Consider the following 288,358-nt stretch of genomic DNA (forward strand, 5'->3'; position numbering starts at 1 on the left):
TGTGTGTGCACGCGTGCACACTAACGCTTTGTCTTGTGGGAAGAGGTGTACATTTTTCATCATGTTCTCGGAAGGGTCTATGACTGAAATGAGGATGAGAATCACTGACCTCTGGTGGAGTCCAGAAAACAATAACAAGCAGCCCCAAAGCAAAGGATGCTCCTACAAAGACCGCTGAAGGGGTGGCAACCGTACAGCCACTGGTCCTGTAGCATTAAACTGGAAATAGCTGTCCAGGAGCAGAGCCACTGGCCCCCCAAAACAAGATTTGTATATTTTAAATACTCTGAGCTCAATTTGCCAGAATCATTTTTTTTTTTTTTTTTTTTTGGTCAGGCTCACACAAATTATTCAGGTCAAGACTCTCCACCCAAGCCCTTTGGAGAAAGAGAAAATGCCTGCTGTGGACCGTGGGCAGGTAAACACTTCAGCAAACATGCAGAGGGTGGATGAGGGGGCGATGGCCTGGCGGAATTCACAAGCTTAGACCTTAACCAAGAATGGGATAAGGGGCTCGTCGTATAGATGGATCATTTCAGGCCTTTTGGATTTATGATCTGGACAGAGGCCATCGTTCTTCAAAGTTCCACATCTTTTTCTTAGGCATCCAGTCTCAGGTAGGAACTTAAGATACATGGTGACACTGGAAGAGCTGCAGGAACTTGGGGGCGGGGGCGGGAGGAGAGGACAGAGGGAAGAGGGAGGTTGGCAGAGGGATACTGTAGTATGGAGCTTCACACCTCCTATGGGGAAGGATGGAAAGTCCTGGGACTCTAGCGCTGTTCTGGTAAACTGTATAAGCCCGCGGTTACAGCTTCGTTTAGTTATTTCCTGAAGTCATTTTTTAAAAAGAAATATTTTTTCAGGGCAATAAAAATATCCCTGGGAGGATCACTGTTTAAGACTTCTTCAGCTAACACCTCAATTATGAGTGAATACCATAACAAGGGCTGGAAACAGGGAGGAAAAATGGGAGGGCTGATAAATATGTTTCATAATTGAGCCTAAGGAATCCATCTCTCTCAGAATTCTTGTTCCAGCAACATTAAAATTATTAGTGGCCTAAATGTCAAGTGTTCAGTGATCATATTTTTGAAATAAAAATTTCCTCAAGTGATCTGACAAGTCTGAGTGTACTTACATGGATAATGGGATAGGATATTTGAGATTAGAGTGAACTTTAGCCAAAGGTGGCTGACTCCCATTTAGTTTACAGAGTTACACCCTTCCCAGCCTACAATTAGATCTGCTGGCTGGAGGCCACGTGAACTATAAGACAGGAATTTTTCCTCCGCTTGAAAATTGTAGGAAAATTACTGCTTTAAAATTTGGAATAATATTATACTTTTTATTTGGGCACTCCTGTTGAAAGACTTTCATTGAAAAAAAATTCTATTTTATTTTCATATAATTCAAAAATTAAATTAAATTAAATGGGTATATTTCAAGAAAAAGTTATGACTGGCTGTAATAAATTCATTTGAGCCGCTAAGGATGAACTCTTAAAGAAGGTTCAGTGGATTGTTCTTGATGTTTTGAAGGACATGTGAAGGCCTGGAGTTCTGGGAGAGTCCTGAAGTGAGTCCAGTTTTCAGAGAAACTGATGGTTTCTGAGGTATAGAAAGAATGTTATCTACCTCTGTAAATTGAGATCTCTTTGGGACCTTGAAAAGAAAAAAAGCGGGAAAGTTTATCTTTCTCTTTAGTCTATGAATAAACAGGAAGAGAAAAGTGAAAACTGAGTTAACTGGGTAACCTAATATTTTAAGTGTGTCAAGCTGATGTGGCCAAAACAGTCTATTATTTTTGTTAATTAAAAAAAAAGAGCTACATTTCACGTCATGGCTGAATGCTTTTAATATTTTAAACATTCACTTGTTTTGTTAAAGTCACTGTGAGTGATTTTATTTTCAGGCTTATTCTTTAACGTCTGCGTTTTACAAAATGATTTGTGTCACACTTGTATGGAAAGTCCTCCACTCTGAAAAAGGGAGTAACTTCTTAAATGAAAAGAGGTATTTTTCAAGCTGTGTATACTGTATATCAAGGCAAAACTGCTAGTGTCTTTACTGCTTGACTTTTCTCATTTTATGTATTATTTAAATAAACACATTACTTTTAGATTTGGAACTGTTTGACAGTTTTCTGAGTCATCTAGAGTCACTCACTGTACACCTTACTGTTGAGTGTCTATTTTTTCTTGTAGTCCCACTGGCAGTTCCTTAACTCTCTCCTTGTAGCACCTACATTCTTCACCTACCATTTTATCATTCTTCTCTCTCTGTATTTGACTTTCTTTAGTAATAGGAAGGGATTAAATTTGCATTTTTCAGATCTTCCAGTTGGAAGAATGATCCCTTGTGTGTAATACAAGTAAAGTTGAGCTCTTCCTTCTGTGAACTTTTGCAAAATTTGTTAGCTTGAAAACCGTGGGAATTCCCTGGTGGTCCAGTGGTTGGGATTCTGCGATTTCACTGCCAAGGGCTTGGGTTCAATCCCTGGTCAGGGAACTAGGATCCTGGAAGCTGCACAACGCAGCTAAAAAGAAGAAGAAAAAAAAGAAAACCAATTTTTGGTATATTGTACACATATACACATTTTTTTTAGTTTAAAAATTGAGTGACAAGATGAAATGCTAATATTAGAGTCCAGTTTGAGTTCATTTACATCAAGCAAAATATATACACACATACACACACAAACTTTTCCCTGGATTCCTCTTAGAATCTTAGGCTCAGAAGTTAGGTTATCTGGTTCAAACTCTCACCCACTTCTCATTAAAGTAATGTGGCAGATGGTCACTCAGCTTCTACTTCAAGGCTTCAAGTAATGGGCAACTCCTTCTGCCTGTTTTGAGTTGCTTTTATTTCATTGACACATTTATTTGTTCATTTATTCATCATTTATTGAACACATACCATGTCAATCACTGTGTTACGGCATAGTTGTGAAAAAGATTTTCATCCTTTTTGGTATATTTCCTGCCCCCCAGGAAGTCTGAATTCCTGTGAAGAGAGACACATATGCAAATGTGTGAGATGGCATATAGTGTGGTCTTTAAGTCTTCAGAGATATGAAGCCCTTTAGTGACAGGAGTCATTACCTCTTCTTGGAGGGCATTGGGAAGCTTCAGAGCGTGACATCTGGGATGGTCTTGAAGGTTGAGTGGGTGTGTGTCAGTTGAAGAAGAGGCAGAAGGAGGACATTCCAGGTACAGAGAAAAACACACACAAAGACATTCAAAAGAAAAGATTGGAAAGAGTGGTGGTGGTAGTGGTAATAGTGGTGGTTAGAGGTTCATCTCATGGAACCTTCTAGCAGGAAAGAAGGTTTTGTCAGAGGGGATGAAGAGACAGGTAATTACAGGGGAAAGTAGAGAGGAGGAAGGTGGAGGATGAATCTGGAAAGAGAGCTGGAGGTTCTGAGTAGGAAAACCCATATCTGCTTATGAACTGAATTTTATCCCATAGGCAACAGGAAGCCAACTATGTTTTCAAGTGTGGTAATAATCTCCATCACCTATATTGCAGTTTCAGTGTGCTAGGTATTGTCTTTTTTAGATTCGTTAACTTATTTAGAACTTATACCAATCCTATGAGGTAGGTACTGTTATTATCCCCATTTTAGGCTGATGAAACCAAGAACAGAGAGGTTAATCAAGTTACCTAAGGCCACACAGCTAGGATGTGACAAAGCTGAAATTGGAACTAAGTAAGGGAGCTTTGGAAAAATAACTAAGAGCAACGTGGACTGTGGTCCAGGGTTAGTGGCAAGAAGTCCAGTCTGGAGGCTATTATAATAAATCAAAAAAGAGAGTTTATACTGAGACAGTGGCTGGGATGGAAAAGTACATCAAAAGGATTCTGTGCCAAATTTTCTCTCACATGCTAGTTATGGGATCTAAAGCACTCTGAGTTCTCTAGGATGGTTTCATCCTAGATTACAACCTTGATGAAGAGTCTCATTCGAAGAATTTAACAACTATGTATTACATGCTTGCTAAGTGCAAGGCCCTGGGCAACTTTGTTTTACTTTCAGGTATCATTTGCTTCATTTTTCTTACAACTAAATTTCCTTGCAGGAATATAGTCTAGCATTTAAAACGTGGCATGGTATTTCCTCAGTGCAGAAGTATTCCTAGAGAGATGTTCTTTTATATTTTTGGACCAAACTAAAATAAGCTGTTCAGTGTCTTGCTATGAATTCCTGTCAGAAAGTGGCTAGGGTTTGGGCAGGGTTTTGGTGGGCAGTGGAACAGACACTAATGCTTTTGGTAAATAATTTTAACCCAAACACTCTCTTCTTGTTTCAAAATCTCCCTGGGCTAGTGGTAGCCTGCCTAAGGACTGATTGTTCCTGATTGCATTCTCCACCCATGCCCTCTTCATTCTGCACAAACTCCCTCTGTGTAGGGGATGGGAGTGGGAGGTGGGTGTTGCTGCTCACATTGCCACCCTGCAGATGGTCTCCTCTGGCAAGACAGACCAAGGCAATTTTCTGAATACTTAAGGGAATAGCTGGGTTTGGGTGTCACGTGTCCAGGCATTGGTCTCAATTTACTTTGCCAGTGAGTGGATATGATATTTGTGCGTTATTCTTTCAACAAACTTTGATTGAGCACTATTATATGCTAGGTTTTGTGCTAAGTGCTTGGAGTCAGAGATGAATAAAACATGGTTTGTGACTTCCAGAAAGTTACATTCCAGCTCCCTTATCAGTCAAATTCCAGCCAGGAAAAAGAAACCACGCAGGTTATCTTAACAGAGAGAATTTAGTATTGGGAATTCATTAAATGGGTGATGGACTGCTGGAAAGGGAAAAGGGAGCATTGAAGTCATAGGGAGACAGTAGCTGCAGGAAGCAGCTCATGACTTTAGGGCTGTGGAAACAAAGGGAGAAGCAGAGTCTGCAGAAGTGAAGGCTGCACTCAGAGGTGAGGCTGCATTTCTGTAGCAGATACTGTGAGGGGCCTGAAGAGCCTGGCTTTGGGAGTCGGGTTAAAGGTGGTAACTTGTCATAACAGCCATTTCCAAGGTGAAGGGCCAGCATAAATGATGCTGACAGGAAACAGGAAATAGATCAAGAAGGAATAAGTCCCTTTCCTGCCTCTGGGCTTCCAATCTCCCTTTAATGCCCGCCACTGGCAAAACCTAGCAGAGAGCAGCTGCCAAAGGAGAAATGTCTGTGGGGCTGCCACGTGGAGACAGAAAGGCAAACAAATCAGTCATTCTATCAGGGAGTCCAGGGTGAGCCTAAGCTGGAATTGAGCACATTGGAGCATGTTGCAGGCTTGAGAGTTGGATTTCCAGAATTTGATTTGCATGCTCTGGCCTCAGGGCCTTTGCCCTGGCTATTCTTTCTGTCTCAGTATACTTTTCCCCAGACATGCCTTGTTTTCAAGCCTCTGCCCCAATGTCACTTCTTGATGATTGTAATTGCAATCCCCACCCTTTTATTGGGCCCTGTTTTTTTCCTAATGTATTTATCACCATGTTAAATAAGCATGTTAGATTACAATAAACATTTATCATCGTGTTAAATTAATATGTTAAATTGTAACAAATTTAACATTTATTTATTGCTTTATTGTTGATTTCCTTCTCCCCCCCTCCCCCAACCCTGCCACCTTCCCATGAGAATGCAAGCTCCACAAGGGTAGGAATTGTTGTCTCTTTTGTTTACCAGTGGATCTATGGATATTTGTTGAATGAACAAATGAATGGATGTATGCTTAGTTGAGGAAGAATAAGAAAGTTGTGTGGGGCCAAAGGCTAATAAGACTGATTTAAAAAGACTAATAAGGACAGTATTGTGAATTAGATATGTTGATTTCTCTTCCATGTGGAAAGAGGAGTTGCAGGAAGAAAATGAAGATGGTGTTTGACGAACTGTATTTGCAAGATGGGTTTCAGCAGCACTCTTTTGTGTTCAGGGGATAGAGCGAGACCTGGGTGGGGAGAGGACGTGGGCAAGTACCTCCACATTGCAGCCTCAAGGCCTGGCATCTTAGATGACAGATGTAGGCAGGCTCCTTGGGCCAGGGCAGCAGCGATGTCTCAGAAACTATATGCAGTTTGTCACTGTTGGAGTGAATGTGGAGGCAGAGAGGTCAGCAGAGTCCATATCTATTTGTTAATGGAGTCTCACTGTTCCATTTTCCAAAAGTGCCACATAAATTTCTCCAGCATTCTTTGGGCTATACTCCTCTAATACCAAATGTCTACTTGATTGCCAAAAGAAAAAAAGAATAAAAAATATAGAACATGACTCAAAAACCAAACAAATAAACAACAAAACCCACCCTAAAGAAAAGTACTTTAAAAGTAATTACAGTGAAAATACTAGTCTGGTTCAATAGCACGTGTCCACTCTGTGCTCAGGTAAACTCCTAGACTCACATACTAAATAACAACCAATCCATGAGTTATTACCTTATAACCACTGGGAGATCAGATCAGTTTCTCTGATTCAGTCTTACATACTTTCCATTTAATTTTTAACAATATCCATCACAGATCTTTGGTCTTGCTTCTCTTTTTTTATTGTAAAATATTAAGAAGGATACAAAGGTGGATAGTTGTCATGTAGTAGTACATCAACAGTCCAATGTTCTATTCACACTTTGGTGGGAGAAAAGTAGCCTTGATGTATTTAAGAAATCTTTCCTTTAGAAATATTTAACGAATCTTGCTTGTGTGCCATAGGGTTACCAGATTTAGCAAATAAAAATACAGAATACTCAGTTAAATTTGAATTTCAGATAAGCAATAAATAATTTCTTATTAGAAGTATGCCACATGCAATATTTGGGGACATACTTATACAAAAAATTCTGAAACTCAAATTTAAGTGGGTGTCTTGTATTTTATCTGACAACACTATGTTCAGGGTAGTTTCTTGGGCAGTAAGTATTTGCAGTGGAGAAGGTCTATCTCAGGATGAAAGACCAGAGGACTCAGAAATAACCCTCTATGATTCTGTCATGTCTACCCAAGGCAGATATATCCAACATATACAGTATTGTTTGATTTTTAAAGTTTTTAAGAGAATGTTAAAAATAAAGGAAGTGACTTCTTACTAATTAATCAGGATTCTTTTGTAGAGAAGGCATATTCCTCTTTAAGACATAACATCAATTGTTTTTACAGGGAAAGTTTTGCCTCAATCTTCCCAGCCTGTAGCTAATTTCTTCTTTGGAAATAGTTTGTATCATTGAAGCTCAGAGCTGAAAATTCAGTTTACCTAGCGGTGAGATTTTCAAGTTATGAGAGGAAATGTGTGCCTATTTCAGTTACCAAACCGGGAGTGAAATCATTATTGAAGAAGAAAGGCTTGTTTTCCTAGTCCTGTTGGAATTTAGCAGGTGAAGCTTTCTCTGGCAGGAGCATTCCTGCTTAGTTGTGATTTTCTTGGGAAGAAAACAAAGTGTGGTTTGTGCCCCAGTCAGGTCTGCGGAATGCCCATTGCTTTTGCAGAAAGAAAAACAAGGATTGGAGTTTAAAATCATTAACTGTATAAAACTCCTTCCAAACACACCCACCCAAGCTTTCTGTTAATGAGTATCATGTCAAGTTTCCCAGGTGTGTTTCTCTTTTACACATGGAATTCCCATTGGTGTGGGTTTTAAAAAGGTAGAAATATCTGATTATTATACAATGTGTCCCTGTGGAAATCACGTTTCATTTAAATTCCACAAGGGAAAAGAGGTGAATAAGACACTATTTTATTTCTATTTATAAATATGTTTACCTCAAGAGGGTATGAATCAGTATTGAAAATATTTTAATGGGATATACAAACCTATAAAATTGACCAAAAATAGACTTAAGAAGGAATGGGGAGTTATTGTTTAATGGATACAGGGTTTCCTTTTGGGAACAGGCAAAAGTTCTGGAGATGAATGGGGATGATGGTTATTCAACATTTTGAATGCACTTAATAACGCAGAAGTGTGCACTTAAAAGTGGCTAAAATAGGACATTTTATGTTTTATATATTTTACCACAATAAAAAATTTAGACCAAAATATCAAAAGTCATGATTTTAAATATTTCTATTGAATTGAAATGTTCCTGGGGCAGCTCCCTCTTTAGGAAGAAACCACCACCCTCAATGTAATAAGAGTCATCTTTCACTTTAGCCTAAGCGATGTTTTTGGATCACAGAAGATTGGGATCTTCATAGAAAATACCTTGCTTTTGGTACCCTGCAGTAGAGTTGGGAATTATTAACTGGAGAGCCCTGGATGACCTTAATTCTCACTGATTCATAATCTTTTACTAATATATTTTACACCAGACTATTTATACCCCAGGGAACATGCTGTTGTGATTACCTCCAATTATAGACTAGTTTACTTTCCACAAATGACTAAACTACTGCATTAGTGTAAAGGGAAGAGGATGTAGTTTTAGACGTAATGGCTACTGATGTTGTTGTTTATGTTGGTGGTCAAAAGAATAAATAAAGATAAGAAAAACACTCATGTATGAAATAAAGCAAATGTAGAACGTGTAACTAAACTTTTTAAACATCTAACCTTATTAGCTCTGTGAATTAACCCATCTATCTCTCTGAACCAGTTAGTGAGTACTGAAAAAAAAAGTAGGAAATTTTTCCTTAAAAATGTTCTCTCCTGGTTCACAGGAACATGTCTATTACACACTGTTACTCACAAGTGTCTCCTGAATAGTTGTCATGGTTCTGCAGTCAGGCTGATATCATTATATAGATATGGGTAAACTCCAAAGGCCAGGAGGGAGGTGGGGAGGATGCTGGGTAGTAGTAGAATTTTAAGGATTTTACAATAGCCTCTTGGGGGTATCAGCCTCTTTCCACACCACATAATCAGGTAACTGTACTGGGAGAGAGAAGATTTTGAACTAGTCCTGTCTCTGGGACCATTGAACTATTAGACCTTAGAGAAACCACTATGTCTAGCTGGATTTTAGCTCCTGCCTCTGTAGGATGAAGAATTTGAAATACTGGTTTCTAAAATCTCCCACCATATTTGTATACTGATGATATGATTTGCCTCACCCATCCACCCCATGGTAATTCTGACAGTTTTCCTGTAGGGACCAGGTAGCAGTGGAGGTGTGAAAATCTTCCTCCTGCCATTGGCCTGGGGAGAGAAGCTGACTCCAAAGTTCTGGTGAGAAGAGGGTGATGCAGAAAAGAGAATGAGCAGGCAACCTTGTGTCTTGTGAATTGATGTCTTGGTGCTTCATTGCTAGGAATAGAAACCTAGTAACACTAACCCAAGTCAAATGGGAAATTTACTGGAAGGACATAGAATTCAAGGACAGAAAGTTTAGCTGGACCACATGAGGGATTGGAATAAAAAACTGGAAAGATGGGAACTAAGGTGACCCTCTCTGAGATAATTCTGTCTTCTCTTTCTGCTTCTTTCTCTCTTCCTTATCCTTTCTCTCTCCTCTTCCCTCTAGTTCCCCTAGCTGTTTTTTCTCTACCTGCATGGGACACCTTGCTCATGCCTAACCCAATGCTAGGTTTACGTGACATTTCTATTTCAACATGAAAGTGAGACCAATTGGAGCGCTGCATGTCAACTCTAAAATCCATGCATGATAGACCCACTAAGCCTATTTGGGTTGTGTCTACATCCACTTCAGTTTGCTGTGGCAATGAGTATGGATCACTTGGCTCAGGGGCTCTGGGAGCAGATTATCTTAAGCAAGATTACTTTGGTTGCAAGTAGCAGAAATCTTCTTTGGCTAGTCAGGCAAAAAAAAAAAAGTTTTGGAAGTACGCAGGGATATCTCCTGTAATCAAAGAAAACAGGGCAGGTCCTGGGTCCTTCATAATGGGTGTTAATAGATCTTTTCTTTAGGGCACTGCCATTTATGTGACTCAGCTCTAATGGCCATCTTCTCTCTGTGTTTCCCTATGCAGTGTTTAAAATTCCCTGAGGGAAGAGTCTAAATGCCCTAGTTTAGGATGTGTTCGTATCTGGATTAATCTGTTTACAGGGGACATGACAGTGTGACCAGTTTTCCCAGGACTATTCCAGTTTAAGCACCAAAAGTTCAGTGTCCTTGGATGCCCCTCAATCCTGGGCAAACCCTAGAACATGATCACTTGTGCATGAATATATGGCCCTTTAAGGGATTGGCCTATGTATTGTGGTCATTCCTACAAAAAGAGGAATTGTGGTGAGCTACAGGGAAACATCTCATGGAGTGTCTATTATATTTTATTTCTTGGTGGCCCAGCACACACACACACACACACACACACACACACACCCTCACCCACACAAACCCCACATACATCACACCACACATACATACTCTCTTCTTCCCTTTCTTTCAAAGACACACCTCTCTACCATATGATTCAGTTATTTCATGTACCACCACAAATGGACTGCTAACCTTCCCAGAGGGAGAACACTCAAAGCTGTGTCTTTCTACTCCACCCAGAGGTGATACTGTGCCCTCTAAGTACAGACTTTCTACATGATGTCCAGTCTTCCTTTTATTTTACCATAATCCTATCTCCATATATTGCAATATAGTTTGTTGCTGGCAAAAGGAAAAGAATTGGAAAAAACTAATATGCCATTTCTTTTCTTTTCTTTTTTTTTTCTGCGGTACGCGGGCCTCTCACTGTTGTGACCTCTCCCGTTGCGGAGCACAGGCTCCGGACGTACAGGCTCAGTGGCCATGGCTCACGGGCCCAGCCGCTCCGCGGCATGTGGGATCTTCGTGGACCGGGGCACGAACCCGCGTCCCCTGCACCGGCAGGCGGACTCTCAATCACTGCGCCACCAGGGAAGACCCCCATTTCTTTTTAAAAAGGAAAAATGGGCTCAGTGTGCAAGAGGGTATTTATTAAACAGTAGTAGCAAGCAAGGAAATAGAGGCAATGGCTCTCATTACTGTAGCTGGTAATGAACTTTCTTCCTCCTTGGCCCATTGATTCCATGGTTCCCTAAGGCTTCAGCTGGCAACTCAGTTGGTTGGGGTGATTTGCCCAGTGGGCAACCCCAGGGGTCTGGGCCCTGGTGGTCCTGCGTTTATAGAGTTGTAATCATCCATTGTTTTTAACATCTGGGTATGACAGTTTGAGAAAGCACCCTCACTGGTAAAATGTTCTCTCCGTGATTTTTCAAGTTCTTATTTTTCTTTGATGACTAGGTCAATCATCCTAGTCAACCCCATAACTCAGTATTTTGTCTGTTCCCCTAGAGATACGCACCGATTCCCTGTTGCATGGAGTCTAAAGTCCAAATCTCTTAGCATAATACACAACAGTCTTCCTGTTCTGGGCTTGCCTCCTTTCCTTATGCTTCCTCCTGCCTCTCTGATCGCAGACCTTTCTAAATTAACTGTACCCTCCTCCAGCTCCCTGATTCAGCCAAGCTCTCTCTGGCATCCTTCTCCTCTGCATGCCCTTCCCCACCTTGTCTGACCTTTAACTCTTATTCATCATTCATTTCGGTCTCAGCGGAGGAGCCGTTGAGTCTTTAGAGTCTTGGGTCTGCCCAGCTCCCTACACCACACGACTGCCTTCAGCACGGCCGTAGTTCCTCTGATGCTCGATGGTTTCATTGCACTTGTTTGCCCATATATCTGTCCCTTTACTACCCTAAGCTTCCCGAGGAACAGGTCGCTGTTTGATTTATTCTCTGCCTGGTTCATTGCCGTTAGTGCCTCCCTCGCTCCATAAGATAGGGGCTTTCGTCTGTTTACAGCCTACTTGTTTAATGAGTGATATATAGCAGGTGATAGAAATTTGGATTAAGGAATGAAGCAATACTGCCTTGCGGTGTGATTAACCTCTGTTTATATTTTTATCAACTTTCAACTAGATTGTGAGGGCAGGGGTCAGTGTCTGAGTCATCTTGCTCCTCCCGGTGCGTGAACAGAGGAGACCCTTGATCAACCGACTGCAGGTCGGTTGGCTGATCCGCTGGAAAGAGAAGCAGCAGGGAGAAAGGTTTTTGGCGCCTCGGCCCTTCAGGGTAAGCCCTTCTGCTCCCGGCCGAAGGCCGGCGACCCCCTCTCTACTCCGCGAGCCCTTCTGCGAGCTAGTGAGACCCCGCTGCCGCTGCAGGCAGAGAGCTCGCGGGGCGGGACTTCCGGTCCCGCTCGCGAATGCCTTCCGGCGTGAGGCGGAAGCCAGGCTCCGGGTCCTGATCGGAGCCGGAGAGTCCCAGGCACTTGTCTCCTCAGTGGATGCCTCTCCGCCCCGCCGCCGCCCCCGCGCCGCGGGACGGGGGAGACCGGGTAGGGACGGGAGAGTCGGGACACCTCGCGCGGGCAGAGGGAGAACCGGGACCCCAGGTTTGAGGGAGGGGACCAGAATTGGGGGTCGGGGGACGGGGGCAGCCCTGAGGGCAGCCGTGAGGGGCTGAGGAGGGAGGCACTGGGGACCCTGAGGCCGAAGAGGCCCTGAGAAGGGGAGGAGGGTGGTGGGTGACACTGGGCAGGAGGCATCTCGGAGGAGAGCAGTCCCACTTGGGGGAGTGTCCCGGCACTTGGCAGATTGTCTGTGAGGGTGGCACGAGTTGGCGAAGGTTGGCTTCCAGGGGAGGTTGGAGAGGAGGGAGGCAGTCCTTCTCTGAGGGTCGTAGATGAGAAGGACGTCTTGACCTAACGGATCAGAAAGATGACCAGCCACCTACTGGATGCTGAACTCGTATTGCCTCCTTTGCAATTAATGCTGGCTTTTTGATATGCCTTTTTTTTTTTTTTTAACCTGTGTGGATTTCGGGGAAGAATTTACATTCCCAGGGAAAACTTGAACTCTTCTTCACCCAGGTCCAACTTATGCTGCATTTCTTTGCAAATAGATAGTGCTTTAATGTTGTCTTCATACCAACAAGCCAACCAAAGTTTTCCTTTTGGAATCTTCTCTACCTTGCGGAGTTTAGGTTATTTCCTTTGTCATGGAATGAACTTGTAAATGCTTTTGGAATTACAGTGATAATTACGTGGAAAGCCAGTGCCGTCACGTTTGCAGTTACTATTCATTGTTTTTCTGCCTAACTTTCTAATATATTTTTACTAAAAGTTATCCTATTGTATTTAGTTTTTGAGTTTAACCAGTAAAGGTAATTTTAGATTAGGGTGCAGCCAATTACTAGCAATTCCTGTGGATTTACTGTTACTTTTTATTTCTGCTACAAAGAAAACATATATATTTGCCATTGTTAGATTGTTAAAAAATATTGATAACCCAAGTTCTGTTGTTATATACACATTAGCATATTTAGTTTTCCTTATTGGCCACCGTGTACTGTGTGGGCTTGCTTTTATCATTACCAGAGGTTATTATTAATTTTAGTTATTGTCTACATTTTATTCATGTTTTATTGACTTGCAATTAATATGTACTTCCTAATCTACGTCATATAGTATCTCACTTCTGCATAATTACAAAGACTGTTTTAGCTTTAGATAGATGGCAAATTTGTATTTTTGTCACAAATGGGGTGAGGTACCTAGGGAGAGCCCTAACATTGTCATTGGTGGACGGTGATATCTGGTGGTTGAATCTTTTGCTTGTTTCAAGTGTTTCATATTTCAAGTGTTAACGTTTTTTATTTTTAAAACTACTGTATTGGTACAGGTATCTTTTAGATCTGATTTGGTGGTCTGTCTTGCTCTAATTCAAGTAAACTAGAACAGTTTATGTTTATTGATGGCTTGGTGTCTTGCTAGCTTGTAAACTCTTTTGTCCCCTAGCTTTAATGAGACATAATTGACAAATCAAAATTGCATATATTTAAGGCATACAGCGTGATGATTTGATATACACATAATTGTGAAATGATTACCACAATCAAGCTAATTAACAAACCATCACTTCACACAGTTACTAATTTCTCTCTTTTTCTTTTTGTGGTGAGAACACTTAAGATCTACTGTCTTAACAAATTTAAAATATACAACTTAGTGTTATTAACTATAGCTTATAAACTCTTGATGGCCTTGAAAATTTATGCTTGAGTAAGATAGATAATTTCCTTATGTTTAGGGGCACAGCTGATACTTAAAAGTGGAAAGCATCGCCTAAACATAAACAATGCTGTAACATGGAAGTGAGCAAATTGAATAGTTTTTCAAATTAGAAAGTGAAAAGATGACACTGACTTTTAAAGTTATTGAATTAACTGCTATGTAGATTTCTATATGTCTTAATCTTATTTCTTTAAAGTAGACAATACTGTTTTTCTGAAAGGTTGATCTGATTTTTCTGTATAATCTTGATTTAAAAATGTGTTCTTCCCCCTTTCCCTTGGTTTTGGGAGAAAGCCTTTAGGCCATTAGATGTTAGTTCATAGGAGAGGATGTGATCATTGTTGAAACACAAGAGCCCTTCCTTCTGTGGCAAGTTTCTAATTGTATATCTGAGTAGTATGTTTGAAATTTGATTGCCTTGTGTTCTGGATAATCTTTGGAATTTTTGTTATTTGTTCTAATTGTTGAGTACATTTCTTAGCCTTCTCTAGATAAATTCTGTTTATTCTATAGGATTACTCTGTGTTATTCTGTAGGATTTAGATGTATTTAACAGTTTAACCAATAGTGGCATTTTTTTTAATCAGGGTGCAGCAAATTACTAGTTATTCTTATGGATTTACTATTTCTTTTTATTTCTGCTGCAGTGAAATGTGTATCTGTGTATTGGAAGAACGATTAAAACAGCTGTAGTCAAAAGTGTCTTCATATACACATACTAGCACATTTTGTTTTCTTTAATAACCTGTTTGTAATATGTGAAGTAACTTGCTATATTGAGTTTTTTGGTTCTGTACTCTCTGATTATCAGTTTTATTGTTACCTAGTCCATTTTCAGTTATCTGCATACCCTAGTGAGAAAGGCATTCCCTGCCTTTTGATAGAATCGGGAGGATTTGTTACAGCTGAGGAATACAGCTGGACAGGGAGATACCAAACAGAGTGTTGTCGATCTGCTGATTTACCATCCAGCTGCTGCATTGCCTTTGATGCAAGATGGCCCTCAACAAGATTGGCCGAGACATAGTCGATCCCTTCTTTTAGTATCTCTTTTTGTCCTTTTCCTTTCGCCGAGTTAGACCTTTTTTCTCATAGTGTCTAGGATGACCTGGCCCTCAAAGTGTGACGCAGGGCGATCAGAGCAGCCATAAAGGACTGCAGTTAATGTTAGTAGAGCCTTGTCTATTCTGCTGAGTCTGATCTCATAAATCTTGGCAAATTTTCCAGCCTCCAGGCATTAAGTTATGGCTGTGAACCATTTGTTTACATTACTGTTGTTTGATAAATAGTTTTAATACTAAATCATAATTGATCTGGATTATATAAATGGACTCTACTTAGTTTTGTTTTGAGTGAGGCATCACATTAAATTATATATGAGCTTTTCTATTAAAGTGATAATGATTATACCTCACAATTACAAATACTGTAGAAAATACACTGATTGCCTTTAGTCTTTGTTGTTGTTATTATTAGTTTTTGTTTTGTTTTTAATTTGAGATCCTGAGGAAAAGAAAAACTACTGGATAAAAGATTTTGGCAGAGGTTGGGAAGGCTGACCATTACTGGTGGCATATTAAGGGGTGATGCTTGGAGCTGTCTGAAATGGTTGGAAGGAGTGTCTCAACACCAAGGTTGTTTCTAATTGCCAGTGCCTGGTGATGATAAAAGGCAGAAAGACTTTTAGTTGCTTTTATTATTGTTTTAAAATACCCTACAGACAATGTGCTCCCTCTTTGCCTGCAGCTGGCTGGGAAAGAAATCCCTCCCACCTCTCCCACCTCCTTGAGAATGACCTGGCAGAGGCTGGGAAGTCAAAGTTTATACGGTTATTAGGAGTCTTGGAGAGGTTTGAGGGAAGGGTTGAAATGTGAATAAAAAAACAAATACTGCAGTTTATTTTCAAAATTGAGAGGATGAAGCCATGGAGATTGATGAGAACATTGTAGATGTGAGAAAACCAACCACTGTATATGAGTGAACGTGTCTTAATTACAGCAGAGGAGGGAGGGCAGTCCCTAGGAAGTGATACATAATCAAGTTCTAGACTTCCCCAGAAGAACTAGTAAGATAAGAAGTATCATTCAACTCCTAATATTTGAAACCTAAATGATGACTATTTCACAGTAATTGAATAAAGTTGCAAAAATCAAAATAGTACAGGGAACCACCTGTATACCCTTTATTCAGATTCACCTATTTTTAACATTTTATCTCATTTGCTTTATCACTTAAGAATAAGAGCACTTCTTTTTTTTTAACATCTTTATTGGAGTATAATTGCTTTACAATGGTGTGTTAGTTTCTACTTTATAACAAAGTGAATCATCTATACATATACATATATCCCCATATCTCCTCCCTCTTGCGTCTCCCTCCCCCCCTCCCTATCCCACCCCTCTAGGTGGTCACAAAGCACTGAGCTGATCTCCCTGTGCTATGCAGCTGCTTCCCACTAGCTATCTGTTTTATATTTGGTAGTGTATATATGTCCATGCCACTCTCTCACTTTGTCCCAGCTTACCCTTCCCCCTCCCTGTGTCCTGAAGTCCATTCTCTACATCTGTGTCTTTATTCCTGTCCTGCCCCTAGGTTCTTCAGAACCTTTTTTTTTTTTTAGATTCCATATATATGTGTTAGCATATGATATTTGTTTTTCTCTTTCTGACTTACTTCACTCTGTATGACAGACTCTAGGTCCATCCACCTCACTACAAATAACTCAATTTTGTTTCTTTTTATGGCTGAGTAATATTCCATTGTATATATGTGCCACATCTTCTTTATCCATTCATCTGTCGATGGACACTTAGGTAGGTTGCTTCCATGTCCTGGCTATTATAAATAGAGCTGCAATGAACATTGTGGTACATGACTAATAAAGCACTTTTGATTAAAGTAGAAAGCTCATATAAAATATACTCCCAAGTTCAACCGCTAACTTTATTTCTTTTCCTAATAAACAGTTATTTATTGGTTCTAATCCTCTGAGTTCTAGTGCTAGAAAGGACCTTGGGAGACAATCTGATTTGACTCCCTTAAGGCTAGTAAATGTTGACCAATCCAGGACAGGTAGGTTTTGAATTCTAAACGTCCACAGCCTCTTCCAGGGTCTTATCATCTTGACAGGTAGGATTCCTTTGTCTTTTTGTTGCTTTGTGGCTTATACGTTTTCATTTGATGAAAACAAGCATGTAAAATGTTATTCCCTAGACCTAACTGAAATCTCCCTTGCATTCATTTAAATCCACCTCTTCTCGTTCTGAATCTTGTTTCTTCTTCCTGTAGAAAACAACTGAACAACATCCTTTTTAAGAACACACAACCTATTCTATAATAAATACCTTTTACCTTTCCTTGGGTAAGACTTTTTTCCATGAGGGTTTCTACCCAAAACATGCTTTCTATCTCTTTAGTCAAGTTACAAGGCTTTATCTTGGTTGATCTATTAGGATTCTAGATTTTTCATATCCTTTGTTTTGAATTTTATTTTATTATTATTTTTTTATACAGCAGGTTCTTATTAGTCATCTGTTTTATACAAATTAGTGTGTATATGTCAATCCCAATCTCCCAATTCAACCCCCCCACCACCACTTTCCCCCCTCGGTGTCCATACATTTGTTCTCTACAGCTATGTCTCTATTTCTGCCTTGCAAACTGGTTCATCTGTACCATTTTTCTAGATTGCACATATATTCGTTAATATATGACATTTGTTTTTCTCTTCTGACTTACTTCCTTCTGTATGACAGTCTCTAGGTCCATCCACATCTCTGCAAATGACTCAGTTTAGTTCCTTTTTGTGGTAGAGTAATATTCCAATGTATATATGTACCACATCATCTTTATCCATTCATCTGTCTGTGGACATTTAAGTTGCTTCCACCACCTGGCTGTTGTCAGTAGTGCCGCAATGAACATTGGGGTGCATGTGTCTTTTTGAATTATGGTTTTCTCTGGGTATATGCCCAGTATTGGGATTGTTGGGTCATATGGTAATTCTATTTTTAGTTTTTTAAGGAAACTCCATATTGTTCTCCATAGTGGCTGTATCAATTTACATTCCCACCAACAGTGCAAGAGGGTTCCCTTTTCTCCACACCCTCTCCAGCATTTGTTGTTAGTAGATTTTCTGATGATGCCCATTCTGACTGGTGTGAGGTGATACCTCATTGTAGTTTTGATTTGCATTTCTGTAATAATTAGTGAGATTGAGCAGCTTTTCATTTGCCTCTTGGCCATCTGTATGTCTTTGGAGAAATGTCTATTTAGGTCTTCTGCCCATTTTTTGATTGGGTTTTTTTTTTATATTGAGCTGCATGAGCTGTTTATATATTTTGGAGATTAATCTTTTGTCCGTTGATTCGTTTGCAAATATTTTCTCCCATTCTGAGAGTTGTCTTCTCATCTTGTTTATAGTTTATAGAAAGTTGTTAAACTTTCTTTTAAGTTTCATGAGGTCACATTAGTTTATTTTTCTTTTTCTTTCCATTACTCTAGAAGGTGGGTCCAAAAAGATCTTGCTGTGATTTATGTCAAAGAGTGTTCTTCCTATGTTTTCCTCTAAGAGTTTTATAGTGTCCAGTCTTACATTTAGGTCTTTATTCCATTTTGAGTTTATTTTTGTGTATGGTGTTAGGGAGTGTTCTAATTTCATTCTTTTACATGTAGCTGTCCAGTTTTCCCAGCACCACTTATTGAAGAGGCTGTCTTTTCTCCATTATATATCCTTGCCTCCTTTGTCATAGATTAGGTGACCATAGGTGCATGGGTTTATCTCTGGGCTTTCTATCCTGTTCCATTGATCTATATTTCTGTTTTTGTGACAGTACCATGTTGTCTTGATTACTGTAGCTTTGTAGTATAGTCTGAGGTCAGGGAGTCTGATTCCTCAAGCTCCATTTTTTTCCCTCAAGATTGCTTTGGCTATTTGGGGTCTTTTGTGTCTCCATACAAATTTTAAGATTTTTTTTGTTCTAGTTCTGTAAAAAATGCCGTTGGTAATTTGGTAGGGATTGCATTGAATCTGTAGATTGCTTTGGGTAGTAGAGTCATTTTCACAAGATTGAGTCTTCCAATCCAAGAACATGGTATATCTCTCCATCCGTTTGTTTCATCTTTGATTTCTTTCATCAGTGTCTTATAGTTTTCTGAGTACAGGTCTTTTACCTCCTTAGGTAGGTTTATTCCTAGATATTTTATTATTTTTGTTGCAGTGGTGAATGGGATTGTTTCTTTAATTTTTCTTTCTGATCTTTCGTTGTTAGTGTATAGGAATGCCAGAGATTTCTGTGCATTAATTTTGTATCCTGCAACTTTACCAAATTCATTGATTAGCTCTAGTAGTTTTCTGGTGGCATCTTTAGGATTATCTATGTATAGTATCATGTCATCTGCAAACAGTGACACTTTTACTTCTTCTTTTCCAATTTGTATTCCTTTTATTTCTTTTTCTTCTCTGATTGCCATGGCTAGGACTTTCAAAACTATGTAGAATAATAGTGGCGAGAGTGGACATCCTTGTCTTGTTCCTGATCTTAGAGGCAATGCTTTCTGTTTTTCACCATTGAGAATGATGCTTGCTGTGGGTTCCTGATCTTAGAGGAAATGCTTTCTGTTTTTCACCATTGAGAATGATGCTTGCTGTGGGTTTGTTGTATATGGCCTTTATTATGTTGAGGTAGGTTCCCTCTCTGCCCGCTTTCTGGAGAGTTTTTATCATAAATGGGTATTGAATTTTGTCAAAAGCTTTTTCTGCATCTATTGAGATGATCATATGGTTTTTATTCTTCAATTTGTTAATATGGTGTATCATATTGATTGATTTGCATATATTGAAGAATCCTTGCATCCCTGGGATTAATCCCACTTGATCATGGTGTATGATCCTTTTAATGTGTTGTTGGATTGTGTTTGCTAGTATTTTGTTTCATATCCTTTTTAAAGTGTGGTGAACAGAGCTTAGAAGACTCTGATCAATGTAGAATAATAACAGTGATAATTTATGTATAAATTATTTAGTCAGTGCGTTTCTTATACAGTCATCTGATCCTTAGGGCAGGACAGGTGGTATCCCTATTTCTGAGGTGGAAAAACCTGAACTACAGAAGGGTTCAGTTACTTGCCCTACATCCTGCAGAGCTAGACTGGGTTGGAACTGGGAAGCAACCTCAGTCTTCTAACCCTAAATCCAGTGCTCTTTTCCACTGCATCTCACTTTGAGTTCCTTATGTACCATGTACTTTTAAATGTACCTTAGAATCACTTTGGCCCTCTCAATTCTTCTCCCCTTTTACCAGCATAACTTGCTGTTAGGGAACTAAAGTGTTTGTTGACTCAACTTGTACTTTTTCTTCCGCCCTTAAAATGATATCATTGCAGAATTAGAGTGAACCTGTAGCAGTCCCTTAATCCAATCTTCTACCTGATTTGGGTACCCTCATAACACTTCTTATCCCAGAGGACCTTAGGCCCTTGCCTGAATACATAGAAAAACAAGGTGTTCACTTCCTTTTTATACAACCTTGGTTTGTTGTTGGGTGGCTCAAGTTATAAGGTTATTCTTTTACTTGTAACAGATCCAAATTACCGGTTGCGTTTTTTTTATCCATTGGTTTTAGTTATATCAGCCAGAGAAACACAGAAGATCTATTTTTTCTTTTCTATTTAAAATTTTGTCCCATATTTAAAAAACTGTCTCTTATTATCTCTTTTTCAGGTTAAATAATGCCAATACCTAGATCTCTCACTATCCTGATTGTCTTATTCTGGATGCTCTAGGTTGTCAGTATTGTGAAAATACGGCTTCTATAATTGTCTGCACTATTTTAGATGTCTGATCAAGGCAGCAAATAGTGGGACTATTACTTCCTGTAAGGTGGACACCATACTCTTTCTATTACTGTATATTCAATATTATTGAAGTCCAAAATTGCATTAATATTTAAGCAGACATATCTTGCTCTTATAGTAAGCATTTGGTAAGCCAAAGCTCCCCAGATTTTTGCAGGAACTCTCTGTTAGTCTGGTCCCTGTACTTGTATGGCTGATTTTTAAATTGAAATATATGACCTTACACCTACTCTCTATTAAATTTTTCCTGCCTGTGTTTCAGCAGTCCAGCATTTTAGCCTGTAGAGATGTATTTTGGTCTTAATATTCTTGTTTGCTTCTTAGCCATCCTTTTCAGCTGTGTCTTCTTCATTTATAATACTTATCCCTTAAAGCTTGTGTTGAGTTGGGGCTGGCTTTGGGCTGATTATAGCTAAATCGCTAATGCGCCTTGTAGGGTTTAGAAGCAGATCATTTGTGGATAATTTTATACAAAGTTTTCTGCAGAGAAGTGTGACAAGTGCTAGTTCTCTGGACCTGGTTGCCTTATTCCCTGGGAGACCCAAGAGTTACTTATAGGCCATTTCAAAGCCTTTATTTTATTTATTTATTTATTTTTGCTCCCTACCACTCACTTTTACATGCACGTCTCTGAAGAATAGAAAAAGTAAATCATTAGAATTATGTTCCAATATACCTGTCTCTCTTAGCTCTTAAAACTAAATGTCACCACTTAACCTAGAATAGTTGAAAACTTGATTTAAAGAAAGTTTCTGGGACCTGACCTTGCTTATGTTTATGGTTTTGCTTTGGAGTTTAGTCTTTGAAGTATATATGGACTCTTATCGACACTCTAAAGACTTAAAAACTGCCATGAACTATAAAAAGGTTTTAAAAAAAGACTTATAGAGGGAAACAATAATTAGTATTCTTGGAAGCTAGGTTTGCCAATGGCTTTAGTCCATTAATATATCTGTGTATGTATATATATATATATAACATATATATATATATAAAATAGATAGACTTATGTGGAGATTACTTCCACTTTTAGTCAATGTCAAACCTTTAAATTTTAAACTAGTAGTCTCTTATATAGACAGTGCAGATATTGAACATTTCTGCCCTCTTGAAAAATGGACTCTCTCAGAGTAGGAGCTTTGTGTCTGTTGCTCAAGGGCAGTTGCCTCAGTGATGACTGGGTTCTTTCATTGACTCTATTAATCACTGCCAGTTCTCTTCACAATTGGGTAGAAGTAATCACAGCGACAGCTCCAGTGTGCTGGAGGACTTAGAGGTCCTAAGCACTTGGCTTTCACAGTCACTTCTTGTATATTTTATACAGAAGGGAAAAGGAGATTCGGAAGCCTCACCTATATTGAGAGATCTAGTGTTTTTCTGTAAAAATGGCTTCAGATAGCCAGTTAAAGTTGTGTTTGAACTCTTGAAGCACATTAGATTTGTTTCCAAATTTTGGGCAAGATTTGTGTCTGTGTTAACGCAGTTTGGTCAAAAAGGCTTCATTAGTTTAGATCAGTGGTTCTTAACCTGTCAGAGCCAACACTCTATTTTTATAACAAATGTTTTATAGTCCCTCCTTTACTATCCTGAAATGAATTCATAGATATACTGTAACTACTTGCAAACCTGACTGCAAAGAAATAAATATAATGTTCTAACTGTAATATAAAGGAGAAATAAAAATAAAGCCATTAAATAGACTTTTTAATATGTATATGCTCTACACATACCAAGTGGTTAACTTTTCGTACCTGTGTCTAGAATTACTGTGATGGAAATCATTACAAATGCAGGCTTATTCAGATAAATTGTACTTATATACACTGAATTATATTGCTGTCATTGAGATGATTTTCCAAAATGGTGAATAACTCTTGGCAAAATTCAGAGAAAAGTTAAGTACAGTCTTACTTTGACTTTCAGAGCAGTTACATTTTGGGAGAACTTAGTGATTATTAAAAATGTGAAAAAGAGAATTCCTGTTTATGTGTTAAATTGAGTTACAGTCTAGGCTTAGATAATTTAAACAGGTTTTTCATCCACATCTATTTCTAGTGGGATATTAAAACATCATGGGGGATGCAGGATAATCCTCTGTTGTGCAGTACTGTCCCTAGTGTTGCAGGGCATGTGGCATTCCTCAGTACACCAAGTGCCTTCAGTGTCCTCAGTCATTGTCACAACCAAGAAATATTTTCACAAACTTTCAAAACATGCCTTAGGGTTTAAAATTAAACCATATTATTTTTCAGCTTTGTAAACTTAAAGGAAGCCAGTTTCTTTTCAGAGTGTGTGTGTAGAACTGTCCTTTTAGATTAGGGATAACAAATATGTTTTAACATCACAATTCTGATTCATTGGACATGGTTGTCTTGAGCGTTGTGTTAAAAATTCTGAGGCAAAGGCCAGCCTCACTAGGAAAGAGTATTTGATTGATTAGTCATGTCTGCCATAGGTAGAAGGGGGAATAGCTGCATGGGACAGTTGCCACATATCCCACCTCAGTATAGCTCAATATATCTTAACCCATTGGGTACCAGTACCCCTACCCCATGGGATTTGGGAATATGTGGGGAAAGTTTTGGTTATCATAGTGATAGGTGTATATTTGTGTAGGTAGCATTTACTCTTCAGGAACCAGGAATGCTAAATGACCCACAGTGCTCTGGTTAGTTCCACACTGTGGGAAAATATCCCATCCTTAAAGTCTCTCATTGAGGAATAACCAATCTAGCTTGGAAAACAGTCTGTTTATAGAAACTGTTCTGAGCCAAATGGTCACTGGCATTGGATATAGAGGTGTTTTAGCATTGAATGGGAGTGTACCATATGATCTCCAGGGTCTTTTCCAGCTCCATGATTTCATGAGTCAGAGGTCAGCAAACTATGGCCCAGAGGCCAAAGCTGGTCTGTTTTAGTAAATAAAATTTTATTGGAATATAGCCGTACTCATTCATTTATGTACTGTCATTGGCTGCTTTGGGGCTACAATGGCAGAGTTGAGTAGTTGCCAAAGAGACCTTATAGCCTGCAAGGCCTAAATACTACTGACCCTTTACAGAAAAAGTTTGTAGGTACCTGGTATCAGTAATCCTTTTTTTGTTTGTTTGTTTGTTTTTGTTTGTTTTTGTTTTTGTTTTGCGGTACATGGGCCTCTCACTGTTGTGGCCTCTCCCGTTGCGGAGCACAGGCTCCGGACGCACAGGCTCAGCGGCCATAGCTCACGGGCCCAGCCGCTTCGCGGCATGTGGGATCAGGGCACAAACCCGTGTCCCCAGCATCGCCAGGCGGACTCTCAACCACTGCGCCACCAGGGAAGCCCCAGTAATACTTTCTGAATGGCATCAGCATGTGAACTGATACTATTGAATACTAAATATGTCATTCTTATGTCCTTAATAGTTTCTGTGTATGTTGTGATTCTAGACTATTTTTCTATGTCAGTGTAGCATGGAGGACTAACTAATTGATGGGTCAACAATAAAACTTAGAGTTGGAGAATTTCCAGCTTGATTTTGCATATGTCACTCGATAAAGTAGAGCAAAGTCTACTACTTCTCTTTGTCTGGTTCCTTAATCTTTAGAATTGGACTGATAAGTGACTTTCTTCACAGTCATGTTATACTAACAGCTAGTTATGAAACACTTTGAAAGCCATGAAAATGAGAAAAAAAATGAATCTCAGAATCTTCTGAAATCAGTTTTGGAGTTTAAAAATTCAGTGTGGAAAACATCACTTTTCTTTTTCTCCCTATGTATTTTAATAAAGAAAAGCAGAGTGAGATAATAGCGTCGCTAATTTGTTGGCACTGTGTAGGAAATACTAACTTAAAAAATAACATTCCGTTTACATATTTAAAATGCTTTAGTATTTTAAAGAGGTTACAAGAAACAGGCATCTGTTAATCCTCACTTAAAAAAGAACAGAATACCAGTCTGAGTATTCAGTATGTTAGTGTATCAGTCAGGGTTCTCCAGAGAAACAAAACCAATATCATTTGTATATGTGTGTGTTTTTTAAAAGAGATTTGTTTTCATGAATTGGCTCACGACATTGTGAGGGGCAATTCCAAAATTTGTAGGGCAGGCTGGCAGGCTTAAGGTCAGGTTGATGCTTCAGTCTTGAGGCAGGATTCCTTCTTCTCTGGGAAACCTCAGTTTTTGCTCTTAAGCCCTTCAACTGATTAGATGTGTCCCACCCACATTATCAAGGGTAATCTCCTTTACTTAAAGTCAACTTACTGTAGATATTAACCATATCTACAAAATACCTTTACAGCAACACCTAGATTAATGTTTGATTAAGTAACTGGGTACTATAACCTAGCCAAGTTGACAGATAAAACTAATCATCACAGGTAGTATTTAGAATGCTTTTGGTATATTACACAAATATGTGGTATTTGAAATATTGCATAGTGATTAGTTAATAGGAGAGTGTGTATATTCATAGCCTAGTAGTCTTTTAAGGGATTACCTGGGTTTTCAGTCATGTGTCAAATAAAGAATGGAAAATGGACAATTTAATCAACCTTGTCACCCTTTGAAGTTTAAAAGTTTTTCTCTGTTTTTGTGGTTTTAATATGTTGTGTATTAATTTTTAAAAATCTAAGGTGCCTTAAGTAATTTAAAAAATTTATAACAATTTTTCCATTTTTATAAGTTAATGCTTTTGGTAATCTTTTTGCATAAAAAATTTGTAGATCTGGGAATTAGTCTTGAGCTTATTTAGTCTAATTCCCCTTGTTTATGGCTGAGAAACTAGTCCTAGAAAGGTGGAGTGATTTGCCCAGCTATCATATCAAGTAAAAGAACCAAGATTAGAAGCCAGATCTGGTTTCCAATCCAGGGCCTTTCTGCTACAAGAATGATTACAGTTAAATGATGCTAATCACGGGCAGGTTTTCTGAAGAGAGAGGGATTTTGAGCCTCTATTTAAGGGAGTAAATATGAATTAATAGTTAAGAGAATAGAGGTGAAATTCATGCCATTCAGTGACACTGTGGAGAGGGAGAGGGCAGAGAGAAGTGTGTATATAGTAAGATATATCCAAATGGACAACATATACACTTGGGCACATAGTGACATGGAATACCCCTGGGGCTTGAAAAGATTTTGCTGGTAAATACAAGTGAGCCATTGGATGATTCACAGGGGATATTCCAAAGGACCTTAAGAGTAGGGGACACATGGACCAAGAGAAGTTAATGAGAGAGCTTTCTTTGTTGAGAGGTTATGAATAGAGAAACGTGTAGCTGTTGAAACTCAGGTGCTCTCTGTAAGCAGCATAGGGCAAGAGTTTGGAAATCCTCTAGGAGAGGATTTTAAGGACATAAGGCATAGAGAAAATGTTATCGGATATAAATGGATCCTTTTTAGAAGGTTGCCAGGTTTCAGGTGTAATCTGAGCTTCCTTACCTGTAAAATATGTGTAATAATACTCAATGTACAGAGCTGTTATAGGGAGTAAAGGCGATAGTTTATATAGTGTGCTTAGCATAATGCCTGGCACACAGTACTCAATAAGCAATAGCATTTATTTTATTATTATTACATGATGGCAGCTGGCTGAGAGTCTTATAGGAGCTATCACTAGAATAAGATCCATTTTTTCCCACTTCCCTTTCCCTTATTCTTTACGTCACCTCCACAGCTCTTTATCATGCTTTTTTCCCCTCAACTATTTTTTATTATCCCCCTAGCAAAGGAGAAAATTATATTAAAAGACAGAAATGAGACACTAGGGAACTTTTCAGCATGCTTGTTGCTTCAGGTTTCTTACTTCCAGGCAGGTGCATATCTCTGACTCTGTATAGTACTTCTCTACCTCTGTGATCCTCAAGCCAGCTCTTTTTTGAATAAACTGTGCACCTTTGGGGGGCCATATTTCAAATGCAAAATTCCATTGCATCAAACTGAAAGGATGTACTTTACTACAGCCCTACCTCCAGTTAACTTTATTGCTCCTGTCCTCCCTCCCTACACACACTTTGGAATTTAACTATGAAGATATGGTTGGAAAGGAAAATGGAAATTACAAGATTTTGAAGTAACTTCTCCCTTTCCTCTTCAGAGGGTTACTCCCTTTAGGTTTAAGGAAAAAAAAATATTTGATGGATGTCAACTCCAAAGATACCTGGTTAAACAAAATGATGTTTTCTATGATAATTGTATCTTAAGATACGAAAACACTTAAGAATGGAGACTCAGTGGTAATCAAGTGACAGATTTTTTTCGGTGTATGGACTCAGTTTTTTTTTTTTTTTTTGGCCACGCTGAGTGGCATGAGGGATCTTAGTTCCCTGACCACGGATCGAACCCATGTCCCCTGCAGTAGAAACACAGTCTTAACCACTGGACCTCCAGGAAAGTCCCATGGGCTCAGGATCCAATAGTGAGACTACTAGATATGAAACATAGAGTATCTGTCTCAACTTTGGTGTGACTATTTCTGAACCAGACCTGGAAACCATTTCACTTGTGTTCAGAAGGCTGGTAGAGTTTGCAATTGACTCAGGCTGACTTAGTGTGTTTAGTTATCATTCTAAGGAGCCTTTGCAGTGCTTGAAGATCTGTTAAAGAAGGTTCTTTCTTGAAACCTTAAAGCTGAAAGAGGGCTGCTCTGCACAATTTTGTATGCTAGGTTTTTTGTTTTCCAATTTTATTTATTTAGTTTTGGTTGCATTTGCTCTTCGTTGCTGTGCTCAGGCTTTCTCTAGTTGTGGCAAGCGGGGCTACTCTTCATTGCGGTGCATGGGCTTCTCATTGCGGTGGCTTCTCTTGTTGCGGAACATGGGCTCTAGGCATGCGGGCTTCAGTAGTTGTGGCTCGCGGGCTCTAGAGTGCAGGTTCAGTAGTTGTGGCGCACGGGCTTAGTTGCTCTGCGACATGTGGGATCTTCCTGGATCAGGGCTGGAACCCGTGTTCCCTGTATTGGCAGGCGGATTCTTAACCACAGTGCCACCAGGGAAGCCCCTGTATGCTAGATTTTAAATTTAAATTGAGAAATTTATGTATGTCTACATTCATAAGCAAAGGAGTTCAGAAAAGCTTGAAAGAGGCCTGTAAGGAGAAGTGAATTTGAATGTTTCTTTCTGGTGATCCTTATTTTTTTCCAAAGATGCAATTAAATAAACATTAGTTTTTGAGTGATAATGATTTTTCTATAGTTTGATCAGAAGATAGAACAACTTCAGTAAGACACGCTGGCAATTACTGTCTTTAAGAAAAAACAAGGGACTTCCCTGGTGGCTCAGTGGTTAAGAATCCGCCTGCCTATGCAGGGGACACGGGTTCGAGCCCTGGTCTGGGAAGATCCCACATGCTGCAGAGCAGCTAAGCCCGTGCATCACAACTACTGAGCCTGCACTCTAGAGCCCATGAGACACAACTACTGAGCCCGTGTGCCACAACTACTGAAGTCTGCGCGCCTAGAGCCCGTGCTCTGCAACAAGAGAAGCAGCAGCAATGAGAAGTCCGTGCACCGCAATGAAGAGTAGCCCCCTCTCACTGCAACTAGAGAAAGCCCATGCACAGCAATAAAGACCCAACACAGCCAAAAATAAATAAATAAATAATTTAAAAAACAAAACAAAACAAAAAAACAAGTAAGTGGTGTGTTAATCGTTAGCGTTTGTTCTCTGGTGCTTGGTGCACACTCTCCTGCAATCTCTTCCTTTCCCGGCTGTTATTTCCTCCATTGGATAATGATGCTTTCTCATCTCACAAGTGCCCCGTGCATTAAAATCACTCATTTCTCTCTTTTGTCCCTAATCTCTCCAACAGATGAAATCCATTTCTCTCATAACTGATAGCTAATCCATAATTATTTGATTAAGTTAAGTCAGAGTAAGGGTGGAATGACTGATAGACCTAATCCCAAGGTACATTATGTAACTTATATGTATTTTAAAGTGAAAAAATTTGTAAAACTAAACAAAAAACCTGTTGACTCAAAGAATTAGCAGGTGGTTTAATATATAGAGATTGCTTGTTTGCCTTGTTACTTCAGACTTCCTTTTTTTTTTTGGGGGGGGGCTCCCAGTGTCTAAGAGAACATATTTCTTCCTTAGAGGAGTTGAGAAGAGGAGAAAGAATAAGGGGAAGAGACAGGACCTTTTCAATTTGACAAATAGGTATAGCTACTTCTTGACTTTTTTCCTTCTCCAGATCTTCCCTCCATAATCTCACTATATATTTTTGTTTGTTTGTTTAAATACTCTTCTTGTGACATGTAACTCATCTCTTAGTTGCAGGTTCCTATCTCCCAACCTGCCAAAAGAAATTCTTCTACTTTATATGTTGTTAAATTACATGTTTTTTTTATGAAACTTATGATTTTACTTTGTTTTTCAGAATGGTTATAAGTTCTATTGACACAATGGATTTTTTCCATCAAGGAGTAAGAGTCACTACTAAATGTGTCCTGTTGCTGAAAATGTCTCTAATAATACTAGTCTCTATCTATTGATAATATACTATATGCCAGGCACTGTACTGGGCATTTAATATACATTATATTCAGTTCTCACAACAACCCTTATATAAGGTAAATATTTATATTTCCCTTTTAGAGATGAGGAACGTTCAGAGAGAGTAAATAATTTGTCTAAGTTTATACTACTTATAAACGGTGGAACTAATTTTAAAGCCCATCTGCTTTTGATTATACACTGTTTTCCTCTGCATTTCAAAAGCACCTTAAATATTTTGGTGCCTATACCTACAGTGCTTTTTAGAGAGTGAGCAGCATGTGGAGTCTAGAATTGTTTTGTTTTGTCTATGTGCGTACTCCTAAAAGTGTTTTACGATTCATTTATTCCACTTCAAACTTTTATTAATGCAGTCAGTTTATTATTGATGTATGTTTTTTTTCAAGGATGGTGCTATGTAGCATTTAGCATAAAGTAGTAGATGCCTAATATTGGCCACATGGACAGAAACCACACAAAAAAAAAGAGGTGATAGATAATGTAGGGGGTATTCACATAAAAATTCATTTCTTTGGGAATGTGAGGCAGGAATGTTACTCATATTACAGGATGCTGCAGGGCAGGGTTAGAATGCAAACTTTGATGAAAATCACCCAAAATCTTTTATTTCTTTGCTTTACAACCACAAGTTTTTGCCAGCTGAAAAGAATAATGGAGACTAATGATGAACGCATTTCCATCTGCTGCAAAAAAAACCCCCAAAACAACATTTAGACAGTTTCATTCTTTTTAAACCTGGATAAAAAGGCTGCTTTGAAATGAAGAGTAAATTAGTGGCTACCTAGTAAGTAGTTATTAGATTCCTGGGCTAGAATCCCGTTCAGGTGATACTGACAGTGGTAGCTGCCAGTTAACAGCTCAGTCTCAAATAGTTTCTCCCTGGGGGATAGTATAAGCATTCAGGCATTCTTGGGAGTCTTTCCTTTTCACCCCCAACTGAGAGGTTTTAGATAAAGGTGTTACTTTCCCTGAACTGCTTAGGTTTTCTTAGTCTGTCAAGGTCAAAAGCAAACCAAACTTTTAGAATTATCTGCAGTAGATCCTTTTACTCATTGGGACATGAGAGAACTAAGGTGTTTTTGTTTGTTTGTTTGTTTGCAGTATGCGGGCCTCTCACTGTTGCGACCTCTCCCATTGTGGAGCACAGGCTCCAGACGCGCGCAGGCTCAGCGGCCATGGCTCATGGGCCCAGCCGCTCCGTGGCATGTGGGATCCTCCTGGACCGGGGCATGAACCCGTGTCCCCTGCATCGGCAGGCGGACTCTCAACCACTGCGCCACCAGGGAAGCCCCTAAGGTGTTTTTAATAGCTAATATCTCGAATATATTGCCCTCCCTGCCAGCTGCTAAAGCTGGAGGATGGGGGGGGGGCGCAGATTGAATTGCTGTGTTTACAGAATAGTTGATGGTTTTTTATTCTTTTTGACATTGTTATGGTTTTTCATGGTTGCCCCTCAAGATTGATTTCGGGTGGCCTTGGCCTGCAGCGGCTTGAAGCAGGGTTTCGGTTCCTGGCCAGAGATTGAAGTCGGGCTGCAGCGGTGAGAGCGCTGAATCCTAGCCACTAGACCAGTGACCAGTGACAAGGCCCTGGCCCTTCTTCGGCTTTGTAGAAATGAATTCCCACAAAGACAGAAAGAAGTGAAACAAGTAAAGTGTTTATTAGGAGGAAAAAGAGTATGTGTGAATAGGCACACACGGGCGGGCTCAGAGAGAGTCCCACCCTCATGGTAGTTTGACTCACTTATATGGGGCATTTCTTCTAGGTTTCCTCTGGCCAGTCATCTTGCTTTGTCTGGTTCTGAGTCCATATTTGGTTTATCTCAGGGTCCTCCCACATGTGTGCACTCATCTCTTAGCCAAGATGGATTCTAGCAAAGAGGCCTATGGGTAGGTTGACATCACTCTCTTTTTGACCCAAGGAGCCTTTCTGCACATGTTTAGTCACTAAGTTCTCCTTGACTTCGAGAATGAGAAATATATGGTCTCTATCTGTTATCTGGGCAGAGCTCAGCTCTTCTCTCGCTCCTGCTGTTTTGGAGTATCTGTCCACAGGGGACAAACTCCAGCTGCCCAGCCTGGGGTCCATTTATCCCCTGCCTCAAGATCACTTCAGCAGCAATATAGTATAGAAGAATTTCATTAGTCCCTTAATACTGTAATCTAACTATTAGTAATTAGATCTCTGGGCTCAAGTGAGTAGATTAGTAGTAACCTATATGCCTTACTAATTTTTAATGATTTAATTTGTGGTTCTTTGGTGTTGGCGTCCAGGTTATTATATTTGTGGAATGTTGTATGATGGGCATTAGGATTATCTACTTTCATCAGGGAGTGAGAACATAATTTCTTTCTTTAACTACTTAAGGTGATTTTGGACACTTCTGCTAGTGTGGTGTTATAAAACAATTTTAGAAAGAGGGTAATAATTATACAAGTAGCTAATAAATACTAAGTATTTACTGTGTGCCAGGCATTGTGCTAAGTGCTTTACCTCTGTCATCGAATTTAATCCTCATTGCAATCTTATTAAGGGCCATTATTATGCCAACTTCACAGATACAGAAACTGAAATATATGGAGGCTAAATAGCTTGCCTAAGTTACACAGTAAGTAGAGCTGGGATTTGAATGGGAGCAACCTGACTTCAGGGCTATAGCCCTTAACTGCTCGGCTGTACATCAAGCTGATGCCTTCTGTTTTATACATAATATAGCTCTATTATTAAGATTTCCACTCAAAATTCTCCCATGTAGTTTCCTGTTAGAGTCTGTGTGTACAGATTTTCCATTTCTATTCTCATAAAACTTTCATCTTTAGTTTTAGTTTCTTGCCAGTTGGTTTCTTGCAAAACTTTTAAAGCTTTTACCATTTTTATTCCAGCTAAGAGGATCGTGTCACCTTGCTGACAATTTAACATATGTGCTTTAAAGTTGAGGGTAGTCGATCTTTCGTATCGGTAGACATGAGCAGTTAAAGCATTTACACTTTATTTTGGATTATGTTATAAATTTTTGGGCAGATTTGCCACTTGAAGTTATCTTAGACACATATAGAAATTAATTTTTATTCTGTAAATGTGCAGATGGGGAAATTCTGGAAGCATCCTGTGCAGAAGAGAAAAAAATCCACTCAGAGTTTAAGATTGGTCATGCAGAATTTACAAGGTGGGTGGGGGTATGGATAATCCATATATAAGCTGTTGAATTAAAAGGTTTTTACATTTTTTTGTCCTTAGAGTCAACCTTTATAACACTGTTATTGGGAAATATCTGACTAACTAAGCTTTTACTGAACACTTTAATTCTGGGAGCACAATATCTAAATCCATGAAATAATCTTCATACAACAAGATGTTATTTTATTGTATTCGGGGATTATATGCTCATTCTGAATTTTGACAAATTGTGATTAACTAAAGTGAGTTACACATCTTTGAGGTGACATAATTAATAGTCATTTTTTTTCCCCTAGCAAGCAGTGGATAGGAAGAGTAGGTAACTATTTAATAAAGCAGCCACTTTTATCTTATATGAAGTGTTAACCTTTGTATTTTGCTATGGAAGGGGCATTTGCTTCAGATCGAACTTAATCTTTCTTCTGAAAACCTAAATATGTTTAAACATAGTTTTGGAGCAATACTAAGCTGGAGGTACTACACATAATATAATTTTATTTGGAAGCTTTTTAGTCCTGAATAAGGAAGGAATATAATAGAAAGCCAAGGAGGCAAGTATGACTGCATTCTATGTAAGAGTTGTGGAACTCATGATTAAATGTCTCATTCAGCCAAAAACAATGACCTGCTTATTAGTGAATGTGCTTCAGTGTCATGAAAAGAAGGGAAAGGAGAAAGGTATTTGTGCATCTTTGTGGCAGGCCCTGTGCTACTATTGTGTGTTTGCACGTTAACTCAAGTCCTAGGTTAAAAACTTTGTGTCATTTCTTTGTTTTGAAGATGAGGAAACTGAATTTTAAAAAGCAGATGACTTGTCTGTGGTTAGAACTAATACTTGCAGAGCTGGGATTTGAACCCAGGAATATCTTGCTCTAAGGCCTGAATTCATATCCTATGCTTTCTGTCTTCTTTTGGATTTTCTTCTTATTCCACTTTTACCCTTTAACTTTGTTGGAAGTTTTCAGTTTTATTTCTTTTCTTTTAGTGGTTACCCTAAGACATATTAATATGTATACTTAACAAAGTCTAAATGTAAATAGTATCTTTACCCTCTTCCTGAACAGTAAGATCAACTTCCTTCTGATATAAACTGTTTTTATTAGATGTTATAGTTCCAGGACTTGATCTTTTAACCCCAGAAATAACAGAATGACAGTGTTTAGATTTACCTATATGCATCTATCATTTCTTTTTTCCTTCTGATCATTTGCCCATTCCTTCATGTGTATCACCTGTAAAATGAATTGGTTTTTAGCCATCCCCCCTCCCTGCCTCCCCCCTTCCCCACCCCATGGGGCTTTGTGTGGGAGGGCCTCTGCTCTGGCTCTTTACCTTGCACAGGCCCTTAGTTTTGCCTCCTGTTACTGTATTTCATATGGCTTCCATTCTCACCCCAATCAAGTTCTTACCATCAGGACTATGCAGATGCCCCTAGGGCATGCTGGCTTCAGAACTAACTCACCTCTCTAGATTTGTGCTTTCTTATCATTCCTGCCCTGGGAGCATTCCTTTTACTTTATTTATAGCTAGCTCTGCCATACATTTTAAAAAGAATTTTAAAATATTTAATGTAGCATTTTTAGGTGATCTCCACCCATCGGGTTGCCAGAAATAGAAGTTCATATTGTCATTGTGCTTGATTGGAGTGTTTTGCATTGGCCCTGGGGGGTAGGGAGAGGATTTTTGATTTATTTTAGTCTACTGTGCCCATTCCTAGTAACTGGCAAAATTTTTTCATTGAGAGCATAAGAAATAAACTGTTTGAAGGAGAATGAGGGCGTTCAGGACATGTTACCCCAAAATGTGGCACCTGGACCTATTGAATATTTTAAGCTGAAGGAATTTGAGAAATGGCAGGTCCTGACCTTCCCCTAAGCAGGTCATAAGACACCTCAATGTATGAGGTGTCCTCCCAGTACACTGAGGAAAAGAGCATCCTTATCTCCTAAGACAGAGGAATGCCAGAGGAATCTGAATGAACAGTCCTTGCTAAGTTTCCCCCAGTTTACTACTCTTAGCTCGTACACATTTTTGTCCTATCATATTTTCCCATGACTCTACTCTTCATCAAACTTGGTATGAAAAGACTCAGGTTTAACCATTTCTTTGGTCTTTATTTCCTTATGAAGGCTCCTGTGTCACATAAAACTTATATTAAATCAGTTTGTATGCTTTTCTTTTGTTAATCTGTCTTTTGTTACAGAGACCCAGCTGAGAACTTAGAATGGTAGAGGGGAAAGATATTTTTCGTCCGTCCCCTACAGTTTCTGGTGACCATGAAGGGATGGCTGGGACACCCCACTCGCTCCGGAAGCTGCATTTGGGATCTTGGAAAAACTGACAAAAGTCAATGAAATATAAGAATTCTTACCAAAGTCAGCTCTCTTAAGTTCTCTCCCTAAGTCTCTCTCTTAAGTTCGATCTGAAGCTCTCTCCCAAGCCTCTGTCTATAGTGCTCGGTCAAGAGAGGAAGGTAAAAATTCTTTTGTCCATTCTTTTCCAAATTCAGATTAGCAGGAGAAAAACAGTTGTAAAAATTAGCTCTTTGAAGTTTGACTCTTGTGAATTTGGTTTCTGGTAGCTATTGATTATTAATCCTTTCCCTCCCAGGGACAGCTGTTGTTCTCTTCTTTGACTCCTGTGTGTCCTTGAGAACTTGACTTGGCTTTCCGCCTGCTGGGGCATTCAGGTTATTAAACCTGTATGTGTGGGTGGTCACCTGTCAGATTGGAGGCACCTAGAATATGGCTGGACAGAAATGTGGGTTGCACCCCACTTGTGGCTAACGTCCCACCCACCACTGCCAGTTCTCGGGTGGGGTAGGGAGTTGTCTAAGTCTTTCTTTCTTTCTGCTATCTTTGGGAGTGGCTCTGGATCTTGGGAGGGCTGTATCTTCTGTACCCTCTTTGGGGAAGCCTCTTGTGTCCATGATGGAGCCATAAATGGCTCATTGGTTTTAAGTCCTAAAGGGCTTAATAGTTTTGAGTTACTTAAAATAGGCATACCTTTGGTTTAAATAAACAAAACAAAACAAAACTTGCGAATATTTACTGTTTGCCTTGTGTTGAAACCTGATGATAAGATATTTGAAAGGATGTATTTTTTCCAAGAGCTCTATGGTCAGAAGTTGACATAATTGGAAGCTGATATTCAGCACTTTTATAGGAGTTTTTTTGGTTTGTTTGTTTTTTAAAGTCCTCTCTGTTCTTCTTCTTTGGTCCTGCTCCTCCCATGGGAACTTCTAAATTGACTAAAACTCCCTTCTGGAACTCTTGTTGACTGTATGTTCCAGCAACTCTGTCTCCTTCACTTCTTTTTTTTTTTTTTTTTTTTTTTTGCGGTAGGCGGGCCTCTCACTGTTGTGGCCTCTCCCCTTGCAGAGCACAGGCTCCGGACGCGCAGGCTCAGCAGCCATGGCTCACGGGCCTAGCCGCTCTGCGGCATGTGGGATCTTCCCAGACCGGGGCACGAACCCATGTCCCCTGCATCGGCAGGCGGACTCTCAACCACTGCGCCACCAGGGAAGCCCCTCCTTCACTTCTGATTGGCATAATTTTGCTGAGGATAATTTGGAACTTCATTGGCTTCTTTGGGAGACTTAAGATCTCAAACTGGCTCCTTTAAGACCTCTTTCTTCCATTGCTTATGCTCCTGTTTTCTCCTTTTGCCACCCTTGATCTTCTGTTCAATTTCCTTGACTCCTTTGATAGGTCCCTCTTCAAGCCCCTGTCTCTTCCACCCTCTTCATCTCTGCCACACCTTTTCCACTCCAGCACCTCAGTTACTTGAACTCTAGGTTCCTGCTCTCGGGGGGCCCAGGGTCCCCCCAAAATAGCTATCTGAGGTTGAAAAGGAAGAAGGCTAATTGGCTGGAATATTTTATATACTCAGAAGAGCTTTAGAGACATCCAGACAGCTGCTAGATGTCTCCTCAGTCACTTGCCTAAAATATAGTTCACAGCCTCCATAAGAGTATATATACCAAGGACAGTGAAAATTTAAAAAGTCTTCTCCACAAATATTGGTAGAAAGCATTAGCCTCATATTGAGTAAGTTACCTTACTGGTCCCATTTGACATAAACACAATTCAGATAAAGATACAAATAAAGTGGATAAAATCCAGTGATTTTGTATTACTGTGTTTTACTGACACATGGCTAAAATTTTAGAATGAAAGCTATAAAATCTTTGTTTGCATTTATCTGTATGTCTGTGTATGTCTGTGTATGCATGTTATGTATATGTGCTGTTTTTCTATCTCTGGAAGGTATTACCAAATTAATTTATAAAATCCCTTAAAGGAGTTCTGTTCAAATTGGCTTGGAGATAAATGAGCATTTATATAAATTAAGTATTCCTAAAATTCTCAGGAATATAGAAATTAACCCAAACTTTTTTAAAGTTCACATTATCTGGGCTAAACTTTGGTAAATAAAGCTAGCTTTAATATTCTTGGTAAAATAAAAACAGGTATGCCTTCAGAGTTGTCATTATTAAATATAATGCAGACATGCCATTTTTTTTCTACCTAGGCTTACTAGTCAAACAAGCTTATATTATCTCTAATAGTTATTTAAGATTATGAAACTATAAGTCCAACCTAAGAACAAAATGTGTAATAAAAATAAATTGCTTCATGTATGTCAAGCACAACAGTAAAAAAGAAAAAACAAAAACAAACAAATAAACAAAATAACCAGGTGGGGAGAATCATGTTTAACTTTTCAGATTCTTTGCATTTGTGATATATTTTATACTTGCCTGATTTGTCAACAAGAAAAATAACCTAAAATGATGGCTAGCTTTGTTTAATGTCTCATGAAATTTTCATGAGTAAGTCAGGCATAATTGTTAAGAATAAGTGAATTAATGTAAGTAGGATAAAAGTTTATAAGCGAACTTTTCAACAATAATTATATTTTATAATATGTCTACTTAAAAATAATTTCCAAAATCTTTCTGGTAACTTGAAATATACTAAGTTATGTTAGAATGATAGGTATTCATTGAATATCTAGATCATTTCCAAATAAGATAAAATACTGAAACATTAATTTGCTGAACAAAACTTATCTTCTTTTGGCTTCCTAAATTTTGTAGAGACCAAAGATATTTGGTTCCGTTAGCAAACATGTTCTGTGCCACACAAAAAAGCTATACTAAGAGGAAGCATATGCCTCTAGAAATTGTGAAATGGTGTATTTATAAATTTGCTAAGCTACGACAGAATGTCAGTATGTAGTAGGCATTCACAATTGCGTGCTTTCTAGTTTTCACTGAAAATTAGGGTTACTAAGGATTGAGAATTCTTATCAATTATGTCAGTGAAACTACTAGGAATAATGAGGACAAAGGAAAAAAACCCCTCTGTATCCAAAGTATACAAGGAAAATAGGATGTGTTTCTGATAAGGAAAAGTATACACAGTATGAAGAATGTGTTTTTGTTAAGGGAAAAAGAAAGTAATTTTATCCTAAAATAGAACGACTGGCTGTTCCACAATGAGAAAGAGGAAAAGTGTGGGACAAAAACAGAGTGTATACAGAAAAAAGGGGGGGATGTAAAAGGTTTGAGGAAAAGGAATGTTATGTGTGGTCAAGCTTCTAAGATTGAAGAGATTTATTTATGAGTTAAGGAAAAAAAAAGATGAGCCTTAATATCAAAAGTATACTGTGTGTAACTAGAATGACAAAGTTTTCTTGGATTATTGGTTTCTCTTATTAAGAAATTGTAAAAAGGTTTTTCTTTATCTTTCAAGTAATCTGTTTGCAGAACCAAATTTTGTCTTATCAGAATGATTTCCTGTACTTCACAGTTGTCTTTACTAGATCTTTGATTACTTAAGATTAAACAAGCTAAGGGTTTGTAAACACCTGTATAATCTTCTGTATCTGCCTTTAAGATTTTTTGTCACTTTGGTTAAGTAGACAATTAAGTATTATTTTATAATCATCTGTGATCCTGTTTAATCAACTGCTCAAACCTTTTGACATTTTTGACAAACTTCCCTAAATCAAATTCTAAATAAAGTCTTTTTTTTACTTAAACTAACTTTGGGGTTTCCCAGAGGGTCCTCAGAAAATCTCAAAAGATTTGTCTCCCACCTTGTAAAAGAGAAATGTTAAACTATTAGGTTTATTTGATATATTAAACTGCATGGGAAGCATTGTCAAAGTGATGATAAATCTTCTTTAGGTTTTATTTGTATGGGGACATGTTATTAATATAAGTATTTCAGAAATGGTATGAACTTGATAGAAATTTGTCAGTACCTGATGTTCAGCATTATGTTATCAGTCAAAATTCTGGTTATTGTGTTAAAACATTGTATGTCACTGAAATAAACAAATTTCCTTGTCAATTACATTATAATGACCTCTCATCAGATCTTTAACCATAGCCATTTCAAAGTCTTTTGTCATTCACAGACAGGTGTGTTTTACTCCTGATTCTTCCCTGAAAGTGTTTACAGTCAGCTACAAGTGAGACAGCTCCATGATGCCATCACTTGAATAACTTTGAGACCAGGCCAGTGGACTAAGAATTTTCTGAAGTAATGAAGAAGTTCATGGATTCATAAAACTGCTAACTCAAGATCAAACAGAACAAGTATTAATTACATGAGATTGAATGAATTGATGGGAATAATTGTAATTTTTTTAATGACTTTTGTTTGAAACATTGCTGGTTCTTTAATGTTTTGTTTTTCTCTTTTCTCTTAAGCTATCTATAAGTTACAGCAATTTGGTAAAGTATACCTTTGTGAACAAAGATGAAATGATTACTTTTCTCCCTACCTGATCCTTCCAGAATTCAGAAACTCTTATTGAGTATTTTATTTTCATGGCATTATAGTTATTTGCATAAGTCCAATAAGAATCTGTTTTCCTTCTAATAGGACATACTAAAAACACTGGTTGTATTACCAAGGCTTTAACTGGAATGTTATATTGGAGAATGATATATAAAATTATATGTGACCAGACAGATTTAAGGAACTCAGGTGGTCTTTATGGAGCTAATGCTTATAAACCCTCTTGGAAAAAAAACCAAAAACCAAACAAAACCTGGCCTGGTACCTGGTTTACAGGGTACTCAGCATTATAGGTAAGTGAGGAAGGTCACTTCCAGGGAGACGCAAGTACCTTAAAATATTTTGGGAACTCAAGAAGAGAGACATTCAGCCAAGTCTATATATATTGAAGGCAAAGTCTGGTGGCAAGTTTCTGGCTTGGGTACCCAGCCTTGAGAGGCTTTTAAAAGTCTAATTTGAGATGCCTTATTTAAAGGTCCAGCCAAGCAAACTTAAAAAAGGTCTATATGGTCAGTCACTATTCTTGCTGCACTTATGTAAATATCAGGCCAAATTGAACAAGACTAGGCTTATTTTGCAAACAAATTAGTCATTTATTATCTTTGCTAGAAATGGGGGTGACTCTAGAGAGAAAAATAATGTTTCAGTAGGAAGCTATAGCACACCCTTCTGGGTCTTAAGTTCTAGTCCTGTTCATTGTCTTTAAGGTTTTATCTACCTGTTAATGTGACTGGATCCTGAATTCTTCTAGTTTCCTCCAGTATTTGGCTACAACTCTCTAAATTAACATTTCCAGTTTTTCTCCCACCCTTCTGACTTGGAATCATTGAGAACTAAAACTGTCCTTTCCTGAAGCCTGGAAGCTGAGGCTGGCTGACTTGATTTAAACTTCAGAGAAATCACTACAACAGATCATATATGGGCAACCTTCATGCCTGTTGCTGTGTGGGCCACTCAGAAAGTTCATGGAACACCTGATGACCTCACCAGAGACATTTTAAACTGCAAACCAGGAAAATCCATCAGATTGCTACTGCCTGTCCTCACTGTATCATCTAAAGATGCTTTAAGCCCAACATCTAGAAGTCTTAACTGACTGCCCTCTGGACTCAAAAACTGAGTTTATGTTTGTTCTAACCATCAACCTTTGTGGGTTTTTTTGTTTCCATAGAAATGCCCCTTATTAAATGCTTGATTAATCACACCATATACTCCTACCTATATACCACCACCTCCTGAAATGAGACACAACTGTTTGAATGGACTGACCAATTTCCAGGACTGAGGTTGATTCAGTGGGTTATGGGACATTCTGCCAACTCAGTTTCTGGACTATGAAACTTCTTGGGGAAGTTTCATATGGAGAATGACAGGGTTTAGGACATGCTACTCCAAAATATGGCACCTTGGCATGTTGACTAATTTAAGGTGAAGGAATTTGAGAATGGCAGGTGCAGGACTTTCTGACCCTGAAGCATGCCATAAGACCCTCATGTGAGTGATGCCTTACCTATGCCCAAAGGAAAAGGAGCATCCTTATATCTAAAGATGGATGGACATTGAGAAGAATTTGAACAAACTGGCCTTGCTAAGTTTCCCCCTGTTTACTACTCTTAGCTCATACTCCTCTTTGTCCTATCATATTTTTCCATGACTCTCTACTCTTCATCAAACCTAGTATAAAAACGCTCAGACTTAACCATTTCTTTGGTCTTTATTTCCTTATGAAGTTTGCTGTGTCACATAAAATTTATATTAAGTAAATTTGTATGCTTTTATTTTGTATGCTTGTTAATCTATCTTTTGTTATGGCAACCAAGCTGAGAACTTGGAGGGGTTCCTCTTCTACAAGACCAAATGGTTTCCACCAAATCACTTTCCAAAACACTTTAAAAAACTCCCTTTACTGGAGGCTTATATTGACTGCCCTCTGGAGGAAGAAAAAAAAAATCTGAAAACAAATCTTTTAATGGGACATTAAGTATTGTTTTCTTTTGCATCTTATTCTGAGATAAACATGAACTAAGGATTACTTGATACGAGCATGGATTGCCACTTGTAAAGTTCAGGTAGGAGCACATACTCTAAGAGGATTTATAACATTAGTCTGAAATTACAATGAACATGTAAAAACTTTTTTGTATTGGAATTTTGCAGAATTTGTTTTGTGGACTTCTTCAAGGGCCTCAGTAATCTTCAAAGAGATGATAACCATACTTTATCAGTTCTCTTTATGCATTTTAGGCTCAAAAATAGTTTTTCCTTTTTTATAAAATATTTATACAAGATAAATTTTTCTCATGTGTGTTTTAATTGATCTTCAAGTGAGAAAATCATGCATTGTGAAAAATAGTGCCTGTACTATTTTTAATTTGTTCTCCTTATTTAGCAATAAATATTAGGAGGACATCTAGAAGTAGAAAATAACTTTAGAGCAGTGTTTTCTATATTCTTGTCTTTCGTATAAACTTGTGATATGATTATCTATTTAAGATGTATGTGTTTTCCTTTGCTCACTAGATAAACACTGTAAAAATAATATTTTAATTGAAAAGATGCTTAACCCATATTTTTTTAAATGGGTTAAGGTTAATGTTTAAGTTATTATTTCTGTAGTGGGCTGTGTTAATTTAGTGTTTTTGGCAGTGACTTTGTTAGTGCTAATAGAAAAGATGAGCATTCAAAGGGAAACAGTTGCTGGCTTTGTGAGTGGTGATGTTGAGTAATGACTAAGTACATTCATTTGCACAGCCAGTATAAACTCCAGACAGACATTTCCTTGCCTTTTCCTCAAGTGGGTCATGTGATTTGGTGTTTATCACTGACTTGAGTGTCTTCAAGTCTTACAGATCACATAACTTGACCATGAAGTCAAGCGGCTGTTTCAAAGGACTCTTTGCAAGTAGATTTCATTTTTTATTTTTTGGGCCATTGCCATGAAAGGAAGATTGTGCAATTTGTGTATGCATACTGGAACTTATTTCCCTCCCTCCTTTCCTTTCTTCCTTTCTTCCGCTTTCTTTAAAGCAAGTTTCAATGGAAAGATTTCTATAGTACTTTTTGGTTGGTCTTCCCTTCATGGTCCCTGCCATTAGCAGATTTAGCTTTGTTCTATGGCTATTAGGCTGTTACATTTTTATAAATCTAATAGCGTGTATGGTCATTGGCGGCTGTCTTTTAGAGATGACAGTAAGTCAGCATCTGTGAGACTGCAACCTCTGCATTTTATTTAGATCTGCTCCCTGTCCTTTTGTTTTAGGGTTGATGGAGAAGGCGCCTAATCCCTAAAGAATGGTATCTAAGTCTGTGAAGAACCTGCCAAGGTTGTTGTGGTGACATGTGACTGATGAACCTCTTGGATTTAGATAGCTGCAGTGTTTTCAACATATGTTTAGTATTAAAATTGTTCGTGGGTCCTTTCTCTTGCAGGATATGTATACATACTAGTTGTATAGAATCTTTAATATGCTGACCTTTGATTGTACTAAAGTGAAATGCTTCTCTGATGATTATTCCCTTAAAAACTAGGTTATTTCTATTTTCTTTCTTTCTTTTTTTTTTTTGGTCCGAGTTGCTCAGCTTGCGGGATCTTTGTTCCCAGATGAGGGATCGAACCCATTCCCCCTGCAGTGGAAGCGCAGAATCCTAACCACTGTACTGCCAGGGAATTCCCTAGGTTATTTCAACATTGAGAATTTCAACATTATGATCTGGTAAAAGCTACTACTCTATTTTAAGTATTACACAGTTTGGCATTTATATACACACATACATATATGGAATTGTGAATTAAAGTTAGGTGAAAAAATGGGAAGATTATTTCAGAGGCAGGGTTTTTTTTTTTTTTTGATAATAAATGTATCTTAAATTTAACAGATATATGCTAAATGCCCATATAGACTGTTTGATGCTGGATAGAATTTATAAACAGCCATAACTTCTTCTCCCTTATCCTTAAAGACCCCACAGCTGTACTTGATGAATGTAAGTGTTGTAGTAGTTCAGATGAGAGAGGGATTATCACAGGACAAAGAGATTAGAGAAAACTTTATGGACATAATGACCTGGGCTGGGATTTGAAGATAGGATTTGGAGAGGCGTAGGTGTAGAGGAGGAAATACCCAGTAGAGGGAGCTGGGGTGAAGGTGGGACATTGCAGGTGTGTTTAGTGTATGGGACACATGTTTAGGGAATAGGGAAGATAAGATTGGAGCTGGGACATGTAGGACACCGAATACCATTCTGAGGAAACTCTAAATCTTGTGAAACTGTGAGATGATTGATCATCCATTCATTAACCAACCAACAGAATAGGGTAATGGGTAAGAGCCCAGACCCTGGAGGGCCTAAACTTCCGGGTTTGAGTCCTGATTTACTACTCAGTGGCTTAGTAATCTTTCACAGGTGTCTGGACCCGCTCTGACAGGGCTTGGTTGGTTTGTGATGACAAATTTGCTAAATCACTGTGTCATTGATTTTATCAAATTTTCTAATGTTTAAGGTCTTAATAGTTCTTATAAGAAAGAACCTGCATTTTGGGTTACTGATCATAAAATATATAGAAAACTATCTTCTCATCACTATCAAAATTTTTATTATTTTACTTAGCAGTTTTTCAATTGAGGATTTTTTAAATGAAGGATTGTTTTATATAATTTTGCTTTCTTTTGGATACTGTTGAATTAATTTTAAGTTAAATTTAAAGTGAAAATAAATACAAGATAAATTAGATTAAAATTTTAAGTTTAAATTTAAATAAGTTAAAGATAAAATCGAAAAGCACCCCAGAGGAATCAGTTAATCCGAACAGTCTTGTACCCATCCAAGGAATGGAATGGAAACATCGAGGGCTCTGTGTTTGACAACCCTACCCGTACCACATGTAGTGGGGAATAATTTTCACAAAGACGAGGTGGATTGATGTCTATTTGTTTTGTCATTGCTGTTGTTTTCTTAACCATAAAAGTGAGTTTGGAAAGCGTGCTGGACAGCCAGAATCATAGCCTTCACAGCCCAATACAGACTGAAAGTGGAATAGATCCCTGTCTTTGAGAATAGACCTTTAATGAAGTGGTATGGGTAGTTGAGAAAAGTCACAAGTACAGCCTCACAGCAGCAGATATTAGAGTGGCAAAAGTGTGGGTATTATGTAGGTCCTTCCAGACTATCTCCTTTTTTGTTCAGAGATACTTCATGGGCTCTGATCTTGGGTTCACAGTATTTAACGTTTGGATAGCCCACAGCTACCTTCTTGTACCTTGCTTATTATGACCATAATAGTGGTCATACTTTTTGATCTCTAACACTGTTGTTGGACAGTTCAGTTACGTATTCAAACTGCGTGGCGAGACTTGTAACGGAGAGTGGTAAACGGGGTTTGGCCTGCGGAGAAGGGAGTAGGAAAGGCTCAGGCCTGCTGCTGTGCCTCAGTCTTTAGAATTTGTGTCCCTTTGGTTCCTGACCACTTTCCTCATAAGACCACTGCTTTGCCATGACCATGTGAAACTATGATATGATGTTGGGGTATGAGGCATTCATTTCATGTTATGAATTGGGGTCTAAATTCACTTGACAGAAACCAGACTCCTCCTCAGAGACCCTTAATGAAGTAGAATTGGAGCCAGAGGACCTGGGCTTGATTCTTGCCTCCTCCTCTGGCTGTCGATGTCACTCTGTGCAGAACGTGTTGTTGTTCTTAATCTATTTTCTCTTTAATAAAGGGAAGGATAGTTATGTCTATTTCAGGTTGTTGCAGTGAAACTTAAATAAGATGCTAAGAGAGGATTTTATAAAGTTCTAAAGAGCTATTGAAATGGGAAGTGTCATTGGTAGATTGTGAGTCTTTGGAGGCAGGCAGTATGTCACAAGTACCCACAATGCTAAGGCACAGACAGGTCTTGAAGTTGTGAGCTCTGTGAGGGCAGGACCTTGTTTGTTGCAGCACTGTGTACCCAGCATTTTTATACAGTTGTGCTTATCTCACGTTCTCTATTTCTAAGTGTAAGAACTTTTACCATTTTTTTTTTGTTTCCCTATTTCCTCAGAAGTTTGATTATTCCTTCTCCATCTTAGGAAAAAATGATAACAGAGCATAGCACCCTATTCTATGGCTGGATAGATAAGCTAACTCTTTGTGGGCTAATCCTTAAAGTAAAGAGGTGGGAAGTTAACAACAGGTTCTCTGTCTGCCTCAGATAAAAAGGAGGAAGATAGTAGATGGGAATCTGGAGGACACACATATTGAAAAGAAAAATATTAGGGTAAAAGCTAGGCAGACACAGACAGGCTTAGTGGAGAATCCAGAAAAGGTGTTTGGTCTGGGTCTAGGAAAGATAATCTAGATCATAATGGGGTACACGAGGCCTTACTGTGGAGACATTCTGTCACAGCAACATAGTACAGGCTTTGCTTACACATCTGACGTGTCATCCAGGCTGCATGCTTTCAAAATGCTACCCTCTTTGTATTTTTATGTATGTATACAGTGTTTGTATACTGATAGTTAAGACTTTATATTTTTAAAATCATGCTCCTATGACTCTTTTTAGTTAGCTAAGTGTATCCTTCAGGTTAGTTTTCCTAAAAGTGAACTATTGACTCATATCCTGGCTCTGTTACATGTGAGCTACGTGATATTTGGCAAGTTAGTCAATTTCTTTTGAATCTTTTATCAGCTGTAAAATAGAAAAATACCTTGCAAAATTGTTGGGGTGGAGAAATATTTAAAGTGCCAAATACAGTGCCAGGTACACAGCAGGGATTCAGTTAGTGATGGGTAGTATTTTTTGATCTAGGCTTAACGTCTAACGATTTGTATATCATTTGGCAGTACATTCCATTAATATAATATGAGCGCTAACTCATATGAGTGTCACTCTTGGGAGTTTCAATATTTATTTTTCGATTAAATATATACTCTGTTCTTTCCTAGATGTCTGAGAGAGCAAGACACCATATTAGTCGTGCTGAATTATTTGCAGTAACTCAAAAGGTATATGTTAGCTGTCATAAGCAGCTTTATTGAAAAAAAGATAATTTCAAATTTTGAAAGGGTCATTTATTCTTTAATTTTACTTGGGTTATATTTGTATCCCTGACAAAGATAACTAATAGTCCTCTCCCAACTACATTGGAGTCAGGCTATAAGATATACCAGTTACATCATCTTCTCTCTGTACCAGAGTTCTCATCAACTCCCCCCACCCCCTGCCCATCTTTGGTAATACAGTTGATTTTCCAACCCTAATGATCACTACTGTGCTAGACGATATGGACAAAGTAAGTAAGTTGTTGCCTTGCAAACATTAAATTTTTTTTCCCCAAACTATTTAAAATATATTTTGTTTAAAAAACAGAACGTCAGATACATTTGGAAACATCTCAGCGCGTACTTTGTCACTGGGGTGGGAAGAAGATAAACTTGAAAGAAATGGTGTGCAGTTGTAAATTTTATACTTCTTTTAGGTAACTTTGGCATCTGTTGAGAAATTTAGCTTAATTCAGCAGGCATTATGGATTTCTATTTTGTATTTAGGATAGTAGCAAAAAGTATCAAATAAAGCAAATAGAGCTTGTAGTTAAGTATGAATAATTTTGACTCTTGAGATAGAAGGAATATGGTGGTTCATTCTCTGAGCACAAACTTGGTACTGGGAACTTCTGGTGACTATGAAGGTACACACAACTGGGAAAAAAAATCAGGCTTCAATTCTTCTATTCTAATGACGTAAGTGAGCACACTAGAGTTTAGAAATGTTCATACAGGGAAACTACTGTGACTATGAAGGTACACACAACTGGGAAAAAAAATCAGGCTTCAATTCTTCTATTCTAATGACGTAAGTGAGCACACTAGAGTTTAGAAATGTTCATACAGGGAAACTACTGTGACTGTGAAGGTTTCCTTCTTTAGCTTTATGTTGGTAAGATAACATTACTTGATGAATTCTCAGTAAATGTAGAGAAGTAGTAATGTGTGACCAAACTTTAGGATTTACTTGGGACTAGAGCTTTATTATCACTTGAAAGAAAAAATTATCATTTAAACCATTTAACATCTGGGAATGATTGTAATTGTGACAGGACAAACCTTACTTTCACTGGAAGATGGAATAGGATAGCGAAAAGAGCACTGGAATGGAAGTCAGAAGTCTAGAATCTCTACTTACCTTGTGTATCTCTACTTACCTTGACAATGGTGTGTTGCTATGCACGCCCAACTTTAGGGCTTGATGGGTCAGATAACACTCAGCTCATGATGGGCAGCTGAGGTCTCTTGGTAACTTGGTAGCCCATGGTCAAGCATTTGGTTTCTACTAAGGCCCAGTAGCAGGCCAGAAATTGTCTTGTAAAGGGAGAATGGTTATCTGAAGATGATGTAGGGTCTTGCTCCAAAATCCTAAAGGCCTGTTCCGTGATTCACTGTGGGGACCTGCAAAGGCTCACGTAGCATCCCTACCTGCCAGTGACCCTTTAGGCACCATGGGATCTGCTGGATCATTTGGCCCAAGGGGCAGAGCAGTTTGCACAGCAGCCTAAACCTGTTGTAAACCTTCTCTTGTTCTGGGCACCCCCTCAAACCAGCAGCTGTTCCAGCCGCTTGGTAAATGGGCAGGAGTAACACACCCCAGTGAGGACTGTGTTGCCTCCAGAATCCACACTGGCCCCCTAAACGTTGTGCCGCTTTCTTGGTTGTGGAAGGGGCCAGATGTTGCAACCGATCTTTCACCTCAGGAGGGATATCTTGACCTGCCTCACACCACTGGCCCCTAGAAATTTCACTGAGGTAGAAGGCCCCTGAATTTTAGTCGGATTTATTTCTTGCCTTCTGGTATGCAAATGTCTGACCAATTAGTCTAGAGTAGTTGCTGCTTCTCACTCACTAGTCCAGTCAGTGTCAGGTCATCAGTGTAATGGACCAGTGTAATATGTTGTGGAAGGGAAAGACAGTTAAGATCCCTGTGAAGTAAACTATGACCTGGAGAGTTGATATACCCTTGAGGTAAGACAGTGGAGATGTATCACTGGTCTTACCAGCTGAAAGCAAACTGCTTCTGGTGGGCCTTACGGACAGTCTGGAGGAAAAGGCATTTGCTGGATCAATAGCTGCATATCATGTACCAGGGGATGTATTAACTTACTCAAGCAATGAAGCCACATCTAGTACAGCCGCTGCAATTGGAGTCACCGCTTGGTTAAACTTACCATAATCCATCATTCTCCAGGATCCATCTGTCTTCCGCACAGGCCAGATAGGAGAGTTGAATAGGGAGTGGTGGGAATCACGACCCCTGCATCTTTCAAGTCCTTGATGGTGGCCTGATCTCTGCAGTCCCACCAGGGACGTGGTATTGCTTTTGATCCACTATTTTCCTAGGTAGAGGCAGCTTCCACTCAGCCTTCCGCAACATGATAACCTTCACTCCACAGGTCAGGGAGGAGCCAGTGTGGGAATTCTGCCATCTGCTAAGTATGTGTATTGCAATTATGCATTCTGGAACTGGGGAACCCACAGGATGGGTTTGGGGATCCACTAGGCCCACTGTGAGATGGACCTGAGCTAAAACTCCATTGGTAACCTGTCCTCCGTAAGCCCTTACTGTTGCTGGAGGGCCGTAGTTTTGGGTCTTCCAGAATCAGTGTCAGTTCGGTGTCCATTAGTCCCGGAAAGGTCTCATTATTTTCTTTTCCGCCGTCCATAGTTGCCCTGGTAAAAGGCTATAGGTCCCTTAGGGAAGGCTGGGAGAACGATTAACAGTATACATTTTTGTAGTGTACTGGGGTCCTTTCTCAAGGGAACCAGGCTCCCTTTCATTTAAGGGGTTTGGGTCTGTAAACTGGCTCAAGTCTAGGAATTGATTGAGGGGCCATGACTCTCTGTTTTTATGATTTGAGTTAGAATTTTGTTCCTTTGACAGACTTTGCTTATTCAGATCAAGTAAGAAGTTAGTAAGCTTTCTGTTTATTTCACTTCTAGCAATACCATGATTAGCCAACACCGTAGGTCTGTATGAATCGTACTGTTCTAATGGCTGCTTTGACTCTGTTGTCATTACGGTAACTATGCCCACCTTGCCTTTGGCAGCTGAGTGCTGCCACTTGGCCCCTGCCACCCTGGGACCCAATTACTCCCATTACATTTAGGTTTTCTGGTTGAATGGTTGCAGTTCCCAGTGTAAGGTCTGGCTTACAGAGAATAGTAATCAGAAAGCTCTTCAAGGATGCTGGGGCTCCTCTCACAAATTTATTTCTGAGTATTGGTGAAAGATGTGTCTTCTGGACCCTCCCATTGTGGGTGAGTAGGTCTTATTTGACAATTCACTCTAACATTCCAGTTTCCCTAAGCCTTTGAATCCCTTGTGCATTAAATCAAAGGGGACCCAGGTGTCAGGTATTTTAAATTTGCTCATGGTGGGCCATCTTTTGATGTTTCAGCCAACCAGTCAAACTATTAGAGCCCTTTCTAATGCCCCCAGCTGCAACATTAGATGCAGAATCTTTGCTTAGTGAGCCCATATCAAGAAATTCAACCTGATTCAACTTTATGTTCCTTGTAGTATTATCCCACACCCTTAAATATCCATTCCCAGACATGTTCCGTGGGTTTCTGCTTGCGTACATTAGAAAACTCAAATAGTTCTTTTGGAGTGCATGTAGCACACCTCCTCATGGGTCACACTTTGTACCTCACCTTTAGGGACCTGCTGGGACTTGAGTCTAGTTATAAATCTAGAAGAAAAGAGGGGTGGTGGAGGTGAGTCAGCATTGTCTTACATGGCAGCTCCCTCTGGGGAGACCATTACTGTTTCATTAGGCAGAGTGGGGTTAATCCCCTCAGAGGTGGAAAGGCTGATACCAGTGTGGGTGGAGAGGCTGCTACTGCTGGACACCCAGGACTATTTGGTTAGAACCAATCCAGTTCTGTCACATTTAGCAAGAAATTTTACAATATATATGCATTCCTATTATTATTTAACGTGATTTAGTGGAAATAGTATAGGATCAAGATGGAGTTGAATCCTGGCTTAATTATTTTTAGCTATGTGGCCTTAGGCAAATAGTTCTGATTTTCAGTTTCTACGTTTATAAAGTAGAGATTATAATACATACCTGTGACAAAGACTGCCAACTATGCCCTAAGAGCCATTCTTTTTTTTTTTTTTCTTTCTTATTTTGAGAAATGGAATCCCCAGTTCTGCCCCAAGTTTTAGCCAGCCATGACCACCCAACTACAGCTGCATTTATCAGCTAGATGCACCTAAAAGGGGCCCTGTGACTAAGTTTGGGACATTAGGATGTTAAAGGAAGAGACGTGGACAACTTTTTGGGTCATCTTCTTAAAGAGAAGGTCATTTGCCCTGGATGTCCTCTTTGGGAAATGACAAGAATTGAAGCAGAAGCCTTGGACCCAGAGATGGACGCCAGTTGATGAAGATGGCACCACCGACTAGCTAGCCTGGGTTCCCTGGAGCCGAGCTGTTTACCTGCCCTAGATTGCTCACTTACCTTCGAACTGTTTCGTGAGAGAGAAATAAACTTCTATCTTATGTAAGCCCTTGTAGTTTTGTTTTCCTTTGTTACAGCTGTTTACAGTTTGTTACAGTCTGCCTAAACACTACCTTAAAGAGCTGTGAAGACTAGAGATTATAAATTGCCTAAGTGTGGGACACATAGGAAGTGCTCTTTCAGTGTTTTCTATTATTTGTTAAATATTTACTTTCTACCTGTTGTGGTGCGGCACAATGCTAAATATAAAGATCATGAAAAAGATTTCTATTGTCAGTGGGTTTAAGAAAATTAAAAACAAGGGTTCTTTCAATTAAAAAGATGTAAAATAACTAGCAACAACCAGTTAGAGAACAAAATTTTTATGGTGTCATTCATAATAGTAAACAAAAATATACTTTATCTAGAGTGAAATAATAAGAAATGGGCAAGAGGACCTGTATGAGAAAAATTTACAATTTAATTAAGATATAAAAGAATGTAAAAATGAATGGAGAGACTAAAATATTTAATATTAAAGTATTTCCATTCTTTTATGTTACTTAATGTTATAAAATGTCTCTTACGAAGGTTAGTTTGTAAGTTTAATTAATGTTAAAGACTCAAGTAATGAGGTAAAGTGTGTAATGAAAAACATTGATCCTTGGCTAACTCCTTCTCAACCTTGGGTTGTTATCCCCAGAGGCAACTATTTTTAATTCTCTTTTAGCAGTTTCTTCTGGTATTTACTTCCATATTTTTCAATGTTACTTATGATCTCATTTCTTAATTTTTCAATTTTAGTCACTCTGTGTTGACGTTTTAATAAGGCAAATGAAGGTTTAGCTTTTTTATATCCACCGTCCCCATCAGTTCTTTCCCTCTCCCCCTCAACTTTCTTCTCCCATAATAGTACAATTTTTGGTCAGTCACTGTCTTCATTATTATAATTATGTATCATTCATAGCTGAGCCACAAAGTGATTATTATGATTACATTCGCTTTTCCGCATAACTTATTTTTCTTAGAATTTATGGGAAATTTTCTTTTATTATATCTTTGATAATATCTTCTGCTTCTTTTTTTGTCTTCTATAATTTCTGTAGTCTAATATTGGATCTCCTGGATTTTGATCTAATTTTCTAGTGTCTGGGAGATTTCCTCAGCTTTATTTTCAGTCTTACTATTATATATATATTTTAAGTTTCTGCTCTCATTTAAAATTTTCAAAAGCTTTTTCTTGTTTTCTGAGTTTTTCTTTAGGTAATCCCCTGTTCTTGTTTTATGGATACAATTTCATCTCATCTCACTGAATTTTAGATTTTAAAAAATGGCTTCTTTGTGTACTGTATAATTTTTTTGTTTTTCTATCTGATTTGGTTTCTTTTTTTTCATGATAGAATCATTTCTCAGTTGTTCCTCAAATGTTTAATTAATGCTGAAAATCTTAGTGGAAACTCTGTGTGCGTGAGTTTCACTGTAGGGCTGTTAGTTGAAGACCAGATTCATTTTATTGAGACATCTCTGACTCTTAAAACTAACAATCTTTTTTCTTGGACTGATTTTTCTTCCCAAGGAGGAATCCTTGTCTCCTCCATAGGTAGTAAAAGGCTGGCCATCAGTTTATGGCAGTTGAGTAGGAGAAGAGAGCTGGGGAGTAGGGGTTGATCTCACTGCTTAGTATGTAAACTTGTATTTACTCTCCTTGTTTTCAGTACAGTATCTTATCGTCACACTCAGTGCCTTTAGTCCCTAAGTCAAGTCTGTCAGATTCAGTTTTTACCAGAGAGTAAGTGCTTTTCTCTTGCCAGAGTGAGAGTTAGTTGGAGAATTGGAAAGGAGTGTCTAGCTGTTCCTTGTGCGAACTTTCTGTCATCCTCCTGATTTTAGCCCCACTCATAACTGCTCCATTCTATGCCTTTCTAGATTCTTTATTGTGAATTATTTTCTTGTTGGCATCCTTCTCTTAACTACAGATAGTTAGGTTTCAACTTTATCTGTTCTGCTAATAAGTCAGAAAATATTCACCCCCTTGCTTTCCATCTTCCAAAATTTTATTAATTTCTTTTGTCTTTAATTTCCTCCTGTTTTAATCCTTAGTATTTAATACTTAAACGTTTTTTCCTTTACTGTCTTTTTAGTAGAGTTTTGGGAGGGAGTGGAGATAAATGTATGTATTATCTTTTAACCAGAAATCTTTCAGTTTTTAAAAATAGTAAACAAAGTTTAAATAAAATAGCATGAAAGCAAAAAGACTGGTAAGAGGAAGTAGTTTGATGCTCTCTGGAGTTCTTCAGAGGCAAACCTCATTTAAGAATGTCTTGTTTTCTCTCTGACTCCAGCATCTTTACCCTTTTCCACACAATTGTGTTAGCACATGCAGGGCCTCTGGTGTTTGGAATGCTCAGTTTTCCTGGCTCCTGCAAATTCCATTCTTGCGACTACTAAAAATCTCCCATGTCAAGCTATTCTTTTTTTTTTTCTAAGCCATTTCTGTATGACATCTTAAATTTCTAGTCTAAAACTTGTATTGAGTCTAAATCAGTGGAAATTTTAGTGATAAATCAAATAGTGCTTTAACCTTATATCCTATATATCAGATAATGTTTCTAGTTGCAAATAACAGAAAACCTAACTAGCTAAAACAAAGGGGATTTCTTTCATTTACTTAACCAGAGAGTTTAGAAATAGGTCAGTCTTCAGGTGCTATTTGATCAAGACTCTGGCTCTGTTTCTCTGTAGTTCTCTCAGCCCTGCTCTAATCTTCATGCTGATTTTGTTTTTAGGCTGGCTTTCGTCATGGTTGCAAAATGGCTGCAGCAGTTCTAGGCATCATATTTCATACCACATCATACAGAGGAGGAGAGGTGTTCTTTCCCAGAAGTTCCCAGAAAACATCTCCAGACGTCAGGGTGAAGTGGGGGATATTACACTGAACACCTTGCACCTGAGTCTTATGCCTGATTGCTAGAGTGAGGGTGGTTGTATTCCCTCCAAACATATAGGTTGTGTGAGGCAGGAGTAGTACTACCAAAGCAAAGTAGGGGCCATGGTCATTGGGAAGGCAACCACAATATCCATTACTGTGTTTAGTTTTAGTTTTAATCTCCCTGCTTTGATCACTATATAATCATTTTTATATTTTATATCATTATGCTTTTTATAAATTAATTTTCCATAATTTTTCAAATTTCACTAGTCTTACCCATGAACAAACCATCTTTGTCTTCATCCTAGAGGCTTTTCTTGAGAATTTGTTTCATACAAATTCTTCTCCCAATAATTCTTTTGTCTTTAGAGACTTTTTTATTCTACCTTTTGATAGTCTCTTCTAAAGAAAGGGAACTTTTCATCTCCCTCCCTCCCTCCTTCTTTCAGTTTTCTTTACCTCCCTTCTCTCATCTTAATGAAGCCTGAGAAGAAAAAGAATTGTATTTTTACTGCTTGACAAGCTATCTGTCTCCTGAGAGGAAGAAGTGTTCTATGGTGCCTTCTTTCACATGCTGTGTCATCCCATCTCCCTTTCTTTTTTCCAGATGTGCTTATTGAATGACAGCAATATCAGCATAGAGCCTTCTTAATGTTTTACTGTGTTTAATTTTAGTTTGCAGTATACGATTTAGTTTCTTCATCTTGAGACAGTGTTTTTTTATTGCTTTTGAGATACTCTCTTTGTCTTTGGTTTTTTAATAGTTTCTTCCTAATGCATCTTAGTGGGATAGGTTATGTTGTAGGTTCTTAAATCTGATGATTAATGCCTTCCATCATTTTTGGAAAATACTCACCTATTATTTCTTCAAATATTGCTTTTCATTCTATTTTCTTCTTTTTTTTTTTTTTTTTTTTTTTTTTTGGCGGTATGTGGGCCTCTCACTGTTGAGGCCTCTCCCGTTGCAGAGCACAGGCTCCGGACGCACAGGCTCAGCGGCCATGGCTCACAGGCCCAGCCGCTCCGCGGCATGTGGGATCTTCCCGGACCGGGGCACAAACCCACGTCCCCTGCATCGGCAGGCGGACTCTCAACCACTGCGCCACCAGGGAAGCCCCTATTTTCTTCTTGATTTGCTGTAAGGTGTTACTGGATCTTCTGTCCTATGCTCTGTATTTCTTAATGCCATTTTTTCATTTTCCATCTGCACTCAGAGTAATTTTCTAAGCTTTTTCTTTTTTAAATTAATGATTTCTTAAGCTGTGTCTAATCTGCAGTTTAACCCAATGTATATTTTCTTTTTATTTCAGTGCTTATAAAACTCTATGTTCCCCCTACAATATGTCTGGCCTTTTTGATATGTTTTATAATGTCTTTTATGTTTTTAAATAATTTTAAGCATACTTTATAAGTGCTATCTGTACTATTAACTGAAGCTTTTATTGTCTAATTCTGTTGTTTTTTGTGTCTTCTGTTTCCCTCTTGGTGGGTTATTTCTTCATGTGCTTTGTAACTTTGGATTATAAACTCATCTTTAGTGAGGCTTTATTTTTGGGAATTCTGTGGGTCCAGAGTAGTTTTATATTTGTTTTTGCTAGGTGTCCAGGGGTATTACTGGCCTGCAGTCAGTCTTTTTGTAAGTTTCTAAGCCTCGGATTTCTTGAACTTTGCAGGCAGTATGAATTTGAACTTCAAACCTCTGTAAAGGCTGGCCCACAGTTCAAGTTCTCAGTGTAGACTTTTTCTTTTTCTTTTTTTTTTTTTGCGCTATGCGGGCCTCTCACTGTTGTGGCCTCTTCCGTTGCGGAGCACAGTCTCTGGATGCGCAGGCTCAGTGGCCATGGCTCACGGGCCTATCTGCTCCGCGGCATGCAGGATCTTCCCAGACCAGGGCACGAACCCGTGTGCCCTGCATTGGCAGGCGGACTCTCAACCACTGTGCCACCAGGGAAGCCGTAGACTTTTTTTTTTGTCTGTCTAGAACCCTGGCCAAGATAGTTAAGCTTCTTTGCTGGGGAACTTGGTTTTATGAGGGGTTTTATTCTAACTCTCTGTCTCTCAAGGTTAAGGCCTCATCTCCAGCTGCTTGTTAGGTGTTAAAATTCAAACCTCTTGGTTATAGAAACTAGCATATCTCCCCACAGCAACCGCAATCAATTCATGCTTACTGCTCCGGTTTTCAGTTCCTATCTAAGTTTTGGCCTCTCAGTCCTTAATTTCCTTCTATGTATTTAAGGGAATGTTCTATTTCATCCAGCATTGTGAGATGTTTAAGATTGTTTTAGGTCTGGTTCTCCAGGGAATAGAGATTTGAGGCAGAGTTTCGCATGCAGGAGGTTTTTGAGGTGATTCTCTTGGCAACAACGCCAGTAGGGAAGTGAAGGATTGCGAAGCAGGATTGAGCAGAGGGAGAAGCTAACTCCTAGTGCAGTTGCAACTAAGACTTCGATTCTATGGGGAGCTCTGGACCTGGGATCAACCTTCAGAGATATCCCAAATCCAGGAATGGGGCCAGGTCTTTGTATCTCAGGGAATCCTGCTCTCTAACAGTATTTCCTCTGGTCAAACTGGCCTAACGAGGACAGCTACCACTGAGCTGAGCAATACTGGTGCCCTTCTCAGCAGTGCATTCCTTACTGCTTTGGGGAATGTATTATGACCTCTGGACCCTCCTGTGGAGTATGGTTGGCAGGCAGCTTTTTCAGCCATACATGGTATATGCTCTCTGGGATCCCGACTTCTCTGAACCTTTCATTGCTTCACTTTACTGTCTGCCGCAGTAGTTCTGGCATTTTTCCATCACTTATTGTGGACCTTCACATATTCCAAGCTTTTAAGAGCCATCTTAGCTGTGGGGTGGTATCATTTCCAGGGTCATTGTCAAGGTGTTAAATCTTGTATCATGGGAGGATACCTAGATAGCTCTCCTTTATCCAACTTTATATTCCATCTCCCTTGATCCAGCGTCTTCAGGATCCAGCCCTACATGTACTTTTCCAGCTGCTGAGGGTACACGTTGGCTAAGTCAGTCCTGCAGCTCCTTCAGCATATAGTCCCTTTCTTCCTCAGCACGTTCAGCCCTTCCCAAGCATGGTTATTTGTGATTGGTCTAGAGGCCCAGAGGGGAAGTGGAGGTTGATCCTGGAGGACATAGGTTGTCTTGTAAGGTAGAAACCTCTGCATCATCTTCAGGCAAGGGGAAGTGCTAATTCCTCAGGATCAGATAGTTTCTGGCAATCTGGAGATTCAAGATTTTCAAGCACATCACCCAGATGTCCTCATGCTAAGTCTTAGGGTTCCATGCCTTCCTAATCAGAACCCTGACCTTGGTGTAGCTGATTTGAGGGGATTGAAAATTCAGCCTGGAGCTCAGCTACCCTTGTGTTCAGTCCTGGGCCCAAGCTTCAGTTTTTGTTTTTGTTGTTGTTGTTGGAGATGAGAGGCTCTTTATATGCTGCCGAGGAGGTCCTTTGACTTTTGTACTGTACCTTCCATTGGTGATTAATCAATCAATTGCCCATTGCACCAGTAGCCCCCAACAAGAGCCATCTGATTGCATAGTTCTTATAATTACTGCTTTCCCCTAACTTCTCAAAGCCTGAGATGTGATATCCATCAGTGCATTCCCCTTTTACTGGTGTTTCATCCCAGATCACTAGTTGTGAAAGTTTTAACCACTGTACTACCACCTACCAGGGGCTAATAGTACTCCACCTCCCCCTAGTGATGGGGGGCTTTGGGTCAGGGCAATTCCTGGCGTGACTCTTGGCTGTGAGCGAACAGTAGCTAACATTCCTGGCAACTGGGGGATGGAGTCTTTAGGCACAAGACCTGAGCAGTGAACCGTAGTGGCCACTGCAGAAGGGTCTCAAGTATCTTAGTGTGCAGTACAGCCACAAATAAAAGCTAACCCAAGCATGTAGAACATACATTCTTATGTGGACTCTTTTTTTCTTAGTAGGTAATAAGTTTGGATATGATTTCTTTGAGTCATTCAGTCCTCATCTTAGCAGAAATTTCATTTTCAAAGTGTGTAAATCATTAATCATATCACTGAGATGAGAGATCATGATTTTGAGATAAACCTAGGCATTATTGATTTATTACTTTAAGGGGTAGATACTACTTTTTGGTGATGGTGATACAATTTCTTTTTTTAGGAAGTTTTGTAATAGTGTGTCATATTGCCAGCTTATTTAAAAAAAATACTTTTTACAGAACCAAGTCCTGGAGCTTTAACTACTGACATTCCTGAAACAGAAAAGTCAGAAAACATGATCATACAGTTCAGTGGTTTTTTCTTTATTCACATTTGGTTGTGCAAGCATCACATCTAAGTTTGGAAAAAATTTAACACTCCCAAAGGAAACCCCGTACACACTAGCAGCCATTCTTCATTCTGCTCCTTGCCCTTCCTTCCCCCCTCACCACTAGGCAAGCACTAGTCCACTTTCTGTCTTTATGGGTTTGCCTGTTCTGGACGTTTCATATAAATGGAATCATACAATATGAGACCTTTTGTGACTGGCTTCTTTCACTTAAAGCTAATATCTTTTTATTCCACTGTATATTATATATTAATCCTAGTAATAATTCTCTTTCTTATAATAAGAGAGAGTTAGAACATTGCAGAGCAAAGCTGAAACTCTTCTAATACCATCTCTACTTTACGCCACTACTGCTCCATCAGCTGTGGCTTGGTGAGGAGGTTCTAGTTATGGGTAGCAACCATAGTATGTCACCGAAGTGGCTATATTTCAGCAGTCTCAGTATTAATTAATGAATTAATCAGTATGAATTAATCAGTAATCGAAGTCATTTCAGTGATTTATTAATTTATTCATTGATTCATTCATTCACTTATCCATTCAAATTGACTTTGTGGAAGGATAGGAATGAGATATTGTATATATTTCAGCCTGCTCTCAGAAAGAACTACACTCCAAGTAATAATGGGTAGTGGTTCTGACTTTTTTTTTTTTTAAAGAAACAGCCCAGGTATTTTTTTTAAAGAAAGAGAACAGTCTCATTCCATTTCTTCTCTTGTTATCTGATTATAAGAGAAGAAAAGTGTCTATCATCATCATAGTTGTTATCTTATTATCATTTATAGGTTGCTTATAATGTGCTGGACACTGTGCTAAGCATGTCACATGAATTATTCTCTATTATTCTAACAACTTTGTCAGATAAGTGGTATTATCTTCATTTTAAGATAAGAAAAATGAAACTCAGAGGTTGAATAACATTCAGATTCACATCTGTGCCAGCTTCAGTGTTCATGCATTTCTAGATGGCTGTTGCCTGATTATTCCTTTATAGTCTGTAATATTAATGTTAACCCTTACAAAGCTTCTGTGTAATGCATTGGTCATGATTGAAATGATATCTTCATGAAAGCCAATGGAACTCTGTAGTTTTGTGCCCTACAGCTCAGTAGGAGTGTTCCTACTTAACAGTGTGCCCGAAGAGCTGTATGTTCAAATTTATTGCCGCATATTAATAGTGTCTTTTTTTAAGGGTAACATTTATTGAGTGTTTATAATGTGCCAACCTCTATGCTAAAGGCATTGTATCATTTGAACTTTAAAACAACTTATGTGGGGCTTCCCTGGTGGCGCAGTGGTTGAGAGTCCACCTGCCGATAGGGGACATGGGTTCATGCCCCGGTCCGGGAAGATCCCACATGCCATGGAGCGGCTGGGCCCGTGAGCCATGGCCGCTGAGCCTGCGCGTCCGGAGCCTGTGCTCTGCAACGGGAGAGGCCACAGCAGTGAGAGGCCCGCGTACCGCAAAAAAATAATAATAATAAAATAAAATAAAACAACTTATGTGATAGTGACTTCTAATATCCTCATTTTCCAGATAAAGCAGCTAAAGCTTTGAGAAGTTAAGATACCTCCCTTAGGTACCCTAAGTTTATAACTCTGAAGAGCCAGCGCTGGGATTTGAACCCATACATTCTAGTACCAGAGCTCACACCCTTAACACACTACGCTATGCTGGTTCTCTCATTGGACATTGGTAACAGTCATTTTTACTTGTCTTGGTGAACTTGGTCTTTCTTTCTATTCCTGTGCTGTTTCTACTTAGTGATTATCTTCTTTCAAGACCACTGGTCTTGTCTTTTCAATTTTGATAGACTGGTGAATTGATATGACTTATTTACAATTGTAGATTAATTGTATTTTAGGAAGAAAATTTGAAAGATAATGCTTAAGCCAATTAAAAACTTTTTATTCTCAATTTTTTTCCATAGCAGGAATAACACTTTCACTCTAAACAAAGGGGAAAACACTGTTAAACCTATTGATATATTTCTTCCTTTTCTTCTTTAAATTTTTAATTTTCATTTTAAATGCTTTTTTATCCATAATTATCATAGGAAAGTAATTATCTTCTTAAAGAAACTTTAAACATCAGCAGATAAGTGGAAAGAAGTTATTTTTAAGTGGCTGTGCATTAAAAATTGCACTGTGTATATGTGAAATCCCAAAGGTAAAGCCTGATTTATTGATACCTTTAAGGATGAAGGCAGGGAAGGGCATGCTCTAATCTAGTTTCTTTCCCTTAATTCAGATAGCCTTTGGCTCCTTTGAGGAAGATAAACCCAGAGGTGGAGGTCTGTATCTATTAGAAGCATACTTTTCAGAGGCGCTGGGTGCAGGAGAACATGATCCTGTTTTTACTGGCTCCTCTCAGAATCTGTACCTTGCAGCCCCTTAGCGTGCATTTGCCAAGAAGGCCCTCTCCCCTTGCTCCCTTCCCTGCTGAGTACAAGTTATACAATCTCAACTTTTCCTCAATACTCCTGGATATAATCAGTCAATTTCCTGGCACACTTGTACATGTTCTAATATTTAATAATATTTTCTTAAGGAGACCCCTTCTCTGGAATGTTGGAATGCATTCCTGTGCCTCTCCTTTTTTACTGCCTATAAAAATTTTTTGATAAGGAAGTATTTCATTAGAAAACATAAGGGCTGGTAGGGGCTTTACTTATGCTCTTTCTTTTAGCCTAATTTTCTAGGCTAAATGAACCGTAAATGTGCTAAAACATCAAAAAGTTGTAATGATTGACATGTTCTCCTTTTTTCCTCTCCTGGGATAATTCATATATGTTTTAGATACATTAGGTTTTAGAATAGAATCATTGATGAGTGATTTGAGAGTATTTATCCAAACTTTTCTCTGTTCTCTGTTCTCTGAACCTTATTATGTGCAATTAGGAGTACCACAGTTAAAATTTTAAAGGGGCTGATTAGAGTTGAGTACATCTTTTTTGCCTGTAAGATACAGAAACAGGAAATTAATGATATAGTCTATGTGTGGGGGGTGATATTCATAATAATACAAAAGAATGGTGAGTATTTTGGTGGCATTAAAATTTCATGGGTAAACATGGTTTTGGGGAAAATGTCTAAAAAGGCATCATAGGGAGATGATAATGAAAAAAATGGTGAGAAACAATGGTCCAGAGTATAGATACTTCTTGTATAGTATATAGCGTATAGATAGTACTATAAAGCAGGACCCACCTGTACAGGGTAATTATTATCTCTTAGTTCATATATACTGTACACTTTTATATTCTGGATGCTAACCTACTTCAAATAGCAAAATATCTAATACTGAATAGAAAGCCATGTGATTAAAATATTTAGTTCTTAGCAGTTTTAAAATTTGTTTTTCTTAGCATGCATGAACTTGTCATTTAAAACTAAACAGTACAGATTTCTTTTTTTTTTAGTATACTTATTTTTTTAGAGCAGTTTTTAGGTTTACAGAAAAACTGAAAGTAAGAGAATTCCCATATTCTATTCCCACCTCCACCAGTTTCTCCTATTGCTAACATGTTGTATTAGTATATATGTTAGTTACAATTGATGAACTAGTGTTGTTACATTATTATTAACTAAAGTCCATAGTTCACATTAAGATTCACTTTTTGTGTTGTACAAGTCTATGAGTTTTGACAAATGCATAATATCATGTATACACCATTACAGTTTCATACAGAATAGTTTTACTGCCTTAAAAATCCCCTGTGGTATGTTAAATGAAAATAAGTCCTTTTTTCTACCCACTTTCCCAGTCTGACTCCAAGAAACTACTGTTAATATTTTCTTGTGTCTTTTCAGAATTGTCTTGCAATTTGACTTTTTAATGAAACAATGAATTTTGGACCTCTTGCCATATAGTACATGTAGTTACCACGTATTTTCCAGTGGCAGCAGAGTAAACAATCTGGAAACCTCTTAAAGGAAGGGATTTTTAGTGGCTGTGAGGACCAAGCCCACAATGCATTTGCTTTGGACCAGTGCTCTTAGAATGAGACTGTAAGGTAGCATAGCTAATGCTATACAATAATGCCACTTTGGTATGAAAATTGAATGTTGTAACATATAATTCAAGGTTTTAAGATTATTGAACACATAATAACATTAACAGGAGATGAAGAAAGTACTCTGACATATGTGCATATATGTATTATGTTCACTTCATGAGTACCTTTGTCTAAATAGAAGAGCTTTTACTTAATATTATTCAAAAGAATAATGGTTCCTCATTCTTGATATTTTAAACCTTTAGATACCCTTCAATGATTATGTGATTCAATGCTTGTCAAAAAAGTGTATTATGTTTTCTTTTTGAAATATAGAGCTTGAAAAAAAAAAGTCAGTCAATGAGCTTGTAAGGATGTTTCAGGAAAAAAAATCAGGCATCATTTTAAGCTTTCCCATAAAGTTATAAGAGTATTTGCCACAGAAAAATATTTCTGGAGATTCCTGCATGATAAATTCTTGATATGTATTACTTTTAGATATCAAAATTAAGTATTGTTCAATTGACCTAGTAGATGTTTAAAATTAGTTATGAAAGAAAGAGAACTTAGTGACAATTCAAATAAGTAAATGGACTTTTTGGTATTTTCTGTTTACCATTTCACTGAATGGAAATTAGCACCCTTTATTAGAAAACCAAGTGTTGAATTTATTTTCCTTGACTTTCTGTATTTTTCTTACCTTTCATATGCATCATTGAATAATTTGGTAATATGGACTTTTGATGAATCATTTAATTTACACTCATGTTCATAGCAACATTATTCATGATAGCGAAAAGAAGCAACCCAAGTGCCCATCAGTGGATGACTGGTTAAACAAAATGTGGTATATACATACAATGGAATATTATTCAGCCTTAAGAAGGAAGGAAATTGTGACCCATGTTACAATGCAGATAAACCTTGAAGACATTATGCTAAGTGAAATAAGCCAGTCACAAAAAGGCAAATAGTATAAGATTCCACTCATATGAGGTAGCTAGAATAGGCAAATTCATGGAGATAGAAAGTAGAATGGTGGTTTCAGGGGGCTGGAGGGAGGAGAAAATGGAGAGTTATTGTTTAATGAGTGTAGAGTTTCAGTTTTACAGGATGAAAAGTTCTGGACATTGATTGTACATAGTGTGACTGTATTTAACAATACTGAACAATACACTTAAAAATGGTTAAGATGGTAAATTTTATATGTATATTTTACAACAATTAAAAAATCTTTAAAGCAATTTAAAGATAAACACATACAACTAATTTTGTCCAGTGGAATAGTCTAACAAGAAGTAGAGAAGTCTAGAAGTTTGAGAGACTTTTCCTAAGAATGTACTCTCACATTTCGTAAATATTTGGGAATATGTTACTGATTCAAACTGCTAAGGCAGTGCAGAGGGAGAGAATTATTTTGGTAATTATTGTCTGCTTTTAAAAGGATTATAGACTTAAAGCTTTAAAAATTTTCTGTATAAAAGTTTTCTTTTAAATGCCATTTGACCATTTATTTGTATCCATTAGTTTTGTGTGCATGGTGTCTCCGATTTAAATAATCTAATCTAGAGATTATAAGGCTAAGTAGATATAAGGCCAGGTTAGAAAGAAGATACCTATATCAAAATGCCAAGATGCAGGTTGAAATGTATAGCCTACCCACAACAAAAATTTGAAGATGTAAGAGCAACCATAAGTCTGTTTCAGAGAAAAGAGGCAAATTGCATGCTTCAAATTACTCCTGTTCATTTTTCTCAGAGTGATCAAAATTATTTGATAACAGAAAACAGTATTAGTTTCTTTTAAGTTTAGCCACCAGAGCTAGGCTTTCATTTCCAACATTCTTTAATCAGCTGCTGGGTTCTGAGAGAAGAGTGAGGAGAAAAATGTGTTTGGATATGCTTGTCCGTCCGTATCACCAGCCTTCAGCTTTTATTTGCAGTATGTTTAGAAGGGTTCTTTAAAAAGTGATGACAGCAACAAAACCACATTACTGTGCATAGTTATACCATTTAGTTAAATACTATATACTATATCACATTTTCTTTAAATTCTTAATAAATGCAAGAGTGAGCAGAGTACCTGATTAATCTTGGGCCACAGATTTTATCTTATCTATCTTTGTAACTCTAACACCTAGCCCAGTGCTAGGCAAATAAGAAGCTATTAATAAATGTTTGAATGAATGAATAACTAATGAATATGTACTCCTTTGTGAATTGGGATAAATATCATTTTCATCTGTAAATCTTTCTTTTATGAATATGTTTCATTTGTTTTGCCAAGATGTTTGACTCCTTCCTTTTGAGTTCTATAAATGTCAATCAAGTAAAGTTGGTGACAGTGTTGACAGATCTTCAACATCCTTATTGATTCTATGTCTGCTTATCCTATCAATTATTATAAAAGAAATATTGAAGTCACCAAGTAGAAATGTGAATTTGTCTATTTCTTTTTTCAGTTCTATCCAATTTTGCTTCATTATTTTGAATCTCTTTTTTTATGTGCATACATATTTAGGATTGTTACGTCTTTTTGATGAATCAACCCCTTTATCGTTATGTAGTGTTCCTCTTTACCCCTGGCAATATTCCTTATTCTGAAGTCTACTTTGTCTCATTTTAATAAAGCCAGTCTAGCTTTCAGTAAGGAAATAAATAAAAATGAAAGCTTACTTAGCTCCTTTTAAAGTAATTTTCTTTTGTAATAGGATTCCAACAACTAAATAAAAGTATGTTTAACAAAAATGTATATATATAGTGTTTACTTTGTGCCTTGTACTGTTCTCCATAAGTCATGTAAAACTCATAAAAACCTATGAGACGGTTATTATTATTATTGTTATTATTATCATCATTCCCTTTACGTGGGAAAACTGAGGCACAGACAAGATAGGTAACTTGCTCAAAGTTTTCCAGCTATTAAGTGTCTCAGCTGGGATTTGAACCCATGTATGGATTTCAGAGTCTGTTTTTAACCACCACACTAAGCAGACTCCTATTTTTAACAGATAACAGCTCTAAAAATTATTTCCATCTCCCTGGAAGACTGCCCATACTAGTGAGCTTATCTTATTATTTATAGTAAATTTTGTTAAAATAGAAATTTTCTAACAGTAATATTCACTGTACTTATCATCAAGCTTATTTAATGAGTATGCTGTGTTATTTTTAGTTATGTTAATTATAAACATATTTAAAATATACCTAGTAATATTTATAGTAATAAAATATTGATAGTGGTAAATGGGCATTATTTCAAAATGTAATGGTGTGTTTATGTGTGACTATTGGGGTGCTTTAACTTTCTGTTGTATTGGCAAAATGTTCTTTCTGTCTGAATCATCTTTTGAAGTGTCAGAGAAGAAATGGGAGGCATAGGATCAGAAGTATTGGATTTTTAGACACCTAGCTATTATTTTTGACATTTGTGCTAGATACCAAACAAAGTTTGTACCTTGTAACGCCCTTGGTCTGCTAATTGTCTTGGTAACTGTGAACTGGAATGTTTCTGTTCCTTGCCCAGTTCTGTGATCTAGAAAGGAGTTCTGAAGATTCAAGCTCTAGATGAGTTTGAGTTTGATATTTCACAAATCAAGATACTCAATTCACATTTTATTTATGGTTATTGCAACCCATCTTTAAAGCCTTTTGGGATATTTCTTAGTATTTTGGTTGTTTAAAGTCCCCAAATAGCCTACATTAAAAAAAAAAAAAAGTCTGAATTCACTGTGGTATCTATTTAACAAAACCTGTCATTTTTTAAAAAAGGAATTATCTGTTATATTCAAATATAGCTACAGCAGAAGGCTTAAATACAGACAGAGCACTAGTTGCCTTTTCAGGTGTAACTGTTTTACAGAAGAATAGTAACTACATTTCTTTTTTTTAACCTTTATGCCTTCTCTCTTTCCCCAAATAACTAGTACTCTTACAAATGTAGTATCTGGCAGAAATTGCTTTATGTTAAAGATTAAAAACAACAACTAATAGTGACCATTTTCTGTATAGTATTTTCCAGAGTATGTTCTGTGGGATCTAGTCTTGGGAGATGATCTGCTAGAATACGGTTTTGTAATCATAAACTGAGGAACAATTGCATAAATACTGCTCCCAACATACACAGATCCATGTGTCACCACACAGGCGTGGAGGAGTTACAGAATACATTAATATATTAATGATACAAAGAAGTCCTATAGTAATAAAAACTTTGTTAGCTTTGTTTGTTTAGCTCAACATTTCCTGCATTTATTTTAACTCAGAACCTTTTTTCCCCTTAATATCAGTTAGATGTCTGATGCCCTTTGTGCTCCACAGACTTCTCTTTGGAAAATAATGCTATCCAGTATAAAAGTATAACAGTATATTATTTTAATGAGGTTTCAAAGTACTGACCCATCAAAAATCTACCATTATTATTTCATTTATAGTTAATAAATTGATGTATTTATATTTAATAAATGGTAGAAATTGTTAGAAGCTTAAGGTGCAGTGTGGCTTCCCTGAATTTATTACACTATAGTAGCTTGTATTTATTGACATGTTACTTTCAAAGACTTTTAATCTCTTTACTTGACAGAATGATAAACTTCATTAATTTCAACTAATTGGGGAATCTATGTGAATCCAAAATAGTGTAATAAGATACAGAGTGATTTTTAAAGAAATGCAATTTTATCACTGTAAACACTTCATCTAAAATTATACTAACAAAGTATTCCCAAGTGGAAGAATCTGGGTGGAAGTTCTTTAAAGAATAAATAGCAGTAACTTGTACTTAGTTCAGGTGCAGATATAGAGGTACTTCTGAAATACTGAGATTATTTTTAAATGTTTCTTTCAAAAGTTTTAGCTTTTATTACATGAATCTTATTTGTGCTATTTGCTTGCCAAACCATTTCTTTATAGATTAATCTATTGCAAATTCTTAATATGGTATATCTTGTAAAACCTTAGTTAGTGATCCATATCCCAACTGAGATTAGAATAAAACATGGAAATAAGGCAGAGGAGAGATCTTCTCTAATGATTGCAGAAGGAAAGAAGAAAACCTCTTTTGAGCGCTGGTAAAAAAACAAGAACCAAAGACTCAGCCATTACAGCTAAAAGGAGTGATTAATAATTAATAAACCAAAAGGGAAGGCCTCTGCTTGTTGAGTTCTATAAAAGTCCAGACTGAAGGTCAAGAAGTGTTAAATCGGAAGTTGCAATCAAAAAATGACAAAGAGAAAAATGAAAAGATGCTGGAAAAGAAGGATGAGATTAATAGTGGTGGCTGTAGCAACTAAGATAATTAGATGTTGGGGAAGTCCAAAGCAGGTGCCACTTCACAGAAGAGCCATCATCAAAAGGAGCCAAAGCAGCAGCAAAAGCAGATAAATGGTGTCACTGTCATGGTTTCTGCCGAAAATATTGGTGTATCACACCCCTGTTGAGGTGTGGTGTCGGGGCTAGGAAAGAAGCCCAGGGAATTGCAGTAGCTCTTAAAGTGCTTATCTTTTTACATGCTAAGCATTCATTTCAAGAATATATCTGGGCTTCCCTGGTGGCGCAGTGGTTGAGAGTCCGCCTGCCGGTGCAGGGGACACGGGTTCGTGCCCTGGTCTGGGAAGATCCCACATGCCGCAGAGCGGCTAGGCCCGTGAGCCATGGCTGCTGAGCCTGCGCGTCCGGAGCCTGTGCTCCGCAAGGGGAGAGGCCACAACAGTGAGAGGCCCGCCTACCGCAAAAAAAAAAAAAAAAAAAAAAAAAGAATATATCTAAAATAGCCCATTCTCTACTCTTTATTTTTGTATTTTTAAAGTAGCATTTACACATTTGTTCCCTAAAGTCTTGTCAAACCAGTGTTCTTACCAGGCTTTAATAGACGTGATGTGTTGTGATTTCCTCCAAATCCTTTTTACTTCCTTCGATACTTTATATTCCTTTGTGGTATAAGAAAGTATAGTAAAGCATAGTGTAGTATCACCCATTTTGTAGAAATGGGGAAATCAAAGCGAAGGTTAACTGGCTTTTCAAGGAATGGAGGGAAAGAGGCTTTCAAATGTAGCTTAGAAACCAGGAGTTTGGTAAATGTGCTGCCGAAGGGAGCACAGGAGTTTCGTATTTTTATAGGGAAAAAATATGGCTAATTGAGCAGACTTTCTGAATTTAACTTTTTTAATGCTTGATTCTACACTTAAGTATTAAATCTTTCAAGTATTATTTATATCAGTACTAACTAATCTGCCTTTCATTATATAATGGATAGCTGATCCAGCCTTTCCTTTTAAGAAAAGCCTTGATATATTAGATCGTTAAAACAAATTCTAACATTTGGTGTTCATTAGTGTTGTAACCGAAACAAAAACATTTTAATGGTTGATCCCAGAGTATTTTGAAGTTAGTATAACTTTGTTGGAAAGGTATTTAAGCTATATAGTATCAGTTGCAAATAGGCCATGAGCCAATTTTCAAAGCTGTTTCTAAGTAAGACATTGAGTATGTCAGAATGCAAAAAATACATAATGTGGCACCGTGCCACGTGGCAAGAAACAGTGGAGCAATTACAGTGGGATTTGTATTGATAATTGTATTTCTAAGTGAGTAGTTTAAGATATTGTGAAGCAGAGTTTAGAATAACTACCCAGTGTGTTCAACAATCGCTTTATTTTAGTTGTTTGAAAGAGGTGTTTTGAATATAAAGAAGAATGGGAATTGCTGGACAAACTTCAAGCTCAACATTTAGGGTTTATAGCTAATTGACCTGGCTAAAAGTGGGATGCTTCAACTTTTTGACTGTACATTTCAAGAAAACTGCTAATTATCACTTATCTGTCAAGGTAAAATAATGACTTTCTGTAATCTAGTGACTAAAAAGGTAAAATTTTCACTGAAGATACCTTACTGCTTGTGTTTGGCTGGCCAAAGAGTTTGGCAAAAGAATACTCAAATAATTTACTTTGCTTGTGATAAATGCTGAAGAAAAGCACAGTTAGTGTTACATGGACTTTCAAAATTGACTTTGCACTTCGTTTGCCATTCTAAGGCAAAGAAAAGAAATGGGAGACAGAATGATTAGATTGATACAATCTAATAGTTTATATGTGTGTTTTGACATTTAACCATAGACATTACTGCTTGCAAGAACTCTTTTAAAAAAAAAAAACGGGGGCTTCCCTGGTGGCGCAGTGGTTGAGAGTCCGCCTGCGGATGCAGGGGACATGGGTTCGTGCCCTGGTCTGGGAAGATCCCACATGGTGCTGAGCGGCTGGGCCCATGAGCCATGGCCGCTGAGCCTGCGCGTCCGGAGCCTGTGCTCCGCAACGGGAGAGGCCGGCATACTGCAAAAAAAAAAAAAAAAAAAAAACCAAAACGGTATTCTTTATTCAAAGTTGTTTTCATTAGTGTAATTTTTCAATGTAAGATAAAAGACTTAAAAATGACATAACTGTTAGATCTATTTTCAACAAGTGTTTCTGAAACGTGTAGATTTGCAGTGTTATTCACATTACTACAATAAACATTACCTAACACAGTCCATTATGAGTTTCTGGTTATTTGAACAACATGTTTAGGTTGTTTTGAATTATTTTTTTTTATGACTGTGAACTGATTTGTTTTTGTGTGTGTATTTGTGTATTTTGGCTTTATCTGGACCTCAATTAGATAGTTTAATGCCAATTCTATCATAAGATAATTTTGAACCCTTACTCTTTAGTTTTTTTTCCCTTCTCCGATATACTTTTTGGTTGGAAATATGTTTTGGGATGTAGTATTTGGAATGTATGAATCACTTGGCATGCTTCAATATTTAGAATAATTTATGGTGAAGCTGAATTTTCAGTGACTAGTCAGTATCCTTTGATATTTTTACTTAAGTAAGCTGTAAATTTGTCAGGTTGAATTTATAGGATACTTTGAAAAAATGTTGGTTTTCTACCAGTTTAATTTTTAATTTTGAAAAAAAATTCAACTCATTTAAAATAAAGTTTTAATTTTTAGTTTGTTAACTTGTTTTTTGTGTTGGTTTATTATTTATTTTGTTCTCAATCCACATGGTAGCATCTTGCTCTTAGAATAAAATGTCATTAGATCCAAATAGGCTTGAGTAATTTTTAAAATCATCCTAGTGATACTTTTGTAATTTTCTGTTGTTTCTTGAGCCTGTTGTTTTGAGTGAATGTTGCCTTCTGATTGTTTCCGTCTATGCTAGCCAGTATGATTTGTATGTAGAGTAAGAGCAGTGGGTGTTCATTAGGAAGAAAAAAGATAGAAGGTGGGTCGATTTTTTTGCAAAGCCTTTTCAATGATGTAAACATTGACATACTGACTAATAAAATCAGAATGTCATTTTTATGATGATGAATAAGTATAGGTAACAAGTGTGGGAGAGTTTAAGAACTACTGTCAGAAAAAAAAACTGTTGTCAGTTTCTGACACTCTTCTAGTCAAAGGTTCAGTAAAGCTGGAAATCTGTAAAGCTATAAGAGGATATGATCTCTCATTTTCTGATTATGATAAATATCACTGTGTTTTATGGGTAATGGCTTATATATATATATTTTTTATTTTTAATCTTAAAAAATTTTTTAAATTTATTTTTGCCTGCGTTGGATCTTTGTTGCTGCGTGCAGGCTTTCTCTAGTTTCAGCAAGCGGGGGCTACTCTTTGTTGCAGTGCGCGGGCTTCTCATTGCGGTGGCTTCTCTTGTTGTGGAGCACGGGCTCTAGGCGCGTGGGCTTCAGTAGTTGCAGCACGCAGGCTCAGTAGTTGTGGCACATGGGCTCGGTAGTTGTGGCTCGTGGGCGCTAGAGCACAGGCTCAGTAGTTGTGGCGTATGGGCTTAGCTGCTCCACAGCACATATCTTCCCGGACCAAGGTTCGAACCCATATCCCCTGCATTGGCAGGCAGATTCTTAACCACTGCACCACCAGGGAAGTCCCTTGTATATATTTTAGCTTACTTTTAAAAATAGATACCATAAGCACATGGTACAAAATTCAAAAGAAATAAAGGTAGAATATCAGTCTCTCTAACCTTGCCCTTCAGCCAACCAGTTCCTATCCTTGGAGGCAGCAGATAATACCAGTTTATGGCTTCACAGTTTTAAAGTTTTGTAGTGAAGCTACTGTATCTGCTGTATAAAAGAATGATTTGGACTTCCCTGGTGGTCCAGTGGTTAGGACTCTGCACTTCCACTGCAGAGGGCGTGAGTTCGATTCCTGGTCGGGGGAGTTCCGCATGCAGCGCAGTGCGGCCAGAAATAAACAAACAAACAAATAAATAAATAAGTAAAATGCTGAGAGAAGAGGCTTAAAAAAAATGAAAGTACGATTTAAAAATTGTTTCCATGTATTTCTCTCCTGTTTCCATCACAACATAGCCACTAATAAAGATATCTTTCAGTTTTTGTCTAGATATGCAGACATATCATACTCTTCACGTAAGTAAGATTGTTATTTTTATTTATTTTGATGCCCAAATTATACTAGGAATGGCCAATGAAAACAGGCTACTTCAAAGCTGACTCTTCTGTCCTTTTGACATGTCCCTGTGATTGAGCCCTTTCTTATATTCTTTCATAACAAAATATTCTAGGCCCATTTTGTACTTGCCCTGCCTAAACCCTGTACTCAGTCATTTCTCCAAGTAGCTCTGGCTCTTTTTAGGGAGAATGGTATTTAGAAACAAAGATCTAGATACTAGCATTGCTTTTAGGTCCTTTCAGCGGACAGAGGCCTCATTGCTTTTAGGTCCTGTCAGCAGACAGAGCTTGGAAATTATATATAAATGTGTGGGTATATACACACAGGTATATATATAGAACATATGTATCTATACTTATTTTTATATCAATCCATCTATATAAATAACCATGAGTTTATACCTATACCTTTAATTGTAATCCAATATCATGGGTTTTTTCCCCCTAGGCTTTCCTCTTTCCATGTTAGGAAACCTGTCTTCCATTGACTGCAGTATATTTACTTATTTGCTCATTTCCCTTATATATGGCAAATCTTCTGGCTACAACTGGCCAAATTTTTGCTCCAGGACATGCTGACTCTTCTCTCCCCAGCAGCTGTGCTCACCCCAGGGGAAGGGAAAAAGGATGAAAGAAAAGGGAGAGGGAGGAAGGTCCTTCTAGTGAATTTTGGCTCAATTATTCCATTGGATGAAAAGAACTAAAGGAAGAAAGGAGCCATATCGAATTTTAAACTCGAGAATAGTAAATCTCTCTTAAAAAAATTGTTTCTGGCTTTCATATCACTTTTTTTGCCTTTTATTTTAAACATTTTAATCTTTAACCTACCTAAGATTTGGGGGGGTTTATTCTAGGATCTAATTATATTTTATTTTTCCAAATGTATAGCTAGTTATTCCAACATTAATATTGACTAATTTATCTTTTCCCCAGTGAGTTGAAATGCTGTCTCCATTGGATTCTGTTTTACATTGTTCTATTTCTGTACTTTTATGTTCTATTTATATGTTTGTTTCTTCCATTGCATGCCTGATAGTGGGGTAGTGTAATAATACTTCATAGGGTGATTGTGAGCCTTAAATGAGAATTGCATATAAAATGATTAGATGCCAGCCATATAGTAGAAAGTAGCAAATACATATTAGCCATTATTATCATCTCAATGTAAAAGGAATCAATTTTTAAAATAGTAGGGGAGTAAATTGCAAAAAAAGGGAAAAAGTATAGTAAGAAATACTGGCATCTCTTTTTTTCCATAAAAACTTAGAGCTCCTCATTTTTTATACTATGCTTATAGAAATGTCAAGAGCTCATTCTTTTTTTACAGATAAATTATATTAAAAAATGCAACCAAGATTACATGACGTTTATTCAGGATTATAGGTGTTCTAGATTACGAGCTCTTTGAGGGAAGAGACTATGTCTTATTTCATTTAACAAATGTTTATTGAGCACCTCAGTATGCCAGGCCCTGAGCATAAAACAAGACACATCAACCTTGAGCAACTCACAGTCTAGTTGCAGAAACAGTCATATAAACAAACAAATACAAATAATGTGAAAAGTGTATACACACACACACACCGATGTTTTTAGCTGCCTTCCACTGATGTGGAAATACTTATATCAGAACTGCACACATTCACTGAGACATTTTCCTACACATAGGGATGGGATGATGAGAATATTTAAATAGTGTTTTTATGCTACCTTCCCATGAACTATTTCTCAAAGTACATATTTGTCCCCGACTCCCTACCCCCTAATCCTTGTACAATACCAATGACAAAGAAGGTGAAAAGCCACATTTTTGGAATGCTTCTTTTGTATATTTTCTGCTTTCAAAGATATTAACTCTGTGTACTCCATGTTTTATCCTGAATAGTGAATGCATATACTATACTACATATTAACAAAATGATGGTGATTTCAGTACCTCATTCTAATATTATTTTCTCTGAATGCTTCCTCTAGTTCTGTGACTAAGATCATGTAATTAATTCATATTTTTGTAGGATCAAGTTGATGCATTTTAAAATCTAAGCATCTGTTCTATATATGTTCCACACCTGTGACAAGATGATTTTCACCATTCACTTATAAAAGAGAAACACATTTTTAGGAAAGGGTACCCCAGCTTTGAAGCATACGTTCTATTTTTTGCTTGGTAATCATGTGAAGAATACCAATTACTGAAACTCTGAGATGAATGTAGTTACTTGGAAACCTAGGATTCATACCAAAAAGGCCCTCTAAATCAAAACCATACTGCAATGCAATGGACCAAATCTGTATAACATAAACCTTTCAAGACCAATGTAGCTAAAAAATATATCCGTGATTTGGGAAGGCAGCTTTAACAAAACAGTATTGTTAAAAATAACTAAAGTGAAACAGCTGGCAGCCAATCTGACAAACACGGACCATGCCAGGAAGTTGTGGAACTCAAACCACCATAGTGAGTTTTCAGAGTAAATATTAGTGGACTGTTAACAGGCTGTATTTCTTTACAGTTTTGATAATCTTTTAATGCATTTGAAGTATTTTGACAAGTGGAATTACGGAATTTCCAAAGATTAAAAACCTAAATAAAAGTACCATTTCAGTTGAAATGAAAATCATGACACACATGTATGGCAATTGTCTCTCAGTAAAGTTGGGATAAAAAAGAAACTCATGACAATTTCAGATCTTGATGAGCGTGTAATTTAGATTTTGGTATAGTGTCTATTAAGAAAGATAATGTATCCTGGTGTCACCTTCATTATTAGAAAATTGTCTTCAGGAGGAACACAAATAGGAGAGGTCTAGGCATGCCTTTCAAGTGTCAGAAAGACAGGCTGTATAGCGGGCATTGCTATAAAAATGTAGAGGCTGGCTTTGGGAGCAAACAACAGGTATGTTTAAAACCTAGCTCTGCTGCTAGTCCATTGAACGGTGTAGTTAACCTTTCTGTGCCTCAGTTTCTTGAGCTGTGAAATGTATAAAGTAGACCCCGTATGGTAGTTGTGAGATTTAAGTGAGTAAATACATGAAAAATGCTTACTGTGTTATTTGCACTCCAGCAAGACTTGGTAAATGGTGGCCATAATATTCAGTGTAAGCAGACATCCTCCCCTTGTGCATTTTTGCTCCAGCTTTCTTCTCTCCTCTGCTTACTCTCATTTTTCCCCTTTCTTTTTAGTTTTCTAATTTTCCCACTTCTCTTTCTACTCTCCTCGCTCCTATGTTGTTCACTCTTTCTCTCTTTCTTTTAACTCTCTGTTTTCTCCCATTTTACCCCAAGTTTCTATTATCTTTAGAAATTTCCCAATTCCTATTACTTTGTCTGACAGGCCCAGTGGGCTACACTTTCTACCCTTCATAGACCTTCCTGTATCTCTACCTCAGGGGCTCTTAACCTGAGATCTTTGAATGCCCTTCAGAGGGCCTAAAGAACCCCTGAAATTTTATACAAAATTTCATGAAGACTCATTCTTTTTTTTTTTTTTTTTGCGGTATGTGGGCCTCTCACTGTTGTGGCCTCTCCCGTTGCGGAGCACAGGCTCCGGACGCGCAGGCTCAGCAGCCATGGCTCACAGGCCCAGCCGCTCCGCAGCATGTGGGATCTTCCCAGACCGGGGCATGAACCCGTGTCCCCTGCATCGGCAGGCGGACTCTAAACCACTGCGCCACCAGGGAAGCCCAAGACTCATTCTTTAAGGGACAGTTTCCGTAGTTCTTTACCAGGTTTTCAGAGGGTTTCACAAATTCTCCAAGGTTGAAAACCATTGCTCCATGGGATATAACTACCCTCCCTCCCAGATGATTTGTTGGGCCTTTTTGCCGTTTGCCTCACTGGTATTAACGGTACCTCTCTACATGTGAAAAGGTGCTCACTACTTTGTTCTCTATGCTCAAAGAGTACATGAGATTTGTATCATAGTATTTATTATAAAGGAACTTAATTCCCAGCTTATTCATTAATTGTTGCATACTGTGTTGTGATTTCATATTTGTATGCATCAGCTTTGTTTTTAAAAATGTTAGTGGTTTTAGAAATACAACATTATGTATTCCATAAAATTATTTTCACTATTTCAAATATTCATGACAAAAATGGCCAGCTTAATTTAAAACAAAGTAGATATTTCTCAATTTAATTTTATTTTTTTTCCATTTCTGGAAACAAAGCACTCAATATTTTAGAAGCTAATTGTATAGTGAAAAAAACAGTTGGAATCAGTTATAAATTCACTAGGAAAAAATCCCAAATTGACAGCATTTTGGGGTTTTTTTTAAGCCTTTGAAGGAAGGCATGTCAACTATGACAAAACAGTAATGTAGACTTTTAGTATTTTTTTTCTAGTTGGTCAAAGAGCCAAAGTTGTTTTCTTAACTAAAATCGTCATTCACATGAATCATCGTGACAGCTTGAAAAATTTAGAACTCCTCTAGGAAAAGGAGATACCCAAGAAAGTACCCTAAGAAAGTATCACATTCTTCATATGTCTTATCATGTGTAAAAGTCTAGAGAAGAAAAATATTCCTTTAAAAATAGTGCTTCTTTCATCTCTGTGCTGATAATTCTGACCTCAAAAATAAAATGCCCGTTTTCAAAGGCTTTGATTCTACTGGGGAGAAATCAAACCAAATTAATAAACACAAACCCCGTGGCCCCATCTTTTAAAAAAATACTGGTAATCAATCCTGGCTTAGCTAAGTGCCGTAACTGTGTGAGCTTAGCTAACACAGCGCTATATACATATATGACAAAAATAAATTGCATGCCTAGGTAGGTGCTAGGATCTGGGTGTACAATACTAAACATGGCACCTAAGGTTCTTGCCCTTAAGAAGAACAAATATATATATATATGTATGTGTGTGTGTGTGTATATATATATATATATACACACACACATATATATTTGCATATGCATATATATGCATATGCATGTATATATGTATACATACTGTATATATTCATATACAAATAGTGCAAAGTGCAGTGAAGAAATGAGTAGGGCCTGAGGAGGGAGTAAATTTTGCTTTATAATGCCACCTGCCAATAGTTATTTGATAGAAAAAGTAGAGCCCTTCAGTTAGTGTTGATTAATCTGTTTTCTGTGTTTTAATAACAAAGTTGATGGCAGGCCATGATTTTTTGGCTGTTCCACTAAGAAGGAGCTCTAGTCATCTAAAAAGTTTTTGTACCTTGAAACATAAAATTTGCTCTGGAAGTGAAAACATGTAGATATATATGCAAGAGATGTTGACCACAGTCTATATGGGGGAGTAAAACTGGAAGAGCTTTATTATTTTTCATCACTGTATTTCCCTTACTAATAGATCCTTTAACAAGGCTGAATCATAGAAACTGATGTCCTAGAGTGCCTGTTTTTGGAGATAGCTCTGAACGCTGGGCTCTAAGGAATAATTTTAATATTACCAAAACGAATCTGACCCTTTCACTTTTCAGGTGATAAAGTGGAGTGCTTTAGTGCCCTCCTTTTAGTTGATTAGAGGAGGATCTTATTGTGGAACCTAAGTATTCTGATCCAGTGTTTGTTTTTTTTCATTGTAAACGGCTTCCCAGAAGACTGTGCTTTAAAACCTGAGTGTTAAGGAGATGAGTGGGGGTACCCAACTTCTTGAGATGCTCAAGATTTGGGGGACTAGGAGAATGGCTTCTCTAGAGTGCTAGCAATTCTGTTTGTTTCCTGGGGAACTGAAGCAGTTCAGTCTAAATCATTCTCAAACTTGTCTTGGGAGCTTAAGGGTCCCTTAGAGAACCCTCAGGGTTCTCAATGGGAGTAGGTTTATCAAGAAGGGAGAGGTCTCTGCTGGTCTCCCCTCCTCCTCTCACTTCCCTTAACTAGGGGACTCCTACTAGACACAAAGCAAAGCAAAGAACTTGAAAGCAAAAGCAAATTCTTTGTCATAGAACCCTCCGAGTTAGAGGGTTTGTATACCAACTCTTGAAGATTCCATATGAAAAGGAACCTCATCAGGACCTTTCACCTGGACTCCCCTATTCTTTTCTCCTGCCATTCCTCCTCTGCCCCTCTCCTCACACAGCCATTTTGTACCAAGGGAAGTAAGGAGAAGATATACAACACTTGAACTTTCCACACTGTGGAGCTGTATAATACCATTTAGGAATGATAGACGTAAACAATTAATATTTGAAAGCCCTGAAAGTTATGTTTTTAATTATCTAATTAAATGGGAAAATATATTATCTTCATTAAGAAGAATATATGTGGAAGTAACCAACACACTGAACTATTTAGAAAGCAACATATTTTAGCCAGTAATGAGTCTTAACCTTCCCAGGATTAGCACATGGAAATCATTATTATGTACTGGTAGATCCACGTCACCATAGTTCTTAAGTCAAGGGCGAAGTCCTCATTATAGCAGGGCATTCTGCTTTTCACAATTAATCTTAGTTGGTTGCTAAGTGCTTTCCATGCTTAATGAAACAAAATGTAGAGAGATGACTTGCTTAATTTTGCAGTGTAAAATGCTTCCTCCTTATTATTTCAAAACGTGTTTTTCTCCCTAACTTTTGAGGATATTTTGACTTATTCAAATTTTGCATAATATTAAGAGTACCATAATTTATAAGGTATAATAATAGTATATGATTTGAATGCTTCCTATCTAATGTGCCGGGAATTTTTCTCCAATTATAGGAGAGGCGAGACCATCACTCTCCAGTTTCAAAAAAAAGAATGCAGCTGCTTGCAAGGGGAAAGCTAAACTAACAGAACATTTAATATTTTGAAAAATATGTCCTGGGGGAAAAGGCTTTTCTGTTCAAAAAGATATTAAATTATTTAGCTTGGCGGCTCCAGGGTGTGAATATTTTGAGCCCCATCACTGTCATTTATTTTTTGTTGAGTTCAGTTGGAAAAATTGAAAACTATTCTGACATGCAGTCCTTTATTAGATCTCATATAAACTTTTGGCTGCAACTGCCTACACATTACTGTGATCTGCATAGGCACATTCCATTTTTAGTGGATCAGTGTTTAATTTTCAAAATTCTCAGCAAATAGCAGAGCTGCAGCCAAAAATTCCTCCACTGAGAGTCCTTCCGGCCCAGATGAAACTAATAGTTCCAGGCTGTGTTGCTGTCATTCATTACTAATCCAGGTATGGCTGCTTACTGTGTTTAATTTTCGTTTTCTGAACTTAAAGGCAGTGTTTGACTTTTTCCCATGAGAAGCCAGTGATAATGTGCCTGAAATTCCAGCAACTGGAGATAGTGGGCCTTTTTCATACTGACATAACTAGGCTTTGTTTTAGGGCTAGTATAGTTATGACCTTGATGATAGACATAATACAATGGAAGACAGGCTTACAGTAGGGTATTAAGGAAAAATAAGGATGTATTAGGGATTTGCCCCAAGTTTTTGAAGTTGGTGTCATAGATAGCAGCTGTTTCCTACCACAAAATATCTTATGATGCTGCTTGCCATTTTGGGACAGATTGTTGAATTGGATAGACAACATGTTTTCATTTTTCTTAGAATTCTTGTTATAAAATTAGTAGCACTTTCAGAAACATTCAAAATGTTATCACCAATTATCATTTTGTTAAAGTCAGAATCATGTTGCATTTTAATCTGTTTTAATTGATACTTAAAAACAGTGTGTAGGGCTTGCCTGGTGGCGCAGTTGTTGAGAATCTCCCTGCCAATGGAGGGGACACGGGTTCGAGCCCTGGTCTGGGAAGATCCCACATGCCGCGGAGCAACTAGGCCCGTGAGCCACAACTACTGAGCCTGCGTGTCTGGAGCCTGTGCTCCACAACAAGAGAGGCCGCGATAGTGAGAGGCCCGCGCACCGCGATGAAGAGTGGCCCCCGCTTGCCACAACTAGAGAAAGCCCTAGCGCAGAAACGAAGACCCACCACAGCCAAAAATAAATAAATAAATAAATAAATTTTAAAAAGAAGGAAAAAAACTGTGTATAATATAAAGATCATAGCATTTGGAATTGGATAAAGTTCTGGCTTTATCTCTTCTTTAGGTTAGTGATATAAGATCTCTGAGTCTCAGTTTTTTCATTTATAAAATGGGATAATAGATTATAAAGTGGGTGTGAGGATTAACAATATGGTAGATATAAAGTACCTATGTAAGGCCCAGGGCATATCTGGTACTCAGCAAATGGTAGATTATATATTTATTATAAATTATCTCTGTCCAGTCTGTCCACCTGCCCAACCACGTGCCTATCTGCTTATATTTATCTTCTAGTTCTTTTTTAGGCCTCCCCATTTTTGTTAATTCAGCTCTATTCTGTTGAAATTTAAAATACAAAAATATTCATATTTTCATAAATGAAAATGAATAAATATGGAAAATGGATAAATTAATCCATTTATCCATTTAATAAAAAACAAAAGGTTTGCTGGCTATCCCCCAAAAGGCTTGTAAGGTTGTACTATTTTAGTGTGACTTTGGTCTGGTGGTGTGTCAGCATCCTAAGTGTAGATATGTCTCCTGAGGGGACTTTACCAAGGTCATAGCCCAATGTATATGGAGTTACTACCTGCTAAAAAGAATAAATAGGATGAGTTTTCTCGCTATCACTGGAGTATACCTGTGTAAGAAGCCATCATTATCAGGAGATTTCCTGAAGAGCAAGGGGATGTAAAGAAGGGGAGTTGGTTGTAGGAGTCAGATATTTAGCAGTAAAGGTAAATATGGTAGATGGACCACATGCTCCATTTTCTGCTCCCCACTGAAATGACTGTAGTCTAATGGAGAGGTGAAAACAGTAGACAAAAGTTGAACAGAATTTTGGAAGATAGAAAGTGGATGGACTAGTACTTCCTGATTCAGTAGAGCGGAGAATACAGAATCCTAAACATTTGAAGGTTGGAAGCAAATAAGAAGCAAAGTAATTGAAGAGCGGAGCCCTGGAAAATGACAGAAATTGAGGGTACCAGATATTTCTGAAAGCAGGCATGCTGGTAGAGTTGAAAACAGGAGAATTGTTTGAAAATTATATGAGGAAAAGTAAGATTCCTGGACTCCTGTTTCTGCTGCATGCTGCCAGGTGACTGCCCTTTCCCACTCTGATGGAAGACTAGAGGTATATTTTCTAGAACCGTTGACTTGGGCATAGTTAAGGACAGGGGCATATACCTGTTATGTGCTTGGCACTCTTATAGGTATTGGGTATATATTAGTGATAAAAAACAGACCAAACTCTGTTTTTGTGAGAGGAGATAAACAATAAATAGTAGACACAATAGTGATTTGTATAGTGTGTTTGAAGGTGATAAATACTTATGGAAAAAGGAAATAGAGTAGGGTAAGGGAGGTTGTGAGTGCAGGGTGGGAGGGGTTGTAGTTTAAAACGAGGTGGCATGTTAGGAGTTATTTGAGCAATGACTTGGAAGACAGGGAATGAGCCATGGCGATCATGGGGGAGAGTGCTGCAGACAAAAGAACGACCAGTGCAAAGGCCCTAATGTAGATGCAGGCCTGAAGCAACAAGAAAGTTAGTTGGTTGGAGGGGAGTGAGAGATGAGGAGCATGGGGTGGGTGGTAGAGATCATGTGGGGCCTTTTTGGCCACTGTAAGGACTTGATGTTCTCAGAATCAGTTGGGGTAACATAGTCTGATTTAAGTTTTAACAGGATCAAAACCAGAGTCTGCCTACTAGTTGAAATACTCTCTACCCACTTCTGGCTAGCACACAGAAGGCTGCCAGGCTTATTACCACCTCTCTCCCTCTACCCCAACAAACACACACAGGAGCATGGAGGATATCTCTCCAGGGAAAAAGAACAGCTAAAGAAAGAAGAGCCACATGTAAGGACATTGGGGTCCCCAGTGAAAAAACTGGTTTGCTATGGTGAAATCTACTAGTCAGTAAGTTCTACCTTCTACATACAGCTATTGCTCATCTTTTTATTGTCTCACGCTTAACTTGAACAGACATGTTAGAGGAAAAGTCTTTAACATGAAAGAAACCAAAACAAACAGGAAAATTTTAAAAAAGAATGTGAAAGGAACAGAAACAATGTATGAGCAAAAGACATTTCAAAAACCTGTAATTAAAATCTCAGAGGTAAGAGAAGATATTGTATCTATAAAAACATAGGATACTCTAGAAAGGATCCTTTAAAGAATAAACTCTTTTGAATATTTAAACGATTATTAATTCAGTAGGAGGTTTGAGAGAGACTGTCTTCCAAAAAAGTAGATTAAAAAGATGATGAGATAGAAAATAAAATGGAGGTGGAAGAAAAAAGAAAATACAGTTAGAGGAAAACCAGGCTGTCTAATTATTTGACTAATTTAGGAGGAATTCCAGGAACAGTTTGGGGTAAATTAATATTGTCCCACTTTGTTATACATTCTACACTCTAAATTCTGTAAGGTCAGGAATTGTATAGCATCTTGTTCATTATCACAGTATGTGTGCATAATTGATCCTCAGATACTTTGACTGAAATTATCCTCATATCTTTGAGATGTATAGAAAACTGAGCAAATTAACAAAAGCAGGGGCAGCTAATTAGAAGGAAGCATTTTTTCAAGAAACAAAATCCAATCATCATTCTTTTAGTGGTTCAGTTGGGAATAATATTTAGTATTAATAATGTAAAACATCCAATGTTGATTTAACCAGCAGTCATGATAGAACTATATTGAGAAAACGGGGAGGGGAATGCTATAGACAGCTAAATCCACATCCATCTGTAGTAGGAAGTCAGTGTGTAATGCTTGAAATTTAAAATTGTAAAAAGCAGTTATGAATGTGTTATCTAGAAATACTAGTGGAAGGACTAGGAAGTGATAGCTGGAGAAAGATGGGGCAGGGGACCACTTTTTCACTCCCCTTATCTGCCTTGTGAACTACTTTTAACACTGTAAATGGATTGTTTTGATAAAAATAAAAATTTAAGGTATTTAATGGCACTGGGCTACATCCTCCTCCACATTAAGGCAGTGCTTCTCACCAGAATGTGGCTGCCCTTAGGCAAAGGAACCCTCTCTCTGACAGCCCTTCTGTTTTCTCTCCACTTCCATTGCTGATGCACCTCTCTTCTGAATTAATGTATTTCTTTAGACATGTTAGTACAGTCAATCAAATCATAGCCAAGTGACTAGGAATATTCTCCCTGTAGGTTCACTTTATTTTGTGGTGACTCTGCATTTAATTCTGAGGATACTTTTCCCCAAGACTTTTAAGTCATTGATGGTTACGTTATTGTAACTTCTAAGTACTGATAATACATTTCACTATAAAGAAAGCCAATTTTTTTAACATCTTTATTGGAGTATAATTGCTTTACATTGTTGTGTTACTTTCTGCTATATAACAAAGTGAATCAGCTATATGTATACATATATCCCCATATCCCCTCCCTCTTGCGTCTCCCTCCCACCCTCCCTATCCCACCCCTCTAGGTGGTCACAAAGCACCGAGCTGATCTCCCTGTGCTATGCAGCTGCTTCCCGCTAGCTATCTATTTTACATTTGGTAGCGTATATATGTCCATGCCACTCTCTCACTTCGTCCCAGCTTAGCCTTCCCCCTCCCCGTGTCCTCAAGTCCATTCTCTACGTCTGCATCTTTATTCCTGTCCTGCCCCTAGGTTCTTCAGAACCATTTTTTTTTATTCCATATATATGTGTTAGCATATGGTACTTGTTTTTCTCTTTCTGACTTACTTCACTCTGTATGACGGTCTCTAGGTCCATCCACCTCACTACAAATAACTCAATTTTGTTTCTTTTTATGGCTGAGTAATATTCCATTGTATGTATGTGCCACATCTTTATCCATTCATCTGTTGATGGACACTTAGGTTGCTTCCACATCCTGGCTATTGTAAATAGTGCTGCAATGAACATTGTGGTACATGACTCTTTTTGAGTTACAGTTTTCTCAGGGTATATGCCCAGTAATGGGATTGCTGGGTCGTATGGTAGTTCTATTTTTAGTTTTTTAAGGAACCTCCATACTGTTCTCCATAGTGGCTGTATCAATTTACATTCCCACCAACAGTGCAAGAGGGTTCCCTTTTCTCCACACCCTCTCTAGCATTTATTGTTTGTAGATTTTTTGATGATGGCCATTCTGACTGGTGTGAGATGATATCTCATTGTAGTTTTGATTTGCATTTTTCTAATGATTAGTGATGTTGAGCATCCTTTCATGTGTTTGTTGGCAAACTGTATATCTTCTTTGGAGAAATGTCTATTTAGGTCTTCTGCCCATTTTTAGATTGGGTTGTTTGTTTTTTTGATACTGAGCTGCATGAGCTGCTTGTATAGTTTGGAGATTAATCCTTTGTCAGTTGCTTCATTTGCAAATATTTTCTCCTATTCTGAGGGTTGTCTTTTCATCTTGTTTATGGTTTCCTTTGCTGTGCCATTTGTCCCATTTGTTTATTTTTGTTAGGTCCCATTTGTTTATTTTTGTTTTTATTTACATTTCTCTAGGAAGTGGATCAAAAAGGATCTTGCTGTGATTTATGTCATAGAGTGTTCTGCCTGTGTTTTTCTCTAAGAGTTTTATAGTGTCTGGCCTTACATTTATGTCTTTAATCCATTTTGAGTTTATTTTTGTGTATGGTGTTAGGGAGTGTTCTAATTTCATTCTCTTACATGTAGCTGTCCAGTTTTCCCAGCACTGCTTACTGAAGAGGCTGTCTTTTCTCCATTGTATATTCTTGCCTCCTTTGTCAAAGATAAGGTGACCAGATGTGCGTGGGTTTATCTCTGGGCTTTCTATCCCGTTCTATTGATCTATATTTCTGTTTTTGTACCAGTACCATACTGTCTTGATTACTGTAGCTTTGTAGTATAGTCTGGAGTCCGGGAGCCTGATTCCTCCAGCTCCGTTTTTCTTTCTCAAGATTGCTTTGGCTATTCGGGGTCTTTTGTGTTTCCATACAAATTGTGAAATTTTTTGTTCTAGTTCTGTGAAAAATGGCATTGGTAGTTTGATAGGGATTGCATTGAATCTGTAGATTGCTTTGGGTAGTATAGTCATTTTCACAATGTTGATTCTTCCAATCCAAGAACATGGTATATCTCTCCATCTGTTTGTATCATCTTTAATTTCTTTCATCAGTGTCTTATAGTTTTCTGCATACAGGTGTTTTCTCTCCTTAGGTAGGTTTATTCCTAGGCATTTTATTAAAGAAGGCTACTAATTTTTCACTTCTGTTCCAGTGAGTTATGTATAATAGACTGTAAATTCTGTGAAATCAGGGATTATGTTGTTACTTTTGTTCACTATCTATCCAGTGTGTATCATAGTATGTGCATATAGAAGATCTTCAGATATTTTGACTGAAATCATCCTCATATCTCATTGAAAAGCAGATTATGTAATGTTTAAGAGCATGGCTTTGGAGTTAAAGCAACCTGGAGTTTTGAATCCCATGTCTGTCACTTACTAGCCATGTCTCTCAACTTCTCTTCCCAAGCATAGTCTCCTCATCTGTATAAGGGGGGACTTGTTCCTATCTAATGGAGGTTGTTGTGAGGATTAGGTAAAATAAAGCAGATAAAGTACTCAGCACATAGTAAGTGCCCAGTAAATGTTCACTATTTTTCTTTCTACCTTATTTTTGAGTGATATCACTACCATTTACTCAGTCTTTGAAAAATCCAATCTGGTTGTGAACTAAGGGTTTTTTCTATCTGTAAGCATTCAACAAGTGTCAATGACTCGAGTATGTTTCTTTAGTTCTGTCCTATTATTCTATGTCCGCACCCATGTCTTTCTTAAGTATTATCACTTTTTGTTTCCAATTAACACCTAAAGGCCTCTACTTCACAAATATGTTTTCACTTTTTCATCATTTGTTGTTCCTGATCATTGTGTTATTATTCTTTCAAATCACAATGAATGATTAATTTGGCATTTAAACATAATATTTGGCATTAGTAAAGCAAGTTATACCCCCCAATTCTTTAGTAATGTTACTGCAATGTAGATTATATCACAACTCAAATATTTTTTAAAACAAAAATTCTGTCTCTCAGGAGATAGATTTACCTATTTTTAGGAATGTTCATTATATAACTTCTAGTATAGTGGGGAAAATGTTCTAGTCCTTCACAATACATTTTCTTCATGAAGTGTTTTGGCTGCATTAAGAGAGAGTGGTAGTTAAGATAATTCTACATCTTGTTTTTTTGAAAGGCTGAGCAACCGTTTTAAGACTGGGATGTCCTCAAGGGTAGGAATCTTGTTTTCTACTTATTTTTGTCCACTATCTGACGTATAGTAAAATCTTAACTGTTAACTGAACGACTACATTCATTAATGAATTAACTATAGTGTTTCGTTTGTTTATAACTTTTTATTTTGATATCAATTCAAACTTAAAGAAGAGTTACAAAGTTAGCACAAGGATATCCCATATACTGTTTACCCAGATTTACCAATTGTTTTTTTTTAAATACATTTATTTAGTTAGTTTTGGCTGCGTTGGGTCTTCGTTGGTGTGCACAGGCTTTTCTCTGGTTGTGGCAAGTAGGGGCTACTCTTCGTTGCGGTGCACGGGCTTCTCATTGCGATGGCTTCCCTTGTTGTGGAGCTTGGGCTCTAGGCGCCTGGGCTTAAGTAGTTGTGGCTCGCGGGTTCTAGAGCGCAGGCTCAGTAGTTGTGGCGCATGGGCTTAGTTGCCCCGCAACATTTGGGATCTTCCCAGACCAGGGCTCGAACCCGTGTCCCCTGCATGACAGGCGGATTCTCAACCACTGCGCCACCAAGGAAGGCCGCCAATTGTTTTCTAACTGTGAAATTTTTTATATACGTATAATGTTTTTCTGAACCATTTGAGAAAAAGTTGCCAACGTGGTGCCCTTTTACCCCTAAATACTTCAGTATGTAGTTCTTAAGAAGAACATTCCCTTATATAAAATACAGTATACTTATCAAAATCAGGAAATTTAACCTTGATATAATACTATTTTCTACTATTTTTTTGAATCTGTAGTCCATAGTCAAATTTGTCCATTTTCTCAATGGTATCTTTTATAGCTATTTTTTTCCTCAGTCTAGTATTTAATCCAGGAACAAACATTCCATTTACAGTTGACCCTTGAATAATGTGGATTTGAACTATGCAGGTCCACTTGTACACAGATATTTTTTTCAATAGTAAATACTATTGGGCTGGCCAAAAAGTTGGTTTGGGATTTTCCTTAAGGTGTTATGGAAAAACCCAATGAAATTTGTGGCCAACCCAAAACTGAGCTTTCAAATGGCAAAAGTACTGGTTTTCTCATCAGTCTCCAATTACAGACTTGAATACACAGCAAAATTACCTGGAGTTTCTGACTAGCCACAAGAGACACATTGGACACCCTGGGCCCTATGTGAATAAATTTTGGACGCATGGAGTTCTGCTTTTGGTGAATTGGATACCGAGTTAATATCTGAGTTTGGTCTAGGCAACTTTGGATCTGCCAAATGCCTAGCAATGTTGAGGGAAAAACTATACTTTTTTTTCTGGCTGGACCTAAAATCTAGTTTTCCCAGGAGGTGAGAGTCATCTTGTATGAGATCCCAGAGGAAATTGTAGGCACAGTGTTTTGTTCAATGCAACTCAGGTTTACTCACTTAGGCACTTGAAGATAAGACCGGCTAGAACTGTGTTCCTGAGGCAGTTTTGAAGCTGTGGACATCTAGCTATCCAACGAAGAAAGTAGTTTGTTCCCTCTAATTCTACATAGAAATACTTGATCCCAACGGCCTTTTACCCTTGATGTTGCTCAGAAGACAGGAGAGACTTTTGGTGCAGTGTGTTCTTCCATGTAAAGTAATGCAGATGCCAGAATCCTTCGGGTCCTGAATGGCATACTAGAGTTAATGCACTATATTGTCTAAGGCTTCATGAAATCTCCTGCATGCCTAACTTCATTGTTAGGAAAAACAAGACCTTACTTTGAGGCTATCAATCAAGTTCAGTTTGCCCCTTAGCTAAAGAGTGCTGTGGGATCAGCTCCTATCAAAGAATTGCGGGCACCCTGTTTTTTTCGGGAATACTCTTTTTCTCACGTGGCATTCCTGCAGTGAATGGAAGACAGGCAAAAACAGTGTTTTTCAGGCAGTTTTGAGGTCGCAACTATTGGCCTGGCCAAAAACTTAGTTCAGGTTTTTCTGTAAGATGTTACGGAAAAACCAAACGAACTTTGTGGCCAACCCAATACAGTACTACACAGTCTATGATCGATGCAGAGGAACTGCAGATATGGAGTGCTGACTGTAGGTCATATGCAGAATAACACCTGCATTGTTCAAGGGTCAACTGTAATTTTCATGTCTCATTAACCTCCCTTAATCTGGAACAGTTCTTTAGCCTTTGTTTCCTTTTTTGACCTTAACAGATTCTAAAGAGTAGAGGTCAATCATGTTGTACAATATCCCTCAATTTAGATTTGTCTAATATGTCCTCATGATTAGATTGAGGTTTTGTAGTTTTGGCAGAAAAGCAATCAAAGGGAGGTTGCGCCCTTCTCAGTATCAGTAAGCACATGATATCAGTTTGTACAAATATTACTGATTTTCACTTGTTTAAATTCTGTCTACCAGGTTTCTCCACTGTAAAATTACTGTTTTTCCTTCGTAGTTAATATGTAATTTGTGGGGAGGTACTTTGAAACTGTAAATATCTTGTTCTTCATCAAACTTTCACCCAATAGCTGTAAGCATCCATCATTCTATCTTTCCATATTTATTAGTTGGCATTTTGCTCTAAGGAAGAACTTCCTTTTTCCTCTTTATTTTTAATTAATATTATTCAAACTCATAGATTCTTATCTTATTCAAGGAGTTATATTGCATTACTGTCATTAATTCTTTTGATGCTTGAATTAGTCTGGATTTGGCCAGTGAGACACACTGCTCCTCTGTTCTTTTCATATGTCTTCATTGTTCTTTCTTACTTTGGTATAACAAGATGTCTTAGGTTCTTTGTGTACTTTCCTTGCCCCAGCCCTGGACTCAGCCTTTTTCTAAGGTGCCCTGGTTCCTTTTAGTGGAGAATGGTATTTAAAAACTAAAATCTGGGTTATTGGCTCATTGCTACTAATGTGTCATTGGTTCTAGACCCTCTCAGGTCTCAGCTCTCATAGACTGAGCTAGAAAATATGTGTGTGTGTGTATGTATCTATGTCTATGTCTAAATTAAAGTTCTGTAACTAACTAAGAGTTCATATTAATGTTTCCACTGAAATCCAACACCCCAGGATTTATTCTAATCTCCCCCTATATTTATAACTCCCATCTCCAACAGTGAGAAACTTAGCTCTGTGGTATTGTTTTGTATCTCGAGTGTCTTGTCCAGCCTTGACATTAAGTGATGAATACTTTAAGTATTTGAGTAAATGAATTAGTACATGAAATAGTTGTGGTATTATCTCTGTACATCCTCACGGCTGTGACCAGTGCTTGGCATGAGGTAGATATTGATTAAAGCTTTGTTGAACAAATGGCTTTCTTCTTTCCAATATCTTCATTTTTCACTTTCATACAAGATGAGATATGACTCCATAAGAATATTCTTCTTTTCTACCATTTATAGCATGAATTTAGATAAATTATTCAATGAATATGAAGTCAATCATTTTTTCATAAGAAAACGTCATAAGTAAAAATAAAATTGCTCTATAAGAAAAATAGTTGCTTTGTTTGGTATAAAAACCCTCAAATGTGGGCAGCACCATTGAAAAGGTTTCAGCATTTCTAATTACAAAAATTGTAGCTTGTGGAGGCTGTCTGGCACATTTTTCACTTTTGTCAGCTCTGGCGATCTGAAATATGTTCTTCATCTGAATTCTCTTCCTATACACCCTGCCGTCAGGCAAAAAGAATTTCCATTTCACTGCTGCTTGTCATTAAGCTGCTATAAACAAGAATGCTTGAAGATAACTTATGAGCAAGGGATTAGAAATTTCTGATAACCTTAAGAATCATTGCCAAATTATATTACTAACTCTGTGAGTAATCTGGGGAAAAACAGTAGGGTTTCATTCACCTATGCCCTCAAAGGTTATAGATTTACAATTTAGGACAACCATTAATGATGGTACCTCTTGAAGTGGATTTTTTCCCCCTTGAACCTCAGGAAATGAGGTCTATTTTTCTCTCTGATGTAATTAAAACTAACAACTACTGGCACACAAACTCTTCGTTTATCCCTAGAAACTTGCTTAAGAACTATTCTATTTTTACTTTTTCTGTTTAACTAAAGTATGTTAAATATAGCATATGTATTGTAACTTCTAGTGTAGAATTCATGATGTATAATTTCTCATGTCACAGTACCAGAAAAGTAGGAAAGAAGCAAGGGGGTTAGTTTTATGTTCAGTATGACATTTCCATCAGATTGGCCGGGAATTGATTATTTTCGTTTTAAAGAAGTTTTTCTCCAACATAGCTTCTTTAACCCTTTATAGAAACATTTATTTTAAAAAATTTCCCCCATGTATACAAGGGGGAGTGTCAAGAGCCTGTGTCTTTTAAAATGAATAGAGAAATCAAGATATTTAAAGCACTTCAGTCTGGAAAGCCTTCTGTAAAGAAAAATTTTATAGCAGTTTACCTAAACAGTCTTCTTTCCCAAGATTGAATTGTTGAGGGCAAGGTTTTAAAGAATTTTAAAGGTTCTATGTATTCCTCTCTTCCTATTTTTTAAACTCATGATTATGTTTTTGTTGCAGTCTAAAGGTTATCTTATTTATTGTTGTTGTTTCAGGCTTTTTATTTTCCCCTTCCAGTTTTATTGAGATATAATTGACATACTGCACTGTATAAGTTTAAGGGGTAGAGCATAATGATTTGATGTACTTATATCATGAAATGATTGCCACAATAAGTTTAGTAAACATCCATTATCTCATATAGATACAAAAAAAGAAAAAGAAAATGAAGAAACATTATTTCCTTCTGGTGAGAACTTTTAGGATTTACTCTCTTAACTTTCATATATAACATAGAGCAATGCTAATTGTATTTATCATGTTGTACTTTACATCCCTAGTACTTATTTATCTTATAACTGGAAGTTTGTACCTTTTGACCATCATCACACAATTCTCCCTCCCCCTCCCTACCTCCTGCCACTGGTAACCACAAATCTGATCTCTTTTTCTATGAGTGTCTTCATTTGTTTTGGAAGTATAATTGACCTACATCATTATGTTAGTTCCTGGTACACAACGTAGTGATTCAATATTTCTGTACATTACAGAAGGATCATCGCTAGTCTAGTTATCATTTGTCACCATACAAAGATATTACATTATTATTGACTTATATTCCCTACATTGTGCATTTCATACCCATGACTCATTTATTTTGTAATTGGAAGTTTTTACCTCTTAATCTCCCTCACCTATCTCTCTCACCCTCAGTCCCCTCTTCTCTGGCAAACATCTGTTTGTCTTCTGTATCTATGACTGTTTCTGTTTAGTTATTTTGTTCATTTGTTTTGTTTTTTAGATTCCACAAATAAGTGAAATTATGTGGTATTTGTCTTTCTCTGACTTATTCCATGTAGTATAATGTTCTCTAATATTCTCGTCTATGTTGTCACAAAAGGCAAGATTTCATTCTTTTTTATGGTTGAGTAATACTCCATGGTACATGTATATACCATTTCTTCTTTATCCATTCATCTATCAATGCATGTTTAGGTTTCTTCCATATCTTGGCTGTTGTAAATACTGTTATTATGAACACAGGGGTGCGTATGTCTTTTCAAATGAGTGTTTTCATTTTCTTTAGATAAGTACCCAAGAGTGGAATTGCTGGATTGTATGGTAGCTCTATTTTTAATTTTTGAGGAATCTCCATACTGTTTTCTATAGTGACCACACAAATTTACATTCCAACCAATAGTGCATGAGGGTTTCCTTTTCTCCTCATCCTCATCAACACTGGTTATTTATTTATTTATTGTCTCTTTGATAATAGCCATTCTAACAGGTGTGAGGTGATTTCTCATTGTGGTTTTAATTTGCATTTCCCTGAGGATTAGTGGTGATGAGCATCTTTTCATGGACCTGTTGGCCATGTTTATGTCAGATTTGAAGAAATTTCTATTAAGGTCTTCTGCACATTTTTAAATTGGATTGTTTGTGTTTTGGATGTTGAGTTGTATGAGTTCTTTGTATGTTTTGGATACTAGTCCCTTGTCAGATATATCATTTGCAAATATCTTCTCCCATTTAGTAGGTGGCCTTTTCGTTTTGTCGATAGTTTCCTTCACTTTGCAAAAGCTTTTTAGTTTGATGTAGTCCCATTTGTTTATTTTTGCTTTTGTTTCCCTTGCCTGGGGGGACATATCCAAAAAAAATTACTAAGACCTGTGTCAAAGAGCATACTGCCTATATTTTCTCCTAGAAGTTTTATGGTTTCAGGTCTTACATTTAAGTCTTTAATCCATTTTGGGTTTATTTTTGTATATGGTGTGAGAAAGTAGTCCAGTTTGATTCTTTTGCATGTAGCTGTCCAGTTTTAGTAACACCATTTATTTAATGGGATTGTCCTTTCTCCATTGTATATTCTTGTCTCCTGTGTCATAGATTAATTGCCCATATAAGTTGGGTTCGTTTCTGGACACTCTATTCCATTGATCTATGTGTCTGTTTTTGTATCAGTACCATACTGTTTTGAGTACGGTAGCTTTGTAATATAGTTTGAAACCAAGGAGCTTAATACCTCCAGCTTTGTTCTTTCTCACAATTGTTTTGTCTAGTCAGTATCTTCTGTAATTCTGTACAAATTTTAGAATTATTTGTTTTTTAGTGTGAAATAGGCCATTGGCATTTTGATAGGTATTGCATTGAACCTGTAGATTGCCTTGGGTGGTATGGTCATTTTAACAATGTTAATGCTTCCAGTCCATGAACACAGTATATCTTTACATTTGTTAATGTCGTCTTTCATTTCTTTCATCAGTGTCTTATGGTTTTCTGAGTACAGGTCTTTCACCTTCTTAGTTAGATTTATTCCTAGGTATTTTATTCTCTTCAGTGCACTTGTAAATGGGATTGTTTTCTTAATTTCTCTTTATGATAGTTTGTTGTTAGTGTATAGAAATGCAACAGATTTCTTTCTTTCTTTTTTGGGGGGCTGTGTTGTGTGGCTTGCAGGAGTTCCCTGACTGGGGATTGAACCTGGGCCATGGCAGTGAAAGTGCCAAATCCTAACCACTAGACCACCAGGAGACTCCCTGCCACAGATTTCTGTATATTAATTTTTTGTTGTTGTTGTTTTTCCGTTAAGCGGGCCTCTCACTGTTGTGGCCTCTCCTGTTGCGGAGCACAGGCTCCGGACGCGCAGGCTCAGTGGCCATGGCTCACGGGCCCAGCCGCTCCACGGCATGTGGGATCTTCCCGGACCGGAGCACGAACCCACGTCCCCTGCATCGGCAGGCGGACTCTCAACCACTGCGCCACCAGGGAAGCCCTGTATATTAATTTTGAATCCTGCCGCATTACTGAATTCGTTGATGAGTTCTAGTAGTTTTTGATGGCGTCTTTAGGATTTTCTATGTTTAGTATCATGTTATCTGCAAACAGTGACAGTTTTATTTCTTTTCCAATTTGGATTCCTTTTATTTCTTTTTCTTGTCTGATTACTGTGGCTAGGACTTCCAATATTATGTTGAATAAAAGTGGTGAGAGTGGGTATCCTTGTTTTATTCTTGATCTTAGAGGAAATGCTTTCAGCTTTTCACCATTGAGTATGATGTTAGCTGTGGGCTTATCATATATGGTCTTTATAACGTTGAGGTGCATTCTCTCTGTACCTACTTCATGGACTTTTTACCATAATGGATGTTGAATTTTGTCAAAAGCTTTTTTTGCATCTCTTGAGATGATCATGTGATTTTTATTTTTCAATTTGTTAATGTCATGTATCACATTGATTTGCAGATATTGCACCATCTTTGCATCCCTCCTACGCATCTCGTGGTTGTTCCTTCTTTATATCTTTAGTTGTAGAAGAACTTTTCGGCTAGTCTTCTGGTTTTTCTCATCAAGAGTTGTTCTGTAAATAGTTGTAAATTTAGTGTGCCCATGGGAGATGGTGAGCTCACTGCTTCCTATTCTGCCATCTTGGCCACTCATCTGGATTTATATCTTTTAAGTAAAAGCATATAAAGCTAAAATCCTAAAATTGTTGTTGAAAAAGTATTTTGGCATGGGTGGTGTTGTCATGTCATAGATTCCTTGTTGCCTGTATTGGTTATCTCTGTAAATAGAAATAGCCACTTGATCATGGTGTATGATCCTTTTAACATAATATTGAATTCAGCTTGCATCCCACGGATACAGTGATGGTTCAATATCTGCAAATCAATCAATATGATACATCACATTAAAAAACTGAAGAATAAAAGTCATATGAAGTTTTATTCTCCACAAAGTGGAGAATAAAAGTTCATATGACTTTTTGAAAAATTTATTTTATTTTATGGACTAGCACCAGATAGAGGCAGCCTCTATTGTTGTTATTATTATTTTTTTTTGTTTGGTTTTTTGACCATGCCGTGAGGCGTGTGGGGCTTAGTTCCCTGACCAGGGACTGAACCCGTGCCTACACATGGGGAGGCCAGAGTCTTAACCACTGGACCGCCAGGGAAGTCCCCTGATACACCTTCTAATTAAATAATTTGTACTTGAAGCTCCCAATGGCAGAATTCTGCAAATACCTGTAACAACTGCAGACATGCCTATAACTAGCTCCATCCATTTTGTTTGATTCTGTTAATCTTGAGACAAAAGCATGGTCATGATGTTATATCTCAATATAGTACCTCATGATGCCATCAGGTGATCAATGCAGGTCCTGCTTCTGGAGGACATTTACCTGCCAAGGAAGAAGCGTACATTGGGCTCTACGCCCTGGAGATCCCATTTCCATTTTCCCCAAAAGCATTCCATGGAGCCCTTGGGCCACTGCATACACAGCATTATAGACGAAATAGCTGGTGACAGACGTGGTCATCATGTCAGTATTTACTGGCATAAACTCTAAGGAAAAACTAGGTGGGCAGTCTCTGAGTATTCCACAATGAGACCCAGCAAGTGAACAATGCAAGAAATGTTTAACAAAGACCTAGAAGAATTAACAAACACCTAGAGGAATTAAAGAACAAACAAACAGAGACGAGCAATACAATAACTGAAATGAAAAATACACTAGAAGGAATCAATAGCAGAATAACTAAGGCAGAGTAATAGAGAAGTGACCTGGAAGACAGAAAGGTGGAATTCACTGCTGTGGAACAGAATAAAATAAAAAGAATGAAAAGAAATGAAGACAGCCTACGAGACCTCTGGGACAACATTAAATGCAACAATGTTCGCATTATAGGGGTCCCAGAAGGAGAAGAGAGAGAGAAAGGACCTGAGAAAATATTTGAAGAGATTATAGTCAAAAACTTCCCTAACATGAGAAAGGAAATAGCCACCCAAGTCCAGGAAGCACAGAGAGTCCCAGGCAGGATAAACCCAAGGAGATAAACCCACTCTGAGACACATAGTAATCAAATTGACAAAAAGACAAAAATTATTGAAAGCAACAAGGGAAAAATGACAGATAACATACAAGGGAACACCCATAAGGTTAACAGCTGATTTCTCAGGAGAAACTCTACAAGCCAGAAGGGAGTGGCACGATATATTTAAAGTGATGAAAGGGTTTAGGTACAAGATTTCTCCATCGGACAAGGATCTCATTCAGATCTGATGTAGAAATCAAAAGCTTTACAGACAAGCAACAGCTAAGAGAATTCAGCACCACTAAACCAGCTCTACAACAAATGCTAAAGGAACTTCTCTAAGTGGGAAATACAAGAGGAGAAAAGGACCTACAAAAACAAACCCATAACAATTAAGAAAATGGCCATAGGAAAATACCTATCGATAATTACCTTAAACGTGAATGGATTAAATGCTCCAACCAAAAGACACAGGCTTGCTAAATGGATACAAAAACAAGACGCATATATATGCTGTCTACAAGAGACCCACTTCAGACTTAGGGACACATACAGACTGAAAGTGAGGGGATGGCAAAAGATATTCCATGCAAATGGAAATCAAAAGAAAGCTGGAGTAGCAATACTCATATCAGATAAAATACACTTTAAAATAAAGAATGTTACAAGAGACAAGGAAGGACACTACATAATGATCAAGGGATCAATCCAAGAAGAAGATATAACAATTATAAATATACACTCAACATAGTAGCACCTCAATACATAAGGCAACTGCTAACAGCTCTAAAAGAGGAAATTGACAGTAACACAGTAAGAGTGGGGGACTTGAACACCTCACTTACACCAATGGACAGATCATCCAGGCAGAAAATTAGTAAGGAAACACAAGCTTTAAATGACACAACAGACCAGATAGATTTAATTGATATTTATAGGACATTCCATCCAAAAACAGCAGATTACACTTTCTTCTCAAGTGCACATGGAACATTCTCCAGGATAGATCACATCCTGGGTCACAAATAAAGTGTCAGTAAATTTAAGAAAATTGAAATTATGTCAGGGGGTGGGGGTGGGGGTGTGATGAATTGGGAGATTAGGATTGACATGTATACACTGATGTGCATAAAATGGATGACTAATAAGAACCTGCTGTATAAATAAATAAGTAAAATAAAATTAAAAAATTTTTAAAAAAAGAAATCAGACATCTTTTCCAACCACAAAGCTGTGAGATTAGAAATCAATTACAGGGGGAAAAATGTAAATAACACAAACACATGGATGCTAAAAAGTATGTTACTGAATAAGCAAGAGATCACTGAAGAAATCAAAGAGAAAATAAAAAAAAATACCTAAAGACAAATTACAATGAAAACACGATGATCCAAAACCTATGGGATGCAGCAAAAGCAGTTCTAAGAGGGAAGTATATAGCAATAAAAGCCTACCTCAAGAAACAAGAAAAATCTCAAATAGGCAATCTAACCTTACACCTAAAGGAACTAGAGAAAGAAGAACAAACAAAACCCAAAGTTTGTAGAAGGAAAGAAATCATAAAGATCAGAGCAGAAATAAATGAAATAGAAATAGAGAAAACAATAGCAAAGATCAATAAAACTAAAAGCTGGTTCTTTGAGAAGATAAACAAAATTGAAAAACCTTTAGCCAGACTCATCAAGAAGAGGGAGAGGACTCGAATCAGTAAAATTAGAAATGAAAAAGGAGAAGTTACAATGGACACCACAGAAATACAAAGCATCATAAGAGACTACTATAAGCAACTCTGTGCCAATAAAATGGACAACCTGGAAGAAATGGACAAATTTTAGAAAGGTATAACCTTCCAAGACTGAACCAGGAAGAAACAGAGAATATGAACAGACCAATCACAAGTAATGAAATTGAAACTGCGATTAAAAATCTTCCAACAAACAAAAGTCCAGGACCAGATGGCTTCACAGGTGAATTCTATCAAACATTTAGAGAAGAGCTAACACCCATCCTTCTCAAACTCTTCCAAAAAATTGCAGAGGAAGGAACACTCCCAAACTCATTCTATTAGGCTACCATTACCCTGATACCAAAACCAGACAAAGATATTACAAAAAAAGAAAATTACAGACCAGTGTCACTGATGAATATACATGCAAAAATCCTCAACAAAATACTAGCAAACAGAATCCAACAACACATTAAAAGGATCATACACCATGATCAAGCGGGATTTATCCCAGGGATGCAAGGATTCTTCAATATACGCAAATCAATCAATGTGATACACCACATTAACAAATCGAAGAATAAAAACCATATGATCATCTCAATAGATGCAGAAAAAGCTTTTGACAAAATTCAACACCCATTTATGATAAAAACCCTCCAGAAAGCGGGCATAGAGGGAACCTACCTCAACATACTAAAGGCCATATATGAGAAACCCACAGCAAACATCATTCTTAATGGTGAAAAGCTGAAAGCATTTCCTCTAAGATCAGGAACAAGGCAAGGATGTCCACTCTCGCCACTATTATTCAACATAGTTTTGGAAGTCCTAGCCATGGCAATCAAAGAAGAAAAAGAAATAAAAGGAATACAAATTGGAAAAGAAGAAATAAAAGTGTCACTGTTTGCAGATGACATGATACTATACATTGAGAATCCTAAAGATGCCTCCAGAAAACTACTACAGCTAATCAATGAATTTGGTAAAGTTTCAGGATACAAAATCAATGCACAGAAATCTCTTTCATTCCTATACATTAACAATGAAAATCAGAAAGAGAAATTAAGGAAACAATCTCATCATTGCAACAAAAAGAATAAAATACCTAGGTATAAACCTACCTAGGGAGGTAAAAGACCTGTACTCAGAAAACTATAAGACACTGATGAAATAAATCAAAGATGACACAATTGGATTGGAAGAATCTTGGATTGGAAGAATCAACATTGTGTAAATGACTATACTACCCAAAGCAATCTACAGATTCAATGCAATCCCTATCAAACTATCAATGGCATTTTTCACAGAACTGGAACAAAAAATTTCACAATTTGTATGGAAACACAAAAGACCCCGAATAGCCAAAACAATCTTGAGAAAGAAAAACGGAGCTGGAGGAATCAGGCTCCCTGACTCCAGACTATATTACAAAGCTACAGTAATCAAGACAATATGGTACTGACACAAAAACAGAAATATAGATCAATGGAATAGGATAGAAAGCCCAGAGATAAATCCATGCACCTATGGTCAACTAATCTGTGACAAAGGAGGCAAGGATATACAATGGAGAAAAGACAGTCTCTTCAATAAGTGGTGCTGGGAAAACTGGACAGCTACATGTAAGAGAATGAAGTTAGAAAACTCCCTAACACCATACACAAAAATAAACTAAAATGTATTAGAGATCTAAATGTAAGACCAGACACTATAAAACTGTTAGAAGAAAGCATAGGAAGAACACTGTTTGACATAAATCACAGCAAGATCTTTTTTGATCCACCTCCTAGAGTAATGGAAATAAAACCCAAAATAAACAAATGGGACCTAATGAAGCTTAAAAGCTTTTGTAATGCAAAGGAAACTACAATCAAGACGAAAAGACAACCCTCAGAATGGGAGAAAATATTTGCAAACGAATCAATGGACAAAGGATTAATCTCCAGAGTATATAAACAGCTCATGCAGCTCAATATTAAAAAAACAAACAACCCAATCCAAAAAGGGGCAGAAGACCTAAATAGACATTTCTCTAAAGAAGACATACAGATGATCAAGAAGCACATAAAAAGCTGCTCAACATCACTAAGTATTAGAGAAATGCAAATCAAAACTACAATGAGGTATCACCTCACACCAGTTAGAACGGGCATCATCAGGAAGTCTACAAATAACAAATGCTGAAGAAGGTGTGGAGAAAAGGGAACCCTCTTTCACTGTTGGTGGGAATGTAAATTGATACAGCAACTATGAAGAACAGTATGGAGGTTCCTTAAAAACCTAAAAATAGAACTATCATATGATCCAGCAATCCCACTACTGGGCATATGCCCAGAGAAAACCATAATTCAAAAAGATACATGCACCTCAGTGTTCATTGCAGCACTATTTACAATAGCCAGGTCATGGAAGCAACCTAAATGCCCATCGACAGATGAATGGATAAAGAAGTTGTGGTACATATATACAATGGACTATTACTCAGCCATAAAAAGGAATGAAATTGGATCATTTGTACAGACATGGATGGATCTAGAGACTGTCATACAGAGTGAAGTAAGTCAGAAAGAGAAAAAACAAATATCGTATATTAAGGTATATATGTGGAACCTAGAAAAATGGTACAGGTGAGCCGGTTTTCAGGGCAGAGATAGAGACACAGATGCAGGGAACAAACATATGGACACCAAGTGGGGAGAGTGGTGGGGGGGGATGAACTGGGAGATTGGGATTGACATATATACACTAATATGTATAAAATAGGTAACTAATAAGAACCTGCTGTATAAAAAATAAAATTCAAAAGAAAAAAATAATAAAATAAAATACATATATTGTGGGAAAAAAAAGAGGAGGGAGAATGATTATGAGGAGCATAAATTATGGTACGTCCGTAGTGTGCAGTGTTTTTATAGGTATTAAAAAGACTGGGTTAATTGTGTGTCTTCTGATGGAAGGCAAAGCCATGATAGCAGTGCAAAAGGCAAGTTGCAGTGTAATGTATTTCATTAAAACTAAAGCAAAACCATATATATATGTGTGTGTGTGTATATATATATATATACATATATATATATATGAGATGTTTATATATTATTGCATTGACCAAAAAGTTCGTTCGGGTTTTTCCATACAATGTATAACAGAAAAACCTGAACGAACTTTTTGGCCACCCCAATTATTTGAATGAACGTGGAAGAATAACCAGGCTATTAGCATTTACTATTTTATAGGGTCAAATTTGGTGGAGGAATGATCAGCTATTTCTTCATTTATTGTTATACTGTTTAACTTGCTACAGGAAGCATCTATTACTTTTGCTATTAAAGAGATCTAACAAACAAAATTTAAAATCAATCTATAGCTTTTTGTATTTATGATTTTTTAAATGAACTTGTAGTTGTGAAATTAGTTAAGAGAATTTCCCACAGAAGAAAACAGACAGATTATCAGGCCACTAAATTACTGAACTCTGGTAGTTTCTAGTTCACTGAAATTCTTCAGTAATAACATATATACAGAAAGAAATATCTTGAAGATAATTTTTAGATGTCCTTTCCCTAAGATCAAACTTTTTTAATGCTCATATTCTTGATTTACATAATATTAAGTACTTTTTCTTATTTTATTTTAGAAATTTTTTGTATTTAGCAGTGAACTGATTAGATTAGTATATTCACCAATGAAAGGTGAATATTGTTTCCATGTGAAAGAAACCAAGGCTAAAAAATAATGCCCTTGATTCAGTTAAGACTCAAACCTTCCTTTTGCCAAGAAATGTATAGGTAGTGTAATTAAAGTTTTTATTTTTAAAGGGAACAAAATAAACTCTTTGCATCTTGTGAATTTTCATAAGTTCTAAGGCTCTGAGTCTTCAATAACTCTAAATAAGTGTAAATGTCCTTGTACTTTTCCAGCATTAGAGATGCTTCAGGTCCTAAGAGGTTGTTTGTTTGTTTTAAATCAGAGGTACTAATAAAAGAAAAATATTTTTGAATGTAAATATTTACCAGGAGTCTGTTAGTCATAGGTTTCATGTAACATTAACAAAGCTGTTCTTCACATAAGGTTTAAAAACCAGTCAATTTAAAAACTATGAAAAAAAATACCAGTAACAATTTGAGTGTATTTGGGCTTGAGAAAACAAAATACTAACCCTTTTCTTGAGTAAGGTGTGTTATGAGTTGCTCTTGTAGAAAGCTTTTATTTTTTCACCAAAGTAGCTCCAAATTAATATCTTTAAGAGACCATAAGATTGTAACCTAGACCTGATTCAAGCACTACATTTTAACAAGCGAATTCTTTCTCTCTGAGGAGCCAGTAAAGCTTGCAGAAACCATGGGCATCTGATCTAAAAGCTCATGATAACTTTAAGGGTTAGTTGATTCAGGCTACAAAGGAACAAAATAAATTATACATGATGAAACAATTATAAAGAAAAATAGAGGGATCTTATCTTCTTGATTTTTTCTGCATTTTGAGATGTAACTTATAGGCATCTAAATTTGCATAGTTTAGTTTTATAAATTATAAGTTTGCATAGTTTCCTTTTCAAGGGAAACATTAAAGTTAACCCTTCATGAATTCTGACCATCTCTTATACCTACTATTATTATAACTCCAAGTGAAAATTAGATATTTATCAGGCCAAAGGAAACCATTACTTTAGTTTACTAATTTTGTGGAGGGGTTAAGGTGAAGATAGAAAATGAGAGAGAATTCTGGGCTTGTAATGGGGTTGGACTGGTGGGTCATTGAGGTTGGGCCTTACATTCTTGGAGGGCCTTAGATTTAAATTTTTAATATTATCCCCAAATAAGGTCATGATATATGATTGTATGTGTTTTGTCTTTGTGTTAAAGACATTAAACTATAAAATATACTATAAATTATTTAAACTCTATTTTGGCTTTTTTTTCCTTTTGCATGTACTAGGAGCCTAAAAAAGGGGGAAATAACCAGAGCCTCTCTTGATCTGTTAGAGGGGCAAAAAGTATTTTGGATAGGGAATAACATCAGAAAACATTTATTAGATGTTTTTATTATGAATTTAAATTTAAACATTCTTGATCTTGCTATTGCATTTTAAGATACATACATGATTTTAAAGCTAACCTGGAAGAAAAAATATGAAAATAGCCAGGAAAATTTTGAAAAGGAGAGTTATGAAGGGAAATTTGGTCTATCAGATAACAGAATGCAATAATAACAATATTTACCTCTTAGGGTTTTCTTGAAGATTAGATGGTATTATTTATTTAAAATTCTCAAAATAGCATCTGACACAGAACAAATGTTTAATAAATTTTTAACTGCTATTCTTACTTCCCTGATTTGGATATTCATTTTATTTCATAAGCATTCATTGCTTGCTATGTGTGTATGGGGAGAGGTATGACTGATTAGTCATGGTGGGGGAAGAAAATAATAAGATTAAGCTTCTGGAGTATATAATGTGATATGTCTTTATTTTTTAATAGCTTCTGGAGTATATAATGTGATATGTCTTTATTTTTTAATAAATTTATTTATTCTATTTATTTCTGGCTGTGTTGGGTCTTCGTTGCTGCACATGGGCTTTCTCTAGTTGTGGTGAGAGGGGGTACTCTTTGTTGCAATGCATGGGCTTCTCATTGTGGTGGCTTCTCTTGTTTTGGAGCTCGGGCTCTAGGCACGCAGACTTCAGTAGTTATGGCATGCGGGCTCAGTAGTTGTGGCTCACGGGCTCTAGAGCGCAGGCTCAGTAGTTGTGGCGCACAGGCTTAGTTGCTCCATGGCATGTGGGATCTTCCCGGACCAGGGCTTGAACCTGTGTCCCCTGCATTGGCAGGCGGATTCTTAAACACTGCGCCACCAGAGAAGTCCCTGTGATATGTCTTTAATCTTTAGTAAGTAGATTAAAAATGAAAGTAGAGTACCAATACTTTGGTGAGCAGTTTTGCATTTTTTATTCACAAATCCTTCTTAACAGCAATTTCATTTCTTAAATACACTGGAGTAATTCCTACATATATACAGGAGACATACCTAAATAGGTTCTTTACATCACTGTCTATAATTGTAACAAAGCAAAACTACCTACGTGTTCATCAGAAAAGAATAGGTTAATAAATTTTGATGTCTTTATACTGTTAAGCAGTTAAAAAGACTGAAGTAGAGCTGTGTATGAACATAAATCTCAAAACCAGCATTGAGAAAGAAAGTTGCAGAATGATAGGTATGGTATGATAGTATTTGTATAACATGCAAAATGGGACATATATTATTTATAGATACATATGTAGTAGTATAAGATAGGCATGGAATGAAAACTCCGAATTTAGGAGAGTGGTTACCTCTTTGGAGGGAAGAAAGGGAATAGGATTCCAGAATGATCCGCAGGGCCTCCATTTTGCTTGTAATGTTTTATTTAAACAAACAAAAAAAGGCAAATAAGTCAAAATTTTAAGATTTTTATAAACCTGGGAAACAAGTACCTGGATATTCATTTTATTAGTCTTTATATTTCTCTTATGTTTGAATTATTTCACATGCATGCAAATTAAGATAGATATGTGAAGATGTTCTAAAAGCAGCAAGAAGAAAGAGAAAGAACATGGCCACTGGAGTAAGAGAGGCATGGATTTGTCCGCTCTCTGCTTCCTCTTGCCTCTGTAGCCTTGGGCAAGTTGCTGTATCTCTCTGAGATTGTTACCTCATCTGTAAAATGAGGATAATAATATCTCCTTCCCAGTTTGTTGTGAGGAATAGATAACATACCTAAAGTACTTTAAGTTCTTGAGATGCAGAAGTGCCAAGCAACGGGAATAAAATATGAACAACAACAGGCACTGTCCCCACCCTTACATAATTTCAGTCTAGTTGGGGAAATAAATGATCAATTAATCACCCAAACAAAAGTAAACGGTACCTGTGATCTGTGTCTTAAAGGACAGGTGCAAGATACTGTGAGTCCTTCTAATAGGGAGTATTATGGACCATGTGTATTTGTGCCCGCCCATCCCCTCCAAATTCATGTGTTGAAACTCTTAATTCCCAATGTGATGATACTTGGAGTGGGGCCTTTGGGAAATACTTAGGTCTGAGAGTGGAGCCAACATGACGGGATTAATGCTCTTAGAAGAGACCTGAGCAAGCTCGCTTCCTGTCTCCTAACTGCCATGCAAGGAAACCAGGAAGGGGGCTCTCAGCTGAGCCCAGCCATGCTGGCACCCTCATCTCAGCCTCCAGATCTGTGAGGAATCAATGTTTGTTGTTTAAGCTGCCCAGTCCACAGTACTCTTGTTACAGCAGCTCAAACTGACTAGGACAAGGGGAAGTCATGAAAGGCTTCCCTGAGAAGTGCCTTAGAGCTGGGCTTTGAAGAAAAAGAGCAGGAACTTCAGTGAAGAGGGGAGGGTAGAATGGTCCAATCTGAGGGAGCAGCCTGAAATGTTGTAGGAGGGAGCACAGCCATTAGAAGGAGCTGAAGGGAGGCTGGCTGGTGGGATGGAGTGGGGAGCTCCAGGGAGAGAGTGGAGGCGCCGCATAATGCTGAAGAAGTAGGAAGGCCAGGTCTGCAGAACTCTGTAGGCCCTGTTGGGTAATTTGGGGTGTGAGAAGAGCAATTGGAAGATGCTGACCACTAAGCTAGAATTTCATAAATCAGGGTGAGCAGAACAAATGCTTGAAGGACAGTTTGGAAACAACTTTAAACAATGTGGCATTGTTAGGGAGTCCTAGAAAATGGTCTGCCTCACTGGCCCAGAGCAATCAGAGCTAGTGGTGATGGCCTTTTAGAAGACAAGAATTAAGAAGCTGAAGTTGCATCCACAAACCAATGGGTAGTTTGTTTTAACTTTTATGCAACCGGAAGAGAGCGTTGGTCACCCAATAATCCTTTTTTACCAATAATTGCTCACCTTAATGGTCATCTTCTTTAAATATCAATATAATAGAGTCCTCAGTTGTACAGATTCTAAGTTTATGCTGTATTATACAAAGTTAGAGCCTAAAATGAATAGTGAACCAATACCAAGGAATTTAACAGTATTCTAAATAGATTCCATTGTGTGTAAGCACTGTTACCAAAATGACCACTGATATGCTTACCCCTCCTTCAACTGAAGTGCTTAACACATTAATGTTTAAAATGTTTTCCATACATTAATGAATTAAACAAATACTTATTGAGGGTTTACTATGTCCAAGGCACCATGCCCTGTGTCACATGGCAGTTGATCAATAAATGAGTTTGTTGGTGTCTTGCTTCTCACTTTGAAAGATCACTCCCTTCCCTTCACCTGCTATGGAGCTGCTCCCCTTGGTTTCTGAAGCATTTCTCTGTCACCTCCAGCAACAAAGAGGTGACCAGAAATTGGATGAGAGGAGAGAAGGTGTGGGCTGGTTTTTAAAAATAGGTTGAAAAAAGAAAAACATCTCTTTCCTTATTGGTCACATTTAGAGGATGCTAAGGAACCAACTTGTTATTCTGCAAACTGGTAAGTAAAGGGAAAGAAAGAATCAAGGACTGAAAGTATAAGTTTAAAAGTAGAGAATTATGAAGGTAAACATTTTTTTAATGGCTGCGTTCAATTCTGTTACAGGAAAGACCTTTAATTAACTAGTTCCCCATTGATGGATAATTTGTTTCTTTTCCCTTCTCTCTCCTCTTCCTTTTTTTCCCCTTCTTTTTCTCCTTCACTAAATAAAGAATGGTACAACAAACATCCTTGTATATGTTATTTTCATGAACTTTTAGTTTAGTCATAGGGAAAACTGTGGTAATTAGGGATTTCTGGGTTAAAGGTATTTTTAAAGATGTATTTTTAAACTATTAATAATAATTACTGTGTTGTCCTCTAGAAAGGTTGCACTAGTTTACATTACCTCCCACAGGTATAACAGTGTACATTTCCCCACACCTTTGCCAGCATGAGGTATCAGCAAACTTAAACTTAGCCTATGTGATAAGTTAAAATAGCATCTGAATGTTTTGAGTGTAATTTAGTTATGAGTAAGTTAATTTTAATTTATTATTATTATTAATTTCTGGCCAATTGTCCACATTTTTTAGGTAGTGCTTTTTATTACTCATTTCTAACCAGGAGTCCTTAGGTTTAATGCTTAGGTTGGCTCCAAGGTGCTCAGTGACTTTCATTATGCTCACAGACATTTGGCTTTATAAGGAGGCACAGTGGGTGTTACAGAAAGGTCTTGAGGGAAGGAGGTCTGCTCTGTGATTCGCTTTATGGGGAATCATGTCCTATCGTCAGCATAGATGCCCTATGTGAAAGATAGGGGTTATAATGATCAGCTACAACACTTTATGGATAATGCATTTTTGTAAACCCTAAGTAGTGTGGAAGTATAACATGTTATATTTTTTGTAAGTTTATTTACTTTGAAAGAAAAATCTTTAAATGTTCATTTAATTCTTAAAAGATTTTTAAGGGAACTTCTGTAATCTTAAAAAATTAATTACAGGAAAGCTGAGATCTGTCCTTTGATACACTAGCAGTACGATTTTATGTGTAAGGAGATGAAATGTAAATACCTGCTTTGGGGGATATAAATAAAAGCAGCATTTTAATTAGCGTTTGTTTATGTGGCAGTTTGCTTTTTTGTTTTTTCTTCTCTTCTTTTTTTTTTTTTTTTTTTTTTTCTGTACGCGGTCCTCCCACTGTTGTGGCCTCTCCCGTTGCGGAGCACAGGCTCCGGACGCGCAGGCTCAGCGGCCGTGGCTCACGGGCTCAGCCGCTCAACGGCATGTGGGATCCTCCCGGACCGGGGCACGAACCCGTGTCCCCTGCATCGGCAGGTGGACTCTCAACCACTGCGCCACCAGGGAAGCCCCTCTTCTCTTCTTTTGAGCACTTAAAGACTGTCCTATAATAGAGGAGGGGCTCTAATAGTTTTACTTTATCCTGAAATTGACTCTCTCAAGGAAGGACTCTTGAAGACTTAGTTTTTTAATTGCACTTGTTAGTGTAACATTTGTTTTAAAAACAGAAATATTTAATATCTTAAGGGACTGTCTACTCTCTGGTGATAAGACAACAGGCTTTGTTGTTTAAGACCTTAGTGAAATATTTTCACTTTTCCATTTCCTTTGCCATATAAAATATGTTGAAGTGCTTTAAACCCAAACAAGCAAGTTTGATGCCTATTTATCACACGTGAGTATGTTTAGCAATAGTTGTTAAAAAATGTGGAGTAACTGTGTTGGTGAAGGAGGTGGTAATGATGAAATGAGTGAACTATGTCCTGTTTATTTATTTTTTAGTAACCTCATGTGATATCATGTGATGACTTGAAGGACTGAAGAAATTTTTGAAATTATATAAGGAATATCCATATATTATAGAATTTGCAGTTTCTGTAAAATGCAGCTGTCTACATTTTTACCCATAGATTATGAAGAATGTATTTTAAACTTAAAGTCACTTTTTTAGGACATAAAAGTTATAAACAAAAGGAGAAGACAGAAAACAAGCTAGTCATGCTGTAGTTGCATCAAAAATGACAAGACTGATATCTATGAAATATAAATTGTTAAAAGTACAGACTGATAAGAAGACTAAAATCTTAATAGACAAAAAGGCAATCACGAAAGAGGACATATATATTACTACTATATAACAGAAAAGATTTAGTTTCCCTAGTGATCAAAGAAGTATAAGTTTAAAATAAGATACTGTTTTCACCTATTAGATTAACAAAATAAACACTCCATGTCATTGAAGATATGTTGAAATGAACATTCATGTGTTACTTATGGAATATAAATGGGCAGAACATTCAAGAGAGCAACTTTATAATATGTATCAAGACTCTACTTCTAGGAATTTCAGGGAAATAATAATAAATTTACAAAAAGGTCATGTATAAAGGTATTCATTGAGGTTTTTTTTTTATTGTAACAAAAATCAGAAAGCGATCTAAATGTTCAACATGGGGGAATGTTTGAATAAATTCTAAGGTATCTATATGTGAAATATGCAACTGTTACAGTTTATATTTATAAAATTTAAATTAACTTGAGAAAGTGATTGTTGTGATATTAAGTGGGGAGAAAGCAGAAAGCACAATCTGAGTTATATTTCAAAAAGAGAAACAGACATGGACCTATAAAAAAGAAAAGGCTAAAAATACCTGTGCCAAGATGTTCAGAGGGTATTCAGGCATGGGATCATGGGCGATTATTTCACTGTTCATGCTTTTCTGTGTGGTCCAGTTTTTCTTCAGTTTGCATGTACTACTTTTGTAATCATAGAGAGAATGAACATTATTTACTCAAAAGCATTTATTTGCATGATGACATTCCATGCTAGGGAATGCAGTCTTCCCAGGCTTTCGTAACAGATTCCTTTTCCATGGTGTAGGCTATTCATCACAAGGGAGAACTTAGTTTTTTTTTTAAAAGAGGGCAACATTATCCTCATTGATTGAACCACTCAAGAATAAAGATGGTTCTGTGGAAAGTGTGACTTTCCTGAGTGTGGACAGAGAAGACCACATGTAACTTGGTGGATAGTCATCCTAAAATGTAATGTCTAGAAGAGTTCTAGGAAAGTGTTATATATAGGAAAATTGGTTTTAACTTGTTTGAGAAAACCAAGAGGCCTACTATATCTTACTAAAGCAGAACTTGTCAATGTCCTTTAGAGTTGTTGATAAAGAAACATTTCAGTTCTCATTAATGGATTTTAATAAAGGAAAAAGATGTTCACACAAGTGCTTTTATTTTTTTCTTCCTTCTTGCAGTTCTCTTTATAATGTTGAAGAGCTGTGTTTGCAACTCCGTAATGGATTTATTGACAAAAGCCTGCTGGCATTAGGGATAGTTCAAACTTGTAAAATTAGCAACATAATATTTTCAGTTGTTTTGCTTGAAGGTTTTTACAGGTCATTTATACCTTTGGTTTAAAGGAAAAATACTGCTTTGACCATCTTTAATTCTAGATTTTGGAAGATATTTCTATTTTAAAAAGAGTGGACTGGAATAATTTTTTGAGTATTATGTGTCTTTGTGTATCCAACATGTACACATAAAATAAGACTATTGTACCAAATTAAAACATTTATGAAGGCAGTTAACAAGAATGGACCAACAAAATGGAAATTTTAAGGTGGGGAAGGTTATGGATTTTATTTTAACAATTGACATTTAATTAATGCTAATTAATTAATTATTGATTAAAAGCAGATATTTTCATTTTATAGAATTGGGATTTTGACAGATCTTTAAAGGAAATGCTGTATGAACATACAAGGAATTATCTAATTTCTATCTGAAATTGACATGAAGTTTCAGATTTTCTTAATTTTTTTCATTATGGTTTATTTACCATATGTATTCATGTTGTGAGGTAATCAAGAATAAAATACTGTACATTGCAAATAATTTTAAATAAAATGTACATTGCAAATAAAAATAATAATTTAATTTTTGATGATTTTGTCTCATCTTTTAAGATTTAACCTTTAAATTTAATTCCTCACTTGAAGGCATGTGAGTTTTTCTTTACTTCTAGAGGGCTGTTCTGTCATCTGCACTACAAAGGAGCAGTTTCTCATTCTATTTTAGTAATCTGGGAATGGCAAATATTTAGAAGAACTCCAGTACAATGGCAGAAAGAGAGGGAAATTGAAGTTTGGTGGGATCTTCTCTTGTCTGCACTATATTTAAAAGTATCTTTATCTAGGGAGGGAAGAAGAAATATTGCAAATTTGCAGGTTAATGTGAAAGAACTAAATTTTTGTCTTTGTAATTTATGAATGAATGGAGAAAAATATTCTATGTATGTTTCCTTTGTTCCAGTTTTAAAACTTCCTATATTGTATGTTTTACTTTTAGGCCATTTGTCATTTCTCTGACTTGGTTTTCTATGGAATTTGACAGAACAGAGAAAATAATTTTATGATGGAATTATATGAATTCCTTATCTTCTTATGACATGCTAAACCTACTGGAAATAAATGATGATGATGACAATTAATATATTAAATATTAGAATAGCATATCTATGTAAATATTTAGAAATTAATATAGTGAAAAAAATTTAAGTATCATATAAAATAAAAAGATAAATTTTTGCAAAGAAAGTTTTTGGAAAGAATGCTGAAGTCTGTCACATGTAAAACTTTAATGAAATGTGTAAGATTATGATTGGACCAGGCTTTAGAACATATATATAAATATAGAAAAATATATATAGAATATATATAAATATAGAAAAAGTGTATATCTCCATATACCAAAAAGACTTATGGGATAGTACCATTACTTAAAGAAATGCCAGTTAAAATAAGGTAGGAGAATAATTTCATGTCTTTTAAACTAAAATTTTTTTGTTTTTTAAAGAAGATGATAACCCCCGGTATTTGTCAGGTTATAGGGTGTAGAGTGCAATTTGACAGTGCAATTTAAGCTATATAAATATGTTCATATCCTCTGACCCAGTGATTCCAAGCATGAAAATTTATGCTAAGAAAATAATTTAAAAGATGACAAAGAGGAAAGCAGCAACAACAACCAAGGATGTACATATGTACAAAGTTTTTTACAGAAACAATACTTTTTTCAGTTTCCACATTTTCCATGATAAAGATCATACATTGTTTAGAGACAGACTATGCAAGAGTTACAAGAAATAGTTGCATAGGCATAAGCATACATGGGTTTGTAATTATACACATATGATTATAAATGTGCTTGCAAAAGGTTTATTGGATATATACATAAGACTCTGGAAATATACAATGTTTAGTGTTACAATTATATACTTAAACAAGGAAACGTGACAGTGTGCTAAATTTGCTTACAAGTAGACAAAATGCAAAATACATCTTCTGTACTAAAATGGAGGGCAATCATACTATAAGCTGAGTGGGACTCTGACTCTAAGAAAAGCTACCAGACTGACAGCTCTTTGATGACAAGAACCCATCTTGTCTTATTCATCTGTCAACTGGAGAGTAGTTGGCTCTCACCAAACGATTACTGATTGGATCTGTCATTTTTTTTTTCTTCTCAAAATCCTGGTTGCTAATTAGGTTCCCAGACTCCTGCCAGGTGACTACCTCACAATCACTTGGGCTATTTAAAGATGCAAATTCCTAGGTCTCTTTCCTCTGGAATTCTTGCTCATTCACCTAGGCTCAGGGACTTTCTCTTTTTTTTTTACTTTTAATTTTGAAATAATTTAAAACCTTCAGAAAATTTACAGAGAGTTCCCACTTAACCTTCACTTAGGATCATTTGTTACTGTTTGTATTCAGTTTAGGGTTTTATTTATTTGTTTATTTGTATTGTGATTATGTGAAACATCATGATTCTAAGAGAGCAGTACAAAAAGGTGTCCTCAGAGAAGTGTGAATCTATTTTTTAAAAGTCCCCCAGATGATTCTGATATTCAGCTGTTTCAGAACCACTGGTCTAGCCTATCGGGTTTGAAGTCAGACCTGAATTTAAATCCAGTTTCTCTCAAGTATGTAATGGGGGTAAGTTACTTTCCCTCTCTGAGCTTCCAGTTCCTACTTCTACAGATTGTTGTAAGGATATAAAAAATATATATAAAATGTTTATGACAACGCCTGCAAAGAGTGAGAGCCCACATAATAGCTGTATTTATTCTCTCATACATCCATTTAGCAAATATTAATTACATTGCTACTAAGTACTGAGGCACTATACTGTTTCTCAGTGATACAAAATGCCTAATACTTGGTTCATGCCCTTGAGTAGTGCACATTTTATGGGGCTCATAGCAGTTTTTCAGAAAATATAATGATCATTTCTTAAACTGATGTGCCATCTATAAGGCTAAGATAATAATTAAGTCATGATTTTATGGAAGCTTTTCTCTAGAAAGGCTAACTATCATGGTTAAAAAAAGGCTAGAGAAGCACATAGTTATGTATCTCTGACTCAAATATAAGTCATTTCAGGGTTTTTAAAATGTATAGATATCAGACCATTTGAAGTTGAATTTTCTAGTGAGTGCCTGTAGACAGGTTTTGTGTTCTTAGGTACTAGACATTCAAGTGATATATATGTCACATGTTTTAGAACAGTGTTTTTTATTTTGGCCTTTATAATGTTCAGGTATGTTCCCTGTATACCCACTTTGTGAAATTTTTACCATAAATGGATGTTGAATTTTGTCAAGAACTTTTTCTGCATCTCTTGAGATGTTCATATGATTTTTATTCTTCAGTTTGTTAATGTGATGTATGATTTGCTGATATTGAACCATCCTTGCATCCCTGGGCTAGATCCTACTTGATCATGGTGTATGATTCTTTTAACATAGTGTTGAATTCAGTTTGCTAATATTTTGTTGAGAATTTTTGCATCTGTGTTCATCAGTGATATTGGCCTGTAATTTTCTTTTTGTATGATATCTTTGTCTGGTTTTGGTATCAGGGTGATGCTGGCCTTGGGGAATGAGTTCAGAAGCGTTCCTTTCTCTGCAATTTTTTGGAATAGTTTGAGAAGAATAGGTATTAACTCTTCTCTAAATGTTTGATAGAATTCACCTATGAAGCCATCTGGTCCTGTACTTTTGTTTGTTGGGAGTTTTTTTATATTACTGATTCAATTTCATTACTGGTAATTGGTCTGTTCATATTTTCTATTTCTTCTTGATTCAGTCTTGAGAGATTGTACACTTCTCAGAATTTGTTCAGTTCTTGTAGGTTATCCATTATTAGTGTATAATTGTAGTCATCTCTTGTGATCTTTTGTATTTCTGTGGTATCAGTTGTAACTTCTCCATTTTCATTTCTGATTTTATTCATTTGAATCCTTTCTCTTTTTTTCTTGTTGAGTATGGCTAAAGGTTTGTCAACTTGTTTATCTTTTTAAAGAATCAGCTCTTAGGTTCATCGATCTTTTCTATTGTTTTAGTCTCTATTTTATTTCTTTTCACTCTGATCTTTATTACTTCTTTCCTTTTCCTAACTTTTGGTTTTGTTTGTTCTTCTTTTACTAGTTCCTCTAGGTGTAAAATTAGGTAGTTTATTTGGGAATTTTCTTGTTTCCTGAGGTAGGCTTGTATCTCTGTGAACTTCTCTCTTAGAATTGCTTTTGCTGTGTCCCATAGATTTTGGATCATTGTGTTTATGTTTTCATTTGTCTCCTGGTATTTTTTAATTTTCTCTTTGATTTCTTTAGTGAACCATTGGTTGTTCAATGGTATATAGGTTAGCTTCCACGAGTTTGTGTTTGCGTTTTTTTTTTTCATTTATTTGACTTCTAATCTCATTTCATTGTGGTTGGAAAAGATTGATATGATTTCAGTTTTCTTAAATTTACCGAAGCTTGCTTTGCGGCCTAGGATGTGATCTATCCTGGAAAATGTTTCGTGTGCCCTTGAAAAGAATGTGTATTCTTGGTGCGGACCTCTTTGGATTGATCTTGTGTATGACTCTCTTTGCTTCCTGGACTTGGATATCTGTTTTCTTTCCCAGGTTAGGGAAGTTTTCAGCTATTATGTCTTCTCTGTCCTTCTCTCTCTCTCTCTCTCTCTCTCTCTCTCTCTCTCTCTCTCTCTCTCCTCCTTCTGGGACCCCTGTAATGCGAATGTTAGTACGCTTTATGTTGTCCCAGAGGTCTCTTAAACTATCCTCATGTTTTTTCATTCTTTTTTCTTTTCTCTGTTCAACTTGTGTGATTTTCACTGCTGTATCTTCCAGTTTACTGATCTGTTCCTCTGTATCATCTAATCTGTTGATTTCTTTTACTGTATTTTTAATTTCAGTTAATGTATTCTTTAGTTCTGTTTGGTTATTCTTTGTATGTTCTAACTCTTTGTTAAAGTTCTCACTGTATTCTTCCATTCTTCTCCCACGTTCATTGAACATCTTTATGATTATTACTTTGAACTCTTTATGAGGTAGATTGCTTATCTCAACTTTGCTCAGTTTTTCTTCTGAGATTTTATCTTGTTCCTTCATTTCAAAAATATTCCTCTGTTGCCTCATTTTTTCTGATTCACTATTTTTATTTGTATATTGAAAGGTTGGTTATGTTTCCCCATCCTGGAGAAGTGGCCTTATGTAGGTGATATCCTATGGCATCTAACAGCACACTCCCTTCTGTTCCCCAGAGCTATATTCTCTGGGGGGGGGGCCCAATGTGGCTGTGTTGGCCCTTCTGTCATGGTAGGGTTGACTACTGTGGGCATGCTGGTAGGTGTGACTGGCTCCCGGCCCATTTGTTTGCCAGGCCCTGCCTAGTGCAGAGGCTGCTGGCTGCTGGTGGGCAGAGCTGGGCCATGGGGCTGGCCTGCTTGTGGGTGGAGCCAGTCCCAGGGTGGCTGGCTTTGGGTTCTGGGGTCCCAGGGCTGGTGCCACCCACTGGTGGGCAGGGCTGGGGTCTGGGGAGTACTGATCCTGGTGCATGCTGTTGGTAGGCGGAGCCATGTCCCAGTGTGCCTGGCTGCACAGCCTGGGGAGTTCTGGTCCTGGTACCAACCCACTAGTAGACAAAGCTGTGTCCCAGGGTCTCTGGCTGCAAGCCTGGGGGTCCCAGAGATGGTGTCAGCCTGTAAGTGGGCAAGGCTAGATCCCAGCTGCTAGGGGACTCAGGAGCACCTACTCGTCCTGCTGGCCTGCTAGTGGTTAAAGCTGTGTCCCTGTGCAGGCAGCTGCTTGGCCTAGGGGGCTCCAGGACTGGTGCTGACCAGCTGGTGGGTGAGTTTGGGTCTTGGCATTGATAAGCTAGAGGGCATACTCCAAAATGGCTCTTGCCAACACCAGTGTCCTCCTGGTAGACTGAGCTCCCCAAAATGGCTGCTGCCAGCATCTGTGTCATTAGGGTGAGTCCTAGTTGCCTGCTGCTTCTCTGAGAGGCTCTCCAAGATCAGAAAATAGGTCTGATCCAGGCTTCTTTCAAATTATTGCTTCTGCCCTGGGTGTCAGAGCATGTGAGATTTTGTGTGCGCTCTTTAAGAGTGGAGTCCCTGTTTCCCACACCCTCTGCCTTTCCTGAAAGCAAGCCCGTCTGCCTTCAAAGCCAAATAGTCTGCGGGCTCATCTTCCAGGTTCAGGACCCCAGGGCTGGGTAGCCTGAACTTGATGTGAGGCATGGGCTCCTTGCTTCATGGGGAAAACCTCTGCAGTTGTCATTATCTGCCCATTTGGGGTCACCTCCCTGGGGGTGTGGGTCTTGACTGTATGTCTCTGCCCCTCTTACCTCTCTTGTTGTGTTCCTTTCTTTATATCTTTAGTTGCAGAAGATCTTTCCTGCTGTTCTTCAGGTTCTCATTGCTAGTTTCTCTGTAAATAGTTGTAAGTTTGATGTGCCCTTGGGAGGAGGTGTGCTCAGGGTCTTTCTACTCTACCATCTTGGCCACACACCCAGTGCTTCTCAATTTTAATATGATTCTCAGATCATATGAGGATCTAATTAAAAAGATTTGAAGTCAGTAGATCTGGCATAGGGCCTGAGAATCTGCATTTATAACAAGCTGCAGATGCAATGGTGTGGATTACACTTTGAGTAACAAGAGTTTATTACACTTATGTATAGCCGATTCACTTTGTTATAAAGCAGAAGCTAACACAACATTGTAAAGCAATTATACTCCAATAAAGATGTTAAAAAAAGTTTATTGCACTGATTTTGAAACTCAGTTCTTCAACTTCTTAGATACGTGCATGTTATTAATGATTAATTTCACTCTATGTGCCTGTTGTACCTTGAGGTATTAGCTATTAAAGTCACCATTTATGGCATTTTTAGATTTTAAATGAACACTCGGTACATGAAGACAAACCTCTAACAACTAATGGGTAGAATTGAAAAATAAATGTCATGATTTGGTAATGCAGCTAAAGATATGCTTCTTCCATTTGGATCTGTATATAATTTGTGAGATTTTCCCCCCACTGTGACAGCCACTATAAATACCTAAATAAACTGAAATTGGAACCTGACTTGCAAATGCCTTTATCACAAAGGGTTAAATCAAAATTTCCTTTAAAAAAGCATATATAACACTGTTCTCACTGTATCAATATAGAAACAATAAAACAATGTTTCATGAAACAGTTTTGGAACCATTAATAAATAAAATAGAAGGCTTTATTATTTCCTTCATCTGTCCTTTTAAAATTTCTAATTTTTATGTGTTTGAATTTACCTGATTTCTTGGTACAGAAGTACATTTCTATAATTTATATTCTAAATTAGGGATATGTGCTCAAGAATACTTTTCTAATGGGGGGTAGAAGAAAAAAGTTTAGATTCTACTGCTACGTAGCACAGAAAAGATGACTTTCTTTTGAAAAAAAAAAACTGAGGGCAGATGTTTATAATTTGCCATCTCTACTGAATAAAAATCTCCTCAGGGCATTTCCAGGGTATCTGATATTCAGAAGCTCTTTATGACCGCCCCATGTGGTTTAGCTTGAATTTGGCACTCTTCATTCAGAACTAAATATTTATGGCAATACAAGAGCCCTTCTTTCCCCCCCACAGCAGAGGATAATGGATCTTTAAGTGACTAATTAGTGTATTACATTAATTAAATTAAGTTAAATTGCTCTAGTCCCAATTAATGAGAGTTCTGGGATCTTCAAAACACAAAATAATTATTACAGGGACAGGGCTATAAATATAAATGAATTAACTCACCCAGGCCCTGTGAAAATGCAGGTTGCTTTGGTTTTATTTATTCTGAGCCCACATCTAAGTTTCTGATATACTTCTTTTCCTTAGCACTGTCCTTTCGATCTTTGCCTAGTCATTTCCTACTCTCTAAAACAGAGGCTGTCAAACTTTTTGATCTGTAGAACCCTTTATACTCTTAAAATTGGTTGAGGACCTCAAGGAGCTTTGTTTATGTGAGTCATGTCTCTCAATGTTTACCATGGTAGAAATTAAAACAATTTTAAAATATTCATTGTCATTAAAAAAAAACCTATTGCATGTTAACATAAATAACATATTTCATGTAAAATAACTGTATTTCCCAAAATAAAAAATTAGAGTAGTGGCAGTGTTTTACATTGTTTACAAAACAAATATCTTTAAGGTCTGGCTTAATAGAAGACAGCTGGGTTTTCCTGGCTACTTTTACACACCATCTGTTGCAATATTGCACATCATGTAGCCTCTAGAAAACTCCATTGGACACTTGTGAGAGAATGAGTGAAAAAGGCACGTAATGACTTAATATTGTTTCATGGAAATAGTTTTGATCTTGTAGATCCCCTGAAAGTGTCTCTGGGCCCCCAGGTGCTACCCTTCTTCCTAAGCTAAGGAGGGAGTTGCCATGGCTGTCTAGGACCTCCGAAAGGCTGTCTACGTCTCTGAAGAGGTTTGGCAGGGGCATAATTAGGGGCTGCTTCGGAGGTGCAGTCATCCCCTCTATTTTACTCTCCCTGATTATGTCATAGTTTCATTCTCAAGCATTCATATCTCACAAGCTCCTAGCTTGTGTCTTTGCTAGGTATAGTAAAGGTGGTCTTTTCCAAGTTGGCTGAAAAATGACAAATGGATAGAATTTGCTCAGTTTTGAATTTTTCTCTTATAAGTTTTCATATGTCATTACTTTCTGTTAGTAAACATCAGATGGGAAGACAAATGAACAATTAAATCATATTATCACTGATAATCATATAAAATTCATAAGCTTGTTTTGTATTGTGATATATGGACACTTGGTTGAGTTTTGTTAAAAATCTGCTATGAAATTATTCCTAGTTCATATGACAGAATTAAACATATCCTGTTTTATGGCATCTCAGTCAGCATGGTATTTCCTAAAGAGCATCACGATTTTCTGGTGCTCTGCCATATGAGTAACTTTGAAAACCCTTGTAGAGGGCAACTTGGAAGGAAATGTATAGGCTTAAACCAATCTATTTAATATAGAGTATAGAGTCCCGCCATCTCCGGTATGAGGAGATAACGGGCTGAAGGAAAAGATTTTTCAGTGATGCCTCTCCAAATTGGGTAATGGCATTGATCCACAAATTCCTTTTATGTTTCTCCTCTACGTTTTTCTGACTCAGACGACAAAGAGAGCTAGCTAGGCAGTGGCAGATCTGAATAGTGAGTGCTGAGAGATCATCTGAGGCAGGAAGCATTGCAACATCCTGAGGTTTATTAGGTAACCCTCCTGATGATGGGAGTGGCTGCCACACCCGTTAAGTTTGCCCTTGTTTCCTATGCTATTAGATTCCGGCATTCATGCATTCACAGAATGTTTATTGAGTACTTACTATGTGCTTTAAATTACACTGAAAAAGTCAACAAAGCTCCCAAACTTATTTTCAGGCAAAGCTCCGCTGACTCTAAGAAGACACAGTTTAGATCTCTCTGGTAAATAATACCTGCATTTCTTACTTAAGGAGGATTAACTTAGTATCAGAGGCAACTGAGCACAAATGTGGTTGGCTGGGGGCCAGTTCTTTGAAGTTCCTTAACTTGCATAGACTAACCTTGTCAAATCCAAAGGTATAGGAAGCTGGAGTGTACTTTGATGTCAGAACTGTTTTGAGAGACCATCTTCTGTTTCGTTTCCTTTGAAGCAGAGTGACTCAAGGCAATCTTTGCTTACACAGGGCCAATCATTTGACCTAGAAAGCTTAGAAAGAAAAATCCTTTGCCAAAAGGGAGTTGAAGATAGCTACAAGTGATTTGAAACATCATGTTTACTTAAAGAGTTTCCAGAGAGATCATTTGGAATTAATCTGGTTTACCTAAAGGCAGAGGCTTAGTGTTCAAAATTATTCCTTATGGGAACTTACAGTTCGGTGTAATGCATCTCTCAGAATTCTCAGGCACCAGCATGTTTTAACTGCAGACACTTCTGAGAAGGGCCAGTTTATTGATAAATGCACAACTATCCATAAACACAAAGTGTGTAGCTGAAATATTTTTTAAAACCAGCTAAAAAGGACTTAGAGTGGGGAAAAAAAGTCACAGAAGCTGAAGGTCCAGTTTCAGAGATACCAAGTTATCAGGTTTCTCCCCTGATGTCAGGTTAATGGGAAATTGGAAACTGAAAGCTGGTGTGTGTTACCCTCTTACACCTTAAAATGTTGCTTGTTAAGACAGGCACATTTTTAAAATACTTGTTTGAATACCTGAAGTACAAGCCCTTATTTTCCTGCCTGCTTGTCATCCTTCTGATTGGCTGTTCTTCTGATCATAACCAGAGCATCTGGATATTTTTCAGGCAGTTGAGATTAAAAGAAACTTGTCAAAGTATTTTCTTCCCCATTATGCTGAAATTCATGGTTTAAAATACTTGTTCGTTTCAGGCATAATAGTTTCCTGAACTATCGAATAGATAATTATTTATAAATATCACATTGGTTTTGTTTTTAATATTTTCATTTTCAAAATATTGATGCCTTTGAGAATGGAAACAGAGCATTTGTCCTAATTTAGCAGGCTGGAATGGGGTTTGGAGGTCATAATAGCAGAGAAGTGACATTGCTGACCCATTATCATTTGATTGTTTCTGTCACTAATCTGAGTTATTGATCCTGGGTTCAGATTGGGACCCTTCTGTGTCCTTGGCTACAAATTCCTAGAATATTGACTATGGGACTTTTAGGAGTTCACAGTTTTGGGTGGGTTTGCAAAGTGGATCTGCCTGAATGTTAGGAACCAGTTGGCATTTCATACCACTTGTTTCATTTAAGATCATTTCTAGATGGTTTGGCTTTATAGAGTTACTGAAAATAGTCACATCATGGCCCTACTTGAGTTTCCCCCATTCACTTCTAAGTGATGGGTGTGCAATGGAGAGAAAGACCCACTAATAATTTTTAATTTTATACTAGCCAATCATACTAGCCAATCATAATAAGCATCATATGTGAAATACAGGCTGACTACTACATGGATGTGAATGAGATGAAGCAAATCTCTGCATGCAAATATATAAAATACATATTGAACAAACCATCTTTTAAAAAGTAAACATTTCAAGTTATTACATGTGTTGGACAAGCCAATCTTAAAAAGGAAAGAATTTTTAAAGCAAAATTTTCATTTTTTTATTGAATGAAAAGAATTAAAAGTTCTACTTTTAGTTAATTTTTTCTGGAGCAAGGGAATGCTGAGGGTGGGGCAGTATAAAAATGATGAAATTAGAATGTCCACAATAATGGGAGAGTCTTTTTTTTTAAGAATTAATTTTATTTATTTATTTATTTATTTTTGGCTGCATTGGGTTTTTGTTGCTGCGCGTGGGCTTTCTCTAGTTGCGGCGAGGGGGGGCTACTCTTCGTTGTGGTGCGCGGGCTTCTCATTGCGGTGGCTTCTCTTGTTGCCGAGCACGGGCTCTAGGCGCACGGACTTAAGTAGTTGTGGTGCATGGGCTTAATTGCTCTGCGGCATGTGGGATCTTCTCGGACCAGGGATCGAACCCCTATCCCCTGCATTGGCAGGAGGATTCTTAACCACTACACCACCAGGGAAGTCCTCGAGGGTCTATTTTAAATTTTGAGTTTTTAAGCGTTTTTTGTTTTGTCTTTTTTGGTTTTGTTTTTTTGTTTTTGGCTGTGTTGGGTCTTTGTTTCTGTGCGAGGGCTTTCTCTAGTTGTGGCGAGCGGGGGCCACTCTTCATCGTGGTGCACGGGCCTCTCACTATCACGGCCTCTCTTGTTGCGGAGCACAGGCTCCAGACGTGCAGGCTCAGTAGCTGTGGCTCACGGACCTAGTTGCTCTGCGGCATGTGGGATCTTCCCAGACCAGGGCTCGAACCCGTGTCCCCTGCATTAGCAGGCAGATTCTCAACCACTGTGCCACCAGGGAAGCCCTAGTTTTTCAGTGTTTTTATCAGAATGTATTCTGATAACAAATTCTGCTGCACATTGAAGATAGCAGATAAACCAGAAAGTGTTCAAATAGTCCTTATTTTCTCTCACAAACTGACTGAGAGTAATTAAATCTTTCTAAACGTCAACAATGTTCACTTTTTTCAGAACTATGAAAATCTTAAGATTTATTTTTATGTCATTTTATTAACTACCTTATCTTGAGTGACTGGTTTTGTTTAGTTTTTTGTGTTTTTTTTTTTCTATTTGAAAGACCTTTAAGAAATTTCGTAGCTTATTTGGTTGTTTACTTCTTTTTAATCTTGAAACATTTAAGATAAATAATTTTTTCTAAGATTCTAATTATTTTAAAAATACATTTTATACTTTGAGTAGCATATGTATTATATTTCTGATTATAGTGATTTTGGCAAAGGGTGTTGAGATCCTTTGTGAGGTCAAGAATTTTTAAGGTTAAGAGTGAGAGAAGGAAAACCCTCAAAATCTAAGGAAGCTAGTATTAAATAAATTGATGTTTAATCCCTTGAAAGCCACGGTTTTGCTTGGTGTCCAGTTACCTTGTGCACCTTGTCTGTTGAACTGATTGATGATAGGTGAATCTGTTTTCCCCCCAATAAGTGCTTTTCTGCAATTCCTAAAGATTCCTGTTTAAAAGGCACTCTTTCAAGAGATTTTTCAGATTAGAAGTGACAGAAAACAAACAGTAGCACTTGGGACACTATCTCTTGGCTTTTGTATACAGTTTTTGTTCCAAAATGTGGTTTTTAGTTGGTTTATCATTTTCCCCATGTGACTATTTTTCTTATAGTCATAGCCACATGTTATTCAGCTACATAAAATATATATGCTTTGGATCAAAGGCTACAAGAAACATAGAAAAAGGAAAATACCTATTATAGTAGAGACGTGGGATAACGAGTGAAAGTAATTTTTTAAAATGTCTTAATGGGGGCTTCCTTGGTAATGCAGTGGTAAAGAATCCACCTGCCAATGTAGGGGACATGGGTTCGAGCCCTCGTCTGGGAAGATCCCACATGCCGTGGAGCAATTAAGCCCGTGTGTCACAACTACTGAGCCAGTGCTCTAGAGCCCATGAGCCACAACTACTGAGCCCGTGTGCCACAACTACTGAAGCCCGCATGCCTAGAGCCCATGTGCCGCAACAAGAGAAGCCACCATAATGAGAAGCTCGCTCACCGCAACGAAGAGTAGCCCCCGCTCGCCACAACTAGAGAAAGCCCAAGAGCAGCAACAAAGACCCAACGCAGCCGAAAATAAATAAATAAATTTATTTTTTAAAATGTCTTAATGTTGCTGGCATTACTTCAGCAATACATAGCATTCAAATGAAGACAATTTTCATTTTTGAGAATCTTGAAAACACTTTTAAAAAGCCTTTTCAGGGCTTCCCTGGTGGCGCAGTGGTTGAGAGTCCGCCTGCCAGTGCAGGGGACACGGGTTCGTGCTCCTGTCTGGGAGGATCCCACGTGCCGCGGAGCGGCTGGACCCATGAGCCATGGCCGCTGGGCCTGCACGTCCGGAACCTGTGTTCCGCAACGGGAGAGGCCACAGCGGTGGAAGGCCCGTGTACCACAAAAAAAAAAAAAAAAAAAAAAAGCCTTTTCCATTTTGCTGTTTTAGAAAAGAAACCTTAACAAAGAAAGTGATTGATAAAAAGTTTTGTATCTTCATTCCATGAATTTTAAACATTTTGAGATCAGTCATAGCTGAGCCTTTTGAGAGCTTAGCCTTTTGAGTTATTTTGTTGGCAAATATTCTTAAATATCAAATATCAATTGAAAAGCAGAGGTAAATTGATGAATAACATATTCTTACTGGAAAAGATTTCCTTTAGTATATGGAAGATTACAATCTCCAAACTTTTAATATTTTTAAGCTTCCTGATAATAAAATGCCTATCGTTAGTAAATAGGTTCATTCATTCATTCAACATACTATATAATTATTGAGTGCTTTCTATATGACCAACTTTCTATATGTTGAACACTGGAGATACAATCAATGGTGAGCAAAACAGTCATGGGTTCTCCTTTTGGAGTTTATTTATGCCTTAGTTCATTTAATAGATAGTTACTGAACACCAACCATGTACCCAGCACTGTTCTACAAACTAGGGTTTTGCTCTGCAGAGGGAGAAACAAGCCATAAATAAGAACATAAATAAATGATTATGATCATTTCAGGTGGGGGTCAGTGTTTCAAAGACAGTAATGCAGGGAGAATTAATCATGTACCTGTGCTGATCTATTTTATAGACTAGAAGAGGAGATAAATATTAGTACAATTAGTCACGCAGACAAATCTGATAAATGCCATAAAGGAAAAGTAAAGAGTGCTGTGAGACCATGTAAGTGAGGGAGGGGGGACTAGTCCATTTTTAAGGAGTCAGGGAAGACTTTCTGGAGGAAGTGACATTTGAGCTAAGACCTGAACAATGACTAGGTGTGTTAGATTCCAAGGGCTGTCATAACAAGTGCCACAGACTAGGTGGCTTAAACAACAGAAACTTATTGCTTCACAGTTATGGAGACTAGAAGTCTGAGATCATGGTGTCCATGGTTGGTTGCATCTGAGGGCCTTGAGGGCGAATCTGTCCCATGCCTCTGTCCTAGCTTCTGGTGATTTGCTGTCAGTCTTTAGTGTTCCTTGCTTTGTAGACACATCACCCTGATCTTTGCTTTCATCTTCATATGGCATTCTCCCTGTGTGCATGTCTGTGTCCAAACTTCCTTTTTCTATAAGGACACCAGTCGTATTGGAGGGTCCCACCCTACTCCAGTATGACCTCATCTTAACAAATTACTCTGCATCCTTTACCAATGAGGTCTCATTCTGAGGTACTGGGGGTTAGGACCTCAACATATGAATTCTGAGGGGACACAATTCAACCCATAACACTAGGAGTTAGCAAAGTGAGGAAGAGGGGAGGGGAAAACACTTTTTTTCAGGAAGAGAGAACAGCATCTGTGAAGGTCTTGTGTTAGAAAGAAGCATGGCTCATTCAAGGAATGAAGTGTAGCTGAGGCATAGAAACTTGAGAGCGAGAGTGGACTGAGATGATTCCAGAAACATTTTGAAGGTAGAATAGATAGACAGGACCTCACGGCCAGCCAAATGTGGTGTGAAGGTAAGAATAATCAAAGATAACTTCCTACATCTCTAGTCCTGTTGAGTTAAAGTGCTTTTGCCATTTCCAGGTAAAGATACCAAGTAGACAGAAATTTGTATCTGCAGGTCAAGAGAGAGGCTGAGGCTGCAGATAAGCATTTGGGAGTCAACTGCATTTAGGTCAAAGCTGGCTAAAATGACTCAAGAAGACTCTTTCTAGATGAGGGGGCTGGGACTTAACTTAGAACCTTGAAAAGCACCTATATTTAAAGAGGAGGCCAGAACAAAAAGCCAATAAAAAGGCAAAAAGCAATATGCAATAATATTAATTTTAAAAAACCTGGATCGAATACTACTTAGAAAACCAAGTTAGGAGAGAGTTTTGAGAAAGAGGGACTAGTTATTAGCATCAAATAGTACACAGAGGTCAAGTAGAATGAGACCTGAAAAGAGATCTCATTTGTCAATTTGAGGTCATTAGCAACCTGGTAAGACCAGACTTTGCAGCCTGGTGAAAGTAGAAACCAGGTTTTTGTGTGTTGAGGGGTAAAAAGCAAATGAGAAAATGGAAGGAGTAAATATAGAAAATGTATTTATACACTATATATTTATATACTTATACTATAAATAGTCAAATATGTTAAGAATTGGCAATGAAGGGAACGGGATAAGTAGGGGGGCACAAAGTTATAGAAGATGGTATGATCAAAAGCCAAGAGCAGAAAATCAAAGGGAGGTAGGAGGGGCTGGGGGGATAGGTAGGGAGATAAAGATACCTCAGAGAAATATTTCCATATGGGATTTGCTTCCTTTTTTCCAGATTCCAAATGGTGGAGAAATCAGGAAAATGGGGAAAGTATAATGATGCTCCTGTAAGAATTAAAGTTTAGCTACCAAGGCAGAGATTGTGGATTCAGAGGAATCCATTGATATCAAGTCCAAAGCAAAAGCGGAAAAGACACACAGAGAGTCATGGGTTAAGGTGAACATTTCTGAGACCCTGGATAGGAGCACGTAGGAGAAGAGGATTTACAATCAGTCTTGCCTGTGGCCGTTGCCATGTATTAGTGTGCATTCCTTGCCCTGTCTACCGCTAATTGTTAGCCATTCTGGCAAACAAAAATAAGTATTAATAAGTTTACTCACATAGTCCACTTTGTGTGATTCCAGTGAGTGATGTCCCAAGAAATAACAAGTTTTGACAGCAAATAAGTTCTTAAATTGGTAATTTGGACATGTGCTTCTATGTTATATTATTAACCTGCTAGGAGACCCAAACCTTATGTAATTCCCATACTACCTAATAATGTTCAGAGGTTTCCAGTGTTTGGTGTTTGCCACAGGCTATGATTATTTGTAAATACTTTAATAGAACAAATACAAAGAGATGTGAATGTGGCCACGTAATGCTCCAACATGAAATCAGAAACTGATCTATCATCTGAATTACCAAAGCACTATTGACTTTAATGGCAAAACCAAAAACAGGGCAAGCAGACAAAATAATTTCATTGTTCAAAAAAGAAACGAGCTTAAATGAAGCAAAATGTACCTGAATGCCCACTTGGAGATCACACCATCTATGTAAAATGAAAGAAAATTTTCTATGCCTGGAGTGTTTGTCATGAAACAAAGATCAAGACTCTGTTTTGTGTGTTTTAAAATTTCCATTTAAAAAATGGTGACTTTTATATATCAAATATTTGTGGTATTACCTTTCAATTTTCAAGTGATTTCTATTGGCCATTTGTGTTACTGTTCACTTCATTTAATGTTTTCTATTATTAGATGTCTATATCAGGTACAGATCATTTTTACATGTTGTTGAAACATATAATCTTGTCACAATATATTTTGGTTGATAATAATAATAAACCACACCTTTATTATTAAATCTCTTGTGTTGTATAGAAAACCTCTGAATCTTGTAGTATAACCCTATCATGGAAAAATTATTCACTGTATATATAATTACTGTCACTTGTTATTTACAAACATAAATAAGGGTATGAAAAATACAGAATAACTTATGATATTGAAAATCCCTGGGGATTTCAATTTCTTGTTTTCTGAATCTCAGGAATGCCACCTAAGATGCCAATTTGACCCAAAGGATAAAATTAAGGATATAGGTAGAAAAATAAGCATCTGAGTAGGACCTTTTCTTTTTTCTTCTCCTTCCTTCCTGGGGTGGAACTAAGGATGTGTGGAAATACAGATGAATTTCAAAATCTAAAGTGTGGTCAGTTTTCTCTCTTAAGAAGGAGTGAACTCACACCTCTTGATTGTGATGGGCAAACAGGCCGACCTAGGATGCCAGGGCTGGGTGATTATGGTTAGGAACAGCTGACCAGGGATGAGGCTAAGGAAGCATGATCCAGCTGAAGGCCAACTGAAGCAAAATGGGGAAATTCTGAAAGGCTTATTGGTGACCTTTTATAGAGCAACCCCTCACCCCTTGGTGCTTTTTTGCTGCTGTATTAAATCCAAGTAGTTAACTGAATAACAATCAACTCAAAACGAATTCAACACATTTTAGTATTACCTTGGCTTATACTTATTGTCTTAAGAATAACTGATCATTTTAAAGAATACTGAAAATCAAACTTTTGCCATTTTTTGCCACCTGTGAGTTACTATTTCTTTATGAAGGGTTGCTGGGAATGCATCAGCAGTTACCCTGGTTCTAGACTCCTTATTTCAAGATAGAGGATATAATGTACAATTTACTTCTTTAAAAGAACATGATTGATAGACAAATGGATCAGTGGGACAGAAGGGAATCTAGGTATAGACCCACGCATATTTGGCCAATTGATTTTTCAGCAAAGGTGTAAGGTAATTCAGTGGAGAAAAATCAGTCTTTTCAATATACAAAGCTTGGTTATCAAAAAATTACCAAAAAATAAATCATAGACCTAAATGTTGTAAAACCTAAACCCAAAAATTTTACAAGAAAACAGAAAATCTTTATGGCCTTAGGGTAGGCAAAGATTTGTCTTGGTTCATTCAGGCTGCTGTAAAAAAACAAAACAAAACAAACAAACAAAAAGCCAATAGATTGGATAGCTTATAAACAACAGAAATGTAGTTCTCACAGTTCTGATGGCTATAAGTCTGAGATGAAGGTGCCAGCATGGTCATGAGAGCCCTCTTCCAGGTTATAGGCTTATCTTGGATCCTCACATGGTGGGAAGGGCTTGGAATATCTCTGGAGCCCCTTTTATAAGGGCACTAATCCTATTCATGAGAGCTCTGCCCATATGACCTAATCACCTCCTAAGGGTCCCACTTCCTAATACCCTTATGTTGGGCATTAAGATTTAACATACAAATTTTGGGAAGATACATTCAGACCACAGCAATTTCTTAGGACCAAAAAAAGGCACTTTTCATAAGATTAAAAAATATTTTGATAAATTGGATTTCAAGATAATTACAGATTTTTGCTCTTCAAAAGAAACCATTTTAAAAGTGAATAAGCAAGATACAAAGTAGGACAAAACATTTGTAACACAGTGCCTGAAAAAGGATGTGTATCTCGAATACTTTAAAGAACTCTTACAACACAATAATAAGGCAAATAATTTTTTAAATGGACAAAGATGGAAAAAACACTTCAATTATTTAAAACCCACCATGAGATACGACTTACAACCACCAGAGTGGCTTAAATTAAAAAGACTTAGAATAACAAGTATTGGAGAGAAGAAGAACAAATAGAACATTTCTCATGGGAGTGTAAAATGGCCTAACCACTTGCAGAACAGGCAGTTTTTTAGTAAACATACATGTACCTTACGACACAGCAATTCCATACCTTCATATTTACCCTAAAGAAATGATGAACACATATGCCCACAAAAAGACTTATTCATGAATGTTCATATCAGCTTTATTCGTGATAGACAAAAACCGGAAACAATCTAGATGTCTATCAGTAAGGGGATGGATAAATAAATTTCAGTATAGTTATTCAGTGGAATACTCCTCGGCAATAAAAATAAACAGAAGACTGATTCATGCAACATTATGGATGAATCTCACAGACATATATTGAGTAAAAGAGACTTGGCAGAAAAGAGTACATAATATATGGTCCCGTTTACAATGTTCTAGAACAGGCAAAAGTAATGTATGAGTACAGAAATTAGGTCATTGGTAGCCTAGGGTGGGACACGCTGGGGAGATGGGCTATAATATGGTACAAGAAAACTTTCTGTGGTGGTGGAAATATCCTGTAGCTTGATTGGGTTTGTTGTTACATGGATGTATCTATCCATTTGTCAAAACTCATTGAACTGTATACTTAAAATCTGTACATTTTGTTGTGTGTAAATTATATTTCAATAAAGTTTAAAAATAACATGATAAAATTGTTTTTAAGATAACTAAAATATTGTTAGCATCTAGTTTTGTGTATTTTTGAAAAAGCATTTGTCACTTAAATTTATGGGGAGTTGGTCTGTATTTCTATGATGCTTTATTAAACTTTCTAGGAGGCAATTCAGTGATCCTGTCATGAATAATTTAATTTTGCACCTAGTAGTTTTAGTTAAATCCAGAAATAATGAGGTAGGCCCCATTCCCTTAAGGAAACATTTCTTAACATCTGTAGCTTTCACTTTCATTTGAATGGTTTATATTTTTAAAATACATACCAGTTTTATTATATTTACTCTGCTGTATTTTCAGAGGCTCAAGTATTTGAGGGTTTTAGTTAAACTCACATGCCTTAAAAACAAGAGTATGCCATTTTGGACTTACTTTCAAAAAAATTCTATATCTAATCTGAATCATAAGAATATATCTTTTTCAATCCAAGTCTTAAATCTTCAGAGTCAGTAGTGCATTTTTGCTGTCATTTTTTTTCTGCTTTGTGTCTTGATGTCCTGCAGATGAGTTGTTGACATCTGATTTTCACTAGCCATGTTCTTTGAGAAAGAAACATAAGCTTTCTTATTAAATCCTCTTATTTGTAAAGTTCTGGTCACTTTCTCAGGGATTGTAGCTTATAGTATATGGAAGAAATTTAACTGCAGGGACATAAACATTGTTTTGAATGGAAAAAGTCCACACTAGCTGATGTATTATAAAAGTTTAGGCCAGTATCAAAATTTCTTTTTCAGAGGTGGTAAAGAGAATTATTTTTTTAAAGACTGAGGTCATACAGCAGGGGAAGAAACACAGTTCTTGAAGTTCCAACTTTGTTTTTAAAAATGTGGCATAGAGTGTTCTTTAAACTGTAAAAGTGATTCTATTGAAAAACAAATGGAAAATTCTTAGATAATTTATAACTCTTGAAACCCTTCCTGCTGAATTTTTAGTTTAACGATAGCAATAATAATCTTTTTCAATTAAAAAATGCCTAATGGTTTAAAACATTTTCAAATGCATCATAGCAATAATAATCTTTTTCAATTAAAAATGCCTCATGGTTTAAAACATTTTCAAATACATCATCTCATATGACCCACACAGCAGAACAGCTCACTGCGGAAGGTACGGTTTCCATTTTTAATAGATAATGTGTGAGGTTGCATCAGGGTTTGGTTGTATTACATTACTTTCATTCCCTTACATCTATCTCTTATATATCTGAGCTCAGCTTTTGACTAGTTTAAATTAAATTATCTAGTTAGTGTACCTGGGCCCGGATCTGGTTTTTCTAAGCACACACCTAATATTGAGTTAGTTTAACTTTTGTGTTGTTTAATCTTTAATGTTTCTGGAGAAAATATTTAAATGTCTTTTTAGAAAATAAATTGTAAATACCTTTTTAAGCAGCTTCTATATAAAATAACACTTTGTATGAATATAGCCTTTTTCAGTTCATTCCTACAGTAAAGCCATGAGAAAACCAAAGTTCACAAAAATTATGTTTAAAAACACAATCTTTCCATGTCATTGTGCTGTCTCCCAAAATTTTCAACCTGCTGATTTTAGGGGAGAAATCAACAAAATAGAGTCTCAGATTCTAATGCTAAGAGGAAATTTAAAACAGTTTTAAGGTTATTTGCTTTCAGTATCTGCCTGAGAAAGTTAGAATGTCTTCTAAGCTGATGAATTATCATGTGTGATTTCCAAGTTGGTGAAATGGTTAATAGTAATTAAATAAATGGTTGAGAGTAATTATGAGCGTTGAATGCCAACTTTTACCTGGACCGAGTATGCAAAATAAAATCTCCATTTTAATTTTGTGTTCATTGCAAAGGGTGAGGGCCTTATTTTATATTGTCTGGCTTGAAGGTATGAGATTATTTAACTAAAGCAAGAGGAAACTTATATATATATAAGCTGTCTGTTGCCTTTATAAAAATTTTCAAGAAACAGTGGTTTGTTTTTAACACCCTCAAAGGTTTCTGATTTCAAGAGTTCAAATAATTTTATTATGAAGTTTAATTAAAAAGTATAATATGTGCTGTGTAATTAGGTAAATTAGTAAGATTAATTAAAATAAGTAAAATTCAAGGTAGTTTAGTTCCTAAAATCCTCATAGGATTCATGCATTGGATAGTGTACATTTCCTTATTAACATTAATCCTGAGAATTGAGACTGATAGTACAATGGTTAAGAGTTTAGGCTCTGGATTCAAACTGCCTAGGTTTGGTGATCAGTTCTGCCACTTTTTCATCAAATAACTTGGGACAATTTTTGTAAGCCTTAGTTTTCTCATTGATAAAATTAGGTTAATCATAGTACTTGCCTCTACAGGTAAGAATGAGGATTAAATGAGATAATATATGTAAAACATTTATGTCATACATACAAATTTACATGATACAGTTAATTTGGATTATTATCTATATCAGTAGTTGAGATACATAAAAAAGAAAATCCAGTTGATGAGCGGTTTTGACTTTACTACACACTTAATTTGTTGATTTTCAGTACTTCTGTTTTCTTTGTTCTGTTGGAGATCCTATGGAGTAATGGATTAGTCAGAACATGGGAAAGTAGTGACCCTCAACAAATTTGCAAACTGGGTGATATATAGCTGGATAGTTTGAAAGACTGAACCTTGCTTGTAGTTAAGCTTTAAATGAAAATAGCAACAACCAAAATAACCCAGAACCTACTTTTTTAAAAAACAGACTTTTTTCTAGAGCAATTTTAATTAACAGCAAAGTTGAGAGGAAGGCACAGGGATTTACCATATACCCCCTGCCCCCCCCCCGACTCATGCTTAGCTTCCTCGACTATCAGTATCCCCCCACCAGCGTGGTACATTTGTTACAATTGATGGACCTACACTGACATATCATAATCACCTTAAGTCCGGAGTTTACACTACAGTTCACTCTTGGTGTTGTACATTCTGTGGGTTTGGGCGAATGTATAATGACATGTATTCATCATTATAGTATTATACAGAGTATTTTCCCTGCCCTAAAAACCTCTGTGCTCTGCCTATTCAGAGAATTGCTTGACAGTGTTCTTTAGCATGTGAAAGGGAATGGAATCTAATACATAAGTGTAGGGGTTAGCCTTAGAAATGAGAACAGTTTATCTCAAGAAACAGGCAAGATGGCAGAAAACAAATTTGTGTACAGGTGCTGGTAGGTGAGAAGCTGTGATGGTTTGCAGTTGTGGAAGGTATCTTCTGACTGCTTGTGTAGTGAAATAGATACCCAGGTCACGAGCCCAACGTGAAGATAGAGAAGGATTTGTCAGAGGGTTGAAGAGCCAAGAGAAAGTATGAAATATCTATAAGAAAAAGAGAAAGTATTAACAGTGACTAGAGACAAAAGATAAGTTTCGTACCAAGAATGAAAATTAAGATTGACCTCAGACTTCTTAACAGATGCCAGGAGGCTGTGGAAAAATATCTTCAAAGTACTGAGGGAAATAAGAGTAAAAGTGAAAAGAAGGTATTTTGGAACTTGCAGAGACTGAGGATGTATATTATTCATAGATTTTTGCCAAAAGAGCTTCAAAAGCGTATGCTTCAGCTAGAAAGAAAGTGAACCCAGATGGAAAGCATGAGATGCAAGAATCAATATGAGCAAAGAAATAAGTGAATATTTTGGTATGTCTAAGTAAGCATTAATTGTAAAAAGTAAGTTTTAAAATGTATAGTTGTATATTTAAATATATCTACTCATATAATAATGTGAAGAATTTGGAACATAGTTTTTCTTATATCAAGTTGCATAAGTCGTGTTTTTCCCTTTAGAATGAGTGAGAAAACAAAAAACTCTGTAAGCTGGTTTTGAAGAGCTCATGTTATTTAGACTGCCTTTGTGATCACTGTTTAGAAACCTGAGGTGTAGTGTGACCTTAATCTACACTATGTAAAATTAGAAGGTGCCAGGCATATTTGACATTACCTTCTAAGTATACCGATCGTTAGTACTCTAAATCCTTGATTTATCAGATGCCAGAGACATCCTCTGGCTCTGAGAAGGTTGCTCAGACGCTAGGGAAGAGATCGATTCTTGTGTTTTTGTTTTACTTTTTGTTTTAGATATATTTTATTGAAGCATAGTTGATTTACAATGTTGTTAATTTCTGCTGTACAGAAAAGTGATTCAGTTTCATACGCGCACACACACACACACACACACACATTCCTTTTTGTATTCTTTTTCACTATGGTTTATCACAGGATTTTGAATATAGTTCCCTGTGCTATACAGTATACAGTAGGACCTTGTTGTTTATCCATTCTATGTATAATAGTTTGCATCTACTAATCCCATACCCCAAGTCCATCCCTCCCTTACCCTCCAACCCCCTTGGCAACCACAAGTCTGTTCTTTATGTCTGTGAGTCTGTTTCTGTTTCGTAGATAAGTTCATTTGTGTCATATTTTAGATTCTACATATAAGTGATATCCTATGATATTTGTCTTTAGAAGACTTACTTTGGGATATTCCCTCAGAAGGAGACAGAGTGAATAAATATCAAATTAGTGCTTAAATATATTTTTAAATTTCCTAGTTTGCTTCAGAATTTGTGTTCAGATCAAATAAAACCTAGCGTATATGCTGTGTACTCCTGCAATTCAGATTCCTTTTATGGAAAAGAAATGTAGTCTGCTTATTCCTTTCCCTAATCAGGGAGGATGAAGCTAATAGTTGTTGGACCACAGCTGAAAAATATTCTCATGTCCTTTATGTAAAGGCTTAGACACCTTTAGAAATCACTTGAAACATGGAAGGTGTTTGATTACCTGCCAATGTGAGGTTTTTCATCTATTTTATTTTTCCAAAACTAAAAAGTAATCTCCAAAATATATTTATGGGAGCTTCCTAAGCCTCTGCTCTTAAGTGATCATTCAGCCTTTGGTCTATTACATCATGATGTCATTACTGAGCCATTTGTTCTCACCTATACCAAAGATGTTATTTATATACTAACATATTTCTAGACTTTTTCATTATCAATCAACACTAGCATTCTTAATGTTCAAAAGAGGCTAAAACTTCATTTCTGACATCTTTTCTCTTACTATCATACTTTATATTACATTTAGAAAGGATAATTTATCTTTAGTTTATTCAGGGGCTCATGTCCTAATAAAGTGATTTCTACTTATTTGATTATATTATTGGAATATTTTATTTACCTTATTAAACTATATTTTACTATGTTACTAGAAAAATATAAAGTATACTCATGCTGCAAGTGATGTTTGCTGGTAAATGCAAATCCTAATTTATTTTGAGGCTGATCTTATTTACTTTTCAAATGAGGATTTTATTGTTAATATTTATAAAATAAAAAAGAAATTAAATAGCTGCCATAAACCCTTTTAGGAGCAAGTTGGAGCATAAAAAATGTAAAAATAAGATGGATTATGACATATTAAGTGTTCTGTTGGTTTAACATTTTATTTTACTGGTAGTTAAATAATTTAAGAAAAATTTCTTCCCTTCAGTGTTAATTCCAAATCAGGCTAGTATGAAATACATATTAGTAATGCTCAGAATGGAAAATATACACCTGTGGTAGAAGAATATGTCATGGTAAATATGTTTATACAGCTGTGTGATAATGTTAGTTATTACAGAGTACATTTACAGAATCATGTAACGAAACTCATTTTCAAACATCCATTAACTTTTGCGTAGAAATAGCTAATTAAAGAATAACTTCATTTTTCAAATGCAGACTGTACAAACAGTATATAGCATCACTGTAGCTATCTGAAAACTCTGAATGCATAAATTTGATTATAAGTATATGTTGGCTAATTTCTGAGGAATTACAGACTTGTAAGACTATTTCTTATTTATAATTTATGCTTTCATAGAATATAACTTATTCTTAGTATCAGACTGAATTTCCATTAAACTTTATTGCATTTACATGGACTCTTCTGTCATGCTTTAATAAAATTATAACATTGATTTAATTGGGTCTATGTGAAAGCTACTTTTAGCATTAATAATTCCATTTATTCCATAGGGTTGTTAGTTTTGGATAACTTGTATGGCTTCATTCAGATTTGTACTAGAATATGAATAAATATTATTTAAAAATTAAGTAAGCATGAGTAAAAGCAAATTTTAAAATGTACTCATAGGATTTTGAGGATTTTAAAAACATGTCATTCAAAAGAGTGAGTAAAATGTTACCATTTAATATGTATTGCTATAGCGTTATCTATAAAAATATTTTATCTGAGAAATTTAACAGATGTTGTGTGGTTTCATCCTTTTGTCTAACGTCTGAACCTCTGTTATGTGCTCTGTGAAACTCCAGAGATACTAAGATTTAACTTTTATTTCCTGCCCTCAAATATTTCAGTTTCCTTCTATCTGGAAAGAATACCAAGCATCAACTTATAATTACTAGCAATTACTTTTTTAAAACCTACTACATGAGAGGAAGATATTGCAAATGTATTCAGCTTATACATAATGGCATCTTTTATTAAACCTTAACTCTTTTTAGAACTTTCTAAAATGTATTCCAGCTTATAAGAGGACCAGGAAAGAGAATATAATAGGTTCACTGTATATCCATTTCCACTCCTAGAAAAACCAGTTTGAAATGTTTGGGGGGAGGGGGTGTTCGGTAGTTCTTGATTGTTTAAACAACTTAATCTCTAAGATAGATATAGAGTCATGGGGTGTTTGGAATTGATTCGAGGTTAATTATGGAAGGTTTTGACCTCAGTATTTTTCACAGCACCAAGCATGTAACTAACGTATTACAGGTACTTCATAAATGTTTATTGAATCAGTGACTGAATAAATAAGGATTGATTCAGAAAATAGTGAAAATTTATTGGCAGAAAAGGAGAGTCTTCTAGCGGAGGGAGAACAGAAGTGGCAAGAATTGTGAAAGGGTTTGCTAGGTTGGACAAGAGATGAGGTCAGAATAAATGAAGAATCTAATTTACAGAGGGGCTAACATTAAACTGAGTAGCTTTAGTAAGAGAGCTCTAGGTACTACATGAATGTCTGCTATGAGGAGAATTCTTTTGATTAACTCTGTAGGATATAGTAAAAAGGGAAACAAGCTAGAACAGTGGTTCTCAAAGTTGATTCCTCAACTAGAAGCTTCAGCCTCATCTGGGAGCTTGTTAGAAATGTAAATTCCAGGGCCCTAGCCAGAAACTACTAAATCGGGATCTGGTGAGGAGTCGGAAAGGGGAAGGCCCAGCAATCTGTGTTTTAATGGACCTTCCAAGAAATTCTGGTATCAGCAGGCACATCAGGTAACAGATAACAGCCATGAGATTAGGCATTCTATAAAAGAGATGATCAGTAAGGTAATTTCCAACTGTAAACTGAACGATATAAATATTTGATGATTTAGTGTAGTTGTGCAGAAATTATTAATCATTGAATGTACAGAGTTTTAAACAAAAAAGAGATGTTTTGTACTTTGGTGCAGTAACCTCAGGCTTTCAGCTTTGCTGGTGGAAGGACACTTATCAGTTTAGCCAGAAGTAACTGGAGACTTATTTGTAAAGTATAATGTCAATTTTTTATGTTATGGTGGGAACAAAACTAGCTCAAAACAGAACAATACACTTCCATTTGCTGTGTTTATTCTCCTGGAAGGTAAAATTATAAATCAAAGAGGTTCTGTGATGGACAGAGAATTAAATCAAAAGCAATTGGATATTCTTAAGCATTATTTCTTTTGAAATCAATAACTTAATGAATTTACTTTCTCCATTCCAAGAATGTTTCAGTGTAAAATAAATTGAAGCCTTTTCCAAAATCAAAGACCATTTTCTCTTGGCCAGTGCTCAAGACCCTTGATGGATTTTTTTATTCTTTGAGCTTTTCTTTTTCTTTCTTTCTTCCCCTCTTTTTTTTTTCTTTTTGAGAATTTCTGGGGATTATAACTCTCTTTTTTGTGATTATTATAGTACACTTTGTAAATGTATTGTATCCTGTTGCTTCATGATGTGCTTTGGAATACCCTCTATTCTTCCTTGTAGTATATACCGCCTACAAAAATGCTTCTTGGGATGGGTTACTTCTGAGAATGACATGTGCTAAATTCAAAAGGGATTCGGATTGATTCATGTTAATTTCAGTTTCTGATTCAAGATACATTTTTCTTAAAATTATATCACCAGTAATACATTGTATGTAGAGAACAAAGGGATTCAGGAGGAGATAGATCAGGCACTGTGGTGAGCGTTTTATACCAATTAACTCACTCATTGTCTTAAAATTATAACCCTTTCAAGCTCGTTATGAATTACACAAGCAGTTAACACATTCATGTGGTTGACATGCACAGTATGGCTATTTTTAATCAGCGCAGAGAAAACATATATGCCTCTGTGATTCTTTATGAATGTGTTAATGCTCTTTTATTGTGATTCAAGATTCCATTGACATGTTTTCGTATATGCACATTTACTTGCACTTTTTGTGTGAAAGTTATTTATCTAGAATTATTCTGTAGTTGGCACCGCACTGGACACTCAGGTTCAGCCAAAGAGAGCCGAAGAGAGAAAGTAGGATAAAAACCCAGTTTAGGGACCAGAAACTGAGTCATTTTGTCTGCTGGCTCCGTAATATCCCTAATATCACCATAGAGCTGAAGTTTTACAGTATTATTATTATCTGGACTGTTATAGAGCTAAGAATTTGTACAAAATCCAGCTGGGAGAGGGAGCAAGTGCAAGCAACTACAAAAATTGTCAGAAGACGGGAAGAAAGAAAAACCAGGTTAAAACAAAATAAAAAATACTCCCATTAAAAAATTAGCCTGCAAACCTACTTGCCAAAAGAACATGTTAAAAAAAATTCCCCTACCTGCCAAAAATAAAAAAAAATTAGAACATGAATTCACTACTATGCAACTTTGACCAAGGTTGTAAAATAAGTATATTTGGGATGCTCAAAGAGCAGAGGAGATAATATCTTAAATTTTCCAGAATTGATGAAAGCCATGAGTCATCACATCAAAAGTGCACCCAGGTACTTAACAGGATAAATAAAGGTAAATCCACACCTAGAAACAATGTAGTAGAACTACATCAAACAAAAGAGAAAGTATGAAAACAATTGGGAGAAAAAGGCTTTACTTAAAGGAATTACAGTTAAACCTATACTAGACTTCTCATTGGCAACATAGATGCCAGAAGACAGTGAACTAATAACTTCAAAGTTCTGAGAAAAAAATAATGGTATATAGAATTTTGTACTCTGCTAAACTATTATTCCAGGATGAGAGCAAAATTAAGAAAATTTCAAATATATGAGTGTTTACCATACACCTAACCTCCCCAGAAGAAATACTAACTAAAAGTTACACTCAACAAGAAGAAAAGCTATCCCAGAGGGGAGGTGTGGGCAAAAATATAAAATAATACTGAAATTGATTAAATTTCAGAGGTGTAAGAATCTTTTCTTGTCTTTGAGAATGTGCGAACATGATATGTTAAACAAGAACATTAATTACTCCAACTACAAAAATATATGCTCTTCAGACACTAAATATTCAATACATGGTATAGAAACTAGTTGTTTGGTAATCAAGAGAGAGAATGATCTCTGTGAGGCGGAGCAGTCTAAAAAGAGAAAAGGAAATTTCCCTGTACCTTGAAGAAATAGGTAGGAGTCTGCTTTGTCCATCTCGTGGAGACTGAGTAGTGAGAGAGAAGGAGCAATGTGAGCAAATTGTACGTAGGTGATGAAATTCAAGACTCATTTTGAGGATAGTTTGGCTGGGCTTGAGGATTTGTGTAAGAGAGTGATTGGGAGGGTCCTTCTGAACCTTTTGGAACCCTTCTGGTAGGCATGGGGGTATCTCTGTATTGAGAGAAATGGGATGGCATCGTTTTTAAAAAGTTGACTTTTTCTAGGTAAAATCTAGTATTTGTATTCTATAAATGAGCAATATACATTTCTTTAAGATTTAAGAGTATTTGACTTAGGGGCTTCCTTTTTTAAAATTTTTTTGGTAAATTCTATTTTAACAAGTTGTGTTTTCTTTTTTCCTGATGATTAGTTTAGAGCATTTGAAAGCCTCCATCTCTTTATGTTATTTTAGCTTACAGTTAAACCTATTTTTCACTTTGTTCATAGTTGACCTTTAGACTGAATAAATGCTGATTAAGTATTAGTATAAAGTAAGGATATCATAGTATTGGAGAATATCTTCTCTAAACCAAAGCCTCTTGCTGTTTGCAATTTGAATAGTCTAGGAGACAAAGGTATCTTTGCAACAAGGGGACTGAGAGAATGGATTTACTTTGTTTCAAGTGTAAGTCTGTGTTGAGCAAAGTTAAGGAGCTCTTAAAAGGAAGGGTGCCAATATCCCGTGCCTTTTAATTTCTTTTGCAGATGGAAGAGATCATTTTACTGAGGGAGTGAGGTTGTGGGGGCCATCTCAAGAAGTAGCAAGGAGTGGGTGCATGCTGGCAGGCAGCAACCAGCGCTCGTATGACCCTTGTCCGTAGGCCAGAGGAGGCTGACTCCTGTTTCTGGAAGTCCAGTGCTCAGGTATTTTTCATAAACTCTTACTAATGTGCTTTAATCAAGTACCTGTGTGTACAGCATTATAATGAATGATATGGGGTTCTAAGAAAAGAATCAGTTGGAATTTCAAGAAGAACCACAGTGTGCAAGAATGCTTAGTCATACCTTTGCAGTAACTGTAGATAAGTGTAATGTTGCAGTTTTCTTCATTTGTGTTTCTTTTCTCCTACTAAATTGTTTTAAAATCCCAGATTACTACTCTGTGTTAGATTACAGCATAAAACACCTAATTTTTCTTCCACCTTATCTATTTTCAGTGTTATATTTTGTCCTCTCCCCTCAGTTTCCTATTTCCCCCTCAGACTGTCTCAGTTTCTGCCTTGCTTCTTTTCTTCCCCATTAGTTGATGTGTGTGTCTTCAATTTATCACACTGATACTCTGGCTGTTTTCCATTTCCCATGTTCCTTTTACCATCTGCCTTCTGTTGCCCCTCTCTTTACTCTCTCCTCTTCTATCCCTATTGGCTTTAGTTTCCTCATATGTTGAACTCTTTTTCTACAGGGATTTCTTAATTATAGGGGGTTGACTCATGTACTAATCAAATTGTTCCTTTTAACTCTAATTTATTCTCAGAGCTTATTAGGCAGCAGAAAATAAAAGGTAACCACACTATATTCATAAGCTTCAGTAAACTTTTGTTGAACTTATTTGGTTATTTGAGGTTTCACTAAAGAATGTGAGCTAGAAAAATAGCAGTGTGATAGAGAAGTGCTTTCAAGTCTGAGTATTGACATATGACGTAGTGGGAGCAAGAATGAAGTATAACTGCCATATGCAGTGATGTGATCTTGGGATATGATGCAATGTGCAGGACTCTTAACCCACAGGACCAGATTTTTATAGCAGTAATGCGAAAAGCAAAAACAAAACTGTACTTTAAAAAACTTCAAACTGTACTTCAGAGTTTTAGAATTAAATAAAAAATAGTGACTGGAACGTACTACATTAAGATTTATTCCGATGTTGTAAAAAGTATTACCCCCCCCCCTTTCTCCTTGGTTCTTGGTCACTTGTATTCTCCTAAAAAGTTTAGCTATGAAATGGCTAGAAGTGAAATATAAAATTAAGACTGAATCATTTTATAAAATATGAAAGAATTAAGCACATAAATTAATGGATTAAATTTATTTTTCATGGATCAGATAATTTGCTTTCACATATTAAAATATTAGCTTGTATGTTTCAAAAAAGAGTGGAGATGTTACTGTTAGACCCATATTATCCAAAATATGAACTTCCACATTAGAGAGTTTATTTGAAAAAGAAGTTGGTTTACAGCGTATTAAAACTACTTGAACTATATTCCTTTATGTGCTTAGCATAAGATTTTACCCTTCCTTTTCCTATTTTCCTCTCCTTTTATTAAAAAATATTTTGTCTTAAAAAAAAGTCATAAGATGTTGGCATTAAACATTTAGTAAAAGAGTAGATAGGAATATAAAAATGAAATAGGAATCTCTTCTTAGCATTCATCTTTGAGATAACTTTTATGAAATTTGGGATTCAAACATTCCTTATTTCTGTATAATTGGTACACTGCAGAGCCAAGTAGGGATAACTTATTTTATTCCCCGATTTGTACTTAAAAGTGAGAGTATTTTATTTAAAAAAATAATAATAAGATTCTAAACAAAAAATAGGTATGGTCTGCTTGTATAACTAATACTGTTTTATGTTTCTCTTACCCACACCAGTATACTCTGATGTCAGATGATCCAAAGGAAGTCATTAAAATCTTCGGGCTGTTATAAAATTCCTTGTTCCTCTATTTGAAGTCAGTTTTGATCAAAGGGACAGGAATTTAATTTTTTAAAAGGAACTTTTTAAAAAATAAAAACTCTTTTAGGAAGACTTGTGCAGACCCACAGTTGAACCTTCCAAGTATACTAGTACCAGAATCCAGAAATAAATGTGTGTTACTATATACATACTTAATAGCCTTTCAAAATATATTATACTAATGGGATATTAGTTTTATGCTTTGAAGTAGGGATCAGAAAAAAATTTTTTTTCTTGTGACATGGTGAGGGCTGTACATTATTACTAATTTGGATTCAAATTTTCTTTGGACCAGTTCAAGGGGCTTTGCCCTCAGAGACAAGATGACATGGACACCAGGACCTTACCTCCTTTTTTCAATCTTCTCATCTCCTTTTTCAATCTTCTCACCTCCCCATTTTTTTTCACTTACCCTCTTGAAAAGGATACAGAGTTATTTATCACTGTGAGAATAAGCACTGTCAATACTGTCCCCCTCTTAGGAGATATAATGAGAGATCTTGTAAAATTTAGTCTTCGATGGTGTCAAAAAGGGTAATGAAGTTAAGATCACAGTAGCAGAGACTGAGTATCTCTCATATACTCCTGGCTTTATAAAATCTGAGTTCAACTGTAGCTGTCCTGGACACTGTGTTTGAGTACCAGTTGTCAGCGTGTATCAACCGTAGCCATCACTGCAAATATAATCCGAGACTAAGAAAAGCAGTTATTTCCAAAAGTTAGGTTTCTTTGATCTAAGTAAATGGTACATTTTAGCTTTATGCAAGATTAGGGATCATTTTAGAGATTTGTGACAGTTCTACTTGTTTCTATGTAGGGCATCTGAGCTGGATCCTTGATGCTGGGTTTGACTTCTTGCAAAGCCAGCAGGGTGTGGATGCGTATTACTAAGGCATTCCACTTGGCAGAGAAAGGAATGAATACTGCATTGCCTAATATCCCATAGGGATGGCAAGGGGGAGTGCATACTGTTCCTTCGCTGTGACTGAGGGCTGTGTTGATGGTGTACTATGTAAGGGAATGTGGCTTGAAGATATTAAGTAGAGCACATACTTAGGAATTCTTCGTCGATGACTGAGATATCCAGGAAAGCAAAGACTATTGGGTGACAAAACAAGGCAGATGCCTTAATTTAGGAATAAAAAAAGAACTGACTAGTTCTAATTCTTCAACCCCTCAATTTTTTCATCCTTCATTCTCCTTTAGTATAAGGCACTTTCAGTGATAGAGCTTTGTAAAGTCTAAATACTGGATAATAACATTGTGATAAGTATCTCTTCTCTGTTTCTTTTTTTTTTGGTGGGGGGCGGGTATGTGGGCCTCTCACTGTTGTGGCCTCTCCCGTTGTGGAGCACAGGCTCTGGACGCGCAGGCTCAGCAGCCATGGCTCACGGGCCTAGCCGCTCCGCGGCATGTGGGATCCTCGCGGACCGGGGCACGAACCCGTGTCCCCTGCATCGGCAGGTGGACTCTCAACCACTGCGCCACCAGGGAAGCCCATGGTGGCAGGCTTTATGGTGGCAAGTATGTTGATGTGCTTCAACTGTACAGCTGCATCTGGTGGCAGGCTTAAAGTCAGAATCTGACACTTACTTTAGTCCGCGCGTGGCCCGCCCATTATTTGATTTACCACTTCTGTCCGCGCCTCTTTCCTGCACTGCACACTTGTCTCAGTCACAGTTCTGGTAAGCCCACAAGCTAACCCTAGCCAAAATGAGTAAAAAACAAACGTCACGGGAGAGCTTCTTGGAAAATGGGGCAAGACCAAATGATGAGACAGAAGAAGACTGTAAGACTGCCAACCAAAAGAAAGCTGTATTTAAAAGAAAATACCAAGGGTCCTACTTAAATTGCAGGTTCATTGCAACAGGTGATTCACATTCTCCAAGCCCGCTTTGTATAATGTGTGGCGACTGGCTGTCCAACGAAGCCATGAAAGCTTCAAAACTGCTTTGCCACATGGAGACCAATCACCCTGCATTAAAAGACAAGCTTTTGGAGTTTTTCAAAAGAAAAAATCATGAACACGAAGAACAGAAGCAGTTACTGAAGGCCACCACTTCCTCAAATGTGTCTGCACTGAGAGCATCATTCCTAGTGGCTAACCGCATTGCTAAAGCTGAGAAGCCCTTTCCTATTGGTGAAGAGTTGATCCTGCTGCTGCTAAGGACATTTGTTGTGAACTTTCAGGAGAGGCTTCAGTTCAAAGGTGGCACATGTTCCTCTTTTGGCTAGCACCATAACTACACGACCTGATGAAATAGCAAAGGATATTGAGGCACAATTGTTAGAGAGGATTCATGAGTCACCGTGGTATGCAATCCAGGTTGACGAGTCTACCGATGTTGACAACAAGGCAACAATGCTTGTTTTTGTGCGATGTATTTTTCAGGAGGATGTGCACGAGGATATGTTATGTGCACTTTTGTTGCCAACCAACACCACAGCTTCAGAACTATTCAAGTTTGAATGATTACATATTGGGAAAACTGAATTGGTCATTTTGTGTCGGTATATGCATGGACAGAGTGGCTGCCGTGACTGGAGGGCTTTCTGGTTTCACTACTCGGGTCAAAGAGGTCGCTTCTGAATGTGAGTCTACGCACTGGGTCATCCATAGAGAAATGCTGGCTAGCCGAAACATGTCACCTGAACTTGACAACGTTTTGCAGGATGTGATTAAAATTTTCATCCACCTTAAAGTATACACCCTTAACTCACGTCTGTTCGTGCAGCTCTGTGTGGAGATGGACACGGAGCACCCACGTCTTCTCTTATACACAGAAGTGAGATGGCTTCTAAAGGGAGATCACTGGCCACAGTTTTTGAGTTATGAGAGCTACTCTAGAGATTTCTTTTAGAAAAACAGTCACCACTGGCAGCACCATTCAGTGACACAGAATGGATCGCAAAACTTGCTTACTTGTGTGACATGTTCCACCTGCTCAGCGACCTCAGTCTGTCACTTCAGGGGAGAACGACGACTGTGTTCAAGTCGGCAGATAAAGTGGCTGCATTCGAAACTGAACTGGAATTATGGGGGTGATGAGTGAGCACTGGGATTTTTGACATGTTTCAATCATGAGCAGAGATTTTGAAAAAGACTGAGCCAGGGCCTTCTTTCTCCCAGCTGGTGCATGGTCACCTGTCTCAGCTTTCAGAAGAGTTTGAGCATTACTTCCTAACCACAAAAGACCCCCGAACTGGGAAGGAATGGATCCGCGACCCATTTGTGAATAAGCCCGGTGAATCGACTTTGTCTGTGCTAGAAGAGGATCAACTGCTTGAGATCGCAAATGACGGTGGCCTTAAAAATTATGTTTGAGGGCTTCCCTGGTGGCGCAGTGGTTGAGAGTCTGCCTGCCGTTGCAGGGGACACGGGTTCGTGCCCCGGTCTGGGAGGATCCCACATGCCGCGGAGCAGCTGTGCCTCTGAGCCATGGCCATTGGGCCTGCGTGTCCCGAGCACAGGGAGAGGCCACAGCAGTAAGAGGCCCGTGTACCGCAAAAAAAAAAAAAAAAAAAATTATGTTTGAGACAACTTCATATCTCCATACGTTCTGGATTAAAGTCAAGGTGGAATATCCTGAGATTGACACAAAAGCACTGGAAAGCCTGCTTCCATTTCCAACATCCTATCTTTGTGAAGCAGGGTTTTCTGCAGTGACAGCAACCAAAACGAGATTACGGAGTAGACTGGACATAAGCAACACACTTTGGGTATCACTGTCTGCCATCACCCCCAGTTGGGACCATCTAGTTGCAGGAAAACAAGCTCAGGGCTCCCACTGATTCTGCATTATGGTGAGTTGTATAATCACTTCATCATATAGTACAATGTAATAATAATAGAAATAAAGTGCACAATAAATGTAATACGCTTGAATCATCCTGAAACCATGCCCCCCAACCCTGTGGCTGTGGAAAAATTGTCTTCCACAAAACCAGTGCCTGGTGCCAAAAAGGTTGGGGACAGCTGTAGTAGTACATGTCACAGCATACCCATGGTGGCTTTGTATGGGCATCAGACATCTTCCCTGTTGTATCCACACTTCCCAACACTGGAGCTGGAGCATTTACCAGTACCTACCCAGGAGGTCCATTCTGGCTGGCAGCCCAGAAAGGTCTACCATTCAGGTATGGTAATGACCATCCAGAGCTTGCTTAGACTTTCAGCATTGGGGGTTTGCAATGAATGTGCCAAAGATGCCTTGTTCCTGAGGACCACCAATCGTTGTGATGATTTTTGTTTCAATGTTTTTGAAGTGGCATTTGTCATGCTATTAAGTTAATATGTTGAATATGTTAAGATAACCTTTTACTAGGATAGAAACAGAGGGAATATTTCCTAACCCATTCTATGAGGCAAGCAGTAGTCTAATACCAAAACCAGACAAAGAATTACAAAAAGAAAACTACAGACCAATATCTCTTGTTAACATAGATGGAAAAAAAACTCAACAAATTATTAGCGAATTAAATCCAATAATGTATGAAGAGAATTACAGTTGACCCTTGAACAACATGAGGATTAGGAGCCCCAACTCCCTATGCAGTTGAGAATCCATGTCTGACTTTTGACTTCATCCAAACTTAACTACCGTTAAGCCTACTGTTTACCGGAAGCCTTTCTGATAACATAAAAAGTCAATTAACACTTATTTTGTATGTTCTTTGTGCTATATACATATTCTTACAATAAACTAAGCTAGAGAAAAGAAAATGTTATTAAGAAAAATCGTAAGGAAGAGAAAATACATTTTAAGTGCGGTACTGTATTTATTGATACTGAGAGTTTGCATTGTCTGTTTACAGGATGAATTATCTGTCAGTACTTACATCAATATTTTCTTATATGATACAAAACACTGTAGATGTTATACATGTTACTAACACTAGACATCAAAAATAAAAGATAATGTGGAGAAAAAGATAACCTTTACTGTCCATGGTAACTAATCCTAGGTTCTAATGCACCCCATTTATAAATGTATTCTTTCAGCCAGGCCTATATTTTGAGTCTGACAGCACTGCCATGTTGGGATACTTTAGTCTTCTAGTATATATCTCATATTCTTATATTCTGATAGAACTAAATATCCTTACTCTTTCCCGTTTGTTACTGCATTATTTCTTATCTTTTTACAGCCATCTCACAGAATTTTATTTCATATAAACATATGAAATATGTAGCCAGACATAGCATGAGTTTCATAATTTGGAACTGCTTGAACTTCTGAATAACTAATGAGTGTGTTTTCAACATATAATGACTCCCGCCATTTTTATGAAATATCTAACCCTAATAAACGTCTTCAGTCTTAGAGTTCGGGTAGTTTAAGGTTCTTTCCTTGCCAAACATAATATTACCACATGTTATAAAAAGTATACATAAATAAAATAGGATTAGAATTTTCATTTACTTTCATCCAGACAACTTCATTTTATATCAGAGAATGTGGTGTGTCATAGTGTTACTTAATCTAAGCCTTTAGCAGTGACGACAGGTGTTTGTACGCAAGTAACACATATATTTTCCTATAAAGTCTGACTTTTGGAAAATTAACTTGCATGTATTTTTATTTCATGACATAAGTAAAGTAAGTGTAACTTTCTCCATAAATATTAGAAGTCTAACTTACAGAAAATTTCAGTTTATTGGTCATAATCCTTCTTAACATATGCTGTAATACCACATTCATTTAGATTCATTTAAGGTTTGGTAACAATGCAGCTGAAACCATTAAAATAATGTTCTAATTAGATTAGAGTTAAGACACCCTAGTCTTCATTCTAGGAGTATATTTCATGCTAGGAGCATCTATTGTAAAAGTAAAATATCTTACTTTGAAATCCTATACTGCAAACCAAAAATATTTTGGAACCTCTCCAGAACCCATGGCTGCACTGTGCTTTGCTTTTAAATCATTGTGTGTCATGAGATTATATTCTTAGATGATCTATAGTCTAGTTATTTTGTTATGGCTGAAATGATCCAGCTTGTTTTTGATATAAAACTATCAAATCTGAGCCTCCTCTCCTCCTCTAAAATATAAAACATTCTTCATGCTTTGTGTGGGAGAAAGGTTCTCATGCAGCATGCTGTTTACGCTGCTCATGTCAAGACAAGATGTTCACCAGAATACCAACGTGAAACCTATAATAAACTAACTTGCTTGAGTTATTTTTCACATGTAAAAAGTTCTTTTTAGTAGCAATTCTTTTGTTAGGTCAGGAGAGCTGAAATTTTTGCCTGTTGTTTTGTATTGCATAGTAAGATTTTTTTTCTTCACAGAAAAAAGACTACTTTTTCTCTGAAAGTTACTAACCTCTGTGCTTTTTGTTTAAAATATATATCCCAACTTCTGATCTTCATTAAAATTTTTGGTAGTGATAAGTGAATTTCATTCTGGATGACCAAAATGCTTTCAGAATTATTGAAAAATGCATATGGTTACCTAGTTTTTAATCAAACCAAGCAAAGGATGTAATGAATAAAAATTAAGATTTCCCAGATTCACTTGTTTACAAGGCATTTTATCACAGAAATCATATTTGCTACAATAAGATCAATTGGCAATTAAACAGAAAGTCTATTGTCTATTAAATTGAATGGCTCACTGTGGGGAAAAACTCATTTAATTTCGTTGCTTAAAAATATTTTTGCTCATGCCAAGGAAAATCCTACCTTAGAAACAAAACAAAAAGAAATTTTTAAAACTGCCCAGCAATAAGCTTGCATATTAGTTTCTGGAGTGACATCTACTGGTTTGGAGAAAAGAGTGAAAAGCCAATTACTGACATCTCTTAGTATTCTGCAGAAATTTAATATTCAGAATTTAAAAGCAGAGAAAAGGGACTTCCCTGGTGGTCCAGTGGTAAAGAATCCACCTTCCAGTGCAGGGGATGTGGGTTCTATCCCTGGTTAGGGAACTAAGATCCCACATGCCGTGGGGCAACTAAGCCCACGTGCCACAGCTACTGAGCTCGCGCGCCTCAGCGGGAGCCTGCATGCCATGAACTACAGAGGCCACGCGCCCTGGAGCCGGCGCGCCACAACTAGAGAGAGAAAGCCCATGCACCACAACTAGAGAGCCTGCAACAAAGATCCTGTGTGCCGCAGCTAAGACCCGACACAGCCAAAAATAAACAAATAAATAAATTTTTAAAAATAAAAGCAGAGAAAAGTGCAACATATTGCAGTCATACTTAAAATATATTGAATCTTGGCTGTTGTTTCTTTCCTACAACCATAGTGGAAATGGTCCTTAGGGCCCATTTAAATCAGCAGGAAAATAGGATTTTGTATATTGAATTTTATTTTGCAGACTACATTCCAAAACTACATTTGTTCTGTTTAATAAAGGGTATAGGTAATAATAACAAATTGTAAAAATAATTTTTTTTTTTTTTTTTTTTTTTTTGCAGTACGCGGGCCTCTCACTGTTGTGGCCTCTCCCGTTGGGGAGCACAGGCTCCGGACGCACAGACTCAGCGGCCATGGCTCACGGGCCCAGCCGCTCCATGGCATGTGGAATACCCCTGGACCGGGGCACGAAGCCGCATCCCTTGCATCAGCAGGCGGACTCTCAACCACTGTGCCACCAGGGAAGCCCAAAAATCATTTTTTCAATAAGTATTTGTCAAGTACCTCCCAGGTACTAGATCTTCCTAAGGAATATAAAAATAACAAAAGAGCTTGTGCTGTTAGGTGTAGATTAAGAGGGCAAGAGACGTATACAAATGACCATGATAAAAAAAATTAACACGTGCTAAGTGCCATAAGAGAGCTCTCAGGGTCAATAACTTAGGAGAGGATGAAAGAATTCCTGGCTTAGGCAGTCAGAGAAGCCTTCATGGAAGATATGTTGTTTGTCATGTGTTGTAAAGAATGGATGGGATGGGGCTTCCCTGGTGGCGCAGTGGTTGAGAGTCCGCCTGCCGATGCAGGGGACACGGGTTCATGCCCCGGTCCGGGAAGATCCCACATCCACATGCCGTGGAGTGGCTGGGCCCGTGAGCCATGGCCGCTGAGCCTGCACGTCCGGAGCCTGTGCTCCCCAATGGGAGAGGCCACAACAGGGAGAGGCCCACGTACCGCAAAAAAAAAGAATGGATGGGATGATGGCAGCTGGAAATGTGAACAAAGACCATTGCAAGTGGATGGAAGAGCATAAGCACTGAGGGGTCGTGTGCAAGCTTGTTTGGAGTAAAGCAGATTCTGTTTGGCAAGGGGACTGAGTAGGAAGGGAAAGGGCCCAGATATTGGAGGGTCTTGCGTGCCAGCTAAGTAAGATGTTTAAACTTTACTTAGTGGCATGGAGGAGCCATTAGTGTTTTCTGGACTGAGGAACAGCTTGGTTAGATCTTTCTGTTATGATGATGAATCTGGAAGCTCTGTGTTGCTTAGATTGGAATTTTAGGGGACCATAGATGAGGTCACATCTAGTAGGCTGTTGCAGTAATTCCAGGGAATAGTACATAGAAAGTGGGATAGGGAGTGGAAAGGAAGGGAGGGTTTATGTGACAATGGCTAGGTCTTGAGCACAAATCAATAAGGGTACATGGCGGTGTAAAGGTCAAAGATGCAGATCAGGTGTTCAATAAATAAATATTTTAAGTTAAAATTTGGGGGCTTAAGTGACTGTGTAAATAGAAATAGGAAAATCAAGAAGTTGTTGGAACATGATAAGATAATTTGTATTGTACTTTACTGAGTTTGAGCTGCTGGCAGGACATATATATTGAAAGGTCCTTAGAAAGCAAAAGTGGCAAAAGTGGCACTTAGAAAATAGATCGAATGTGATGACATAGGCAGCAAGTATAGAGCAGAAAGGACAAAGGACAGCGCCTTGGACATTGCCTAAGATTTAGAATAAGAGAATTCAGAGGATCTGCCAAGAAAATGGGATAGAGGTTAAAGAGGTGGAGAGTGTTAGAATAATGGAAACTGAGCAAGGAGAAAAGAGATTGCCAGTGGGATTGGGAAATGAAGAAATGTAAAGAAAACGAGTATTGGGACTTCCCTGGTGGTCCAGTGGGTAAGACTCTGTGCTTCCAGTGCAGGGGCCCCAGATGCCCTGGCAAGGGAACTAGATCCCACATGCTGCAACTAAGAAGCCCACATGCTGCAACTAAAAGATCCCACATGGCACAACGAAGATCCTGTGTGCCACGACTAAGAAGTCCACATGCCGAAACTAAAGATCCTGCATGCCACAATGAAGATCCCGTGTGCTGCAACTAAAACCTGGTGCAGCCAAAATAAATAAATAAAATAAATAATAAATAAATTTTTTTTTAAAAATGAGTATTGAGAAAGGACCACTGACTTTTGTTTTTGAAGGAGCAGTTGTATTAGATGGTGAGTAAGACTGTTAGAAGTTAAGGAATGAGAGGAGGTGAGGCTTGAGTATTGCCTGGCAGTGAAAGGAAAGGAAAAAATAGACCTGAACACTAGCAGGCCAAGAGAAGGATTACTTGTTTAGGCTGGGGGAAAAGGAAACATTTTTTCTAAGGAAATAATGAAGGAGCTAGCAAAGAGGAAGAGTTGTAGATGGACTTGGGCAGGGCAAGTGAGACAGGCTAAAGAAACAGGGCAGTGATCTGGAGCATGTAGATCTAGGGGAGCGCTGTCCAATGAAACTTTGCAGTGATGGGAAAAGTTTTCTCTTTGCTCTGTCCAGTGCAGTAGCCACGAGCCACATGTAGCTGTTGAGTACTTGAAATGCGGCCAGTGCAACCTGAGTCCAAAAATTTTAACTGCATTTAATTTTAATTACTTTAAATATAAGTAGTCGCATGTGGCTAGTGGCTACCTTATTGGGTAGCACAGACCTAGTGTGTAAGTTAGGAAAGAGGCATGGACATTTTGAGAGATAAGGGATAAGTTCCAGAACAAGTTTGGGGTAGAGATGGTAATATTTGCAGGCACTCATGGTCAAAAAGTTTCATTCTTTTTCATAAAATAGATAGCATTTTTTCACAGAGAAGGTTAAGGTGGGGAGCATGGGAAAGATTTCCAGCAGTCCCTGTGGGGATTTCAGTGAAGCATCTGTGATAGATGAGGCGAATCTCAGTAGCTCGGAGAACCCTCCAGAGGTGAGAGTCTGCATTTGGTTTAGGTCTCCGCTTCCCTCTCTGGTGACTTTTTTCAGTAACATTCGCAAACCTTGGAGGAAAAAAAAAGAGTGGGAGAGCAAGTTTAGGGGAGACCTTTGAAAGGCTGGCACAGTAAAAGGCTCGTAAAGTAAATAAATGCTGACTACCAGATCTGTATGAAGAAAGTGCAAAGCAAGGAAAACTAGAAGAGGACACAGTTAAGGACTCCAGGGCTGGAGGTTACTATGAGGGTGAATAGCAGATTCTTTAGACATCAGACTGTGGAAGATAAGCAAGGCGATAACACTGTCATTTGTAACAATTGTAGCTTTTGGAGGTAGAGTTTTCAACAGGAAATGAGATTTCAAAAGAAGTGATAAGATTTTAAAATGTAAATTCAGGTGAGAGGAATATGTAAGACTGACGCAGGTATTTCCACCTTGATGGAAGGGAATTTTAGCATCACAGTTATTCTGTTTCTGCTCCAACTTGCTTGCATTATGGTCTTTGCTCTAAACTCGCTGAGTCAACTTTGACTGTATAGTTTTTTTCTTAATCCAAATTTGAATAGTAAGACTGGGATTCGTTTTTATCTATTTGAGTGGTATCCAAATTCATAAAAACTGAAATCAGAGTCGAGAGGGACCTGTGAGATTATTTCATCTAATGTATGGACTTTGTAAGTAGGAGGCCCTAACCTCTGGATTAAGTGACTAGTTCAAGGTTACAGAGCTAGTGAGTGGCAGAGCTGAGACTGCACTTTTTAGGACTCCACTGATTTCCCAGTTCTGGCTCTGACTTGAGCAACATAATAATGTTCTGGGCTGAAGTCTTTAGCGCGTACCTAACCACCTGTACTCTAGAAACACTAAAACACAATGTAGAATATTATGTGAAGAACTTTCCTGTCATTACTTTTCTGAACTTGAACTTTCCAATGACAAAGCTATTGACTTGACCCTACTGAAGTAAAAATTGCGGAAGCACAACTCTACCATCTACCTTAGACTGCGGTTTATTCATTCGTGACTGTTTTGACATTTAACACACACACACACACAAAGATTAATAGATGGGACTTCTAAATGTCAATAAATATAACAACATCTAGATCACATTTTGGACTGAGTTCAGATGTGAGAGTTTAATGAACCAGCAGGTGTTTTTTTCACTTTTTAGAAAGTACTAACTGTTGTCCTTCTCTGGCCAGCTCTTGTCTCTCTGTCCCTCTCCTGTAACCTTTCCGTGTTCCTAGAAATGAAGAAAGATACCTAAGTAATGTGATCCAAGAAAAAAAGGGATACTGTTTTCAGAGAACCTTAGAACTTTGTAAGGTTATTAGCATTTTCTTTTTCACTTTAATATGTTGAGAAACATACAAAAAGATTGGAAATAATCCTGATTATTATCTACAAAATGATAATGGATTCCATGTGACAATACCAGAAGTGTACTTTAGATTGCATTGTAATTGTATTTTAACATAGACCCATGTTTAAATAAAGTGATTAAATGTACAAATCAGTACCTTTGCTAAAAATGGAAATAAGAATTTACATGTTTATGAGTTGAGTTCAGGTCTTTGGTTTCTGTGACATCTTAACTAATTTAAGAGGTTTCTTGAAGTAATTTATGGGATCCACAACTCTAGAACCTTGGTTTACATCTCTTGCAGTAACCCGCACAATGAAATGGGATTAGCTGTTTTAATAAACTAAACCAAAGTACTATTCAGATGATCAAAGAATGTTAAAAAAACCCTTCATTTTCATTTAAATTCTGTAATTCCTTTTGGGGGATTTTTAGGTACTACAGCATTTGGCATACATATGGCATGAAACCAGCATACCCTAAGATTTCAGGGACTCTTTCAATATATTTACTTGAGTAAATATTTCTCCTTTTCCCTCCCTCCCTCCCTGTCTTTTTCATCCCCAAGAATGGCTTTTTCTAGGTAAATTTAGAAGATACAGAGATGAAAGTTACCTTTTCTACCCTCTAAAAGTTCATACACTGTCTTTAATACACTGGTTCTCAAAATGTGGGTTTCAGACCAGCAGAGTCAGAATCACCTGGGGACATGCAGAAAAGCAAATTCTCCGGCCCCATCCCAGACCTCAGAATCAGAATCTTTGGGGATGAGATGCAGCAATCTGCCTCCTCCCAAACCTTCTAGGAGACTCTGATGCACAATCAAATTTGAGAAGCATTGGGCTAATGGCTAGAATATTATACCTTCCTTATTTTCCTATCAAGGTAGAATCCACATACCATAAAATTCACCACTTTAAAGTGTACAGTTCAGTGGGTTTTACTGTATTCACAAAGCTATGCAATCATGATCACTATCTAATTCTAGAACATTTTTATCACCCCAAAAGAAACTCCAAATCTATTAGCAGTCACTCCCTGTCCTCTGTCTCCATCCCCCAACCCCTGGCATCCATTAATCTACTTTCTATCTCTATGGATTTGACTATTCTGAGTATTTCATGTAAATGGAATCATACGGTATGTGACCTTTTGTGTCTGGCTTTCACTTAGCATAGTGTTTTCAAGGTCCATCCATGTTGTAACATGTATCAGTGCTTTATTCCTTCTTATGGCTGGATAATATTCCATTGTATGTGTGTAACACATTTTGCTCATCCATGCATCATTTGATGGACATTTGAGTTGATTCCTTGGTTGTTGTGAATAATGCTGCTATGAACATTTGTTACAAGTTTTTTATGAACATACGTTTTCAATTCTCTTGGGTATATATACAGTCAATTCTCCTCATTTGCACTAGTTACATTCTTTAAAGTCTCTGCAAGCACTGAATTAGTGAATACTGAGTCACTGCTCTGCAGGGAAATACAGGGTTAGGTTCCTTCAAGACTCTGGTCACATTTTTGACATACAGTCAATACATGACCTTGCTTTGTGTGTGTTTCTGTTTAAAGATACCTTATCTAATATACGTTGTTGATTCATTAACATTGAACTCACATACAACAGCACCATTAACTCATGCCTAAGTAAACTTATCTAATACATGTATTTTCTCTGTAAGGAACATCACAGCCTTCTTGAACTTAGGAACACTAGACAGCACTGCACGTGACACTTTAGGGCCATTTTAAACAGTGAAATTGCCAACAAAAGCACAAAAATGTGAAAAACATGGCACCAAAATAGACTGCAAAAGGAACACTTGTTTTCAGTGTGAGAACTGAAACAAGAAGGCAGTGTGTCACCTTGTTCAACCTCACCTGGGAACATGTTTGTTGGAAGACTCAAATTTTCCCCTACTCTGTGTATGTACATATCTGAAGGATGGAGAAACACCGTGAGGATTATTTGAGGATCACAAATTTTAGCATGTAGGCAAATATGCAAATACGGAATCCACAAATAATGAGGATCAAGTGTACCTGGAGTGAAATTGCTGTGTCATATGGTAACTCTATGTTTAATTTTCTGAGGGACTGCTGGACCATTTTCCACAGTGGCTATACCATTTTATGTTCTCACCAGAAGTGTATGATGTTCCAGTTCTTCCATATCCTTGCCAGCATTTGTTCCCCCTACCCCTACCCCTCCCCCCTCCCCTACCCCTCCCCTTCCCCCTCCCCTCCCCTCCCCTCCCCCTCCCCTCCCCTCCCTCCCCCTCCCCTCCCCCTCCTCCCCTCCCCCTCCCCCTCCCCTCCTCCCCCTCCCCCTCCCCCTCCCCTCCTCCCCCTCCCCCTCCCCCTCCCCCTCCCTCCCTCCCTCTCTCTCCCTTCCTTTTTTTTTTTCCTTTTTTTGCGGTACGTGGGCCTCTCACTGCTGTGGCCTCTGCCACGGACCACAGGCTCCAGACACGCAGGCTCAGCGGCCACGGCTCAAGGGCCCAGCCGCTCTGCGGCATGGGGGAGCCTCCCGGACTGGGGCACAAACCCGCGTCCCCCACATCGGCAGGTGGACTCCCAACCACTGCGCCACCAGGGAAGCCCCTCTTTCTTCTTTTGATTATAGCTATCCTAGTGGATGTCAAGTAGTCTTTCATTGTGGTTTTAATTTGCACTCCTTAATAACTAGTGATGTTGAACATCTTTTTTATGTGCCATCTTTTCTATTAGCCATTTGGATGTTTTCTTTAGAAAAATCTCTATTCCAAAATTTTGCCTATTTTTAAATTGGATTATTTGTCTTTTTATTGCTGATTTGTAAGTTTTTTATATTTTATGGTTACTAGCCTTTTAGTTATGTGGTTTGCAAATATTTTCTCCCATTCTTTAGGTTTTCTTTTCACTTTCTTGATAATGTTTTTTGATGTACAAAAGTTTTTTCTTTTGATGAAGCCCAATTTTACCTATTTTTTCTTTGATTACTCGTGTTATCTTCTTTAATTTTGAAATTGCTATCAGTACAGCCTGTTAAAAGAGTTGTTTATACGTTTTTATTAAAGGAGTCATGAAAAGTTAGATTTCATGGATGCAGTAAATTATCACTTATTTGCCAATGGATGTCACCTGTAAATTTAAAGCATTTGTTTGCAGGTTTTTGTAAGGTTTTTATGTTGTTGTGGCTGTGAAATTTTAAATACTGGCATCAATAGGACCACAAATTTATAAAAAGCAGTGTCAAATTCATGTAACAAACTGTTTTTGTTTAGGAAAATTGAAGAGAAACACTTACAACTGCTTTAAATAATACTCTCCTTTTTAATAGAAAAGACTCTGCCTCTTTTAAAAATTATGAACTTTCTGCCTTAAAAGCAGAGTCTCAAGAGCCATTTGTGAAAGAACACAAGAATCCCCGGAACTTGGAAATAAACACGGATTGGTGTTTATTTGTGTTAGTTTAAATGCAGTAGCCCTATGTGTCAGAAAACTGAATCTGTAACACTTAAGTTAGCCTAAGCAAGCAAATAATATCAGCTAGCATGGCTTTAATCTACTAAATAACTTTAAATCCAAAAGATCAAAGGAAGTTATAACTAAAAACAGTCCTTCGTGCAATTTCCCTGTAGAAGCAGGAAAAGGCTAGAAATTACATGTCACCTTCATATCCTGGCTTGCTGACCTTGTGCTCAGATCAAGCCCCTCTGTATGCCAGCTGTTACCATTATTGAGACCTTGCCCCCAGGGGTTAAGTAGGAGAAAAACTCTCCTGTCCTATAGGAGAGCAAACACGGAAAGTTCCAGCCCCGAACGAACATGCTTAATTCAAAGCAATCTGCATGTGCTTGTCATTCCGTCTGTCCCTCCGCTCCGAGGAGCTACTCCTGAGACTCCCTGGTTGCTCTCTGTGTGCTCTGTTCCTGCGGCCAGTTTCGGCTGTGGCTACTGCAATCATTTGCAGACCAAACTGAACCAGGGACGTTTCTTCTTTTAACATAAAGGTAATAGATTTACTCATGCTTCTGTGAATGTGTTATTTGGGGAGAATTTATTTTTAAAATGAACTTTGCTGTGCGCTTCTTGGATTGAATTTAAAATTCCAGCTCACAATTTTTTTTCAGTGTAAGCTTTGAATGGCATCTGAATGCATTAAAATCTTACGAAGTTTCTTTGAATGATAGTCTAGCACAGTAAGGTAAGGTAAGTTGTTTCTTAAGGTTTATTCAAATGTGCTTTTTTTATGAAGTTGGGAAGAAACTTAAGATTTAAAGTTGTTGAGCTGTTTCATGATTTGAGATTCTTCTTTAACCACTATCTAGATCAGAAGTTGGAAAATACGTGCTTCTCTCATTGCCAGTTGGTAGAAAAATAGATGTAGAATTGTAGGAATCACTTTAACCACTTTTGTGAATTAAATATTGTAAGAAAATAGTAAAATATTAACATCTTCCAACTTATCAAAAGAGAAGTTGCGTGAAGATATATACTTGCGAGCCAAACTTCCACAGCAAGTTTAATTTTTATCAATGTTCATTTTAAATACACATCTCGCTATACACCCTCAAGTTGTTTTTGAGGTGATTAAACGTTTTGTGCATTGTATTCATTTTAATGGTGGCAATGATAACTGCATTATAATTGTATTTACTACATAAAGTAGAAATCAGAATGTATTTGCCATATTTACTTTTGCTTAAAATTAGAATGGATAATTTACATGTGACTAGTAGAAAATTTCAAACTAGTTTAACTTGTGAAATATTTGTATGTTTTGTAGTAAAATGTAAAAATTTTAAAAACCAAGTGGATAAAAATTTGGCAAAAACTGAGGTATTTCATGCAAATCATTGGCTGACCATAAATGACTTTCTTCAGGGATAATGCAAGAAATAGAGAGCATACTTTACAATTTGCTAAAATTTTCTTTAACAGGTATTCCTGTTGAAAGGAAATGAATGAATATGTCCTTTTTACCCACAAGAGGGTTATTTTAGATGATAATTTATAATTTAAGAAAACTCCAATTCCCTTTGATGGCTGGGAAGTCACTAAACTATGTAAATAAACTCTAGAGTGTTCCACTGGTAGTGGCTTTACTACTTCCCATGGTTTTAATGTCTGCTGACACATTTCTACTTTTTAAAATGTTAAATAGTCTTGGCATTATTTTTTAAAAATTATGTCTCTTAATAAACTATCTTAGGATGCTTTCTTTGCCAAATCTTAAATATTGGAGTATTTTATTGGATGATTATACTTCATTTGTCAGTTTTTGTTTTAGTATACAAAGATAAGGCAGAGTATTTTTTATGTATCTTCCATGCTTCATATAGCTTACATTTTAGACATGAATTATAGAATTGTGAGCATGAACTATTTGCATTGATTATGAAAAAATATGTAATGTTTAAGTGTCTGAAATGAATGACCTACAAAACAGTTTAGTAAATACATGTTAACCTTGCCTCAGTCTGGGAAATGATATATATTATAAAATGGTTTCATTCAACACTTTAATCCCAGTTGTCTTTTTAGTTTGTATTGAACCACTCAATGCTTTTTTGGCAACTGAGGAAATCTGCTTTTCAGTGTCTGCTTTGTACCAATTCTTTACCTTTCATTCTAACTACTTTCATTTCTGGGATTGGATCAGAGCACCCTCAACAGTTCAACTCTTATAACTCTCTTATAGCTCAGTATGGGTGATGGACAGCCTTGACACACTGACTGTATGAACATTTCCGACTTTTCAAAAATTACAATTCCTGATCACATCCTAACACGGGAAATAAAACGGTATTTAGGATCAAGACAAATGAACTGCTTAACTTCTCAGCCTTTTGGGAAAAATATAAAACAAAGCAACTAAATATATGAGAAAAGCAAGACTTGGGGAAGAGGGTGGCCCTTTGTTCTCTCTCTCTTAATTTCTATTCTTTTATCATTTTAATCACTATTCAACAGGCTCACTTATTTCAGGCTCGCATATTAGATTCGAAGAAAACTATTCACAATAGTTTTTATTATATGCTGTCTAAATAAGGACATTCACCTATTTAACTGAAAAATATGATTTAATTACCTTTGTGAGCAAACAGGAATCCCACTTGAACGATGTAGATGGAATTTCAGTTCACTTAATGTATACAAGAAAGCAAACAGCAGAATGCACAAGCATTTATAATGATAATTTAAGTAAGGAATAGAAAAAGATTTATGAAAGGTGTACCCAGACTCTTGCTAAGAGTTACTTTACTGATCCAATTCAAATATTTGATGTTTTTCTAAGCTGAAAGTAAATCTCAGCGTCCTTTAAGTAAAGGGATGTCTTCTGTTGTCTCATACAAATACCTTAAGATATGTTTCCCAACTTGCTCAGTAGACTGAAGGATACCCCTGAGACTTGATTTGCTGGACTCTGCAGGGAAGAACCCATTTGGGGAGCTGCTCTAGGAAATTTGATTTGCTACTTCTCAAACTTCACAAAACAGCAGGGAGTGGAGCCTGGTGTCAGATACTTAGCATTGGTGGGAAAAGCTTAGATAATTCTAAGTGTAATATGAAGAAACAACAGGTTACCATCTAAATCAAACAACTTTCAAGTGCTTTATGGTGATTGATTTCAGTTTTTGTCTTTATGGAAGACGTTTTTTAAAAATCCCTTCACATTCTTTTGCCTCACAATACGTGCATGCAGAATTTTCTTATTTTGATATATCTCGGTGCTGGTTTTTTCCTTTGAGCTGCTAAATTTTGAGGTTTTTGAGATGTGTAAAGTATTAAAGATTCATGGTGTCTTTAGACATGCTTGTGATCTGTTCAACAATATGAGTTAAACTCAGTCATATGATCCTGTTTCTACTGGGAAGATCTATAGTGATACAGATAGATTGCTCAACGTTTTGTGATTTTAGTTGAGGCAGAATAATTTCAGATGAAATCTTATGGCCTAAAGATAAACCTGTCACCTCTTGGGGGTCCTGTTTATTACCAAAGCATCCTGTGATTAATTCTTTTTTTACTAGGATGTGAGGCTAGATAGGAGGCCTGGTGTCTGGAGGGTGTCTGACTCTAGAACTGAAACGTTTAAAATGCTTAAAATGCAATCAGAAGTATTTTTTCTTTTCTTTTTCCTTTTCTTTTTCTCTTTTTTTCCCTTCCTTCCTTCCTTCCTTCTTCCCTTCCTCCTCCTCCTCCTCTCTCTCTCTCTCTTTCTTTTTCTTTCTTTTTTTGGCACAAAACTTTAGGGAACATGCTCTTTTAATAGAGAGGCTTGGGACTTCATATTGGATACTGACCAGGGGTTGGGGAGATATTTTTTTCTTGAGGGTTCAATAAACTTGTTAGTCCAATTGGCTATACCCTAAACTCTATCCAAATGATCTATAAATACTTGAGACTGTGTGACAAGTTGTTTTGTGTTTCCACAACATTGTCCCACATGAATTCCACACTGTTGTCTCTCAAACTAATGTCTTATTAAGGATTTCTCTTCCCTGCACCCTTGTCCCCACCCTTATAACGTCAAGGGTAACCCCAAAAGAAGTAAAGCTAATCCAAATACTATAATACATGTCTAACATGGAGTACCAGGTCCAAATGTTTTTGAATATACAGCAGTATTCTGCATTTCAAGCAGTATTTTCTGAACCAATATTGAATATTTTGAGTGGTTGTTGCTTGCTCTTATAAATTGAACAGCATTAATTAAGTAAAGTATAAATCAGTCGTTCTGAACACTAGCTGCACATTAGAATCATCTGGGGAACATTTAAAACTGCTAATGTCGGGCTTCCCTGGTGGTGCAGTGGTTGAGAGTCTGCCTGCCGATGCAAGGGACACGGGTTCGTGCCCCGGTCTGGGAGGATCCCACATGCTGCGGAGCAGCTGGGCCCATGAGCCATGGCCACTGAGCCTGCGCGTCCGGAGCCTGTGCTCCGCAACGGGAGAGGGCACAACAGTGAGAGGCCTGCGTACTGCAAAAAAAAAACAAAAACAAAACAAAACAAAAACTGCTAATGTCCACACCCCATTACAATATGAATTAAATCATAACGTCTGGGGCCAGGGCCCTGTGTCTGTAATTTTTTTTCATATTACTGAAGTGATTCTAATGTGCAGAATGGGTTGAAACCACTGTAATAGACTTGTAACTTTGTGAATATTTGTTATATTTATTGTGTTCCCTTCAAGACTTGCAGCAGAGTCCAAATGGATGTCTCAGCTGATTCTTGAGTTAAATAACAACTTTTTAGTGGGCTTTCTAGAATTTTTTTTGAAAGACCAGAGATCGACATTTCTGACTATAGAATCTTCTCTAGTTTTATTTTGTATATTCTTAGTTATGCAAATGAACATAAATTTCAGACTTAGGGTTAAAAGAAATTATTGCAGCTTTTTAGAATTGAAACTCATTCATATCTTTGAAATAGGAACTCAAAGATAAAAGAATACTTTCTCTTTTTTAAGGGTATTGATGCTTATGGATATAACACTTGTAAGTGTGGGGAGATGTGGTGAATATTTTGTGGAATGGTAATTTTGGTGGAGGAGCTCAGAAAACAGATCTCTGAAAACTGCTTTAATAACTGCAATATAGTGATAGTGCTCTTGAAATATATAGTTAGGTAGATAAGTGTTTATGCTAAAAAGATAATGTTCTCGACTATCATTTATCCCAGACTGTAAAAGATAAACTTTATTTTACACCCACATTTCTCTTCCCACATAGACCTTCTACCAAAGGTACATTAAACATAAAACATGAGAAAAATGAGACTGATGTTTCCACAGCACTGAAATTCCTATCATTCACCCCATAAGTATAAGTCTCAGCCTTGACAACCTAATTCATATCTAGCAATAAGACTGCTTTCCAAATTCAGTGTCTTCAGATTTGCTATGGCACATACACTATAATATCTTCCTAATGTTTTTTAACTCTTATCTATCAATATAGTTCTGTAAATCTGGGCAAGGGGAAAACTGTATCTGTCAATTTTAATTTTTCTTCTGTATCATTAAGCTGTTTGTAAATATTATGAATGGTTTTTGTAAAAATGAAACATGTAACATTTATAGTTTATCTTTATTGGTGCCTTTACCTATACATCTTGTGTATAATCATATTTAAAAGAGGTTATATAAAAATGTTATATTTCATTTTCAATGGTATATTTCATTTTCAAAGATGATGTTTGTTAGCATAAGTTGAAACTACCTTCTTGATAATATAAATTTAGGGCTTCCCTGGTGGCGCAGTGGTTGAGAGTCTGCCTGCCGATGCAGGGGACACGGGTTCGTGCCCTGGTCCGGGAAGATCCCACATGCCACAGAGTGGCTGGGCCCGTGAGCCATGGCCGCTGAGCCTGCGCGTCCGGAGCCTGTGCTCTGCAACGGGAGAGGCCACAACAGTGAGAGGTCCGCGTACCGCAAAAAAAAAAAAAAAAAATTTAATAGGCAACAGTGAGTTTTCATTGTAAAAGAATGGTGATCCCTTACTTTCAGATTTCCTAGAACACAACAGTTTGCTTTCTCGTAGTGTGATGGAAAGCACAGTAATACCTAGTGGGTTCTTATTAAATGTTTGTTAAGTGGTATAGATTGTCAAATGTATAACATTGTTTCTTTGAGAAAATGGCTTCTAATTTATTGCAGTTTATGATTAAGGGGAATGATAGCAGTAGTACCTAATTTCTGTAGAATTCTTTGCAGCATATAAAATGCTTATAGGTGATTAAATGAAGATACTTAAAGTGTTCTTATTGAAGGAGAGTTTAATTGTAGAAAGTTCATGAACTCAAAGAAAAATAAGAAAATTTAATTCATCTCAGAAGGAGAGAAGATTATGTTTCTTTATTTAAGACTATACTTTTTAGTTCCTTAAGAGGGCCTGATTCTTTGATTAAAGATACAGATTTTGCTGTCAGGTCACAATTATATTTTTTTGAAATAGTCCAGAACTACATGACAACAAAGATTAATCCATCACCTTGCTTTTTGGGTTTGGATAATATGATACATGGGTAGATAGCACTTCTTTTAATTCAGTGAAATATGTCTCTGACACTCTTGAATGCTGAATTGTACGTTTTAAAACTGTCTTGGGAAATATTGAATTCAGAGGATATTTTCCACGTGGACCTTCAGACTGAATTTTATATCAGTAGCCTCTAGTGGTCCTATAAAAGCTAGTTGAACTTGGCATTGCCCTAGAAGCATCTTGAGGTTGGTTGCAAAGCCTCGCTTTCAGAGACATGCTGGTCTAAGATTGAATCCCAATCATGTGATTTGCATTAGTTACACTGTAATATTTTTGACCCTCAGTTTTCTCTATAACGGGTTTAATAAAATCTTCATAGAGGTATTGTGAGGAAAGTGTCTGACACAGTGAGATGATAAAAAAACATTTTAATAGCCCTTTGAAGGGAAATATATTCCTAGAGAAAAAAACCTGGCTGATGTCCTACCATCCAGCTTTAACAGTCCCACTATAGAAGATGCCACAAATATACTTCTTTGTCTGTTTCTCTGGTTCATTTAGAGAAGCTGTTTTTTCTCTTGCCATAGCACTAGATATTAATAGGGCATCTTGGTACCAATGATAAGAGATGAGACCATCATTTTAGGATAAGTATCAAGCAATTTTAGGGGACCAATTTCATACTAAAACAGGTTGGGTGCATAATGAATACAGGTACTCCCAAACTGCATTTATAACTGGTATGAAAAAAAGACTTCAGGTATCTCCAGTATCTAGTACCACTTGAGAGAAAAAGATTGTCTCACCCAGTTAACTGGGCAAGGTGCTTCAATCCATATACATTACACTAAAAAGATTAAAATCTGATTGGTTGTTATTTCTATGTACACAACAGTTTAGGAGTCCTGAAATAAGCCATAATTAAACTTGGTTATCAATTAGAACCTCTACTATTAAAATTTGTTACTTTTCTGTCTTAATTAGAAAAACAGGACTTTATTTCTCTGTTAACTGGTATCATTTCCCTACTTGTTGCATCCATTCTGCTTTAATTGGGCATCATTTTGCCATTACTTAGGCCTGATTCTCTTGTAGCCTCCCCACCTAGTTTGTGCTTTTGCCTTGCTACACAAAGTGTGTTCCAGGGACCAACGGTATGGGCTTGTTGTTGGAAGATTCTTGTCCCACTCCAGATGGACTGTATCAGAATCTACAATTTAGCAACATCCCCAAGTGATCCCTATGTTTGAGAAACACTTATCAGTGTTTTGTATTTTGTCTAGTGAAACTGTGTTATAGGGAACATCACTTCTGAAAAAGATGATTGGCTACAATATGGGATCTTGTTTTTGATTCAGTCTTGCCATTTATTGTTAAGTTTGATGTGATGAAGCTGATGAAGCAAAGGGTTATTCTGGAATACATTATCTAAGCTTGTGGAATGCAGTTTAACAGAAAGCCCTCAAAACCTCGGCATCAGACTGCCTGGCCTTACCATCTGAGACTCTGTGTCTCAAGTTTTCTTTTGCAAAGTAGAGCGGTAATGCCTGCCACACCTGTTTTTCTGAGGGCTATTCGGAGTATAAACTCAAGTGAGATCATGTGTGTGAAAGTGTTTGCAATACCGCAGAGGTGTACCAGTGTAACTGTTGATGTGGATGAAGATGTTGTTCCTTCAGGCTATCTGAGCCCTGTGTTTGTCAAGGATAGTGATGGCTTTGCTGAGTGGTTACTCTGGTAATTGGAACATGTCTGTGTATTCTCTTCAACAATACCTCTAGATTTTAACTTGACAGTTTTCTGGCCACAAAAACAGTTATGGCTTCCAATTGCAAGGAGCTACTAAGAGATCTTTCATAACGCTTTTTGGATGTTGAGCCACCTAAATAGTTTGACGGCATCTTTTGCGTAAATTGTGTGTCATTAGCATATTTTCACATGTAATATGTTGATGAATAAAATTTCCATAATTCCAGCAGTTCCTACTATGATTATATGATAGCATTTTCAATGAGATACTACTTTTAGTCTTTGAAGCAGGGTAATTTCCTTTGATCTTATAGGGGTAAGTGTCCTGAGCCCAGAGCAGGATGTAATTGTTTGAACCTTCTAATCACATGAGCTCTGATGACTTTTCTCTTTACATTTGATTTAAATGCCTCTATATTTCTTCTCTGTATTCTCTGTTTAATGCTTATGAAACTAGTCATGATACTTTTGGTTCATAGATAGCTTTGGTCCAACAAATAATAACTTATGTTTCCCAAAATTTGGAAACTGGGAGATAAGATAAATTGAAAACCTTTTTCCGAATAGTTTGTATTCATCTGTTCTTGCTCCTTAAATCCTTTTTGATTTCCTGCTTTATCTAGTTATTTGATATATTGTATAGGGTGCTATTGTAAGAAAGCAGATATATACTGGAAGACAAACAATTAAAAATGCATCCAGTGACGAGATGACTGTTTACCTTTTAAGGTGAAATAAGTTTGCTTCTGTTTTTGCATTTTAATAATAATTATCTTCTGTTCATTAGTCACTGTGCTAGAAACTTTATATGTTGTTTCATTAATACTTTATTACTTTGAAGACGGCACATTTGTAGTAAAAGTTGCAAGCAGTACAGAAAGTAAAATGTGAAAGGAAAGTCTTCTCTACCCTTCCAAATGGCCCAGTCCAACTCTCCAGCAGGAAACAATGTTAGCATTTTCTTATGTCCTTCTAGAAATTATCTGTGTATATACTAACCATACATGTGTGTTTCTGCCACTTTTTTAATGAAATGGATTCATACCACATAGGCTCTTCTGCAGTTAGGTTTTATTCACACATGAAGATATACTTTGGACTTCTTTCCCTAGCAATAATCCTGATTTAACTCATTCTTTTTTGTTGTGCAGAGTACCCAAGGTATGGATATGACAGAATTTAAGTCCCCTATTGATAAGTTGGGTGGTTTCCAGTTTTCATTGTTACAAGCAGTGGTGCAGTCAGCATCTTTATCCAGACATTTATCTTTACACATTGTTCAAGTATATCCAAAGGGTAAACTCCTAGTAGAATTGTGAGTCAAAGGATGAGGGTATTTCAAATTTTGATTAGTAGTGCCATGTTGCTCTTTTAGAAGGTTCCACCAATTTTCATTTCAAACAAATTTAACTCTAAGAAGAATCAAGACTTAGAGACTCTAAGAATGTAAGTAACTTGACCTAGGTTCTCAAAGTTAGTAACCCGTAGAGTCAGCTTTCAAATTCAGACCCACCCAGGCCATTTCTTCTAAGCCACAGATACCTCTGATGACATTTTAAAACATAATTTCAGCTTTGGAACTAGGAAGCATCATTCCATATTTTTTTATATTCTCATCACTCAATCAAGCAATAATAATAATTCTTCCATTGTAAATACATAGCCCTTTATGGTTTTCAAAATATTTTTACATTCTCATAGTAATCCTATGAGGTGGACATTGATTCCCATCCTGATTTATACATGTGAAGAACTGAGGCTCAAAGAGAAATATCTTAAATTTTAAAATGTAATCAAAAGATGGTCTTTGACCAAAGGCCTTATAGTCAGTCCCCAAACAGCTAAAGCACTCAGGACATAAAAATGCTGGTATAAAAAAGGTGAAATAGGAGGTGTGAGGTTAGTGGCTTCGGATGTATTGATATTGGCATGTTATATTCATGAACAACAGGAAATACACTAAAATATCTGGCCATGGGGCTCCATCACACCTCAAGCCAGTGTCTCAAGAGTAGCTTTCTTTTGGCAGTCCCTGTGTGTTATGGCCCTGGGGAAAACAGGTGATTTCATCCAAGCTCTTTTAAAATTGTTCATTATATTTGATCCAAAACTTATTTTAAACTTCCCGCATAAATACTATTATCACTGCATTTATAATCACATAACATGACATTTATCACAATAATTCATTTTTATGATGTTGAATCTTCCACTCTCTCATCTCTTTTCCTGTTCTCTCTGGCTCAGACCAAATTTTTTCCTCATTTGTCTCATTTTTAAAGAAATAAGATCTTTCTCTGTGTGGCCTTAAGGTCAACTCTTGACTTTAGATCGAAACTTTGCTGTTCTCCTGGTCACCTGAATTCTTACACAAATACATCCACTGAACTTACAATTTTTGTCTGCTTTTGCTTTTTTATTATTTTTTACTTATAATCCACAACTTATAAAGTCAATTTGATTGTTCCCATTTTATGATTGAAGAAAGTGAATCACAGAAAGCTTATATGACTTACTTCAAATACAAGCCAAAGCCAGAGATCAAATTATTCTTTACTCTCCACTTGTACCTACTTCATTACAAGAAATCTCCAAGTTACAAAACAAGTTGTGCTCCAGAAATCATTCGTAAGTCAGTTATTTGGCACTTGAACTGCATTTTACCACACTGGGGAAAAACTGTTATAAATGGTGATTAGGTCCCTTGGCCAGCCTGCAAAAATCTATTTAACTCTTATGCAACTACAATATGATGCATTTGCAATAAAAATGAGAGAATGATAGTTGTAATTCTTGTTACAAAGAAAAAGAAAAATTATTTTTCCTGACGAAAAGCAGATTTAATTAGAAGATAGGGAAACATGAAATTTCAGAGACTCTAGAGAGGATTTCAGGGTACTTTGATGAGTGTTCCAGGTTGATGGCACTCTGTCTTAAGCCCAGTTTCACTTGAAAACTTTGAGGATTTTTGTTAGATACTTCTCACTAGCGTAACCCACCTGACAGCTGTGATTATAGTCAATAGGGCTGATTGAATTAAATACCAAAAATAGACTATCTGACATGATATTAACCAACCTAGGATGGTCAGAACAAATCGACAAACTAGAAACAGTCTTCCTTCTATCCTGAGGGAAGGGCCAAGAGGAGGTCTTGATTTTCCCATTCAGCCTAGAAGATTGCATCAGCTCCGGTAGCTTGGCTGAGGTCTGAAGAGAAGGCTTGGGAATATGAGTCATGGGTAGAGGCAAGAGAAAGCTTATGCCCTCTGTGATTTCTGTGGAGTATTTGTACAATGAGAGTTTCTAATTCCAAGAAATGACAATTTATCTCATCAAGCAATTGCTTCTTACATTTTCTAGACTATCTTTCACTTAACCATGCAAATAAACATCTTAAATTTCAGCTAACTTTTTAAAAACTCTAGTGCCTTTTTAGATGGCCTTTGATTAATATGTTTTATTGTTTTCAGAACATTTGCCTACAGCTTTTTCTTTTGTTAACAACAAAAAGGAGGATAATATATCCTTCAGTAAAAGGAAGCTTAAGGGAGCAGATCTTGCTGAGATGGCACGTTAAGAAAGTGATGGCAAAAAGATTAGAGTTTGTGCCTCCTGGATCACTTTAGGGCTCTTACCAGTTTATCTACCTTATCTTCCCACTAGTTGGATAACACTTTTAACTACCAATGCTTTGTGTTGGGGATATCATTTGAGTGTTTTATAGGAGGTGTTTATACCCAGGAGTGATTTACTGAAGAAGAGAACAACTGTGTTTACTACAATTCAAAATCCTTCTCAGGGGCTTCCCTGGCAGTCCAGTGGTTAAGAATTCATGCTTCCACTGCAGTGGCTGTGGATTCAGTCCCTGCTCGGGGAACTAAGATTCCGCATGCTGTGTGGGTTGCCCCCCCGCCAAAATCCTTCTCAGTGGTCATTATAAAAGGAAGTCAGGATTGGCAGACTACTTTCCAAAGTGACGGTAAGGCTGATGAGAGAAGTAACATCTGCTTGATTTACATGTATGTTTTGATATGTATAAATGCTTTGTCTTTTCCAACTAAAATAATTTATGAAGAAATTTTTTAATGTCTACATTAATTCTTCCATTTCTTACAGCGTTGATGTTTATATAGGTGAATGAGTGTGTGTGTGTGTGTGTGTGTGTGTGTGTTTGAGTGTTTGATGAGCTCTATCTGAAAGGAAAATAAGTCAATAATGCTAAATTTGCATGCTAGTACAGTGAGTATCTTCTGGGTATTAGTGTTCAGGTTGAAACGTTATGCATCCTTCTGGCATTCCCTGTTCAGAAATACCCCTGTTGAGCAGTTTATAAATTGGGTGAAAATATGCCTAGGAATCTTTCTCATGGGTGACCCAGGTTTGTCATTACATGTACTCAGACTGAAAAGAGACGATTTCTTCTAGTACCTGTGTGTCTGACAGAGGTGGGGAGAGACTGGAGAGAGATTTCTCCAGAAGCTGTCTTGTCCACTCAGAAAAATGCCATGCCAGAAGGGTTAGTGAGGCAAACAATGGTTTTCTTTTTTTTCTTGTTGGCTTTCACATGTAGGTTAAATAGACCACTAGCATGTGATGACCTATTTTTCTTACTGCACATTTCCACATTGTGTGTGTATGTTGGTCAGAGGGTGATAAGTGGGCAAGGGGAGAGGAAGAAGGCTGTCTGTTTTTGCCTTTGTTTGTTGACTGGACAGAAAAATATTACTGGTAATTTGAACACTAATTTTTCCTTTACACTGAAGGCCTGGACCCTTTGTTGGAGGGGAAAAACTTAATAACAAAAATCTCACTTGAAGCAAATCCCAGCCATAGTATTCTTTTTCTTATGTGCAAGCATTGCTACCTGTAGGACATAGCATAGAAAACAAATTATTAAGTTCATGGCAACTTATGTGGCATGTTTTATTATTTTTTTAACATTACATTCATTGGTTTAGGGGATAAAACTTTTGCATCTGATATCTTGGTTGCCACAGTTCTTAGCTTAGCTAATTCGTTTTTATTTTCTTTTGTTTATTCTTATTCTAGGACCTGAGTGACTTAGAGGAAAAATCATATTTTCTTGACATTTTTCAAAGACATAAGACATTCTTAAGATTATCCACATTCCCTGAACCTACACAACTAATTGCTTCAGAGGAGCCCTTCATTTTGCCCATTATTCCTAGATCAGAACACCCCAAGCATGATATTATTGAAAAGCTAAAGAATGATATTGGTATCTTCTATCTCTTCTACCCCCTTCCCACCCCCATCCTAAAATGTTCTAATTCTTTTTTTTTTTTTTTTTTGCGGTACACGGGCCTCTCACTGTTGTGGCCTCTCCCATTGCGGAGCACAGGCTCCGGACGCGCAGGCTCAGCAGCCATGGCTCACGGGCCCAGCCGCTCCGCGGCATGTGGGATCTTCCCAGACCGGGGCACGAACCCGTGTCCCCTGCATCGTCAGGCGAACTCTCAACCACTGCGCCACCAGGGAAGCCCTAAAATGTTCTAATTCTTAACTGATACTTGCACATCTAGGATGAGGAGAGAAGACAGGCCCTGAAAATAGAGATGGGGCAGGGAGGAAGTGGTCAGTAGGATAGGAGAGGGCTCTCAAGGTGCATGGTGTAGCTGGGAGGAAAGAAGAGGAGGCCTAACCCATGGCTGGTTCTGTTGCAGGTGCACTGGGCTTCCCCCGGTGCTTTCACAACTCCTGCAAGAACCCTTGTTTTCAAAGAGCTGTTTTAAAATAGTTTGCCTATCTTTTTTACATGATCGCCTGCCTGACTGTAACTGGATGATTTTATATCATTTTCTTTCTTAGGGTCAAGAAATTGGAGCATGGCTATGAACAACGGAAACAACGAATTTGTGATTCTGAGCAATGGCAGCATCGCAACCAGTGCTACCAGCCCTAGTCCCCTCACCCCCTGTGATGGAGACCCTGCAGCCCAGCAACTCACCCCCAAAGAAGCGCCCAGAACAAAAGTGAGTCCAAATGGACGCCTGCAAGTTAATGGCACAGTTAAACCATCCTTTCTGCCTTTAGACAACCAAAGAACGCCTCCGATCTTACCCCAGTGCTGCCATCCTTGCCCATACCATCACCCTTTGACTACCCATGACAGTCACCAAGAGTGCCATCCCGAGGCTGGCCCTGCAGCACCTCCTGCTTTGGCCTCGTGTTGCATGCAGCCACACTCAGAGTATTCTGCATCTCTCTGTCTAAACCATTCACCTGTTTATCAGACAACGTGCTGTCTTCAGCCCTCTCCATCCTTCTGCCTGCATCATCCGTGGCCTGACCATTTTCAGCATCAGCCTGTGCCGCAGCATATAGCCAACATAAGGTGAGTGGTCCAGAAGTTTTGCTGAACTGTCTCATTCAACTACTTCCACATGAATGTGGTTGTTTGTGTTGATGTCTCCAAAAGGAGGAGAGAAAAATGTATCAGGGAAAGGAAACCAGTAAAAGCGCATATTTCAGGAATTCCCTGGCGGTCCAGCGTTCAGGACTCCACACTTTCACTGCCGAGGGCCCAGGTTCAATCCCTGGTTGGGGAGCTAGGATCCCAAAAGCCACGTGGCGTGGCCAAAAAAAACCAAAAACCAAAACAAAATAAAATGCGTATTTTTTGGATTGTGTGAAGCCTACTAAAATGCAAATGAAGTAATATTATATCTGTTTTATCCATTAACTTCTTAGTCAATTAAACCCTTCCTTCCATTCTCTCCTTCTGTGAGCTGGTTAGATGTCCCTGCTAGGCCTTGAATTATAAAGTGCAATAAAAGGTTTTATTGTTAGTAATTTCTATTATTAAACATGGGGGATAGATATATGTGTGATGAGGCTGCCTAAACAGGAGTCTTACATTTGCTATTATTGATAGTGATCAACATTTACAAAAAGGAAGTACAAAACCAGTTGCTTCCTTATGGGTGTACTCACAATTTCTATTCATGTGGTTTGGGTGACTGTGTAATATGTTGAGATCGTATGAAGGCAACAATTCCTTTTAGCAGATGAAACCTATAAATGTGTAGCATAGGGCTTTAAAAAATATTTTTTGTAAAACGTTTTCAGATCTGGTAGATTGAAAAGTACTAGAAAAATCTCTATCATTGCCAGTTCTCCTTCCCATTTCAGGCCATAGTTTCTCTGATATGTGCTTTCCAGCTATTTTTTTCCGTGGGTAAGTTAAATCAAATGTACTGCAGGTGAGCAATGGTAATATATTTTTTTAAATACTGAGTACTTTATAGAGACCAAGAATTATTTCACATTTTTTGGTAATAAAAAGTCTAAAAAGAGCTAGAAGACAGCCTTCTCATTTAATATTAGGCTATAATTTATATACAGGGAAATGCACATATTCAAGTGTATAGTTTGATCAGTTTTGACAAACATATACACTAGTATAATGCACACCTCGGTCAGATGTAGGACGTTTCTGTCACCCCAGGAAGTTCCTTTAGGCCACTTCTTAGTCATTCCTTCTCTCTTCACCAGAAGCACTGTTCTGAGTTCTGTTACCATAAATTATTTTGTTTGCTCTGAAACTTCATATGAATGGAATCATACAGTAGGTACTCGTTTGTGTCTGGCAGTTTTGACTCATAACATTTTTGAGACTGTCTAATTGCTATGTGTATTAGTTTCCCTTTTTATTGCTGAGTAGTAATCCATTGTACTCATATAGCATATTCACTTTTAATTAAAGAGTGGGTACAGACTTCCAGTTCTAAAATAAATAAGTCATGAGGATGTAATATACAGCATGGTGACCATAGCTAATAATACTGTATTGTATAGCTGAAAGTTGCTAAGAGAGTAGATCTTAAAAGTTCTCATCACAAGAAAAAAAATTTTGTAAATGTGTGTGGTAATGGATGTTAACGAGACTTATCGTGGTGATCATTTTGCAATATATACAAATATCGAATCATTACGTTGTACACGTGAAACTAATGTAATGTTATATGGCAATTATATATCAAGTTTTTAAAAAGTCACATCCAGATGGGGATTAAGTAATAAATACTTTTCACCTTCATCAGATTTTAGATGCTGCTGAGATGATCTGGTTTCACTCTTTTGAAAAGAGAGGAAGAGAAAGATGGGGGAAATGACAAGGGGTGGGGGGCAGGGGGAGTCTTCTCTAGCGTGTTTCTACAGTTCCTGAATACACTTTTCCATGTTAGATGTGAGAGTCTTTTAGTTTATAGAACTATAATAAAAACACTCACCAAAGCCATTTCTTAGAAGATTGGTCCTGACAGCATTGTGCTACATGTCCAGTTTTAGACTCTTTCCACTTGGAATGAAACAGTGTAAGTGGTTAGTTTTGAAATTATATGGTCATAAATATTGATATTTCAGAATCATAAATTATATGGTTGCAGGATGTGAGATGAGATAGAGAATTCTACATTTTGAAGCTGATCCCTCCTTTAAAAAACTTCACAAAGTAATAAAACAACGGATAAGTAACCAGTTGTTTCAATATGATAGGCATTGTCAGTATTTTCAGGACTTTGGCTTAGCATTTCTGAATGACCTAATTTTAAAGGAATGAGTGTCCTATATACATACAACTTTAAATAGAATGGCATTAAAAAACAAACTGATAAAAAGTGCCGTATTTGTCCATCAGAACGGTTGTAGAGGAAACTGGAATTTAATGTGAGAAATCTTTCATATTCGAATTTTATCTCAAGAATTTGAGCCTTTTGATAAACTGCAACAGACATAGAATCTTTTTAAAGATGCCTGCGAAGGAATGGTATGTGTCCAGTTGTGTATTACATACTTTATTGTAAAATGTGTGCTTCCAGAAACTCTTCCCTATCTGCTACATTTATGAATTTACATAATCAACAATATTTACTGAATATTTGTATGTGCCAGGCACCAAAGATGTAGTTCTAAATGAGATGAGACTTTATTTTTTCCTTCCTAGAGCTGTAAGCTAGTAGGAAGGGAGACAGAAAAGCAAACAGGCAGCTACAATATTGTGATAAGAGATACGAAGAAGGGACGTACAGGGATGAAAATGAAAAACATTACAAATGGAGAAGAGGTTGTCTTGTAGACAGTGGGAATAGTTTGTATAAAGATTTATAAAGTAGTGTGAGGGGCTTCCCTGGTGGCGCAGTGGTTGAGAGTCTGCCTGCCGATGCAGGGGACACGGGTTCATGCCCTGGTCCAGGAAGATCCCACATGCAGCAGAGCGGCTGGGCCCGTGATCCATGGCCGCTGAGCCTGCGCGTCCGGAGCCTGTGCTCCGCAACGGGAGAGGCCACAACAGTGAGAGGCCTGCGTACCGCAAAAAAAAAAAAAAAAAAAAGTAGTGTGAGCACAGTTCCAGCATAGCTGAGTATGACTAGGCCCTGAAGGAACAAAGAGTACTAGCAAGGGGAGAGGTATATTGGGATTAAATCCTGAGGGGCATTGTGAATCACATTAGGAGATCTCAGGACTTTATCCTGAGGCCAGTGGAGAGGCAGTATAGATTTTTGTGTGTGCACGACTTTTTTATTATGAAAAAATGTATAGAACATAAAATTTATCATTTGAACCATTTGTATGTGTACAATTCAGTAGCATTAAGTACATTCACATTGTTGTGCAACCATCCCCACCATTCTTTCTCCAGAACATTCTTCATCTTCCCAAACTGAAACTCCATACCCATTAAACAATAATTTCCCATTCTTCCCTCCCCCAGCCCCTGTCAAGCACCGTTCTATTTTCTATCTCCATGAATTTGGCTATTCTAGGTACCTCATATAAGTGGAATCAGACAGTATTTGTTCTTTTATGACTGTCTGATTGCACTTAGCATACTGTCTTCAAGGCTTATCCAAGTCTTAGCATGTTTCAAAATTTTCTTCCTTTGTAAGGCTGAATAATATCCCATTGTATGTATATACCACACTATGTTTATCCATTTATCTGTCGATGGACACTTGGATTGCTCCACCTTTTGGCTATTGTGAATAATGTTGCTATGAACATGTGTGTACAATATCTGTTTGAGTTCCTGCTTTCACTTCTTTTGGTTATATACCCAGAAGTGCAATTACTGGATCATATGGTAATTCTATGTTTAACTTCTTGAGGAACCACCAGACTGTTTCCACAGCTGCTGTGCACATCCTTGCTGACACTTGTTCTTTTCTGTTTGGCTTTTTTTTTTAATTGTTTTATAATAGCCATCCTAATGGGTGTGGCATTACAGATTTTTGAGCAGAAAAGAAACACTATCAGATTCACATTTTAGAGAGGTCCATAAACTGCATGGTGGAGAGTAGATTGAACTGGGTCAGGACTCTTGTAGGGAGGAAGACCGTTAGAAGGCTTGTTATAGTACTTCAGGTGAGAGCTGGTGGTGACTTGATCCAGGATTTAGAAGTAATTTCAGCTAGAGAGATTTATGAGGTAGAATCTACTAGATCTGGTGAACAATTGGATATGGGGGAGGGAGGGAAGAAGAATCACAACTGATTTTCAGTTTCCTGGCTTGAGCAACTAGATGGGTAGATGGTCATGCTGATCACTAAAATGGAGAGGACAGGAGAAGAACTCCAAGCAAGCAGAGCTTCTGGGGATGGAGCGTGGGGCAGTAGCAGTGGAAGAGTGTGATCCTTTGAGCTTTCTTGAAAGAATGAGGATGCTGAGTAATACGTAACAATTACATTGAGGGTAACAATACTGTTGGAGATTATCCTAGGATGAAAACTGCAGCTTTTAGGTTCAGCCCAGCATGTATTTATTTGAAGAATTGTGCCTTGGGCAAGGAACTAAGCCAGGTGCTGTGTCTGTCTTTCCCAAACCAGTAATATACCCACCGAAGCAAATGTGGACATGGTTATAGCTACTGTGTAAGGGAGAGCAGGGCAGTTTGGGATAGGTGATGTGGGATGTCCTCGCTGAGCCATTCTGTAAATGAGGATGTCATGTGATACTTTGCTGCCTTTTATTAGTTATTCTACCCAACGCTTTTAGGAAACTTAGAACGAAGGTTCTAGAGGCTGATCTCTATCAGGAATGTTAACTCTCTAAATCTATTTTCCTTTTGTGATTTCTTGCATGTTGCTTTTTAAAAAATTGATCATCTCAAATACTTAATGAAGTATTATTCAATTAATGTTTAAGATGTATTCATGACTTGATAAAAGTATAGAGTACTCACATCACTTAAAAAGTATCTTAAAGGTTGGTGGCCTTGGAGTAAAACTGTGTACAGATGGAAGATCCTAGGCACTTTCAATTGCTATTGCTCTTTGCAGCTACACCACAAGTGCGCCCACCTGGTTGGTATTTTGTTTTATTTTTAAAGTTGTTGTTTGTTTGTAAAGTACTTAAACCATAGAGAATGTTTTAAAGAGTCAGTCAAATAGAAAATATAATTTTATCCCAGGTCCTTTGCTGCCTCCTTTCCATCACTCATATTCCCATTTCCCTTTTGCCCACCTTCTGTACTACAGTAAGTTCTGTTTCATCCCTTCTTGACTCTTTAAGCTGTAATAAATCTATCTAAAAGATTCATTATAATCAACCACTTGTATAGGTCTTTTGCTTTTTAAAACTCTCTGTTAAGCTTCTGGTTGATTAAATTAAGATCATTGCAAGGATCACATTTAGGATATTCTCTTTTGATTCCATTTATCACCAAATATTAAGTAGTTCAAATAGATCTCATTTTAAAGCTTCTGGCTTTTTCATTTGTAGATTCCTATCCTTATACCCATCACTCAGCTGTTCATTAATGTGACTAATTGAGAACACCAAGGAATTAAAAATGGCAGAAAGTAGTCTCTCCCTACCATGAGACAGAGCCCATACCTGTAAGTCCTAAACCTAGCTGAGCATCAGAGTCACCAGGGGAGTTAAAGAATAAAACAAGTATGATAATAATAAAGAGAAGTTCCTTTTGCAATAGAAACAATAAAGCACTTCAGGAGTTCGGAGGTGACGAGGATCCCTGAAGGTTAGTAAGGTTAGGGGCAGGCTGAGTGAGAAGAGAGAATTTGAGTGACCCTTGAGGGCTGACCAGGACATGATAAAGGGACGGCCTGCAGGACGCAGAACGTAGAAGGTGGGGGGAAGTTGGAAGGGGAAAGCGTACAAAAATACAAGTCTACTTAAGGAAGTGTAAAGAGAAGAGGATGGCCAGAGTGAAGGGGTCATTTGGATGGTCAGGAGAGACAGCTTTCCCTAATTTTACATCCTGAATACAGTCAAGTTATCTAACAGGCTGAATGGTCATGATTTGCTCTTTATCCTACAAAGATCTGGAAAATGCTTCTCAGGAACCAGTCACGTTCCACGTGTGCTGGTTGAAGCAAAGTTTTGAATGATTCATTTGGAAACCTTCTTACTGCCATATTAAAGTGAAAAGGTAATGGTATTACGACACAATTAATAAGGAGTTCTGCATCCAAAAATAGCATACAAGATTTCTAATCCAAACTGTACTTACGTTTTAATTTGGTGTTGCAAAAAATGTTCTTGATTGTAATAGGGGACTCCATAAATGATACTTGGCAATGGCCATAGACTCATTATCATGGTAGGGAACCTGTGGTAGTTTTGGGTACCTGCCAAATGCATTTTTATTTCTCTGAGGGTGATTTTGTAGACAGATGGTTACGTTGAATGTTCCCCATGGCACCCTGGAGGAATTCGAGCTATACTGAGTTAAGGAGGCTTGGCACGGAGGGGACCATGGAACTCTAGCATTAGCTCAGCCCCTGAAAGCTTAAATAAACATGGTCTCTGCCTCCCCATACATTGTGACTATATAATTTTTGTAACCTATATTTCCTTTCTCCTCGGGTTCTTTACTAGTTTTCCAATTTCACACTCACTTTTCTCAGAGGTTTTCTTTTTGTTTCCCCTTAGGACACTAGTTACTTTCTATGAAGGGAACTCTTTTTCCTAAAAAGTAAGAAATGAGAATTCTTGTATTATGTTAAAAGAGATAGAATCTACCACTTGAAATCTGCTTCTTCTGTATATGTTGTATCATAACATCCAGGGGTAAATTATAGACCTGAGCATCATTTTCCAAAGGGTCTTACTTTGCTACACCTGGTCTGCAATGCTCCACCCTACTCGCTTCCCTGAGCCCTGGCAGTTGTGTTATTTTAGTTAGTTAGGAAATTTGAACCAAAAATCACTCTGAACACTTCATCAGCCGTGTAGCGTGAACCTTGGCATTAACACCGATCCCAGAGTCTCTGATTTGCCCAAAACGCCAGACTCAACTCAAATGGCTCTTCTAAGATGTTGGAGCAATGAATGGAGAAATTCAAGGTTGCTCACTTATTTAGCAAGAATTTAATGAATACTTAGTAAGTGTTAAGTGCTGGAGACAGAGGTAAAAACTGCAAGCATGGTCCCCAATTTCAAAGATGTAGAGGTAATGTGGACAGGGTAAGATACTTAGATTTCAGCATGGGCTGACCTCAGATAGATAGCCTTCTTTTATCTACAAATATTGACTGCTGTATTCTCTGGAGTACAAAAGTTAAATATCAGAGCTTTTGCAGGAGCACAAGCCAGAAAGAAGAACCAGACTATGTATCGTTTTCTAAATTCATTTTCTCCGCTTTTCCTCTCTTACCATTGGAAGGTTACTAATAGCTAAATAATCATTTGTCTTTATATACAATTGCCATAAATAGTAACCTGGCCAGGACTACTTGGCAGGTGTCTTTGGCAGGAAGGAATGGTTAAACTGCTTTCTTTAGACCTGTGATGTTCAGGAGGGTCCAATAAGATTAAAAATTCAGTTCTTCTGTCATGCTAGGCACATTTCAAGTGCTCAATAGCCAGATGTGACGAGTGGCTACCATATTGGACAGCACAGAAACAGAACATTTCCATCATTGCAGAAACTTTTATTGGACAGGACTATCTTTCTTGCCTCTGTTAAAGCAACTGAGATCCCTTTTTAACCTCTGTGGCAGCAAATGGAACACGTATGATATAGAGTAACAGCAGTATTTGGCAGTAAATACCCTTTTTGGTCAGCATAATTCTAATTAATTGGAGTATGATTGCTTGTATTTTGTTTGAAATATAACATTAAGAAATGACAAAAGATAAAATCCCTTTTCTGCAAAAATCTGAAAGATTAAAGCCCCATATTATAAAAAATCGTAGCCAGTAGGCAATATCCTTCGACATCTTCTAGAAGCCAAAGTTACATCTTACAAAAACTTCTGCAGATCAAGCCAAAGGCAAAAGTTGAATTTTTAGTTGCCTGGGCTTTTTGTTTTTTGTGTTTGTTTTTTATTGAAGTATAGTTGATTTATGGCCTGAGCTTTTTGTAAGCAGATCTAAAGTACGAATGTCAAAACAAATTTTTTTTCTGACAGGTAGATAAATAAGTGCAGCTAGCCTCTAGAAGTAATTGCTAATTGCTTTTCTTTCCTCAGTCCTTCCTCCTTTCCTCACTACACAGCATGAGGTGGGAAGAGCATGGGCTTTAGAAGGGAATCCCTGTGTTTGAATGAATCCTGGCTCTGCCACTGAACAGCTTTGTGATCTTGGGTAAATCTGTCTCTGTAAAAATGGAATAACAGTGGTTATTTTTTTCACATAGCATAGTGCCTAGAACCAAATTATTAGTCTCCTTTCTCTTCTCCTTCTACATTTGTTCCTTTCATTTTCTTCTCTTAAAGTTTTGTTGTGGTTGTTGTTCTTTGCTGTGTGCACTTAATTCTGTTAGTATTGTGGCAGGAATCAAGCTGTTACTGAATCCTGATTTAAATGAATACACGATGTATTGCTTTTCATTCTTATTTATAAATTGCGTACTTTTTACCCCATCGACCTACAGGAAAGAGCAAGTGGGAAAGATGGTCACTAATTTGCCCTCTAGAAGAGGAAAAGGGGGGTTGTTGAGAATAAATGGGCCTCCACAGCCCCAAAGACTCAGAGCCTTTATACTTTATACTAATTGTAACATCTGATTATGACAGTTAACTTTAGAAGTCTGGTGAGATTTAATCTTGATTTCACTGAAACCAAGGTGTATTTTTACATTCCTTAAAGTAGTCAAAATTAACTTTTTAAAAACAGGATAATGTTTGTAAAATTTAAAATGTTCCAAGCTTGCTTGCCAAAGTCAGTCAGTTTGGCAGTCAGATTGAGTGAAGGCCTATTTTATTAGTGGGACTTCTTTTAGAGACTTCTTTATACTATAAATGAATTTTAGAGTGTGCTATGCCTCATGGAATGCATTGCACAGTCTGTAATACATTTCAGACTATGAGCCTTGGTCATCTCTTTCTTTAATAATAAATGTCAGGAAACAATACCCTCTTTATTTCTTGAAATTAATATAACATTTTGGAATGAAGCAAATATATTCTTTACCCCCTTTCTATAGTACTCCTACTTGTTTAGCAGGTTCTAGAGAGTAAAGAAAAAAAGAGGAATGGTTCAAGTTTTTCTTTTCGGTTAAAAAAATTTAAAAAGGTAAAATATTTAGCAAACAGTAAAACATAAAAGACATTGTTATGGATCAGTTACATCTCTGACTCCAGGAAAACAACCAATTGTACTACTGCGTCTTCTTTCCAAACTTAAGTGGATTGTTAGGTGTAATTTAAAAGACTTTATAGAACTTAACATTTATAGGAGAATTTTCATTGCTGTACTATGTTGTGTTCTTTTGAGCAAAATTGATTCTACAAAATTATGTCTTTTTAAAAAAAACCACACAAACCATAGAGTCAACTGCTTGGTATTTTGGAGTTTAGTGCCTGGGGCATCACTGGAACTCAAATATTTGTTGAATGAATGATTATCACACCTCCTCCCCAATTCTCAGGACATCTTTTTTTATGTGAAAAATTGACACATCTTAAATTTTTTAAAAACCTCGCAAAGTCAGATTGGTCCCTGCCATCAAGCCATTTATTGTCTAATAGGAGAGAGATGACTGGGGCAAAAATAACCACAGTCTCTGAGAACCAAAATCAGAGTTTAGAGGGTTATGTGAGTCCCAAAGAGGGAGATGGAGTCATAGGATAGCTTAGAGAAAGCGCCATGGGAGATGAAATGGGTCTTTCAAAAACAGACAGGAGACCAACTGCCTGAAATATGGGAAGGGAGGCCGGCAGCACATGGGCATGGGAGCAAGTGTGAGGCAGACTGGCAGGCAGTGTCCTTTGTCTGGAGAAGAGCTCAGAGGAGTCAGCCCAGGGCATTGTGCCTATTGGGTTCATCTCATTCGACCTTTGGAGAACAATATGCTATAGTTAGTCAAAGAAGACTGCTCCCCCAAAACAGTGGATTCCAAATGTTGTGGAATCATCATAAAAAGCACTTATTAAGTATCTAAGTACTTTATATGCAGTAGTTACATAGTTCTAATACCTTTGATTCATTGATATTTCTCTAGGCTTGTTTGTTGAACCATTTCTTTTGTACTGCTTTTTGTGTATCTCCAGGGCCTACCAAGGTGCCTGGCATTTAGTAAACACTCAGAAATTGTTGAATGAAATGAATAAATAATTGAACATCAGTCAAGTCCTTTTTATGCAGAACTCAATTTTGTGATGTCTTGATAGTGAAAATCAGGCACATTGGTCTCCTGGAGTAAGATATTTCCCAAACAGTGGGAGAAGGTTTAAAAGGCTTTGTTCCCTTAAAAACCCTGTTTTATTAATTGTTGTTTGAGTCTGTTTGCGGGGATAGCTCCTCCTGTACTTTAAATCACCACCACCCCCCCACCCCCGCCCCGCAATGCCTTGGTTTCTAACTTTAAAAAAAAATTACAGCCTCATTCATGAAGACGTAAGAAAGGAAAGGTGAAGACCCTGTTCACTCCCGCAGCTCCTAAACTACTTTCATAAATGATTCTGGAGCCCTTTTGAGGAAGACAGGGAGGGGCCAGGAGACTCTGTGCACTGGGGAGAGTCAGCCCAGAATAACCTTTCTGTTTGCTCAGCTCTAGCCACCTCTAGGATACTTGCAAATCTAGTATAAGAGATTTTATAAGCAGTCAGCAGATTATGGAACTGGTGGATGAAACATAAATTCCTAAATAAGAGTTGGGGTTTTTCTTTGTCCATATGTATTTTATGACTTAGAATAAAACGAGAGGGTCCAGGGCCAGATTTGATGCCATATTCTATATGAATTTGCTGAGTTGTTGGTTTAGGTAAATTAATTACTTCTCCCCATTTGAATGGTACAGGGAGGGCTCTGATAGTTATCAAATAGCTTGAGATTCAAGCATGATGATTTCTACAGGAATGTGAGCGGTTTACTCTTTCTAAACACTATTTTGTGTGTCTAGTAAGAAACAAGGATGGACAGTTAATACATTCATTCCTTCAGACCCTCTTTGTGCGTCTGTGGTCACTTGGGCCTGCCCACCTCCCCCTTCCTCAAACACTGCTTTCATTATGTCACTCCTCTGCTCAGAAATCTTCCAAGGTTTCCCCAAACTCCTTGACCTGACAGTGAAGGTCCCTTTAAAGGGATGGAGTGTGTTTTGTGGGGGAAGGAAAGGTAGTTCAGGGGGAGGAATCTTCTAGCCCTGGTGAGGAACGAGGTGACAGATATCAGTGAATAAGATTACTGTATCAGACTTTTTCCCCCTACACTTTAGAAGTTTAAACAGAAATCTGATTAATGATTGTACCTTCGTTTCCACTTATATATAATCGAGAACTAGACTCGGATACTTTTTTTGGTCCTGGCCAACACTAAATATTCTGGGTCTTTGTTTTCTAGGTATTATTCTGAAACTTTGTTTTTTAGCTGTCAGCCATTGACCTACCTTATTGGCTACCAGAAACTAAAACGACTTCATTGTAAAGCAATCGCCAGAAGAGATGTATTTAAATGTATGATTTGATTGTTAAAAGGTCTCAATCTAATGCAGAATTAAACCCTACATTGAGCTCCAAATTGTATTAATTTTTTTTAACCTCCTTACCCCTGACCTCCGTCTCCCAAAGCTTAAAATTCTAAGTGAGCAGCATTAGTATCTGGTGAGTATTTTGGCTTGAGGATTTTAAACTTCATTCCAGCATTCATTCCAGCCTCTTAACTTAAGTTTAATAAGATTTTTCTGGCTTTCTTATGATCTTTCCTTGGCTCTCCCATTAGTGATGATTATTCACATCTTATTAAGAAAAGTATATATTACACTCTCATTTAGCATGTTTTGTGTGGGGCTCACAGCAACAGTCTGTCATGGAAAGGTTTGAGTTTAAGGGCAAGTGCTTTATAATTTAGTGTAACTCTAAAATGTAACACATGGGGCTGTTTAGCTTATAACCTCCAGCTTAACTATGCAAATTTAACTCCATGGGCTGAGGAAGAATGGTTTCTTTCAAGCAAAGCTACTTTTCAGTCATTTAAAAATATTTTTAATTAACCAGTTGTCCTTTTCAGAATGCTAATTGCTTTAAACTGTTTCTTTAAAAAAAAAGAAAAAGTCATTCTTAGATTCCTCTTTTGGGGTTTGCATTGCACAGAACCAGAACCATGTGAAATTCTGACCTCCGGTACGGCTCCTTCCTCCTCCCCCTTATAAGTGGCAGAGGCAAAATGTATTTGAAAATGAATTTCCCATGCCTTACTTCCCTCACCGTTTAGTGAACAGCAGAATAGCTGCCCTTTGACTACTGATCTGCTAGGCCTGGAACTCTATCTTCTTAAGAAGAAATAATTATTTAATTATATAAGAGGAAATTACACCCCTCCCTGTTCTCACCCAATTTTGTATAACACAGCTCTTTTCTTGTTTACTGCAATAACTAGGGGAAAAAAATAACATAATTTCTGGCTTGCTTCTTAGGGCCAGGCTCTACTAATAAGAGAATAATTTCTTATTAACTTAAATTGGAACTCAAGCTGTTACATGAAAGCCTGATTTGTTCCAGCTTTACAGAGTTTTGTTTTTGTTTTTGTTTTTTGCGTTACGCGGGCCTCTCCCATTGCAGAGCACAGGCTCCGGACATGCAGGCTCAGCGGCCATGGCTCACGGGCCCAGCCGCTCCGCGGCATGTGGGATCTTCCCGGACCGGGGCAGGAACCCGTGTCCCCTGCATCGGCAGGCGGACTCTCAACCACTGCGCCACCAGGGAAGCCCTCAGCTTTACAGAGTTTTGAGTCTGAGTGGGACAGACAGGGAATATTGTACATTATGCACAAAGCACATTTTTCTTATGGAACATCACACAGAAATGCCTTCATGGGTTACCAGGCTCTGTCACTAATTGATGTAACGTTTAGTATATCCGATGAGTGTGCAGTTTTGCCTTTCAGCATTCCCATTGGATAGATGTCCTTAAATGTCAGGTATTTTTCTTTTGCTAGAAAGTTTGGTGAAATTGGCGAGGGAGTTTATAAATCTGTGAAAAATGCACATTTTTATCATTCTTCACAGCAGTCTTTTATCACATCTCTGCAGTATTAATGTCTCCAGGGGGAAAACTGTAAATTATATAACAGCTAAATTGGAGGTGAGTTTTTCTTAGCTAATCAGTAGCCACTGGTTGCTTAAGCGATAAAGTAGACCGAAATGTAAGACAGCAAAGGAAATTCAGCAGTAGGATTGCCCATAATCCATGGACATTTCAGCAGTTTTCTGCCTTAGACTGACATATTCCTGTCAGTTATAAAGAGAACATAAATTTTTATATTTAATGTGTAGACATTAATTATTGAAGGTAGGAATGGTCATAATCAGGGGTCTAGATATATCTTGAGAGGTAAATTCAACATGGGTTTAAATATGATTTTAGTATCACATAGTTTAGAAATTAAGTATTTTATTTATCTTTAGTTAAAGGAACTAACCTCAGATAGTCTGTTTAAAAGTCATGATTTAAAAGAAAAACAGTTCATCACTGTGAATTAAGTCTATAAAATTTAAACTTAGAGTACACTTAAATGGAACATTATACGTGTTCCACTGATGAAATCTTCATCAAGATTTCAAAATGGGAAGAGATGAAGAACATTTTGAAGAGGTATATCTCCTCTTTCACCCACAGATATAGGCTTTGCATGGAAATATAATCACCTATAAAGCATTTCTATGTTAATAATGTACTTGACTATATCTGGTCATGTAAGCAATTAAGAATATTGCAATTTAGATCATATTTAAATTATTTCTTATTCTGCTATCACATGAGTATCTCTTTTGTGTAATTTTATAACAAAATAACCTAAGAATTTTAATAGTAAGTTTTATCATTATTACAAATATTCCAAAATATTCCAAAATAATGAATAATAGTCTCTGAGTATAAAGAATTTTTCTAAATTGTGAAGTAGAACTTGATCATGCATTGTACCTGTATTTGGTGAAGAAAATGGACTTTAATGGCATAAGGTCTCAAGTTTATAATAAGAGTATTAATGATTTTATTGAACCCTTACTATATACCGGACATTGTACTATATTTTACATGCACTCTCTGATTTAATCCTGAAAACAGCCCAAGGAATTCAGAGCTATTACTGTCATTTCCGTTTTATAGATGAAGAAACTATGGTTTGGAAAAATAAGTGTTTAAAAGATTAATTAAACGGCTAATAATAAGCAGTAGAGCCTGGAATTGAGTCCTGGTCTGTCTGATTGTGAAGCCTTTCCTCTTAGTCACATCTCTGAGCTGCTCAAACGTAAGAGAATGAATTTTTGTTGTTGTTGTTGTTAAATTTTTTTAGTTTTAGCAGTAGTTCAAGAAACAGTTACTGAGTGCTAGCTATGTAGTAAGCACTTGTGCAGATTCATTCTTGAAACCGCAGAGCTGAGATCCCACTGATCACAGATCACACAAATAATCATGAGAAGCTCAGATAACTTGCGCCAGGCTGCCCAAGTCCTTTTTAGATCACGGAAAGGGTATATTCACAGCGCTTCCTTGCGCAGATCCCAAGGAAGAATCCTGCCTGATTTCTCCCATCTGTTTGTACCATGTCCCTAGTGTACTTAAACGCTCGTCGGGGGACACACACAAGTAGGTTCTTGGACATGCTAGTAGTAAGAAATAGATTTTCCACATTTTAGATGTAACATTTCCTTTGTGTCTAAACTGAACTCTCTATCTAAATGTCACACTCCATGCTGTCACCTTCAGGGTTTTGGGTGCCTTTGCTCCGGCTCCAAGACTACCAAACAGTGCTCGCTGTAAGAAGACGGAAACTGTAGACCTTTCTTTTTTTTTTTTTTTAAACTGTTAGGGCTCCTCTCCCCTCTTTCTTGATCACAGTCACAATGGTATCACAGACCCTTTTTTTTTTTTTAAGATGTTTGGGGTAGGATTTTATTAATTTATCTATTTATTTTTGCTGTGTTGGGTCTTCATTTCTGCGCGAGGGCTTTCTCTAGTTGTGGCAAGCAGGGGCCATTCTTCATCGCGGTGCGCGGGCCTCTCACCGCTGTGGCCTCTCCCGTTGCGGAGCACAGGCTCCGGCCCAGCCGCTCCGTGGCATGTGGGATCTTCCCAGACCAGGGCTCGAACCTGTGTCCCCTGCATTAGCAGGCAGACTCTCAACCACTGTGCCACCAGGGAAGCCCTGTAGACCTTTCTTATTATGACTTCATGCAGCCTGGCATAGTTCAGTCCTCACTGCTAACTCCTAAATGTACTTCCTCCAGCAGCTTTTTCCACGTACGCCTCTGTCTCTAGTTTACTCAAAGCGCAGTTTACTCTCTCAACCCCTGAACCATGGGCAGCATCACCTACTACTGTATTATGAAAACAACTGAAACTTTGGTGGAGTGTAGCATAGAGGTTAAGAGGGTGAGCTCTGCAGTAGATTGCCTGGGTTTGAATCCTGCCTCTAACACTAACTGTGTGAGCTTGGGCAACTTGTTTAACCTCTCTGTGCTTCAGTTCCTTATCTATAAAATCTATACCTACCGCATAGGATTGTTTTAAGAATTAAAAAATTGTTTAATATATGTCAAGTGTTTAGGACAGTGTTTGGCACATAGTGAAGTTCTGTAAATGTTGACTATTAATATTTTTAATATATCAGTACACTTAATGCTTTTACTTTGTATGACCTCTTTCCTTTTTAATACCTTGCAGTCTGACTTTTACCATCACTCCATTCCTGGCGATACTGGGGTCAGTGACCTCTATGAGAAGCTCATCTCATTTCTTCTCCTCCTTAGTCCAAGAGCATGTAATCCCCATTTACCATCCCTTCATAAGCTGTCTTCTTTTTTGCATTTCATGACTCTATGCTTTTCATCACCCTATGCCTTTCCTTCTTTTCCTATGTGCTGTGACCATTTTTGCCCTCTCTCACTGTTGATGGAGCCTCCTTTTCCACCCTTCACATGACTGTCATTTCCATAATACCTTGCTTATTGTTTATTTCTTAACCCTTCTCAACTGTTAAAAATTTCAGATCCCCATTTCCTGTCTGTAGTTCACATGGTGATGGAATCCCTGTAATTCACAATAGGCTGTAGGACATCTTTATTTAAATATCTTGCCAAACAAAGTATCAGAGGAAGAGCACTTTGTAATCCTTCAACTGAAGCACTTGGACCCTAAGTAAGCATAGCCACGTACTGTAACTAGATATTGTTGACCCAGGAAAGATCTTGAACTTTGGAAGAAACTAAAATCTAAGGAAGCAGAACAATATGGATTTTAAAAAAATAATCTGTTCAAAAATAACATAATGACAGAGAACAATACCAGGACTAGTTTTACTGTAGATCAACAAAGTTCTGTTGCTCATCAAAGGCCTTTTATAGGTAATCTAAGATCTCTACCTTATAAGTCACTTGGACAGGTATTTCTAAAACTTCAAGAGAAAAGATCAATTAAGATTCACTAGGAGTTACCAATTTAAAATGTTACTGGGGGACTTCCTTTTTATCTATGTCCCTAAACTTAAGCTATCCTGAATTTTAGCTATCTAAGGTACTTAAACTTTTATCTTTGGCTGTCTTAAAAAGGGTGATCCTTTAGGCAAAACTAATCTATGGTGATAGAAGCCTGAATATTGGTTACTTCTGATTATGTTTATTGATTAGAAGGGGCACGTCTGAGCCTTTGGGGTTTCTGGGAAATGTTCTATATCTTGATCTGAGTGGTGGTTACATGGATGTAAAACCCATCAAGCTGAACACTTAAACTTTGTGCCTCTTATTGAAGAGTTGGTGAAATAGGAATGGTTTAAAAGAATGACATAAGGGATTTAAGGATCTCTCCCCTTTAATTCTAAAATAACCTTTCACCTTCTTGGCCAGTCTGTATACACTTGGAAGGCAGGGATAATGTTCTCTTAATTTTTATATTCCTGATTGTGTGGTGGGAGGGAGATTGCAGGCAGGAGGAAGGCTTAAGGGCTGGCATACTCACCTCCTCCCAGGAGAATTTCTTAGTAAACCAAGCTCCACTCTGAGCTACCACCTTGCTGTTTAAATTATGTGTATATTGTTTTCCTTGGTTTGAAGTTAACAAACTTAAGCTACATTTTTAAAAATAAATTTATTTATTTTTGGCTGCATCGCGTCTTCATTGCTGCACACGGGCTTTCTCTAGTTGCAGCGAGCGGGGGCTACTCTTTGTTGCAGTGCGCGGACTTCTCATTGCGGTGGCTTCTCTTGTTGCGGAGCACAGGCTCTAGGCACGCGGGCTTCAGTAGTTGTGGCGCGCGGGCTCAGTAGTTGTGGCTCGCAGGCTCTAGAGCGCAGGCTCAGTAGCTGTGGCGCACGGGCTTAGTTGCTCCTCGGCATGTGGGATCTTCCCGGACCAGGGCTCGAACCCGTGTCCCCTGAATTGGCAGTCAGATTCTTTTTTTTTTTTTTGCGGTACGCAGGCCTCTCACTGTTGTGGTCTCTCCCATTGCGGAGCACAGGCTCCAGACGCGCAGGCTCAGAGGCCATGGCTCACGGGCCCAGCCACTCCGCGGCATGTGGGATCCTCCCGGACCGGGGCACGAACCCGTGTCCCCTGCATCGGCAGGCGGACTCTCAACCACTGCGCCACCAGGGAAGCCCGGCAGTCAGATTCTTAACCACTGCACCACCAGGGAAGCCCCTAAGCTACATTTTTTGAGCTTTTATTTTTTTTTAATTTTTATTTTATATTGGAGTAAACTTAATTAACAATGTTGTATTAGTTTCAGGTGTACAGCAAAGTGATTGAGTTATACGTATATATGTATCTATTCTTTTTAAAATTCTTTTTCTATTTAAGTTATTACAGAATATTGAGCAGAGTTACTTGTGCCATACAGTAGGTCCTTGTTGGTTATCTATTTTGCATATATGAGCTGCATTTTTATTTCGGAATCTGAAAAGTAGAGTATTCTGTGACATAATCACATTCTCGCACATATCTTGCCTTATTTGCTATCCCACTTGCATCTTCTGTTAGCCTCTCATCTTCCTATTTTGGTACTTGAGAGTAGAAATTGTATTTTTACTCTTTACTGCTCAAAAGTGCTTAGTGAACTGGAATTTCTAGGGCGGACAAGAGATGACAAAATGAATGATTTAATAATGCTGAGAAAATAAAGGGCTGTCCTTAGGCAGCCTTCCTTAGGGAAGGTAGTAACGCATCTTTCCCATCCTTCTGCCAAAGATTTTATGATAGAGGTAAGCCAAGATTATAAAAAGATTTAAGTTTTCCATATGGAAGAGCCAGATGTAGGGCCAGGAAGAAGGAAAAGAAAGGGTGTTTTTAACATTTATGACAAGACAGAGCCCTTGGATTCTACATATGTAAGCCTTTTCCTCCAAAATACTTCAACCTTTGACATAAGTCAGGTTCTGGGAAAACTTACTGCGCTCAGTTGACTTAAAATTGAATGTGAGTTTACTTTGTAAGAAATGTCTGTTCACAAGGAAAGCATATGGGAAACTTGCTGTAATACTGCCCTTGAGGTTCATGCAGTTAGTTGTCTTGTTATGAAGTTGTTCTGAATGAGCTGAAAAACTTTTGAAATTTCCTTTACAATCTTTGTTCTAGACTGTAATTTAGCATGTGCATGTCATTGGAGAGTTAAGGTTCTTGTATTTGGTCGGGGGCCCATTTAATAACCTCTTTTGATCTTTCACTAACTGATATTGTTTTCAAGTTACAAATGCAAGAATAATACTGTAAACCTGAAATTGTTTTCAAGTTACAAATGCAAGAATAATCCTGTAAACCTGTTAGTTCTTTAAAGGGAATTAGGATTTCCTAAATATATTCCATCCTGGGACTTGGCTATCTTGACTCCAGAGTAACTAAAACAGTGTGATTCTGTGAAAAGAATTGGATCAATGGATCCACTAGGACAGGTGAAACAGACCCTAGCATGTTTAAAACTCTAATAAAGTAAAACTCCTCAAAAACTCAGTGGGCTCCCAACTTCCACCTAACCCCCATTCTCAAACAGGGCCAGACTTACCTTATCTTCTGATCACAGGCAACCCTCTTTTAGGAAGTAGGGAGGCAGAAAGTGGATCTCCATGTTTCCGTTACTCTCTCAGCCCAGTTTCCCCAAATCTGGCTAACAAAATAGGCACCGACTAACTGAGAGATTTCTGTTACCACTATTGTAGTCCTGGAAGGAGCAGTCAACCTCGAAATCCACATTTGTCCGCATTGATAATTAAACCCAAGTGAACAACTGTTACTAGATGGCGCCAAACTGTGTACTAGGACGGATTTGGATGGTTCCGCCGGACCATGGAAATTCAGTCTCTTAGCTGAAGAGGTGCATCACGATCAGCTCGTTGTTCTCACAATATCAAATGCCATATATTTTATAAAAAATGAATTTTGGGACTCTACTTTGCCCCTTAAAGTGAGGCCTCACAGAAAATAATAATCAAAGCATCACAAAGTCATAGATTATTACTGGCCTAGATTATTAGTAAGTGGAATTGGGAAAAACTGACATCTGGATCTAGGATATCTCTTTAACTATAAAAGTAGTCATCAAATTACAAAGGAAAATTCCAGCTATTGAAAATTTTAAAATGCATGTCAAAAAATCATGTTAAAAAACATATCACAAACTAGGAAAATTTTGATGTTTCAAAGCTTTAATACTCTTATAAGTAAAGAGGAAGGATATATATATGTATATATATAAGCAAAAGAGACATAAAGTAATATATTAATGTGATTACAATCATGAATATATATTAAATAAATTTGGGAAATATAATGGAAGATTATACAGCTACTAAAAATCATGTTTTCAGAAGCTTTTAATTACATGGGAAAAACTCATAATCAGAAGTGGTAACACTTTATGCATCCAGTATCGTCCTAATTGTGTGCATAGTTACAGCGTATATTTAGGTACAAAGGAAAAAATACTGAAAGAAGTAGATCAAAAAAAAAAAAGAATTACAAAGGTTAGATGGGTATAGTAAGAGTATGGCTGATTTTTTTCTTCATAATTTTCTGCATTTTTCAGGCTTTAAGAAAACTGTATGTTAGTTTTATAATCAGAAAACCAAACTAACATCAAAACAGAAAATACATCTCCTCAGAATAACCCTTTTAACTTGAGCACTCCTTCATGTTTTCTCTTCTGGTAAAACTCACTAGGTTGGCGAGCTAGATGATTCCTCACCACTTCTTATCCCACCAGCGTCTTTGATAACTTGGCATGATTTCCTACAGCGTTTTTTCCTCCTTTGATACATACTACCAAAAATGTGTTACTACATCACAGTTCATCCACCTTCATATTTACCTAACATTAGCCTGGGGAACTCTGCCCCATCCTCCTACTTAGCCCTTTTTTTCATAAACCACTTATCTAGCCATTTAGAAAGCCAATCTCTCTAGCTATTCGTATAAGGAGCCAGCATTCTCTTTCAAAGCATTTTAAAACCCTAGTTCTTACCTACCTTATGGGGCGGGGGGGAAGGGTTTATTGATTATTCATATGAAGTATTTCAACATGGAATTTTGATGAGGGGGACCTGGCTTCCCAGCTTTTGCCATGGTAGAGTGTTGAAATACTTATGTGATGACTTGAACTCTCTGAAATTCCACACGATAATACAGTAGAATTTCACAGCAGGAAAGGACCTTAGAAATAATTTAATTCAACTCTCTTTATATTACAGATGAGGAAGTTGAAGCCAGAGAGGTTAAAACCCAAGATTAATCCCCAGTTAATAGCAGGTCTTCTTACTTCTCACTGTGGTCTTTTTAATACATTATTCTTAGAATAAGTTCCTCAGCTTGGTTTCATGGTGTTTGGTATGATAGGTTTTGGGGTTGCAGACAGAATCTATGCCATTATGAATTGAATGCAGTGAACTTAAAGTTGTAGCCTAGTTGCCCTAGCACCAGAATGTAACGAGGACCTCACCACAGCTTGAGAACACATGGTCCCACCATGTTGAGGTTTTCCTCATTCTTCTTCAGAAAATCCTTGTTTATTCTCAGTCTAATTCTTTTAAGCATAGTTGATTTTTTTTTTAACCTCAGACTTTGAGAAAGAAACCCTTTTCTGTCAGTATTATTTTTATAAAAACTGTATTAGAGTTTTGCTTTGATCTTTTTTATTAAAGCTCTGACCATTGAGTTATATAAATTTAACTTTTTAGTTAAAGGATAAATATGAGAAAATTGCGTTAAGGAAGAAGAATCAATTTCACTATATGTTGTTGTTCTTAAAAGCATAACTAAAGAATTTCTATAGAAGTTGAGGGAATAATCTATCCTCATGGCCAGTAAAATGAAGATATCACAACAGCTGCAAGATATTGGTTACACTGTTGGAATTCATTTTGATACCGTGGATTTTTATTATTTTTTTAACTTCCCCACCCCCCCAAAGTTTTTTGGTAGCAGGTGTGACTTTTAACCTTCCAAACTCAAACTTGTATGATACTGAATAACTTGGTGGGGGCCAAAATATGTGGGAAATGAATTTTAAAAAGATTAATAACCTTGTAACATGGAGCTCAAATAATAGTTCTTACAATGAACAAAATGCAGACATGTTATACTAAAAATTGAAGACCAGCAACGTTGGAGAAAATAATTGGCAGTTTTGTGAATTATGATTATGTTTATAATTTTGATCTCTAGTCTAATTGATGAGGGTCTTGTCCTATTAATAAAATAGATAACTTATTTTCAGGAATGCAAATAGACCTTCACTGAGGTGGGGTTTTTTAAAATTTATTTATTTATTTATTTATTTTTGGCTGCGTTGGGTCTTTGTTGCTGCACGCGGGCTTTCTCTAGTTGTGGCGGGCAGGGGCTACTCTGTTGCGGTGCTCAGGCTTCTCACTGCGGTGGCTTCTCTTGTTGTGGAGCACGGGCTCTAGGCGCGCAGGTTTCAGTAGTTGTGCCACGTGAGCTCAGTAGTTGTGGCGTGCAGGCTGTAGAGCGCAGGCTCAGTAGTTGTGGTGCACGGGCTTAGTTGCCCCGCAGCATGTGGGATCTTTCCGGACCAGGGCTTGAACCCGTGACCCCTGCATTGTCAGGTGGATTCTCAACCACTGCGCCACCAGGGAAGCCCTTTTGCCGACGTTTTAGTTAACATACGAACTCTTAGTTGTATAATTTGTATACTTTGTAATGAAAATACAAAACATTTTTACTTTTTTACAGATAAGATCCATAAAATTTTGAAAGTGGAGAAATGTTTGTTATCTTTCTTATCTTAATGAAAGAGATAAAATACATTTGTTGAATCAGGCTTAATGTAAACCCCCAAAATATACTTGTAAAACTATGCCTTCAACTTCCAGATTAACCTCTGGACAACCCCTTTGCATCAAAGTATCACTAGCTTCATTTCAGTAAACATGGCAGCTATTTTTAATTCATTATATAGAGATAAGTTAAATGTAGTTTTAGGCATTTCTAATTGTACTTAAAGTACATCATTATATATAAATATTAAACAACCGAGAGTATGGAAGTGTGTTATACATAGAATATATAAACCTTGGTTTATCCAAAATTTCACCAGAATTTTTCTTGTAATATATATATTTATTTTAATATTATTGATTATATAATTATATAGTACATTAATTGTATTAATATATTTTATAATAATATTATGTAATAAATATATAATTATATAATTAATAACATATTGATTATACAGTTAATAATACTATATATTATTATATAATACTATATTTATGACAATAGATACTCATATTTTGATTCACATATGTATGTATAAGGTTCTCAGAGGTCCTCTGAATCATTAAAGGAAGTTTAAAGTCTTTGCCATTTCTTTTCCTCTCAGGACTGTACACCTAGAACTCTACACTAGCTCACAACCTGATCTTCTTATCTTTAGCGTTTCCTGCACCTTGCCACCAGATCATTCATCCTAAAATAGTGTTTTCATCGTATCCATTCTTGCTCAAGAAACTTTAGCAGCTTCCTATTTCTATTGCTTGCTTCCCGCCTACTCCAATAAGCTGCCCTCCGCACTATTCCCTCCTAAGTCCTACTGACATTGCTCACGCTGCTACGGGAAGGTGTCTGGCATAGGTCTTGGCACAGTGTTTGTTTCCGTTCCCTCTGCTTCCTGTTTATCTGTCTGAAATCTATCTGTCCTTCAAGACCTAGTTCAAATTCTACTTACGTCAAGTTCAGGGGCTACTCTTTGGAGTACTCTGTTCCAATATTATCTCCCTGTTCCCCATTCACTTAATATTTTGTACTATACCTTTAAGTTCCAATTATTTTCTTGTATTATTCTCTAATTATTTCTTGTCTGGAAGTCACATTTTCCTGGCAAATTGTCCAAAGCAGTGGTTCAAGCTCTGACTGTGTAAGCTCTATTCCAAAACCTACTGAACCAGATCCCTGGGAAGGACCCTAGAAATCCCTCTCTTTATTTAAGCTAACCAGGTGATTCCAATGAAGATCAAATTACTTGGTGTCATTTGAACTGTGCAGTAAATATTTGAATTGAACAAAATTAACTCTAGATTTTGTATTAAAAGTATTTTGTTTTAAGTTCTTTGAAAATTTATGATCTGTGTGTAGTGTTACCTATTTTCTTCTAGTATATAGTTAGCTGGGATGCTTCCATTCTCCCCAAATTCTGCATCAGTGAGAGAAATTTTCAAAGAAAATCTTTCAATCACATGAACCTAAATGAATGCATATATAATTTCCCTTATAAAGTTATTTTTGACTCCTTTTTAACTTTACAACTAATTCTTGAATACATTCTCATGAAGAATTCAAAAATACAAAGTAAAACTCACTTTGGATTCCTTCTCTCATGGTAAACAAGACTATGGATTTGCCATGTTCCCTTCTGAATTTTTAGCATACATTTACATATTTTGTATATCATTTTTCCCATAAATGCTGGATGAATTATTTTGAAATTTCTCACTTTGTCTTGGTGCTCTTTCCATATCAGTATGTGTATGTGTACGTTTGTGTATTCATTCTGTACAGTGTTCCATAGTATGGATGTACCACCATTTATTTAAGCATCCATTAAAGATGGACCTTTAGGTTGCTCTCACTTTTTTCCTTACTGTAAACCACACCTCAGTGAACATCCTTGCATGTGCACTTTCGTGAACACATACCATTTGCTCTTAAATAAGATCTTCCTGTTCTGCCCTCCTTTTCATTTTTGGTTCACAAGCAGTTTCTCATAATCTGCATCAGGGTACTCTCTTCCAGGTTGTGGCCAAAAAGTACAGGATCAAGTCAGAAAATTTGCATTCCAGACCTGGCTCTTCATTGACTTGCTCTGTGATCTTGGACCTTTTTCTTCTTTGTTAATGTGAAAACAAAGATTAGAGGGATGATTTTTAGGGTTTCTTACAGTTCTAACGATTTCTTGTTCTAATTAGGCTTGCGGGTGTGATACCATTTATTTTTATTATATTCAGCTAGTAGCAAGCGCCATTTGAATCTTGTAAAGTCAATCATAAAGGTTCACAGTGCTTATGAATAGAAGGGCATTACACTTTATTCCTCATTAGTCTTCTGCATTACTGCTTAACTGATGCTCGAATGCCATTTCCAGATGAACTACTCGTAATGATGGTGGTGGTGGTAGCAGAGGATGATGGGGAGGGGAAGGAGGGGGAATTAGACCTTTTTTTCTTTGGATAATGCTCAACAGTTTACAGAAAACTGTTACTCATACAGCTCACTTTCAGGTATTATCCATTTCTCACAAATCCTGCGAAATTAAAGGACTTGTTCAGATCATTCAACTAATGAGTTTCAGGGTCCAGACTTGAGCTCACATCTTTTTTCTTTCATTCATATATATCTATATCTATATCTATATCTATATAGATATAGATATAGATATATTCCAGATTCTTTTCCATAATAGGTTATTACAAGACATTGAATATAGTTCCCTGTGCTGTACAGTAGGTCCTTGTTGTTTATTTTAACTCACATCTTTTGATTACTTAGTTCACTACTTTCTTCAAGACAATTTCCTCATGCTCAAATATTTATTTAATTTATGCTGAATTTCTTTTTTAACATTTATAAAGAGATTGGTATTTATTACATGCTCTTTAAATATTAGTCCTCCACTCCCAACCTTATCCTTGGTCTCCTAGTTTATTTTATATTTTGTGTAGTAGTGGGACTCTGGTCGGTTACAAAAGTTTGAGACAGCAAGATGACCAGTACTTTTGAGTCAACAACTCTTGAGCATTCAGGACATGCATTACGCAAGTAGTTGTGGTTATTGTTATCCTTCAAATCACTTGACACAGACCATAAACATTTAGCTCTGTTGCATGAAGATAAATTAGAGGCCGAGCTTAGCTTGTCTACAGGGTATCTGTTTCATCTTCACGATAGACCCCAAGTGTGCCAGTGATGATTCATGGAAATACTTAGTGATGAAGATTGGTTTTGTTTTTGTTGGAAATCTTTTAAAGGATGCTCATCAAAGTGTGGATTCTTTATTTTCAGATACTTTCTTCCTAACATACCAGCAATGAGCTAAAGATATTCCTTGCAGAATATCCTTTTACAAAAAGGCAATGTGGCACAATCCAATGGGACTAAAGTATGGGACTATTGAGACTAAAATGTGCTACTTTAAGCACTTTCTTATTTAAATTTGGTTACTACCACGAAGTAGAAAATATACGTCCTTCATAGCATTTTAGTTGTTCAGAAATATACAAAGCTCTTTTTTTCCGTAGCTTTGATTTTCCTGAATGCTAGGAAGAGCTATTTGGAATTTGTGAAACTTGATACTGCCCCTTTCTAAGTCGTGATATTAATTCTGCAACTATGTCAACAATTGAGTTCTCTAGACGGGTAGCATGTTTTCATGTTTTAGTGGTCCCATTTCCCTCACCCTACAATCTCCCACTGTCTTCCCAAAAATTATCAAAAGAGAGAGAAAAGGTGAGGGAAACCAAAAAACAGGCCATTTGTAGCTTTTCTACATTTTTTTCTGTTTCTTGTTAACTTTTTCCCTCACATACAAATTACCTTTTAAAAAAATCTTCCTTGCCTCTGTGCATCCCCCAGCCCCCATTGTCATGATTACCCCACTCTGCACCCCGCACCTTCCCTCCTTCTGAGAACTTTACAGTGTCCTTAGTTGGTCCCTTGACCGATATATGTGCACATACCACAGTTCACTGGTCACCGGAGCTGGAGCCAAGGTTCTCAACTGCTGTTACAGTTCTCAAGTGTGAAGTGCCAGGGGCAATTAATTACTTATTATGAGTACTGAGTTATAAGTGCCTTATTTAATTTTTTGAAAGCAGAGTTGAGCTTAGCCCTACAACCATGTCAGTGTCATCCACTCGCATACAGAAATGCTCTCTTGAGTGGGAGAGAGACACTCCAGCTAGTCATCTGGGGATTATGCACAACCCAAGCTTATTTATGCTACAGCCTGTGGGAGTGTGTCATGGGGCATGCAAATGTCATCTGCCTTGGGGCCTTTTCTCAGCAGAAAAAAAGGCTACAACCCTAACCAAAGAACAAGCAGATGTTCCCAACTAAGATCATTATTTTTTATTTGTTTATTTTTTTTGGCATGAGTTTTGACCAGACAGTATTAAAAGGTGAATGAATCTTCGAAAAACATGGTTTCTCTCTTGTTTGTTTTTACCAGTTGTTATTTAGCAGCACAAGACTGAGGTTAGGGGGAAAAAATCATTCTGCAGATTTTATTAGATAGCTATTAAAAGTAGCAAATCGGAAAGAGGGTACAGATGGAGGAAGACTATTTTTGATCATGAAAGTATGTGGTGAATTCCCTTGCTTGCCTCCTTAAACAGGTATGTTCTGGTAAGAGATTGTAGGGCAGAATTCAAGATGGCAACACCATAAACCATAAATCAAACAGGTTTCATGTTTTACCTGCAGTTGTGGTTTTGGTGTTTCAAACATCTGTTTGTCATGTCCATTAGTATAAAAACTTCAAAGGGAACTTATGTTTTCCCAGGAGGTATCTTTGTGGTAACCTTAGTTTTTCTTTTTCAACTGATGTCAACAATCTCTACTTATTGTCTCAAATTTAACATAAAATGAGGTCTTTACTCAAGCAGAAAGAATGTGATGAATATGTACTTGTTTCTGTCTCTTGGGAGCAAACTAGTCATAGATCCATGAATTTCTCAGTTAAAAAAAAGTTAATGGGGGTGAGTAGGAGGAAAAAGAATATTTACATTTGTTACAACCCAAAATATATATAATAAAATATTTTTTTGCAACTGCTTGGTATGATTTAGCCCAGAGCTATGGCTCTGGGGATCACCTTGGGTCTAAAGACAGCAAAATCTGTTAACTTCTTGTGGAAATTCAAGAGGTAGTTTTGAGGATGTGTAACTTGAAAACTGGGAGTGAAAAATTAAGGCTTCGTGTACAAGTTAAGTGATTGGCTACTTTGGTCAGTGTCTTACTCTCCCTCTCTGTAAAAAATAAATTTTCTCGCAAAGCTCATTAATAGCTTCATCGTTGGTGTTCAGATAGCATGTTCTTTAAAAAGCAGTATGTGGTTGTGGTGATGGACACACAACTCTGTGGAAGTACTAAAACCCATTAACTTGTACAGTTCAAATGGATTAATTATATAGTATGTGAATTATATCTCAATAAAACGTATATTTAAAGAATCAATATATAATTATATTTGAGAAGATAGTGGGTTTTTTCCCTTGGTAAATTTACCCCACAAAATGAGTGTTCTTCATGAGTTCTTCAGTAGCAGACATTTTAATTGAAATCCCCATTTGTGTAGAGCAAGTTTTCAAGTGCTTCACCAGCTCCTGGGGTTGTAGGTGTGGTCTTTCCCTCTGCACTCAGATGGCCTGGCTCGACCACATCCACAAAATTGATATTGAATTAGGCATGAGAGAAACAACTGTAAAAGATTTTGGGGGAAGTCACAAAAACTTAGATTATATATTGTAATTAGTGAACTCAGGCTATTCACAAGTATCTGAAGTCTTCCAAAACTGGAAATCATAGACAATGCAGTATGATAAGTAAGAAAAGATTGGCAGCTGAGTATACATTTAAATTTAAGTTACAATTAGATATTTAAGGAATGTATATGGCACTTTTTTTAAGAATTTTTTACTTTAACCTTCCTGATTAGCCATAAATTAATGATTCCTGCAGCACTGAGGAATAAGAAGGCCTCTATTATAGGATTCAGAGGCACAAATGAAAACTTAGAAAATGTAGTAAAGTGGTAAAGGAGCTTAGGATTGGCAGATAGGAATGGGCTGAAGTTACAAAGTGTGTGTGTGTGTGTGTTTAACAGAAAGAGAGATAAACAAACAGAAAATAAAACTAAATTTTCCTTTGTTGATATTTATGTCCTCCTTTTCTTGCTATCCATTGACTGCTGACTTCAAAGCTGTTGAACCTAAGAAAAGCAATAAAAGATGCTCATTCATTAATCCAGCAAACTCTGATCTGACATCCACAAAGGACCATACATTCTACTAGGTTATGGAGATGTGAACACAAATAAGATGTGGTCACTGGGTATGATTTACTGTCAGTTTTTAGCTTTTAAAAGTGAATTCTCTTTTCTGTACATATATAAGAAGAATGCACTTCGGGGGGATTTCTTTAGTAATGCTGCGAATATTCAGTCTCATACTTGCTCGTAAAGCAACAAGTTCTCTTATGCTCTTCTTACTGGAAACTCTGACTTTAAATTCCACATCTCCCAAAAGAAATAATACTTCCTTTCCTGTATGACAGATGAATACTTTATGATTATCCCTATGTAGTTTTCCCCCCTGGTATTACAGACCGACACACACAGGACTAAAAACAGCAAATTAGGAATCAAGACACATGAGTTCTCTCTACAGCTCTGCTCCTGTGACTCTGAATGGCCAAAGGCAAACTGAGGCCCATCTCTACAAATAGGACTGGGATGAAATTGGACTGTCTCTTCTCTAACTTTGTTCCCAGTGCTTACAACCTCTGGAGTTGTTCCATCTCCTTGAGTTTAGTATTTTTAAGGGGCTTAGACTCATTAACGAGGACATGTACATAAAGCATGAAATTTAGAACATATGCATCTTTCATGTAAACAGATTAATGCAAAGTGCGTTCTAGAATGTAAGTTCCATGAACTTTGGGACCCTGTTGGTCTCATTCATGGCCATAACAGGAGTTAAAAAAATATTTTTTTAAGAATGAATACATGTATATTAGTGAGACATGTAATGGAGAGGGAAAATATGAAAGGAAACTTGAGATCTCAAAGAAATTCTAAAATAGGGCTCTAACTACTGGAAGAGTAATAGCTTGAAGTAGAAAGACTGGAAGATAGATTTTTTCATTTTGTTTTATTCCCTCAAAGTATGGGACAGCCTGGTGGAAGATTTCAGGTTAGGAGAGAGTACACAGGTAGGAAATTTATTCATTTATTCAGCAAATATTTAAGTATACTCTCAGTATTAGTGTAATGGTGATCAAACTTTGTGATCTCACGACCCCTTTACACTTTCAAAAATTATTAAGGATCCAAAGGTATTTTGTTTATTTGGGTTGTATCTGATATGTTCCTTATTGGAATTGAAACAAATTTAAAATTTTTAATTTAACTTATATGAAATAATGACAGTAAGCCCTTTACATGTTAACATAAATAATATTTTTCATGAAAAACAATATCATTTCCAAAACAAAAAAAAAAGTTTAGTGAGATGATTAGTGTCATTTCACATTTTTGCAATTCTCTTTGATGTGTGGCTTCAGAGAAGATAGCAGGATTCTCATACCTGCTTCTGCAATATACTGCAGTCTGCTGTTCGGTTGAAATATACAAAATTATGGAGAAAACCCAGCTTTAAACAGGTATGGGGGTTGTAAAAGGGAGACTCTCACAAACTCTGTGAAGGATCTCAGGAACTCCCAGGGATCTTCATCCCACACTGTGAGAACCACTGTGTTCCAGAATGGTGAAACATGAGTAGTGACTTGTAGCTGAAGAAGGAATACAGTATTTCTAGTTGAAGAAGGTATTGATGTCCTATTTAAAAAAAAAAAAAGATGTTGGGGGATCCTTGATAAGTAAGAAGCAGCCTGGATTGGAGACTTGTATGTGGCTTCTTGTTGTGAGAGAGATGAGGGAGTCTGTAGCTGTAGGTTTGGGGAATGTTACATGGTATGACTATGATTCCCTTAAGAGGGTGTGATAAGAGTCTGGGAAGATGCCACCTACTGGTGTACAAGATGGTCAACATTCATTGTTAAATCCAAAATCTCTCAAATAGAATCCTTTTTAAGCCTTCCAGGATTTTTTTGTAAAGAGAGATAACAAGTAAAATGTTAAATACATATATAAAGCATGTGTTTATATTACAATGCCTTGTTTCTGATTGTTTTTCCTTTGCTTTTTTTCCAGCCCATCCAGACCTTTCAAGTTACCAAAAAGGTAAAGTAGTCTGGATTATCTTATTAAATAAGTATATGCTTTTCCCCTTTTAGTATTTTCTTTACATTTTGCTGCTGTTTTCGCCTTCCTCGTTCATATTTTTGTGAAGGAAAACTAAATTTCTTCTGAGTTGGCTGCTTGAGGAATCCTATACCTCCAAAAGTGGTTTTAATCCCAAGGTAGACATTTAGCCTTTAAATGCTATTTGGGTTTAATCATTTATATTTGCATAATTATTTTGAATTCTTTCCTGTAATGGATTGGCTTCTCAGTGTCCTACTTATTAAGAGAAAAACTGTTCAGCCAACTACCATGACTTAAATTCATGGCAATTTATTTCAGCTGGGTTGTCTGTGTTTCTAAAAATTTTGCTATCATGTTGAGATAGAGGTATTCTTTTATGTGGAAAATGTTAATTTTAGTTTTATAGTAGAAAAGCAAAATTTTAAATGGATAAGAGGTTCTGAAAAATGCATTGTCTCATCAGCTGTCCTTGTACATTGTGTACATTGTGGTTCCAGATATAATATTATTTAAGAAATTCTTAGTGATCTTTGAAATTCATTTGCTAAAGAAGCTCAGATGCTAATAACTCTGAAGCCTATCTCAGGAGAGTCATCCTTTCTTTGGAGTAAAATTACTACATAAATTTTAATTAGTAAACTCCTTTCACATTTAAAAAATATTTTAAAAATTGTAATAAAATAGACATAGCATAAAATTTACCATTTTAACCATTTTAAAGTATACAATTCTGTGGCATTAAGTACATTCACATTATTATACAGCCATCACACCGTTCACCTCCGGAACTTTTTTCAACTTTTCAAATTGAACCTCTATACCCATTAAATAGTACCTCCTCATTTCTTTCTCCCCCCAGATTCTGGCAACCACTATTCTACCCTGTCTCTATGAATTTCATTACTCTAATACCTCATCTGAGTGGAAGAGTACAGTATTTGTCCTTTTGTGACTGGCTGGTTTCACTTAGCATAATGTCCTCAAGCTTCATCCATGTTGTAGCATGTGTCAGAATTTCCTTCCTATGTAAGACTGAATGATATTCCATTGTATCCATATACTACATTTTATTTACCCAATTTTGCAAAAAAAATATGGAAAAAGGATGAAGGAAAGAGGTTTTACAAGTAACTATGGCATATGAAGAAAATGAATTTCCATTTTTCTAGAAATAATAGGGTCTTGTTAAGTGACCAGAAGTTTTATATTTTGAAAGGTTCGTATATATTTGTCTCTGCTAATAGATTGGTATTTTTAAAAACCTGAATTTATTCTTTTCAGTATACATACATATAAATACAACTTCTTCCTAAAATTAGCCTTTTCTGATTCCCCTTTCCTACCCCAGCTGGAAGTACTGGCTTCCTTCATTGAATTCACAAAACATTTTATCTGTATCCTTCTGTTGACCTGGTTTTGTAGGTATTAGTGCACCTGTCTGATTTTCTGAATTAGGCTCTAAGTTCCTTGAGGATAATATCCATGTCTGCTATTATTTTATTCCCAGAATGCCTGCCTTCTTACTATGTAATGTTAATTGTTGAATGAGTTTATTACTTCACAAGAAAGAAAGAGTTCTGTACTGTTTTCCTCTGTGAAATTCCATGAGCTTCAATCATTCCTCCCACTAAATTGATAGTTGATGCCACTAGAAATGTTATGATTAATAACATTTAGAAATGGGTACCCTTAAAGGCCAAGAGGAATAAGGGAGAGATATTAAAGGAAACAGAAAGAAAGAAACCGAGGAAGAAGAGATTTTTTTAGGAAGCAAGCAGTAGCTAAAGTGTTAAATATTGCTCAGGTCAAAGAAGATGAAAACCAAGAGAGTTAGTTGACTTTGGCAGTTTCAGAAGAGTCATGAGAGCAAAAGCCAAGCTATCAGGGGTTAAGGATTGGGTGGTTGGTCAGGAAAAGGAGGCCTCAAGTCCAAGGTACTTGTACTCTCTAAAGCCTGGCTCTCTGCTCAGAAAGGAAGGGGTGAAAGAGAAGAGTGTTTCCAGAAAGGCAGCAAAGGGCAAAAGAAAAAAGTCTTTGTAAGCTGAGAGGAAAATTTACTGTGGAGGGCCTTATTGTAATACAAATGGCCCATTTAAAACAGGCCCCCATATAATGTCACTACAGCATTAGTTAGCCCTGTAAGACACTTCATTTGTTTTAACAGTTATTTCTGATCTTTTCCCAGAATAAACCCAATAATAAGGTGGCTGAGAATCTATGAGGACATTTGAGGGACTTCCCATTGGATCCTCATGAAAATCCATCATGGCAGGAACAGCCTGGACCAGGGTGCCAGGCAGCCTGCCCACTTACTCAGATCCACAGTTTACCCACAAACGCAATCCATTCATTCTGTTCTTCTGAGTCCTTCATACCTGTACTATTTGAGACTTAAGCTACTGAGAAGTGCCATGGATACACTTTTATATAGAGCAGTGCCATAGATAGCAACTGCGGGCCTAACCTAAGCAGCTGATACAGCAGTAGGGCCTTGAGGAAAACTGTTACCTGGTCAGTCACTGGAAAATGACTGCCTGCTGTCACCCAGGAGTTACAGAAGTGGATTGCGTTTACAGTTATGTTGTGTGGTCTAAAGATTTACAAAATTAACATCAGGCAGATGAAAGACAAGTATGGTACGCAGAGGAACATACTATAGTAAAAAGAGTGGTCCTCTGGAAAATTCTTCCAATGCACCGAAAATAATGTGCAGGTTCTTTATTCAAATTTAAACTTAGTTAGAATATGTACCTGGAACCCAGACTCACCATGAAGGGAATTAGCCAAAAAATATAGCAATAAATTTATAGGTCATTTTTAATTTCCTTTACTTCTCCAGTTTTCCTGCTTTATTAGATTTTTTCCTTAATATTACAACCATTGTCTGGGTTTCATATTATACATGAAACTTTTGTTTCCCACGTGGTGCCCATAGTTACACAACATCTTAGAATAGACAGCAGGAAGCAGAAATAGCCTCAGCAGTTTTGTGCTATTTAGGAGAAACCCTTGTCTGAATGACATTTACTCAAAATAGCTGGGGCTTTCCCCCATGGTGCTTTATGTCCTCAGGATGGTGATTCCATTTCTTAAGTGCGAACAGTTGTCTCTAGGAAAGGTTAGCATGTGAAACATCTGCTTTGTGAGGAAGTGGACTTGTAATATAGTAAGGTTAAACGTGTTTGGAAGAAATGTGCTGAAATCACTAATGCCGTAAAGTTTCCATATGTAGTCAATGCATGGATATGGTATAGAGCAGTGCTGTAAAATCAAAACCAAATGTTTTCAAAGGCAAGAAAAAGCAATTATTGAATGAGGTTTTTAAGGTTGCTATGCATGTGTGCAGATTTTTCAAGAACACAAACAAAAAGTCATTATATGGGTAAATTAAACCACGGTATGAAAACTAAGCAATTTGGGGCCCACTGCCCTCTATTGATAACATGTTTGTAGGTAAAAATGCATAACTTCTGGTTCATTTGAAAGAAAATTGATCCATTTAACATAAAGTATAATGAGTAATTGTGTAAGCCTGGGGCCATTTTCATTTCATAGGGCTGATATTTTAAAGGTCTAAAATGTAAAGGACTCTTTAAGTCTGAAGCAATGAACAGAAAGTCTCAAATGGGCTATTGACAAAGGACTTTATTGCTTCGAACCGGTTACTTTCATCTTAGTTTGCATTTGGTAGAAGAGGAAATAAAGTATAGAGAATATAAGCTTTGGGTGTGTTCTAGAAATACGAACGCTTCTGACCACTTGGTGTTTACATTTGAACAACTACAATCAGCGTATTGTGATCTATTTGTTTTCATTACATTCAGAATTGTTCTTAAAAAGTTATTCCATCTTATCTAGCATAATTTTTCCTTAATGAGTTTTTAAATGCAGAATTTACAGTCTAGTGAATAATGTTCAAACTTGAAGTCCTTTGGGTCTAGGTGATTTTGCATAGAGAAATTAACTATTAATGTGGCTTAGGAATTTAATTTTCAAATGACAGTTTGGGGAAGCATCTGTTTGTGGCAAGTTGACTTATGCCTGATGTCTTCTGTTTCTCTTGTGTTTGAAGCAAGAGGTGATATCATAGTGGTTAAGAGGCCGGACCCTAGAACCAGACTACCTAGGTTCCTAGCTTTGTGACCTTTTTTTTTTTTTGAGATATTATTGACATGTAATATTATATTAGTTTCAGGTGTATAACATAATAATTTGATATTCGTATGTACTGCAAAATAATCACCACAATAAGTTTTGTTAACATTCATCACCACACATAGTTACAAAATTTTTTTCTTTCTTGTAATGAGAACTTTCAAGATCTACTCTCTAAGCAACTTTCAAGTATGTAATACGGTATTATTAACTATAGTCACCATGCTGTACATTATACCCCCAGGACGTGCTTGTTTTATGAGCTGGGCCAGTTTGTGACTTTGAACAAGTTATTTAACCTGCCTGTGCCTCAGTTTCATCTCATAAAGTTGTTGTGAGAATTATATGAGATGATCATCTATGTAAAGCATGAGAGCAACTAGAACTCCTAGTGGGTGCAGGCTATTATTCTTTACTTTCCTAAGGTTGCTTTTAAAAGAACAATAATAAAAAATGCCTGTGCGAGTCCTCCCTTAAAACATAATTATGTTATATTTTAACTTCCTTATTAAAATTTATTTGAATATCTCCGCAAAGCCAGATCTATGAATTTGAGAGATCAGAATATAAAAATCAGCCATCTATTCTTAGAGACATATAATAGTTTTTTTCAGAATAATGGTTAGAGCCACTAGCTTTCTTTAAACTGCTAACATGATTTTGAAGAAAAACTCAAAGTATATGAGCAAGAAGCCTATTTCAAATGAGCCAGAAATAACCATCAGAGCAGCCCAGTGAGCTAAATAACACTGTTGAGAATCTGAGAATAATTGTCCACAAGTTAAATGTTTCATTTTTTCTCTAATAAAAATTCAAGAAATCTGAAGTTGGCAGAATACATTTTGAATTTTAGAAAAGTTCAGTCTAGTCAACTTCTATGGAGCACTCAGTTCTTATTGAGGTCTGGAAGCGTCAGGTTAGGAAGGCATGGTCCAGGATCTTATGGAAGGGCCCAGAAACAGATATTTCAGTGGAAGGTGGTGAATGAGGGTGTGGGAAGGGTGTTGGAAGAAATGGCTTAATAGTGGGATGTGGTAACAGAGAGGAGTTTCTGAGGCGTAGTAAGAAACTAAAGCCAGGCTGTGGTGATAGAGAGTGAAGGGAGGATAGGTACATACATGGGTGTTTGTTCATCTGATCAATAGATAGTTACCAAGCACCTTTTAAAAGGCACTGTTCTAAGCACTGATACTACACTAAATCAACCAGTCAATCAATCAATAGTCTCTGCCCTCCTGGAGCTCACAATCTAGTGGATAAGTTCATTATAGTTTTAGCTAAATGGAAGGTTAATAGGTTTATGGGGAGGTTTCAGTTTGGTTTGGTTATTCTTATGACTTACACTACCTGAACCTGTTTATGGGCTGAGCTCTTTTTCAAGAACTGATGGAGTAAAAGTAGGGAGAAAGGAATAACTGGAGAAACAAAAGTTCTGAAAGAGACTGCAAGGAGGATGGACCCTCTGTTAAAATATATTTCTTTCCACTTAGAAAGTGTAGATTTAAGAGCTTCTTTTTCCCAGGCACAGATGTAGCAGTGAAATGTTATTTGTCAGGAATGGACATTATTCTTACTCTCAATAGCCTGTGGCATCTGACCACTGCTACTTTATCACAAAAAATGAGAGGACAGTGATCTTCCAATTTTCTACTACAATTATGTATAAATGCTTATAATCTCATGAGATCTTTTACTGATAATATCTGTGCTAGGTCTGAAATAGGAAGATTTAACAAATTGCTCTCTTAAGTAACAAAAAAAACTTTACTCTTCTTCTAAAGGCTTTCTTTGTGATCTCTCTCTGCTCCTGTAGTTATGCAGCCCTGATAGCAGACTGGCCTGTGGTTGTCTTGGGCATGTGCACTGTGTTCATCGTGGTCTGTGCCTTGGTTGGAGTATTAGTGCCAGAGCTTCCTGATTTCTCCGATCCATTGCTGGTAAGGAGAATTGAGCCAGTAGAATCTGTTTATTTTCTTTAGCCCTCAATCATCTCAAAAGATTAAGTATATTAAGACATGTTGCATTATGTTATTTAGTATCCCATCTCTTTTAAAAACCTTCTCAATCTATCAGTAAGTATACAATTCTCTTTCTGAAAAGTAGAGACATGTCTGTATTCTCAGGTTCTTAAAAGGGGTCAGGTAACTTGCTCACCAACAAAAATCTGGAAATTGGCTTCTTAGTCTCCATGTTTAAACTAAAAAGCAGAAAACTGGAGAATCTGCAGACTGTAAAAACGTCTTCAAAAAGTCTTGAAGACTGACTGTCACCTTTTTTCCCAAAGACGTTAAAGGAATTTCAGTATTACTGAGAGATAGCAGGGTCTGTTTTTAAGTAAATGTCCCTCAGAAGTGGAATAGTGAGGAAAGTATGAGCAAGGATAATGATAAACTCTTCGTAAAACACTGTTGCACGCATAACATGATTTAATTTGACCATGATTTTTTATAACATAAAAATAAATGCCAGGTATGAATTTGGAAGAGAAGCTTCAGATAAGTATTTTTTTTTCCTCTTTCCTGAGACATGTAACATACCAAAGAATCAAACTGTTTGTCACAGTAAATAGGTGATCATTATTATGTCAAGTCATCTTGTTTTAATGCAGTTCGCCTCTGGAGTAGCTGTGAGGAACGTGTATATTTTCTGTTGAAAGCTATACATCACCTTGACATTGCCTTCCCAAGCTGTTATAACTATACTTAGCCTGAAATGAAGTACACTAATGGGAATTTGTAATATTTTGCCTTAGGGTTTTGAACCAAGAGGGACTGCAATAGGCCAGAGACTGGTCACATGGAATAACATGGTGAAAAATACAGGATACAAAGCAACATTAGCAAATTATCCCTTTAAATATGCAGATGAACAAGCCAAAAGGTAATCGTTTATTAACTTCTAGACAAACCACTGCTAATGAATTCCACTTTTAAACATTGCCTGAGCAAAAAGATTACATCTAAAATATGTGGCTCAAAATCTTTGCCACTGAATTTGTTGAAATTGTCATTGTCTTTTAAGATTTTGTTGTATATTAGTGAGGGTTTGGGGTTTTTCTTCCTTTTTCAGAAGTGAGAAAATTAATGTTGGTTGCTTATGTTCATCCTTCCGACTTAATATCAAGTGCTTCCTAGGTCATGACTTTGAGGTTATATTGTTACCAGTAGGCTTCTCAGCCTTGAAATAGTGAGGACTTGATTGAAGATCAAACTGTGTTCCATTTCAGCCATCGGGATGATAGATGGTCAGATGATCATTATGAAAGAGAGAAAAGAGAAGTTGACTGGAACTTCCACAAGGACAGCTTTTTCTGTGACGTTCCAAGTGAGTGGCATCGTAGATGACAAACCTTTCAGAGTTTCCTGGGATTGAACATGATTGATAACCTAGACTGTCAAGATTAGGTGGCTGGTCACACAGCCTCACTGTTCCTATGGTGCCTAAAGGGGTTTTAGCTTAATTAACTTGTAATTTTACTTCTCTAGCTCAGTCAACCACTAATCTGAATTTATTTACCTAAAATTAAAAATTAATGAGAGATGATTGAGTTATATTCGGTTTTAAGAAAGATATAAATCTAATAAAATTCTTGACCTTGCCCCAAATCTCAACGCATTTAAAAAATTCCTTGTACATTTTTTGGATTGAATCCTGACATAGTCTACAGTATTATCAAAAATGTATATCTAAATTGTTGATTCATTCAGAAAACCTATATTAATAGCCTTCTTGTGCCAGCCTTGTCATTAGACATTACAGGTAGCGAGATGAACGAAATAAAGTCCAGAGGTCCAAAGCTTGAATGCCTCAGGGACCTAGCTCATATATGAGTGAGAAAACTGAGCTGGGTTAAGAATGCAGGAAGTGATGGTGATTGAGGAGAAGGCAGCAGAATGTGGCCTTGAAAAAACTGAGGGCCCAAAGATTGTAAGAAATTCCCGGAGGCCAGGAATCCAGATTTCATTGTGGAATCACCAGATCTCTAAATGTTGGCAGCAAATTCACTAAATAAAATTCGCTGTAGCCTAGAGTCAGCCTGGTCTCTGTGCAGCTGCCAGGAAGGAGGAGTTCATGGCCTCAAGGAAACATGTGTCAGTTTGAAAGTCATTGATTAGCCCTCATGGTTACGGATGAGGAATTGCAATAACTCCAGTTTCTGATTAAGTGAATATTAACATTGAAGCTCTTCTGGTTTCAGCTTTTTGTTGTTGTTGTTGTTGAAAATCCTTCTAAAATATGTTTTTTCCCTATCTTCTTTTATTTGTCTTGAAGACAAGAGTTTACTAAAGAAAACTTTGTGACCATGAAGTTTTTCATGTAATAAAGCTTTATTCATAAATTTGCAAATTGATTTTCTTTGTCAGCACCATTAGGCATTTTAGATCATATAAAACGAATCTACTCTGTTTCAGTTGGTTCATATTAATTTTTTTAATGGCTGAGGAAGCAGAAACAATACTTACTGAGCACCCATTTTTCAGTACCTCATTTAATTCTCACACCTATTTGGGAAAGTGTTGCTGTCTTTATTTTACAGATGAGGAACCAAACCGAGGCTCAGAAAAGTTGTTAGTTGCCTAAGATCATCCAGCTAGTAGATGACAGAACCTGGTTACACCCAGTTCTAACTCTGAAGACCATGCTCTTTCCAGGATATCACACAACCTCCCTTATTCAGAAATATATTTTGTATTAGTATAATTTTCAAAATGTTTTTTCTAGAACTCTGAATACTCAACCAGAATGAGGAGTATGTCTGTGATCCTGGCCAGCGTTCTGTGTTTAGTTGACTGTTTTTAGTGCTTTTAAGCTGATCACTTGCCGTCTTTGCTCTCTAGTTAGCTGCCGAAGAGAACATCCTTATAATCCATTCTTGATATTCCCTGGTGCATCATTCTTTGATTTTATATACCATTGGGGTAATGGGTTGTGAAATTAAGAGGGAGGCATTCAGTTGATCTTCTGCTGAAAGTTCTTATGGATTGCTCTTCCTAATTACAGTCTGATCAGAACTAGATATGTTACATAACTACTATGGTTTTTAAGATATAGTGAGTAGACAAAGGCTTTGAGCTAAAGCAATATTATAGTGTTACTCTTTAAATTTTTTTTACATTTTTCTCCTGGAGTTTAATGAAAGACAGGATTCCCTACTGCTAATGAATTGCCCAGGAGGTTTCCCAGTTTGAATTATTTCTGAACGCTGAGTCTTCTGAAATAAATGAATAATTTATAAACCTTTTTCTTTTTTTTTTTCTCCTATCACCAGGTGACCGATATTCCAGAGTAGTATTTACTTCAGCTGGAGGGGAGACATTGTGGAATTTACCTGCAATTAAATCAATGTGCAATGTAGATAATTCAAGGGTATGTAAAGTAAAACTGAAATATGTCTAGCACAAATAAGGTTATACTTTTGAAACTCCTTTTACTGCTGACCCTGGTGCCTGATCAGATGAAAGCACTCAAGTGGCTTACCTACCGAGGAGTAAACACCAGCAGAGTGGCTTCGCATTCTTTCGGATCCCAGGATCAAAGTGTCTCTGCTTCCCCACCTTTAAAACAAACCATCTTCCTTAATAAAGAACTCTTTTTCTTTCTCACTCATGTTCTTTGTCCATGATAGTCTTTTGTATTATTTCACAGCTTATTTCCTTTCAGGATAATAGTTAAGCCTTTTTTTTTTTTTCTTCTTTTGTTGTATTTTCTCTTCCTAATCTAGTCTCATTGTTCACTCCATTTTCCCCCTGAGGCGATTATCAGCATCTTAATTATGAGATGAAATGCTCACCTTTCTGGCAATCAGTGGGTCATTTGGGCCGATGACCTCAAAGGAAAATTTAAGGCACAGGCTAGGAAAGGGGACATCAAAGGGCATAAATACAGTATCTATGGAAATGGCCAAAGTAATCCAATCCAGATTGCTCTGAACTCTAAACACCTTGCTGCATTACAAGACAGAAAGATGCATGAAGACAGCACCAGAAAGTGTTAAGTCACCTACTGAGCTTGGAAGAGCTGTCAATTTCATGTGTTCAGAGGTAGTTTCTCCAAGTAGAAACTGCTGTCTGATGTCACTAATGGCCTTGCCCAAGCACAGTAACCAGGTAGAAAAGGAACTTGTGTTCTTAGCATAATTCGAAAACGTAAAATCACTGGTCAGTTGAAAATCTAATCACATGCCCTGCTAAGAGCTAGACTGACAATCCAGTGCAATGACCTGTTCTGTCAACAGGATTTCTTAATGGAACAGGAGGTAGAAAGGACTCTTTGAGATAACCCACAGACCAGCATCTCATTGTGCTGATATAAGTACCTTCTGAGCACTGAGTGGCTTACCCAGGTCACCTAGTTGTTTGGTCCCAGATCTCCTGACTTTATTCTTCATTCTGAAAGTCTCTTTATATATTTTGAAAATAACTTTTGCATTGATGAGGATATCGGGATTTTCTGTGAGTGACATCTTGTCTCTGTGCAGCTCCAAATAGACCAAAGTCACAAACTATCTATAAACAACCCAAAGTTTCTTCATCAGTGGTCAATTTTTATTTGTCATATTTTCTTCTGTTCTACAGCTATCAGTAGGTTACTTAGAAGCTATCAACACAGTTCTTGTTGTGGGTTACAACCCTTCTCATATAGAAGGTTAACTCTAAAGTAGCATATATGTACAGCACTTGCTATGTGCAAGGCTTTATGCTGGGTACTTTACTTCTCTCACAATGGACCTGTGACCTTGGAATAACACCATTTTTTTTTATTGGAGTAAAATTGATTTACAATGTTGTGTTAGTTTCTGCTGTACAATGAAGTGGATCAGCTATATGTATACATGTATTCCCTCCCTCTTGGACCTCCCTCCCCCTCTCCCCCACCATCTAGGTCATCACAGAGCACCAAGCTGAGCTCCCCGTGCTATACAGCAGGTTCCCACTAGTTATCTATTTTACACATGGTAGTGTATTTATGTCAAACCTAATCTCCCAGTTCATCCCACCCTCCCCTTCCCCTTCTGTGTCCACATGTCCATTCTCTATGTCTACATCTCTATTTCTGCCCTACAAGAGGTTCATCTGTACCATTTTTCTAGATTCCACATATATGCGTTAATATACATTTTAACAGATGAGCAGTTAAGTTTAGAGAAGTTAAGCGAGTCTGGTTACTTCATAATCACACCTTGGATGAGAACAGTTCATTAACTTCTATGCCTCTTAGATCTCGCTAGTCTACCCTTGAAGTTAATCTTGAGACCTTCCCTCCCTGGAAGACACTAGAGTGATTGAATTCACTCAGTTGATTAAAGCTGATGTTTATTGAGTGTTGTTAATATTTGTCAGGAAGTGTTCCAAACACTTTATTGAATTATTTCATTTAATCCTCATGACAGTGTTAGGAATGATGCACTATTATTTCGCCTATTTTATAGATGAGAAAAGTTCACGCAGGTGGCAAGTGGCAGATGCAGGATTTCAACCCAGCCTAATTCCAGCATCTGTGCCTTTACCCACCATTCTTTCTGCTTCCATAATGCAGATTACCACTCCCCCTATTTGTGTTTTGCGTTGTTTGACTTGTATATACCATTTCCCACTCAACTGAACCTCAAAGAATCATCATGGCCTAGAATAAGTATACTTCTTAAAAAGATCCAGCAATTTATTCTATGAATACATCTTAGACTCTTATGGACTCAAAAGCCAGTAAGCAGTACTGTGCCATTATAGCTTTCATAAGTGAAAACAGTATATTATTTTATATATATTTCAGATGATAAAAATCAGCATCAATAGGTAGCTTACAAAAAGGTATACAGAAAGGATAAGATAAAGAAGTTGAATGAATTACATGAAGGGACAATAATGGGAGGAAAATAATAAAGCTAAGGATGAGATTGAACACAGAATAATGCATACCCCACAATTCTGTATATTTGAGTGGTGGTGAGCTTCAAACTTGTCTCTAACCTCCCTGGTAGCCAGAGCAAAAAGGAATTCATGATCAGAGACAAAAGTCACTTAAGTAGAGTAACAAATGTGTTTTTCAGAAGAAGCCCATCTTTTCCTCACACTAAGACAGAAAAGGATTGTTCCCATAGGTTTCATAGAAGAAGTGTGATTTTGTGAAGAAAGTTCTTAGCTGGTTTACGAGAGGTACAGTATTGATTCTTAGTTGGTTTGTAAACCATATCTCTAGGTTGGTAGCAGGAAAACATTATAGCAGAAGCATTTCTACAGGGATAAAGCAATGAAAGCTAAATACGGAGTTTCTAATGGTTTGGCTTGATGCATCTGCAAAATTTAGACTATAGAAAAGAATAGATATCTGCTTGTCTGAGGTTTTATTCCTACTGGGCTCATAATAAGGATTGGATAGCTGTGAGTTCAAGTCTGTAATCCCTGGCAAGAGCATAACAATTTGTGATCCTCTTGTGAAAATTTGAGGAACAGACCCAAGACACGTACATCTGAATGAATGGTCAAGCCAATTGTAGATCCACACCAATAAATGAATAAACAGAATCAAGGTCCCCAAATACTACCTCAAGGAGCATGGTTGTAATTTTAACTTTTTAAATTAAATACTTTTTTGCCAGTTGCAAATGCCCTTGGATTCTAGTCTCAAACTCTGCTAGGAACCCAGAATAACATATGTTTCTCATAGAGATAATGTATTCAGTGATATCTTAAATAATAACTATTGGTCAACAGTTCAGATTATTACTGTACTTTTTTGAGTCTCCCAGCTCAAGACCCTTTGAGGATTTTCATTTGTTATGGCGGTTTGAGCAAAATGTGTCCTGAGGCTACTTGGCAGTCTTTCCCTTTCTTCCCCCCACCTCAAATCCTAGCTATTGTACCTAACCACTTGGTTATTAACAACTATCAAGTAGAATGGGACACACACCAAATGGTACAGAGCAGAAGAGCTTAATTGTTGGTGGGTTGACTCCAGAAAACACCTGGTAATCAGTGTAATGTCACGAGACCAGGTCTTTCAGTGGCCGCCTGCCTGTGCTGATAATACGTTGAGTTCAAATTCCAGATCCCATTTAAATTACATGCCACTTATAGTTCAGATGGGCTCTGGTTTCCAGAGTGAAGAGCTTCTGTTTCTGATGCTTGTCTACCTCCTCACAGAAATGCTTGGGATTTTTTTTTGACTCTTTCAAAAGGAGCCTCAGTTGACTCCCCTGATCTTCTTCATTACTTGTTTCTGCACTTTGACATTCCTACAGGACACACTGGCAGAGAGTCGTTAGTAACAAAGAAGTGTGTGTGTCTCTAATCTTGACTCTGCCGGAAGCCCTTTACCCTATTTCTTAGTCTTTGCATAGTGTAGATGTTGGAGCTCAGAGGAATCAGCTTGTAGAAGGGATTTGAAATCTGGTGCCTAAGACCCATTTTACTTGGGCAGCTTTTGTGGACAGCTGGAATGCCCCCCTCACACGCTTAGAGGACCACAGAAATGTGTTTCCTGGTGCTTGTTTTAAAGAGAGCTGTGGAGCCCTTGCTTCTTCCTCTCTAGGCTCCCTTCAACTTTCAATACATGAGGAACTTGGTCACGTGGGGAAGGAGTGTCTAGCAGTTGAATGAACCTGGTATTAAGGGCTTAATTTTCTTCCCTTTATTCTTTCCTTAGCTTCTTAACATATCTCCAACTTGGCCATTGGTTTTGAAAGTTAAGGGATCATTTAAAACTCTGCTGGTTTCTTCTTTTTTCTCTCCTCTTCCTTTACTCTTATTTGAAGCCAACTCCACCCCTGCTACTCTCTAACTAGGGAAGTGTGCAAAGACGTGTTAGCACCACGTAAGCAAAATGATCCCTAAAAATCCCGTTTGTGAATACCTAGAATGAAAAGGGCTTTCCTCATGAGAGTTGCAAGAAATTGCTCTCATTAACTCCATCCTTATTTTTATAAACTTCAAAGATTTCAAAATCATTCCTGTCAATCCCTTTCCCAAGAATATGGCAAAGGTGCAGCTGCCTTCTGCATAAAGATACACCTGCTTGCCAAGCTCTTTAAGCCCCACAATATAAAATAGGACTCTGTGTTGTGTTATCTCAGTCCCAGATGACTAAGTTGTGCCGTTATCCCATCTCACTTACAGACTTTGGCACTCTGTCCACAGGTTCACATAGACCCTTACACATAATAAGCTGTTTCTCGTGTTGAATTGTAACGGTTTGTTTTCTTGTCTGATTTCCCTGCCTCACTGTGAGCCACTTGAGGGCAGGACCACTTTGCCTTATTTGTCTTGATAGGTGCTCAATAAATATTTCTCCTTTTGGATGGATGGATGGATGGATGGATGGGGACATACTCCCTGAAAGCCTAGGCAATCCTTGAGCTCCATTCCTTTAGATTCAGGGCACTGGCATCCAACGCAGGATAAATGTCTTCTCTCTGTCCTTATTTCTTACCCTGTAAAAGAGTCCTCAAAAACTGTTTTCCAAAGGTTGTACATCAGCCATCACCTTTGAATGTGAGGACTGGCCCTCCAGAGGCTCATTAGCTTTTTTTTTTTTTTTTTTTTTTTTGCGGTACGCGGGCCTCTCACTGCTGTGGCCTCTCCCGTTGCAGAGCACAGGCTCCGGACGCGCAGGCTCAGCGGCCATGGCTCACGGGCCCAGCCGCTCCGCGGCATGTGGGATCTTCCCGGACCGGGGCACGAACCCGTGTCCCCGGACTCTCAACCACTGCGCCACCAGGGAAGCCCTAGCATTTATTTTTGATAGCAGCCATCAAAGTAGTATTTGGTCTGTGTTTGTCATGTCCAACTTTTTAATCTTTGGTCAGATACACACATAAAAATCCCCTGCAATTCTTTGAAAGGGTTATTCAAGGACAATTCTGTGCTTTCGTTTCCAGTTTTAGCTGGCAACCCTGTTTCCTTTATCTTTGGCTTTTGGTTATTTGAGCAAGTACAAATATGGTCCTTCTAGCTGATAGTGGGTTTCATAATGGATACAGTTCATTTTCTTCCATCTGTAAACTGTCAGGCATTGGGGTTGTGTTCCCTTTCTTTCAGTTCACCAGGCTGACCCCAGGGACTTGCCTGTTATTTCTTTGTGGGGTAAACCTGGTTATCTGAGAGATGCTATTCCAGGGTTTCCTGTTATTTATTAGGTGGTTCAGTTTCCCCTGAGTTAGCACATGTGAATATTTTAAGCTAGAAACAATTAAATATTAATTATCCTATTTTATGAAATGTCAAGTAATTATCGCTCTTTAAAAATGAGCTTAAAAATTAAACCTTTGTTAAAATCAACATTGTTTTAGTACACTTGTATAATAACCCTTTGACTCATTTTTCTTTACCCCCAATAGAGTATCTTAAAAAAAAAAAAAACAACTTTTTATTATGGAAATTTGCAAACTGAGGCAAAAGTAGAATAGTAGAGTGAATCCCTATGTGCAGGTCACCCAACTTCAGCGATTCACAATACGTGGCCAGTCTCCTTTCATCTACACCTTGCCCCTGCAGAACAAGTCCCAGTAAAGTGTCTTCATAGCCAAGTTACAAGTAACTTGGTTCTTGGATAAGTCTAAGTTCTAAAGAGGTGAATTGTGCCAACTTTTACTTTGAGAAAATATTTCAATGCATGATTGATAAAGCCTACTTTAATAAAAGGGAAAGTGTGGTTTTAATCTTATTAGAAAAAAGAATACTCATGCCCTTCTTGAACTTTGGAGTTTCTTCCCTGGAACAACCTTTGGTAAATAGAGATGAGGGAAGGTGATATGAGTGGGTCGTCTTTAGCCCTGGCAACTTCCGGAGGAGTCTCTGGACAGGCTCAAGAGCAGGGGGATATTTCTTATTCTCACCCTCAGGGAAGAGGGGCCATTTGTAATTTATAGATTTTTAAGATGATGGGATTGTGCAGGCCTCACTCTAATCTTAGCAATGCCAGCTTTGACATTGGAACAAATGTCAATTTTCTATAACAAGAACAGCCGTAAGAAGGAAAGCCTTCTCCAGGAATGTGTTCTAAATGAAATACTATCCACGTTAAATCCAGAATTGTTAATACTTACTAATATGCAGCAGACCCCTGTTTACCAAAACAGAAAGTTCCCCAAAAGGGGGAGTTAGCCAACTTGAATAAACTTTGAAAGATGTGGAAGAAATAATTAAATTCCTACTGAAGTATTTTATTACTTTTATATGTTTATTTAAAATCATATATATATGTATATATATATACACACACATATAATTTTAATTTAGAAACATTTTCCCCCTCTACTCATATATCAGGAAACAATTTTATTCCAGGTTTTTCATGCGTCTTTGGCTTCTGATATTACCAGAATCACTTTTTTGAGTCTGACAGTTATCTAGAGACTATCATCTTTGCCTCCAAGTTGACTGAAATATAGTACCTTTGTCACCAAATATTTCACGCTGATTACCAGAAATTTTAGTCAAAGCCACAAGTTCGTTTTATATATCAATTGGGCAATTGTTCTCTTAATTAATCCCATAGGTATACATACATAAGCTTCACAGCCTATCCATTTTATTGCTTTTTAAAGTGACTTTGAAAAGGCTTGTTTACTAAAGAGGTGTTAATTTTACCTCCTTTTTGAAACCAAACTGGCATTGATTGAAATTGTTTCACACTTGTATGTCATCCCCAAATAGGAGTTTGTTGCTCAAAATGAAGTAACCTAGGGAGCCTTCTGCAGCAGAAGAGAGCAGATCTGGGGGGAAGACTCACCTTGTGTTCAAACCGATACCTAATTCAGAGGATGATTCTATAACTTCTGTAACTTTCCTGTCCCTCAAGGCCACCGTCATTCAGACCTTTCTGTGAACTGATTTTAAACGTCAGTTCTTCCGCGTGTCTCTGTCTCTGCAGATCAGATCTCATCCCCAGTTTGGTGATCTCTGCCAGAGGACCACGGCCGCTTCCTGCTGCCCCAGCTGGACGCTGGGGAACTACATCGCTATTCTGAACAACAGATCATCCTGCCAGAAAATCGTCGAGCGAGACGTTTCTCATACCTTGAAGCTACTTCGGACCTGCGCCAAACACTACCAGAATGGCACCCTGGAGCCGGACTGCTGGGACATGGCGGCCCGGAGGAAGGACCAGCTCAAGTGCACCAATGTGCCACGGAAATGTACCAAGTACAATGCTGTGTACCAGATCCTCCACTACTTGGTGGACAAAGACTTTATGGCCCCAAAGACAGCCGACTACACACCCGCTTTAAAGTACAGCATGCTTTTCTCGCCCACAGAGAAAGGGGAGAGCATGATGAACATTTACTTGGACAACTTCGAAAACTGGAACGCTTCCGACGGCGTCACCACCATCACCGGGATTGAGTTTGGGATCAAACACAGTTTGTTTCAGGATTATCTTCTGATGGATACTGTGTATCCTGCCATCGCCATCGTGATCGTCCTCTCAGTCATGTGTGTCTACACCAAGTCCATGTTTATCACTCTGATGACCATGTTTGCCATCATCAGTTCCTTGATTGTGTCCTATTTTCTCTACCGCGTGGTGTTTAACTTTGAATTTTTCCCTTTTATGAACCTCACTGCACTCATTATTTTGGTGGGCATTGGGGCGGATGATGCTTTTGTCCTGTGTGATGTCTGGAACTACACCAAATTTGACAAGCCTCACGTGGAAACCTCAGAGACGGTGAGCATCACGCTGCAACACGCCGCCCTCTCCATGTTCGTCACCAGTTTTACCACGGCGGCTGCCTTTTACGCTAACTACGTGAGCAATATCACAGCCATCCGATGCTTTGGGGTATACGCGGGGACAGCTATACTGGTGAATTATGTTTTGATGGTCACATGGCTTCCGGCCGTGGTTGTCCTGCACGAGCGGTATCTTCTCAATATCTTCAGCTGCTTCAAGAAGCCCCAGCAGCAAATATACGATAACAAAAGCTGCTGGACAGTGGCCTGTCAGAAGTGCCACAAAGTCCTTTTTGCCATTTCGGAAGCGTCTCGAATTTTTTTTGAAAAAGTATTGCCGTGCATCGTCATTAAGTTTCGCTACCTATGGCTGGTCTGGTTCCTGGCCTTAACTGTGGGCGGGGCCTACATCGTCTGCATAAACCCAAAGATGAAGCTGCCCTCTTTGGAGCTGTCCGAGTTCCAGGTGTTCAGGTCGTCCCACCCTTTTGAACGTTACGACGCCGAGTACAAAAAGCTTTTCATGTTCGAGCGCGTCCACCACGGAGAGGAGCTCCACATGCCCATCACGGTCATCTGGGGTGTGTCCCCAGAAGACAATGGCAACCCCCTAAACCCTAAGAGCAAAGGGAAGCTGACCTTAGACGGTGGCTTTAACATCGCCAGCCCAGCTTCCCAGGTCTGGATTTTGCAGTTCTGTCAAAAACTGAGAAATCAGACATTCTTTCACCAGACTGATGAACAGGACTTCACCAGCTGCTTCATTGAGACCTTCAAGCAGTGGATGGAAAACCAGGACTGCGATGAGCCTACCCTGTACCCGTGCTGCAGCCACTGGAGCTTCCCCTATAAGCAAGAGATTTTCGAACTGTGCATCAAGAGAGCCATCATGGAGCTGGAGAGGAGTACGGGCTACCATTTGGATAGCAAAACCCCAGGGCCAAGGTTTGATATCAATGATACCATCAGGGCAGTCGTGCTAGAGTTCCAAAGCACCTACCTCTTCACACTGGCTTATGAAAAGATGCATCAGTTTTATAAAGAGGTGGACTTGTGGATTTCCAACGAGCTGAGTTCTGCCCCAGAGGGCCTCAGCCACGGCTGGTTTGTCAGCAATCTGGAGTTCTATGACCTCCAGGACAGCCTCTCTGATGGCACCCTCATCGCCATGGGGCTCTCCGTGGCCGTGGCCTTTAGTGTGATGCTGCTTACAACTTGGAACATCATCATAAGCCTTTATGCCATCATTTCGATCGCCGGAACTATATTTGTCACCGTTGGTTCTCTCGTCCTGCTGGGCTGGGAGCTAAACGTCTTGGAGTCGGTCACTATTTCGGTTGCGGTCGGCCTGTCTGTAGACTTTGCCGTCCATTATGGGGTTGCTTACCGCTTGGCCCCGGATACCGACCGAGAAGGGAAGGTGATCTTCTCTCTGAGTCGCATGGGCTCTGCCATTGCCATGGCCGCACTCACCACCTTCGTGGCTGGGGCCATGATGATGCCCTCCACGGTTCTGGCTTACACCCAGCTGGGCACCTTCATGATGCTCATCATGTGTATCAGCTGGGCTTTTGCCACCTTCTTTTTTCAGTGCATGTGCCGGTGCCTTGGGCCGCAGGGTACCTGTGGTCAGATTCCTTTACCTAAAAAACTCCAATGCAGTGCCTTCTCCCACACCTTGTCGACAAGTCCTGGTGACAAGGGACAAAGCAAGACACACACCGTGAATGCTTATCATTTAGATCCCAGGGGCCAAAAAGCTGAAATAGAGCATGAGTTTTACGAATTAGAACCTCTGGCAGCCCACAGCTGTATGGCCTCTGAGAAGACCACTTACGAAGAGACCCACATCTGCTCTGAACTTTTCAACAGCCAGGCAAAGAAGTTAGGGATGCCTGTACACACAGCTTACAACAGCGAACTCAACCAAAGCACCAAAAATGAAACCAGCTCTGCCTTGTTGCAGCCCTCTCTTGAACAGCACACCATGTGTCACTTCTTCTCTCTGAATCAGAGATGTAGCTGCCCAAATGCCTACAAACCTTTGAAATACGGCCTGCCGTCTTGCCAGCAGATGCGTGACTGCTTGTGCCACCAGTGTGCTCCGACTGCCAGCAGCTTCATGCATGTCCAGAACGGCCTGGCCCCTCTGAAGGCTGCACACCAAGCCCCCGAGGGCTTCGTGCATCCCATCCCACACATCCACCACTGTCCCTGTCTACAGGACAGAGTGAAACCCCCTGGAATGCAGAATTCTCTGCCCAGGAGTTTTTTCCACCACCCGGGTCAGCACATTCAGGTCCAAGAAAAACTCGGTAAGACCAGCGTACACAGTCTTCAGAGCCTAGAAGAGCATCTTCCAAAGATGGCAGAGCCGTCGTCATTGGTCTGCAGGAGCGCTGGAGCTTTACACAAAGCATGCTGTGCTCCTGAGACACACCAAAGGGGACTCTGTAAAAACAGAGACATCGGGAACGTGGAGGGCAGTGGAGGGGCTGCAAACAAGGACTCCAGTTCAGTGAGTCCAACTGACAAGGCAGAAAGGCAAGTGGAGCCAGGCCTGTCACAGACTGATGTCATCGTAAACTCAGAACACTTCAGTCAGAATGAACCCCAATTCATCTTTAACCATTTAATGGGGGAGGCTGGTTATAGGTCCTGCCCAAACAATCCACAAAGTCATGGCAGGATTGTGAGAGTTAAGTGCAGTTCTGTGGACTGTCAAATACCAAACATTGAAGCCAACGTGCCTGCTGTATTAACACACTCGGAACTTTCTGGCGAAAGTTTGTTAATAAAAACACTTTAATAAATATTGTATTAAACCAGTGCCTCAGTTGTTCCTTTGAAATGGAAGTAAAATCCAGAAGTTTAGAAAGGGAGTCCAAAAATATAGGAACAAGCATGTTTAACTTTGTCAAAAACCATGAGATATTTTTAGATTCCATATGAACAATCAACAAACTCACTTATCTAATAAGTGTTAGCTATTTGGGATTTTAGATTTTCAAAAAGTACAGTTGTTTTTTTACATTTATACCCAGCTTGAAAAGTTATTGTCTCTCTCTCTCCACCCTCTCATAGCAGTGAGTCAGAGATTTAGAGTTTGAATTATCTAGAACTTTCATTTCTCCCTGGCAGTTGTATTTACCTGATACCCTTATTCTGGTGCCTTTGGTTGTCAGTAATAAGGACTTTTGATGACTCAAAACAAACACTGATTTTAAGAGAGCTACTTCAGTTGGGCTCCAGTAACTAAACAACATTAAAATTTCTATTTTTGGTGAGGCTTCATTCAGAAATGAATCGCCAAGCATTTAAATAGTGCATTCCACCTGTCTGCACAGGTAGACTTTACATGAAGCCAATGACCCATTTATATCTAAATTGGTGTCTTTTGTCCACATTAGCCAAAATGTACAGTTGTTCCATGGTTACATCTATTCACCCAGGAATCATGAGCACCATCTTGTGTCAGGCGACAGTGATGTTAGTGTCACAGAAGGGAAAGCACAGATGAAGAGAGGTGATTACCTGAAATTATGCTACATTTCTTAAGATAAGTTGCATCTTGACCAAGAGAGCCCCAGGTCAGATGAGCCCCAGCCCCCCGAAGCAGTCAGAATAGAGGAACTTGTTCTATGCAGGTTTGTTTCCATCTTGGCCCCTCAGGGGATGTGTTCAGACGGCTGCTTTCTCCTGGGTTCAAGTGTCTCAGGATGTGCACGGATGATTTTACTGGGCAACTAACACCTGGAAATGCTGAGCCTGCAGCCAGCATCTTAAATGACACTCGTGCGTCTTGTATTAGCTCAAGCTCCAGTCCTTGAGCTGTTGGAGCACACTTTCTGGGTAATTCTTCAGATGACATAGCCTCCTTACAGGGTGTCATCTGATACTGTGTGCATTCCTGCCCCAGACAGGGAGAGTTCCACTGCATTCTTCTTCCTTCCGGGAAGTTTGGTCCTCTGAAGGATATTGGAGGGAATATTTCTAAATACAACATTCTTTCCAAAAGTTATTTTCTAAGGATGGTTTTCCAACTTAGACCTACGTGTTATTCAGGACCTGAAAAAAGCTGTCAAGAGTTGGAAGGGAGGGCTTCCCTGGTGGTGCAGTGGTTAAGAATCCGCCTGCCAATGCAGGGGACACGGGTTCGAGCCCTGGTGTGGGAAGATCCCACATGCTGCGGAGCAACTAAGCCCGTGCGCCACAACTACTGAGCCTGCGCTCTAGAGCCTGCGAGCCACAACTACTGAAGCCCGCGTGCCTAGAGCCCGAGCTCCGCAACAAGAGAAGCCACCGCAATGAGAAGCCCGCGCACCGCAACGAAGAGTAGCCCCCGCTTGCTGCAACTAGAGAAAGCCGTGCACAGCAACAAACACCCAACGCAGCCAAAAAGAAATAATAATAAATAAAATAAATATTTTTTAAAAAAGAGTTGGAAGGGGTCTTGTGATTCATTGACTCCAACCCACCTGCACCAAACCACATTTCCATTAAGTAGCTTTCCAGCTTTTGCTTGAGTACTTCAGTGACAAGAAACTTACTATCTGACTACCTTGGTTGAGCCCAACTCTGTTGTCCTGTAGTTTTTCTACACTGTTCGGTCCTCATTCTGTTCTCTGATGTGAAAACACACATCTTTCATCTCTTTGCCAGATGGCATCCCTAAAGAGATTTGAAAACAGTAATCATGTCCTCCCATAACATCCCCATTTCACTCAACTGTTCTTCTCATGACCAGGTTTTAAGCATTTCAAACATTGACTGAGCAATTACGGTCTCTGGATAAGTAAGGTTATCAAACTCCCTGCCCAAGTGTGGTACCCAAAACAGACTCCAATACAGCACAGGAAGGAGGACCAGCCCCAGGGAGACAGGATGATACTTGTGGTAGTTCACTTAGAGATGGAAATAACTTTTGGCTCAAGCCTTACAGCTAGCTGCCTCTCGTGCAGCTTCAAGGAAACTCAACCCACTAGGTCTCTCCCACACATACTGCTGCTAAGCTGCCTCTTCGGACCAGTTCCTTTGTAACCCTGACTTCGGGATCATATGTGCATCCCTAGTGCACTTAATTCTTTTTTTTTTTTAATGGATTTATTGGAGTCTAATTGCTTTACAGTGGTGTGTTAGTTTCTGCTGTATAACAAAGTGAATCAGCTATATGTATACATGTATCCCCATATCTCCTCCCTCTTTCGTCTCCCTCCCACCCTCCCTACCCCACCCCTCTAGATGGACACAAAGCACCGAGTTGATCTCCTTGTAGTTCACTTAATTCTGTTAGAAAAATCCAAGGAAGAGAAGGGAACACTTGAAAATAGGACTCTCAATCCCCAACACTAGATTCTTTGTTTTTCTTCTGAAATGTGTAAACATAAAGTTGGCCAGTGAAAATGTAGTGACCCCAAGTTTTTTTTTTTTTTTTTTTTTGCTTTTTTTTTTTTTTTTATACTGAGCATGGACAGAGATTGAATTGAAGGGCAAAGGAGAAGCAAACTTCTTTCCAGAGAGTCCAACCTGAAAGACTTTCAGGTGAGCAGTCATTTCATTTAGAAAATAAAAACTGGAGTGAAAGGGACCTAGGAGGAGGAGAGGAGAAGTCCTTTGTCTTCTCCCTTGGGCCTCAGTCCTGTGCTGCTCTTGGCCTGCTCTGCACCTGCTCTGGTTCCAGGATGCCAGGGGGGCCTGTCTTCCCTCCCACCCCCACCCCTTCTGCTTAATTACCCTCAACCTTGACTGTGGCCGGAACCTTTCCACATTGATTTCATCTACAGACTTTGGACTTTGAGTTGACTGTGTTTTTCATGCAGGAATTTTCCAGAGAATTTGTTACCTGGGACTAGAAAGCTTTTTTAAAAATATTATTCCTCATTGCTGGGCAGCAAAAGATCACTATTTCTAGCTCTGTTTCACAAAGACATTTCATCCATTGTCCTAGAGGGACTGCAAAGCAGAGAAGAGGCTGAATTGTAGTAGGGGAAAAGAGTCCTTTCACTGTGAAATATTTGTAACTTGAAGGGTATTTGCTTATGAAAAGGATGTTCTTACTCTCTGTTACTGCAGCAGAACACACCTCTGAGGTTCGATTCCGTGTTACCAAGTTTGTTCCTGACTTCTTCCTTGCAAGGTCACTTTTTAAATCCCTACTTGATTGAAAAGTGTAATAGGCCAAGAGCACAAAGTTTTTCACAGAGAAGAGCTGTATTGTTTGAAATAAACTATTCAAACAATTTTGAATAGTTTATTCAAACCTATCTTTTCCCTTTTTTTTCTTGCAAGATAATATACACAGCCTCATCTGTGTAATATTCATTTCTTGCATATAATTGCTATAAAATGCACATCCTCCTAAAACAACGTCCTTTAAAGTTTGCTAAGCTGTTATTATATTAAATTTCATTACGATAATCTTTGCCCCAGTCTTAATCATTCCCAATTTTAAAACTTTTGCAACGGGTGATTTGAAGAGTAGTTTTACAAATGTGGTCTTACAGGAGATTAGGAAGTATTCCTCGTTCACATAGTCTCACATGGAAACCATCTTTCTGCCAGGGGTTAGGACAGATTCTGAAGGAAATATGAGGAAACAATGAGTTTGAAAACAGCTGTGTCTTTTCTCTTTAATGAGGAGAGTCATTTTAGAAGAAAAAGTTAAGCCTATGTTAAAAAAAAATCCAAAGACTCCATTGGGTTTTCTTCATAAGATTCAGACATAGTCATGAAAATAGAAATTTGTTGAATCTCAACAGGGGATTTTTTTTTAATGCAGAAAGAACTATTGTGTTCAAATACCCTTTATACCCTAGTGGATATTTCCAAACTGTTTGCTGGCATTTAGTTTATCTCTAGTTGTTATGTTAATCCACAGTGTTCTTTATAAACAGCCACTTTCATTAATGTTTAATTTCATACACTAAGAAGTTTCCTATCTTTGCATTAAATATACAGGAAAAAGATAAGTAATGTATATCCATGGCTGATTAGTGGAATCTTGTGCCTTTTGTTCTTAACAATATTTTAACTGCCCTAATTTTGGATTTTTCATGGGAAAAAAGTGTCATTTCTCTTTTCATCGGCTTTTGAAACCACAGTATGCACACATAAAAACAACTCATTAAGTAACCAAAATCAACAAAGTTTCTTTCAACTCCCCTAATCCATCAGTTAGAACATGAACTTGACAACACAAGTGCCAACTAGGACATGGTTTCCTAACTCAGCAGAGCCTAATGGATGTTTGCTGCCCATAAGTCTGACTTCCTGAGACTGGGGGCACGAGAGTGCTGTATGAAGTTGGGAGTGGGGCAGGAAATAAAGCAATGATGTTCTGAGTTCAGAAGTCATAGTATAAGAAATGACTCTTCCAAGCCTGGACATTCCACAAGGATTTTCTTTTAGGGAATCTTGGGAACCATATACTTTTAATTTTCAGTAAGAAGATAAGTCAGTGGCCCAACTTGTTAATAGGAGCTCTGTAGAGCATCTGCCCTCTTCTTAGGGGATTTAAGCCGACGTTTGAAATGTGGGTCAACACCTCCACCGTTCTCACCTGACACCTAAAATTGGATACATTTCATGATTTTGTGCTTATTATTAAAGACTCTGTGGTATCCCTGACCCTGTGACTATAGTGGTAAAGCTGGAGTTGCATTTGATGTCCTCAAATCTACTGGAATAGCTATACTGTGACATTTACCCATCTAATCATATTTTTTTCCACGTAATTTTCTGTAATGTAATCTACAGCTTCCAAAAAGTGAAGGGTAGATTCTTTGCAGCAAGAGATACTTTTCTTTGGAACCAGGTAAGGTTCTTATAAGAGCTGGTTTTAATTTGCAACAAAGTAACAATCAGGGTAAAATTTGCTCAACCTCTATCCACTAATTGGACATTTTTGATCAATGAAATGGAACTGAGCTTTCCACTATTTAAAGGGGAAAGGATTTGCTACATAAATCAATAATCTAAACACGATTACAAACAGCCCCTTCAGCCTGCTTAAGAAAACCAACCTCTAAGAGTTTAAAAAACTACTGCAGTGTTACTGCCTTTGCAACATCACATGATCATTTACAAATATCACTGATTAAAAAAAAAACAGGTCCAGTAGGAGTATCTCTAAGCAAAACTTTACCAGATGTTTTCAATGCTAGTTGAGAATATCAAATAGCATCTGTTTTTAAATAGTCTTAAATGTGATCTTTGTTGGAGGCTCCCCACTCCCGTGAGAGCCATTGTTCTACCTTGGGAAGCTCTCTGGTCTGCGGGGTGACCTAGTTCTCTGCATTCTGGCAGCAAGCAAGTGCTTAATTCAATGTAGCCTTAAAGGACGAGCCTTAAAGGACGAGATGTGTAAAGCCACAAGCTTTATCCTTCCTCCCGCACAATTTCCTTTCCTGCAGAGATCTGAGGAAAGGCTTTGAGAAACATGCAAATCTCTGGCAACGGCCTCACTCAGACTGAAGTTCACTCATGTGTGTTCTTTTCTACAGTTTGATCTCTTTACCTTCAGTTTTCTGAAGAGTGTATGTGTTATTAGTCACATATATCAGGTAGGACAGATAGATAGTGAATAATCTTGAATTGTTGAATAATTCTTTCACAGATCCCAACTTGAATTTCTTTGCCCTGCCCTGAAAAGGACCCTAGGCTGTGATTGGTAGGTACAGTAAATTTCCTTTGGTGAATGACTTCCCGGCCAATCATGACAAATTATACAGCACTTTGGTAAATATCTACATGTTGCCATCAGAGAGTAAGCAGAGGTTAGAAAAGCCCATTTTGAGACAAAATTCAATCCTTCCTCTGAATCACTATGATTCAGAAAACTAATTTAGGCACAAATCCTGCCTTGGTAACAAAAACTGCAATTTCATCTGTGGGTTGATTCTTTAAAACCACCCTGGGCCGGGAGAACTCATCTTGAGCCCCGTCAGAGATTTGTTCTTCCCTATTAAAGATGGATGGTTGAAGTAGTCTAGGCAGATATTTTTGCCCTATTTAATGATGAAATTGAGGTTAAGGGACTTAACTTCATCACTTAACTGACAAGTGCCAAGCTAGGAGTCCAGGGTTTTTTCCAGGATATGAACATACCATGATTAAGTCATTTTAAAAAATAATTAATCATTCCTTGATACTATCTTAATTTTAACGGTCTGTATGACCACTCTTATGATGCAATTATTCATTAGCCTGTTAATCTTTATTTAGTTCTTATTCAAGGTAGATACATATTTTTCTAGGTTTTTTTTTTTTTTACTATTTATACACGTGAATCCTGCCACATAAAATTCGTTTCATATTTATTTTGAGGGGTTGAAAAACAAAACTCAAGATCCACAGTGGTTTTTACTGCAGTGAACTGAACTGAAAATGAAAACTTCAGAAAATGGACAAACGCTATTCACATTTTTCAGAAGATACACTTTATTTTAAAATCTCCTAACGTGGAACTTTTACTAATACAGACTGACTTTTCCTTGACTTGCCTGCCATCCATTGTACAATAGATTCACTCATTTATGCAACAGATCTTGCTGAGATCCTGCACTGAGCCAACTGCTATCTCAGGAGCGGTACCTGCAGACAATAAGGTCCATGCTTTCCAAGAGCCCAGAGGAGTAACCAGGTCTTTACAAAAGACAAATGACTGCCTGGAGGAAAAAGCAGTTTTATAACACCTGTAACAGATGGAGGATGGATATCTCTATCATACAAATCGAAAAGAAAAGGACCCCCAGTTGAAAAATGGGCAAATGATATACACAAGCACTTTACAGAAGGAGGTATATAAATGGACAATCTGCTCACTAGATGACTTACCATTTTAACCAATCAGGTTGGCCAGAATCTTAAAGATGGGTAAGGTCCAGTGTTGGAGAGAATGTGGGGAAAGAGACACTGTTTGGATGAGTGAAAATCAACACAATATTTTGAAAGGGCAGATTCTGACAATGATTGGGAATGTTTACAGTCTGTGATACAAGAGTCCCATTCTAGGAATCTTCCCTTCAGGAAGGACAGCATGAGTATGATGCAGATGTTCGTGACAAGAATCTGAAACAAACTTAATGTCCACCAATAGACGCCTGGTTAAACAAAGTGATGCAATTCTTTGTATTGCCCTTAAGAGATGATGCAGATATTTTTATAAGCTAACTATGGTATATTGTTAAGTGGGAAAAAAAATACAGAGTTGCGAATAAAGTATTTAGAATGATACACACAGACCTTTTAGCAGAGGGTGTCTTTGGGGAGGAGAGTCCAGTGTGGGACTAATGATTAACGAAGGAGTAATTTCATGTTATTTATATACGTTTTTCAATGTGCTTATAATATAAGTGGTTTTAACTTTGTTTTAAATATTTTTAAAATAAGACGATTGGGAAATTCCCTGGCGTCCGGTGGTTAGGACTCCACGTCTTCACTGCCGTAGCCAGGGTTCAATCCCTGGTCAGGGAACTAAGATCCCACAAGCCACAAGGCACAGCCAAAAAAAAAAAAAAAAAAAGAAAAGAAAAGAAAAACATTAAATGTCCAAATGGCATCGTTCAGCATAAGTGCTGTAATCAAGGTGTGTACAGAATGTCATGGGTAACAGAAGGGAAAGGGGGAAGGAATCCTGAAGGTTTACTCTCTATCTATGTAGCCCCTTTGCATCCATTAACCATTTAATCCCTCAATAACCTTTTGAAGTCAGCAATATTATCCCTATTTTATAGATGTGCAAACTGAGAAGAAAAATCAGGAAACTTTTGTAAGATCACATAGCTATGTAGTGGCAGAACTAGATTTTTGACCCAGGTCTGTGTGTCAGGCTCCCAGACCCACATGCGAACACTTGGTCCAGGTATTGTGGGTGGTGACCAGAGGAGAGAGCTACAGCCCAGATGGAAGAAACTGCACAGGCAAGAGTTGACTTAAAAGAATGTAGCCTGTTTAAGGGACCATCTCTAACAACTGAGGATAGTTGTTAAAATTTCTCACACATGATACAGGAAGACTATAAAAGAATGACAGATTCTATAAGTCACAGCAAAATCAAAATCTTTTTTTCTATGGACTTCCTCACTTCCTTGAACATTAAAGTCTGAACAAGGGGCTTCTGGAATGAAGGCAGATCAAGAAAATGCAGATCTGAATCTACACTTCCTGTCTCCCCCAGTGATTAATGGAAAGGGGATTCTGCATGTGTAGTGGACTTTGGCCATCCATGGGTACTCCAAATTTTAACAGTGTCTCCATATTTTGAAAGCTTCCCCCATATTGTGAGTCTACCTTCCCATTATAGCATCCAAAACACTGCTTCCCAGCCTCCCTAGGAGTGCCACAAGGCTGCAGACACATGACAGGTTCTACTAATCCAATGTAACCACGTCAGATCTGGGGTTGAAAGTGATGCCACAAGCAGGGATCGGGACATTTATTTGCAAATGCAGGTGCTTCTGGGTTGGTAGATGACAGTAGCTCCCTTACCAGGACCATTCTTCAGTGAGGGGCCAGAAGTTGTGCCTGGGATCTTGGAACAAGTGCCTTCAGCCCTTGCGACATTTCAGGGAGTTTTCTAATATCCCTCAGTAAATCCCCACCCGCTGAAAATCAGCTAGAAGAGATTCTGTCGTCTGCAATTCAGAAACAACACCGATCAACATAACATGGGAACTCTAAGGGGAGAGGAAGAGGTTTTTACAATCTCATCAGTCTCCCCTTCATAAAAGGAATGAGCAAGAAGTGAAATAAACATAAGGTGCACTGGCCTCTCTGCCAATACCTGTCTTCAAGTCCCTGAGGTCCGTGCGTTCCAATCATGTTTAGGATTTACCCTAGTGTTTTAAGCTCTACCCAGAAGCCACTGAGTCTTCACATATTTACTAGTATTCTAAATATTCCAGTAATAATATTTGGACCTCATGGATTCTGAAACATCCACTTCCCCAGCAAATGCTAACAGTGGAAATACCACCCAAATGCATAACTGCTGGGATGGAGGCAAGGCTGTGCCTAATCCCCCAGCACCTTCCCTGTGAGACCTGCTCATCTGAAAAAGAAGAGGAGCAGGGAGGCAGAGGGATGAGAGACGCCATTAAAGTCCTTTGATTTCCTTTGGAGAAGATGATTTGTTAATGCAAGGAGCTGGGAAAAAACGTCATGGAGACAGTTCTGCTGGGGCTCACACCGCCTGCTGGGCTTGTCCGGGGCTCTTCGTCTACGTTAATAACAGGAGGTGGATTCAGAGCCCTGACATACAAAGAAGATTCTAGTCACTGCAGGTTGCCGTGCCCTAGGGGAGCCGTATCTTAAGGAAAAAACCCTGAGATAGATTTTCCGCTGTCCAGAACAATTTAGGAGAGCCAGGCCTGTCTGCAGGGATTAGTGTTGGGCCTGGAGGGGGGATTAAACCACGTGAGGCCAGTCTTGTGGGTAAATGATGCTCTAGATCTCTGTCCTCTTTGGAGTTAGAGGCAGAATTATTTTTGTTTATTTATTGAGCAAAGTTTTGTTAAAACAAAAACAAAGACTGAGACCAGCCATTGACTATTGAGTGGGACAGTTTTATTGTCCAGTAGGGAACCCAGCTCATCAGCTGAGGCTCAGGACAAGAAATGGGGTAGATCTTTTAAGCCAACAGCCTGTGACCTGTCTCTGCCATATTCGGAAAGCAAAGACTGGCGTCACCAGCTTGCCTAAAGGTGAGCTGGACAGAGGAGACAGAGCCTGCAGTGTCCACATGGGTCACAGGAATCTGTCTCTGCTGGATCCAGGAGGTGCCAGCCTGGCAGGCCATCTGCTGCTGCCCGGCTCTGCCTGGTGCTGTTACCGAGTCCAAGCTGGTACTGCTCGCCACAGCACAGGACAATAAATTGAGAGACGAGTTGTTAGGACAAGGAATAGTCACTTTATTCAGAAAGCCAGCAGACCAAGAAGATGGTGGACTAGTGTCCCAAAGAACCATCTTACGCAAGTTAGAATTCAGGCTTCTTTTGTACTAAAAGGCAAGGGGTTGTGCTTGGTTGTTACAGACTTCTTAGTGCTGGAATGTGCTGGAATCATTTGCTCTTGCAGCTGTTAGTGCCGAGATCTGGTCACAATGTTCCCATAAAGCTTCAACAAGACGATCGCTATTCTCTGTTCTGCAACTTTTTATCTCTATGTGAATGGAAAAGTGCTTTGCCTTTAAAGGTCAGAGCCCTGAGAATGGGCTCTCGTGTGTATTTCAGGCTATGGGCAACAGTCTTTTACAAAAGGCGCAGAGCCAGCATGACTAAGCCACAGGCCGCAGAGCACAAGGGTCACAGCTAAGGGAATAGATCCATTATGGAGTCAGGTTTGTTCTTCTCTGTTATTGTGTCAGCTGGCTGGGTGGCCAGTGGGGTTGGTCAGCTTCTTATCTGGGCTGCCATCAGGTGCAGAGGTAAGGCGGCCCTGGAGGGGGAGAAGGGGCCTGTCTTCTGCGGAAGGTGACGTGGTTTACTGTGGGTTCATTCTTACAGGGTGCCCGGGGCCATGCTGGCCTGGGCCCTTTCTCACCACTGTCCTGCATGCTGGTACTTGCCTTGGACCCCCCGTCCCCTGCTTTCTCACGCTGAAGGCCTTGTGGCGCCCACCAGACCCCCTGGGAAAAAGTCCACTGGGAAGCGGCTGCCTGGAGTCGGGCAGGAAACACTCAGGGCGCCGGGAGAGAATGGACTCCTCTTCCTTATCTATGGGCTGGAGCAGGTTGCGAGGAGTAAACAGGAGGCCGCCCCAGCCCTGGAAATTCCTGAGTGCGCTATTTCTTTTTAACTGGAAAGAAGGGATATCCTGACATTGATCAGTGAGATGGGCCCTGCTCGGCATCTTTTCCAGACCCACAAGAGGAAGGGCTGGGACATGGGCTTTGTCCTGTGAACCGAAGGCCAGGACACTCCCAGGCCAGGCTTGGAGGGACAGCGCAGAGGGAGACCAAGGGCCTGGGAGCCCTGGCCACAGGGATGCAAGTCCGGCTCCATGCCACTCACCACTGACAATTGAAGCCCATCCCTTCTCCTGCCTGGGTCTGGGCTGTGAGTGGGAACAGTGCTGCTTGTCTCCCCGGGCTGTGTGTGACCTTGGTCCCAGGTGGGCGTCCTCTAGGACACCTGCAGGCTTGTTCCCCTGTCATTCAGAAGCAACATCTTGACTGTGAGGGCAGGAACATGAATGGGGGCCACCTGTCCCAAGGCACTTGGTCTCTCCGCACTGGTCCCTCTTCTGCAGAGACCCTGGAGGACAGAGCCTAAGGGGACATAGTGGCCACCTGGTGACCAGGAACTGTAGGTCTGGGTTGGAGCCTGGGTGGAGCTGGGGACACCAGCTGGGAGCTGGCCCACATTGCTGGTCCCTGTTAGACACACGCAGACCCCAGCCAAATCTGGAATGGGGACCCTCTGAGGATGCAGGGAGGACCCCCGAGGAGGGGGCACGAACCTCTATTGTGTCTGGGCAACAGGGCAGAGCTGGAAATGGACAGTGAGGCCCGATAGCCACCAGCCTCAGGTGCCCATTGAGCACTTAAAATGTGTCTCGGGTGATTGAGGAACTGAATTTTGAATTTTAATCTATTTCCTCTTAAATGGCTACACATGGCTAGCAGCTGCCCCAGTGGACAGTCCAACCCAGGCCTCAATGGTTCTCAAACTTTCATAAACGTGAGCATCACCCAAGCAGCTCGGTGAAAAGTGGACTCACAGTGGGCTCTCAGACACTGGGTTTCCACAGGTCGGGAGAGAGGCCCTGAGTGGTTGGTGATGAGCCATCCAACTGACTCGGGTCACCACCCATAGTCCCCTTCCCCTCCTTCGTTTCTCCCAGGCCCCAGTCTTGTCTGTCACTGTCTTCTTTCTTCTTTCCCTCCACAACTTAATTTCCATTCTTCTCTGCAAATCTAACTGAACAGGCCAATGAGTGCTGAAGGGCTGTGATTCAGGCTTGATGGTGGAGGACTGAGGTGTGGAGGCCAGACTGTGCCCGCTCAGCCTGAGCCGGTGGAGTCAGATGGACTTGTGAGGGTGGACACTAATTCTCTGAACCTCGGTTTCCTCATCTGAAGAGGAGGGTTGTAACACTCACGGTCCAAGACGTCTGAAGGGCTCAGTGGCACGTGGTGGAATCCAACAGTGGCAGGTTCCTATCTGCATCCCTCAATTCCTCGCTCTTTTCTGGTCCCTTTCAGTGCAGTGGCATCCCAGCAAATCAAGCGTCTCACCTCATGCTTCTTGTTAGATCACAGACCCCCCACTCAGCATCCTCTTTTGGCCCATCGTAAGCACTGTCTCTACTTGCCCCTCAGCATGTTTGAATTCTGAACTTTTGGGGTTTTCATAAGAAAGGGCTTAGCAGGTCAACTGAGGGTTTGGGCTGGGAAAAGTCCTGGGCTTTCTCCAGGAGGCTGGAGAGCATGCCCCTTTCATGGTAGATCAAGGGAGTCTGAAATATCCCAAAGGCCTTGGGGAGGCCCTGGGCATTTGATGAGGGTATCTGGGTGAAGTCAGGAATGACAAGCATTCTCAGAAACCAGTAGCAACTGACTGGAGCCTCAGGACCTCAGAAACGGCCACAGCGTCTCAGCAGTTTATGGGGTGAGTCTGGGTCCCGTCGTGAAGTCTGGCAACCATCCGTCCCCTGCTCTAGGGCCCCCAGGTCCCTGCTTCCCGACTGAGAGAGAATCGCTTTGCAGTGAGGAGATGACTCTTTAATCCCAGCACTGCCCCCTCCCCAGGGTCACTGTGGAGGCTGGTGGTTTCTGCCTGCCAAGCTCTTCTCAATAAATTATAGGCTTCTCAGCTTTCTCAGAGTGATCTTATTACCCCTGGTGTGTTTCAGGTTCAAATAATGCAGTCCACCTTCCTGGAAACTGGATATTGGGCTATCCCAGGGCCAAAGCACAATTGTTGCCTGATGTGGTGAAGGGGCCGGGGCTGGGAGACGGCAGGCGGCCTCACCTCAGGTCAGGGGGCCAGAGGAAGCCTCGGATTCCTGAGGAAGGAGGGCAGCCGGCAGACCTCATGGGATCCAGACACCCCCCTGGAGCTAGGACCAAAGTCAGGGCCGCCTGTGGTCCTTGCAGTCCTCTTGGCTCTCAAGACCCCCTTGGAGAGAGGTGAGAGGTCGCCCTCCAGGTGAGGAAGGCTGGGCATCCCCGGAGCTGGCCTGGCCTTCAGGCCCAGGGCTGTCAAGCTGCGCGGTCTGGGGATCTTACAAGAATGATACGCCTGCACAGACCAGAATTTCCATCTCTTTCAAATTCAGGGGGGAGACTTTTGTGAGAGGAATCGGGGTGCCTCACGGAACCCTAGGGGAGGCTTCCCCAGGGGCTGGCACCCACACAACTACCCGCAGCCAGGCTCTGTCTCTATCTCTGGGGTGACACGATCGCCTGTCTCTGTGTCGGCCTCTCTCCATCTCCCCTTGCTTGGTGTGAATCCGCTTCCTCCACCCTTCGTACAGGCTGATGGGGCCGCTCCGAATGGGTCTTCTGCCCTGAGGCCACAGCCCCAGATGCTCCGCAACCTGGGCTCCCAGAGTCCCAGCGGCAAGCTGCACACCTGACAGCTGGGTGGGCCAGCCCGGCTCCCGGGGTAGGTGGGCCCTCCTGTTCAATCAGCCCCATGGCGGGCAGCAGAGTCACCAGGATGTGGCCTTGGCCTCTCCCCGGGCCGCATGGGGGAGCATGGCAGATGAAGGAGGGCTGTGAAGGCGGCCACAACACCGAAAGGGGCCTGTTGCCAGAAGCTTCCAAACCCTTTCAGCTCTGAAAGCACAGAGCGCTTACCTACATTTACCTGTCAGCACACCAGCCAGGCCCTGACAGGGCAGGGAGAGAGAGGAGCAGGGGGCAGACGGCCCTGCCTGGCCTCTCCTCATGGGCAGCAGGAAGCGCCCTGCCCTGGCCTGTTGCTCCCTTACTCTCCCAGCCCCGTTCAAGGACTGATTTCCACCCCAGGTCATCGGTCTCCGGCTCTCCCAGCACCGGGTTCTGACCCAGGGCCAGCAGGTGTTTCCCCAGGCACTTCCTCCTGGAGGGCCCTTTGGGCTGGCTTCAGGGACCAGCCCATCTGTGTGCTTGAGAATCCCCCGGAAGCTGCCTCGGTTGTTCCCTCTCCCTAATCCAGCCCCAGCAGCTGAGCTGCCCCCAGGGGATTCCCTGGCCTGTTGCCTGGCCTGGCCGGCAGTCTCCCCAGGGTCCCAGCTTCCCGGGGAAGCAGCTGTCCCTGTCCATCCCCCGCTGCGTGGCTTGCATCCCAGAGGCCCCGGGAAACTCACAAGGGTAGGAAGGCAGAACTGGGGGGCCCCAGGGGCAGGAGGAGGCACGTGTGTGTTTCCAAGCTGCCCAAGCAGGGGCAGGATGGAGAGCCCACGTATCAGAACTTCTCAAACGTCACAGGGTGTGTGCGCATACCCTGGGGATCTTGTTAAAAAGAAGATTCTGAATCAGTAAGGAGGAAATGGGGCCTGAGATTCTACGCTTCCAACAGGTGCCAAAGTGATACGGCTCCTGCCCGGTCCTCGGGCTCCCTGGGGAGAGAGAGGGACCGCAACAGGGGGGGCCCAACCAGAGCTTCAGTGGCTGCCGGGCAACAGAGACCAGGATGGGGTCCCCACGGTGTACCCAGCCTGGGCGTCCCTCCTCTTCTTCTGCAGGGATTAGGCCACAGCCCTGCAGCATCTCACTGCTGCATCCTCAGAGCCGGGTCTTCTTGCTGGACAGGCTGGGATTGGGGCTTGACATGAAAAACAGCTGGAGCCCAAGGCGTTCACACTTGCTCAGATTTCACACTGTTGTGATTTTAGGATTAGCAGGAAGGAGAGGCAGATCAGATGCTGCCATCATTAGAGGCTTATCTCCCCCGGGGCCAGCCCTCAGCCCTGCCCTTTCCTCCTTCCGGCTCCTCTCTTAGCTGCGCTGGGCCCACCCTTCCTTAGGGAGCACCAGGCGGCCACAGCTGGTGTGGGTTTCAGCTGCAGGATGTGCCTTCCTGAGTCTAGTAGCCTCGAAGCTCTGGCCCCCCATGGCCAGCGGTTCAGGCAGCCAGGTGGTCTCTGGGCTGCCCACGGAGAGGATGTTGGGTGCTGGCAACAAGCAGGAGGCCCCTGGGTCTGTTTGGGGTGGGAGCACCCGCAGGACTATGGATTTGGGCACTTTGAAATTCATTCTGTTCAGTTAATTACCTGATGCCTGCATGCACGCAGTGATTGAACACTACCTTGTGCTATCAGTGGGGGACTCAGTGGTGAGCAAGGCTGTGACCTTGCCCGCAGTCTGGTGAGAAGGAAACCAGCTATCAGAGTGTGAGAGGGCCCAGCCGGGGCTGTACACAGGGCAGTTCCCCAAAATTCCAAGTATAATCTAGTGCCTTAAGTGAGCCCGAGGACCGGGCAGGAGCAGCACCACTTTGGCGCCTGTTGGAAGTATAGAATCTCAGGCCCCATTTCCTCCTTACTGATTCAGAATCTTCCTTTTCACAAGATCCACATGGGATTCTCACACACCCTGTAACGTATGAGAAGTACGGGCCTGGTAGGTGGCTTCTTCATCCTGCCCGGGAGGTTGGAAACGCACACATGGCCGGTTCCATCCCCACAGATTCTGATTGAATTGGTCAGGATGCAGCCCCAGCATCAGGGTATTTGAAGGATCCCAGGGTGATTCTAATATGCAGCCAAGGCGAGAACCACTGGTCTAGAGGGAAACCTTCTGGAGGAAATGACATGCAAGCTCACTGACTCACTCGTACACTTTCTCACTCTTTCGTTTGAACTGTACCATTGATTCAGCGTCGAGAGGGTGGAGAGAGATCAGAACACTCCAACCCTTCCCAACTCATGAGCAGAACAAGCATTACCAGAAACAACTAGAGAACAGCAGCAAGGGACAGATTTTAGGGCACAATTCACAGAAAGTTTAAAGCCCCCAAGGCAATGCCGTGAGTCCCATGGGCGGGAGTGGTCAGGAGGGATGTCAGGGCGCACTGGGTCTCCTGGCCAGGGTCACGGGCACAGAGAGAGTGGGGCAGCATAAGCGCAGTCGTGGGTTTGGGATCTGGGAGGTTCGGGGCGGGGTTGGGGAACGGGATCCGCTTATTCCGGGCTGCGGTGGATGGGAAATGGGCACCAGAGTGAAACTGCCCAGTGGGAAAGGTCTCGAGACCTGGTCTGGACTCAATGGGGCGGGGGGTGGGAATTGTGGGCTGGCAGCCACGGGCTCACTTCTCTGGCAGAGCGGATCAGGAAGTTTCCCTTCCACACCCAAGATGTCCTGTCTCCTTGGCAATGAGCAGCAGAGAAGGGCTCAGGATCCCCTCAGCCTCATCAACCTCCTGCCACGGACTCAGCATCCCGGGGTGTCCGCTGTGTCCTTAGTCGGTGACGTGGGCACTGGGGCCTCACGTCACTGGTGTGGCTGTTCCAGAACGCAGCCTCTCTTTGCTCTCCCTTGCAGAGCCCCTTGTGCTCAGGACACAGCGAATCCACCGCTGACTCTAGGGCCCGGACCAGGCCCATCATGGACAGTTGTTGGAAAAATCCAAGTGGCCAACAGAGTCTGATCACTTTCTTTCCTGTAACTTCCTTGGATTTTTCTTCCTCCTTGGGGATGGGAGGAAAGCTGTGTTTTCAAACCTCACATCCCAGTAGCCCTTCCTTTCTGGGGGGTAGTGTGGGGAGAGCAAGCCGCCTGTGCTGGTGGCCAGGGAACAAGGGGTGCCCAGGGACAGACACGTTCCAGTGCCTCGTAGACCCGAGCCACGTCGTCCACCATGTCCGTCTGTCCTCTGCTTCTTAGCCGGGGCCCAGCTCTCCCAGGTGGAGTCCTGGGCTGCACACACCCAGGCCCCTCGCAGACCTTCCGGGATCCCAGTTCATGGCACTAATTGCTGGTCTGTCCTATCTTCCTCCAAGGAACTTCAGATGGCTGGGAAGGTTTCCCTCCCCATTTCGAAAGAACATAATAACTAAGCATTTGGAGGTGACGATGTTTGTCTAGATTCAGGTTGGCTGCTCTGTCGGGAAATGAGAGCAGTGCTGCCAAGAAGAGCCGCAGGCAGTGCTGGTGGCGAGAGAGGTCGTCGTCGTCAACAGAAACGTGAACGGAAGCAACGTGGCCCCGCCAGGGCAGGCGCGCAGCCCCTTCTCAGCACCGTCGCAAATTCCACATCGGGTCCCGGGGGAAACAGATGCAAGGGCAACTGGCGCCTCATCTCTGCCACCCCTTGGGGGTCCCGGGCATGGGGGGCGGGCAGGCTGGCCTGACCCTTCACCTCCAGGCCCAGCCCTCCCCACAAGCGGAGCCAGGACCCCAAAAGGGCAGCCCACTGAGAGGTGTTCGCCAGCACAAATGTTTCCTCTCATTCTCCCTAAGCTCCTAGGCTGTGGAATTTGCCTTCCCCGCAGCCTCTGGCCTGGGAGGCACACTCGGGTCGGCTGTGGCCCAAGCCGCCGCTATCTGTGAGCCTGGGGCTAGCTTCCCAGGATTTCTAGGAGCAACTGCGTGTCTGGGATCCTCTGGTGACCAGACTGACACTCGGGTCAGGGGAGATGGGGTGTGAGGGTGTTGGGGGTGGCGCCTGCCACATCCATGGCCTGAAGGCACCACGTCCACTCCTCCCAGGGTCTCCCGGGCAGTCACCATGGCTCTGGGTCACTTCCCCACCCCTGTCCAGCTCCGGAGCAAGGCCTGGTCACCCTCCATCCCCAGGGCCAGGCTCCACGCCTGCTAGCCCAGCAAGGGCCTTTCTAGAACGGTACTCGCTTGGTGCCTCAGCTGCCCATCAAGTTCTCGGGAGAAGGGACGGTGCTGGGTCTTAGACACCTTGTTCATCACAAGGTGACACTAACAAGACAACAGCCAACATGACAGTAGCTACTGTTTTCCAATGTCTCTGTGCACCTGTCACTTTATATCCATTGCTTCTAATTATTCAACAAGGCACTAGAATTTCCATCTCCAGATGAGGAAACTGGGGCTCTGAGAGGGAAAACGACTTTCCTAAAGACAGAAGCAATGAGAGCCAGGGCTGGGTTTCGCACCTGGATTTGTCTTCATGGCCCGTCTCGTTTCCACCCAGTCTCTCCCACACTGAAGCCATTAGGTGCTCCTGTACCCGCTCCCACCCGCTTCCCCTTCCCATCTTACCCCCGTTTCCCAGGCTCACTCGTCTCTGGAGAGAGCGCGTGAGTACAATGGGCTGCCTGGGAAGGGCCGTGATCCGGCCTCTGTCACCAGGTACCCGGCTGAGAAGGGCAGAGGGGCTAGGGGCCCTGGGGCTACCCACTGGCAGCTTCCCCAGCCCTCGGCTTAGAAAATACAATATGGGCCATATTTGTACCAAAAAAAAAAAAATCCGTTGTTTATTTGATATTCGGATTTGACCGGGAGTCCTGCCTTTTACCTGGTCACCTGGCCCTGGGCCCCTCCTCCCCTGGAGTCCTGCGGGGAGGTGAACCCCAGGGACAGACAGGGAAGGAGCAAAGGCGAGCAGGGAAGGAGAGGTGGGGGCGCGGAGGGCAGGAGGAAAGAGAGGCTGAGAGAGGAGTGTGAGGTGACTCCCCGCGTCCAGCCAGCCGGGTCCCGGTCTCTCCGCAGGCCAGCAGGGCTGGGGGCTGAGCTCGCTCGGCAGGCGTGGAGGGGGGGGTGCTGGGAAGACAGCGCCTCCTCCGCCCCCCGCGGGGCCTTCTCAGGGAGACGATGGAGGCGGGGCATCCGGCGGGCAACCTCTGGGGTGTGCACTCCAGGTGCGCCGGGGAGTTGGTGCCACCCAACGAGGGGGGCCCAGGCGTTGTGCTTGCTTCCCTCCTCCTGCCAGGGAAGCAGTTCCAGGGCCAGTGAATGAGGGCTGAGCGTCTGGCCCCGGGGCTTTCACCCCTCGTCTGAGCTGGAACAGCCTCCGGTGGGCCATGGAAGAGGGCCTGCGGGGCTGGCTCAGGGCGTTCCTGACCTCTACCCTCGGGTCCTCCGCAAGTTCCCTTTGCTCCCCCTTCACCTGGAAACATAGTCTCTGCAGCTTCTCAAGGAGTGATTACAGGTTGTGCCCTGTGGCTTTTTCGGCTGGGTGTTTCTGCTTTCAGACAAAATTGGGAGGCTTCTGAGCCTCTGGTCCCGCCTGCCTCTGCGTTGCTGTATTTGTGGGATTCCTGTAACCAGGCAGACCTATTTCCAGATTCAAGAAAGGGTGGCAGCCAGCCTGTGTAAATGCCTTTGCCACGTGACGGCACTGGCCCCAGGGCCCAGCTCTGTGTCAGCTGCCCCACACCCCGCGCCCCCAGCATTTCCTGTGAGGCTCACAGGCGTCCTCTGTATGGCTGGCAGCCTCCACGGGGCTCCAGGCGTTGTCAGGGGCCCCAGAGCAGCAGCAAGGCCGGGTCCATGGGGCCCAGAGGGGTGTGTGGCGTCCGGTAGAGACCTGAAATGTCCAGGTTGCTTAGTAAGGACCAGGCAGGTGGACACGGGAATCCACAAAATGTCAGAGGTGGATGAAATAGGGCACTGGCGATGGCAGTGGTGGGGACCTGGGAGGCCGGGTCAGTGTCCCACCATCCCACCAGACAGGGGGTCCTGTGGAGGCTGAGTCCAACACTGGCAGGTAAAAAGTGATGCTCACAGGGCCCTGGGAAGAGTGTCTCGGGCCCATCATGCTCTGGTTGTCTGGATCGAGATTAGGGTGAGGCGAGTGAGGTGCAAGGCTGCAAAGTGTAAGGAGGCATCACGCTCAGGGCCAACCCTGCACTCGCCTGACCCTGAGACCTAGGACTGAGCACCTCCTTGAAATTTGTACCTCACTCACCTCAACCCAATCCTGGCCCTGCTGGCTGTGTCTTGGGCGACCCAGCCAGTGGCTCCTTTGGCTCCACATGACACCGCAGGTGGGGTGTGTCATGGTCTCTGGGGTTGGGTGGGGTCTTCACCCTGTCTTTATGCACCTGTCCCGATGGAACCCCTCAACGGGCCCATGGCGGTTACTTCCCATGTCCCCATCTCAGGGAAGGGCAATATCCATTCACCCAACTGACCGAAACAGATCCCTGGAGACCTTTTCCTTCCTTCTCACCTGTGTCGGTTCCTAACTGGTCTCTCAGTCTCCAATCCCGCCCACACCCATCCATTCCTTCCAGTCAGCAGGGAGGACTTTCTAAATCCCAGATCTGGCATTTCCTCACCACGGCTCTTCTGTTTGAAAACGAAAGGAAAGGATGAAGTGAGGTCTTTGTGGGGGAGGAGTTGCCACAATTCTTTACCCAACAGAGCTTTGTTTTCTGACTATAAACTTAGTAAATAGGGAACACAGTGAAGTACCAAAAAATAAAAAGAGGATTAGTCCTTTTGGTCCCGTGAAGCTCAGATGTGGTCACATGACTTACTTTGGCCAATGAACTGTCAGTAGAGGTGACTTGTGTCCCGTCAGGCAGAAGCCTCCAGAGCCAGTGTGTGATTTTCCATGCTCTCTTTGCCCCACTCTGAGGGTATGTATGTGTCTGACATAGATAAGACCTATCACTGATAAAACTGGCCTGGATGGAGGGTAATGAGGCCACATCTCCTGATTAGTCTCCTGCCTTAGCTGGTTAGCTTTGTACAAGAGGTCATCCCATCCCAGTGCAGCCACCAATCCTGACCCAGCAGCAAGAGAACGTGGATGGCTCCATCCATGCCATTTCCCCTTCTGGAAAGATGATCCATTCATTGAATAAATTCTTATGGTGTGACCAGGCACTAGCCAGCTTTCCAGGACACAAAGGTGAACAAGCAGACAAGGGCAGGTTCCTGCTGTCAGGGAGCTTACCTTTGTGGGCACCTGGACACACAAGTAAGTAAAATAATGCATTAATTGCAGACACTGCTAAGTGCTTCGAGGAAGAGAAAACCAGGCAACGGGTGTGTAGGGGCAACAGGAGACCAGAAAGAGTGGCCAAGGAGGGCTTTTCTTGAGAGGGTGACCTGAGCTGAGGAACCAAGACAAGGAGCCAGCCATGGAAAGGGGCTGGAAAGAGCACCCCAGGCTCTGGGACACATTTTTCATGCCCAAGGAACAGAAATGGTCCAGCGTGTTGCTGGGGAGTCATCGGCAGGGCTGGGTTGGGAGGGGGACAAGGCTGGAGAGAGGTAGTAAGGTTGGATCATGGGGGCCATGTGCCCAGTGGGGATGTGACTCTAAGCCTCGTTGGGAAGCTCTTAGGAGGGCTTATACCCTGAGTGTGACCTGCTCTGATGTACCTTGACTTACCTGTTTGAAAGCTTACTTTGGCTATTGGTAGGAGACTTGATTGTAGGGGGGCGAGAGAGAGATTGATGATTTCAACTCAGGTGGTGGCAGTGAGATGAGGAGAAGCACACACACTTGGGAAATCCTTTGAACATAGAGCTGATGAGATTGCAAATGAATTGGTTGTGGGAGGTAAGACACAAAGACATCAAAGGTGACTCCTGAGCTTCTACCTTGAGAAGGTCCAAATGCCACTAAAACCTGGACAGTAATATCTCCTAATGGAAATAACAAGAGGTTTTTAATTTCCTCAACTGTTTTCCTAAGAGGTTATTCTTAATGAAGCAGGGTGAGGGCTGAGGTTTGTGTCCCCCTCACACTCTTTTGTCTTCGCCTGGAGGAGGGAACATATGGCCTGTGGTGAAGCCTGAGGAGGAGGATGGCGTGTAGAGGGTTCATCTGTCTGCTTCCTGCCACGGGCCCAGAGGCTGTGGTTTATTACTGATGGTTTTGACATGAGTCTTTACTGGCATCTGATCAAGCTTGAGAAGGTCAGGGGGTTAATTTTGTCCCGAAGGCAGGCATTATGCCTGGCATCTACGCAAGAATTTAGAGTATGTTGAGATCTCTCTGATGTCCAGCTTTGAGTGGAAGGGTGCTTAAGGCTACACTGGAAATAGGACTTGCTCTGCCCTCAAAGACGTGGGCCATGAGATGACTGACACAAGAACTCCTGTTCCAAGAAGTTCTTAAAACGCAAAGTGAGATATTTGTCTAGGTGGAGCTGCAGAGAAGCACAGTGTATATGCCTGGTTGGCTCCCTAAGGATTTAGGGCTTGCCCTGGTGGACTCAGCTTCCCCTCTCCCCTGAGAGGGAGCATACCTGTTCTTATTCCTGTTCTCAACATCTTGTGGGGAGAATGATTAGAGAAGTAATAAAACTATTGGTAAAGATGCTGAGGTGGGGCAGGGCTGGGGTGAGGGTACAGGTAACAGGTGTTCTGTTGAGGTGCGTTACGATTGTTCCTTTGGTACCAGTTCCTATACTTCATTGCTGGCTTTGAATGTGGGACTGAAGCAACCACATGATATAGCTGTGAAATGGGTCTAGTTTCTCTTTTGACATTTCTCCTCTCATCCTTTCATCTTTAAACAAACAAATAAATAAAAACAAATGAACAAAAATCCCCAGGTTAAAAAAAAAATATTCTCATTTAAAAAAAAAGTCAGTTCAAATGCCCCACACCTATTCAGTCTCATTACCCAGTTAACTACCAGTAACAAAAGCATTCTTCTAGAAACTTTTCATGCATAAACAATAGATATACATACACATATATGGAACATTTGTATAATATAATATATAGCATTGTACTATAATATAATTTTGAAATGTAAATGTCAGCAAACTATAAGGCTCTTCTGCATCTTTTTTTTTCACATAACTTTTTAGAGAGTTCTACTTCAGCATATATAGATCCATCTCACTTTTTCAGCGACTGAATAACACTCCACCAAATTGATATACCACAATTTACTTAACTAAATTGTTAATTGTCTCCAACAGTGGATAGTTAGGTTATTTCCAGTTATTTGATGCTGTAAGAATCAAATCAATGAACACGTACAAAAACACACATAGTTAAAGTTAAAAAGTGAAATAAACAAAGACTTCAGTCATTAAGAAATGAGAGAAACAGAAAGATGTGGCCTGGTAATCTCTAAGAACTAAAACTAAAAATGACTAGTGGTCGGTAATGCCCTTGGGATGCCTGATAGAAACAAACACATATCTCTTCTGAAGGATGAGGCTTTCAACCTCAGGCCAACAGTCCACTGGAGAAAGCCTAAAAATATGAGCTCAAAAATTTCAAGCTACAAAAATAAGTTAGCAAAAACAACAAACAGAAGAATCAAATCCCCAAGAAAATCAGATATTAGAATTATCAAGTGTAGGCTATAAAATATATATGCTTAAAATTATTATAGGAACTTAAAAGTAAAATTGAAAATATGAGAAAAGAACAAAGATACTATATTGAAAAAAATATCAGGTCAATTGAGAAAAAAAAATACTTCTAGAAATAAAAATAAGATAGCCAGGGGAATTTAAAAACACAACCCCCAAAATTAATTATTTATAAATAGAAGAAACAATTAGCTACCTGGAAGATATATCTGAATAAATTATTCAAAACTTGGTGAAAGGGCTTCCTTGGTGGCACATTGGTTAAGAACCTGCCTGCCAATGCAGGGGACACGGGTTTGAACCCTGGCCCAGGAGGATCCCACATGCCACGGAGCAACTAAGCCTGTGTGCCACAACTACTGAGCCTGCACTCTAGAGCCTGCATGCCACAACTACTGAAGCCCGCATGCCTAGAGCCCATGCTCTGCAATAAGAGAAGCCCCTGCAATGAGAAGCCCGTGCACCGCAATGAAGAGTATCCCTCTCTCGCTGCAACCAGAGAAAGCCCATGCACAGCAATGAAGACCCAACACAGCCAAAAATAAATAAAATAAATAAATTTATTAAAAAAAAACTTGGTGCAAAGAAGAAAGGAGATGAAAAATATGAAAAAGAAATTAATGACATGGAGGAGTTTATGAGATGATCTAACATACGTATACTTGAAGTTCTTGAAAGAGACAATAGAGATTGGGAGAGAGGCAATATTCAGAGATATTTTTTTTCTGAGAATGTTCCCAAATTGATGAAAGATATGAATACTTAGATTCAGGAAATAATGAATCACAAGCAAGATAAATAAAGATAAATTTACATTGAGATACACTGTAGTGAAATTCTCTGGGGGAGACCCTTAGTCTAGCTCATGTCCTTTTTTATTCTTGTGCTAAATGCAGTAACGGTAGCAACAGTAAAGATACATTATTTTCATTTTCTACTTTTCGAAGTATTTAATAGATATGGTCTCTAAAGATGTCATAGGTAAGGCCTTTAACAGATGAGAAGATGCATGTCACAGATGAAGGGACTAGTTCAGGGCCAGCTTGCTTGGCAGCAGATGAAAGACTAAACACCTGGTCTCCTAACTGCAACCCTGTCCACTTTGTGCTCCTAAGTGAAAGTGATTTGAAAGCCTACTCCAACTCTAGAGGCAGTTACACTTTAGAGGCTATTAAGTGGGGGCTGGAAGGAGAAGATTCCTTGATGTGGGGAAGGTCCCAGGCTGCAAGGTCAACTGCATCCAAACTTGCCCTTCAGTCCCAGGGTAACTGAGATGCCTCCTACCTCAGCTGGAAGTTGCTGCCTGTTGGGGTGGGGGGATGGGGCCAAGAGGCTGTGGGAGATAGATTCCTTTCAGCTACTTTGGCTGTGGGCCTGGTTATTCCTGTTCAGCCTTTGATGTTCAAGTGGGTTTGACAGTCTGGGGAGAAAGCCACTGCTAGTGCATCAGAGCATGCTAGGTGCCTCTCCTGAGTCCCTGAGGTCTTCACTGCCTCCCTAGGGCTGTCTTCCCACTGATGCAGGGAAGTGACAGGCAGGAGGCACTTCTGCTTGAGAAAGAACTAAGCCCATCGATGAGTCAGTCTTACAGCTCTTTCTCCCTTTCTGTCTCTAAGAGATTTTTGTGTGGCAGTGGTTCTGCCATAGGCTGTGTGATGTAGTGAAAAGACAGTGGTTAATAAGCGTCAGAAGTTATGGGTCAGATCCTGGTTCTGTCACTTGTTTACTGGGCTTTGGTTTTATAATTAAGAGATTGTTTCTAACCAGGAGAAGAGTGTGTGTACATGAAGGAGGTGGGGATGTTTGTAGTTTGCAAAAGTGATCTAGGATAAGACTTCAACTTGCTATTGAGGTTGTCACTGAATAGCTTAAAGTTTCTCAAATAAATAAATACAGGAAGGGATGAGCTTTTAATGTTTGTCAAAATGGGACATGGGTGGAAAAGATTGAAAAACTCATAACAGGAAAATCTGGGTGGTGGTATTACAGGATGAATTTTGTCCCCTCAAAGAAGAAATGCTGAAGTCCTAACTCCAATCCCGCAGAATATGACCTTATTTAGAAACAGAGTCATTACAGATGTATTGTAATAATTAGTTATGTTGAGATGAAGTCATACTGGAGTAGGGTGAGCCCTAATCCAACATGACTGGTGTCCTAATAAGAAGATGGTCATGTGAAGAGGGAGACACAAGGAGAACCATGGGAAGACAGAGGATTGGGGTGATGCATCTATAAGCCAAGGAATGCCAAAGATTGCTGGTAAACCACCAGAAACTAGAAAAAGGCTGACCGTGGAGATGTCTCTTAAGCACAACCAATCATATGCTCCTGCTGCTGTTTCTGAATTTTGAAGAAGTAAATAAAGATTCTGGATCAGTTAGAGACTTCTTTTTAATAGTGGCTGCAGAGTCTAATGGCTCAGTAGCTGGTGCCAGCAGTGTTAAAGCAAGCATGCAGGGATGATTACTATGGTCCTACTGGCTGCTGTACTACATTTGGGCTGGGTCTCCCCCTCCCTCCCATTTCCTGGTCAGACACGTGTTCCAGGCTTTCCATGATTCTGTGAGCTACTGGCCCTCCTCTACTTAAGTGGAGGCCATTTCTATTGTTTGGAACATAGAACACTGATCAGCGCTTTACAACCTGTAAGGTTCCTGTCAATTTTAAAGGATGACTGCTCTCCATATAGTTTAATTACCAATTAACATTTAACCCAGAATCCACAGAGTGCCAATTCCTAATCAGGGGACCATGATCAGAGAAAGGCTACTGGTTGATTCTCCCCAGGGTGGAAGGCTCATGCAGAGTGCAAAAGGACCAGATTTCAGATATGACAAGTGAGCTTTTGGGGCACAGTCACATGGGCTACAGAGAACTCCAGAGATCATCTCATCCAATCTGTTCTTTCCTGTCGGGAAAAAATATGAAAGACTGAAATAGGTAAACAAATGATTACTGAGTGGCCTGTCTAATGCACCTTTTACAGCTCTGTAAATTGTAGAAAACTGCTAATATGCAAATAATTTTTTTTTTTGTTCACAGAAAAGCAAATTAGTTGTGTAGAGTAGGACGCAACTGATTATTGACTTGTTTTGGATCTATTTGTAAATTCATTTCAACATCCTTTATCTGCCTATGTATACTGAACCAGTAACATCATATTGGTTCCCTCATCAGTTAGTGAATTAAATAAAATGTCTGGCATGTGTTCTTTTTGTTCATTTTATGTCAGTATGAGAGTCACAAGTATACATTCTTTTAACAAAACAAACGAGAGATATGGGTCTTGAGATGCTTAGTGACTCACCTAAAGTCAGAGTGTTAGTCTGGGTCCTCTGAGAAGCAGATGGCAAGATGGGATTAACCATGTATATATTTTGTTAGGGGAAATGCCTTTGAGAGAAAACAAGGAGGGGACTGAGAAGGCTGGGCGAGTCATCAGACTACAATGCAAGTGTGACCATGAGTGAAGAAGAGTGGAAGGCAACTTGGGTTTGAGTGTCCTTGACCTTGTGCAGTCTAAGATAGGCTTGTCAAGGCCATTGGGAGCCCTTGAGCCAGTCAATCATCAGAGGAGTCCTGTGACTCCTGGCTCTTCCTGGAATTCTTTGGCATTGCTTCCTCCCATTTTTCTGCATTCCCACCTGTTTCATACATTTCCACAACTGGGCTTGAATATTTGGGGTATTTCCCTTGTGGAAAAGGGGATTCTGGGACTGGCTACATGGCAGCCAGTTTGGGACATGTCCTCTGGTGACTGCAGTTACTCTCTGACCATATGATGGCACTGTCCCAAGTTCAGCCTAACAGATCATGCCACTCCCCATACTAGAGTCTGTTTGGAAGCCACAAGGAAGTGAGTATCCTCAGAGTGACTGTGATTTGGTTGGACATGTTGGGAGAAGCAAGCAGGGACCAGCCCTACGCATTCAAAATACCCTGGGGTCTTGCTATGCTCCTCGGCTTGGAGGCTTGATGGTGCCTTCCAGGTTAGCTGGCTTGCATCAATCAATGGAGATCTTTTTGGTGCTTCTGATTATAAGTTCCCTCAGATGGACCCCCAAGAACATGCCAGAGCCTTACCTCTTGGTGAGGCAGCTTCCTGTGCATTGGAGTGAACTTTGTTCCCTGGGGACTCCTGATTCTTGAATGCTGTGGGATGAAGGATGTTGCCCATGGTGGGGGGTCGGGATGGTGTGTCAGAGACTATTCTTTCCACACACAGATCCTTGTCATTTGGGACCATTCTGTGGAGCTTTCGATATGTTGGTTTGATGTCTTCTGGTTTTTACCACACAGTCCCAAGTGTCCAGTTTGCGGTGAAAGGGAGATGGCCAAGTGCTTATCAGGGTGGGGAGAACAGCAACAGCCCATACTCTGTGATGTTAGACGCTTTCACATTGTAATGGCCGTTTGAAAGATGCGAAAATCACACCTAGGAAGATAAAACTCTCCTCTAGCTTTGTCACAGATTGAATCTAGCACTGAACTCCCTCAACTTCCAGTCCCTCTGTGCGTCTGCTCCCCAGACCTTTGTTCAGGTATGTGTTCTTTCACTTACAAGTGGGCGTTGGATGCCTGCTCTGTGCGCTCAGCCCCAGTAGACAGGAATAATGACACGGCTTCCCCAGGTGCCCCTGTCTTGGGAGAGAGAAAGACCGAGAAACTGCTGGCAGACTGGGCGAGAAGTGCTATAAGAACCAGAAGGCTCCCAACCCAGGAAGGCATTCTGGAGGAGGTGGCATTTCAGCTGAGTCAAGAAGGACAAAGAAAAAGTGGCCTGGCAGAGAAGCAGGGATGGTGGAGGGAGGAGGGCATAGGACGTTGGAGGCGGGGGTTGGGAGAGTTAGGGTGTATGTGGGGCAAGCTGACGGGTGAGTCTGAGCAGGCAAAGCAGACACAGAGGGGCCTGAATGACACTTCAAAGAATTTCATCTGGAATCGCGGGGCACTGGAGGTTTGTGCGCACACCGTGACACGATCAGATTCACATCTCTCTGGGCACACACAGACTCATACCTGAATAATCTCCTTTGTCTTAATCTGACACCTCGCACAGAGGAGGCAACACACAAAGGGGTGTAACTGACTCTAGGGACGAACCTTCTTTTACTCATCTTTAGGCAGATTTACTCTTACATCTGTGAGACCCAGGGCAAGAGCCCCATACACTGAGGCCCACATACCATAGGTCTAAATATCTTAAAGTTATAAGAAGCCAACAAACCATAAACTATAATGTGTTCTAGTCTCCAGCCTTGACAAATATACCTTCGTAACAATTGGATGGCCAGAATTTTGAAGTTTGAAGTCTTTGGTGTCTGTGCCAGAAGGGAGAGCTGCTCAGAGAGCTGGCCAAGCTCAGCCCCTTCCCGTCCCAGCCTCTTTCTGTTGAGGTTGTGGAGGCCTGGCTGGCACACATGGCCTCCCCGCTCCAGCCCAGGGTCTTACCTTGTTTCCATCTCCCACAAATAACTGCTTTTTAGCCATCTCTTGGGAGAGATAAGCCAGGGGAAGAGTCCTGTGCAGGTCTTAGATGCAGCTCTGGACCGTGTGGGTTGGCAAGGTAGGGGTCCTGGGTTCACCAAACATGATCTAAATTCCAAAGGCAGGGCATGCGCTCTGGGCAGGGCCATCCCACTGGTCATACTGACTCTGCCCTGCAGGTAGGACTGAAGCCTGAGGAAGCCCAGGGGAGGGTCTTCTACAGCACACGTATCAGGGCAGGAAGCCCTCTTTGTCTAAGGTAGCAGGGACACTAGGCCTCATTTGGCAAAAGAGAAAGTGGCTGTGACATGGGCAGTGGCTGATGCCCCCTGCAGAGGGTTTCCACCGGGGACAGGACGGAGGCCCTGGTTGGGGACCCAGGTCGCTCGTAAATCTCCTCCACTTCAGCCTCTACCTCCCACTGCTTGGCTCGGTAGCCGCCGTGCAGTCTGGGACACCCCAGCGAGGCTCCTGTGCTCGGTGCCCTCTGGGCCCTCGAGGGAGGAGGGCCAGGAGGAGGAGGGCTCTCCTCACAGCCGGGCACAGCCCATCTCTTACATGCATTTCTACTGTTTGTCCTTTTCCTTCCACGAGCCTGGCAGTCCTATATCTGAGGGTCTGGGCAGGGACCTGGGCTGAGCAAGTGAAGCCAAATCAAACAGAGGTTTATCTGCCTTTCTCAGCCACAGTCACTGCTTATCTTCCCGCTCCAACTCCTCTCTCTCCCAGAAGAATAGGTCCTGTCTTCACACTCTGGGCATCGCAGCAGAGAGAGAGACAGAGAGAGAGAGAGAGAGAGAGAGAGAGACACGGAGGGTAGGTGGGTGATGTGGAGCCTGAGAGGGAGGAGAGCTCAGTTGGGCCTTGGAAACCAAGAGGAGGTTTATTCCATCACCTCAAATTGAAATATTTTTCCTGGGTTCTCCTTTTGGGAACACTGACGTGTAGGATTAGTTTATGACTAGATCCCAAACAAAACAGTCTCTAAGCTCAACACCCAATAAGGTCCCCATTTAGTTCCTCCTCACTTTTCTTTGGCACCTGGCAGGCCTGGGCACACTGGCTCCCAGTGTGTGTTTTCCTGAGCGCAGGTGGCCTTCTCTGGGCCTCCACTCTGCCCTGTATCTGCTCTCTCCACAGCTTAGGGCCCCGACACCTTAGTCAGCCTTCAGCCAGTGTCCTGCCTTGTTCACAAACACTCGGGAGTCCCCTGCTTTTAATCTATCAACTAGTTATTACGCTTGGTAGATGGTGGGCTCTGATTCTGCACCTGGGAAGCCCCGAGGAGCCCTCTGAGAAGCACGGGCTGGCCTTCCTTGTGTGGCACACCCCACACAGAAAAGAGACCCAGAGAGGCAAAGAAAGTAGCACTAGCTGGCTGACTCAGGCTGTCTCCTCTATGGCACCCAAACACATCTTTTCCTAGCCTCGCCAAGTCAGAATGTGAGAACTGAAAGGACCTTGGAAACCTGCTGATCTTACAGAGAGGGAAACTGAGAGGGAAGTGAGTTGCCCAAGGTCATACTTCAAACAAGGATTTAATACCAGTTTTCTGCTGTTCTTATGCCAAACAACCTCAGAGGCCCTGGGTGATGGAATCTGCTTCCCTGGTGGGCCTTTCAGGAGACATTCACCTTTGGCCTCTATCCTAGGGTGAGGGAGGGGCTGATAAGAGTAGATACTGTCTAAGTCAGGCTCCTGACCTTCAACCCCAGGAAAAGCAGGGAAGGCAGCATGGCATTCTCCCAGAGCTGCAGGAATGGGGGGCAGAGTCTACAGTGGTGACCTGGTGGGGTGGGGATGTTCCAGGCAGGGGCGGGGGTTTGGTGGGCTTCCTAGGCCAGACCCTGGGAGTGGAGCATATCTGTACTAGATTCCTTGCTCAGCAACTGAGCGCATTCTATTCTTCATCATTAGCATCCCCTCCCTCCTAGATCCTTACAGCTGCATAGCAACATGCCATAATATCTTCCATTTGAAGCAACTTTCCTGTAACCCTGTCTACACCTGCCTCCAGCCACTGACCCATTTCTTTGCTTCCTGTTATAGCAAACCTTTTCACAAGGGAGTCTTTCCTTGCCATCTCCCATTCATCTCCTCCCATCCTCTTTCTTTTTTCTTTTCTGACTTTCTTTTTTTTGAGATAGTCACATACCTTGAGTGCATGAATCTTAAGTATACAGCCCAGTGATATTGTACAGATATAATCACTACCCAGATCAAGACATCCAACACTGCCAGCTCCCAAAAGTCTTCCTCATGCCCCTTCCCAGTCGTCCCTGCTCAGCGCCCTCCTTACCCCAAGAGGACATGACTCCTCTGGACTCCAGACTAACACTTCAGGGGTGGTGGCATCATCTTGGATGGTCAGCTGGTGTCCTGCATAGGCAAAAAATGACCACCTGTCCACAGACAGGAAATCATATTGCCTGGGAACATTTCCACATAGAAGAGGAAGTCCCCTGGGGGGGGAGTCCCAGAGTGCTTGGATGTGTGTATGGGTGGACCCTAAGGGAAAGACATCCACATGAGAACACTGAAGAGTATTTGTGGGTGGTGGAACCCTTGGGGACTTTACTTGGAGCCTTTCAGCTGTGGATATGTTTTCCTGTTGCCAGCAAAGGATCTCTTGCAGTTTATTGCGTTTTCCTTATTATTCAGTTTTTCCAAAATGTGCATTTGGAAGCCCAACTTGGATTCATTCTTTTTTTTTTAAATATCTTTATTGGAGTATAATTGCTTTACAATGTTGTGTTAGTTTCTGCTGTACAACAAAGTGAATCAATTATACATAGACATATATCCCCATATCTCCTCCCTCTTGAGGGATTAATTCTTGAAATCTAATAAGCAAACCATATTATTTGGGGGATACATTAGGAAATCTGGTGTTGAAACAGAAATCAGATGTTCTTTGATTCATGGTTCATTACTTCCACATGTAAACAAATACATTTTCCTAAAAATTTCACACTCTTACCTCTGTAATTAAGTTCCATTCAGCATACCGAGTTACCATTCCAAATGCTCTATTTATTTGTCAAGTATTCATTTGTTTCCCTATTTTTGTATCATTCTTTTTATTTAATGCATTTTTAATAGGATTCTTTTTTATCAGTTACATTAGGCATCATAATCTCATGTACCCAGGACTCAGTCCACATACAATATAGCTGTATTCTGAGGAACAATGGTTTTGGGACATAAGAGAAGGTGGAAAGGAGACAATATTACTGGAGAAAGAGAAAGATTTCATTAGATAGATGATGGAACCCATGGGTGGGAGGGTTGGACTCCAGATGTTTTCTTTCAGAAGCTGGAAACAGTGAGTGGTCATGTGTGAATACGTAGTGGAGACTCTGGAGGGGCTGGAGAACCCATGAGGCTCCCATGGGCTTATTAACCCCCAGCTGTGATGTCAGGAATCTTCCAAGACTGAAACAGGGAGAAATAGAAAATATGAACAGACCAATTACCAGTAATGAAATTGAATCAGTAATAAACTCTCAAAAAACAAAAGTCCAGGACCAGGGGCTTCCCTGGTGGCGCAGTGGTTGAGAGTCCGCCTGCAGATGCAGGGGACATGGGTTCGTGCCCCGGTCCGGGAAGATCCCACATGCCGCGGAGCGGCTTGGCCCGTGAGCCATGGCCGCTGAGCCTACGGGTCCGGAGCCTGTGCTCTGCAATGGGAGAGGCCACAACAGTGAGAGGCCCGCATACCGCAAAAAAAAAAAAAAAAAAAGTCCAGGACCAGATGGCTTCACAGGTGAATTCTACCAAATATTTACAGAAGAGTTAACATCTATTCTTTTCAAACTATTTTTTAAAAAATTACAGAAGAGGGAATGTTTCCAAACTCATTCTATGAGGCCAGAGTCACCCTAATACCAAAACCAGACAAAGATATCACACACAAAAAGAAAATTACAGGCCAAAATCACTGAAGCAAAAATCCTCAACAAAATATTAGCAAACCAAATTCAACAATACATTAAAAGGGTCATACATCTTGATCAAGTGGGATTTATCCCAGGGATGCAAGGCTTGTTCAATATCTGCAAATCAGTGTAATACACCACATTAACAAATTGAAAGAAAATATCATATGATCATCCCAATAGATGCAGAAAAAGCTTTTGACATCCATTTCTGATAAAAACTCTCCACAAAATGGGTATAGAGGGAATATACCTCAACATTGTAAAGGCCATATATGATAAGCCCACAGTTAACATCGTACTCAACCATGAAAAGTTGAAAGTGTTTCCTCTAAGATCAGGAAGAAGACAAGGATGCCCACTCTCACCACTTTTATTAGGCATAGTATTGGAAGTTCTAGCCACAGCAATCAAACAAGAAAAAGAAATAAAAGGAATCCAAATTGGAAAGGAAGAAGTAAAACTATTGCTATTTGCAGATGACATGATACTCTACATAGAAAATCCTAAAGACATGACCAAAATCTACTAGAGCTCATCAATGTTTTTGGTAAAGCTGCAGGATATGAAATTAATATAAGAAATCTGTTGCATTTCTATAACTAACAATGAACTATCAGAAAGAAAAATTAAGGAAACAATCTCATTTACCATCACATCAAAAATAATAAAATACCTAGGAATAAATCTAACTAAGGAGGTAAAAGACCTGTACTCAGAAAACTATAAGACACTGATGAAAGAAATTAAAGACGACACTAAAAAATAGAAAGATATACTGTGCTTATAGATTGGAAACAGTAATATTTTTAAATGACCATACTACCTAAGGCAATCTACTGATTCAGTGAAATCCCTGTCAAACTACTAATAGCATTTTTCACAGAAGTAGAACAAATAATTTTAAAATTTGCATGGAATCACAAAAGGCCCTGAAGAGCCAAAACAATTTTGAGAAAGAGCTGAAGGTATCATACTCCCTGACTTCAGACTATGCTACAGAGATACAGCAATCAAAGCAGTATGGCACTGGCACAAAAACAGACATATAAATCAATGGGATAGGATAGAAAGCCTGGAAATAAACCCATGCACTTATGGTCATGTAATCTACAACAAAAGAGACAAAAATATACAATGGGGAAAAGGCAGTCTCTTCAATAAGTATGCCAGGAAAACTGGACATATACATGTAAAAGAATGAAATTAGAACATTTTCTCACACCATATACAAAAGTAAACTCAAAATGGATTAAAGACCTAGATGTAAGACCAGAAACCATAAAATCCCTAGAAGAAAACATAGGTAGAACACTGACACAAATTGTACCAATGTTTTTTGGGGTCTGTCTCCTAAGGCAAAGGAAACAAACTCAAAAATAAGCAAATAGAACCTAATTAAACTGAAAAGCTTTGGCACAGCAATGGAAAACATTGACAAAATGGAGAGACAACCTACTGAATGGGAGAAAATCTTTGTAAATGATATGACTGATAAGGGGTTAATATCCAAAATATATAAACAGCTCATTCAACTCAATATCAAAAAAACAAAAACCAAAAACAACCTGATTAAAAAATGGCAGAAGACCTGAATAGATATTTTTCCAAAGAAGACATGCAGATAGCCAACAGGCACATGAAAAGATGCCCCACATCACTAAATCTTCTGAGAAATGCCAATCAAAGCCACAATGAGATATCACCTCACACCTGTCAAAATGGCTATCATCAAAAAGGCCACAAGTAACAAATGTTGGTGAGGATGTGGAGAAAAGGAACCCTCATACACTGTTGATGGGAATGGAAATTGGTGCAGCCACTATGAAAAACAGTATGGAGGTTCCTCAAAAAACTAAAAATAGCACTACCATATGATTTAGCAATTCCACTACTGGGTGTATACCCGAAGAAAACAAAAAGACTAATTTGAAAAGACACATGCTCCCCGATGTTCATAGCAGCATTATTTACAATTGCCGATATGGAAGTAACCTAAGGGTCCATCAACAGATGAATGGATAAAGAAGCTGTGGTATATACATACAGTGGAATACTACTTAGTCATAAAAGAAGAATGAAATCTTGCCACTTGCAGCAACATGGATGGACTTGGAGGGCATTATGCTAAGTGAAATAAGTCAGATAAGGAAAGACAAGGGCTTCCCTGGTGGCGCAGTGGTTGAGAGTCCACCTGCCGATGCAGGGGACATGGATTTGTGCCCCGGTCCGGGAGGATCCCACATGCTGCGGAGCGACTAGGCCCGTGAGCCATGGCTGCTGAGCCTGTGCGTCTGGAGCCTGTGCTCCACAACAGGAGAGGCCACGATAGTGAGAGGCCCGCGTACCGCAAAAAAAAAAAGAAAGAAAGAAAGACAAATACTGCATGATATCACTTATGTGTGGAATCTGAAAAAAATAAGTGAATGAATATAACAAAACAGAAAAAGACTCACAGATATAGAGAAAAAACTAGTAGTTACCGTAGGGAAGAGCAAGATAGGGGTAAAGGATTAAAAGTTACAAACCCCTATGTATAAAATAAATAAGCTACAAGGATGTATTGTACAACAAAGGGAATATAGCCAAAATTTTATAATAACTTTAAATGGAGTATGACCTATAAAAATTTTGAATCAGTATTTTTGTACGTCTGAAACTATATAATATAATAAATCAACTATACCTCCATATAAAATTTCCTTTTCCAATTCTTTGTTGCTAGTATATAGAAATACAATTAATTTTTTATATTGACCTTCTATCCAATGACATTGTTAAATCCACTTATTAATTGTAATGGTTTGTGTATTGTTTTGGACTTTCGACATACACAATCACGTCCTCTGCTAATAGAGACAGTTTTACTTCTTTTCAGAACAACTGCTATATTTTTCTTTCTTTTGCCTTATGGTACAGTGTTAAATGGAAGTGGTGACATTGGGTATCCTTGTCTTTCTCTCCACAATAATGGTAGAAAGTGCTCTGATGACAAAAGCACTTCTCTGGTGCAAGGTAAAGCAATTGCATTTGACCCTACACAGTCCTGTCTTCCCTGCACTGAGACCGCAATCCAATCAGCACTGTTAGGTCTTGCCAAACACCGCATTAGTGTCTTGGATATAGCTAGGGCCTTCGTCTCCCAGCAAGGAAGGAAAAGGGGGATATTGTTACCACTGTATAAATGGAGAAACTGGGTCACAGCATTAAATCAAAGCAGAACTAGGACCAAAATCTATGCTGCCTACTGACCCACTGCCCAGTCCCCTGGGCCAGGCTGTCCAGAGACCATATATGGGTAGAACTGGGCTGGGCTGGTGCTTGACCTCAGGCCTAACCATTCCGTTTTGTGATCAGAAATTGTGAGTTGGAGTGGTTTTGTGTTCTGTGACAGTCACCATTTCAGAGACTCTCAAAACACAGCACTCTCCCCAGTGACACTAGGAAGAATACAGACACGGCTCTGCCCCTCTGACCCCATTTGTAAAATGGACACGTCAGTCCCTGTTCTGGGTCCTTCACAGTAATTTTGGCTGTCAGATCCGGAAAAGGGTTGGTCCTTGGCTGAACTCGGAGTAAATTCATTTGCACTGTGATGGTGCCCGTACCTTTGTTTCTGTGTGATTTCATCATTTGCTTATGATATTTAATAAAAACCAGACATCACATCATTGGTGTCTTTCTAAAGCATCACCATTGGCCCCATTCGTGATGCTGGTTGTTGATTTTGGACTAGCAAGTTGAACGGAGAGAGACTGACCCTGTTTTTATGTCTTCTGTCCATTTCTAGACTAAATTGGGGGCAAGTCTGAATCATTTGTCTTATCTTTTGGCTCTACCTTTGATCTAATCACTTCTCAACACCCCCAATACTAGGACACCCTCTTCTCTCCCTGGATTCTTATAGAGCGGCCCAACATTTGCTGTCATTTCCCCTCCAAACAGCCAGTGTGAGCAATCACATTCAAAATTCTGTGACGGGGACTTCCCTGGTGGCGCAGTGGTTAAGAATCCACCTGCCAATGCAGGAGACATGGGTTCGATCCCTGGTCCGGGAAGATCCCATATGCCGTGGAGCAACTAAGCCTGTGAGCCACAACTAGTGAGCCAGCGCTCTAGAGGCCGTGAGCCACACCACAACTACTGAAGCCCACGTGCCCAGAGCACGTGATCTGCAACAAGAGAAGCCACTGCAATGAGAAGCCTGTGCACAGCAATGAAATGTAACCCCCGCTTGCCACAGCTAGAGAAAGCCCGTGCACAGCAACAAAGACCCAACACAGCCAAAAATAAATAAACTAATTAATTTTTAAAATCCTGTGATGATCTCTCATCACCCACAGAGTAAGCAGAACACAATTTCTGACCAGAGCCCACCAGGTCCTACAGGAGAGTGCCTCCTCTGTTCTGTGCCAGATCACATCTTCCCACACAGCGATAGCCAGGCTGGCCTCTTTGCTCTCACCCAAATAGTCCATGCTCCCACCTTGAGCACTTGTTTTTTGGGGGGTTATTTATTATTATTATTTTTTTGTGGTACGCGGGCCTCTCACTGTTGTGGCCTCTCCTGTTGCGGAGCACAGGCTCCGGACGCGCACGCTCAGCGGCCATGGCTCACGGGCCCAGCCGCTCCGCAGCATGTGGGATCTTCCCGGACCGGGGCACGAACCCGTGTCCCCTGCATCGGCAGGCGGACTCTCAACCACTGCGCCCCCAGGGAAGCCCAGCACTTGTTGTTTTATCTGCCCAATTTGATGCTCTTTGCAGACACTCACCAGAAGGACTCACTCTCCCAGGTCCTCAGGTCTCTCTGCTCAAAATTCACCTCATCAGATTGGTGACCACTTTATTTAAAATAGCCCCTCTAATCACTCTGTATCCCCTTGCTTGACTTTATTTTCAACACAGCGATTATACTTATTTGTTTTGTTGATCACTGTATGTTGCCGCATTTTAGAATATAAACTCCTTGAGGTCAGGGCCGTGTCTGCTTGTTTACAACTCTGAGCATCCAGAACGGGGCTTATCATAAGTGCTTAATAGATGAGTCTTGAATGAATGGATGTTGAATCACGGATGATGTCCAGGGGTACTGGCAATTTCTGGTCCTTGTTCAGGCAAGGAGTTGGCATTAGAGAGAGAGTTCAAGTGGCAGGTGTCCCAGCAGGGAAGCAGAGCTGAGCCTAGGAGGCTCCATGGTGGTTGGTGGCTTGGAGAAAAGGTCAGCAGACAGCTGGTGGCTGGGCTCCAGAAGGCAGATCTGTGTTTTATTGAGTTAGTTGTGCACTTGTCTCCTGATTACAAGTTTCTTGAGGTGCAAAAGCCTGTGTTTCATTCATCTTTGTATCCTCAGTGCTAAATACAGTGCCTGCCACAGAGATGATGCTCCATAAATATTTCTCGAGTGAACAAATGATTGACTGACTGAGCAACTGGTGTTTCCCAGGCAACACCAACTTTGTGGGCTGAGTTGTGTACCCTTCCCCCAAGCTCATGGTTGAATTCCTAGCCCCCAGTTCCTCAGAATGTGACTGTGTTTGGAGATAGGGTATTTAAAGAGATGATTAAATTAAAATAAGGCCATTAGGGTGGACCCTATTCCAATATGACTGGTGTCCTCATAAGAAAATGAGGTAAGGACACAGATATGTACAAAGGGAAGACCACGTGAAGACAGAGGAGAAGACAGCCATCTACAAGCCAAGGGGGTCTCAGAAGAAATCAACCCTGCTGACACCTTGATCTTGACTTCTGGCCTCCAGAACTGTGAGAAAATAAATTTCTATTGTTTAAGGCAGGGGTCTCCAACCCCCAGGCCATGGACCAGTATTGGTCCGTGGCCTGTTAGGAACCCGGCCGCACCGCAGGAGGTGAGCAGCAGGCGAGCGAGCCAAGCTTCGTCTGTATTGACAGCCGCTCCCCATCGCTCCCGTTACCGCCCGAGCTCCACCTCCTGTCAGATCAGCGAGGGCGTTAGATTCTCATAGGAGCGCGAACCCTACTGTGAACGGCGCATGCGAGGGATCTAGGTTGCGTGCTTCTTATGAGAATCTAATGCCCGATGATCCGAGGTGGAGCTGAGGCGGTGATGCCAGCGCTGGGGAGCGGCTGCCAATACAGATCATCACTAGCAGAGAGGTTTGACTGCACAGAGACCATACTAATAAATCAATTGCTTGCAGACTCATATCAAAACACTATCAGTGAGTGGCAAGTGACAATTAAGCTGCATCTGGTGGCAGGCTTTATAGTGGCAAGTGAATTGATGTACTTCAACTGTACAGCTGCATCTGGTGGCAGGCTTTATAGTGGCAAGTGAGTTGATGTACTTCAACTGTACAGCTGCATCTGGTGGCAGGCTTAAAGTCAGAATCTGACACGTATTTTAGTCCGCGCGTGGTCCGCACATTATTTGATTTACCACTTCTGTCTGCGCCTCTTTCCTGCACTGCACACTTGTCTCAGTCACAGTTTCGGTAAGCCCACAAGCTAACCCTAGCCAAAATGAGTAAAAAACAAACATCACGGGAGAGCTTCTTTGCAAAGGGGGAAAGACCCAACGATGAGACAACAGAAGCCTCTAAGACTGCCAACCAAAAGGAAGCTGCATTTAAAAGAAAATACCAAGAGTCCTACTTCAATTGCAGGTTCATTGCAACACTTTCTCCAACCCCGCTTTGTGTAATATGTGGTGACTGGCTATCCAACGAAGCCATGAAAGCTTCAAAACTGCTTTGTCACATGGAGACCAATCACCCTGCATTAAAAGACAAGCCTTTGGAGTTTTTCAAAAGAAAAAAATGTGAACACGAAGAACAGAAGCAACTACTGAAGGCCACCACGTCAGCAAATGTGTCTGCACTGAGAGCATCATTCCTAGTGGCTAACCACATTGTTAAAGCAAGAAGCCCTTTCCTATTGGTGAAGAGTTGACCCTGCCTGCTGCTAAGGACATTTGTTGTGAACTTTCAGGAGAGGCTTCAGTTCAAAGGTGGCACGTGTTCCTCTTTTGGCTAGCACCATAACTAGACGACCTGGTGAAATAGCAAAGGATACTGAGGCACAATTGTTAGAGAGGATTCATGAGTCACCGTGGTATGCAATCCAGGTTGACGAGTCTACCGATGTTGACAACAAGGCAACAATGCTTGTTTTTGTGCGATGTATTTTTCAGGAGGATGTGCACGAGGATATGTTATGTGCACTTTTGTTGCCAACCAACACCACAGCTTCAGAACTATTCAAGTTTGAATGATTACATATTGGGAAAACTGAATTGGTCATTTTGTGTCGGTATATGCATGGACAGAGTGGCTGCCGTGACTGGAGGGCTTTCTGGTTTCACTACTCGGGTCAAAGAGGTCGCTTCTGAATGTGAGTCTACGCACTGGGTCATCCATAGAGAAATGCTGGCTAGCCGAAACATGTCACCTGAACTTGACAACGTTTTGCAGGATGTGATTAAAATTTTCATCCACCTTCAAGTATACACCCTTAACTCACGTCTGTTCGTGCAGCTCTGTGTGGAGATGGACACAGAGCACCCACGTCTTCTCTTATACACAGAAGTGAGGTGGCTTCTAAAGGGAGATCACTGGCCACAGTTTCTGAGTTACGAGAGCTACTCTAGAGATTTCTTTTAGAAAAACAGTCACCACTGGCAGCACCATTCAGTGACACAGAATGGGTCGCAAAACTTGCTTACTTGTGTGACATATTCCACCTGCTCAGCGACCTCAGTCTGTCACTTCAGGGGAGAACGACGACTGTGTTCAAGTCGGCAGATAAAGTGGCTGCATTCGAAACTGAACTGGAATTATGGGGGTGATGAGTGAGCACTGGGATTTTTGACATGTTTCAATCATGAGCAGAGATTTTGAAAGAGACTGAGCCAGGGCCTTCTTTCTCCCAGCTGGTGCATGGTCACCTGTCTCAGCTTTCAGAAGAGTTTGAGCATTACTTCCTAACCACAAAAGACCCCCGAACTGGGAAGGAATGGATCCGCGACCCATTTGTGAATAAGCCCGGTGAATCGACTTTGTCTGTGCTAGAAGAGGATCAACTGCTTCTGATTGCAAATGACGGTGGCCTTAAAAATTATGTTTGAGACAACTTCATATCTCCATACGTTCTGGATTAAAGTCAAGGCGGCATATCCTGAGATTGACACAAAAGCACTGGAAAGCCTGCTTCCAGTTCCAACTTCCTATCTTTGTGAAGCAGGGTTTTCTGCGGTGGCAGCCACAAAAACGAGATTACGGAGTAGACTAGACTTAAGCAACACATTTTGAGTATCATTGTCTCCCATCACCCCCAGATGGGACCATCTAGTTGCAGGAAAACAAGCTCAGGGCTCCCACTGATTCTGCATTATGGCGACTTGTACAATCATTTCACCATATATTACAATGTAATAATAATAGAAATAAAGTGCACGATAAATGTAATGCGCTTGAATCATCCCGAAATCATCCCTGCCCACCCACCTCCCCCCACACCCCGCCAGTCCGTGGAAACATTGTCTTTCACAAAACTGGTTCCTGGTGCCAAAAATTTGGGGGACCGTTGGTTTAAGGTACCCAGTCTGTTTTGTTTTCTTATGGCAGCCTGAGCAGACTGATCCACGGGTCTAGGAATAAAACGGTTCACAGTCATGAAGCATAATTACTCCAAATCCATCCCCACCTCAAACTGTCCTCTAATTCCCCAGAATCCCTTGGGAGTCTGAACAGATGTCCATCCCTGCTCTTGAGCTGATGGCATCTGCCCTCCTCCTTGTGGTGATGTTTAACATGGTGGCCAACCTTGAAGCCACGTGGATTGGGGGGACTGGCCAGGGGGCTGCAGCCACCCCGCTGCTCACCCGTTCTCACCGAGGGACACTGGTGCCAACGGAGAGGGCTCTGAGATCTCAGGACTGCTGGCCTTCGCTGGATTAAAGTCATGTTGATGGCGGGCTGCTGACTGCCAAGGGCACTGGTGACAGCACTCTGCACACTGGTGCTTTCACACTTAGATACCCAGTATTTAGGGCACCTGGCCTAGACCCCAGTGTGATTCAGTAGGGCCAGGACGGAGCCCAGTGAGTGTCAGATTCTGTGCTAATGACAGATCCATCCCTCTCCTCCAATCCTGGGTCATCGATATTCTTTATCGAACAACTTACAGAAATATGCAATTTTGTTTTACGAGTTTTTATACAAATGGGATAATACTGTTATTTCTATTATTTTGTAATTGGCTTTTTGTTGCCTAACACTATATATATTTTTTCTTTATTTTTCATTTTTTTTGGCCGCATCACACAGCATGTGGGATCTTAGTTCCCTGAACAAGGATTGAACCTGCACACCCTGCAGTGGAAGCGCAGAGTCTTAACAACTGGACCACCAGGGAATTCCCCGCCTAACACTGTATTCGAGAGATCTTTATTCTAGTAAAATGGAAAACTACTAAGGATAGTATGAATGGACCACGATTTAACCATTCCCTTTTTAGTAGTCCTGGTTTCCAGCTTTTCTAGTTTCTCTTGTTGCAAAATGTTTCAGGAAACACCCTTGTGCATGTGGGTTCATGTGTTATTATTTCTTAAAGATTTCGCAGCTTCAAGTGAAATTTCTGCATCTAAGGTAGTGCTGGCCAATAGAACTTTCTGCAATGATGACACTGTTCTATTCCACACTATCCAAGATGGCAGACACTTGCCAACATCTAACTTTTGAGCGCTTGACATGTAGCTACTGCAACTGAGGAAGTGAAATTGTAATTGTGTCTAATTTTAATTAATTAACATTTAAACTTAAACAAGCACGTGTAGCTGGTGACTATTATATATTGGATAGTGCAGGTCTAAGCAACACATATTTTAAATTTTAATAAATCCAGCTAAAATGTACTTCAAGAGGTCTGTATGAGCGTGCATTCTCGCAGACAGTGCCCATTTTCCCACATCCTCGCCAACACATTAATTTTTGCCAACTGATGAGTAATAGCATCTAATTGTGAGATTAAATTTGTTTTGTGTTGTACATATTTTTGTGTATTAATTAGCCATTTTTATTGCCTCTTCCGTGACTTGCCTATTCATATCCTTTGTTTTTATGCCACTGGATTGGCTTTCTCTTGTTATTTCTTGGAGCACTTCCTGTCTTCTGGGTATTCATACAATCCTTTTATACATGCAGCAAATATTTTCCATTTATAGTAGGAGCAGGCCTGCCCCTCACTGCCCACTGCCTCAAAGAGGCCATGCAATGGAGATTCTGGATTTGGAAGCAAACCAGTGAGCCTGCCCTCAGCATGAGGCTAGCGTGGGTGTCGATGTGGTCTATTTGCCAGAATGCTGGATGGCCTGTCCTCTCGTTCTCCCAGAGCTTTGCAGTCCAGCCTGAGCTCTGAGTGACTCAGTCAGCTGAGCGTCAAGTGGAGCCCTGCTCCAAACGAATAAATGAGGATGAACGTTGTGACAATGGGTGCCATCCACAATGGTGTGGGTTGTCCTGCTGGATGCTGACTATATAGGCCTAGTGCCCTTGAGCAAGGGGAGCTGGGCGATGCCTCTCGGCCCAAAGCCCAGGAGACTCCTGCACGGGTGGGGGTGGATTAGATGGCCTCAGAGGACCTTTCTAATTCCAACACTGAGTCACACCCTTCCTTGCTTTGTCCCAGCAGAGTGCTGGGGTAACTGGTGGACTTGGACTTGTGTCCAGATATCAGCTGTGTGACCTTGGGAGGGTCTCTGAGTCTGATTTCCCTCATCTGTAACATGAGGATACAATTCCATGCGTGATCTGAACTTGTAGGGCTGTTGTGCAACGTGTGTGAAATACTGGAAAGCCAACCCTAGAGCCCTGTCACAAGCTGTAAGAGTGTCTGTCCCTGGGCCTGGCCCACGTGCCCGGAGTATGGGTTTCCGTGTAGAATTAAAGCAAGCTGGAGGTTTACCTTGCACGTGAGCCATTCTCTCTTATTTTCCCAAGGGGTTCCTGAGAACTAAAGGGCCCCTCTTTCTGAGCTCCTCAGCTGCTCAGCAGAGATGGCTGACCCCCTTTCACAAGGCTGGGGCTGACTGCAGTTTGCAGCCTGGAGCATCTCTACCTCTCCTGCTTCCCAGGTATGTAGGCTTCTTCTATGAAGGTAAAGGGCAATTTCCTGGCTTCCAAGAGGATCATGAGGGACCCACAGCAGGGAGTTCTGGTGGGGTCTACAGACAAGATGAGGCTTGTCATCTTGCTGATGAATGCTGTATCTGGATATTCCTCAGAGCAGGGGAATGTCTGTATTCTAACCACCTCTGACTCTCCCTGAAACACTCATAGTCCTTTAACTTCCCGTCACACCTCCCCAGATAGTCTGGTTCTCATCCTTTTGCCCAGAGTTGGATATAAGGTTTCTTTGTGGCAGTGCCTACAAGTGGCCGAATGGCGCTAAGATCTAGCCCTGTCCCCCTCTTCCGGTATCATTTATTCTCATACTGGAGGAGAATCTGTGATGTAGACATGAGTCTGACCTGGACTCAGTGAGGGAGATGGAATTCCAAGGTGGTGGAGAAGGGGACAATACTCAATGTTAGAGGAAGCACTGAAGATTTTGTATAAAAAATAGAATTTCCATAAATGATGATTTTTAAAAATCATTTACTCCTAGAGAGTATGGCTAAGAGCCAAGCATTGGCTAAAATCAACATCAGTCAATTAACGAACAGACTTGCAGGAACAATAGAAAATTACGACACCGTTATCACCATATCAGCGTCACCGAATTTTAGCACATTGAGTGGAGAGAACCAGCTGTAAGCTCGTCCAACACAGAGACTCTCTGTACATCCTCCCTCAGATTTAACGTGTTTCGGCTCAGGCTGTGGCTGAAATTTTATTTTTTAGAACAAGGTAATTATTGTAAAACTCTCCTTCTATTGAGTTAATAGACAGAGAATTAGAAGTAATTGAATTAAAAACACTTTTGAGTACAAAAACAGTGTGACTGATTAACTTAATTACCTTGTGCTCACAGTTTTCAAGTCATTGAAAGCACACTCTCCTTTTAATTAACCTTCTGAGTTTTTTAAGCTCTAAATCAGGCATTTATCAGCTCTTTGCTCAGGAACAGACACCTATGGAGGCCCTGCAGGGCAGAAGCCAGACGATACCCAAGCACGTCCAATCCATCAGAGCGTGAATGCTCTGGGGTCTGTCTGTGCACATTAATGAGGATGCCCCATGGTGATCTGTGTGTGCTCTGTATTTCCACACAGTCATGAGATGACTGTGATCAGTTTGTGGAGGTACAAAGTGACAAGACGGGATGAACGCAGGCAAGCCCACAGGGGCTTCCTCTTCATGACTTCGATGATCCCTCTGTCTGGCTCTCAGCCCCATATGCCCAGAAACTTTGCCGTCAGCACACCAAGAATGGCTCCGTCTCTTGAGTCAAACTTGCATTAACCAAACTCACAGAGGCTGATCTATAGACCAGAATGAAGTCCTTAACCATTTAAGGGTTTGCTGAGTTCTCTCTCTATAACTAGGCTGCTTGGAAAGCTAAGTGACAATTAGAAGATAATCTTTAAGCTTGGCAGGTCCCCAAGAAGGTAGGGCCATTTGATTTATCCTTCATCTCTAGCACCTAGCACATAGTAGGTGCTCAATAAATATTTGTTAAATCAATGAATAAGTCCCAAAAGGGTAATTCAGATTTGAACAGCTAAGAAGGGAAGGATCATGGTAGTCTGAGAGTGATTAGGAACGACTGTGTTGAGAAGGTGGGTGAAGGATAGGCAGAGGCTTGGACAGGAAAAGAGGAAGAGGGGCGTTCTTAGCATGGGAATCTGTAAGGTGACTGGTGGTGAGAGGTCTCAAGATGTCACAAAAAAGCAGTCTGGACAGACGGGGACCAGATGTGTGGGTTGGCAAGTCTCTTAAGTAGCTCCAAGAAAGACAGTAAAATTGTGAGGAGTTGGTGGTTAAGTTACAGAAGACTGGTTCTCCCAATCCTATTTATAACACCAGTGTCATTGGTCTGAAATGAGGGGGTGTGGCTGAGGGGGGAGGGTGTCACTCAGTACCAAGTGACAAACACTGAACCAGCAGATACTTGGTGAGAGCCAGGCAGTGTGCAGGGTACAGAGGACCCAGTGTCCCCTCTCAGGAACTCCATAATTCACGAGTTACTGGTCTACCTGCACTGAGGGGTAATCTCCAAAAACCAAATTGTGTGGTGCTCAAAAGGTCAGAAACCAGGACTTCTTGGCTTGCCAACCGGGGCTACCCAGACTTCATTCACCAGACGTCAATATTTCACAACAGTTTGCGACTGTCTGGCAAATGACAATTTCAAGGATGATCTTTCCTGATCATTAACAGATTTTCTTGATCAAGTAGCTGGGTGCTCGGAAACTGAGCCTCAATCCTTCTGGGCCCATGCAAGCAGAGGCAAAGGATTGTTCTAAGAGTAATCAAAATTGTCTGTATTTGGCTCTAAAAGGAGAAGCGGGCTGCACCTCTGTGCTGATTTGTCCCTCACTCTGGGAGGATGACTTCGGTGAGTCCACTTGTCACACCAGTGTACATTGGGCTTCTATTCATTGTTCTCAGGACCAACACTGGAGAAATGAGCAAAGGCAAGATGTGCAGACTGGGTTGTTGTGTTTCCATTTAGGAACATAAAGGCTATACAGGAGAGTTCTTTTTTTACCATGAAGCAACTGGCCAAATGGCAAGCTTTTGGGGGTCTCTGGAATAGAGGAGGGACAACTACAGAAGGGACTCTAAGCTGAGGATTAGATTGTTAGTGTGGGGGTTATAATTCCCCCAAACAAGGGCATCCGCTAAGGGGCTCATTCACAAGCCTCCTTGCTCAGTATCATAAGCTCAGAAACGGATGTGGTACTCGCCTCTGGACAATACAATTTTGCTACTGAAAATCACAACGTTTGAGACTTTCCCCACATCGGGGGCCTTCTGCAAAGTTGAAGGCGGCCCAGGTCCTCCCCACCAGGCTTTGGCCTCTGCTTCCCCCAGCTACCCCCCTCCACAACTGCAGGCCGGCGTGGGGAGCTGGCTTTCCCGCATCTGCCTGGGACTGCACGGGATATCGGGCATCTGTCATCCTGAGGACGCAGAGGATGGGGCATTGTGGAGGGGAGGCAGGGACAAAGGAAAGTGCCAAGGCCCCGCCAATTCCTCCTAGGCTTGTAAAATTCCAGGGCCAAGTCCAAGCTCCCAAAATAGAAGCCGACATAGAGCAAACTTCCTGGCTTCAGAGGGTCCCTGGTGTGTGGAACGAAGCTGTCGGTCTGCAGGGGCTGGGAGGGTATGTGGGTGGAGGCAGGTGGAGAGGAGCCTGAGTGACCAGGGGTGGCCACGACCCACCTGGAGCGGTGACCTCAGCCACAGGAGCGGCAAGTTCTGTGCACCCCATCTCGGTGGTCACTTCTTTCTTTAGAAAGACATAGTTTGCTTTTCGTGGTCTTGGGAAGACAGCAGATGACAAAGCGGTCATAGGCTGTGCATGGCCCGGGTGACACATCTTTGGCTCAGGGGCAGCATATCTGGGGACATGGGTGGGGTGTGGTTGCTCCGTGTCCACTGGCAGCTGGCAAATGAGAAGCGTGTACCTTGGTTACTGCCTCTGTTCTGAAGACCACGGCTTATTTATTCAACTGTCATTAAAAGGGTCTGAGTTCATCAGCAGTGTGTTAAAAATTTATAGCTCAACAATTAGCCTTTAAGATGTATATTTTTTTGCTCCCAATTTGTTAGGTTTAGGGAACACTATTTTTGATGTCTTCATGGTCTCTCACGAAGACATCAGACACAGTTAAATAAAAATAAGCATCAGATTAAAAAATCCAGACAGCCCTGCAGAACCAACTTGCTTACTGTGATCAGACGGGAGACGACATTAATTTGAATCAATCGGGCATCACCCAGCTCTCCAGATGTGCTCTCGGATTTTGCAAATCGCTTGTGTGAGCAGGGGGCACACGCTTCTTCCTAAGGTGCCTCGGTTTCCTTCTTTGTTAGTTCTTCCCCTAAACATGGCTGGAGCTGAAACATCCTAAAATAAACAAAGCAATGAAAGAAACAAAATCTCCACGCACGCAATCCTCACGCTCAGAAAGTGTCTTCAAGTATCTCATCAGAATTCCCTCTAGGACTCCACTCATTTAAATGCTATTGAAAAGTCCACTCTCAGTAGCTAAGGAATAGCCAAGAGGTGGTTCCCCCAGGTGGTGCTGGATTCCAAGGAACCATTGCCTTTCTTTTCCTGGTTCCCTTTCTGCGTACAGACACGTGGGGTCAGCTGTCAACATATGCGTCTGGGGTTGAATTGCATTGAGTACACATGGTGGACTGCGTGTGGACAGTCACTGCACCGGGCAGAGCCTAGCTTATTGCACCCACTAAGGGGATGAGGGTTTCACTGGGTGAAGCCAATCAGCTCCCAAGGAGAGCTGGATCAGGCCTACGACATATGGCTCCATGGGAGATGGCTTCTCCCACTGGAAACCAAGTCCCTTTGCCCCCCCCTTTTTTTGGGGGGGTGGTACGCAGGCCTCTCACTGTTGTGGCCTCTCCCGTTTCGGAGCACAGGCTCTGGACGCGCAGGCTCAGCGGCCATGGCTCACGGGCCCAGCCGCTCCGCGGCATGTAGGATCCTCCCGGACCGGGGCACGAACCCGTGTTCCCTGCATCAGCAGGTGGACTCTCAACCACTGCGCCACCAGGGAAGCCCCCTTTGCCCCTTTTTGATCCAACCATTCTCCTCTCAAGATTAAATAAAGCTTGCACCGTTAGCCTATGCATTTCTTCCAGTTGGCTCAAGGCGGCTCATAAACATTCAAGGGTATGGGCAATACGGGCCATACACACAGAGAAATTGGGTATTTTCTCCAGCTCAGAGTCCAGAGAAGCTGAGCAGCCAGGTGTGTTCACCAGCTGGCACGGTCTGGGCTGGGATTTGAACCTGGGCTGAGAGGAAGCCCACACCCCTTCACTACTCCTCCTCGGTCCTGGAGGGTCCCTCGGGCATCCAGGGGTGTCCCTAAGGGATCCCCTTTCTGGTCAAGTCTTCCAAACGCCACAGCTCACAGCTCTGACCACAGCGGCCCACGGCAGAGCTGTGCCCCACAGGGCTTGGCCAGTCCTACCCAAACAGAGCCATTTTCATCAACGAGTGATGTTAACATATCAGGGGTTTATGTAATTATTATTGTTACTTCAGTCTTGACTTCCTCTTGCCAGACATGATGTCTAAACAGGAAAGACCAGCCTTCCTGTTTGGAGATCAGTGACTTCCAGAAGCAGTTGGCCTGCGGAGTTCCTCTCGTCCCTCCTCCCTTCATGTGGTTTCCAAAGATTCCTTTTAGGTCTTGCAGATGAGTGGGAAATGCCAATAATAGCCCCCGTGAACGGAAGGGAAGCCACAGTAGGCCAAGTGAGTGGACACCATTGCGGCCCAAGAGATGGGCTCTGTTCCGGAAATCTCTCCCTTTCATTCTGCATCCACAGGGAGCAGTGGTGGGCAGCCTGACCCTGGGCACATGGCACAGCCAGAAGGTGGGTGGGGACAAGTGTCCTGGCACCCCTGTGACCTTCCATGGGCACCTGTGCCTCATGCAGTGTCTGCTGGTCATAGTCATGGACAGTGGGGCTGGGTGTGGACGAGACATCTGGACTGAAGTCCATCTTCTGGGTTCCAGGGAAGGTCAAGGTCCTTCCCCATTATCTCCACTCCACAAAACTCTAATTTATTTCATTTCATTTAACTTCTCACTTACTGAGCAACTATTATATGAAAGACATTGCCTGCAGAAGGGTCTCTGAGAGACCGAAATGGATATAGGAGCCCTTGTCCTGAGAAGGCCATAGACTCAGTGTGGAGAGGACCATGCAGACACACAGCTAAGCTGGACACAAAGGCCAGGGTGCAGGGACAAAGAGAAGTGGGGCCACCAAATCTTGGGGCCCGAGGTGGTGCCAGGCAGCCAGCCCAGCCCAGAGGGTCACCTTACATCCCCAAGAGGCAGGGTCTAGCTCTGGCTCATGGGGACCCTTTCTCTGGAGCTGAGGGGAAGGGGTCTGGGCAGATTCTTCTCTTTCCCAGGAGCACCCTCGGGCCACCCGCTCTGCCCTTCCAGGCCTTCCCAGCCTCCCTGGGTCCGCATGGCGGTAGGTGCTGTGAGCAGGGCAGGGAGGGAGGAAAGGAGAGGCACTTTCCCCTCAAATCCTGGAGATCCGGAGACCGGTCTCAGAGAGATGAGGTAATGTCTGTAACGGCTCCGTGGAGGAGATGGAACGCGCGGAGGCATGCACCCTCCAGACTCTCCCTCCTACCCTCCATGCTCATTTCTCCCTCTGGCAGCCCCCCAAATGCTGATCCTGCAGTGAAGCTGTGAGAGACAGAGAGGGAACAGGATCAATATTTAGGAGGCCTTCAGGAAACCTGGGCCTCCATCCATCAAATCCATCACCTTGTCTGGACATCTCCCTGCTCTGGCTGCCAGCACTGTCTCTCCATCAGGGCCTGGGCCATGTGAAGCCGGGGAGGGGGGGCCCAGGAGGGAAGGCGGGAGGCCTCAGACGGGCACGGGCCCAGCATGCTGCAGGCAGAAGGGTTACAGAGCTGCCGCAGAGGAGGGCAGAGGCCTGAGCAGAAGGACGAGAGCTACAGGGCTGGGCTGAACTAGTATGTGGACATGACTGCAGCTGGGCCAGAGACAGGGGGATGGAAGCGTCTGCCCCACGGGGGTCGCATCACTGAGTAGACTCGTCAGAGCTGCTTTACGGCAGGGTGGCTGGAGCTCCCCAGAGACACAGTGGAAACCGGCAGGCCTTCTAAAGGTTGGGCCTCGAACTAGCGTGGTCACTTCTGCTGCCTTCTATTGGTCAAGGCAGGCTACAGAACCAGCCCAGGGGCAGGGGGCAGGGAGCAAGCCTCCACCTCTTGACAGTGGACAGCACGTGTAGACGGGTAGGGAGGCGGCTGCCGGAAGCCCTCTTTGGAGACTGTCTACACACGGCATGCGGGTCACCAGGTCTCAGAAACGTCAATGCCTTTGCCCTTCCACGTGGGAGGGTGCAGCCCCGAGACCCGTGAACCTCTCCTCTGAGGCCGCCAGCGTTTGGATCCTTTCAACCCCCAGAATCTGAGATCCTTAAAGGTCTACCCTCCACCCCAGCCGCTGGCTCTGGCTGATTCCCAGGAATGAGTGTGGCCAGTGGCCTTGGTCCAGCAGCCGTGGTCCCTCTCGTTCCTTCACACAGTCCCTCCGCCCCCGACCCCCTTGCAGACAGTGATCAGTGACCAAGTTCCGGGTCATCCTGCCTCGTGGGACGAGAAGACGCTTCTGCAGAGCTTCAGAGGTGGAATTTGGACCTGTGGGTCAAACTTCTGGAAAGCAGATTTTGCATCAATAGAAGAATGAAGAATGAACCCTCAACAACGGAGCAGGGGGAGCCTTCTGTTCCTAGAAGTATTCAAGCAGAAGCTGGATCACCCCTGCCGGAAGGACTAGAACAAATCCCTAAAGGAGGCTCAACTCTCAAGATTCCTCACACCTTTAATCACCCTTCATGCTAACTGTCTGGAACCTACTGGGCGACGGTTGTCATCTTGCAAGTCCTGGCAATTCTCATTTTGGGGGACAACAGCCTGTCACTGTTGAGAAACAGGGGCTGGCAGGTTGAACCCTACCTTCCCAGGCACCAAGGTAATGACCAACTTGTCAAGTGGGTCTAAGTGGCTTTGAGTGTTTCTACTTCAAGACGCCTGGATGGAACTTGGGCTTCAAGGAATGACTTTGTGCAGAGCCTTGGCCCCTCTCTCTGCTTGGCCTTTGGGCTGAGATGGAGCTGGAGGGGACGCGCAGCTCCTTTCCCTACGAGGTGCCCGGCGCCTTTTGCTTCTCACGTCTGTATTGACCACTGTCCTGGCCCTGATCACTGTCCTTAGGCCTCCAAGATCCGTAGGGAGCCCAGTCCTGGGGGGTGAGGGCCTCTGCAGGTGTGTTTTCTCTCTGGCTCACACACCACCTTGACTGTTGTGAGCAGTGGACGGGCCTGGAGGGAAGGTGGCCTGACCCTGACCCTCACACAGTGCTGGCTTGGCCGACCCTCTAGGGTCTCTGGCCTTAGGGGTTCCAGTGGTCTCACTGGCCTCTGCTCTTGGCTTAATGTCAAGTGGTGACCTGCCCTTGAGCTCTGGGAAGGAAGAAACACTGTTCCTGGGTCACACAGGTCCTTCTTCTGCAAGAAAAGGGAAGAAAATTCTCCCTCATTAGTAGCCATGGGTTAGGGCCGAAGAGGTTACCTAAAATGTAAAAGATGTGATTTGGGGCCTATCTTGACAAAAACAGCAAAGTTCCGAGGAAACATGTATTGATCAGATTTTCTAGAATATTCCCAGGTCCTTCTCTGCCTGCACTTGTGCCACCCACTGCAAGTTCTGCAGGTGAATGCAACAGGGGGGTTGGCCAGCTCTTCTCGTGACCTGGCATTTCACATAGAAGGATGATCACTCAATTGTTTCCAAATCAGCGTGAATGCCACACAGGGGCCAATTCTGGGATCACCCTTCAAAGCTACTGTGTGTGGTGTATGTGGTGAGTGTGTGCATGTGTGTGTGTGGTGTATGTGTGGGGTGTGGGGTGTGTGTTCTGTGTGGTATGTGCTGTGTGTATCGTGTGTACTTGGTGTATGGCATGTGTGTGCATAGTGTGTACATGTGATGTATGCGTTTACATGGTATGTGTATGTGTGTATGTGTTTATGTGCTGTGTGTGTGTGTGGTGTAGTGTGGGTCCCCCCTTGAGTGTGGAGGAATTCCAGGAGGAATGTAGGTGGAGGAGGTAAGCTGATTTCGAAGCCAGAAGGCTCCATCTGTGAAGACTGGTGTTTGTTTTTTGTCTGTTTTTGTTTGCTTGTTGTGACCTTGAGACTCACAGAGGTTTTCCTCCCTGAAGCGAGTCTCTGTGGATGTTGCGTGGGTCTGGTTTCTGGAGCAGAGGGAGGCGAAGGGGAAGGCAGTCCTCCTCGGCAGGAGGACGGATGGCAGGACGGTGGGCTCAGATCCTTGGGTGCTGGCCCGTGTGGATTCCAGCAGCCGGGCTCTCAGCACTTTGCCACTTCTGACGTCAGGTGGCAGGGACAGGCTAGATGCCTTTGAGTCAACTGCTTGAAAGGCTCTAGAAGGCATTGGAGCGTTAGAAGAAGGCCAGGCCTCGAGTTTAAGCTTTAGCCTCTTGGCTTCTTCTCTCCAAGGAAGGGCTCTGGGGGAGCCTTGGGCTGAGGACGGCTCAGGGCTATGGTCCTGCAGCGCCACCTGGGGGCGACGAGGAGAATGGCCACCGGAGGATGAGCCAGAGGGACCCCTCCCTCCGCGGTGGGTGGCCAGGGGCTCCCCTCTCTGGCACTGACCCCAGAGGAGACTCCTCAGTCTCTTGGGAGACCCTGGGGATTTGCTTCCTGCTTCCATCAGTAGACAGAAAAAAACTTGCCCCGAAAGCCCTGGCTTCTGTGGGATTGCCTTGCTGGGGAATCCCAGAGCGACCAGAAGACCCCATTTCCCACCCTTCCTGCCCCACTTTTTGTCAGAATACCTGTTCTATTAAGAGGCAACAATTATTTAAAGATCCTTAGAAGATTCAAACTGGTGAGACAGTGGAGTCTGCCAGGCCATTTTATAGATGAGGAAACTGAAATTCAGAAAGGCTGTCTCCTGACTCCCAGCCCCGAGCCCCTCCCGTTCCCCGTCCTGCAGCGCGTGGTCCACCCGCCGTGCGGAGCGGGCCGTCGGACCCCAGCAGAGGGGCTCAGGGGACACACGGAACAGAACGGACAGGACCTATGACGATCTGAAGGGAGGGAGGCTGACCAGAGAATAAGGCCAAGATAAGCACGGAGCTGAATGTCTCAGAACGGGAGCTGCGGGCACGAGGTGGAGAGAGTGACCCTGGGGGGCGGCACCAGGGGCAGCACACTTACCGTGAAGATATCCAGAGTGAACCCTGGGTTCGAGAGAGCTGCGGCTCTGGAGAACCTGGACGCAGCTGCATGCAACCTCTGTGGAACAAAGAAGGAATGAATATTGCAATAAATTTCACATCTGAGTTCCACAGCCCAGCCCCCTTCTCCTTTGGCCTGGCCGGGCCGCCTTGTCCTCTGATGCCCGTCATCACCAACCCTCCCCCAGAGCCAGGCCACTGGCCTCCCTGGATGCTCTGTTCCCAGGCATTGGCTTTTGCTGGGTCCCCTTGCTGGGATGCCTGCCTTGTTCCTCTCCTCTGCAGCAGGATGAGCTGAAGCCCCGCTCCTGGAGAGGTGGATTAATTCACCAGGGCTGCTGTAACAAAGTACGGCAGGCGGCATGGGTGGGGAGGGGCTTAAACAACAGGAATGTATCATCTCAGGGTTCTGGAGGCTGGAAGGCCAGGATCGAGGTGTCAGCAGGGTTGGTTCCTTCTGAGGGCTGGGAGGGAGCGTCTGTTGCAGGCCTCTCTCCTTGGCTTGCAGATGCCGTATTCTCCCTGTGTCTCTCCACATGGCGTTCTTCCCATATTCCTGCCTGGCTCCAAATTTCCCCTTTTTATAAGGACACCAGTCATATTGGATTAGGACCCACCCTAATGACCTTGTTTGAACCTGATTGCCTTTCTAAAGACCCTCTCTCCAGATAAGGTCACACTCTGAGGAACTGGGCGTGAGGACCTCAACATATGAATTTTGCAGGGGACACAGTTCAGCCCGTAACAGTATATAGTTCTGGTCAGACAGTCACTGGGCTCTTCCTCGTGCTAAAGCATCTGAAAGCTGAAGGGAATGGATTTCTTTTTTTTTTTTTTTTTTTTTTTGGCGGTACGCGTGCCTCTCACTGTTGTGGCCTCTCCCGTTGCGGAGCACAGGCTCCGGACGTGCAGGCTCAGCGGCCATGGCTCATGGGCCCAGCCGCTCCACGGCATGTGGGATCTTTCCGGACTGGGGCACGAACCCGCATCCCCTGCATCGGCAGGTGGACTCTCAACCACTGCACCACCAGGGAAGCCCGGGAATGGATTTCTGAATGGAAATTCTGAGATGGAAGATGGCTTGGGAGCTTGGAGAGCAGGGAGGAGGAGCTTTGGGAGGATGTAAAGGATGGATGAGGCAGCTCCAGTAGCAACAGAAACCCTGACAAAGATCAGAGCCCCGTGGAAAGAAACAGTTTGCGGGAAGGTTTTGCTCTTTGAGTGTGAGATAAACTTCTCTTCCATCTCCTTTGGAAAACTTTAGCAAGTGTTACCTTATTTATCCCTAGACTGGAGTTAGATTTGTGTTGGGGATGCAGTGTAAGGACACCCAGATTGGCTCAAGGGCAAGGGCAAGCACTGCTGAGCAGCCCAGGGAGCACCCCAGTAAATCCAGGTCCTACTCATCCTCGGACCAGCTCACGGCCCTCTTCCCTGCACAGCTGAGCTGCCTTTGTTGCAGCAAAAACACCCACATTACGGTAAACGGATCAGCCACACCATTTCCACCACGACAATCCCACTAGCTGTTAGCCTTACGTCCTGGCTGGTTCTTGTGCACATGTCCAGATGCAAACACGCGTCAGTTCTGTTTCTCCCTCACCCCACCCCAGGGTGCTTAATATATGCCCTGCATACAGCAGGTGCTCAAAGCATGCTTCTATAAACTGTAGACCTCTGGAAGGCCGACCCACCTCATGCTCCTTTATACCAGCCTTAAGGCAGTGCCGGGTGCATGCATCCCCCCGGCTCCCCAGATGCAGGCCCAGTGCCTAGAATGTTGGTGGGAAGAGGGACCCTCACAGTTTGGGAACGGCTCCCCGCAAGGTCTTCTTCAGATTTCTCCCTTCTCACCCACGTCGGCAGGGTTTGGAAGTTACTAGAAGAGCCCAGTGTTTACAAGGGACTGTGGCTGCCACTCCCTTTGATCTCAGGCCCGCCCTCTGGCAAAGGAGCCAGGGAAGCGTTTGGCACCCCAGGCAGATCTAAACCAGGCTCGGAGGGGCCGTTTGCTTCAGGCCCAAAGTGATGGAATTTGCCTGATAGTCTCCCAGAATCTCTTCCCACTTAATAAATTCTGTTTGAAAGGAAGGATAATGGTTTCAGGGACAACGTGTTCGAGATGGATTGGAACAGTCTGGAGAACAACGGGTTCAAGGCTGCCAGACCCGCTGACACAGGCTTTGTTTCGGGCCGCGCGGGAGGACATATGGGCTGTCTAGATTCTGGGCAGGTACAAATCTGGAGCTGGAGCGGGGCCGCGGGGTGAGTGGAGGGGTGTGCAAGGACAACTGGAGCCAGAAGACACGAGGGCAGGAGGGGTGGTGGGGGAAGGGTGGGCGACCCTCTTTGATGCTGTTCCAGCAAATCAAGTCTTTTTTTTTTTTTTTTTTTAAGAAGATGCTGGGGGTAGGAGTTTATTTATTTATTTATTTATTTATTTTTGCTGTGTTGGGTCTTCGTTTCTGTGCGAGGGCTTTCTCTAGTTGTGGCAAGCGGGGGCCATTCTTCATCGCGGTGCACGGGCCTCTCACTATCGCGGCCTCTCTCATTGCAGAGCACAGGCTCCACACGCGCAGGCTCAGTAGTTGTGGCTCACGGGCCTAGTTGCTCCGCGGCATATGGGATCCTCCTAGACCAGGGCTTGAACCCGTGTCCCCTGCATTAGCAGGCAGATTCTCAGCCACTACGCCACCAGGGAAGCCCCCAAGTCTTTTTTTTTTTTTTTTTTAATATGTTTTATTTTTTTATTTGGCCGCGCCGGGTCTTAGTTGCAGCACGCGGGATCTTTGTTGCAGCGTGCGGGATATTTAGTTGTGGCATGCGGGATCTTTAGTTGCGGCGTGCGGGATATTTAGTTGTGGCATGCGACCTCTTAGTTGCGGCATGAGGGGTCTAGTTTCCTGACCAGTGATCGAACCCTGACCCCCTTCATGGGGAGTGCAGAGTCATAGCCACTGGACCACCAGGGAAGTCCCTGCCAATCAAGTCTTGAGAGCCCCTGGTTGCTGGGCAGCGGTGCTGCCAGTAGGCCAATCACGGGCCAGTGACAGTGATTGCCGCCTCTGCTGCTTGGGAGACTTGGCACTGCTGAGGGCTCTGGGCTGCCCCTATTCAAACCAGGAGGCAGAGAGCCCTGCTATGGGCTGGCTGGGAGAGGGAGACTGCTCTCAGCACATTCCCATCATTGGGAAGGTATAAATACCCATGCAGTGTGTTTTACACATTGTTTTCATGTAACATGGAGCAATCATAAAAATAAACTAACATTTTGATAGTACTTTTCTGCTTACAAATTCTTCTGTGTACTTATTCATTGATCCCTAACTCTGGGAGAGGGAGCTGCCCCAGGAACCATCGGGAAACGTATGGGAGCCAAGGAGTATATTTTAGAGAAAGCAGGCATCATCATCATCAGTGTCATTTGCATTTCACAGATGAGAACACTGAGACTCAAAGAATCTGGGGCTCCCTGAAGAGCAAGAACTAAATAGCAGAGGCAGAACGTGTAGCTCTGGGGTTTCCGCTCCTCTTACTCCTACATTCAACTGTTTATTGAACACGTACTATGTACCAGTCCTCACAACAGCCCTGCAAAAAAAACCCTGAGTCTTGGAGAGTCCAAGTCATTATTAGAGCTGGGCTTTAAACCTAGGTCCTCTGATCCCAAACCCCACGTTCCATGTGCTTCCTGGCCTTTCCTCTCCTCGGGCTGTAGCTCATTCCAACCCTACATGTTAGGGGAGAGAGGAAGCTCCTCCAGCCCCAGGGCATCCCTTACAGACTGACCCGGTCAAGTCTGACTTTTCCTTGTTAGTGTGCTGTCCTCACAGTTTGTCCTTGGATGTAGCCGAGCCATTTTTTAATAGGAGATCCTCTGTGTTTGAATTTTTAGGCACACTTCGGGGGAATCAAATGTACTGGCCTCCTTACTCTTTTCATGGGCTCAATAGTCAGCCTCCCAGTGCCTGGGGTTTACTGTTTGTGCCTTCAAATATCCACATCGGTCCAGAAAGTCTCTTGCCACTGTCTCCAGAGCCAGCTAAGGTGTGTGCAGGAGCTTAGGTCTTTGAAGACAGGCTTCGGAGTTTGTCACTTTCCCATGGTGCTGGGTGATAAATGTTGCTTTGCTTTCTGCTCTTTCTTCTTTTTTTCAGGCTTGCTCTTAATGAAAAGAAATGGCAGTTGGCAACGTCCCTGATGTTTTTAGTGGAGCTCCTGTAATAAGGTTTGCTGAAATTCTGGGTAGGAAATGTTTCCTCTGCAGGCTCAGATGCAGGATTTAAAATTTTGTGATGTCTGTGGCCTTTTTCCTTTGAGCCAGCTGGGTGTGCCTCTTCAAAGATGTCATCCCCAGCCTTGCCAAGCTTGGAGTTTACTGCTCCACTGATAGTGAGGTACCTGAGGGTAAAAATAGGTCAGTGCTTTTTCTTCCCTCTATTTTAAAGAAGAAAGTGTGTGTGTGTGTGTGTGCGCGCACGCATGCGTGTGTATTTTCCAACATCCCATCTGTCAAAAACTGTTGAAGAAATTTTAGCTCACTTTCTCCCCCAAAAGCTTCACTCCAGGACTGACTCAGATTGTGGAACACTTCAAGGAAAAAAATTTCCATGAAAGTTAGCAGCAATTAACAAAGAGGGAGCTGCGGAGGGGGAAAAGAATTCCTGAGTGTTGGCTGTAATGTCAATTTTGCTGCTGTCTGACAAACACATATAAAACACGTAACAGATCCATGGCCTGTTCCCCTCCACATCCAGATTATTATGAGACGTGAACACTTCTTTCCATTACGAATTTGCATGGCTTCATTTCCCCAGCTGAAACTTTCAACAAGATGAAATTATACACACAGGCGCACATTACAGTCTTTGAAAATACTGATGAAGAACGTTTCCTAAAAATACATAAATCAAGGAGTCAGTTCAGCCATGAATAAATTTGCTGCGTGCTAAAAGGAATGGGTTAGAAGCCTAAATGCAAAACTGCTTAAATGCTTTTTACCGACACAGGGAAGGAGTCAGCTCTGTGAAGACTGTGAGTTTTATCCTATTTGTATCTGACTTCTGTTTCTTCCAAGTTCAAAAGTATCCTTGTGGCCTTATCTGTAAGTACAGCCATGGGTATTTGCATAGAGGTTTATTAGTTTGCCTGGTCCTTCCCCCGACTCCTCATTTACTCCCCCCAGGCCCCCCTCCCTCTCCCTCCCCTCCGCCTACCTCCCCCCTGCCCATTTGCTTCCCCACCTCCATCCACGGGCCTCCTATTTCTCCTGGGTCCTCAGCAATCCCCTCCCTACTGGGTCTTCTTTCCATGAGCACGCCAACACCCTCAAGGCTCTTCCATCTTAAAACTGAACAAAAACCTTCCCTTTGCCACGTCTCCCTCCAAAACACCCTACATATTTTCTGCCTTTCACAGCCAAGTTGCTTGCTAGAGCGATCTACACTCTCTCACCCACTAGTCATTCCCCAAACAACTGCTGTGTGGTTTCCTGACACGGCTCTGAGTTCATCAGTGACCTCTACATAGCCATAGCCAGGCCTCCTCTTATGGGATTTTTTAAAAAAATTGAAGTATAGTTGATTTAGTCTTTTAGGTGTACAGCAAAGTGATTCTCATACATATATACATATATATATGAACTTTTTATATATTCTTTTTCAGATTCTTTCCATTATAAGTTATTATAAGATATTGACTATAGTTCCCTGTGCTATACAGTAGGTCCTTGTTGTTTATTTATTTTATTATGGGATTTTCATGTAGCATTTGACAATGACCATCCAACCATCCAACTGCCCATCCACTCATCCATCTGTCCATCCACCCACCTACCTACACATCCACTGAACTACCTAGCCAGCCAGCCAGCCACCCAATCACCTATTCATCCATCCATCTACCCACTTACACATTCATTCATCCTTCCATCCACCTACCTCTACATCCATCCATCCATTCATCCTTCCATCCACCTACTTGCACATCCATCCATCCATTCATCCTTCCATCCACCTATATACACATCTATCCATCCATTCATCCTTCCATCCACCTACCTATATATCCATCCATCCATTCATCCTTCCACCCACATACTTACACATCCATCCATCCATTCATCCTTCCATCCACCTACCTCCACATCCATCCATCCATTCATCCTTCCATCCACCTACCTACACATCCATCCATCCACCACACAGTTGCCTGATGTGTCTCCACCTTTAGAACCAGCCCCCTGGCTTCCATGCTACTGCTCTTCCCTGGTCTACTCCCACCTCTCTGGCTACCTCTCCTTAGTCCCCTCTCCCAGCATCTCTTCTACTTGCCCTTTAAATATCAGTGTTATCCATGGCCCTGTCCTTGACCCTGGGGTTGCTCACTGTCCACACTCCTCCACTCTTTGCTTCAACTTCTCCTTTGGTACTGATGATGCCCAAAGTTGTGTCTGCACCTTAGGTCTCTTCCTTAAGCTCCAGAAACCCCCTGGATCCCTCCAGTATCAGGTCCTCTGATTCTAAGTTAGCTTATCCACAGCCCACTCTTCACTCTGTGATCAGAGAATGGCTCCAGAATCCTGGGGGTCATCTTGACTCCTCTTCTGCTTTCGTCAAGTTCAAATCCCTCCCTTCAGGGCAGATCCCACCCGCTTAATGGCTCTTTTGTGCCTTCAGAGAAGGGGGCCCAGCACTACCCGAGAGAGTGTCAGCTCAACCTCCAATCCACGAGCCTCAACCTGCCTGCTTCTCACTGACCCCAGTGGTAGCCCCTTGGTGTTGAAGTAATAACAGTGAACATGTAATGAGTGCCTACTGTGTACCAGGTGCTCACAGTACACTTGTACTGGGTACAAGTGTACTGTGAGCTCAGAACTAGCATTATCCCAATTTTACAGATGGGAAAACTGAGGCCCAAAGTGGTTTTTGTTGGGCCCTTCACGTGGACGGTCTCTTAGGCAACCCAGCCTGTGTGGCTGGCCCTCTTGCTTCACTCCACAATCCCAGAGCAGCCGCCAACCTCCAGCTCAGGTCAAAGTTCTGGGGTCCCACTTGCTGGGACCTCATTTCCTCTGCCCTCATTCCTGAGTTCCTACAAATTTTTTTTTAATTTAAAAATTTTAAAAGTCTATGAACTAAAATCCTATGTCCTCAGGTTGTATCCTTCCACCTCTTTTCCTCACTGCAGCAGGACTGTTTCTTCAAAATACTAATCTAGTCATGTCCCTTCTTATTTAAAACCCTTCAGTGACATGACTTTGTTCTCAGGACAAAGTCTGAACTCTGGGCTGGGAGTGGGTCAGGGCAGTTTCTTTTTATATATATATAAAACGGAATCACTTTGCTGTACACCTGAAACTAACACAACATTGTAAATCAACTATATTTCAATGAAAGTTAAAGAAATAAAAATAAATAATTTTTTAAAAGACCTCTGTCACCACAGGTGGTGCTGAATGGGAGGATGTGTGTGGGCTCATCCACAAGGGAATACTTGGTACTACTGCATCTCATCAATTCCAAAACACGTTTTTTTCATAGTTAACACTGAGCAATCAGGATGCATAGTGCACTCAATTGCCATTATTTAAATGGCAGTTTTAAAAATTGCATTAGTGATACATCAAATAAAGGAGTATCTTATAATCAGTGACATCTTAGATATGATGCATTATTTCACTTTTGGAACCAACGTGGGAATCCATTGAACAAGATGTCTGTTGGCCAAATACATTGTCATCTGCTTCATGGAAATAATGAAAAATCTGCCAATGAAGCAAGTCCTTTGTCAGCTGAGGTTGTGACTCATATAGTGTTGATGCCCTGAAACTTTGAGTCTGTTCTGACCCTTGGCAGGAGCCTAAGAGCTTCTTGTGTAGACGGTGACCCTGGTGATGGCAATCCTATCCCTAGGGGTCTGTGGATGCTTATATTCTATTGCTGCTTTTTCTATTACTGTGTTTTCCTGAGAGCTAAGGATTTGCATTAGTTTGGGCAATAGTTTTTAACTTTACTGGGCAGCCACTGGGGCTCGTCCACATTAAATGTCATGGTGGTAGAGACTATGAAACAACTTAAGGAGGCCAGGCAAATAGGTCTTGCATTCCGTCTACTATTTTCTTTAGGGGTGTGTTGTATAAATGAGTTAAAGAGTGGCCCTTGCTCATTGGCCCCTATGTTGTTGACTTCTTCATGCCTACCTGCGCTAAAGTCAATTTTTTACACATCAAATGGCTTTTTAAAAAAATTATTTTATTCAAGTATAGTTGATTTACAATGTATTAATTTCTGCTGTACAGTAAAGTGATTCAGATATATATATATATATATATATATATATATATATATATATATATATATATATATATGCATTCTGCAGTGGGTTTAGATATAGCCCAAATAAGTATGTTTTTTACCCATTTAGGGCCTACCTGCTTTGCATAACCCATAAGTCATGAAACAGCACTCAACATCTGCTGTCCATAGATAAAGACAAACCTCAGGTCTATAAAAGACCCTAAACCATGACTGCCCTTTGGAGCTCTCTGACCTAAAGACTCCGCACTACGTTGCTGAGTGACCTCACCTAGACATGTGATCCTCTCTTGATCCCCCTCTCCCCTGGGAGTGCCCTTGACCTCCTGCCTTCTGGGTGGTGGCCCTGAGCCTCTGCCCCTGGAAGCTCTCCTGCTGTAAGGGACTCTCCCTTCCAGGTAACCTGTCCAAGTGCCATCCAAATAAAGCTCATTGTGTTTCACTGCCACCTCGTGGTCATGCCTTTTTCCTTCATCAGCCCTGAAATCCTAGAATTCACACAAGGGGTAACTGTGTAAAGAGGCAGATACATACATCTAATTGTAAACATTGACCTGCCACGATGCTTCCCTGGAGTCTGAGAGCAGGGCTGATAACACCATTGAAAGGGCATTGTTTTTACCTAAAGACACAATATATGCAGGGGTGAATCATTACATATGCAGAACATTTCAAGATTAAAAAATTGGCATCAACTCCCTTAATGCAAAGATAAACACATTTAAAAATTACAGAGTAGGGCTTCTCTGGTGGTGCAGTGGTTAGGAGTCCGCCTGCTAATGCAGGGGACACAGGTTCTATCCCTGGTCCAGGAAGATCCCACATGCTGCGGAGCAACTAAGCCCGTGCGCCACAACTACTGAGCCTGCACTCTACAGCCCACAAGCCGCAACTACTGAGCCTGCGTGCTGCAACTACTGAAGCCCATGTGCCTAGAGCCTGTGCTCTGCAACAAGAGAAGCCACCGCAATGAGAAGCCCGGGCACTGCAATGAAGATTAGCCCCTGCTCACTGCAACTAGAGAAAGCCCGCGTGCAGCAATGAAGACCCAATGCAGCCAAAAACATATAAATTAAATAAATTAATTAAAAAATATATATTACAGAGCAGATGAGTGAGCACACTTGGCTCATTGGTTTGTTGCTGTCCTCTGTGGGCCTAAGGGCTGCCCCCTGGACCATCCTAAGGGAGCCAACTCAGCTCCATTCCCAGGAAGAGGGCACAGCTCTTCCCAGTAGCAGACACCACCGACGGGTGAATGTCAATAGGCATCTCAGATGGGGATGAAACTAGAGACCTAGTGATGATCACTAGAGATTGTTGCACTTGTAGTAGATGCCAAGTACTTGGATTATTGCAAGTAAGACTCATAAAACTGTGTTATTAGCCTTATAACACAAATGAGGGAACCTCAACTCAGAAGAGTTCATTGACTTGCCCAAAATCACAAATCTAATTGGTAAGGCAATTGGGATTCAAAACCAGGTCAATCTGAGTCCACGAGTGAGAGGTTTGACCACCTCTCTCTGTTGCAGAAATTCAACCAGCCCAAGCATTTTGCAACAGTTCTGACAAAGGGCTGGATGAAGGATGGCAGTGATGGAGACAGGAATTGTGTCTTCTCCTTCTGTCTCCCCCAAAGTTATGGGCAGAGGAAGGTGGGGGAGGACTCAGGGGATGGGCAGGCCCTGCAGACACCCTACATCCTGGAGTCAGACTTGGGTCCTGACCTACGACAGGGCGAGTGTGGTACAACAGAGCTCTGCTTGCCTGAAGCCCAGTTCCACAGGCCCAAGAACCCTATCAGCCTTCCAGACCTCCTCGCTGGTCACCTACAGCACCTGGGCCAAGGGCTTCCCTAGTCAAGCAAGAGTGATGCTCAAGTGACAGGGGATGGAAAGGGATGCTGAGACATCAAGGGAAGATTCTAGTTCTTTCCAACCCACAACCAGGCTCTTGTTCCCCGTGACAGACCAGTCAAGGACATCCTACCCCTCACCCCTCCCTGTAAGAACTGATTCTCCAAGTGCTAGTTTCCTAGTGCTGCTGTGACAAATTACTACAAACTGAGAGACTTAAGCAACTGACTTTTTTTTGTCTCACTGGAGACTGGAGGACCCAGATCAAAGTGTCAGCAGGGTTGGCTCCCTCTCAGGGCTGAGAGGGACAGTCTGTTCCAGGTGTCCCCCCAGCTTCTGGTGGTTTGTTGGCAATCTTTGGCCATCCTTGACTTGTAGAAGCATCACTCTGACCTCTGCCTCATCTCCACAGGGTGCCCTCCCGGTGGATGTGTCTGTGTTCAAATCTCCCCGTTATAAAGATTCTAGTCACATTGGATTGGGCCCCCCCCCGACTCCAGTACAACCTCATCTTAACTAATTGCATCTGCAAGGACCCTATTTCCCAACAAGGTCACATTCTGATGTACGGGGGGTTGAGTTTTTGAGGGGTTGCAGTTCAGCCTATAACACTCCACAACTCACAATTTTTTCCTTTTCTGTGATGGTTTCCTGTAGTGATGGGCCACTGTGATAGGAGAGCCCCTCACATTCACATACCAGCTGCCCCCACTCCACACCGCCCCCTCGGGCAACAGGGGGAGCTCAGGCGTCTATGATGCATGTCAGCTCAGTATGTGTTGCTTCCTCTGAGGCCACAGAAGCCTCATGGCAGGGCACAGGCTGCTTGCAGTGGACACACGATGGGAGAAGGGGGACCAGCCTAGGGTGAGGCCTTGGGCCACCATCCGCTCTGAAGTGCTGGTTTTTCTCTCCTTCAGTCTTGTTCCTGGGCTGTTCACTGTCTCCTGACCTGGTCCCAACTCCACTGGCTGCAAGCTTTTCCTTCCCTCCCTTCTCTGTTCACTGCCCTGCACTATGTTTTCGGCTACCACCTTGGCTCCTGTTCATGGCTGCCCTGGCCACCTTGAGTAATGTCTCTGAGGTCTGGGCTAACCTGGAATCATCCTACCTCTGCTCCCCTCCTGTGAGGGAAACAAGCACACCAGGCCCCAGCTCCATGGAGGGCTCTGAAAATATGACTCAGAGGATGCAGAGTTCCCTCGTGGGCTGGAGCAACTCTTCAAGGGAACACCAGGTGGTCTGAGGACAACTCGGCATCACCACCTCTCCCCACCTCCAAGGGCTTTTCTGCAGAGAAAAGCAAAGCCAGGAATGTTTCCCCGATCCCCGTCCTGTCTGGCTCTCGGTTAGAGTTTGCAAATGAGAGGTGCTCCTGAAATTAGGAAGAGGGGAGAGGAAAGGCCATTATTCTCTGGAGGCAGCTGTGTAACTGAGCAGGACCCTATCGGCCTTCCCAGGACAGATCCCTTCCCCATATTCTCTGCTGTAAGTTTTCTGCACACACCCTGGGACACCTCTCCCTCACCTTTAAAAATGCTTTGCTGAAACACTTTGGGTAGTTCGGGATTTTTCAGCATGAATCACCCATCTCCTTGCATGAGCCTGCAATAAACCTTTCTCTTCTCCAAACTCTGTTTCGGTATTGTTTGGCCTCACTGTGCATTGGGCATGCGAACACGTGTTCAGTAACAGTTGCAGCCACAGCTGTGGGAGCTGGGATTCGGGATGTCTTCCTGGAGCTCTCTTGGGAAGCAACCCTCAGCTGCCACAGAGGATGCTGGTGGGAGCTTCCTGGAGGCTCTTGCCAGTCATGTGACTTCTGGGGTCCCTCTGCTTAGGTGCTGCAGGCTGAGCCCTTTGGTGTTAGCTTCCCTGACCTTCAGTCTCCTAGGTCTTCCACTAGTTCACTATACCCCTAATTCTCTAAATGAAAACTTTGAATACTTGGAATACCCAGAGTGAACTTCTCTTTTCCCAAATGAATCCTGATTGAAACAGAGAGAAAGAGTCAATCTCCAATGATCTCCGTAAGCTGCACCCACCCCTGCACCCCAGCACAATCACCTGTGTTTTTCCTTTGGTTGAGGCTGAGCAAGGAAACACACTTAGACCAGAGGCCAGCTACAACGAAGATAAGGTATTTAGGGTTTGGGGTTTTTTTTTTTTAATTGAAGAATAATACCATACAGAAAAGTGAACAAATTCATTGCTACAGATAAAATGTATTGTCACAAAGTGGACACACCCATATCATCACCCAAGTCAAGAAATGGAACATAACCAGCTTTGGGGACACCCTCCCCCCAACACTCCCCTCCTTTCTCCCCAAAGGTAACCATTATCCTCACTATCATCATTCATGAGCTTTGCCTCCTTGAAATTTCTAAAAACTGGAACAACTCAGTATCTGACATAGTTATGTCTCACTTCTTTGACTTAACATTTTTGTGAGATTCACTCATGTTGCTGCATGTAGCTTTAATTGGTTAATTGCCATTTCTGTGGAGTTTTCAGTGACCACAATTTATTTATGCATTTTATGGCTGATGGATATGTGGGTTGTTTCCACTGTTGGCTACTGCACAGAATGCTGCCATAACATTTTTGTCTTCTGTTGCATATGTGCATGGATTTCTATCTATGAGTAGAATTGCTGTGTCATAGGACACATGTGGACCCAACTTTGGTAGATATCAATGGACTGTGTTTTAAAGTACACCAGTTTATATTCTCACCAATAATATATGAGAGTTTCAACTGCTCCACATCCTTACCAGTACTTGATACTGTCAGTCATCTTAACTTTAGCCATTCTGGGGGGTGGTATTGCAGTGTGGTTTTAATTTGCACTTCCCTGATGACTAAAGGAGATTGAATATTCATCTGCTTTTGGACATTGGATATACTTTTGTGAAATTCTTAAGTCTCTTGTTCACTTTTGTGTTGTCTTTTTCTTATTGATCTGTAGGAGGGTTTTCACATCTTGACTATGAGAATCCTTTTCAGATACATGTATCCTTCCATACTCTCATTTGCTTATTTGCTCATTGATGGTCCTTTTTGGTGAATAGGTCTTAATCACATTAATTAATTAATTAGTCTTTTGATTTCAATTGATCCACATCTTTCTCCTATATCTTCACTCTGTTTACTGCCTTATAGTTCTCCAATGTCTTTAAGTAGATTTAAAAAATGGTTTCT

At 40.0% G+C, this 288,358-nt stretch overlaps 1 protein-coding gene and 1 long non-coding RNA gene across 5 annotated transcripts; both read left to right on the top strand.

Moving 5' to 3' along the window:
* The first annotated feature begins 11,949 nt into the window (after positions 1-11,949).
* Positions 11,950-221,183, top strand: DISP1 (dispatched RND transporter family member 1). Of its 4 annotated transcripts, none has more exons than XM_081225438.1 (8): positions 11,950-12,311; positions 169,454-169,979; positions 200,477-200,506; positions 206,499-206,622; positions 207,438-207,565; positions 207,912-208,009; positions 209,955-210,052; positions 217,553-221,183. In XM_081225438.1, exons 2-8 carry the CDS (start codon positions 169,471-169,473, stop codon positions 221,162-221,164), a joined length of 4,599 nt encoding a protein of 1,532 aa, XP_081081564.1. In that variant the 5' UTR covers positions 11,950-12,311; positions 169,454-169,470; the 3' UTR covers positions 221,165-221,183. The 4 variants fall into 4 exon arrangements, with proteins under 4 accessions (XP_081081564.1, XP_081081562.1, XP_081081563.1 ...); XM_081225436.1 differs by having other exon boundaries at positions 12,174-12,254; XM_081225437.1 differs by lacking the exon at positions 11,950-12,311 and adding an exon at positions 138,521-138,604.
* A 1,757-nt stretch (positions 221,184-222,940) lies between these two features.
* LOC308612109 lies at positions 222,941-228,015 on the top strand. Its single transcript, XR_014015073.1, has 3 exons — positions 222,941-223,896; positions 226,970-227,023; positions 227,680-228,015. It is a non-coding gene; the product is annotated as an uncharacterized lncRNA (long non-coding RNA).
* The last annotated feature ends 60,343 nt before the right edge of the window (positions 228,016-288,358 follow it).

The sequence above is a fragment of the Mesoplodon bidens genome, assembly GCF_964165515.1.
Source record: "Mesoplodon bidens genome assembly, chromosome: 2".
NCBI classification, from domain to species: Eukaryota; Metazoa; Chordata; class Mammalia; order Artiodactyla; family Ziphiidae; genus Mesoplodon; species Mesoplodon bidens.

Excerpts from the sequence above, each read along its gene's own strand:
- DISP1 (XM_081225438.1), top strand. The coding sequence starts at position 169,471 with ATGGCTATGAACAACGGAAACAACGAATTTGTGATTCTGAGCAATGGC. Across the intron at positions 206,623-207,437 it reads ATTTCTCCGATCCATTGCTG|GGTTTTGAACCAAGAGGGAC; the intron begins GTAAGGAGAATT and ends ATTTTGCCTTAG. Across the intron at positions 210,053-217,552 it reads GCAATGTAGATAATTCAAGG|ATCAGATCTCATCCCCAGTT; the intron begins GTATGTAAAGTA and ends CTGTCTCTGCAG.